This window comes from Chanodichthys erythropterus, chromosome 18, assembly GCF_024489055.1.
Source record: "Chanodichthys erythropterus isolate Z2021 chromosome 18, ASM2448905v1, whole genome shotgun sequence".
NCBI lineage: Eukaryota > Metazoa > Chordata > Actinopteri > Cypriniformes > Xenocyprididae > Chanodichthys > Chanodichthys erythropterus.
This window is the reverse complement of record NC_090238.1, coordinates 18,613,698-18,856,570: the sequence shown is the minus strand read 5'-3', so window position 1 is coordinate 18,856,570 and position 242,873 is coordinate 18,613,698. Positions and strand designations below refer to the sequence as shown.

The 242,873-nt window shown below is 37.7% G+C and overlaps 9 protein-coding genes and 1 non-coding gene across 26 annotated transcripts; 5 read left to right on the top strand and 5 right to left on the bottom strand.

The window, feature by feature from the left end:
* Positions 1-233: 233 nt before the first annotated feature.
* On the bottom strand, positions 234-36,600 carry LOC137006268 (utrophin-like). The gene is made up of 15 exons (XM_067366902.1): positions 36,469-36,600; positions 25,297-25,427; positions 25,081-25,201; positions 24,014-24,137; positions 19,429-19,676; positions 15,896-15,974; positions 15,046-15,106; positions 14,383-14,444; positions 14,109-14,183; positions 13,201-13,402; positions 11,466-11,551; positions 10,995-11,152; positions 7,913-8,079; positions 2,236-2,347; positions 234-374 (listed from the first exon to the last, which is right to left on the bottom strand). Exons 1-15 carry the CDS (start codon positions 36,598-36,600, stop codon positions 234-236), a joined length of 1,899 nt encoding a protein of 632 aa, XP_067223003.1.
* trnal-uaa (transfer RNA leucine (anticodon UAA)) lies at positions 31,302-31,384 on the top strand. Its single transcript has one exon. It is a non-coding gene; the product is annotated as a tRNA-Leu (tRNA).
* stx11a (syntaxin 11a) lies at positions 36,379-39,278 on the bottom strand. 2 transcript variants are annotated; one of them, XM_067367382.1, is made up of 2 exons: positions 39,136-39,278; positions 36,379-38,284 (listed from the first exon to the last, which is right to left on the bottom strand). In XM_067367382.1, exon 2 carries the CDS (start codon positions 38,277-38,279, stop codon positions 37,398-37,400), a length of 882 nt encoding a protein of 293 aa, XP_067223483.1. In that variant the 5' UTR covers positions 38,280-38,284; positions 39,136-39,278; the 3' UTR covers positions 36,379-37,397. The 2 variants fall into 2 exon arrangements, with proteins under 2 accessions (XP_067223483.1, XP_067223484.1); XM_067367383.1 differs by having other exon boundaries at positions 36,379-38,279; positions 39,136-39,268.
* Positions 39,279-48,029: 8,751 nt separating this feature from the next.
* On the top strand, positions 48,030-64,309 carry akap12a (A kinase (PRKA) anchor protein 12a). The gene is made up of 5 exons (XM_067366717.1): positions 48,030-48,246; positions 50,286-50,455; positions 54,385-54,484; positions 54,629-62,995; positions 63,076-64,309. Exons 2-4 carry the CDS (start codon positions 50,339-50,341, stop codon positions 62,956-62,958), a joined length of 8,547 nt encoding a protein of 2,848 aa, XP_067222818.1. The 5' UTR covers positions 48,030-48,246; positions 50,286-50,338; the 3' UTR covers positions 62,959-62,995; positions 63,076-64,309.
* An 86-nt stretch (positions 64,310-64,395) lies between these two features.
* zbtb2a (zinc finger and BTB domain containing 2a) lies at positions 64,396-68,194 on the bottom strand. The gene is made up of 4 exons (XM_067366718.1): positions 68,059-68,194; positions 67,362-67,513; positions 65,928-66,113; positions 64,396-65,818 (listed from the first exon to the last, which is right to left on the bottom strand). The coding sequence occupies exons 3-4, from the start codon at positions 66,098-66,100 to the stop codon at positions 64,657-64,659; spliced, it is 1,335 nt and encodes a 444-aa protein (XP_067222819.1). The 5' UTR covers positions 66,101-66,113; positions 67,362-67,513; positions 68,059-68,194; the 3' UTR covers positions 64,396-64,656.
* A 245-nt stretch (positions 68,195-68,439) lies between these two features.
* On the bottom strand, positions 68,440-71,818 carry rmnd1 (required for meiotic nuclear division 1 homolog). 3 transcript variants are annotated; one of them, XM_067366720.1, is made up of 12 exons: positions 71,687-71,818; positions 70,953-71,368; positions 70,690-70,798; positions 70,514-70,589; positions 70,387-70,426; positions 69,816-69,916; positions 69,559-69,665; positions 69,406-69,470; positions 69,191-69,267; positions 68,976-69,096; positions 68,776-68,892; positions 68,440-68,617 (listed from the first exon to the last, which is right to left on the bottom strand). In XM_067366720.1, exons 2-12 carry the CDS (start codon positions 71,364-71,366, stop codon positions 68,585-68,587), a joined length of 1,260 nt encoding a protein of 419 aa, XP_067222821.1. In that variant the 5' UTR covers positions 71,367-71,368; positions 71,687-71,818; the 3' UTR covers positions 68,440-68,584. The 3 variants fall into 3 exon arrangements, 2 of the variants coding, with proteins under 2 accessions (XP_067222821.1, XP_067222822.1); XM_067366721.1 differs by having other exon boundaries at positions 70,953-71,812; XR_010892490.1 differs by lacking the exon at positions 68,440-68,617 and having other exon boundaries at positions 68,867-68,892; positions 69,177-69,267.
* A 953-nt stretch (positions 71,819-72,771) lies between these two features.
* On the top strand, positions 72,772-81,360 carry ccdc170 (coiled-coil domain containing 170). Its single transcript, XM_067366901.1, has 11 exons — positions 72,772-72,840; positions 73,274-73,428; positions 73,507-73,763; positions 75,220-75,364; positions 75,445-75,630; positions 76,379-76,696; positions 76,771-76,950; positions 77,275-77,448; positions 78,428-78,670; positions 80,073-80,288; positions 81,082-81,360. Exons 2-11 carry the CDS (start codon positions 73,318-73,320, stop codon positions 81,358-81,360), a joined length of 2,109 nt encoding a protein of 702 aa, XP_067223002.1. The 5' UTR covers positions 72,772-72,840; positions 73,274-73,317.
* Positions 81,361-83,130: 1,770 nt separating this feature from the next.
* syne1b (spectrin repeat containing, nuclear envelope 1b) lies at positions 83,131-221,329 on the bottom strand. 14 transcript variants are annotated; one of them, XM_067367829.1, is made up of 146 exons: positions 221,201-221,329; positions 220,231-220,548; positions 208,248-208,309; positions 198,764-198,859; positions 198,525-198,608; positions 195,066-195,158; positions 194,796-194,974; positions 194,446-194,642; positions 191,532-191,641; positions 189,916-190,023; positions 189,596-189,733; positions 188,509-188,673; positions 188,317-188,429; positions 185,582-185,750; positions 185,390-185,486; positions 180,765-180,967; positions 180,511-180,675; positions 180,125-180,277; positions 178,550-178,693; positions 178,297-178,464; positions 177,897-178,055; positions 177,479-177,643; positions 177,200-177,334; positions 176,366-176,524; positions 176,070-176,278; positions 175,105-175,213; positions 174,856-175,020; positions 174,336-174,503; positions 174,068-174,244; positions 173,418-173,558; positions 172,941-173,101; positions 172,690-172,840; positions 172,287-172,514; positions 172,112-172,210; positions 171,308-171,495; positions 171,055-171,178; positions 170,555-170,721; positions 170,246-170,399; positions 169,360-169,985; positions 169,095-169,274; positions 168,277-168,427; positions 168,005-168,163; positions 167,720-167,906; positions 167,538-167,635; positions 166,724-166,927; positions 164,949-165,156; positions 164,750-164,862; positions 163,898-164,103; positions 163,560-163,709; positions 162,620-162,911; positions 162,168-162,340; positions 161,782-162,091; positions 160,921-161,085; positions 159,610-159,966; positions 159,389-159,525; positions 150,619-150,796; positions 150,330-150,512; positions 148,777-148,920; positions 147,048-147,203; positions 146,010-146,174; positions 145,516-145,688; positions 144,558-144,711; positions 144,328-144,471; positions 144,088-144,252; positions 142,803-143,120; positions 142,283-142,438; positions 141,590-141,763; positions 140,735-141,061; positions 140,326-140,478; positions 140,075-140,242; positions 139,617-139,793; positions 139,382-139,528; positions 139,083-139,208; positions 138,814-138,990; positions 138,128-138,393; positions 135,849-138,009; positions 135,085-135,422; positions 134,773-134,917; positions 134,448-134,666; positions 133,965-134,233; positions 133,496-133,661; positions 133,030-133,185; positions 132,749-132,901; positions 132,459-132,641; positions 132,145-132,282; positions 131,267-131,452; positions 131,032-131,154; positions 129,695-129,877; positions 128,188-128,331; positions 127,245-127,433; positions 125,519-125,659; positions 125,119-125,238; positions 123,382-123,543; positions 123,054-123,248; positions 122,768-122,929; positions 121,898-122,089; positions 120,991-121,035; positions 120,567-120,701; positions 120,309-120,409; positions 120,044-120,197; positions 119,380-119,511; positions 118,972-119,121; positions 117,404-117,613; positions 117,222-117,323; positions 116,504-116,623; positions 116,122-116,322; positions 115,862-116,035; positions 115,446-115,577; positions 115,097-115,293; positions 114,874-115,006; positions 114,054-114,236; positions 113,754-113,903; positions 113,362-113,538; positions 110,446-110,601; positions 110,175-110,330; positions 109,896-110,066; positions 109,673-109,806; positions 108,982-109,186; positions 108,331-108,513; positions 108,105-108,251; positions 107,781-107,935; positions 106,154-106,301; positions 105,938-106,032; positions 105,606-105,840; positions 104,093-104,287; positions 103,396-103,521; positions 103,163-103,318; positions 102,319-102,477; positions 101,613-101,779; positions 100,859-101,021; positions 100,582-100,769; positions 100,284-100,434; positions 100,024-100,206; positions 97,914-98,051; positions 97,650-97,841; positions 97,104-97,437; positions 96,767-96,835; positions 95,091-95,233; positions 94,871-94,997; positions 93,028-93,239; positions 90,563-90,763; positions 89,534-89,662; positions 89,234-89,446; positions 87,631-87,723; positions 86,397-86,455; positions 83,131-83,768 (listed from the first exon to the last, which is right to left on the bottom strand). In XM_067367829.1, the coding sequence occupies exons 2-146, from the start codon at positions 220,295-220,297 to the stop codon at positions 83,519-83,521; spliced, it is 26,391 nt and encodes an 8,796-aa protein (XP_067223930.1). In that variant the 5' UTR covers positions 220,298-220,548; positions 221,201-221,329; the 3' UTR covers positions 83,131-83,518. The 14 variants fall into 14 exon arrangements, with proteins under 14 accessions (XP_067223930.1, XP_067223928.1, XP_067223929.1 ...); XM_067367827.1 differs by lacking the exons at positions 220,231-220,548; positions 221,201-221,329 and adding an exon at positions 210,180-210,555; XM_067367828.1 differs by lacking the exons at positions 220,231-220,548; positions 221,201-221,329 and adding an exon at positions 210,180-210,555 and having other exon boundaries at positions 83,131-83,765.
* A 1,284-nt stretch (positions 221,330-222,613) lies between these two features.
* myct1b (myc target 1b) lies at positions 222,614-224,272 on the top strand. Its single transcript, XM_067368112.1, has 2 exons — positions 222,614-223,065; positions 223,258-224,272. The coding sequence occupies exons 1-2, from the start codon at positions 222,993-222,995 to the stop codon at positions 223,770-223,772; spliced, it is 588 nt and encodes a 195-aa protein (XP_067224213.1). The 5' UTR covers positions 222,614-222,992; the 3' UTR covers positions 223,773-224,272.
* Positions 224,273-228,765: 4,493 nt separating this feature from the next.
* Positions 228,766-240,987, top strand: tulp4b (TUB like protein 4b). The gene is made up of 17 exons (XM_067367932.1): positions 228,766-229,017; positions 230,277-230,405; positions 232,656-232,817; positions 232,949-233,129; positions 233,172-233,186; positions 233,459-233,578; positions 233,870-234,036; positions 234,629-234,853; positions 234,934-235,168; positions 235,977-236,121; positions 236,363-236,504; positions 236,744-236,837; positions 236,943-237,086; positions 237,200-237,417; positions 237,466-237,562; positions 238,286-240,690; positions 240,871-240,987. Exons 1-17 carry the CDS (start codon positions 228,766-228,768, stop codon positions 240,985-240,987), a joined length of 4,848 nt encoding a protein of 1,615 aa, XP_067224033.1.
* The last annotated feature ends 1,886 nt before the right edge of the window (positions 240,988-242,873 follow it).

Here is a 242,873-nt window from a genome sequence, read left to right as displayed (position 1 = left end):
AATGGCACATGAATAGACCTTCAGTAATTTAGGAACCCAGAAAAACAGAAGCATGTTTCCCATGAGGCTGAGTAATGACAGGAAGTCTTTACTTCAGTTGACAGAGATATGGCATCTTATGGTCAAATTATGATACTGCTTATACACTGTTCAAACAAGAATCATAGACAAATAAAAATCTCAATAAGATCTTATCCAGAAAAATGCATCTTGAATATTTCTACTAGGAAAACTCACGTCTCCAAATGGTCTTCCTCTAGGATGGTCTGCACGGGCAGGTAGCCGAGCCGAGGGTGTTTGGTGAAGTACTTCTTTGAGCGGAACTTGTTTTTCAGCACCTTGGTGAAGTCACGCACATCTTCTCCAGAGGTCGTCTGCAACAGAGAGGCTGTAGGGAAATGTTCTGTTGTGCATGAAGAATTACAGTAGCAGGTCTGGAGTGCGTTTAGGTTTGAAAAAACCATAAAGAAAATAAAAAAAGAAATATACATATGTGAGAGTCCCTGAAAGTCCCTTTCTCCTGTTTCAGACATTTGCTCGTTTTCTCCCCGTGTTTTTGTGTACTGTGTAAGGTATTTAATTAAGGTGTTAAATAATTGTATGGGATATTCTGGTCCACTGATTGTTAATGGATTTTTACACTTTTATTTGCTGAGTGCAGGGCAAGTTGTATTTTCTTGTGTTTCATTATTATTTAATGGTTTATATCTTAATTTAAGGAAGGGTGCCATTTATTTTGTATATATTTTTCTCCAGTTTATATTGAGTTAGAGAGGAAGTTAGGTTTAGTTCTGTGTCTTTTGTTTGCCTGTTTATGTTGTGCTTTAGTTATTTAGTTTACTAAAACAGATTTCTTTTGTTTGTTATGTTGGCATTGCCATCTCCTGAAGTTAATTTTTGCTTCCATTTAAAGATCTTTAGTTTCTTTGTTACTGTTTTTCTAGGTTCCCTAAGTAAATCTTTATGGTTGATTTGCAAAATTGTGTTTTGTTGAATAGTGCTAGGACATGCAGGGACTCTGAAACATTTAAATAATTTAGTTTACTTAAATTCTTTAATTTAAATTTAATTCTTTTCACTTTATTTTTACATCTGTTCCTTTAGTTGTAACATATATGCAATTCAAAAGTTTGGGATCTGTAAGATTTTTTTAATGCCTTTAAAAGAAGTCTCTTATGCTCACCAAAGCTGCATTTATTTGATTTAAAAAAACAAACAAACAAACAAAACAGTAATATTGTGAAATATTATTATAATTTAAAATAATTGTTTTCTATTTGAATATATGTTTTAAAATGTAATTTACTCCTGTGATGGCAAAGCTGAATTTTCAGCATCATTACTCCAGTCTTCAGGGTCACATGATCATTCAGAAATCATTCTAAAGGCATACATACACAGATAAAGCGGCACAGAAACCAACTCTGAAGCGGCATAAAATCACAAAAATGTGCATTTACACAGACTGTTTAATGCTCCTCTGAAGCGGCATAAATGCATTTACACAGAATTTAAAATCGCGGGAAACAATTCTTTAAACATAAGTATTTCAAAACTAACAGTTTTAACAAAATTAATTTAAAAATAATTAAATAATAAACAATGAAATATAACTCGAAATAAAAAATTAAAAAAAACGAAAATAAACTGCGTGCTATATTTCACGCTTTGATGTTTGTCATAATAAAAATTGTTACAGTTGGAACGATGCAACAAAAAATTATTCATTATTACACCGGGTAGTTCACAACGGGATAAAAAAAGGTCGAAAAATTTTTTTTTCTTTTTTTCAAAGAGACAGAAACAACAAATGATGCTAGCATTTGCGTGTATCGGGCAGCAGCAGATCACCAGACTGTCGTGTGTGGGTGAAATATCGTCTTCAAGGAGATGATTTTTGGAAGATAATATAACAGTACACAATCAAAGTGACGCCAATTGTGTTAAGCATTTACCTTATCTGAGAGAAATGTAGCAACGCGTTGATCTGACAGTCTCTTCATAGGAAGATTACAAACGGTGAAAGCCAACTGATGACTAATTTTAAATAATAATTTATAAATAATTTTAAATTGTAATAATACTAAAAAAAAAAAAAAAAACCCTTCAGAAAATTCAGGGTGGTGCAACACCCGCCCTTTTTCCGCCCCTAAATTTTGCGGCCACAGTGAACCATATGAAAACACAACCATACTTTTTTCTGAAATAAAAGCAGGAAGAGATCAAGATGCTCACAGGGGTGCAGTACTCCACCATGGGGTAGCTGAGATGATGGTCCTTGGTAATCCTTCCCGAGAAAAAACATGTCTGACACACGTTGTAGTTGAAGTGCTTTAGACTTCGATACCTAAAGGACAGACAGATGTTTCACACTGTAACAGTTATATGATCTGTTATTGCCAAGAGCAGTTATAGGATTTCATTCTCAGGGGGGTTTAGCCCTCAGTGAGAATGTGTAGCAAGAGACCATTGCCTAAGTGGTGCCTCTAGAAATGGTACCATTTATATAGATATATCAGTCTTTCTGCAGTACACTTCAAATCGATACATCTGTAGGCTATTGTTTGACTAACAGAAAATTGTCATCATATCATTATTATAAACAAGTATTACTGTTAACTAGCTAAAAAAAATATTGACTCAGGGCTCAACACTAAGGATTTTTTAGACCAGATTCAGATATTTACTTGGCCTGCCAAAACATTTACTGGCCCAGACTAAATAAATAAAGTGATTGCTTTTGTTGTTTTTGACCTATATAACCTTACAATACCAACATTTTAATACCAATACCAATTGTATTCAATTCAATACCAGTGAAATTTCCACAGCAAAAACTAATATTGCCTACCTAATATAAAGTTCAAACATTAAAGACAAGTAAACGGTCAATAATGAAATAAGAATGAATAAACCAATTACAAGCAATAGCACAAATAAATACAAGAGAACATAGAAACAAATTAAATATACAGTGCTTGTGAAAATTGTATTACTTTATGAAGTAAATATAATGAGATACCCATTAAAGCTACATAAGTTGCTTAATTAAGAGCAGTGAGTAATTCTCTTTTTCTTTTGTTTAAATAACATTAACACAGGAAACAGAAGGAATATGAGGCTGCTGTCACTTTAAGACCTAATGCATGGATACTGACACACATCTGTCATTTTCTTAACTGCTTACATTCACTTAAGACTGTGTTTACAGGGATACTCATCAAGACGGACATTTTGACATCATTTTGTGTGATTTTGCTCAAGAAGACACAAAAGTGAACTCCACTCGGCACTTTCAGAGTGTGCGCAGAAACGATCTATCACAGCGCACGAGTACTGCATTGAGTTCTCTTTCGCAGCGTCTTAAAATCACTTGAATGTTTAAACTGACAAGACTTAAACACAAGTGAAAATGATCAACTTTCTTGAGGAAGTAGCACTGGCCCAATCGTTCAGATTCATTTTAGGGAGGCTGAGACGACAGACAGCGTTACTGAAGCCCCCCTATAAAGGGTCTAAAACCACCCCTGTGCAATGTTTTGTTAAGAAGATTCAGATATGCCACCATGCCTGATGACTGACACTGTCAGATGAGAACAAAACTGAACTGGAAAAGCGAATTGGATAACGACACTATTTTTTTTCCTGTTATTCAACTAAATTGAATCAACACTGAACTGACTTGTAATAATGACAGTATTGCCTTCTGTAGAGCTGCTTTAAAGTTGAACTGAGTTTGTTTCATAACTAATTAAATTTGCTACACTGACACTGTTGCTAAATCGAATCAACACTGAACTAAAGCAGAATTGAATTGTCTACAGCTGAAAATGAATTTGTTTCATAATTTAAGAATTTTGCAACATTAATACTTTTATTCCTGTTTATTACTGTAAAACTTCTCGGATACAATCTGTATTGTATAAAGTGCTATGTAAATAAATGTGACTTGACTTATATGGCACAGCCCACACAAATAACATTTGTAATGGGTGTGTCCTCATACTGATCACGTATGTGACCTGTTATCCATAAATGGATATATGCAAAATTAAAAAAAGTTCCCAGCCCGTGATGAGAAAGATGATGAAGATGCTGCCGATAAAAACGAGGAAGCATATGCTGAGCTGATTCAGTACCTGGATGACGAAAGTTTGTCTCTTGTAATGAGAGATGCAGCGGACGACGGTAGGAAAGCTCTACAGATTTTGAGAAACTATTATGCTGGTAAAGGAAAGCCACAAATAATTAGCCTGTACACAGAGTTAACGTCACTGCAGAAAGTGGCAAATGAGAGCGTCAAGGATTATATTATCAGAGCCGAAACAGCACTGAGAAATGTCGAAGAGAGTCTCAGTGATAGATTGTTAATTGCGATGATTTTGACTCATTTAAACCGTCTGCCATCCATATCACACAAAGTGATGTAAACATAATGTTTGCAGAAAGGTTTTGAAAGTACAAAAGTTTCACACCAGCACGAGTGATGATAATGTGATGATAGTGATTGCCTCAGTCCCGGACAAAAGTTGCATAAAGCCTGTGCTTGCCTGAATGAACATTGCAAAAGACTGTGGTGTAGTTACTGCAAAAGCTCGACGCACAAAGAAGCGAAGTACAGATGCAAAAAGACAGACAACGTTAAACAAGCCACTGATAAAGAGGACAAAAACAAACACGCATTTATTTTTAAAGGTGCCATCGAACGTTTTTTTACAATATGTAATACAAGTCTAAGGTGTCCCCTGAATGTGTCTGTGAAGTTTCAGCTCAAAATACCCCATAGATTTTTTTAAATTATTTTTTTAACTGCCTATTTTGGGGCATCATTAACTATGCACCGATTCTGGGGCTGCTGGCCCTTTAAATCTCATGCTCCCTCCCCATCGAGCTCGCGACTCTATAATACAGTGCATTTACAAAGTTCACACAGCTAATATAACCCTCAAATGGATTTTTAAAATTTACGTCATGTATGCTGCATGCATGCTTCGGGTCATGTGAGTATAGTATTTATTTGGATGTTTACATTTGATTCTGAATGAGTTTGATAGTGCTCCGTGGCTAAAGCGAACATTACGCACTGTTGGAGAGATTTATAAAGAATGAAGTTGTGTTTATGAATTATATAGACTGCAAGTGTTTAAAAATGAAAATAGCGACGGCTCTTGTCTCCGTGAATACAGTAAGAAACGATGGTAACTTTAACCAACAGTAGCCTACATTAGTAAAATGCTAACGAAACATTTAGAAAGACAATTTAAGTCAAATATCACTAAAAATATCATGCTATCATGGATCATGTCAGTTATTATTGCTCCATCTGCCATTTTTCGCTGTTGTTCTTGCTTGCTTACCTAGTCTGATTCAGCTGTGCACATCCAGATGTTTTGCCCTTGTCTAATGCCTTTCATAATGTTGGGAACATGGGCTGGCATATGCAAATATTGGGGTGTACACCCCGACTGTTACGTAACAGTCGGTGTTATGTTGAGATTTGCCTGTTCTTCTGAGGTCTTTTAAACAAATGAGATTTATATAAGGAGGAGGAAACAGTGGAGTTTGAGACTCACTGTATGTTTTTTCCATGTACTGAACTCTTGTTATTCAACTATGCCGAGGTAAATTACATTTTTAATTCTAGGGCACCTTTAAAGCAAGTGACTGCCAGTTTTACAGAGTGCAACGAAAAGGACTGATGGTGGACACAGGTGAGACATCACACATTATTACGGACACTGGAAAAGGTTTGATGACAAATTCCAGCTGGAGAAACACAACATTGAGTTGGTAGGACCAGAGTGAGTGGAGCGGCTCTGAGAAGAGGTGACACAGAGGTGTGTCTGATTGACAACAAGGGACAGCAGGTGTTTGTGTACTTTCTAAAAACAAAGAGTGACACTGTGAAAGCTACTGAAAAGTTCTTTGCTGACAGCCCCTCATGGGACCATAAATTGTGTTAGATAACAGCACTGAATTCATGGCAAGAGTTTCAGTCACTGCTAAGCAAGAATTGTAGGCTATTAGACATGAGACCTCAGCACCATATATTCACCCCATTAAAATGGGACTGCTGATAGAAATTGGACAACCCTGTTTGAGATGCCAAGATGTATGCTCCTAGAGAACAAGGTACCTAAGATGTTGTGGACCTATGCTGTAATGACTGCCGCAGTAATTCACAACAGGTTCTACAAAGGCAGAATGCAGCGAACTCCATACCGAAGATATGTATGCTCCCAGTCAAAAGAGAATGTGACTGATCAAACCCCAGAAGAGACTCATGAACCTCAAAATGAGACCAAAAATCAGGCTAGTGCTCAGACAGAGTGAGTTGATCACAGTACATGTTAACCTACGAGAAATAGGAAAGCTCCCCAATATTTGAAAGATTATGTTTCTGATGTTGAGTGTGATGACCAGATTCTAATCAATGTTGACTACTGTTACTGAATGTTGTGATGTACCACAGTAATTCAGGGAAGCTATGAGTTCAAGTGAGTCACAGATGTGGGCTAAGGCCATGAAAGAGGAAATAGGTCCCTTAAGGAAAATGACACATAACTACGCTACCAGAAGGTTAATATACAGTGGGGGGTAGATGGGTCTATGCAATCAAAAATAATGAGAAGAGACTCAGACATACAAGGCCAGAGATGTCGCTAAAGTATATAGTCAAGTGATGGGTGTAGATTACAAAGAGACTTTCTTCCCAACAGCAAATATCACTAAAGTATGTGCCTTGATGCAAATGGCAGCACAAAAGCTCGCTGCCATTTGCATCTGCTCCGGGTGTGTGTTCACAGTGTGTGTGTTCACTGCTGTGTGTGTGCACTTGGATGGGTTAAATGCAGAGCACAAATTGGTCACATGTCACTTCACATGTCACTTTTTTACAATATGATCTCGAATCAGATGGATGTGGAACTGCTTATTTGCATGTTCCAACTGACTGAGAGATCTACATGGAACAGCCAGAAGGATATGAAATGAAGTTAGGCACAGGTGAAAAATTTGTTTGTAAGATGAACAAGTCACTGTATGTTTTAAAACTGGAACAAAATGTTAAATGACTACCTCAGTGAGAATGATTTCATGCAGAATTCAGCTGATCACTGTGTGTACAGCAAACAGAGAAAAGAGAAATAAAGAAAGAACCCAGTGTGTCGACAAGGAACTGAAAAGTTACAGGTTATCATTCTCGCAAATGGCTGCACCAACATTACTTATTATTTTACATTACTTTACATTTTACATTACATAAGCCTTGTTTACTTAAATCACATGACTTTAGCAGTTTGATACACGCTCCGAACCACTGATTCGAAACAAAAGATTCATTAAGCTTCAAAGCTTCATGAAGCAGTGTTTTGAAATCCCCCATCACTAGATATTGTTGAATAAAGTCATTATTTAGTTTTTTTGTTTCACAAAGTATTCTCGGCCTTTCACAACATTAAGGTTGAACCACTGTAGTGACATGAACTGTTTTAAATATGTCTTTAGTAACTTTATGGGCAACTATAATTAATTAAATTTATGTTAATTATCTTGCTGGCAATGCAGGCCTCACTGAGCCATCAAATTTTATCAAAAATATCTTAATATGTGTTCTGAAGATGAATAAAGGTCTTACAGGTGTGGAACGACATGAGGGTGAGTAATAAATGACAGAATTTTCATTTTGGGTGAACTAACCCTTTAATGTTTAATTCTAAAAATAATAAAATCCCTTTTAAACTGTATTTTTTTTGTTCAAATTCCATAAAGATGTTACAAAAATCTAAAAAAAAAAAAAAAAAAAAAATATATATATATATATATATATATATATATATATATATATATATTTCCAGCCCAATTTTGTCCACAGCAGTGATATATATTTCATCATTATTCACTTTTTTTTTACCTGAAGCCCACCATGGGACACTCTTTACAGATGTTACATCTGGCCTGGTGTTTGGCCATTTCTGCAGAGGCGACTCTATGAAGTACAGGCAACCACACCATGGACTGTGGCTCCAAATGCATCCAGTCCACAAACTGTTGCAGCTCAATGACATCATCACGGCCCACCTGAAACCCGCCAGCACAGACAAACCCCTCATTTATTAGTGCAGTGCACTGCATGACATACTATAATGGAGTCTAAAAGCACTCTGATGGTCTATTTATCATTTCAGAAGTGTATTCATCTACAACCCAAAAACTATAATATCCCATCTTATTAGCCCGAGGGCAAGGGATCCATTAGTAATTTTGAAGTGAAGCAAATGGGGCCAATTGTGGTCATTTGTGTCTCCCCCATGGCATTAAAACTGCTACTACTGTTATGAATCAATTACAGCAGGCCAGTTAAGGCAGGGCTATCAAGGCAGTCTTTCATTACATGCAACATTAAATGAAAAGAGCTCCACTGTGACCCAAGTAAAACAGTAAAGTATTGGAGGCTCTGTCCAGGGCGACTTTCAGGAGAGCTGAACGGATTTATAAATACTCCATTATACCAGCGGATGTGGTTCACATCATAAAAGCACTCCATCATGTGATATTATGGCAATGCATGCACACAAATCAAGTGGATTTCATTTAAATATCTCTTGATAGCTTGTGCATCAGCTGTCATACGAACCGCTAACCGTCGGAAAGTGGCGATGTAAATCCCCTGGCAGGTCTGCCACTCTTATAACTGAGCTCATCATTTATTTATATGTCAAAACTCACTGATGTGTAATGATGAGCCCCTATCCCCACATAAACAAGTCTGAGCATCCGTTCAGCAGCTCCCTTTAGGAATAATGTCTCACACACCTGAATTATGTATCATCTTTTGATTTGATTTACATGTCAGTTAACCTTTTTGTTAAAGACTGTCATTTATTAATGTATGTGTATGTTTTTTCACTTCCTCAGTAAATAAAGTTTTTTTTTTTAATTTTGTTATGGTTATGTAATGAGGTTCAACAGAACAAATTTGACCAAATGATGGACATCATCCAGAGGAACATCAAATTGCTCAGATGTTTCTCACATACTTGTACTGATAATATGTTTGCTTCATTAGCACTATAATTCACTGGTTACAGGCAGCCCATTTAAGTCTAAACCAAATGCGGCTGAATGTAGATCATTTGGTCTTAGAAGAATTTGATGAGAAATATTTGAGTTCATTTTGAGATCTCTGATTTTCAAGTGCAGACTTTGGTGTTTTGGCAAATCTTAGTTTGAAACATTGTTAACATGTCCTCAAAAATTCTTTTTTTATTAACTAAATATATTAAAAAAAATTTTTTTTAATTGACAAAGCTGAAATAAAATAAAAATACAAATATTAGATGAAAAACGAAATAAGAAATTAAATTATTGAAATAACTAAGTTGAAGCACTAAAAACTGGAAATAACTAAAACATATCCAAAACTAAAACTGAAATAAAAGTAAATGAATTCAAAATATTGATAATTAAATAAACTAATATATATTACAAAAGCAAAAATGTAACTAAAATGAAAATGAAAACAAAAAATAAAAGCTAATTCAAAATATTAATGTGCCCCTATTGTGTTTTTTCGGGTATTATCTTTTGTGTAGTGTAATATAACTGTAAAAGGTCTGAGAAGTTTTAAAGATTAAAGTGCATAACAGAGTGAGTTATAGTTTTCCAAAAAAAAAAAAAAAAAAAAAAAAAGGGAAACAGCCTGATTCTGAACAGCCTGAAATGAGGCGACAGTAATTCAAGTCTATACTTCCTGCACAAACCAACAAAGGTTTGAAATTGTAACACATAATTCCAGCCCATATGGTCTTTATTGCATTGATATGGTAAAACAGACACCATTGTTACTGTTTGTATTACTGTGTAATAAGTGTTTAGGAAGCATCCGGAGCTGAAGTTAACAGGCGTTTCATTTCCGACACGTGCTGTAAGCGGTCGACCAATCACAACAGACCATCTGACCAATCAGAGCAGAGCAGGCTCTCAGAAAGGAGGGGTTTAGAGTAGGGATGTGCGAGACTATTCGACTACTAGTTACGATACTCCTGCTGCTAGTCGACTTGCAAATACTAGTCGTTCACATGTTTTGCTTTATATTTTTACAGAGGCTATGTTTAAAATTACAGTCATGTTAATGTTACTTTTCAAAATTAATACATTGATTTGAAATCTGATCTGGATCAGAAAACAAAATCATTTCAGTTTACATCAGATTTTGCATGTGTTGGTTTTCTCTGTGGCACTTGTGGCAGAGAAATGTCCACTCAGAAGATGAGCAAGGTGAGGGATTTTGACAGTCTACACAAAACATTTCCATTTTCTTCTATGTCATGCCAAACTAGCATAAGCAATTAAGCTTGCTTATGGGCTTGTTATACTGAGGGACAATTCAACATTTTATATCGGATTAAAGGAGAAATATTGTGAATGAAACTTACTTTACAGTTGAACAGTTGGTATATTAACATCCTAACAAAGAGAATATGCTTAAATAATGTATAGCTGTCAGTATACGTCAAGCTTTTCTTGTGATTTTGCCGCCCATCATGTGTACAGATACTTTTCATACACGAGAATCATGGTTTGGACATCTAGTCGGTTGCAAAATTTCCATTTAAACGTTTATGAAATTAGTCGCACATCCCTAGTTTAGAGAGACTAAATCCTTTATTAAACCGTTTCAAACACAGAGAAAAGAGGTCATAAAAAATTAGAAAAAAGAAAATTAAAGTGTTTTTTTTATTATTATTTTTTTTACTTTGGATGCATGTAAACCTATCGTAAGAGACCTCCAACATTAAGGAAATTAGGAACCTTTAAAACAGCATAATAGGAACACTTTAATAAAACTATGATAGTATATGTATAACTGACTAAAGTAACATTGGTTCTCAGGAGAAAAATCTGACACACAAGTCTCCATTTCACCTTGATTTAATCTCATTGCTGTCTAAACAACTGATTTGAAGAGAGATTAACTTACAGTGTTAACTTACATATTGAAAGCAGCTACGGACACTAGGCTCCATGTTACTCCCTCCAAATGCGGCCGCCTCCCCGAACTGATGTGGGATTTGGATGCCGTTGTGTAGCAGTAAAGCCAGCTGCCTCTGGTTACAGAGCCCTGCAGCGCTGGCCACCTGAGCGAACAGATCTTTGGAGGACAGCAGGAGCAAAACTCAAAGAACATCACATTATCAGACTGGGAGAGTGAGTGGAGAAGATTTTAGACTTAAGATCCAATTTATAAATGTCTTTGTGAGGGTCACAGCAAGGACAGTGTTGCATTCCAAATCCATTATCAGATACTTTTAAAGACTCAAAGTTTGCAGTGAAATTGTGCACACATTTTAAAATGTAGGAAAGTAGCCAGAGTCTCACAAATAACTTAAATTATCTCTATAAATTGAGATTTAACAAAATATATATTTATTTATATCTATCATATTTAATATAAAAATACTTGCATTTGTACTTGTCCTTTATGGGTCCTTTTGAAAGAGAAAACAAGCCTATCTTCATGGACAATACTTGAACTTTTCCACTTCTTTCGCTATTAAAATGAAACAGAGACAGTGAGGGGTTAATGGTCGATCTCAATGGTGATTTTTTTATGTTTCTGATATTAAAATACTTATACCCCAGTTACTTTGCTATTCGTAAAAAATATTTGTAAAATAAAATTGTGGTTCTGTGGGCCAATCAAAACACTGCTCTTAGTTTTAACAGCACAATTCGGGGCTAGAGTTACATTGATGTGTCACAGATATTACGTACTTACTGGGCCCTATCATACACCCGGCGCAATGCGACGCAAATGTTTTTTTGCTAGTTTTTTAGCCTGATGCAGTAATAATTTTCACATCCAGCGCCCACGTTGTTTAAATGGCAAATGCACTCGCGCCCATCTGTTCGCCCATGGGCATGCTGGTCTGAAAACGAGGTGTGTTCAGGTGCATTGTTGTCGTGTTGCTATTTTGAGGCAATTGAAAATGACTGTGCCATTGTCCAACAAAAGCATGGTCTAAAATCAATGGCACAGGCGGGTATAAGTACACTCTGCTTGTTACACACAAAGGGATGCGCAGCAGAACAAAAACATGCCAATTATTAAAAATAAAAGGATTACAATGTAAAAGATTGTTATTGTGTACATCAAGATAAAAATGCCTCTAATGGATAGTCATTCCATGTTTTAGAATTACCTATTTGCAGTAATGACGAATGAAATTGGCTAATTATTTGACCAATCGTGGCAATACGCAGATGTATTTAAACTGACTCATCAGGTTGACGTGTCTATATTCCGCCATGTAAATAGCAATTCACCATGGTGCAAGCCCACCTGGCTTTTAAAGGGAATGGAAGATGACACCCTGATTGGTTTATTGCACGTTACACCCAAAACACACCCATGACTCATTAAGAGACTAGGTACAACCATTTTGGACTATCCGCCTGCCGCGCCGACCATTTTTTTCCATCGTTAAACTAGCAAAAGTGGATTCGGACAAACCCTAAGTACACCTGCACCATGCACTTCAGACCATGCGCTTAGATAAAAATAGGGCCCATTATCTTCTATGTCCAGTAAATATCTTAGTGAATAATAACCAATGGTTGTCTTTTTGTGTCAGCCTTTCTTCTTGACAAAAATAGAAACATTGCTGTAGGACAGCAGATGAAATTAACATAAAACATTATATCAAATATGTATGAGAGCCACCATTACGGAGGAGATTGTCTGCAATAGTTTAGAGGTCATGAGATTATTTTATTTTTATGAGAATATTTACAGTGGCACTAAAATGTATTCGGTCAATTTAGTCAGACTTAAACAAAATTATAAATATTGCATTCTTAGATAAAAATATTAAATCATAAGGAAAGCTTTTTTTCAGGACTATGGACACAACTGCAAAGTATCTATTTTTTAACCCTTATTTTAAACCGTTTATCTGTTGTTTTATCAAACCAAATAAACTTTTATGTAAAAAAAAAAGTACTTTTGCATTTTGCATTTTTGTACTAGTCATGTTTATGCATACTATTGCAGTCAATCTTTAAAATTAAACGGCACTTAATTTATTTATTTCTTTTAATAAATGCCATATATTTTGTTATTTAATGCAACATTCATACATCTTAAGTGTGACTAAATACGTTTAGGACCATTGTATTGAAGATAAGACCCATACAGACCTGTCATAGACTTTTAGAAGCCAGTTGAGACACAGATCCACACACAGAGGGATGTTAACCAGATCCGGATGCACCTGCTGAAGTTCATGGTAGATTGTGCAGAGACAGTTTATGATGCATGGTATCTCCAGTAGCTGCTCATTATGCGTGAGTTTGTGTTGATCAAAGACGCTCTGGGCTCTGCTGAGCTCCAAAAGGTCCACTGAAACAGACAGACGGTATTCATATGTACGATTTCATCTCCACTCATTTCTGGCTCCACAATGAATTCCATTCAGTGCATTTTAATGAAAGTCACCAGAGCGTAACTCATCCATTGGCGTGTAATGAAAATTCCCTAGTGAAAAGGCAGCAAAAAATTATATTTCTTATCGGCAATCATCTGATTTGCAACCAATTATACGTTTCAACAACTACCCTTTCTCAACATTACCCACATCTAAAGATATAAAGAAAAAAGCAGCTGCTGTCTGTAACCAAAAACACCATCCAACTAACCTGACTGCAGGCTATTTCCGCACAGCTTGTACTGTGCTAATGTTATCAGCAAGTTGCTTGCTGGCTCCAATGCTTTCAAAATTCCTACTGCAATTTCGAAGATCAAAGACTCATAGTTAGCGTACCATAAATGTCCCAAAAGTGCCTGACAAAATTAGCAAAAAGAGCTCAACATTTCATGTTTAAAATTGTCTTTGTTTTATGCAGTATTGTTTATTTTCTTTGTATTTCCTCTATAGTCATTTCAAGTGAGCAGTGAAGAGGGGAGTTCACACGGACAGTAATTTGCCAAGCAATGATAAATGTCCAAAAAAAATATTATATTGCAATGGTACAAAATTCCCCACAGAAGTACCATAACTTTGTTAGTCAAGTAAGAAGTATAAGACAAATGATAAGGTATCACTCACAGCAGAGGGCCTTCTGTAGCCGGCGGCTCTTCATAGCTGTGCGGTAAGCGGAGAAACGCACTTGACTCAGATCAGCTGCACACAGTGGAAAACATTAGGATGAATTAGGAATAAAGAAAGTTCTAGATACACTTTATTTTCAAACAAATACTGTGCAAAATACCATTTATGAGAAGTTGGAATACTGAACATTTTGTACTTATATAAAGTAGTGAACTACTTTATGAGAAATTGACAGAACACTTGACACTGATTGACAGGTAAAAAGACAGACCCATTGACTGAAATAGTTGTGTCATCTTTGGATGATCCCATGAGGTGGTCTGCTGCTCATGACTGAAACATAATTAATATTCATCAACATCAATTCCCTGATTTGGATTCTGTCAAATCAAAGCATGAAAATGACATTTGACTTATTTGAAGATCACACTAATTTAAACATTCATTTGTTAATGAATACTATGTGGAATTACTATCATTCAAACGTTTTGGGTCAGTAAGATTTATTTTTATACTAATGATTTCTGAAGGATCATGTGACACTGAAGACTGGAGTAATGATGCTGAAAATTCAGCTTTGCCATCACAGGAACAAATTACATTTTAAAACAAATTCAAAAAGAAAACCATTATTTTAAACTGCAAAGACATTTCACAAAATTAATATTTCTATTGTATTTTTGATTAAATAAATGTAGCCTTGGTGAGCAGAAGAGACTTTCAAAAACATCTTTAAAAAAATCTTACAAAACCCAAACCTTTGAATGGTGCAAGTATTTGGGAGACCTATGGTTAATGTAATACATTTTAGTAAGGGTGACTGTGCAATTAGATTTAAATTTGTGAAATAACTTTATTCGGATGCAATATTGAACACATGGGAAATCATATTAAGTGCCATAGTGGAAATGAGAATGTATGAAGCAAAACTCACTTGATATAATAAGGGACGCCATTATGAAAAACAGCTCTCTGCCATGGGAACTGAACGGAAACTGGTTGAAGAGACAGAAAGTCATGACACTTGAGTAACTTTCAAGCAAAGCTTGAAAAAGTTTTTATTATATAATGGGGAAAAAGAAAAAAAGTATTTGATACAAATTGTATCAATTGTTGTTTCCCCCACTTTTTGACCAATTTTATGGCTTGTTCAGGTGGTTCAAATTGACTTTATATTTTTTAAAAATATTTATAGGGATTGTGTTTCACAAGAGCAAGAGTTGAGTATAACTAAACAATTGTACACTACCATTCAAATGTTTGAGGTCAGTAAGATGTTTTTGAAAGAATTTATTTAGCATTTATTTTGACCAAACATACAGTAAAAACAGTTATATTGTGAAATTTTATTAAAATTTTTATAACTTTTCCTGTTATGCAAAGCTGAATTTTCAGCATCATTCTTCAGTGTCACATGATCCTTCAGAAATCATTCTAATATGCTGATTTGCTGCTCAAGAAACATTTCTTATTATCATCAATGTTGAAAACAGTTGTGCTGCTTAATATTGTTTTGTGGAAACTGTGATATGTTTTTTTTTTTAGGATTCTTTGATGAATAGAAAGTACAAAAGAACAGCTTTGACAATGTAAAATTCTTTACTGTAACTCAATTGAATGCATCTTTACTGAATTAAAGTCTGACTGACCCCAAACTTTTTAATTGGTAGTGTACAGTATATTCACTTTAGAAATGACTGTTTATTAATTCACACAATTTCAAACTGTTTTCCATGATTATGGGAATGCTGAAAAATGTTTAAAAAACATTCCACACAACTTACCAGACAAGAAGTCGTGGGACAAATGTCTCTTATCCGTATGAGAGCATTGCAACTGCCGGTGCAAATTACCTATAGTCCCCTGACAAGATTTTGAAAAAGAAAAATGTTCTCAAACAATCAAGATTGAAAGATTATGCCTACAACAGATGGCAAGATAAAAAATGATGCCTAACATCTAACTGTGCTACCAGACCATAATGCACTGATGGAAATAGACCTCCCCAACAGAGACACAATGGTAGCTCAGATCAGAGGGAAATTACAGGGCTTTAAAGACTTTTTCATCCAAAGAGAAGACTAAGCAGGGGGTAGGCTAGAGAAAAATAAAGACATTGTTCAGGGAATATGAGAAAGAACTCTCTGGTACTTCACTTCTGAAATGACCAGACGCTCATTATCCAACATGCCTGTCTTCAAGAGCCTGTGGAGACACATCTCTGCCAAAATATAATGAGTGCCCTTTTCATCTTGTGTGATGCCACAGTGCCACATCCCAAAAGCACAAACGGCGCAACTCTTTCAGTAACACTAATATAACTATTACATGAAATCCCAAGATACTCACTTGGGGTGACAAATATAGTTGTTTGAGCTCCAAAAATGAGTTAGCTTGCAGCTGCCTGACTGTAGTTTGATGGGGGGGCGTTGGTGAAACAAGGCCCAAGAGTGTCATTGGGCGAGTAGCAGATTAATTATCTATGTTCTCCAGCTGCCCAGGTCGATATGGAAGGTCAATATTTCTGCCCACAGGATCCTCAAAACAACATGACAGTCACACACTCGTCAAGCCGCGGGATAAAGGAGCAAAAACAAACTAGACTCCGTGTGGTCTGAGTGATCCTAATGCGAGATTAAAAATGATCGATTCTTCAAGGTCAGTGCTGGGGTTTGAATGCATCTTATGAAAAGGTCATTGAGGGATGCCAGACTGCTGGCATCTTTATAATTATTATATGGGTATTATGTCTTCTATACCTGAAGTCTAAAATAATCTATAATTTCCACCTTTAAAGATAAAACCAGACGTCTCACGTGAGTGCATTTATTTAAATTTAGCATGACAATGGATCCATACAGCTTAAAGAGACCATTTTATGCCTTTTACAAAGACTTGATTTTGTTTTTGGAGTAATATTAGAATAGGTTTTCATGCTAGAATGTTCAAAAAACACAATATTTTTCACATTTTTTTTCATTGTTGCAGCACCTCTCTTCTCAGTCTGTCAGTAACACGATGGCTGTGTCGAAAACTGAAAAATGCTGCCTCCGCAAGCAGAATAAAGGAAGTAGGAAGGTAACAAGGCATGTCCAAATCCAATGACTGTGCCACATTCTGTCTCCTGAGATGCCTTCATCTGATTGATTTTTGAAAGCAGCATAGATGTACCCTTCGCGGCCTTTGATATCCCACAATCCTGCATGTTCCATTCCTTGACTGTTGAGCTAAAAAAATAAAGATGGCATCTAAAATTTTAGGTTGGTGGTCAGTTTTTGGGGAAAAATGTACATTTTGACCAACTTTTCCTACTTTTGATGACATTTCTAGTGAGAAGTTAGTATTGTAGTAATTAAATATTCAATTTGTTGTCACAAAAAGGGCTCTCTGTTTCGTTAAGTCAGCTGCCTTGATTTCTAGTTCCTGTCTCTATGAAGCCCCTCCTTCCAGAAAGAGCATTTTGCTCTAAAGCTGGATCAGTGTATAGTGATTGAGCGTGTTTGGGAAATGAGACTCCCTTACCATAACCACGAGTTTCAACAGACATTGAAACATATGTTCGTTCCCGGAAGAAAACTCTACAATATAAATCTGCAATCTAAGTGTTTCAGGGAGATCAGAAACAGCATAGAATAACTCCCTTTGGATTGACTTTGTGCTTAGTAACTTTGCAGACCATTTACCTGCTTAAAGGGTTTGTTCACACAAAAAAGAAAATTCTGTCATTTATTACTCACGAATCAGTGGTTTGGAGCACAAAGTCACGTGAACTATTGAAATTTCGAAACACAACGTAACGATTACGTTTACTGAAATCACGTGACTTTGGCACTCTGAACCACTGATTCGAAACAAAAGATTCGTAAAGGTTCGAAGCAGTGTTTTGAAATCAGCCATCACTATATATTGTTGAAAAGTCATTGTTTTGTTTTTTTGGTGCACAAAAAGTATCCTCGTCGCTTTATAATATTAAGGTTGATCCACTGTACTCACATGAACTGTTTTAAATATGTTTTAGTACATTTCTGGGCATCTGTAGAGGCCTCACTGAGCCATCGGACTTCATCAAAAATATCATAATTTGTGTTCCGAAGACGAACCAAGGTCTTACAGGTGTAGAACGACATGAGTGTGAGTAATAAATGACATAATTTTAATTTATGGGTAAACTAACCCTTTGAACAGCAACATTACACACTAAAAAGAAAATGTAAAAAAGCATAATCTTTAAAGCATTGTATTTTAGACAGTGTTGTGCCCATTAATGCACATCTCAGCATTTTACCAATATAAGTCCATCTTGTTGTGGTCTGATGGCCTTGTGCATACCCAATACCCCTACCTAATCTTCCTTGGCAGGGTAGTTTCATCAAACAGATACATTTACTCACATCAGAGGTCTTGCTTCATTATTTATTGAAATGTCCTTGAGCAGTCAAATCTCATTCTAATTTCTGCCTTATCCCATTCAAGGCTAACCTTACAACAAATATTTCATATTTGGTCATCACATGAAATATGAGACATGAGGGATGAGCTACCTGTGACATATCTGAGTGTATAATAGAGTTCTGAAGCTATGGAGGTCAAACTGGAATAAACTGAAGACCAGAGTGTTCGCATTTGTTGTACTAGAGTAAATTTTCCCTCTTCTCTCAATAAACACTGATAATAATATCTCTAATTGACACATACCATAGACTGATTTCAATCCTAAATAAAAGACACCTTGAATATTAAATCATAAAAAAATCATAAATAATAAAAGTCATAAATTAATAACAAGAAGAGATTTTAATAGAGACTGATAAGAAAGATAATGCAAATTCTGGCTCATACCAAAATGTGACAATTTTACGTTATGGTAAATAAACCATCAAGCTGGTCAATAATATAAATCACCACTGTTTTTCATATGTTTAAAACAAATTTCATCTAGAATTTTATAGGCTGAATTTTAAATAATTTTGAGAACATTTTGAAACAATTCTGAAACCTGGAATAGAAAACATGCATGCTACTGTTTTATAACTAACTAACTAACTATATAAGTTAACATAAATAATTCTTAAGTATTTATTAATCTTAGTTAATATTGAGTTCAGCATTTACTAATACATACATTATTATAATCAAAAGTTTTATCTGTTAATGATATTAAATGGATATGATCTTTGAATAGTATTTTTTTTTGGTAACGTCAACAAAGATTAATAAATACTGTAACAAATGAATTGCTCATTGTTAGTTATTTTATTTATTGCATTTATTGGGCCTTATTGTACATTATTACTGTAATGTATCTATTTGAACTCACGTTCTCCAGCACACAGCTGACCGTGCTGCGTTCCTCAGAATGCCAGTTCTCATTCTCCATCTCAAGCAGACCGAGCTCCAGTTGGTTCATGGCATCCTGGAGGTCCTGAAGTTTCCCCAGAGCCCAGTCAACCTGGTGCTGCCAGCTGGCGGCCTGAGCACTGAACCGTTCCCAGTGCTGCTGAACCTCAAAGGCCTGATCCTGAACCGCTTGAGCCAGCTGACGGATCCTCTCTTCCTGGGCTGTCTCTGTTGGAAGTTAAAAGCAGTTTTCAGTCAAATGACTTCAAACCGTGATGTTCTATAATCGTCATTTAGAGCGATTATTTCAAAGTTATTAACAAAGTTTTGAGGTCTGTGGATAAAGAGTTTCTGCATAACATGATAGAAAATTAGGTATATGAATGTGTCGTTTTGTATTATGTGACACTCTCCAGCCTCTTAAGTTCATTCAAGTTACGCTTCAAACTGATCATTGTTTTAATGTCACATTTGTAGAGTAGGCTATGTAACTGCAATCTGGGGTAAACCAAGCGTTATTTCTTTTGGCTTCGGAAATTTCGATTCATTGCAGTGAATCGGTTCTTCCTAACCGGTTCTCTCTCTCTTATGAAGCTTTTGAAATTCCAATTCATTCTAAATGATTCTCTCTCTTTGCTTTGGAAGGTCTGATTCCGTCTAGTCGTGATACCGATTCGTCCTAACTAGTCATCTCAATATATAGCTTTCGAAAGTCTGATTCAGTCTAAAAGAATCGGTTTGTTCTAATCGCTCCTCTCTCTGCTTTGGAAAGTTTGATTCTTTTCATAAATTCGGTTCATTCAAACGGTTCTTGTAAACGAACATATACCAAAGAGATGCACCTATTCGAATCCCAATGTGGCATTTCAACTTTATTTCGACAATTTAGTATATTATGTCTTTGTTATATAAATGTTCAAGATTATACTAACTGGAATTGTTTATTGATTTATGTTAGAAAACAATAGTTCTGATTATATTATAAATTATATAATTCATAACTTAGTTAAATTATTTGGCAATACTATTGCCCCCTTAAGTAGTTACAATGTACTAATAATTTTCGTAAGAAGGAGTACCTGCTCATATTTATTTGTTAACCATGTCAGAGGCATATAGGGTTTTCCTGGACTGAACATATAGTAGTTCATAAGACACAAAGATTAGTCCTAACCATATTACTGTGGCCCTGATCATACCGTGTGTTATTACTGGAATCTAATTTTTCCTTTGTGATCAGATTTACATCCGTACCCTTCAGCACTCTCTCACTTTTCACTCTGTGTCCTATAAGGTTTATTGTCTCCACTGAGCCATTACAGAGACACATAAATCAAGCAGCAACGACGCTATAGACTAAAACTATGACCTCCAGAAATGAAAAGTGTGATAAAAGATTAGTGTTTGAATCCAGGAGACGACCATTTACATCAGAAAGACAATATACATAAAATTTGACACTTTGTGGCATCTTTAATAGAAACAGACAACTGAGGACAAGACAAGACTGCTAGGTGAAATCTATCACTGCAATAAAGTGTAGTTAACAGTTAGGGTGATACATTGATAATAATAAGACATGTTTCTTAAGCAGCAAATCAGCATATTAGAATGATTTCTGAAGGATCATGTGACACTGAAGACTGGAGTAATGGATTTGCACACAGCAATGTGAGTAAATATTTTTGTTAATGTCTCCTGTCATGTGTATGTTCAGTTTTGGTTTTGTTTCTCTGAGTTCTGTTCCTGTTTTACATGCCTAAGTTCATTTAGTTTCCTTGATTGTTAAAGGTGCAATATGTAAGATTTTTGCAGTAAAATATCCAAAAACCACTAGGCCAGTGTCATATATTTTGTTCAGTTGAGTACTTACAATATCCCAAATGTTTCCAACTATTTGTAAATCGTGAGAAAATTACAATACCAAGGCTCCGGGACGTGTGAGGAGTCGCCTGTCAATGGCGTCATACCCGCGTTACATTTTAATAGACAAGGGAACAACTATTTTGATACATTTATAGACAGAAAACTAACTGTTGTTATATAGCTCAACACGTTTAGTCTTATTGTTTAAAATAAATCACATTTTTGCTTTACCATGCCACAGAGAAAAACACTATTTTGTCAAGTAGCTAACATAGCATAATCAGATGCAGCTTTATTTTAGTAACAGTAATACAGAATTTTCTCCATCATACAATATGTTGTAAAATTAATTGCAAGCCATTTATCAACACAAGCCATCCAGCAATTAATGTGATATTCTAAAATCGATCGATCTTACTGCAGTGTGTAACAAGTGTCTCACAGCAGCCGCCGAGCGAACGCAAAGAGTAACGTTATCATTTTCAATACACTAAAATGTATCTAATATGATAAACAGAGCTGTGTTACCTCATACTCATGACCGGAAAAGCGGAAGCGGCGCCGGCAGCTGTGACATAATAAAAGTTCTGTTGCTCGTGAGGCGCATGTTGCGCAATCGCTCCAGCGGCCTCGTTCAGCTCCCACAACACTCGCTCCTGCTCTGCTTCATACTACAGTAACGTTAATAATCGCATCCATGAACATGATTTCTTCCCGTGTCCTATCCCTATTCTTTTGCACTGTCGGTTGATGTGAAGACCACATGTCCCAAGATTCGCGCTCAAACTTGGCATCATCAAGCTACGCTTTTGTTTTGAATAGGCCTCTAGCGACCTCTAGTGGACAGAATTCTTACATACTGCACCTTTAACTAGTCTCTCACACCTAGGACTGTTCCGTTTGATTACGTTCCCATTGTATTTATGCCACAACCTTCATTCTGTTACTTTGTCCGGTATCGTCTAAGCCTAAGGGCTGTTTACACGACACTGTTTTCAACTAAAAATGAAAAACTTTTTATGTGTTTTGGCCGTTCATTTACACAGTAGCGATTTGGTGGCCTGAAAACGTGAACTTTTGAAAACTGGTTTCAAAGTGCAAGTTTTTGAAAACGATACCGTTGTCATCTCCGTGTAAATTGAAAAAGCGCAAATCTGTGAAAGCGGTGACTGCATGCACATGCGTATTACGTGTCAAAGCTTAAATAAAGGAACACTCCACTTTTTTTAAAAAAATAGGCTCATTTTCCAACTCCCCTAGAGTTAAACAGTTGACTTTTACCATTTTCGAATCCATTCAGCCGATCTCCGGTTCTGGCGGTACCACTTTTAGCATAGCTTAGCATAGTTCATTGAATCTGATTAGACCGTTAGCATCTCGCTCAAAAATGACCAAAGAGTTTCAATATTTTTCCTATTTAAAACTTGACTCTTCTGTAGTTACATTGTGTACTAAGACCGACGGAAAATAAAAAGTTGTGATTTTCTAGGCTGATATGATTGAGAACTATACTCTCATTCTGGCGTAATAATCAAGGAACTTTGCTGCCGTTCCATGGGTGCAGCAGTGCAATGATATTATGCAAGCTGGGGGTCACAGGCGCTGCATAATATCATTGCACTGCTGCACCCATGGAACGGCAGCAAAGTTCCTTGATTATTACGCCTGAATGAGAGTATAGTTCCTAGCCATATCGGCCTAGAAAATCGTAACTTTTCATTTTCCGTTGGTCTTAGTAATGTAATTACAGAAGAGTCAAGTTTTAAATAAGAAAAATATTGAAACTCTTTGGTCATTTTTGAGCGAGATGCTAATGGTCTAATCAGATTCAATGAACTATGCTAAGCTATGCTAAAAGTGGTACCGCCAGACCCGGAGATCGGCTGAATGGATTCGAAAACGGTAAAACTCAACTGTTTAACTCTAGGGGAGTTGGAAAATGAGCCTATTTTCAAAAAAAGTGCGTTGTTCCTTTAAGGTATTTCTGTGAATGTGCGAGACTTCCGATTTATTAGCCGCTATAGGGAAATAATGAGAAGAACAGCCTATCAAAGTGCAGTAAACTATAAAAATAAGGTGGATAGCCTAGAATGTGTGTGTGCAGGCGTGTAATCTCTACAAAGTGACATCGCCAACCACTTGTCTGTCATGTGTTATACAGCGTTTTTAGTCATTTTCGCAGATCCGTGTGAACGGGGATAGTTTTGATAACATTGTCATCTGTACAAAAAAAAACGTGTAAACGTACCCTAAGTTGAGTTGTGTACATTTCTCCTGTGATCGCCTCAGTTTTCTTTTGTGGATTAAATGAAAGACTATTTTTCTCTCTCAATAGTCTCTTTCATTGTACGCTTCATTACAGTCACCAGTGACACTGTATTTCTGAAACTGTACACTGTATTTCACTGTTTCTGAAACCCCCATACCCCCATAAATTTCACATCTACCCCCTCCAGAGTTTCAGAGAGGATCTCAACAATGCCCTGCAATCAAAAGATTTCAATATGAACTCTTCAATATGGCATTTCTTATAACATTTCCCCAAGACCAAATGATCTTAGCTCTTCTATCCACAATAATGTGTAAGTTGATATGATACATAATTAAGAACTTCTGTGCTATAAAATAAAAATTTCTAAAAAAAAATAAATAAAGTGTTCCTCTGGGAGGATGAAAAACATTCAAAAACAGTCTCTCACCTGCAGCAGTCTCTGTACTGCTCTGGACCTCCATTGTCGCAGGTTGGACAGACAGAGATAGACACACTTGATTCAGAGTGCCGTCTACATCCTGCCTCTGTCCAATCAACTCTTTGTGCAAGGCCTGTGTTGAACAGCACATTAAAGATACAGAGGTGTGACATTTAAACTAAAGTAGACATTCATTACATCTCATTCCAGACACATTAGAGGCGGTGAAATTGGAGATATAATTACTCGAAAAGCAATCAGAAAACAATGCATAAACCCAAACATTAGCTTAGCTGAAAGTGACAAATCGAGGAACAAAATCGTTGAACCAGAGGTAAGACGTGTTGTGGTCAATATCAGAAGGAAAACGTTTGATTAATTTGGTGTGGTTTTTACTGATAAAGCAAGATAATATCACCAAATCACATGTAATAATGAGCCACCGACTATAATAATGAGATAAAAATGAGAAATGAGGTGCAGGACTGACTTTTGTTGTTGTTTTTTACAACAACTCAATCACCATTACATTTAAAAGAATACTTCTTAATGTTGTTTACAGCCAAATTTATCTGAGGTTTGTTTGTGAAGACAGTCTTATTGCAAATGATGTAAATAATGCAATGTTTTAATGCAGTAAATGCAAAAAACTGCAATAATAAAATAGTGCTGTACATCTAGGACATCAATAATTCAGCAGTGCAATAACAATCAAATCATTTCACAGCTTATGCTTGAGGGGAAAAGTAATCAAGTGGTCTAATTATTTTGTATTGTATCTTTTTGATTAAATTAGTGACATCTATAATATCTAAGGACTGCAAGACGCCTGTTTAAGAAGGCAGCGTAATCAGTGTATGTGGGTAGGAGGTGCTGGTACAAAGTGGTAAATTATAAAACATTATAAGTATAAATAAGAATACAACATCACTCATAATGGACTGTAAATATTTAATTCTCCTCCTACTGAAATTTAATGGTCCTTACAATCAGAAATGCCTTCAAGCGTCTGTTTTATTTGGTTTAACCTGTGAACATGCACACAGCGAGACTTGCTGCTGCAGTAAAGTATGTACATCCTCTCCCACCGGCCTTTGCCGTGTCAGCTCCTCATCTTTCAGCTTTACCCAGAGCCAAAGCTCTTCAAGGATGGCTATAAGTCCGGTCCATTTCTCCGCACCGGCCTCCAAACACTCTCTGTGAGCACATGACAATTTAAAAGAAAGTTCAGGACATTATGTTCTATTTTCGAGAAATCTGTTTGTTTACATTGCTGGATATATTGCACAGACCTTCTGGAGGCTATATGAATGTTCTCCACATCTCTGAACTTATCAAGCTCTTGCGCCTTGGTATTTGGGATCTGACCTCTCAAAGCCCTTTTAGAAAGATCAGTCTGGGTATCAACATCTGTTTGGATGTCCTGAGGAGACAGCATGCAGAAGCTAAAATTGCACCAATTCAAACAAACCTCAATGGACTCTGATTAAGTGATCTTCTCCTTGTTCTGTCCCCTATAAATAGAATTAAAGTGAAGCAGAAATAGCACTGCTTCAATAGCTGTTTAATGAGACTAATGCAGGAAAAATAAGCGACAAGCAATCAGTTTATCCAAAACATCTGTGGTTGACAGAACACTTGAAAAATAAAGTATTACCTCAAACAGCAGACATCTCACCTGCCTTCAGCAGTCTGCTGTAATTCCTGCCTCTAAAACTTTCATTTATGGTGGCAGTCACCTTAAAGCCTCCACAGACATATAATGACTGGTTGGTTTATATCAGAGGAAATGTAGCTCTCTAGTTTAGGGCTGCAGAGATGATGTACAACCAAAGAAAGACATCAAACAGAGACATAACAGACGATCTTAGCTTATTATGCTGGAAGCCATTAAAGTGCCAATAGCGTTATGTATTCTCCTAATAAGTAGAGCTGGAAAAGACTAAACAAAATGACATTTGCCATCATTATTACAGCCAGAGATGTTTAAAAAATGATCACAATCTTGTGTACTCATTGCATGCATTATAATGAGGTTGTAGTACAAATTTACAAAGGTGTAAAAAAATAAATTATTCAGAAGTGTGGTCTGCTGGAAAAAACAAACAAACAATGCAATTCAACAGTTTAACATAACTAAATCATCAACATTTTCACATTGGAGCATTCACCTAATTATTTATATGTAGGCCAACAATGACACAGCAAATGAAGAATGTGAAACTGTCAACAGCTTTCTCTAATCATGCTGTCTGAGCATGGAACAAAGCATAGCCTTTTACAATAAACTCAAATACCGTATGACATACTGTGGCCTACGTGGATAAAAACACTGTAAACACTAAAAATCTGCCTCAAATTTAAGTTAGTTAAGTAAGTTAATAGAACTTTAAAAAAAATGATTTTGTTCTACACAAACATGTAAATTGCAATTTAATTGAAACGTTGACTTAGCTAAGTCGTACAGTTTAATACGAATGATTCAAAAACAAAACTAATAACTAATTAATAATCCAAACACTCTATACCAGCATTAAAGGGTTAGTTCACCCAAAAATGAAAATCCTGTCACCATTTACTTACCCTCATGTCATTACAAAACCCTTAAGACTTTCGTTCATCTTTGAAACACAAATTAAGATCTTTTAATAAAATCTGAGAGATTTCTGTCGCTCCACTGACAGTCCACACAACTCCCACTTTGTCACTTGAAAAAGTTCATATAAAGACATTGTAAAACTAATCAATATGAATCGAGTGGTTTATTTCAAATGTTTGAAGAGACACGGTTGCTTTATATGATGAACAGATTTAGTTTAGGCTTTTATTCACATAAATATTCATCAACGCAATTGTGCAAAATATTCATCAAAATAAAAATTGTGATTTTTCTCCTTTGGTGATTCTGCGTGTTCGTCTATATCGGATGTCCAGAAGACGTCAAAAAAAGACATCATAAAACTTTCATTCTGGCCCCTCAGTGGACGTCTTTTCAACCTGAGACAAGACCTAAAAAAGACGTCTTCTGGACATAATTTGCTCAGTGGGTAGTATATCAAAAGAATTGTGAAACTTGCCATCTTTGATATAAGCAGTAAGTTTGCTTGATTTTAATCTGAGAATTCCCAGATTGCACACTTGTGGAGAGGAAGACATTAAGGGTGTTTTCACACTTACGGATCGCTTGTTTTGTTCCGAAACAGGGACTAAATTTGTTACAATGTTGCTTTTTTTCTTGGTTCGGTTCGCTTTCACATGGCAAAATTTCAAAGCGTACCAAAATGCTTTAAGGTAAGTCACGTGGGAGTAAAACTGTCCTCTTATTGGTCAGAATTTTCTCTGCGTCATCCATCAAAATAATGATTGACAAGTTCGCTCCATGAGTTTATTGTGGCTTTATTTGTAACTGTCCAGACACACACAAACACTTTATAAATGTAGCCGTCTCTCCCGCAGTTAATTCATATTTGCTGCGGCAAATTCAAACCCGCGCTCGTTCTCTCTCTCTCCGTCTCTGGATTTCCCAGCGCTGTCTAGTAGGCGACCTGTTGTCCGTCTGTCGAGAGAGACCATTTGAATTTTATAATGAAGCAGAGCGGGAATTGAGACTTCGTCGGGACAGCATTCTCGCACGGAGAAGTGTAATTACACACCAGAGGTGATCGTTGGCTTTCAGATATTGTAAATAATGTGCTCACTCACAGAATCAGACATTACTGATTTTTATATCATATTTTCCGTTATGAAATGATATAATTTGGTTCGTTGGTCCGTTAACTGGGTCGATTGCTTTCACATCTCAAGCGAACCGCTCCAGAGTTCGTTTGAAAGCGTACCGAGACCACCTCTTCAAGCCGGTCTCGGTACGCTTGTTTGGTCCGCTTTTGGTGCGCACCCGAGTGCGATTGCTGCTTTCACACCTGCCCAAACGAACCGCACCAAAGGGGCAAACGAACTCTGGTACGATTCAACCGAACTAAATGAGGCAGGTGTGAAAGCACCCTTAGAAGAGGTTTTTAAATGTCAATGCATTAATGTTCTTGGTGCCTGCTGCAGTTTATGATCTAGATCCAACTCCTCCCACTTTACGTATCCCTAAAACGACCCGTCTCCGCCCCCTGGATCTAAACCTACCCATCTCTACCCCCTGGATCTGGATCTAACTCCTCCCACTTACATATCCCTTAACCTACCTGTCTCCGCCCCCTGGATCTCAAGTGTTCTGCAGTGAGGGGCTACTGGATCAAAGTGCATCTGCGTAGGCAAATGTAATTGATAAGGGTCTTTGCACAAGTTTTCACATGTGTGAAATACACAAGGAAAAATGCCTAATAAAATAAAGTATGCAAAAAATATTGCATACTTTTATTACTCTTTTTATCTTTTAATATTAGTGTTTCAAGCATGTTCTTAGTTCTATGTCCCATACCAAATCACTCAAAAAAGTATCGAAACTAGGCTTAGAATATCTTTCAGAAAAGCAGTAAAACTGTGTTTGTTTTTGGAAAATCAGAGATTGGCATATTGTTTTAAGCCATCAAGAAGTTCATAAATGTCAGTGCATTAATGTTTCTGGCATCTCGTAGATACAAACCTCGTAGGTACAAAATGTACTTTAAAACCTGTTTTCGAAAGTTTGTGTTTTCAGGCCCTTATTGCAAGTTTACACAACACCATTTTCAACTAAAAATGGAAAACTTTTGATGTTTTTTGGCCATTCGTTTACACGACAATGGCGTTTTTGGGGGCCTAAAAAGCAAACTTTTGAAAATGAGTTTCAAAGTGCACGATTTTGAAAACGATACTGTTATTATCTTTGTGTAAATTTGTGAAAACAGTGATTTCACGCTCATGTGTATTACATGTTCAGTCTATAGGCGATATTTAAGTGTTTTTTTTACAAAGTGAGATCACCGACTTGGCATGCATAATACAGCGTTTTTAGTCGTTTTCAAGGATCCGTGTGAACAGGGCTTGTTTTGACAACATTGTCACCTGTACTCGAAAAATGCAAAGGAAAAACTTTTCCATTTCTAATACATCGTTGTAGTGTAAACTTACCCTTAGTTAATACATTGATAGGATTCTTAAACTGTGATTTGTGTCACTTTATACCAAAAGCACCTGCATATAACTCAAAGGTTTTAAAAGTATATGCATCATTACATTTCATTTGTAGTGTTGTTGTACTGTTTAAACTTTATGAATGTGCTTCTAAATGCATTTTTCAGAACTATCAAAAAGCTTCAGGACACAAATGTAAACAAATGTTTACCTCAAATAAACTACAATCAAAATTGAGAGTCATACAACCTAGTTTAAAGTGATGCATTTTAATTAAAAAGAAAGGTGCTCTGTGGGCAGATGTGGTCATTAGAAACAACAAAATCTATATTTCCTCAATTTGAGGTCATTTGCCACCAGGATGACCGTTAAGACATTGGACTTAGAATCCAATAGACAAATTTCCTTATGGGTTTGAACCCCACGGGTAGTGACCTGTGTTTTTAAAAAGCTTTTAAAAGACCGAACCTCCCAAAACATCACTGAAAATCTGCACCCCCAAATACACAACAAATAGATCTGAATAAAATGCAACTCAGTCTAAACAAAGTAATTTCACACAAAATGCTCTTTTACCTTGCAGAGTTTCTGATAACCTGGTGACGTGACAGCCATTCTTTGGAAGTGCTGTAGAAAAAGCATCACTTTCTGCAGTGAAGATCTCACCATAGCCATTATCTTCAGACTGCTGGGCTTGTGTAAGATTCTCATCCTAAAGGATTGCCACTCCTAATGTTTGCACAATTAGCACATCATCTAGGCTTTGAAAGTGCATCCAAATACTCCTACAGCATGTCCAGCAACTTAAAAGGTCATTTGCAAGTGTGAAGTAGAGAAATTGGCTCTCCAAACAGCAAACAAAGCCAGCACAAAGATCCGACCCAAGAGATGTCCTGTCTTCAGGCTTGTACTTTAATCTTCAAAGGGATACTGAACAATGAAGAGAGGGGTGATTCAGAACCATGAAAATTGAAAGTTGAGTTCCGGTGCAAAAGCTTGTTTCCTTGTCAGCAAAAACTCCCTCTGTGGATGAGATGATGCTGAGCGAGAGAACCAGAGTCTGAGTGAGTGGCAGAGAGAAAGAGAGAGAGAGAGATTTGGGGAGAGCACACAGTATGTACACTACAAGACTGCATGATACAGTCTTATACAATCAAAATGAAATATTTTTTCATTGTAAATTATATTAAATACATTTCAGAATGTCATATTTGATTTGTCTCCTTATACAGAATGAGAATGATTCATCTTGAGCTTCACTGGAAGCAATAACATCTGACTGTCTGAACAAAGAGTCACATGATCAAAGTCAATTTGATAAAGTGACCTAGAAAAATGTCTTGACTTCTGAAGTTATGATTATGAATTACAGGCATATTTAACTGTTGGAGAGTACACAATCAACAGTTGTATTAAATAAAACTGAACTGGACAATCTTAGAAGAAAAGGTTGTATACAGAACCATCCCCAACGTGGGATCACTTCATGGATTTAGTTTTAATACATTTGTAATGTTAATGAATTAAATAGCTCATAAATATACTTTATCACCAGAAAAAAATTGAAATAACCCATTAAACATGAAACTTTTTTTTTTTTTTTCATGTTTAATGGGTTATTTCATTTTTTTTTTTTTTTCTGGTGATAAAATTGAAATAATAATCATTTAAGACATGTCTCTTTGGCATAAGGGGTTCTTTAAAATTTATTCAAGTCTAGTGTTCTATATAGAACCACACACACAAAGAAAATTCTAAAAGATGACTGAATTGACCTTAAGATTTTTGTATGTTTGAACTCCACTCCTAATATAATCTCCAAATCGGTAAATCTAATATATTAATTGTACTTTGGGGGTAAATGTGCTATGACGAAGTAGCTCTTAAGTACCTGGTAAATCAATAACACATTTAGGTGACTAACACATTTATAGGAACGTTATCAGTTTATCCCCACACAACTGTTCTGCAAGAGAGTTGTCACTTTTGATTTTTGCTTAATGTTCCTAACTCAATATTTTTTTACCTATATATTCATTATTAGATTTAATTTGCAATATCATTGTTCTGTTAAGGCTTTATAAATGTGTAATTTTTTGTCAGAATTACCAAAAAGCCCCAAAACTGTCACCCCAGATACAGACATCACAAAATAAAGCTTACAAGAAACTCATAAAAAGAGGACAATAAGAGTAAAGCAGCTTGGGGTGGGCAGTGAACAAACTGTTCTGTGACCAGGATGGCCGAGTGGTTAAGGCGTTGGACTTAAGATCCAATGGGCAAATGCCCACGTGGGTTCAAACCCCACTCCTGGTAGAGGTGTTACAGCTTTAATTGGGCTACTTTGATGTTTATAGGTGCATGTTTCTGTCAGTATACAAGTTTCTGAGAAGTGGTCCTGAAACCAACAAGCAGACTAAGGGTATGTCTATACAACAACAATGTATAAAAAAAAAAAAATTTCCTTTGCGGTTTTCGCATATGGAGTACAAGGTTGTCAAAATGACACCCATTCACATGGATCTGCAAAAATTACTTAAAACGCTGTATTATGCATGCCAGGCCAGTAGTTGGCAAAGTCACTTTGTAAAGAAATACTACACGCCTATATACTGAACACGTAATAAAAAACCTTGCACTTTGAAACCTGTTTTCAAAAGTTTGCATTTTCAGGCCCCTAAGATATAGAGATTTTCTCTTCATTGACTTCACTTTTATTCATCATTTTAAGGCGGCATTTACACAACAACATAGTTTTTCTTTACAAAGTGACATCGCCAACTACTGGAGTGCCTGGCATGCGTAACACAAAGTTTTTAGTTGCTTTCAGGGATCATTTTTACAACTTTATTGTCTGTACACACAATAATGCAAAGAAAACGGCTCTGTTTTAGTACATCGCTGCTGTGTAAACTACAAAAAATGTGAATTTGAGAAAACGGTGACGTCATGCACATGATAGGCATCCCAATTCAGAGCCTGCATCCTTCAAAGGCCAGATTCAAAGGTCGATTGCATTACTGAGCATTTCGAAGGCAGTCCCAATTTGAAAGCTCCTTCAAATGTGGCCTCCAAATGTGTCAACAACAGATGGATCCTTTGCGGCCTTGTCTACCCCAGAAGTATTGGATTTCAACTTAAATATTACTTAAACTTACTTAAATATCAAATGATACAAAAGTAAAAAAAAAAAAAAAAAAACTTCAAATCGGTTAAAATGTTGAATTATATCTTACTAAGATGTGATTATATATAGTTTATACTCTTTGTTATGCAGAAATGGACCATGGTGAACATATCACAGTTTGTGAACCCTGCTTTGTTTTCAGACAGTTTAATATAACTTTAAAATAAAGTCCAGTACAAACGTTACTGTCACTCATCAACAGCAGCTGTCACAGTTGCTAGCCGACAAGAATAAATATCTGTAGGCTATTCGAAGGATGCATGGTCCGTGTACGTTTTGATAGTTTGTTTTCCAATTTGAAATGAAATACGCAGAAACGAGAAAACGGTCGTTTCCCGTTTTTTCGTTTGTTAAAAAAACGGAAAAACGAGATTTTGACTGGATTTTCGTTTTTTTCGGGTCATGGATAGAAAACGGAAACACGACTTCAAAACTCGTTTTCCACATGTGGGCGGTCATTACACGCCCCTTTCAGCCGATTGGTCAATCAAATCTGAGCCAGTGACGTCATCTTCAGTTCGTTCAACAAAATAATAGTCCTCTGCCGCTATATCAGTATGTCATAAATCGGCTTTCTTCTGTGCAACCTAACGCGTATTTCACAGAAATATGTTTGCACAGATAAAAAAAAGTTTTAAAAAACCTACAGTAAATTTAATTAAGTCTGTTTTTAAGCTGTTTTTAAAATGTAAATGCCTCTACATCTGTTACTAAGCGCATGACATCCTTTGGGCTACTACCACCGATCAATAGGCTATACATAATGACAGACTATTATCTATTATAGATCAGTGGCTACTGCACTCATTTTTTTTTCTTATTTTAATGTTTTGTTTACATTTTATACATTTAAATTCAATAATTTAGCAGACGCATTCCTTGCAGTAGACTATACAGTCATATTAGAAAATAGGCTATCCACTAGGTGGCAACACCTAATAACGGTATCACCATCGGGGGGCTTTTTAGTTTTCCTTAGCTTATAAATGGCCATACAGATTTTATCTCTTAAATTAAACACTTTTATTAACACAGTGAACATTACTATTATATGTCACAGTTTACTTGCTATCCTCACTTTTTCTGTCTTTCCTTCGCTTTTGAATGAATTAGCTATAAATGGCCCTGAACATTTTACTTTCAATTTCGATTTAACGGCTATTGGCGATTCTGCGTCAATTGCTTCAGTGGACAACAGCAAAACAAAAACTCTCGTATATTAAACATAGAAGTTTTATTATCTTTGTAATTATTTTATTTTGTAAATATTCGTGGCTTAAACAGCGGGAAAATTTACTGTATGCAGTTCTGGATGTTTTGAAAAACTTAAACTAAACGAAAATTATTGTTGCCTTGTCAATATAATTTCTGTTTTTTCCCCCTGACTTTCAACTGATGCGATCATCGTTTCATTAACCGATAAAATTATATTAAATTAGAATTAAACGAAATTTGATAAATGTCTGTGAATCATTAAAAAATTCCAGGGGTTTAGTTTTAGCCTACATAAACAAATAGCAGAATAAACAACAGAACATGAGGATTCATTATCATCACGCACCTGCAGCGCTTCTGTGAACGGAGAACAAAGGATTCAAAAAGGAATAGGCTAAATAGCCTATGTCTATGCGCGAAATTTATTTCACTTAAGTAATTAATATTACCAAAATGAAAGGGGAAAAAATGCGACAATATGAGTGTCGGTTTATTTTTGAGAAGTTCACAGAAAGGAAACCAATACGGCAGAAAATTTCTTTGTTTATTTTACGAGCAATGTTTTGTTTGTGAGTGTACAAAAATAATAGGCCTATTTAACCTTTCACAGATTCGAATGGTGTTACATATATTTGACCATAAATGTCTAAGTATTAAGTTGTTTCCGCTTTTATAAGAAAATTCAAGTGAACGCGCCGGCGCTTCACGCACACACAACATCAGTTTTAGGAACTTGACGCCACAGCCTGTTAACTGTCAAAATATGTACATTCAACCAAATATATAAAACGTTATAGGCCTACTGCTCATTTTAAGTAGTCTGTGTAGGCTACAATAAAAGCGTTTAAATAATAAATATAGTTTAGCCTCCAAATCGTGAATATTGAAACATTTGGATTTGTGTCAAATTAGAGAGGTAGTTATAACGCCGGTTTCTGTTTCAGTTCAGCTTTAAATTAATTCGTTTTGGCTTAACATTTATATATTATTTTTGTCATAACTAAAAAGGCTATGTAGCTGTAATTTTGATCTTTAATGTTTGATCTTTACATATTCCCTCAATCTTTTAACCAAAGGGTTATTAACATTTCAGCAGGCAATTAGGCTATATAAAATAAATAAATAGAGATGAGCGATTGTTCGTTTTTCAAAATTGCTATTTATTTATTGTGATTTATTCTATTTATTCAAAATAGAATAAAATAAAACCTGTAGGTTTTTTTTTTTTTTTTTTTAATCTCTGCTTTTCATCCGCTCCTCTGTGTGGGTAGTTTCACTATTAAACTACAAACAGCATTACAACAGTCTGTGTGCTGATTAACATTTCTGAAATAAATATTTCTGTGAAATACGCGTTAGGTTGCACAGAAGAAAGCCGATTTATGACATACTGATATAGCGGCAGAGGACTGTTATTTTGTTGAACGAACTGAAGATGGCGTCACTGGCTCAGATTTGATTGACCAATCGGCTGAAAGGGGCGTGTAATGACCGCCCACATGTGGAAAACGAGTTTTGAAGTCGTGTTACCATTTTCTATCCGTGACCCGAAAAAACGAAAATCGAGTCAAAATCTCGTTTTTCCGTTTTTTTTAACAAACGAAAAAACGGGAAACGACCATTTTCTCGTTTCTGCGTATTTCATTTCAAATTGGAAAACAAACTATCAAAACGTACACGGACCATGCAGCCTCTGAACTGGGACGCAGGTATCGTGAAAATAATCAGGGCGGTCTGAAATCTTCCCCAACAAAGGCTGCAGTTCCATTTTACACCACAGATTTAAATTGTAAAATTGTGGGGCGCTCTAGAGCTGGGAAGGACTCGGGCACCCTCTGCACCGATTAGTGCCAACACACACCTGCCATACGTTACATTTTAATAGCCTATATCCTGCTTACTTTACAACTTAAAATAGTCTAGTAACCCCGAAGAATATTTGTTGCAGAATGCTGAACACATTTACAATTTATTATTGATTCGGTTTATTTGGGTCTATGTTTTTGATTAATGTTTTGGTGGGGCTGCCCTGACAGACGAGCAGCGGCTAGTCTAAAGTGTTTTATTAGCTATAGAAAGCAACTACATAATGTTCAATTAAACACACACACATAGTTTATTACCATATCCTACACCAAATAATTTATTCAGCAGCTTATAGTTAATACACATTGTATTAATTTACTCCAGTAACTGAACCTCACGAGACTCTCAGTTGAGACCTAAAAAGTTCAATACTGACATCTAACGGTGTAAGATGGCAGCACAGTGTTTTTAAGAACACTTAAACCTGATGGGGAAAATGTGACTTCAAATATAAATAAATATTCCTTTCTATTTACTTTATTATTAGAAAACTATTTAGAGTATCAATATGTGTTGCCTGCTCTTGATTTGAAACATCTGTGCACAAAACTAAACTTTAAACTCATAACAGTCCTAAAACGCTTTGAGTATGACAGACAATTCAAGTGCGTGCTTGCTGAGAAAGACATTACAAAGGCATTCATAAATGCCAATACATTCATGCATTGCCAACTGCAGTTAAAAAGTGATATACAACATCAGATTGTCTGTAGGCCTCATTACAGCAAAATTCACAACTTGTTACCTCAAATACATAACTACAATCAAAACTGAAACACATCATACTACCTAGTTTAATGTGATGCATTTTCTTTTTAAAAAGAAAGCTGCTCTGTGGGTATGTGGTCAAAACAGAAACAACAGAATCCATTTCCTCAGTTTGAGCTCTCTTGAACTCTACAGTGAGCAGGATGGCTGAGTGGTTAAGGCCTTGTGGGTTTGAACCCCACTCCTGGTGGATTCACAAGAGTTTTAAATGGATGCACTGTGAGGCTACATTGAAAGTAAACATGGTTCTACCAGAAAGACTTGGGAGGCAAGATTACGAAACATAAAATAATTTTTATTATCAATCAGCAAGTAAAATATCACAAGATAAGGTTCTTTGGTGTAGGCCCTGTCCGTAGCTCACATCCTGAGGGTTGCGGACTTTGCGTTTCCTGCCTGAAGATGAAGGCAGGGCCGTAGCCGCCCCCCAGGAAGTATTGACAGGGACCATCCTGGTGGTGGTGGGAAGGATGGAGGTGAAGGTTGGCGTCAGCATCTGCGAACTCAGACATGTGTGAGTACCGATCTTTTAAAAGTGTTAGAAAAAGATTGGTTAGATCTGAATTAATAAGTGACGTAACATTTGAGTCTTCCCGGCAGAACTTGCGCTAGAGCTTCATTTCTCAAAACTGATTCAGATGCAAATGCAACAATCTAAAGAGAGAATATACGGATTTGATTCTTCTCAGTGCTTGTTAAAATGAATGGAATTGCCGGGCTTTATTTCCAAACCACTTAACACTTTTACACAATGCCTTTTGCAAGTCACATTGCAGAAGTGAGTTTCATACTTGGGAAACCTACACTGATGCAATATGTATTGCATAAATGTTCTAATGATAAACTCTATATGGTGATCAAACAAACATAAAGGCATTCAAAGATAAAATAATATTTATTAAATTAATACAACAAATCATACACACACACACAAATGTACCTTAAAATAAAGCAGTAGATATATCAATAAAACATGTTTCTGTGTTTGCTTGCACTGTACATGGGCGTAAAACACTTGCGGTTTCCTTTTTAATATCTTTTACACATCAAATGAATGTCCTGTGACACTCACAGAAGGTTAGCAGTGAGACTGCAGTATCACTTTAGCTCAATTGCAATGCAACTCCTGTGGTTTACAAGAAAACACAGTTTTTTGCAATGACAACCATCAAACAGGCACTGGGCATGGGTTGTTCTCTACAAAGTAAATCACATGACATGGTTAACACTAGAATGAAACACTGTTGTTCGTTTAATACGCTATGGATTATGTGAAATTGGAAGGCTTTAAGATCATTTATTGCAACATGGAAAACAGCAACAGAAGAGCTGCCGACAAGGGTTTTGCTTCTTGTATTTGACAGCCTTCTTTATCTGAGTTGTAGCTTTGGCCACAAAGTCTTGGGTGGCATATACATTTGCCTCAATGTTGTCCACCATGGGCCCTTGTTCCTCCACCAGCAAAGCCAACTGGAAAAACAGATCATGGATGTCTCGGATGCGACTTTCCAACTCCAAAAGCTCCTTGTGGCGATTCTCGATCTCAGTGAGTGCTGAGCGAGCCGTTCGCCCATCTGTGAGCAAATCATCGGAAAAAACGTTCCACTTGCCGGTCTCGATCATTTCTTCAACTTGATCTCCGCTCACTTCTTTACCCATGATCTCTGCTTGCCTTTGGATACGAGTCTTGCAGTTGTCCCTCTGTGCCATTTCGGCGTTGTTGTATTCATTCATAGCTTCATGAAAAGAACCTGTTATAGAGACGAACTGGCCGTGTATCATGCGCACCAAAGCTGAATGGGCTCCGTGTTTCTCTTCTAACTCTTTACAAAGCGCATCTAGCTTCTTTATCCGAGCATACAGGTTCTCACCTTTTGTTTTGATGCTGCGTGCAATCGTGTTCGAGTCACGTTTGATGCTGCTAATGCGTCTCACAGAGGTGAGAAAGCGTGTGTTCTGTTTACCCAGTCTCTTCACATCCATCCTGAGTAGGGCGATTTCTTTCTGGATGGATTGGGCTTCTCTGAAGGTGTCCTCCATGATGTCCTCGCCCTCGAACACCACCGCATGCTGTTCAAATTCACCACTGTCCACATCTTCTCCGCTATCCACTTGCTCTTCCTCTCTTTGGGCTTTGGTGGCAACACCTCCCAGTTCAGCCAGCCTGTCTCTCATCTTTCCTGGGAAATATACACATTAAATCAGAGGGAAATTCAGATTCTTAGACTTTATGACCCACACGACAAGCTTTGACTCTACAAACATGTATGAGTACTTCATTGCCCCGTATGAAAATCAGGCCCTGTTCACAACACAAGCGTGAAAGTGTGTTTTGGCCTCTCGTAAATGGTTTTAGTACAGAGGCAACAATTTATCATCAAGTTAAACTATTTATAAGACCAGAAGTGTCTGTCATATAGTTAGTCACCGCAGTGGCAACCATGAGGCTGCAAATTTCCCACCCCATATAGGTTAGAGAATAAAAAAGGGTGGGGACTTCCCTTAAGTCTTCTGTTGAACACTATGAGGCAATAAGAGCAAATAAGTGACTTAAGTGCTTAAATCTAAAATCCTGAAGTAAACTCGTTATTGTCTCATTATGAACTTAAACTCCAAGCAACAGATACACATGTGAACAGAACAATAGTCTTATCTAAGACCATCCAGTCTATTCCCGGATGTAAAATCAACATTGTGCACTAATGAAATATATCAATGTATATAAAACTTCATATGGAAGTGCAGCCAAAAAATAAGTATTGACTGTCCACTGTTTTATTGTTCAGTCTCCTAATTCAGTTGATAAATATCTAAGCATCTTCATTTTGAATTCCTCAAAAAAATCTAAGCAAGATCTCTTAAAAATAACCCAAAAATAGTAGTTAAAAACAATAGAAGGACAATAGACTCAAGTTAAGTTCCTTGTTTAATTCAGATTAAACGCTTGATTTGACGTTCCACTAAACAACTTTTTTTTTTAGCTTAAATCAAATTGAAATAAGTTTAAATGATATATAAACTGTCACGTTACCTTATTTCATGTCCTTTCGTTCAATTCAAACGCTATAAACACGAGCTTTTATCGTTTCCTAACGCGCATCGCCTCATGTCACATTGCTGCAGGAAATAACGTTGCAGTCGAAAGCCTGCCTGACTGACTGACTGACTGACTGGTGGGAGTTTCCGACAAGTCAAAACACGAAAGTTAACTCATGTTTACTCAAATTTAAAATAAAGAATTCCCTTTTATATATATTTACCATATCCTACTGTAGAGTTTCACTGTAGTAACGTTTGGTATTTGGTAAAAGCTCATCATAATTTATTTACAGTTCTCTTATTTCTCTCATTTCTTATATCACTTCTTTTCATTCAATTGTTAAGTTAATGTGGTGCAACATGGCAGATGTCATTTGCTTTACTGCAGTGTTTTACCCTTTCATTTGTCTTCACTGACACTTTTTAAACCCTAAAATGCCACACTTTCCTCCCATTACCACATGGATGTTTAAAATCCCTTCTCAACATTTTTTATGTTTTCAGTGTTCACTTACAAATCCAGTGACTGATTCCCTAGTGCAAAATAGATCACATCTATTTTTACCAAAGGGCTCTTGTCAAAAACTATCCATTTACAATTGTGTCAGTGCTGGAGCCTAACTTTTTTTCAATAATCTTATTATTTTAAACTGTAGCCCTACAATTCTGTCATTTAATGCTGCTTTGTTGTCTTATACCTTGACTGACAACCTACTGAATAAGACAAACTGTTTATTGAATTTCTTTATATAGTCTCATTCTTAATATTTTGACGGTTTCTCTGGAAACAAGATACCCAAACCGGTCCTCTGAGGTAGGCCTATGAGGTTAGGCAATTTATGGGTGGGTCTATAACAATTGTCCCTTTTAGAGAGAATCCATAGCCTGATTAAATCATAACTAAATCACACCTCCCATTCTGTTTGTATGAGAGGGGATTTTAGAGATATTGGTCAAAATTCAAGCCACTTCCAAAGTAAATTCTTTGTAAATTGTTAGCAATTATGAAAATCAGAAATTATATGCAATTACATCTAGCAGAATAAAAAATGTGTCCATGCTCTAAAAAGCAAGGTAAGGTGTTCTGACAATTGATTGGCTTATATTTGTTCTGAAACTACTTCTAGAACAAATAGTAAGCCAGATGAGTCAGTAATCATGTGAGTGCAAAAGCAGAAGTGAAACAAGTAAAAATATTTTCATGATACATGATAGCCCAACTAATGGCGTTTGCATATGCAGGATAAATATTTTACATAATGTGTTTTTGCAATCAGATATTTATCTCTGTAATATTAGTACATTTAAAGGGAATTGGCTCTCTTGGTCCATGCACTCACCGCACGATGGCAGCAGAGCTTGAATAATGAATGATTCTCAGAACCTTGTAACCCATTTCTTCCTGAGGTGGTCACTAAAGTTTGAAATCTTTGCTTATGTGGGTGTTGAGCTGTATGTTTTTGTGAACACTTGTTTGAACATTAGCTGTTTAAATCTAGGCAGACCAGGAGTGCGTTTCCCACAAGTATCGTTAGCCAAATATGGTCGCAAGTTCCACCCCAGATCAGTGTGGGTTTCCTCTTTGTACCATGGTTCCTTCTTTACTCTCGGGGTCTCAGGGATTTTTTGCTTCCTGCTGAAACGTTGTGCTTGCATTACGGTTGTGTAGGCCTAAAATGATTTGTCATTTACAGCAGTTATGTAGCTATGCTACCAATACCATATCAAGTATGCTGTTCTCACATTCATTAAGGCCAGTAGGCTACTTATTGCGGCATAATCAATGTGTTCATTATTTATTTGTTTTTGTGTTTATTTATGCCCTTGTATGAAAATGTAATTTAAATGTTGTCAAGTTTTATCCTGTCAAATTTAAACTTAGTCGATTTTACACTGCAACATTGTAAAAAGTGCAACAAGGTTTAATGGTAACAGACAGTAGCGATAGACGAAATCCTCTGGGTAGTGCTCGCTACCTCGTAGCTATTATGTTTACAAGAAATCTACACAGAAGAATACACCATCAATTAAAGGTGCTAAAGAGGATGTTTTGTTTTATACATTTTTGCAATATTACTTGAAACTGTCTTTACTAACTGATAAAAGACTATTTATTAGGTGCACTGAAAGTAATAATATTAATATACATCATCTGTGCACGAGGTAGGGCCTTAAAAACATCAGCGTAAACGATTGGCCCTCTGGCTTGTCAATCACTGCCGTGACGTTTTTTGTGAGAGACGAGCACGGTTGCGCGCTCCAGTAACTTTCCACACTCCACAGGCGCCGCAATGCATACAATGTTTTTGTCAGGAGACAGGAGTAACAACTGCAGATTATGAGTTACCTGCGGTGAGTCCGACATAATGAATCCACTAACACGACACAGCGAATGCCGGTGGTAAACACTCGTGTTCCAAAACTCGTGGACTAGCCTGACTTCTTCATACTCATATTCTAGGCAGAATGTGAGTCTGATACTGCTCCATTGCACTTGAATTATGGGGCGTGTCTTAACTGAACCAGTAAAAAAAAAACTGCACTCAATTGGATAGACCTACAACCAATCAGAGCAACGCAGTAAGTGACGTATGTTGAACTTGTACTTAAACTTTTGCCGAATCCCGTTGGAAGGACGGCAAACACATCTTTCCCATCGACAAATGCCTTGATTGCGGTTCTTTGTTAATGCACTGTCGATTTCTTTTATTACAGATGTGATAGCGGAATCTAAACATCTTACTTCTCCAGCTGCAGTCATCGTTGGTGAAAACCAATTCAACCCAAGCGCTCTTTGATGACGTGAGTGGTTACGTAACCGCAGATAGCCTGTCCATCAACGATTAAAGCCCGCTCTGGCAATTTGATTGGCTTGGCCTTCTGGGAGCCGAGCATAATTACTCCACAATGGATCGAGTCCAGACCGAACTTCCCGTCCAAAAGATGTTGTGGGCGGGGTTCGGGCTGGCACCCAGGCTACTGGTGCATGAGTTTTGGGAGGCATTCCTTTGAAATTAGCTGTGAAGGAGGGGGGTTGTTCTTACGCATGCGCTCATTTAAAAAACTCAGTAACAGTCTTTGGATTCTCAAGGCGCTTCTCAATGTCAAGGAAGGATCCTCGGAAGCCAGAATTTCGAGGATGCCACGTCCTCGACATCCGTCGAAGGACTGTTCCAATGTCGAGGATCCTCGGAATTTCAAACAAGGACTGAGTCCTTTGTCGAAAAATTTCCCATATACAGGAAAGGATGCATATGTGTAGCCTTCGCGCTCTAAAATCACCCACAATCCTATATGCGCAGCTTTGCGATCTTGTTCAAAAAAAAAAAAAAAAAAAGTCAGACGTTAGCGGGCAATATGCTTTCAAATGTAGGTATATTTACGTTACCAAACATTTGTTATAACTGTAGTAAATATGTCAGATAAATAAAGTTTAACTTTTAAATGACATTACAAATTACTACTGTATTGATATTATAAATTATACAAATACAAATTACGTTATTGATGGCTAACTGAAGCTTGGTTGCCGTCACTGGCATTTCTATTACCGTTTCACTGACGTAATGACACAATGACGTGCACTTGCTAGTCTGTTCCATTTACGTGTTCTCCGAATGCTAAAGAGGAGCCTCGCCTAGCCTCTGAAGGAAGTGACTTGGAAGGACCAGTCCTGCCAAGGAAGTATCCTTGACATTGAGAAACACCTCCTGTCGACGAAAAAATCCTCTCTATCTCACCTTTAACCTCAGAGCTCACTGTAGGTCTGTCTTAGGCTACAATATATATTGCTTAAATTAATTTTAAAGAAATTGAATGAGTTTTACTTCCTGAACGGTACTGTTGCATTCTATCTCGAACGGCTGTTTTGCTTCGTCAAATTTGTGTCAGGACTGTGTTAGTGTTTTATTGTTTTATTGCAGTAATTTGTATTTTTCTTTGTGGTTAATGAACATTCTTCAGAGTAATTACTTCCAAATTTACATTTAAACCTTTGTCCATCAGGGCCTGTAGGCTATCAAGCATCTATCCCTTTAGGGTGAACGTGATTTCACCAAGTACATGTAATCATGGTATTTGTACTTTCAGGAAAAATAACTTAAATCAAGAATTAAGGTAAGAAGTTTCTGTAGTAGGCAGTCCCAGGTCTTTACTTTGCGCTTGTGCTTATTGTTGAACTGCATACTTGTTATGCAATAATAGATTTGCCTGGTGATATGATAATTTTTTAGATTACAATTTTGCTGTTGATGTTTGGAATTGATAGCATGCATATCAAACTGATTATATGCAACAGTGAGACATCACATGAGGCAACTACTGACATTAATTAAAAACATGCATAGAAACGTTGTAATTCAAATATGGTTACCTCAAGTGCAGTCAGATGACCTTGTCAGAATATTTATTAAGCTTAGAGTGCAGAGATTTGTTGGTTCTCATTGAGATTCTTTTCTGATATGATAGAAGTAAACACACCCATATTAAAATTATGACTTTTTTGTCACTTTAAAGTATGCAACTCGACTCAAGCTTCAACCCTCTGTCAAGTTTGACAAATAATCACAAAAATAAGTTCCTCTCATTACTACAGCCATGATCCACAAACATCTTGGCTAACTTTTATCTTACAGCTGAAAGGTCTACTGGGCCTTAAAAACACTACAGGAATGCCAGTTTATGCTACATAATTTCAATCTCCCAAAATAAGTTAAAAAATAAAATAAGTACACTTTTTATCTATGCATTTTTATTATTTCATTATTATTTTCATTATTTCATCACACTGATAGAGAGTCTCTCGAAGCTTGATGTTGGGTGCGTTTTCAGATAGCGTCGCATTATTCAAAATGGAATTTCACCTAATATGAATCACCGGTTTTGTGCGCTATATATGACATTAAACTGCTTAGGTCACATAACTGTCATTGTACTTTCACTGTATGCTCAATTTGTTTATGCATCTAATTGAATTACACCCTTTTGCCTGAAGTTCCACCTGTCAGTGCTATAGTAAACAATGTTATGCTGTGCAAACACAGAGTGTTTCCAAAATTATTAATAAGGTCAGAATGTCATTTCCCCCCCCATTACAAGATATTAAATCACTTTAGGAAAAAAAGGACAAGAAATAAAGTTCATGACCTATCTGCAAAGGTCATGCAATGATTTTAATTTAAGAGTTATTAATAACCAGCAAACACGCTTTTTTAAAATGTGGGGATCTAGTTTTAATTACAATTGTTAGTTAATCAGATATGCAGGAAATGGCACATTATCAGTCTAAGATTTGAGCATATTAGAAAAAGTTAATTAGGCAGATCATATTTGCATGTTCCAATCCTAATCATCAATTTACACTTGCATATTAACCGATCAACTTTTGAACAAACCACAATTTTAATTTTGCTTTTACTTGCATTTCGCTTCAAATTTAAATGCCAGTTGTTACATTATGTATTTCTAACTGATCTGACCCTGAAAACCAGTTTAGATGGCACCACATAAGTGTTTATCTGACAAACATTATACACTGTGTATATAACACGCAACATGCACTCCTCTTAGGAAGCACTGTTTTTACCATTTTATTTATAGATATTAATTCATCAACTGATTTCCTGTTCATGTAGTACCTCAAACAGTCCTTTAGGTCGCAGCATCGGTCACATTAAAAAATATAAAATACATATGCATCCTTTTCTTAAAGGTCCTCTGGCTCTCAGCCCTTCTGTAAGTTTGCATTAAATGACGAGTAATTCACTTACCATTACAGAGGAAGGAACCACAACATGCAATTATGAAATCAAACATCCTGCAAGCTGGGTAATTTGAATTTGTTGTCCTCAGGTTACCTTTACTAATGCAAATATAATGTCTGGTTTTTAAATATGACATATTGTGATTGGGGACACTGAACAAACAAACTGGATGCAAAACAAGGTTGCATGAACAGACAGACAAACTCTCGTGATGAGAGAGATATGTACGCCTGTAGTGTATTCACATGCATCATTTCATCCTTTCCAGGGTCTTTTAAACTGTTATAATGCCTGAGGAAAACATCAGCTGGTTTTGGTTAACCAGACTGTGACTCAAATTAACTGATCCTGTTAACTCAGTATGAGAATCTCCACAGCAGCTCCAGTGTTTCAGGGCCTTTGATTGAATTAACGTTCATGTTTGTCATGTGTTTAGACATCTTTCTTGGCTCAATAATTGCCTGTTGCTGTTACTGTCCATTTCATTTATAAAGGAACAAAAACAAAGATAATTTGTTGTTATTTCTTAATAACAGCAATCTGATTGGTCTATTCAAATGAACAATGACACATATACACTAACTAGATTTAATTTTAATTTTTTTTTTTTAGAAAAATATCCATATTTAAAATTTTATTAACTATCCAGCAGACGAAAAAAGCTTGCAATAGCCAGGATATATTTTAATTTAACTCTGATTGTGTTCGTCTGAAAGAAGATAGTCATATATACCTAGGATGGCTTGATGGCATGAGTAAATCATGGGATAATTTTCATTTTTGGGTGAACTATCCCTTTAATAGTGTTTGCATGGCCATCACAATGCTCAGTGTTTTGAGTGATTGCCAGGGTGTTGCTGAATGGTTTCTAAGGGGTTTTTGGGTTGTTCCTATGTGTTTGTTTGCTTATTCTCCAAAGTCAGTGACTGTATGCTGTTCTGGTCTGTTTTTGGTAAGCTCTTTTTAAAAGATACTCTTCCAAGTTGCTCCCAAAATTAAAGAACATAAAGTAATCCTGTAAATAAGCAAACACCCGAATCTCACAGCGATTTGCTTGTTTATGCATTTTTGTAAGGAGTCATATTTGGTTTTGAATACATGAATTTGGAATGCGATAAAGTCAAAAGGTTATTGAACAGCTTGAGCAGGACTTTCGCTTCCTGCTCTGTAGAAAGACAAGTTTCCTGTGAGATTTGGGTTCAACAACTTTGGGTTCAGTGGGATCAGACCACTGACATGTTGTAATACTTTCTCCAAAAGATGACCAAAGGCTGATCCATAGCATTTATGCACCAGAAAATGAACATTTATTCTGCCCATGATGTGTAAGTTTCCTGATTAATGCATTGTCTTGATCTTCAGGCCCAGCAGTAATTCATGTTGATGTTCTTCATGTTTCTGTGTCTCTGTGTTTGAGTCCCACGACTCCCAACTCAAACTCACACTGTTGGTTAAAATCTTGTCATGTGCTGCTCAGTTGGGCATCTCAAATAGGTTGCGTTTTTTTTTGGGATTGATCACGATTTCTTTTTAAATAACAGTTAAAAAATAAGGTATTTGAAGACTATCACAGCAAAAATAGTTTTTTGATACAATGCAAAGCTTAATAAATAATGTAAGGCTGTTAAAGAAATTATATTTTACTCAAATATGAACAATTTGTCATAATTTACTCACTCTCATATGTTTTGAAGGAAAGCATGAACTTATAAAATGCATACCATGATATGCAATGTCTTTCTGAGTAAGTGCATAAATGTAAATATGAACCTGATGCATCATACGATGCATCTTGTGATGCTCATATGGGTTTCAAAATGAGACAAGAGTGGGCAAATATTTTATGGGATGAATTACCATGCTCATGTTAAGTTACTAAACATCTTTTTGGACTTTCCTTTTGGAAATTTAAATGATCCTACTTTTGTGAAAGGTCAAACTTTCCCTTGAAATGAATGAACATGGCTTCAGAGGGACTTGAAAATCTTTGAGAGATGTGCAACATAAGAGAACCATTGCAGGGGTTGTTTGTCACACTCGTGATGTTTGAGTTCACATGGCCTCATTTAATCTCAAATTGCATTATGATAGAGACTGTTCCTCCTCAGAATAACATTTGACCAGTCAGTTGATTTTAATTCACCTTCTTCCCATACTTTCTGCTTTACCGCTTTTGGGCATGAGCTGCCCAAAATGGCTGGATAATCTATATTTTTATCTTTACTTCCATTGCTCCCAAATTAACAGGCTTTTGTCTTACCGCTATTACATAATCCATTTACAATGACTGTTGCAATTGATTCTAACCCAGATATCAACATGGAATCTGTGTTCCTACTTATTCACATTGGCTGAGGTAATCATAATAATGATAAAAGACGCATAATGATAATAATAAGAAAATATGTATTACAGTTAAGGTTAAACTCAGTTTAGCACATAACTCTTACCCCTGGTTTCTCAGACAAGGCTTAAGCCTAGTCCCAGACTAAAATTCATGTTTGAGCTTTTTTAACTTTCATGAAAGCAACTTGCACATATCTTAAAATATGTCAATGCCATTGTTTTGTCTCAAGATGCACACCAGTAATGATTTTCTAAGGCATGTTTATAAAAGCTTAAATGCTCTAATTGAACTAAGGCCTTATCCTCGTTTAATCTAAGCCCTGTCTGTGAAACCAGGCCATAGTAACAAGAGCAGAGCTTTTTTGCTGGATTGCTGGATACTTCACTGTAAAAAGATCCACCTATTTCAATTTAAAATCTTAAGCTCAGTTGCTGCCTTAAATTTGAATCAAACTGGCTGTAAAAATCATTCCAACTTAAATTATATTAAATTGACTAACAAAATCCAGTTGAATCTCATAAAAGTTGAAATTGCTTAAATTATTTTAATGAGATAATATAAAAACATGTTACCATGAATTATTGATCATATCATTTTTTAGTGTATAAAAATTTAGTCAAATTTAAATTAAGGCAAAATACAATGGTTTGCAGATGTTTGGAGACCTTTATTTCATTTTCTCATTTCACTGAATTACATCTTACATCCGTAAATAGTGCTGCGTGGATTTACAATTGGATTATAAGAACAGGATTTTGGCTGGGCTTATGTAAGACATTCACCTTGACTGTTATTGAGCCACTGTTTATTTTACCTTGTGATTGGGATTACTGAAAGAACTTTCCCCTAAGCTTCCATTCTCAGCATAGAGAAAGTGGCTCTCTGTTGTAGATGTTCCCTATATGGTGCTCCATCAATGTAACAAGATGTCCGGACTCTGCTGATAAAAAGAAGCTCATCACCATGTTGTTTCAACCATCATAGTTCACTACTAGTAAGTCGTTCTTTAAAAGGTGAGTAGTAGGCCTATTACTGTAGGTTTGAGACACAGTATGTAGTGGAAAGTGTATGGATACCCCCTTATAATGAACAGGTTTGAGTATTCCAGTCATTTTCGTGAGTACAAACCTTTCTATAATAATGCTATACATCATATAATGGAGCAGAGGTGGGGAACATTGATCCTGGAGGGCCATTGTCCTGCAGTGTTTTGCTCCAACCCTAATTAAACACACCTGAAGCTAATCAAGGTTTTCATGATTACTAAAGTTATAGGAAGGTGAGTGTTTTTTTTCAGGGTTGGAGCTAAAGTCTGAAGGACAATGGCCCTCCAGGATCAACGTTCCCCACCCCTGTAATAGATTATGGGCTTAAAGCTGCAGTCCGTAGGTTTTGCTTCTTTGTCTCCATCTCTGTTTGAAACCTGCAATTGCAGGATTATCATCTTTATGTGGGTTGTGTATTGACACGGCTCATCAGCGCAGATGAATCTAATGTTTTCTGTCAGTCACCACATCGGTGTGGATACTGTACTGTACTGTATCACAGATTCTACATCTTGGAAGAAGAATTTTCACCGGAAAATGTCATCTGAGCAAGTAATGTCTGCCACTTTTGTTCTGACCAACTAAGAAAAAAACATTACAATAAATCGAGCCAATGATGTCATTAAAATGATAAGTTTAATTATTGCAGCTGCTGTGAGAAAAGGCTATAAAGGATCCGTCACATGCCATATAGCCTACTAGCTGGGACTTCTTTATGTAAACAGACGTGAAATAATAACACAAAGACGAATGGCTGCATGCTCAAATTTCCCACAGAAACCCACCAGTACCACCCCAATTAGAAAACATTATTACAAGCTTACCATTGTGAATCGGGCTGAAGGTAAGAAGATAGTTTTGAACACTGACTGTTTATGTACTTGCTCAAAAATTGATTTTGAATCATTTTTAACCAAAAAAGTTACAGACTGCAGCTTTAAATTATTGTTGAAGCAGGAAGGCCGTTTCTGTCCTAGCATGGCAAAACTGAAATGCTTTGTGGTTTGGAGGAACTTCCTGGCCTGCACAGCTCACACCTGAACCCTGATGAACACCTTCAGGAACAGATGAAACACTAACTGCAAGCCAGGTCCCTTAATAGATGCTTTTGAGTCTAAATGGGATCAAATTCCTTCATTTTTAACATCAAGTGGAAGGCCTTCCCAGACCAGTTTAAACTTTTACCGGTGAAGGGAGAGTTTCATGCTTCTGAAATGTTCGACAAGCAGTACATTTCTACATGGACCTAACTTTGTCCATAGAGGTGTTGTCTTCCACAACAGAAAATGACAACAAAATTGGAGAATTAGATTGCAATGTAGCATAAAACATTTGTTTCACTGGAATTACTGGAATCAACAAACCTATTAATTAGAATTACCTATTTAGGGAGTGTCCACATACTTTTGGCCATTTTTTAATGAATGTGTGGGCCATGTGAATTAGCCTATTTAATTTAATTTAATATTAATGCATTGACATTAAAATAATTTTTTGGCAGTTTAATTGTTTTAAAAACAAATATCACAAAAATACATTTAGGATTTTTATTATTATTAAAGTAAAATTAAGTGTGTTTTTTTCTCCCTCAAAGTGTCCCATGAGAACTGTAACCTGCTAATTTTTTTTCAACTTTGATATTAATGTTTGTCTTATTTTAAAATCACTTTTATAGTTATTCCACATATACGTTACGACTGAGTTGTTTTACAAGCCTTTAGTTCGCTTTAATGCAACCATTGAACTATACGTAGCCTAAAACATGCGATGAATAAAGAAGCATAATTATGAGATAAATACGTTCATTGTAGAGGTTGTCCCTCGGTCATCCCAGGACTCTCCCATTGATCCGTCGAGGCGTGCCAGTGTGTTCATGTGATGCAGTAAGGATGTGTCCTAAAAGAGTTTGCATCGAGCCAAACTGCATCACTTCTGAGTCCGACCACCGCTCGGCACTCATCTTTGGATATCCTCCCTTTCGCTTTAGTTACATTTGGGTGAAAGAGAAGAAACCGAAGAGAACGAGAGAAGGATTGTGAAATGGGAGCTACGGCATCATCCGCGAAGCGGGACAGCAGATGTGAGGAGGACGCGGCGGAGGAGGAGCTCACTGCAGCAGCGAGCGATGCTCAGGATGACGGCAGTCCGGATGACAAGGTAGAATGCATGAAATCAGCCTCCCGCTGCAGAAAAAATGCTTCACAAAGTTTCAAAGGCACGATATCTGAATCTAAGGACACGCACGGGCTGTATCTCAAAACACAGTGAGCTGCCTACCTTGATAGCATTTCTGAGGTAATGCACAACATGCTTCTGATGTTGAAAATGTTTGGTAGGTAGACAGAGGAACAGATGATTTCTTTTTTTTCCCCTCTTTTTTTTTTGCCCAGGAGAAGAGAGTTCTCAGTAATGTTTTATCTATTCGATGTTTCTTCTTGAATTATACATAAAATACACTAAAATTAGACATTTGTTGACCGTAAATGTACAGAGTTATAAAATTAATGTGGATAGCAGCTCAGTTAATTTAGGGTTCCCACGCGCCTTGAAAGTAGTTGGATTTCAGACACATGAATTCAAGGCCTGGAAAGTACTTGAAAACAAATATTGGTCCTTGAAAGTGCTTGAATTAAATTTTAAATATATTTTGTTAAAATTATAACATGCCCCTTATTCCTAGCATATTTGTTTTGGAATATTATTTTACAGTCAGATACTGTGTGTTTTCCATTTGGGTACTTCTTCTTGGTTGTTTGGACAACCAAACAAGGCAGGGTTTGGACATTTGAGCTGTGACACTTGCTGTGTCTGAAATGAACATTCTTATAGGGGTGTGCGATTTTGAAGAAATATTTTGTCTGCTTTTGAAGAAATATTGTTGTATCGTGCTTTAGTGCTTTCTGTCAGTTGCAGTCCTTTCGCCTCTGTCTCAACATACTGTGTAGTACAAAGCGACATACATTCACATCACATGTTTACACAGCAGTAGAGAACACTGCAGTTATTCACAATCACAAAAGTTTATTATTTGCATGAGTTTTAAAGCCTTGCCAGTTAAACATTTTATCTGCGTTCTGGTCTGACATGTGCTTTTCTGAGCAATACACCCGAAGAGCGCACACTCAAAAAGCCTGTCAAACGCTGCATTTGCTGGACAAAGTTATCATTCGCATTTTATTCTGCTAATACTGTCAATACACAGAAGGTTTACACCATTGGTTAAGTGTAAAGTTAAAGTAAACAACTGAGATAAAATTGAAGAGCCTTAAAGGGACAGACAACACATGCTGAGACTTGTCCTTAAAGTTATAGTTCAACCAAAAATGAAAATTGTCTTTATTTACGCACTCTAAAGTTGATCCAAATCTGTATTAATTTCTGTCTTGTGCTGAACACAAAAGAACATTTTCTGAAGAACGTGGGTAACCAAATATTTGTTGGTACCCATTGACATCCATAGTATTTTCTTTCCTACTATGGAACTCACTGGGGATCAGCAACTGTTTGGTTACCCACATTCTTCTTCTTCTTCTTCTTCAAAAAAAAAAAGTTTCCCCCAAGGGGGCGTTTTCCCGCATTCTACCCTAAATTCACAACTGCATAATTATAAAGCCACAATTTTGTCTTAAAAAGTTTTTTTTGACTTAGAATTGCAAGCTTATATCTGTATTATATTGTATTCTGACTTCATAAGCCACTATTATGATCAATATAATCCCTATAACCCATAAAATTTATTTTTACAATATTCTCTATATATACTATAATGTTTTTACTCAAGTAATGATTCCTAAAATATGAAAACCAAAACTAGTGTGGAAAGATTGTTAACATTAGAGATAAGGAAGCTTCAAAAGGTTTTAATATATTTCCAAAATTAATACAAATGATTCTGTACCTCTTCTGGGTTAAAATGGATACAAATGCAATAGGAGGGTTAAAATGCTAAGTACTGTAGAGGTCTTTCATGACGCTTCATATGCTGGGATGTGAATTTGAGGTGCTTGATATAAAATAAATGGTGCTTTAAAAAGTCCTTGAATCTGGTGTTCATAAAAGAGTGGGAACCCTGTTTGACAATTCAGAAGTGTGAGACTTCATTTTGAGTTCTTTGAGTTTTTATTGCAGACTTTGGTGTTTTGGCAAATCTGAGCACAGTTTGAGACATTGTTGACATCTATTCTGAAAGTGTAGAGGGACATGTGAGATTACTTTTCTCAGAAGAAAATTTTGAGACTGAAGCAATAATTTCCAATTGATGTCAATCTTATTACTGTTTAGGAGAAAGTAACATCTGATATATATATATATATATATATATATATATATATATATATATATATATATATATATATATATATATATATATATATATCAGATGAATATATATATATATATATATATATATATTTTTTTTTTTTTTTTTCCAGATGTAGCCATAAGATGAAAGGTCACATTGTCAAGCTCTCTGAAATAAGTTATAAGTTATAATGATAGTGTTTTTTTTTTTGCTATTGGTGTAGGAAATCATGAAAAAAAATTATGAAAATTAGTTTTCTAGACAAAATTAATCTCCAAAATTTGCAGCTATTTAACTGCAGTAATAGTCAAAAGATTAGGTGACTTAGGTGTCCTATTTATAGGTGTTTGGCCTAAATTCACTTTAGTGAACAAAATATGCATTAGGTTCTGGTAGTTCAGATTAGATAGTTTAGCTATTTTTTAAGAGAGCAAGTTATTGAGATTTTAATTAATTTTTATATTTGTTTTAATATCTCTGTGAAGAATTCAGATTCAGGAAAATTCTATGGAACATAGGAGCAAGAATAATATAGTAAAACTAATAACTGATGCATCCTCAGTGGCTAGAAAAGTATATGGTATCTTTTTTACACCTGGACTCTAAACTTCAAATTAAATTTAAAATTGTTTCATCACTACTACACTGCTTCTTATTATGTTGATTGAATTTCTGGTTTAGCCTTTGATGTTTGCCAGCTTGTTCATCTGCATAATTTTATTGTATTAAATGTGTAGGTTAAGAATTTAAAATTCAATTTCCTTTTGTTCTTTGAAAGATGGTTCATTTCAACATATCACAACTCTATTTGGCTTTGTCAGTGGTTTTGTACTAATGTATGCACATTAATGGAGAAGGATATTTGTAGTGCTCTTATTCCCAAAGGATTGATGGAATTTTTCCTTACTGTACTGGGTGCATTGATTTTCCATGTAAAACATGATGAGGTCAGCCATGGTTTAACAGGAAGTCTGTGAGATGGCTTTTACTCAAAGGAGAGCTATCTGATTGTCGGATTCCATGAATGTGTTAATTTATTTTGTTTTGTAAGTTATCCTAAAGGCCATCTCCTTCAAACTACATTGCGGTCAGGCAGTTAACATTCATAAAATGTAGTCAAATGATATTGTGATAACTGTAAAATGTTTTGGAAATTTCTTAACTTGAATCAGTCTCCATATACCTTTTTTAGTTTTTTGGCCTGACTGAGCAGTGCTGTATACAAAAGCCAAACTAATACTACAAACTCATTGAGATTGTTACTTGAAATAGCATATAGATAAATATGTATAGATAAAGATATAAATAGATTAAATGGCAAATCATTTATTATCATGATTTATATCTGCCTAAATATGCATTTTAACCATAACCCTTTGAGTATGTTGAATGTTTATTTTATTGTCTTAATATATATACTTAGACAAAGGACATTAATGCTTTCTTTATCAATTTTTTATTGATGTTTTGTCATCTTTAAACAATCAGCCATACAAGTAAAAATCAAAACAACAGCAAAAAATAAATAAATAATAATAATAAAATGAAAATTAGGCTGTTACTCAGAATTCACAGAAATACACAAAACAAATAAGACAGTTGAGTCTTAAATACATTAATATATTTTTATAGCATAATTTATTATACCAATTTAGTTTTTGTAATGTTTGTACAATGTAAATTATCATTATTTCTAATTCTATAAGTCATAAGTTAGATAGTTAGATAGATAAATCCATTGTTTACCTTGTTGGTCACTCTTTAATTTGTGCTGTATTTTGCTTAGTTGTTACAGAAAAATGGACAGATCTCCAGATTGAATGTAAAGACAAGCAACCATGCAGATGAATTAAATGGGCAATTTGAAGAGAGAGTACTTGCAGATGGTAAGTGATGCTATGTTACTGCTATTCATTTAATTGTAAAAGTATTTAACTGTAAAGTATTAATACTTATAAACTATTACAATTACAAGCATACATACTTAACTTTCTTCTTATTTATTTATTTATTTATTTATTTTTTGTCAGTTGGCTCAGGGTTTGTGACTCTGAAAGAAGATGGCACAGAAACAACTGAAGGCCTTCAGGATATGGATGCTCTTCAACCAAACATTAAGAATGAGAGCACAGAGATAGTCAATGCAGATGGTGTAGAACCTGAGGAGGACAACCAAGTGAATGATATCAATGAAGTTGGCTTTAAAAAAATCTTCAAATTTGTTGGATTTAAGTTCACCCTAAAAAAAGACACATGTGAAAAGACTGAAGCAAATGAGCAAGAAGAAAGAGTTGCAAGTCCCTCAGAGGACTCCAGTGACACTCAAGAGAACAGTGCAGTGGCAACAAATGAAAACATAACTGATGAGACTCAAAAAAGTGAGGTGACTTCACAGGCTGATGCAGCTGAAACTTCTCAACAAACAGACAATGAAACAGAGCTTGATCAGGACATAAAGTTAGAAGAACATCATGTGGAGGACACACCTGAAAAAGAAATGGAAAAAAAAAGTCCTGAGCCAGAAGAACAAATGTCACCATTCAAGCAATTCTTTACACAGGGTATCTTTGCCAGTTTAAGAAAGAAAAGGAAAGAAGAGGAAATAGAAAAAGAGAATAAGGAAGAGGAACTCAAAAGAATCGAGAAAACTGGTGCAGAGGAGGCTGAACATGAGGACAGTAAATGCATGTGTCTTGATATACCTTATATTTTATCAGAGGAAGAAAAAGATTCACCGGAGAAAGCCGATGACAAGTTGTTACCTGAAAGAGAGCTTCAGAACATTCAAGAGAAAGATAAGGTACAAGGAAGTCCACTTAAAAGACTTTTTAGGAAATTTTCCACAAGAAGGCAGAGAGAAAGTAATGCTGCAGAAAAGGTTGTCGAGGCAGAGGAACAAGTCTCTGAACAGCCAAAGCCAACTTTGGAATTGACAGAGCAAGGGAAACTGGAGGAACCAGTGATTGAGGAATTAAAACCTGCTGAAGAGGAGCTGGTGGCTAATGAAAGCCCTCAAGAGTCCAAAAAGAAATCTGACACCACTGTTTCCTGGGAGGCACTGATTTGTGGTGGCTCCTCTAAAAAAAGGGCTAGAAAAACAAATGAGGATGAAACAGCAGAGAAAGGACGGGAATATGAGAAAACAACTGACTCTCCACTTGGAAGTTCCTTTGAGGGTGATTATGAACATCTTACATCATCAGGAAGTCCTGCAGAGGGAGAGATGGGATCCACATGGAAAACGTTTAAAAAAATGGTCACCCCAAAGAGAAAGGTAAGAACTGGAGAAAGTAGTACCCCTGAGCAGATACCTTCAGACAGTGAGATGAACAAAGATGATTCATTTTCTATGAAGAAACTTATTCCAGGGCATAAAAAAAGAAAATCAGAAGGAAGGCAAGAACAAACATCCTCTGATGAGGCTGCTAAGGATCATGAAACAGGTGATGAAGATGATGAAACCCCAGCTATTATTCCCCTGTCTGAGTATGAAATAATTGAGCCTGAGAGTCTGAAAGAGGTGAATGAACAACGAGTTGAAATCACAATAGAACATGAGATCCCAGAGATGACATCACAAGTGTTAGAACAGGACACATCCGATGACTTGGTGCCTGAAATTGCAGCTAAAGTTTCAAGTAACACTGGACCAACAGTCATACATGGTCTATCAGAGGACTTTGAAGAACTCACAGACTTTGTGAGCAAACATCAACAACTGAGTGATATACCAGAGGAAGGCATCATTGAGGAAAGCATTGAAACACCAGTTTCATCTGCTGAGTGGACAACACAGGATGACACCTTAGCTGAAGACATTGTGGAGTTGACAGCTGATGCGGTCACTGCCCCAGAACCAGCAAGTGAGCAATTTGGGGATGACACTACTGAAATGGTCTCTGCAGTCTCGCAACTAACTGAATCACCCAGAACATCTGGACGTGTTACACCAGTGCCAGCTGAATATAGTGTACAAACATCAGAAGTGATTCTACAGGAAGCTATTCAGTCTATTTGCATGACTCCAAGTGTTCAGTCAGTAACTACAAAAGATGAAATCCAAGAATCTCTGGCCGTGTCATTTTCACCTTACATTTTACAGTCTTCCACACCAGAGGAAACAAAGGTTTTGGTTGCACATAAGAAAACTGAGGCAACAGCAATGTGTACAGGCCTAGTATCTCAAGAAATAGAGTCTGTTGAAGAGCATCTCCCTGCACACATAGTGGAGGCAATACCTGAAGTGAGTGATGCTGTACCAACTGAATTAGTCTCTGATAACTTTACAGATGAACCTGAAGCTGCAGGACTTGGGACAGATGAGGTCTATGAAGCTGAAATCAAGGATGTGAAGACTGAGTACAAGGAAATAATTGTAAATGAAGAAGAATCTGCCACTGAAACTCAGCTAGAGGTAGAGCAAGTCATTCAATTAGTGTCAGAGCCTCTTGTAGAAGAATCAGAGGAGACTCATATGGAGGACGAAACAGAAGAATGTACAACTGCTATTGAACTCAGACAAGTTATTGATACAATGCATAGTGAAGCCTACACCCATGGTCCTGAAACAGAGTGTCGATTGTATTCAGAGTTAGAGGAACCTGTGTATGAACAACCATTAGCTGCTGAACCGGAAAAAGAGCTGAAGCTACCAGATGCGGAGTTTGAGCAAGCCGCACTCAATGAAGGAGTTGAAACTTTGACACATGGTGTTGTTGACAACATCCCTGACACTACCACAAGTAAAGCCTCAGATGTCCCTGAGGAAGAAATTGAAATGACTGCATCAGCGGTGGAGTGTCTAGAAAGCAAAGACACTGTTAGTATTATACATCCAAGTTTAGATCACATGGTGGCAGAGGAATTGAAGTTAGAAGACAATTTAGAAGTAGAAGTTGAATCAATACATGCTGATGTCTGTGAAATACAAGTTGATGTAAAAGATGCAGTCTTATTAGCAGGTGATTCAGCAGTGACTGTAGAGGACATCAGTGAGAAAATGAATGAAAATAATGATGGAAAAATAACACAGCAGGAGATTAAGGAAATACACGTAGAGGAAGAGACTGGGGATGTTGTTGCTTCAGACACTGTTCAAAATATTGAGGCTGAAAACATTTCAGAAACTGTAGATGAATCATTAGCCAGAGAACAGTTTTTGGCCAAGGAAGTGTCACTTCCAGAATCCATATTAGTTGAGGAGGCTGAAGAGATCCATAAAGAAGACATTGATACAAATGTGGATAATAACAAAGTTGAAGACAGTGCAAGTGACAGAATGGACAGGATTTTTGTGAAAGAGGAAGATGACCTTGCAGTAAAAGAAGGGCAACCTTCAGCAAACACTGCAAGCATTCAAACAGACAATCAAGATGTTTCTGCTCATACAAATATTACTGATGAATCTCCTGAAATAACTATTACTGCAGGAACTGAAAATGGAGACATGGTTCATAGAAGAGAACCCACAGTTGTTCCTGAGTTTTCAAAAGATGTGTTTGATCACGCAGAAACACCAGCAGAGCTCAAAACTAAATGTGAAGTCATACAGGCACCACTGGAGACAGCGTTGTCAAAAGCTGAAGCAAGACCTCTTCCAACTGAAATTGTGGCTTCTCAAACAGAGGAGTGGGGTGAAGACACCAAACATATTCCAGAACCACACAAAGAGAACGAACAACCAGTGACAACAGAGAATATTAAGACTGGTAAAGTTTTAGAGATGGTTGCCATTATCGAGAACACAACAAAACAGTCAGGGAAAGAGAAACTTATAATGGTTGAACCAGTAGCACAGGCACTCAAAATATCTGAGCTACCAAAGGCAACAGAACAAGAGGGTGATGCATCTGAAATGACTGTAGTTCATGCTAAAGCAACAGATGATGACCAGGCCCCAGAAATGACATCAACATTAATGAAAGAAACAACAGTTTCAGAAGAAAAAGATACAATGGCTGTTGCAGAACCAGAACCAACTGTGATTGAAGTGGCTGCAACCACAGTGCTGGCACAAAATGATACTGCTTCACAAATGGAAGTTAGTAATGTGAGTGAATGCAAGAATGAAGCAGAGGAAGATGTTAGGCTAAAATGTGAACCTCTTGAACAGTTAATAGAAACGACACTGCCAAATAAGTTACAGGTAGACAAGGCAGAAATTAAAGATGAAATACCAGCAGTAATGGAAGTAAAGCCTATAACACAGGTACCACCATTGAGCTCTGAAGTTACAGCAGAAATGGCAGACGTTTCTGTTTCTGAGATACAAACACAAGTTGTGAGTGAACTCAGGGCGGCGACACTTGAAGTGACTGAACCGAAGGTTGAAATGCCAGTGGTAACAGAAGTTGAAGTAGAGACAGCTGTAGTAACTGAGCTGGAAGTGGAGACACCTATTGTCACATCAGTGGTTACAGAACTTGAAGTAGAAATGCCAGTGGTTACATTTATGGCAAAGACGATTGATACTAACAATTCCGTATCTCCACAGAATCAAAACATATACACTGACACATCAATGTTGACAACAGTGATCAAAGAACAAGTGGGGGAGATGTCCACTGTGGTAGTGACACCAGCTACACCTCTAGGTGAAGTAACATCAGCTGTAACTCTAGGCAAAGAGTCAGTAGAGATACAGAATGTGATTCCAGTTGTAGCAGCACCAGATCTTGGTTCAGTGTTAGTAACAGAGGCTGCATCTTCAGTATTACGTTCAGCAACTGTGACTACAGTAGCAGAAACAGCAGTTGTAAGCACAGCTGAAGAAACACTAGTTGTTTCTTTCACAGCAGTAAAACCAACTCCAGCTGTCGTGGCAGAGATGCCAGCTGCAATAGAGAAAACAAATATGTCCCCTGTTGTAGAGATCCCAGCAATACAGACACCAACTGTAGGCCCAGTGATAATGTCATCAGCTGTAACATCTGTGGTAGAGACACCAAGCCAAGTAATTGAAACTCCTCTGGTTTCCATCACATCAGTAAAACCAACTGTAGCTACATTGACACAGACACCAGTCGTTGAGATACCAGCTATAATTCCAGTGACAGTAACAGATGCTGTATCTTCTGTAGTAGCTACATCGGCGGTAACTTCAGTAGAATCAGAAAAAAATGTGACCCTTGTAGTAGAAACTCCAACAGTATCTTCAATTGCAGTGGCAGAGACATCGCCTGTGACAACAGTGGAAGAAACACCAGCTCAGATTTCAGTAATTGTAACAGAAGCAGAACCTCCAGTTCCACCAGCAGCAACTTCAGCAGCAGAAACATTAGCTATGATCCCAGTAGTAGAAGTTGTAAAGTCAACTCCAGTTGTAGTGGTTCAGACACCAGTTGTGTCCCCAGTGGTAGAGACACCAGGTCCTGGTTCAGTGATAGTAAAAGAGACTGCATCTACTGTTTGTTCAGCAGTGACTGCAGCAGTAGAAACACCTATTGTGATCCCAGTAGTAGAAACTCCAGTGTTAAAGTCAGCTCCGCTTGCAGTGGTTGAGACACCAGTTTTGACTCCAGTGGTACAGACACCACATCAGGTTTTAGTGACAGCAACAGAGGCTGCACCTCCAGTAGTTGTTTCATCAGTGGCTTCAGCAGCAAAAACACCTGTAGTGATCCCAGTAGTAGAAACTTCAGCTGTAAAGCCTGCTCCACTTGCAATGGTTGAGACACCAGTTTTGCCTCCATTGGAACAGACACCACATCAGGTTTTAGTGACAGCAACAGAGGCTGCAACTCCAGTAGTTGTTTCAGCAATGGCTTTAGCAGCAGAAGCACCTATTGTGATCCCAGTAGTAGAAACTCCAGCTGTAAAGCCTGCTCCACTTGCAGTGGTTGAGACACCAGTTGTGACTCCAGTGATACAGACACCACATCAGGTTTTAGTGACAGCAACAGAGTCTGCACCTCCAGTAGTTGTTTCAGCAATGGCTTCAGCAGCAGAAGCACCTATTGTGATCCCAGTAGTAGAAACTCCAGCTGCAAAGCCTGCTCCACTTGCAGTGGTTGAGACACCAGTTGTGACTCCAGTGGTACAGACACCACACCAGGTTTTAGTGACAGCAACAGAGGCTGCAACTCCAGTAGTTGTTTCAGCAGTGGCTTCAGCAGCAGAAACACCTGTTGTGATCCCAGCAGTAGAAACTCCAGCTGTAAAGCCAGCTCCAATTGCAGTGGTTGAGACACCAGTTTTGACTCCAGTGGTACAAACACCACATCAGGTTTTAGTGACAGTAACAGAGGCTGCACCTCCAGTAGTTGTTTCAGCAGTGGCTTCAGCAGCAGAAACACCTGTTGTGATCCCAGCAGTAGAAACTCCAGCTGTAAAGCCAGCTCCAATTGCAGTGGTTGAGACACCAGTTTTGACTCCAGTGGTACAAACACCACATCAGGTTTTAGTGACAGCAACAGAGGCTGCACCTCCAGTAGTTGTTTCATCAGTGGCTTCAGCAGCAAAAACACCTGTAGTGATCCCAGTAGTAGAAACTTCAGCTGTAAAGCCTGCTCCACTTGCGATGGTTGAGACACCAGTTTTGCCTCCAGTGGTACAGACACCACATCAGGTTTTAGTGACAGCAACAGAGGCTGCACCTCCAGTAGTTGTTTCAGCAATGGCTTCAGCAGCAGAAGGACCTATTGTGATCCCAATAGTAGAAACTACAGCTGTAAAGCCTGCTCCACTTGCAATGGTTGAGGCACCAGTTGTGACTCCAGTGGTACAGACACCACATCAGGTTTTAGTGACAGCAACAGAGGCTGCACCTCAAATAGTTGTTTCAGCAATGGCTTCAACAGCAGAAGCACCTATTGTGATCCCAGTAGTAGAAACCCCAGCTGTAAAGCCTGCTCCACTTGCAATGGTTGAGACACCAGTTGTGACTCCAGTGGTACAGACACCACATCAGGTTTTAGTGACAGTAACAGAGGCTGCACCTCAAGTAGTTGTTTCAGCAGTGGCTTCAGCAGCAGAAACACCTGTTGTGATCCCAGTAGTAGAAACTCCAGCTGTAAAGCCAGCTCCAATTGCAGTGGTTGAGACACCAGTTTTGCCTCCAGTGGTACAAACACCACATCAGGTTTTAGTGACAGCAACAGAGGCTGCACCTCCAGTAGTTGTTTCAGCAGTGGCTTCAGCAGCAGAAAAACCTGTAGTGATCCCAGTAGTAGAAACTTCAGCTGTAAAGCCAGCTTCACTTGCAGTGGTTGAGACACCAGTTGTGACTTCAGTGGTACAAACACCACATCAGGTTTTAGTGACAGCAACAGAGGCTGCACCTCCAGTAGTTGTTTCAGCAATGGCTTCAGCAGCAGAAAAACCTGTAGTGATCCCAGTAGTAGAAACTTCAGCTGTAAAGCCAGCTTCACTTGCAGTGGTTGAGACACCAGTTGTGACTCAGGTGGTACAGACACCACATCAGGTTCTAGTGACAATAGCCGAGGCTGCACCTCAAGTAGTTGTTTCATCGGTGATTTCAGCAGCAGAAACACCTGTTGTAGTTGAAACTCCTGTAGTAAAGCCAACTCCAATTGCAGTGGCAGAGACACCAGTTTTGACTTCAGTGATGATGACACCAACTGTGACTTCAATAGCAGAAAGCTCAGTTGTGACTCTAGTACAAGAAACTACAGTAGGAGCAGTAATTGCAGTAGCAGATAGACCTGTCAGGATCCCAGTGGTACAGACACCAGGTCTGGTTTCAGTGATTGTAAAAGAGGCTGCACCTCCAGTAGTTCTACCAGCTGTGAGCCCAATAGTAGAAACTCAAGGAGTAAAGCCAACAGTGGCCATGGCAGAGACACCCGTGCCTGGAATTCCAGTAGCAGAAGCATCTGCTGTGACTCCAGCAGTACAGACACTGGTTGTAGAGCAGATAGTACAGACACCAACAACACCAGCCGTGCCTTTGGTAAAAGCGACACCAGTTGTGACTGTGATAGAGACACCTCCTGTGACTACTGTTGAAGACACGCCACAGGAAACACTAGCAGCACAGACACCTGCTTTAGCCCCTTTGAAGGTGACACCAGCTATTAGCCCAGTTGTAGGGACAGCAGCTGAAGCGCCATTTGTTGTGACACCAGAGGTAAAGGAAGCAATGTTGCTGGTGGTTGAACAGGGAAAAACAGAAGCAAAGGCAACTCCTTCAGTTGTGTCTGATAATGCTGAACCACCACTTGTGACAGCAAAAGAGGTAAAGACATCAATTTCACCTGAAGAAAATACCAAGAGTTCCTTGCAGCATGACCCTCAATCAGAATCTCAATCAGAAGTGGAGGATGATGTGTGGGAGGATGCTGTAGATATTATTGGAGATTCCCAGGGTCTAGTGAAACAAGCATCTGATGCTGCAATTTAAGAGTGGCATGCTAAACCAAATGAAAGCTATTGAGCAAGTAAGTAATTTTATTATATTGCATTTAGTTACCAGTCTTATTTTCCTTTTAAATCAATAACACTGATTTTATAATTTCAGGTGCAAGTTTAACAAGGAAAGATGAGAACTTTTTACACTTGGAAGAGATTGTGTGCACAGTACAAAGTCAGCTGGGACTCAAATTTCTAACAACAAAGAAATGACCAAACCACTGAGAAGTAAAATTGCATCATTAAAGTTCCATTTAAGTTTATCTGTTCAGTAGATAAGCTGTTTTTTGAAATATGAAACCCTTGAAAAGCAGCTATTTTGTCATATTCATACTAAGGATATTTGTCAAAGTATATGTACTATTTTTATGCTAAGCTTATCTCAAATGATATCAGGTTGTATTACATATCTAAAACATAAAGTTTTAGGCTTAATACAAAATATAAAACATTTGTACACATGCATTATATGCTATAGATTTGAAAGTTTGTCATGCTTAAATTAGGAAACGGATTCTCATTGTTGAAGGCTCATGCAATTGCCTGGTGTTTTAAGATATGTACTAATTAGATTTATTTTGAACCATTATATTCCTCTTGATGTACCTCTAGGAGGAATTTATATTATACTCTAAATATGATGTACACTTTACCAAAGCTATAATACGGATTAAAAGTTTAAACTCATGTTCCATAGAGACGTTTAGACAGTATTCAGTCAGATTCAGTCAATTTCTAACTGAAAATGACAGATTGATTAATTTGTTTTACAATATTTTACAAAGTCAAAATCTGATTTTTTGTTTGTCCACACTGCCATTTGCCATTGTTATAAAATTATGTTTAATTTACAGAAATGCCCAAATTCAAGAAAATATTTATGTGATTATTGTTAGCATAAAAATTAAAGCATGCAAACTAATGTTGCAATTACTGGCTTGTCCCCATGTGGGGGTTTTTCTCTCTCTCTGTCCAGAGAAGCACTTAACATATAAATGTTCCATATAATGAAGATCAATACACTTTGTAATGCATATGATCATTAAAAATGTTTGCATTTTTGTTATTATACAAGTCTGCTGTAGTAAGGGGATTTGAAAGCATCTGGCCTGACAAAATAAGCCACTGCAGTATTGATATCATTTTAAGTTATTCTAAATATTCCTAAGAGTTTGAAACCATCTGTACAGACTGACTATAGAGGCTATGCATCTTTGAAGAAGTTGTAATATTAACAATCGAAATACAGGAGTATAGTATTGTTCCTGTATTTTGAGATATTTCAAAATGTATGGTTTAATACAAATTATATTTCAAGTTTTATTTAAATAAAAAAAACGTAATCAGTGTTTGGCTTATGATTTATGAGATGTGGATGTACAGCACACCAAAACAATTTTCAATTTATTTGGGTAATGGATGAAAAGACAATTTGATAAAATGCTGGTTTATTTTTCAACTTTGTGCAATATAGGATGCTTTAAAAAGGCAACTAAGACGTTTTTGATAGGAAACAGTAAATATAGTTGGCATTTTATTAGTTTCAAACAAATTCACAAATGACCTTTTAGTAACACATACATAGAAAAAAGAAATGCAGAAGAAATGCAGTTCTCTCAGTTTATAACACAAACACATAGAAGTTAAATATTGGCACTGAAACAGACAAATACTGCTTTAGCATGACATTTTAAGAAGGACTGGTAACATCAGGAGTAGTTGTTGCCAAGTCCTTATTTTGATTTTCCCCCAGTGCATTTTCTGCCAATGGTACAGCTTCACTGTCAGTCAAACACTGATGTTTGGGAACCTCTGAAGGACTTGCAAAAGGAGCTGCACACATGCTACATTTATAGGGTCTTTCCGAAGACTGGAAGAGAGCTTCCACCTGACTGTTGTCTTCTCCACCACACAGAACCAAACTCTGTTTGTTGACCATAATGTATGAGTCTGCGTCCTGACTTACACAAACATGTCGAGCAGCTTGGTTTGCTCTGCAGAAGTTCTTTCCACAAGCACTGCACTTATACGGTTTTCCTGTGTGAATGTACATGTGCTCACGCCAGTGGCTCTTCTGAATAAACTTGCGAGCACAGGTGGGACACTCAAATTTTCGGCGTTTCATCTCACGACCCATCTCGGTGCCCTCCAGGTTGTCTAAATCCGCAATTTCAGAGGGAGGTGGGGTGTCTTCCATCCACACCTGTTGATCGGTATCACTAATAACATCACTGTCAGCATGCAAAAGGTCCTCCTCTGTTTCCTGAGCTTCAAGCTCAATAGTGTGACCATTTTGCATAGAAGACACCTGCGGCTCAGTTGCTTGGTTGGTGTGGACAAGTAGATGCTCCTTCAACTTGCACCTCTGATTAAAACGGATTCCGCAATAATTGCAGCCGTAATGCTTTCTGGAGGAAGCACTTCTACTCATTATGCCATATGTGAGGTGTTGGACAACCGTGGCTGCAGGGTTCTGGGTGGGTGACTCTATGCCGACAGGTTGGGGAGATCTATAATCCATATCAGAAATTTCTGAAAATTCTTGGCCAACTATTTCATACTTTTTAGCATAAACATCACCCTTGCACATTGAATTAATTTTGGGCCGGCTGCATGTCTGATCAGGTATCTGTATACCATAAAGTGAGTTTGTCAAAGGTACATACTGGGACTCTGGGTTCATAAGAAGACTTGCCTCCTGTAATAAGGGGTAAGCATGCAGGAATTTTACACCCTGCTCAAGGCGAAGAGGGTCAATAGGCTGTGTGGTGAATTTTCCAGTGTACATTAAGTTAAGCAGGTAGCTAAATATATCTGCTTGTATGTCTGAAGGCTTCAGTCGAACACAATCACTACAAAAGAGAATCAGAAAGAATCATTTAAATCCATAACTCTTCTGAAATAATATAATTAAAGTACTCCAAATGTGAATGAAAAACTTTAGAATCAAGTTCATGTTACCTGTCTTGATGGATAAACAGCATACGGAAGTAGTTTGAGAAAGCAGCAAGAACGGCTTTATGAGCTTTGAAAAGAACATCCCCAATGGCCACAGTACAGTCACAGAGGAAACCAAACTCTCTCTGAGCATTGAGACGCTTCAGAAGCACAAGACCATGATGTGCTAAGTCCATTTTTCCCCCCCACCTAAACACAACACAAACAAAAAGAAAATATTTTTTAGGATTTCAGTAGATTTGTCCTGATCAATCAATTTATCTTACTCTATTTTAGTAATCAAAACTATGTAATGCCTGTTTAATGCCTTTTTTATTCATAATGGAAAAATCAGAAGTCAAAACTTATAAGTATTTAGGTGTGATGATTGATGATAGGTTATCATGGAAAGATCACATTGATGCTCTCTGTAAAAGAACAAAGCAGAGAATCTATTTTCTTCGTCGTCTTAGGTCTTTCGGCGTAAGCAAACAGGTTCTTATGTTATTAATTATGTCTGTGATAATGAGTGTACTGCAATATTGCTGCTTGTTTAATCAATTAAAAATCTGCTTAAGGATTGTTGGCCAGCCTCTAGAGAAACTATATGACTCAACTTATAGTAATTTGTTAAGACTGGCTAATGATATAATCTCTGATCCTAATCATGTCCTGCATAATGAGTTTGAATAACATCATATCGGAGGTACAGAATTTCAAGATTCAAAAAACTGAGACTGAAACACTCATTTGTGCATCAGGCAATCCTTGAGCTGAATAATAAGACACTTAATCGTAAATCAAGAGTATTGTGAATGTGCTGTGTTGTATAAGTGCATTGGGATGTAGTACGGGTAGGGTTCTTTTGTGTGTGTTTGTGTGGATTAAGTGATGTTGTGTAAGATATGTTGATTGTTGCAAACATAGACTTGTTCTGACAATAAAGTATCATATCAACATGTATATTTCTATGTATAAGGGTAAAAATTCTAGTAACAATATCCTCAAAAACATTTTAAATATAAAAACTTCCTAAGGGGACTACATGTCCTATTTCACATGTAAAATTGCAGAAGTGTGGTTTAAGTGTCTAAATAGGTTCTGAGGCAACAAGTACGTGTGTTTGTGTGTCGAGGCCCCGCCCATGTTAGTGAATTCCGAGTACAAAAGTTTCCGCGGACAAAATAGGAAACACGCGCTCACGCAATGAACCCAGTAAAACAACGTAACGTTACACGCTTTTAATGAGCGAAATAAATCACACAAATGAACAGAGCCATTAAAAATGTTAATCTTCCAATAACGAAAGCCATGTCAATAAGAAAAGGGTCAAATCATTAATCATTCACATACAAGATCCGTGAGTAATCAATAGTGCTCATCGTTACAAGGGTAAAAACGCCGACAACCGGTTTATTAAACACTTGTTTCAAATAAGACCCTTAAGGTGTCACTTACCGTTCTTTCCCGACACAATTCTAATGCCTTATTCAGGTTTGTTTGTTGGCTGAAAACGGAGGAAACTTCTTCACCGAAGCAGTTCGAGTCTAGCAGTGATCCGCTGCCGTTTTCCGGAGAATCACATGACATGCGCGCGCCGGATCGAACGGCTGTCAATCACAAGAGGCTGATCAGTAAATCAGCTGCATTAGAGCATCATCGTGACGTCATGATGTGTTGTAAGCAGCATTAACTAGTGAAATGGTGAATAAATGCTGGAAAATACAGTTTAAGATGGTGTCTGTGTTGCCATGATCCAAAAACCAGGTTCAACACATTATAGAGTTTGTCGCAGCTTTTTGTGAAGTGGAGAAAATTTAGTAGTATGATATTATGACGGAGCTGTTTAAATATTACTCAAACTCATATATACATTTCCTGGCAATGTCAGTTGTAAACTGAGGAGGGCTATCAGTGTCACTTTCCTGATGATTTTCCATCTAAATATGGCCAAAAACGAATAAAACCTTGATCGAACATTTTCCTCTGGTTTCACAGTCAAGGCTTAAGACTAGTCCCAGACTAAAATGCATGTTTGATCAATTTTAACTGAAAGCAACTTGCACTTACATATATTAAAATATGTCAGCGCCACTGTTTTGCCTCAAGATGCAGTAATGTTTTTTTCTAAGGCACGTTTATAAAAGATACTTACATGTCCTAGTTGAACGAAGGCCTAATCCTTGTTTAATCTAAACCCTGTGTGTGTGAAACCAGGGCTTAATGAACTGTGACTTTCAGTCACAGCTTTTTCTTGGTTGCAGCTGTTCCAAGATGGTCGACTAGCTAATGACCAGCTCGAACCACCTAAAAACCAGCATGTTATAAAACATAGCGATCAGCTAAATCTGGATTATCCAACAGAGGTCATTTCAGGACATAGATTCAACAGTCAATTAAATCCAATAACTCTCTGAACATCAGATATTGTAGCATTTGAATAAATCGATCTGAGTATATTTGTCCACAGAGATTATAAAAAACAGAACAGAAACTAAATGAGACACTATTTATCCACTATACGTGGATCCTTCAAAAAAAACTTTATTTCAGCTCTCAAAGTCAAAATAACAACAGATTAGATGACTAATCAATGAGTACTTCCGCTTAATTTACAGAAAAACAAAATGATTTGTTGGTTTACAAAAAAAGTCCTTTTGTAAGACTATATCTGTGGGTCCTCAGAAGATTACACGAGCAAGTTCAAACATCACCTTCAGAGAGAAGAAAATAAATAAGTATTATATTGCATTTCCATGACATATGTACAGCTGAATACACTGTCTATTATTTAAACTGTTATTAAAAATGAAAGTGAGCTGGCTGGATGATATTAAATATATGTACATAAGAGCATTCAGTGTTTTCTAACCTCAATGGTGATGAGCACGACGATCATCCACTCCAGTCTGAGACTGTGTTTCTCACTGAGGTGATTCCTCATCAGGTCTGTCAGTTCAGTGCAGTGCTGTAACTTCTCATTCACAACCTAGAAAAACAGTGCATATTAGGATCAATGCTGCATTATTCCATCATTTGGTCAGGATAATTATGTCAAGTACTTTCACTAACCTTGACTCTCCTGTTAATATTGAGGAACTGACAGGTCTTGTCATAGAGCTGCTCGAGATCTTCTCTGTCCCAGTAGAAATCAGGTGTGATCAGTAAGTCAGAGCTGAGGTTTATGCAGTGCCTGTAAAAGTGTAAAGATATTGTGAGAATTAAACAGAGCAGTAGATTATCTCATACAATATAAACCAGATAAAGTCTTACATATGGATCCTGACCTCAGGGAAAAGAGCTCCCCTATCTTCTGCATAACTTCAGCCCTGGACAGTTTCACTCTTTGTCCAGACTTCAGCATCTGGTTAAAAAAGTTTATGGATAACTGACTCATTTCAAGCAGTTCTCATCTGTGCCATTCAATATACAGAACTATTTCAACTTTCAAAAAGCAGCAAATGCTGGTATTACCTATGAAAGAGTACATAAGTGGATCTACCTCAGGAATTGACTGGATGGACTCAACAAAGTTGTCAAGAGAAACCTCCCATATTGCCAGTTTTACTGAAGTTAAAAGCACAAATGCAAGCATCAATATATAATTAGTCTCACAAAGATTGATAAAAATGTCTAAAAATGCAAACAATCCCACCTGACAGAGATAAAGCATTGGAAAATGCAAACTTCTCCAGAACAACCTGCTCATAATCCAGCTCTCCGTTAAACAAGAAGATTCCATGATGGAGCTTTGAATTACCCCTGATCCAACAAAAACAAAAAAACAAACAAACAAAAATAAAAGCATGGCTACAACTTAAAGCAATACTATTATCAACTTTCAAGGAGTATTACATGACTTCAGCCATTTTGGTATATGTTGCATTAAGAAATGACAGATTTGTGACTGACTCTCCTACTGTATAATTGATTTCTTCATTTTCCCAGTGGATCAGAGCAATTTCATAGGGTTGAATTTCATGTTGCTCCAGTATCCTCATCGCTGTCTTTACCTGAGTATAAAATATCAGCAGGGCATGATTTGTAGCATGATTTTTAATTATGTGAAAGAACCTTTCAATAATTGCCAAACACCTGATTCAGATTCGCCTGGCATATATAGATTAAAGGGTTAGTTCACCCAAAAATAAAAATTCTGTCATTTATTACTCACGCTCATGCTGTTCCAGACCCTTAAGACCTTCGTTAATCTTCGGAACGCAAATCGAGATATTTTTGTTGACATCCGATGGCTCCGTGATGGCTCACTGAGCCATCGGATTTCAACTAAAATATCGTAATTTGTGTTCCAAAGATCAACGAAGGTCTTAAGGGTCTGGAACAGCATGAGCGTGAGTAATAAATGACAGAATTTTTATTTTTGGGTGAACTAACCCTTTAATACAACTTTTGAAGAGTTTCCAGTTGATATTTGTAGAACATCTGCCAGTTGCTTCAGTGCGTGTGTTATAATAATACTTACAGTTTTCTCATCAACATTCCAGAACACCACTGAGCCTTCTCTAAAATGGTAAATAAAACAAAAAATAATTACCAATCAGAAATCAAAACCCAGAAATTCAAGTGATAAAAAAAATCATTCAGCATACCTGAAGAAGAATATTGTGCCACTGTCATTAGGTTTTGCAGCATTCTCTGTTCCCATCACCAAAACATTGGAAGCGTCTGAAAACCACATTTATTTAAAACAAATAAGAGACAGCATTCAAACAAGCATGCAATGCATTCTTTTTTTTTTTTTTTAAAGTGATGCAGATGAACTGACCTCTGGGAAATTCTTTGATTTCACTAAAACCATGAGCTATGAGATCGTGACAGAGTGTGGGTAGATGGTACTGATCTGCAGTTGCGTATGCAATGCACTGCATCATGTCCTGAAAAAATAGAGCATTAAATACAAAATGAAATGTCATCTTATATAATATATATATATATATATATATATATATATATATATATATATATATATATATATATATATATATATATATCCCATAAATTATTTTATCATAACACACAGTCACGCACCTCCTCCAGACTGGGCTGAGTGGTTCGCGATGGCTGTTTGGTTCTTGGTCCCTTAAAGGTCCTTTTTCCGGGCATACCTCCTTGTTTCAGTACTGATTTTGTGGTGGTTGTTGTGGACTGCAATCTCATTTGTATACTCCATGTTTTAGATATTAAATTTGAGAGAGTCAGCACTTCAAAATGTGGTCTTTGAAACATTCCTCTTTGCAAAAAGTATCTATGGTGATGTAAACTGATGTGACAGCTGCTCTGGTCTTTAAGAAGGTTTGGTGAAGGTGCAATGGATGCCAGTGTTGAGCAGTTTAACCTCATGGTGCGGACACCGTTTAATCCATTTACTGTTCTGACAGCAAATCCACAGGCTTGTGTCCATTTCAAGGGTTGACGCAACCTCCATAAAATCTTGAGAGACATGCCTATAAGAATCAAACCGTGTTAAATTAGGTCTATATCAGACCAGAAAGCACCACTAGAGGCCTTTATTTCAGCTGACCTTGAATGACAAGCATGTCTGCACTGGTCATTTCTAACCCTCTCGATGGTTCATTATACAAAGATAAATACAAGCAAAAGCAAACAAGACAGAACACGCGCCTGCTTCTTTCTGACCAACTGACATAAAGCAGATCCGCTGTGAATTACTTTCTGACACTACTGTCAACATAAGCTGCACAGTAACTTACAATTAATTCTGAATATTCAAGGTAATTTATTCGTCTTAACCCTCAGCGTACCTGACGCGTACCGTCCCGCCAAATATTAGAACGTTCGATGACAGAAACTGTTATATTGTAGACACATATACTGCAACATTCTCACAGATTCACGTAACGTTCGAACAGCACGACTGATCCGGCCACTTCCTGTATTTTGGTGACGTCAAAATGAGCTCGCCCCTGCAGAGACATACGACTTTATTTGAACCTCATTATTAATATTTGGTAATTTTCTCGTAGATATAAGCAAATCTAAAGTATGTTGCAATAAATAACCAAGTTTGTTTGGGTTGTTATCTTAAATATTTAAAAAATAATAAATCGACATAAATTATTTCACACCATATATCAAAGATTATCATTTGAAAGTGCGGACATTTAATTATTTGTTTGTTAATTTCTTTGTTTGTCCTTTAGCTTTTTTTGTTAATTACTATATATCGAACTGTAAACATATGTTTTAATTGTCTAGTCAAAGTTATAAACGCTTTTAGTGAGGAGAATCGTAATGCCTCTTTAAATTTAAATACTATAGTAAATACTATAGTGTTTTTGAACCATACTATAGTAAATTGTAGTATACTGTATATATTATATTATTTACAACACTTTGTTAATGAACGCTACAGCATACTGCAGTATTAACTACAGTGAACTGATAAACTGTAATAAATACTGTAGTATACTTTAGTTTTTACTACGGTAAACTGTAGTGTATATAGTATAATATACCCTAGTTGTAAAAAACGTAGTACAGTATTGGGTAAAGTAATTTGTTTATATCACTATAGGTGTTATATTACCACAACAAATTCATTCAAGTACTTTACTATAGTATGGTTCAAAAACACTAAATTACTATAGTATTTTTTTCACCTGGGATTATTCAAATCCATAATGCCAGCAGATAAAAAAGAAAAAAGAAAAAAAGAATTACAGATAAAATTAAAATATCTATCAAATGCATACATGTATGACCCATATAGACTGTATAAAACAAGGTATGAACGTAAAATACACTTGAACTAACATTGGATATTGCGCCCCCTAATGGTTAGAAAGTTAAATGTTGTTGTGTTGCTTGGATACCTGATAAACTACATAATCTACAGAGCTCCGTGCATTAGTATGAGATGGTTTGATATATCGACGTGGAGCAGCAACATAGACAAGTGAGTTTTAATACATGGTGCCAGTTTATACAGTGATACATTCTCATAATTCCTTTCTTCATAAAATGAATCGTTGACTTGATTACTGCCTACTGCTATAACCATATATCATTTGATTTGTGTCATGATCAATAAAATGGTGTAACATCTTGTAACATTTGTAATAAAGCACATGCAAAGAAGGAATAATTTAGTCTTTCACAACTGATTAAAATGTAATATGTTTTGTACCACTAATGTATCTTTTATAATAATCTAGTAATAGAGGTGCTTTTGTTGTTAATTCATAATCAGATTGCTCCTTGGGGATTAATAAAGCAGCACTGCATTGTTTTTAATTCAAAGTTAAATAATATACCCACCTTGATTTATTACTATGATAAAAAGTTATGAATATTAATTGTGAATGCTCCTGTTGCTATGGTTACATCAGGTTCTGTCTGTCAGCATTCAGGTTTGATTGACAGCGTTTTCGCAATGGAGGAGTCTGTAATCCAGCAGCACCTCACACACTATAAACAGGCCACTGAGACGGCCCGTGAGGAGCTGGCCGCCCTGCAGGCCAAATACAACAACCTCCAATCACAGGTTCATACATTTGCTGGCAATTCAGGGTATTTTTGGATGCACATTCTTTTCGTGAAATAACATATTTATTTTTAACAGTTCTTGGAAAGCCAATCCAAAAGTGCATCTCAGGAAGAGACTTTGAAGAGCTTAAAGGATGCCATAAATCGACATAAAGAGAAAGAGGCGAGACAGGAGTCTCTCATCAGCTCGCTCAGAGAACGCAACTACAACACAGAGCAAGAGATGATCTCCATCACCTCCTCCAAAAGCATCATGGACATGAGAATACAGACTCTTACAAAGGAGAACGAGGAGATCAAGGAGAAAATAATGGAACTTGATATCAAGTCGAAGTGAGCATTTAGGCTATGGTACACTACACACACCTAAACTTTTTTTTTTGTATTTCTATTTTCTACATTTTAGAATAATAGTAAAGTAGTTTGCATCTTCTCAAAGTCATAAGGTGCATTCTGGGATGCTTTTTCAAACAGATGGACACATATTTCAGCTATGAAACTTGATTCACGTTCTGATTGGTTCGCTCAGTGTAACAATTTCACAAATCCATTACCGTTTCCCTTTTATAACCACGACGCATCCAAACGAATGCACTATCTCTGCACGCTATGGAAATTCTTATTCTATCCCTCGGCCTCCCCAGCACCACCTGCCTAGATCTGCTATGGGAGTCTGCCTCTCTCTAGCAGCAGCAGTAGTGTACACAACACTAAAGCTTATAATAAATGAGTCAATTAAAGGTGCCCTAGAACCCTTTTTCACAAGATGTAATATAAGTCTAAGGTGTCCCCTGAATGTGTCTGTGAAGTTTCAGCTCAAAATACCCCATAGATTTTTTATTATTCAATTTTTTAACTGCCTTTTTGAGGCATCATTAAAAATGCACCGATTCTGTGCACGTCCCCTTTAAATGCTCGCGCTTCCCGCCCCCAAGTTCGCAACTCTATAATACATTGCATAAAGTTCGCACAGCTAATATAACCCTCACAATGGATCGTTACAAAGTGTTCGTCATGCAGCATATCAGATCATGCAAGTATAGTATTTATTTGGATGTTTACATTTGATTCTGAATGAGTTTCATAGTGCTCCATGGCTAACGGGGCTAAAGCTAACATTAAACACTGTTGGAGAGATTTATAAAGAATGAAGTTGTGTTTATGAATTATACAGACTGCAAGTGTTTAATAATGAAAATAGCGACGGCTCTTGTCTCCGTGTATACAGTAAGAAACTATGGTAACTTTAACCACATTTAACAGTACATTAGCAACATGCTAACGAAACATTTAGAAAGACAATTTACAAATATCACTAAAAATATAATGTTATCATGGATCATGTCAGTTATTATTGCTCCATCTGCCATTTTTTGCTATTGTTCTTGCTTGCTTACCTGCATAAAGTCTATTGATTCGGCTGTGCACAGATCCAGACGTTAATACTGGCTTGTCTACTGGCTTGTCTAATGCCTTGAACATGGGCTGGCATATGCAAATATTGGGGGCGTACATATTAATGAGCCCGACTGTTACGTAACAGTCGGTGTTATGTTGAGATTCGCCTGTTCTTCAGAGGTCTTTTGCACAAATCAAATTTACATAAGGAGGAGGAAACAATGGAGTTTGAGACTCACTGTATGTCATTTCCATGTACTGAACTCTTGTTATTCAACTATGCCAAGATAAATTCAATTTTCAATTCTAGGGCACCTTTAAAGCATCAACTATATTTGATTTTTATTCCATGGATCCTTTTCTTTTAATAAACACTGTTACATATTTGCAGACAATATTTTGCAGAATGCAGCAGGGCAAAACAGGAAGCCACTGAGACCCAGAGAAGATGTGATGAGTTTATATCAACATTAGCAAACAAAGCCTCTGTAAATGTGGCAGGGAAGGTGGATCCTATGGATTATATTGTATCTGTGGTGAGTGTTTTGGTATATGCTTTCTTCCAACACTTTAATATTATCCTGATCTCTAACATACTGTATCTCTCTATGATAAGGTGGATGCATGCTTCAAGGACAGAGACCGGCTGAAGAACTGTATTTGTGCTTTAGAGGAGAGTGTGAAGTTGTATGAGGTGGAGTGTAAAGCCAGCAGAGAAACAGTAAAGAGACTGGCGACTGATGTAGACCGTGAACAGACGCTCTCAGCCTCTAGAGCAAATGAACTGAACTCTAACAGACAGGTATATTGAAAAAAATAAAAAAATGAAAAAAATATGTCTGGGTTATACACTACTGGTTAAAAGTTTGGAATCATTAAGATTTTTCCAAGAATGCTTTTATTTGATCAATAATATTGGGAACGTTATTACAGTTTAAAATAATAATTATTATTCCTGTGATGGCAAAGCTGAATTTTCAGCACCTATTACTCCAGTCTTCAGTGTCACATGATCCCAGCTAACAAAAATATGTTCTAAGAATGTTTTGCTAACGTTTCCGTTATGTTCTCTGAACGTTCAAAATTTCCAGTTGTTTTAAATGTCTTTAAAAATGTTTTTTTTTTTTTATCATTTTGCAAATGAATGTTACTTTTGAAATATATTATGAAACAAGTAGTAACATTTAAAAAAAAAGTTTCAGAAAAAATACTCAATGAACGTTGTATAAACAATTTGTGCTAACATTTTGAGAACATTATTAAAGACCAGATAACTCTGAATGTTACTGGAAGAATGTTTTTTTCATAACTTGTTTTTGTTCTTGGGATCCTTCAGAATTCATATTGGAGACACAAGAGACTTTTTTCAAAAACATTCAAAATTATATTTATTCCAAACTTTTGACCAGTAACTTATTTCACTTCATCAGAAGAAGTAAATATTATGCATAAAATATTTATTTTTTTAACATTGTGACATTATTTTTAAGTATATTTCCTGTAAAGCAAAATCAGTAAGAATAAATCAGAAACATACTGTATTTTTTCAGGAATTGGATCTAATCTCCCTGAAGAAACTAAGTTTAGAAAGAGAGAACCAGACCCTTAAAAACTCCCTGCAGGAGACTGAACTGGCGCTGGCGTCTGCACAGCAGCGCTGCTGCCACTATGAGAATCTGTCTCAAGATCTGGAAAATAAACTCCACAGCTGCCAGAATGAAGCTCAGGCATCTCACAGTCACCACGAGGCCTTCATGAGGAATGTGGAAGCCCTGCTGGATGATCAGTCTCTTCCTGTTCCACAAACAGAGAATGACATATTGAAGGCACTTACAGCCCTTATTACCAGGGAGAAAAGTGCACGAAAGGTCATTTGCATTTCAGACTATTATAAAACAGATTGCATTCTTATTTCTCAACCAATGCTTTCTGCGTTTTCTAGTCTCAGATGGAGATGGAAAGCAGGCTGGCAGAGGTGACAGAGCAGTTGTCCAGCCACAAGGAGCATCAGAGCGGCTCAGAACGGCAAAAACAGGAGCTAGTGGACAGAATACAGAGGCTGGAGGATGAGCTGCTGACTGCTGGAGTCTGCAAAGATGGAATGAATCAGGACAAACAGCATGTGAGGAAGTAGATTTATACAGCCAAAGCCTCAATTCACATTGTAAAACTTTTCTGGCCACTCTATCTATCTTATTTTGCAATGCAGATGCTATTTTCTGTGAATGTGCGAGACTTCCAGTTCATTAGGCACTATAGGTACATAACTAGAAGAATAGTGCAGTAAACGGTAAAACTATTTGCACTACAGACCAGTGTGTTTATAATTACAACAATACTTTAAAATAACAGGTTACACTTTATTTTGATTAGGGTTAGTAGAATAAGTTGACATGAATTAGAATGTATCATAAATATCCTAAAATGACCTCTTCTTCCTCTGTAGTACCTGCGGTTTGTGGAGCAGCTCTCTGAGACGCTAAAGGTGGATCATGTTGCTGCAGATCTGGGATTTGATATGAGACTTGAGGCCATTCTTACACGAGCACAACAGCTGACCAGGCAGGAAGGGACGACATTACTGGATACCAAGACACAAATCTACAGCCTTCAGAGAAAGGTGCAGACATGTCAAAGTGGGCAGAATGAACCTAAAAAAAGTACTTAAATATTTTGGTGCATACATTTTTGGGTATCTGAATGTAAAATAAAACACGTTACAAATTTCTGTCAGTTGTGTCAGATTTGACAAAATGTATCAAAGCAAACATTTAAAAAGTAAAATAAAAATAATAATAAAAATAAAAAATAGTGCAGTTTTGTAATATTTATAGTTTAATAAAAAACAAAAACTAACAACTGAAAAAAACATACAAAATTATTAAAATTTAATTTTAAATTTAATTAAACATTCAATGAAATTGAAAATTCTTCAAAATTTATAGTATAATAAATTTGTCAGATTTATATTTTTTATTTTCTTTTATATATATATATATATATATATATATATATATAAAATAAAATAAAAAATATAAATATATATAAATATGAAACTCTAGATGGCGCAGGCTGATAGGTTCTTAACTCAATCTGCTTGCAATCGCATCATTCTCTATAGGGCACAGCTGATTGGTTCCTGCTGTATCAGTAGCCAATGAGTTCGCTGCTCAACCTTCAAATACTTGGTCAGCATTTGCTGCAGCAGTTGTAGCGCGCTTTCAGAAACCCTCCCCCTTCCCCAGCTCCACCTGTATAGATATGCTTCAGGTACTTCATGTATGGTATATTGTGCAGCAGCAGCATGTCTTACTTGCTCACAGCAGCATGTCGTGTATGTATTGGCAGTAGCAAGTCTCATACTTGCTCTGCAGCAGCAGCAATAATCAACAGCAGCAGCAATAACAGCGTAGCAAATCTATTCTACCAGGACCAAACATATCAACATTGTCACATCCATTTCAAACACTCAGAGTTGTCATGACAGAAGTGCAAATCTTAAATATAATTCTTTATCTAATTTTTAAATAATAACCATACAGCATTCCTAATATTATTTGATTATTATAATCGGTTATCATTTCCATCCATGGCCACAGCTTAAAGAACATAAGGAGCGTTCAGGAAGTAAAGACCTTCACCTGGAGCTGCTGAGGAGGAAGGTGGTGCAGCTGGAGGAGGAGAAGAGGAGCCGCTCAGCTCTGGCAGTGGAGAAGGATGATGCTGCTCTGGCCTGTAAGAAGCTCCAGAAGCGGGTGGATCGACTACAGGCGGAGCTGAGCACCTTACGCTTCTCCAACACGGAGCTGAAAGCCCAGCTGTCCCACACCAATGAGCTCAAGGTACAGGGAAGAGCCCTGGCCCACAGAGTCAGACCCTCCCCAAACAGAGCCATTTCAGCATAAAATACAAAAACAAAGATCATTTTTAATAAAAAAAAAAATGAAACTAAATAAAAAGTGAATCTGTGATACAAAAATGTTTATCTTAAGAATGCTTTGAGGGTATGTGAAATTGCATGAATATACAGTAAAAATGACTTCTTTCTCTGTATAGGGTTCTTGATTTGACATTAAAGGGATAGTTCACCCAAAAATGAAAATTTGATGTTTATCTGCTTACCCCCAGGGCATCCAAGATGTAGAGGACTTTTTTTCTTCAGTCGAACGCAAATTATGATTTTTAACTGCAACCGCTGCCGTCTGTCAGTCAAATAATAGCAGTGATTGGGAACTTGAACAATAAGAGTCGAAAAAACTTCCATAGACAAATCCAAATTAAACCCTGCGGCTCGTGACGACACATTGATGTCCTAAGACACGAAACGATCGGTTTGTGCGAGAAACCAAACAGTATTTATATAATTTTTTACCTCTAATACACCACTATGTCCAACTTTGTTCAGCTTCCGGTTAGTGAGGTCGGATCGTGCTCTGACAACGGAAGTGATGTCTCGTGCTCATTGAAGTATATGCGCGAGACATCACTTCCGTCATCACAACGCGTTTTTTGACCTCACTAACAGGAAGCTGAACGAAGTTGGACATAGTGGTGTATTAGAGGTAAAAATTATATAAATAATGTTCGGTTTCTCTCACAAACCGATCGTTTTGTGTATTAGGACATTAATGTGTCGTCACGAGCCGCAGGTTTTAATATTGATTTGTCTAAGCAAGTTTTATTTACTGTTATAGTTGAAGTTCCCATCTACTGCTATTATTTGACTGACAGACGGCAGCGGTTGCAGTTAAAAATCATCATTTGCGTTCGACTGAAGAAACAAAGTCACCTACATCTTGGATGCACTGGGGGTAAGCAGATAAACATCAAATTTTCATTTTTGAGTGAACTATCTTCAGATCAGTGTTTTAGTTTCTGAATTTAGCCTACGTACTAATAAGATATACTTTGATTACAATTCAAGTTGCTTTGTATTAAAGCATCTGCCAAATGCATAAATGTAAATGTTTTAAATCAACCCTTTATGTTTAAACTAAGTTGCAAAAAAACAAAAGTAGTGAGAGATCTTTTCTTCCATATTGTGACGTACAACTGAGTGAATTGAATTATTGAAAATGAAATGGATTATCACCTGAAGACTGAGTTATTGCATTTTGATTAAGATTTATCAGATCAAAACAATCGTTAAAAGATGAAACATGCATCACAAAAAGATCCATAACATTAAAATAGATTGGGTGAATTGCATAAATGCTCAGTTTCTGCTGTCTTTGGTGCAACAAGATCAAAGTGATGGAACAAACCCAAACCATAGAGGAGCAGAGTAAGAATCTGGGAAAGCTTGAGAAGAACAAGGTAAAGACTGAGAAGAAGCTGACCACCGTCAAGTCAGAGCTGCAAAACCAGGAACTCAGATCCAGAGATGAGATCCAACAAGCCCAAAGACTCCTGGATACACAGTCTAGTGCCATTGCAGATCTTACTCACAGTGAGAAACAGGTACAGAGCGTGACTTAAGACCACATATCTGCATGTTAAAAAATCCTAATGCAAAGTTTTGAATGGTAATATAACTCAGCAAAAAAGAAACATCCTCTCACTTTCAACTGCTTATGTAAATATTTGTTTGAACATAGAAAGATTGTGCAACTGAGACATAAACTGAACAAATTTTGACGAAGACATTTGACGAACGAGGAGGTCAATATCAAAAGTAACAGTATGTGGTGTGGCACCAGCTACTTTAAGTTCTACAGAACATCTCATCCTCATGGACTGCAGCAGATCTGCCAGTTCTTGCTGTGAGAAGTTACTCCACTCTTCCACCAAAAAGTTGCAAGTTCTCAAACACATCTCTGTGGACACATGGTTACGCGTGGTTTGGCACTGCAAGGACAATCAGCTGTCCTTCCTGTTTGCCTGTAGCACTGTCTTAGAAGTCTTACATTACAGACATTGCAGTTTATTGCTCTGTCCATCTGCAGTCCTCATGCCTCATGCAGCATCTCCTGGTGTTGTGCAGAATCATTAGAAAGGTCTCTTTAGTGACTTAAGTTATTGTAACTGTGACTTTTAATTGTCTACCGCCTGTAAACTGTTGTCTCAAGGACTGGTCCACAGGTGCATGTGCTATAATTGTTAATAGTTTACTGAACAAGCATGAAAAGCATTGTTCAAATTATCTTTAAAATATAGTATCCGTAAAAAAAGGGGGTGTTTCTTTTTTGCTGAGTTATGAACATGGAAATGCATTGACATTGTTAAAAGTAACTAGTATGCTTGTACATTGCAGTTGCTGGACTTCTACACTGTGGTTTCTCAGATGTTGGGTGTCGACTGCACAGGCTGTGTGCCAAACTATGAAGTTCTCAGAAGGCTGGAGGTTCTGCTCCAATCACGTCACTGTCACTGTACTGCTCATCTACACCAGCATCATACGCCTCGCATCTGGGAAACTCCAGTTTCCTCTGTAAATGTTGCTCATTCACACGAGTCCAAACCCCAGGCTCTGCCAGCTCCCCCTAGTACAACATCTGAGACACCAGCGGCCCACGGTGATAATAACCTATAGTTTAACGCTCATCCTACTGTAGCTGCACAGCCTGAATATCTTATGGATTAGATTCTGATGTTCTGGTATCATCAACAGGCTTCTTAACTAGCATAATTTCATGGTTAAACAGTTATGATGAACAGCATGGCTACACTAGTCCATCAGATAGACCAGCACCAAACCAGCTGGTCTAAGATGGCTGTTTCTGAAGGTTAAGAAATATTTCCAGTTTTAGCTGGTAAGCATGTGCCAGTTAACCCCTGCTGGTAGATTCTTTAAAGGATTAGTTCACTTTAAAATGAAAATTCCCTCAAGATTTACTCACCCTCAAGCCATCCTAGGTTTATATGACTTTGTTCTTTCTGATTAACACAGTCGGAGTTATATTAATAAACATCCTGATGCGTCCAAGCTTTATAATGGTGGTGAATGTGGCCAATGAGTTTGAAGCTCAACGAAGTGCATCCATCCATCATAAACGTACTCCACACAGCTCCAGCAGGTTAATAAAGGCCTTCTGAAGTGAAACGTTTGTGTAAGAAAAATATCCACATTTAACAAGTTATAAAGTAAAATATCTAGCTTCCAGACCGCCTTCCATATTCAACTTCCGAAGAAAGTGTAAAACTCTCACAGTTCAAACAGCTTATGGTACAACCTATGCCTTCAGTTACACTGTTTTCTGAAGTTGGAAGGCGGCCTGGCGGAAGCTAGATACTGTACTTTATAACTTGTTAAATATGGATATATATTATAACAAGTACATGGAAATGACATACAGTGAGTCTCAAACACCATTGTTTCCTCCTTCTTATGTAAATCTCATTTGTTTAAAATACCTCAGAAGAACAGGCGAATCTCAACATAACACCGACTGTTACGTAACAGTGTGTAATGTTAGCTTTAGCCATGGAGCACTATCAAACTCATTCAGAATCAAATGTAAACATCCAAATAAATTCTATACTTACACGATTAGACATGCTGCATGATGAACACTTTGTAAAGATCCATTTTGAGGGTTATATTAGCTGTGTGAACTTTGTTTATGCTGTTTAAGGCAAGCGCAAGCTCCGTGGGCGGGGAGCGCTAGAATTTAAAGGGGCCGAGGCATGAATCGGTGCATAGTTAATGATGCCCCAAAATGATGCAGTTAAAAAAATTAATTAAAAAAATCTATGGGGTATTTTGAGCTGAAACTTCACAGACACATTCAGGGGACACCTTAGAATTATATTACATCTTTTAAAAAAAACGTTCTACGGCACCTTTAATATTTCTCATTAATAAAATATTATTTCAAACTACTCCAAGAGTTGTCATGACTGAAATGGAAATATGTTGACAATGAATTGACGGCAGTGTTTAATACAACCCTGTGAATATTATGTGCAAATCAGAATTAATGTTTAAGCAGAGATTGCTTCTGGCAAGAAAATAATGATTCACAATTAAATTACATTAATCTTTTATTTTAATGAAAAATACTAATCCGCAGGTTATGTGTATATCATATGTGTATTTTCATTGCGAAGGTTTCTTAGGCCTTAGCAAACTGTACATACATAAATATCCTTTTCTTTGATATCAGTGGTTTACATACAGTAAAGTATTATATTCATGACAGTTAACTTTAATATTACAGCAGGTAAGTTAAGATCAAAAATTAAAAATCAACAACAAATTCAATGAAATCAATTGTCGTTTTAAAACCAAAGGATGACCACATGCCAAAAATACATATAAAAAATATTTGCAATATAGAGTTCATAAATTTTTCATCTTCTCTCTCTCTCTTTTTTTTTTTTTTTTTTTTACAAGTTATTAATTTGATAAAAGCAATTCCACACCTTTCAGTTTTTTTCCAATAAATTCATCTTCCCATACTTAAAAAGGCCTTTAGACCTGATTAACTCTTTCGACAGTACCAGTGTTGAGTTAATATCCTATGCTCTATTTTCCTCCCTCGTGTCAAATATGGAAGAACATCAGTAGAACTAACAACACCTGACAGCAGTTTTCAGTGCAATAGGCTTTGTTCTAACATCTACACGAGACTCAGTGACATACTGTAAAATTAGCAGCTGTACAAGGACACGATAATAATTCACTTTGGCTGCCAAACTCTTTAATTATGTCAGTTGCCAATTTAGGGGGAAACCCATTGCTGAGCTGCTCATATGGGCGGAGGCCCGTTGGTGTAGCTGAGCATGGGGTGGAAGGAGCGGGCAAAGTTGTTAAGTTGGGCACAGCTGTAGTCTTCCTCAGACGTAGGCACAAGACAGGCCACTACCACCACCAGCAGCAGGATGATCTGCAGGGGCAGAGCGGCCCAGAGGACACGCTTTATGAAGCTTTTGCACCAGGACGGTGGGTCTTCCTCTTCAGAATGGGAGGAACCGGATCCAGCGGCGTTGCGAGACCTGCTAAACATTAGACGGCACAAAGAGATGGAAATGCTCAGATGCAAAACTAGGTAAATAAGAGAAATTACATTTGTTGTGTAGCTATTTCTAAAACTGTAGCTAAGGAAACGGATTAGAAGATGTAGGCTTTCATATTTACTGGATAGAATCATTTTTATATTTATCTCTTGTCTGTTATATGATATTTGGAAACGCATTAGCGGCCCAAGCTTGACACAGATAGAGAGTTTGAAATCTTCAGTAGCATTTAAAAGCAAAAGGGCCAGTTTATTCTTTATAGATATGCCTTTTTGTTAGAGCGCTGTTAAACAGAGTGAAAGATAACAGGAAAAAGCACAGCTCAACAAGTATCAGATTAAGGCAAAGAGTTCTCCTTAATATCTGTGTGCGGGTGCTGTGGCCTAATGGTTAAAGAAATACGCTGGAAGAAACTAAATGTTTTATGTTCGAAACAAACAAGGCGCAAACCGAGAACGATCACCATTGTGCCCTCTGAGCAAGATAATTACATCTCGGTTACAGCAGACAAACTGACTAATACTATGATACAAATGACTGTAATAATAATTTAATCGGACTTTCTTGAAACACAAATCACTAGAAAGTGACTGGAAATGCTAATACAGTCATTAATTATTTTGACTGCAGATGAATGATTTATGATTTTGAATATTGTACTGAGTTTGATATTTTTCCATTTTATTCATTTTTCCTGCAATGATCTTAAAAGAAGAATTATCTTATAATCGAAAATCTTAAAAGTATAGTTCACCCCAAAAAAATGAAAATTCTGTCATCATTTGATCACCCTCATGTCATTCCAAAATTGTATGACTTTCTTTTCTCTGTTTAACAATGATCTTGTACTAAAATATAAAAATAGTAACAAAATGTGGTAATTCCATTGTGAATATGCATCTTTAAAGGTGACATTATGGGATTACGTTTCATATTAATGGGACAATGATCTTATGATATATTTTTTAAACATCCTATAATATTTTTATTATAACATAACGGGCCCTATTTTTTTTAACAATCTAAGCACATGGTCTAAAGCGTGCGGCGCAGGTGCACTTAGGGTGTGTCCGAATCCACTTTTGCTAGTTTAAGGATGGGAAAAATGGTTGGCACGCCCGGTGCATGGTCTAAAAGGGTTGTCCCTATTCTCTTAATGAGACACGGGTGTGTTTTGGGTGTAACATGCAATAAACCAATCAGAGTCTCATCTCCCATTTCCTTTAAAAGCCAGCTGCGCTTGTGCCATGGCAGATTAGCTATTTACAAGGCGGATTTTGCAAGCGGAAAAACTTAATGCTTCTCTACTGAGGAAACGGATCTGCTGGTGCGCGAGGTTAAAGTGCGCAAGCAGATCATCTACAGGAAAAGCCGGCTTCCACCAAAGCATTTTTATCTTTATGCACACAATAATAATCTTTTACATTGTAATCCTTTTATTTTTAATATTTGCCATGTTTGTGTGCTGCTGCACGTCCCTGTGTGTAATAAGCAGAGTGTAAACACATATAGGCGCATGTTACTAACAAGCTCTTTAAATAGTCAAAACAAATATTGTGCCATTGACTTTACACCAGGTTTCAGTTGGTCAATGGTGCAGTCTATTTCAGTTGCCTCAAAATAGTAACGCGCCAACATTGCACCTGAACACACCTCGTTTTCAGACCAGCACGCCCATGGGTGCACAAATGCATTTTAAATAGCAAATCGGGCTGAAACTAGCAAAAAACACTTGTGTTGCGCCTGGTGCCGCATTGCGCTGGGTGTATGATAGAGCCTATAGTGGTAATTTCATTTTGAATATGCATCTTTAAAGGGGACCTAATGGGATTATGTCTTTTACATATTAATGGGAAATGGTATTATTACAAACAATTATTTTATAATTAAAAAAAATCTTTCACCATGACCCAATACAACTATTTGTAACCAAATTTTTAATGCTGGCATATCATGGGAAACCAGACATTGTCACTCCTTTCAGAACTGTCCCAGCAGCTTAGAACCACTGGAATATGTTATCGTGTGTTCTGACATTGAGTCTATTGAGGCACAGTGATGTTTCTCTAGTATGTCATCAAACTGCACGGATGGCAGATTGGAGGAGGGAGAAGATGATTGATTAGTCGGTGAAAGAGCAGATGTAACACACCAGAGAGAGAAAAAGAGAGAAACTGTTGCCAAGATTGTTCATTGCAGACGCTTGCTGAATAGACAAGAAAATGAACGGCTCAGCAGCAAGCAGCCTAGCTTATCCATATTTACAGCCAAGTATCAGAAAAATACATAAAACAAGCATGATTTTAAAAAAGTGTTGTGATGCTTGTGCATGGTGCATGAGTTCCCTTCGTAGTGTCTATCTCAGCTCCCTAACCTGAGCAGTGTCTAGAATCACAGAAGATGATGGAAGTCATCAGCATGAGCCTTTAGGTTGCTAATATTTCTGCATGCATATCATGCTGAATCTCTGCAAGGGTGGTCTGTCAGGTTTGTAGGACAATGTCCACTTAGGGGGGTCAACCCAGACCCATTAGCGCTAGGGGCCTACGGTCAGTTCATGGGTTGAGTTCCATTATCTTCCGAGTGTTCTAGAAACCAGGAGAAAGGTACCTGTGAAGTGGACTGCTCACACAGGCTCCGGGCTGTGACAGACTACTTTTGCCCCGTGGCTGTTTGCAATGAACAGGGGGGTAAAAGAAAGAAAGAATGTTTCAGTCCAGGCAAATAAAGACAAAGCTACTGATGAAAGAACCCAAAAAAGAAGAGCACCAACAAAATCAAATGAGGGGGTGACAGCACCTCTATGGAGACAAAGAAACTGGTTCTTCGTGACACCATTCTCAGAAAAATGGCCTTGCCAACAAGGGATTCTTTAATATTTAAAAAGCCTTGAAGACATTTTAAGCTCATTTCATACATTCACTGGACAAATGGCCCGTTTTCTGAGAGTGACTCTCACAAAATCTGCAGAGAACATGTCAAAGGTCATATTTCACCAAAGTTATGTATTACATAAAGATCATAATGAATCCACCATTAAGATTTTTTTTGCATTCCGATATTATTTTAATAAGCATTTTACCTCCAAATTCTCATTACTGCAATGCAGAAAAAATGTGCATTATAATACAAAAAATAATATAAAATCATTCAAATATATATATTTATGAAAATATTCTTACATTACAGTAAAACTTTGTTATTTAAAATCAATTACTGTGTATTACTGTGATGAGAATCTGATGCAAATTCTTATAAATAAAAATAAACAGAATGAAACATCTGGACACATTACAGTAATAATTTAAAGGGAACATGTGCTTAAATGTGATTAAAATAATGTTGCAATGCAAAACAAAAAGCATAATTTTCTTCATGAAAAATATAATTTCAGACTTTCTTTTGATTTTGAGGTTAAATATGACCTGGACATTTTTTTTTTTTCATAGAACCAGTATTCCTTGAAGACTATAGTGTGGGAATCTAGAATAAACATGAATGTGGGAAAATGAGTAGAGGAACCAACCAAACCAGAATTTAGGGGTGTGATACAGGTATGACTAGTTGTTTTAAGGATGTAAAACGCAATTGGAGCAATCAACGGGATGTGAAAACAAAACAGGGATAAATCACATCTCCAGTCCTGATGCGGCTCTTGCATTAGAGGAGAGCATGCTGGGATAGGTTCTGAGTTTCGGAGGAACTCTGAGCAATATGCTAATTAGGTGTCAAGTGTGTTTTGGAGGCCAAGTTTCAGGGACATTCAAGTGTCAGACTACCGCCTCAACGTGACAAGCAAACACTGATCTCTGAAGGGCCCAACAGAACATGAGCGTGATGTTACCGATCGCTGGCGACTGGGAGTGCTGCGTCCAGACACGGGGCTTAGGGAACCCGAAGTATCCAACTCATCAGCGGACGACCAAGATGACAAGTCCTACAGGGATTGTGTGTGTTGAGGAGGGTTGGAGAAAGAGAGTGTGAGGAAACTTAAACTAGACATAAAACCTGGAATAAGTTTAGTATAGCACATCAGCGTTATTATAGTTAACTGAAAACTAAAAGTATAAAAAAACATTTGTTACTTTTTTAAATAAAATAAACTACAAACAAAACTTAAACTAGTTTGTTGCCAAGGTAGCATTTCTGATATTCATTTAGTTTAACTTGATGTACTAAAATAAATAAAACTGAAATGGAAATAAAATTAATGAAAACTATATAGGCATTGAAAAACAAAACTAATAAAAATGGCAAAACACACAAAATTATTAAAACTTTAACTAAAATTAAAATAAAGAGGAAAATATAAAAAAATAAAACATTTTCATAAAACTTTCTTGGCTCCCAGAATATTTTATTGTATGAATATCTGAACATACAATATATTAAAAGAAAAAAAAAAAAAACAGCCTAGCTTCATGCAAACTTTTTTTTATCAACACTAGAATTTAGGTACGTTTCATAAAAAAGCAATATTTTAAACAAAAAGCTGAGAAAATTATGTTCTTTTTCAAAGATTACAACGTGCATAAGCAATGCTTTTATCACTTGTTTCTGCTCCTTTTTTTCCTGTGTTTTGATCCAGAAATTCTCTACTCTTTCAGAAGTTGTGTAATAGGGCCAAAGACGGAAAGCCATCAATGGAGGGAAAGTGTCGTCTCGTAAATGATGGAAAATTCTGTCAATGGCGTGGAAAGAGTTAATTCATTTCCAGGCACTAATACACTGCCCAGCTAATAATAACAATAATTTTAATAATGATAATTAATAATTTTAATAGGCAAATACTTAAGAGTCTATGGATGGATCATTATTACAGTGATTATTATTTATATGTTTGGCAACAGTTCTTTTAACCATAAAAGATGGAGTGTGTAGCTTTTCATTTTTTAAACAACCATGTAGAAAGACGCTTCATGGATACATTCCAAGATGACAATGTCAAGATTCATCAGAAATAACATTTCCATCAAGAGGTACATCAATTTTTGCTCAAGATCTTGTATTGACAATGCAAGAGGTGAGCACTCTGTAAAGTCTACACCAGCACATCCCAAAGACTTTCAATGAAATTAAGGTCAGGACTCAGATGTGCCAATTCATGTGTGAAAATGATTCTTCATGCTCTCTGAACCATTCTTTCACAATTTTAACCCTGGTGAATCTTGACATCGTCATCCTGGAATAGGCGATATCCTACATATCCTGATGCGTCTTCCTACATGGTTGTTTAAAAAATTAAAAGCTACACACTCCGTTTTTAAGGCTTAAAAGAATTGTTGCCAAACATATAACTTGCTAGAAAACATCCATAGACTCGTAATTATTTGCCTATTAAAATCCAAACATTAACTTTTATTTTTTTGGCCCGGTCAGTGTATTATTTTAGTCAAAACAGGCAAACTGTGGACATCCATGTTTTTGTGACAATGTTGTTAACTAACCTGCTGACTGCTGGTGATGTCTAGGGCCTTCTGTAGCTCTCTAATGTCTCGTGTGACCTCCTTCAGCAACAGCTTGAGACGGTTCCCGATCACATGCACCTTCTCTTTGGCTTCCAGACAGTCACTGCCTTCCGAGTGGACCAGCAGCTGAAGGGACATGTCCTGCAGGGACGCAACCTTCAGCTGCGTGTCCAGCAACTCTCGACGGATTTGCTGTGGAACAAGCGGTGTTTAATCAAAACAAGCCATGCCAACTGTGACCCAAATATGCTGTATAAACAGAACAGGGAAATCATTTACCAGAAGCGTTTTGTGATGCTCCTGTAGCGTATCGCTGTCCTGAGTGTGGTCAATCGGGACAATCTCATTCCTCCTTCGATCGATATTCTCCAGCCACAGAAGGAGACCGTGACTCATCTCGTGGAAGTCCTGAGCATGAGGAAAAACAAGAATCAGATGCTTTTACACCATCTGTGTTTTTAGCCCCTAAACAATTACACCTTCCAGCATCATATTTGCTGAATGAAATCCAACACTTGTTTCTTACTCATTTTGGGGAGCTGATTCCAAAAATAGTGCCTGTTTTGCTCTAGTATGTCACACTTTTCACAAAACAGTGAGCATTTTTGGTGTGGAAATCTTGTGTTATCCCTTAAGCAGCAAAAAAACTCCCACAAAGACTTCTGATTCCTGTCTGCCTCTGAGCCAGGTTATAAATATTTGTTTATTTGTAATTCTCAGCTGATTTTCTTGTGTATAACATTATTCATGCCTAATCCTGATTTCAAGGATAGAATTGTGGCCAGTGAGAGAACTGTGAAAATACTGTAAATGTTCAGATAATTAGGTAATTGTGGCGACCAGGGCGGGCGAGAGCCGTGAGGGAACGGCGCGAGGCCGGTGACGCAAGTGATAACAAGCATCACCTGGGAGGCGCACCGGCCTTGAATCTCTCACGGGGGAGCTCCGGGAGCATAAAAGGAGGAGCGACGACCGTGGAGGACGAGAGAGGACCAGGCCTGGACTTTATTTTATGTTTTATTAAGTTTGTGTGGCCGGCAGACGTCCGCGAGGGTCTGCCGGCATTACTTTCGTTTTGTTCTATGTTTATTTTGAATTAAAAGTTACGTTGAATGTTCGCCGGTTCCCGCCTCCTTCTTCCCACATTTACGAACTGTGTTACAGTAATATTAGACCTTTTGTTGCAAATCAGCAGCATTTTTTTCAAGATGCAGGGCTTTTAAGAAAGCAGAATTTTTGAATGTCTTCTCAAAGTGTACATCTTCTTATAAAAGCTTCAAGATCAGTTGTTGGTGAGGTATTTCTTGCCTGGCACTGCATGAGAGCGTGTTGGAGAGCATTCCTCCACTCATCCAGAGAGCTGCTCAGACGTTCCCAGCGGTTATTCATCTCCTTCAGCCGACGCTGCAGGTCTCTTGCCTCGTCGCTGTCCGACTGCACAAACTCAGCGCTGCAGAGGTTAATGGACAGCACAATGGCCTTACGCTTATCCAGAGCCTTCTGCAGCTCCTGCGTGGAGTCACAGGTCAACAGAGAAAAAAAAGTGTCAATGATGAACAAGCTGGACAACAAACAAACAAACAATTGTTCAAAGAATATGGCATTAGTGATGTGTATAGTTTGTATTACAATTTTGAATTAGCTTTTATTTTTATGTTATCATTTTAATGATCCAAATGACCAACATGATCAAAACTTTGCTGAAAAAAACATGCCTTCTTTCGTCTGATTGGTAGTTTATATTTTTTTAGCAAGTAAAAGCCATCTATAGTATAATTGTGAAAATGTCCACTTTCAGGTCATGGTTCACAGTCTTTTTGCTTTTAACCATATAAATATCAGCAACTGCACCAAACTTCATATTTTTGTCCAGTTTTGGTCCTCTGAATAAATTTAGGGTGCTTTTTCTCTGAGAGTATGAGCTCCATATTCTCAATATTTTATACTATATGAGCCATATGGGTCTATATGACCTGATGGGTCAAATTTAATACTCAACAATAAAACATATACAAACTTTTTTTAAAGATTTTATTTTCATTTTGTTATGTCACTGTAACTGTTCTGTCATTTTGTTATGTGCTTTTGTCATGTCTATATTTCTACATAGCATTATTTTTGTCAGTTTTAGTAATTTTAGTACTTAAACCTATTGGTAACACTTTAAAATTAGATCTTATTTGTTAACAGTTTTTAATTGTTAACATTTTTACAGCATTTATTAACTTTGCTTAGTTCTGTCATGACAACTCTCAAAATGTTTGGCATGGAAATGGATATGACAATGTTGAATGTTTATAGATCTGCTACGCTCCTGCTGTTGGTTATTCCTGCTACTGCTATAGAGCAAGTACGGGACTTGCTACTGCCAATACATACACGACACGCTGCTGTGAGCAAGCAAGACATGCTGCTGCTGTACAATATTGCATACATGAATTACCCATTGCAGATCTATACAGGTGGAGCTGGGGAAGGGGGAGGGTTTCTGAAAGAGTGCTGCAACTGCTGCAGCAAATGCTGACCAAGTATTTGAAGTAGGGATGCACTGATACCAATATTAGTATCGGGACTGATACCAAGCTTGTGTACTTGTTATCGTTAAAAATACCCCCAATACCAGCAGCAGAAACAATGTCAGCCTCAGGGGTGTGGAAATACTTCAAAATTAATGATGACAACACACACATTGCGAACTGCATGCTTTCAATCACAATTCTTTATCGATTAGTGAAAGAAGGATAGGCTGAATCGTGCTGAATGAAACAGACCAGAAGTGCTCTCTCTCTCTCACACGTGCTCTCTCTCTTTTTTTGCACGCAATCCCAGTTCTCTCAGACAGCGCGCGATCAGTTCTCTATGCGCCTGAATGGTCAAATACACACATGGTTGTCAAAATGTCCATCGTGTGGAGTATCTCAAGTAAATACAGTCGGTTATGGCTTAAGTGGATGTAAATTTGGGTTAAAACTGGGTGTCAGTATCCATGGATTCAGTCTTAAAGGGACCGTAACCTATATTTGTCATTAATGTTAATAAAACAACAAAAGATGTTAAATGAATGTATACATGGTAAATAAACCTACTGCATCTGAAAAATATTTAATTTGTATAGTAGGATATTTGTTGTATTGTTTGTAAATTTCTTTTTATATATATCAACAATTATATATATTGGTAATTATGCCCTTTGAAGGTTATTGGACACTGTGAAATTTTTGTTCTTTAAGTTTGTGACTTTTTTTCACTAGAGTAATAATAAAGAAGCTGTCCTACATTCATTAGTCTCACTGTGTTGTGCTTGGAAAACGGCAATATCACAAAAAAAAAAAAAAAAAAAAAAAAAGACAAGAGAGAGAAATTAATAAATGTATCGGTATTGGCCAATACCAGAAAAAAAGTATTGGTACTTGTACTCAGTCCTTAAAAAATGGTATCGGTGCATCCCTAATTTGAAAAGCTTTGCAAGCTCATTGGCTACTGATACAGCAGGAACCAATCCGCTGTGCTGATTGATGTGATTGCAAGCAGATTGAATTAAGGACCTTTTAGCCTGTGCTTTATTTAATAAAAATGTCTATGTTCTTTTTAGTTAACAGCACATTAACTAGGGTTAACAGACACATGTCAACAAATGAAACCTTATTGTAAAGTTGTTACCATTGTGTTTCAGTTAGTTTTTTCATCTAATATTTATATATTATTTCGGTTTTATTTCAATTACTGTTCACTGTAAAATAAGATAGTTAACAATAATAACCGAAGTGTCTGACCTTGAGTTTCTTGATGCGTAGTTCGATGGTCTGTATGTCTGTGCTGAGGTCCTGTCCCCGCTGCTGCTCCAGCTCTTCTTCTGCCTGGTCCAGCCAGCTGCAGATGTTCTTCAGGTCTGAGTTGAACTGCTGCCACTGCTGCATGTTCTGCTTCATGCGCATCTCTTTACTGAGAGCTTGAGCCTGCAGCAGCTCCCAGCGCTCGATCACACCTGCACAATACAAATGACAAAATCTGTTCAGAGCTCTGCACAATTGCTTTGTGTTCAGCAGAACATTGAAATTCAAACAGGTTTGGAACAACTTGAGGGGGAATAAATGATGACAGAATTTTCATTTTTGGTTGAACTATAACTTTAAGGACAAGTTGCAGCATGTGTTGTCTGTACCTTTAAGGCTCTTGTGCGCATCTAATTTATTGACATGCATTCGATTTTTCTCTCAACTGTTTACTTTAACTTTACACTTAACCAATGGTGTAAACCTTGTGTGTATTGACAGTATTAGCAGAATAAAATGCGAATGATAACTTTGTCCAGCAAATGCAGCGTTTGACAGGCTTTTTGAGTGTGCGCTCTTCGGGTGTATTGCTCAGAAAAGCACATGTCAGACCATCACGCAGATAAAATGTTTAACTGGCAAGGCTTTAAAACTCATGCAAATAATAAACTTTTGTGATTGTGAATAACTGCAGTGTTCCGTGAGTATAACTCTACCACTGTGTAAACATGTGATGTGAATGTATGTCACTTTGTACTACACAGTATGTTGAGACAGAGGCGAAAGGACTGCAACTGACAGAAAGCACTATAGCACGATACAACAATATTTCTTCAAAAGCAGATCGTGGAGACCTAATCGTCCACGATCAAAATCGCACACATCTATAAGAATGTTCATTTCAGACACAGCAAGTGTCACAGCTCAAATGTCCAAACCCCGCCTAATAACAAGCGAGGGGAAATACCGCAATGGAAAAAACTCAGAAACTGATTGTAAAATAATATTCCAAAACAAATATACTAGGACTAAGAGGGGCATGTTATAATTTTCACAAAATTTTTATTAAATTTAATTCATTGGTCCTCACTTTCAAGGACCAATATTTGTTTTCAAGTACTTTCCAGGCCTTCATGTGTTTGAAATCCAAGTACTTTCAAGGCACGTGGGAACACTGTTTATAGTAACAATAATATTTAATAAAATTAACAATCCTTATTACATTGTTTGGTGCATCAGACACAAGGAAATCAAAATCCACCATTCATTATTTTCTTAATAATTGATTCTGATATTATTCAGTGCATGCTATTCTAATAAATAAATGTTATTTAATCCAAAATATATGCATTTAGCTGCATTTTTGCAATCTTTAATACCACGTCTCACCCACTAATAATCAATTTTTTTGAAACATTAAATTTAAAACATTCAAAATAGTTTGAAATGTTATGAAACTTTCATATAGATATTAGTCACGTTAGATGCCATATTGAATTTAACATGGATGAAAATGAGGCTGTGAGGAATAGACATATAGACAAATTTATTTTTGAAAAACATGGCTGAGCAATCGGTATGTTGTTAAACAACAGTACAAATCATTGAACGCACTGCACTCACAGCCTTGTTTTCATTCCTGTCAAAACATTTAATTTGGCACTATCCTAAGGTCCACACATTTAGTGTCTTATGCAACATATATAATGTTTATAATGACATATTCTGCTTTTTTCCTCAGCTCTATTGCCTATATAAGCTACTAACAGCATTAGTTTTAATGAGAAGTTTGAAGAATGCATGTGTTTATGTGCATGGCACAGTGTATGATATGGTTTTGTACCTGAGGTTTGGGACTCTGAGCTGTTGGGGTTGACGAAGCCTGATGTCTTGTCTTCCTCGTCTTTCAGTTCAAATCCCACTCGCTTTACTGCATCTATACTGCCACGGCATTCTTCAAGAAGTCGCATCTGAGAGAATAAAAAATAACAAACAAGTCATTTTATTAATTTAGCAAATGCTAGCACATTTTTACTACAGTGACAGTTCCTATTTTCACTCACATAACCCATGTAGGTGGCATCCAGCTCAGGGCCAGTGGGAGTTCGGCTGCGTATGATGTTCTCTGTCTGCTGCAGATGGAAGCAGCTGGTGTTAAGAGCTTTATCCAGTTGTCTGATGTGAGTCTCCAGTGATCCAGTGTCACCTGTGGAGGAACACCAAACACTTATCAGTGCTGGAACAACAGGAAGTTGCTCTGAGCTGCATCTGTGCTGTAGTTTGCAGGCCTGATGCAGTGCATGATCAGGAGATGGACATCACAACATTGCTTTCTCATTAGTCAAACATACTAGGTGCTTCTAATCAAATGTACCATTAGTCAAAGCAGTTTACAATCAGAGTGAATTTATGCACTCCTCCAGAATGGCATTAATATAATATTGCATGTTTGTACATTTGTTCACCATTATTTGTCTGGGGAGGGCAATTAAGAAATATTTTCTTATTTACAATGATGGCCTGGATAATGGAGATTTGATAGTTATGCACTGACTAATTGGATGATATTTGGCATTTTGAGATGACCTCTTGTGTTAGTTCTGAAATCTGCCGACATCAAGCTTTTTTTTCTTTTTTTTTTGGATTATGATCAAATTTTCAAGACAATTAAACACATTTTCCCACAGAAAACAACAACAGCAACAACATTATTTATTTATTTTTTATTTATATTTATAAGGTATTTATAAATCTCATATTTAAACTAGTGTTGTTATTGTTAAGTAAAACTATTAAGAATATTTTTAATTGAAATAAAGCTGAAATTAAATAAAGTATAAATATTAGATGGAAAAACTTAAAAAAAAAAAACTTGATGTCTTGGCAACTAACTGAAATAAAAGTTTAAAGTAATAAAATTACTAAGCTAAAAAAATAAAAATAAATGAAAATAAATGAATTAAAGTTGAATAGAAATATTAAAAATGCTAATGCAAATGATAAAAACAACAAAATGACTACAAAATGGAAGAATAAAAATAAAAGCCAATTCAAAATATTAATAAATAATATAAAAAGTGTATACATAATATTAAAATAACACTAACTGAAATAAAAATCCTTGTATTACTGCATTTACTGTAATGCAGTGGAAAAATAATGTACAACAGCAATGTAAATCTAATTTTAAAAAATATGCACAAATATGTTTAACAGTAATGAGATGAGTTTTATTGTCATGAAAATAATGTAGAAAATAAATAAATAAATAAATAAATAAATAAATAAAAATAAAAACAAAACTAAAATTCTCTCCCATTTTGACCCTTGTGAACCTCTAGATATCGGCACCGGCCATTAAAAACCCATATCAGTTGAACACTAATATTTAAAGAGTAAACACTCAATTTAAATGGATTCGATTTTTTGTAATTCACAGTCTGCTCTGATTGTAAAATACTGTGAGTAATGCTGTCGATTTGAAAATCCAAAAGCATTAGAAACCAAGGACGAACACCATAGTGAACTTAGTGGGCATCAACCTGTGACACTACATGCAAACACTGAAAAACTGATTATACTGTGTGAAACAACACAAATCAAAAGAGAAGGGTTAGAAAATACAGCCGATGGTCGCAGCACGCGTCTCTGTGCTTTGATTAGGTTTGTGAGTAGAAACTAAAGATCAGGCAACAGACTAGTAAGCGAGTCCCAGATTTCTGTGACTGCTGTTGCCTACCAGCGCTGGACCTCAGAGTTTGCTCAGTAAGTTTTAGAAATGCCTCAGGACTCTCTGGAATCACTACATCTGAAAGAAACATATACATGCACACAGTACAAACATGATTGAATGCTGAACCACACTAAAAACTTTTTAGGCCAATCTCACAGGTTTCATTTATATTCTCTTATTACACGACTCTCTGAAATGCTTGATTCTGATTGGTCGGTCGCGACATTCCGAGGTCAGTTATTCCCCAATTCACTCTGTCAGTGTTTATTTTGCAATAACAACTGTCTGGATCTCTTACTTATTCTCTCTTATGTGTTTATTGGACTAAAGAGCCTACACTGACCTGAGAGGGCAGATGCTGAGCCCTGCAGGTATCCATCCTCTCCTTGATCTCCTGGTTCAGAGGACAAGGCTCTGCTGGCGCTCTCCAAACCCCGGCTCAGGTCGTAATCGTGGTCCCACTCTAGAGGGATAGAGTCCACACTGGCCGGAGTGTCTCGACCCGAGCGCTCAGCCCGCAGAGGAGCAGCCAACGACGCAGACCGACTGGAGGAGGGCAGAGGGGACAGAAAACCATCACCCAGACGCTCGCTCCACGGAAAGCTGGACACGTCAGCAGGCTCGTCCAGATCAAACTCCCGGTCCGAGTATGAAACGTCATGTTCTTCGTCTGTGAGCTGGATAAAGAAGTTATTTTTTTGTGGTTTTGGTGACTGAAACATGTATTATTTCATCCTTTTTAATAATTTTAATCAATCGAATAAATAAATGACTTAAACATAAATAAAAATCTAAATATAAAATAAAAAGGTAACTATAAATAAATATCAAAATAAAATGAATGTATGAGTATATTAGTCAGAAAAAGCATCTGATGTATTCAATGTACCGGTAATCGGATAAGTTTCTTGTAATATCGTTCCACACGTCCAAACACTTCCTGGCAGTAACGCTGCAGTTCTTCAAGCTCTTCCTCGATCACAGCAGCATCTATCGGTTCACTCTTTTCTAGAAGAGCTTCACCCTGCTGGAATATGTGGTCAATCTTGGCGGTGTTCAGAGTGATCTCTTGCTGGAACGCCTGAACGGAGCAGAAAACCTCCATAAGAGAATGACAGGAGAATATATGCAGTTCTAAGGAACAGATACATACCCTCAGCTGTTTGATTTTGGCCTGGACGTCACATTCTGAGAAATGCTCAATGTTGGTTAACTGCAGGTCCATCTCAGTCAGCCAGACCAGGATACAGTCTCGTGCCGTCTCAAACTCCTCCCTCTGACATATAAAGTGCTGTGGTGGGCATAAAAAAAAAGTTTTGTGATCAAAAACAGATTCAGAGTAAAAGATCACTTGTATTTACCCAAATGGACTGTAAGGTTCATTTAAAAAATAATACTAATAATAAATCATTTACATATGCTTTAAATAATATTTTAATAATAATTATATAAATCAAACATTAACATAATTATATAATTATAATATAAATGTTTTATATTATATATTTTATTAATAATTTTATGAATAATTATATTATGTATATAATATTAATAATAATAATTTTATTACTACTACAATATTTAAAAGTTTTATAATACTATTTATTTAAAATTACATTTTAAATAATAATCCACCTTATATCAACTAAAAATAAAATGATAGGAAAGAGCTCATGTATTATCATGATATTTTTTTTTCTCTTTAGTTGTTCTATATTTCAATACATATTTAACTTTTAATGCTGACTGCATAGACATGAATACTTTGTTCATGTCTATAGTTTAAGTTTAAGTAAACATTTGTTACAATTATTGCTGGATACTATAATGCATTTGATAAATTAACTATAATTTAACTTTAAAGGGGTGGTTCAGAGGTTTTTTCTAGGCTTGATTGTGTTTTGGGGGCACAGTTTAACATGTCTTAATGCTTCGTTTTTTGAAAACGCTGTATTTTTCATATATTTTACGTTTATTCTACACCTCTGTTTCCACTCTCATATGAACGGCTCGTTTGACTTCCTGCTATTAAGCCACTCCATCCGAAATACGCAGTGTGCTCAGATTGGTTGGCAAGTTGGTAGCTGGCCCAGTGTATCATGATTCGCTGAAGCGTCCGGAAACGCCACGCCCCTTACCATTCGTAGTTAAGCGCTAACCTGGAAATGTAAATAATGGCGTCTGTACTGCTGTATCAAATGGAGCCGAATCAGACCCAGATGAAGAGGGTAAAGCAGAACCTCTCCAATCGCAGCTTTTAAAGGACGTTTATGAATGGTATTTCATTTATTATTTGTGTCAAAGTGTTTCGATATGCTGTCACTGCTGTTTGTTAGCTTTCAATATACAGTTTTATCCTTTACTGTAGTAAATACATGCCTGAGTAGTCGCATTTTTGTAAAGGTATCGTTTAATTTATAGCATGAACAACTGAACAGAGACGTTTGTTGGTGTTTGTTGCACTAGAACTTAGCTAACTGGCTAGCAAAAATGAATTGCTCTTTGTATATGTCCTTGATGCATCAAAAATAGCAACAGAACTATAACATTACGTTTAAAAGACATGTACAAACAATAAAACATACTTACAGTTTGAAGCCAATAAACAGCAGCTTCTGCTTTTAAAGTGGGAACTGCTTCATCTTACAGTAATAGCTTTTGTGCAAATCCAGCATTGAACTCGTGTAGGTTATGGAAGCTGTCTTCAGCGGCGCATCCAGTGTAGAAAATATCACAGATTATAATGGGTTCTATTATCTTTTGACGCGCCGTGTCGTGCCGCGCCGCTCCCGCCTGGTGTAAACAACTCTTCCGCTTCCATTATGCCGCGCCACATGACCTCGCCCACTTTGTTGCGTGTTCCCGGGGGCGTGTTTATGTTAATAGCAAGGGTTTATGATGTCACCAACCCGTGAAGAAGCTCGGTATAGTCTAAACCACCTGTTTTTGTAGGCAATAAACTGCCATAACTTTAAAAGACAATATCTCCGTTTGCATTGAATGTTCAGCGCTGTAACTTTGCAGATACTGTTTATGCTCAAGCAGCAACATTACACACTAACTAAAGTTAAAAAAGTGAAATCGCATTGAAACACCCCTTTAACTAATCTTATTTTGAGCAGTTATTAGACAGAGATGGAATGTTTTATTAGTATGAATATAAGATAAGTTCTTTTCGCAGATTTGTGTTAGTATAATATACATTGATGAATGTCTAATTTTAGTTTAAATGTTGGTGGGAATCTAATCAAATGGCTCTGTACCTTTAACCTGCGTAGGACCGAGGACACTCTTCTCTGTAGGTTATCCCAGCGCTGGTTGGCATTGTGGGCCATTTCTCGCAGACTACAGGCCACATCAGTGCGATTCTCACGTGCCAGTCGCTGATACTGTTTATTGATCAGCTCCAGCTGCGTCAAACTTTCATGCACCTGCCGCTGGAATGTCTGTAAAAGCACAGAAATGAGTGTTAATATAAATCTGTTCACTAATAATACATTCATTTAGTTTGGATGAATCTCACCTCAAATTTCTTGAGCTCCTCTTTGGCAACAGTGTAAAGGACACCTGAAGAGTTTGGCAGTGCGGCCGTCTTCTCAGACATCGTGAGCCACTCCTCAAAATGCGAGAAGTCATCAAGAAACTTCTGCCAGAGGCGCCACGTCTCCTCAATCCTTTCAAATGAGCACAATTTAGGTTTAGGTTCATTGTTATTTAGCAGATAAATAACACATATTCAGTGGTGCTATTGTTTTTTTTTGTTTTGTATTTTGCTAGTTTACAAACAAACTATGTGTATGAGCTTCATCATCTGGTCATACTTGAGTCTCCTCTCCATGGACATGGCACAGATGCTCCTCCAGCGGCGGTCCAGGCTGCGTGTGGCCTGCTGGATGGAGTCACACTCAGCATCCGTGGCACAGGCATCACAGTCGTGCAGTAAAACCTCACACAGGTTCAGCACAGATGCCACACCTGTGCTGTGCTTCTCGATGTCTCTCTGCAGCTCCTGGACAAAGAACAAAAAGAATGTTTTATCCAGAGTAAACGCATAAACTTAAAAGTTTTTTTTTTTTAATGCATCATGTGTTTCTATACCTGCTGCAGATCCAGTTTCCTCTGGATCTCCTGGTAGTCGCATGTGTCGTAGACGATGGGACGGGACAGTTCGGTCTCAATGTGGGCGAGCCAAGTGCGTAGACTATTCATGTTCTTATCCAACTGCTGAATGGCCACTAAAGTCTCCCGTAGCTTCTTCATCCTGTATAAACAAAGAAATGTTCAATTCCTATATACAGCATACTATTTTATACTAAAATCTTTTAATATTGAAATTGATATTACATATCATTTAAAAAACAGGAGGCTTATGAGGTAGGGAGAGGAAATGTACAGTAATCGCAGCACAATGCGGATTCAAACCTGCACCTCCCTCATGATCACCATGGCTGCAGCATGTGCGCTCCAGCATTTTAAAGTAATTCTGACTAAATATTGTGTAGATCAGAGGAAACTGTTGCGCTCTAAACTGACAAAAAGTTCCTTTTCCTTAGAAGTTCCGTAGAACCAAGAAAATACTTGAGCAAAACAGAAAAAAAATAGCTGACCGCACACTGAATCCAAAAAAAGACTGAAGATGTCTAGAAAGTGCAAAAATTATTTTATAAATTGCATGGTGCAATAAAGTGCAGGTGAATTAAAAACAAAAGATTCACCTGCACTTTATTGCACCATGCCATTTATAAAATAAATGTTGTCTGTTTTGCTCAAGTATTTTCTTTTTTCTATTTTGACTAAATATTGTGTAAAATAGTGAGGATAATGCCAACCGATCCACAATGCGGTGTGTTACCTGGCCCCCACGAGGTCGAGCAGGTGCTGCCAGCGTTCGCTGACTTTACTGAGTTTGTTTTCTATGTCAGAGGCTTTGCTCTCATGACTGGCTCGAGCCAAACGTTCACCCAGCTGCGTGAGCTCATGTTTATTCTCCTGAGCCACCGCCACCTCCTCCTGATAGTCCTGAGAGACAGAGAGACAGTGCTTTGGTTAGACAGAGACATGGATAAGCATTCACAAAGTTCCTCATTGCAGTTTAGAAGTTTATAGTTATAGTTTATACAATTAAGTTAAATTCTAGTTGCTTTTGTTACAATGGAGTTTTCTCAAAAAAATGAGCTACAGTTGTTGTAAATGCTATATTAAGGTAATGGGCAAACCTAACTTTAACTTTCGTAAAACAATAAAGTAAGATGAAATAAAATAAAACTATACAATTAATTATGAATATTATGATTAAAAATTATATTATATAATTTATTATACATTATTTATTATATATAATTTAAAATACTATACATATAATACTGTATGAAATAAAATAATATACAATATATACTAAATAATAAAATTGTACAATATAATTATACATAATATAATTAATTAATAATTTATTATTAAATATATAATAATATAAAAATAAAATAAATATTTTAGTGATGAGCATAACAAGAAAAGAAATGTATTCAGTGGCTAAGGCAAAGATTTGATTAGATTGTTACCTTTCGTAGTTTCTCAATCATCTCTTCGATGCTGATGTCTCCATTCTGGGATACTTTGCTTTCCATATGCGTCAGCCATTCACACAACTCCTTGTATTTATCATTAAAGATGGCCCATTCATTCAGCTTCTCACTCATCTGCTGTCTGCGCAGACACAACTGCACAGACAAATGCACAAAACCATAGTCCTTCAGTAATTACAAACATGTCTGGGCATTTAAGCTCAATTATAAATAAAATATTTAGCCACAGTGTATTTCTGTAGCCTCATAATGTGCAAAACTAAAGTATAAGCAAAACGCAGTTACGCGTGTCCAAAACTACTTTAAAGAAAAAGAGAAATGTCAGACCAGAGCATGATTAAAAGTTTCAGCCTGAGAGAAGAGTTTCTGACAGTCTGTATGTATGTACCTACAGTTAAATCTGTCCTGACATATCAAACGTTCACATCCTGTGGTGTCTCAGCTCACGCACCGGATGCCACAAAGAGTGAGCAAGAAAAAATCACACTTGCTTTGCATTCAAGTTTCACTTTCAGCTAAATGCTGGTGCTTTGCATTCCTCTCTACTAGCAAAAAAACATATGGTAGTATATTCTGCAAAACATACTGTGATGCAGTAATGTTTGAAATTTAGCTAAAGTTGCACAGCAAATATCTACTCTACTTTCTCTGTATTTAATTATAAGAATATATTTTAGAAGACTATCTGTGGATGTGTTTTAAAACCCTATGGAGCACAGATAGCATCCATATGAATGTGCCCATGATGATTTGAAAATGTTACTTGCACAACAATAATGGGCATATGTAGTAAAACAGCACCACCTAAAGGCCACTGTACCTGGTGACAGATCTCCTCCCACTGACGGTGCAGGAGTTCAATGCGTTCCTGCAGCACACGCAGATCCTCTGGACTAATGTAACTGCACAGAGACTCCCTCAACACCGTCAGATGAGTCAAATCCTCCTTCCAGCCGTCAAACGTGCTCTCCAGATCCTGAAAGGAATATAAAGTTTATTTACCCTCAATTCATTGTTATTCATTTTGCCATACTGATTCTGAACTTTGCATACCTTGCAGCGCATTTGTTCAGACTGCAGCTCCTCATGGCGATCTGGGAGTGGCTGGGAAAGCTGTCGTTTAAAAGCTCTCAGTTTTTCCAGAGATCCACCGATACCTTTTTCACATTTCTCCCAATCCTACAGAGTTTGAATCAAGTAAAATGTTTTCTGGGAACATATATTATAGTATCATGCAGTGCTAAACTAATTTAATGATGTCTGAATTACAAACAAATCAGTCTTGTGAGACAATTCTATGTAATGATTGGTTGAACTGAAGTCTTTGGTACAACACTGAACAATAAATGTGTTATCTGAGAGAAAAATTAAAAAGGAATGATATGGAAGTATAAGAAAGCAATATTTGACAATATTCCACAATTATCTTATAATTTAACCTTTTTTATTTTAAATTTTTTCGTCTTATTATTATTATTATTTAATATTTTTATTTTTATTTATAATATCATTTATTTATATTAGTTATATTTATATAATACCTTTAACAATTTTATATTTAGTAACTATACTTATTTAAACACAAGCAATAACAGAAAAAATTAAATGCAAGAACTTCTAGTAAGACTTAAATGAATCCATTTTTGGAAAAAAAATTTTGAAAGAAAAAAAATCATTAAAATGATACAGACATAGCAATAAAGACTGCAAATAAAGTCAACAGGTGGCGCTGTGACATAAAGAACTCTACCCTGAGCAGGACGGCCAGCTCTTTCTTTTGCTCCTCCAGGCGAACGTTGGCTTGTTTCCAACGCTCCTGTATGTTGAGCAGCTCCTCTTGTAGAGCCGCCTCGGCCCGTGTGTCAGCAGACAGAAGCAGCTGTCGCCCTGCCTCCACCGTCAGGATGTAACTGCCCTGCTGCCTCAGCAGAACCTTCTCCCTCAGCTGCAGAAACAACAAAGCATCAGCAGAGGTTGCTAACAGCCATCACAAAATCTGAAATCTGAAGTGCTGTGTGTGGTGGTGTTTTAAAATGAGGAGGCAAAGTCCTCACATTTTTTTATTTGCTGTATATCAAATGTAAATGTATTCTTAATTTTCCAGGTTAAATAAACATTACATAAAAAGGAGAGACCAAATACAATTCTATTTTATGATATTTTTGCAGTATAAAAGATCAAATTAGTGTTTTTATGCATTTTTACATCCCACTAAACCCACCCACTAAACCCACCGCTGACATTAGGGTGTCTGGTTTAAGTCAATGGGGACAGAGGAGGCAAGCCATAACTTCACCTGTGGGTGTCACTGTTGGACGCTAGATTATGATCATTTCCTGTCTAGCGATGTATGTTCATGCTAAAATATAATAAAATAATGGTTTGTATTTTTTAAAAACATCTGTCGCGTGTCGTTATGTGTACTGAGTTGGCTCATGTGATTTAAATTTCATGCTTCTGAACAGGCAGCATAGCGAGTATCAATGCTCCCTGGTTTTCATTGTGCATTGTGGGACTTTTTAGGGAGCAAACATTTCAGTGCCCTGAAGGGATAGCCATAAAAATGGCTCACTTCTCCCTGACAAGTGCCCTGACTACTGAACTAGGGAACTGATTGAGATGCACCCACTGTTACTTCATAAAAACAAGTGACTTTTACACTTTTTAATGTCAAACTTTGTAATATTTGCTTTGTTTTATTTTTTGTAATATAGATTATTTTCTCATTCAGTTTTTGAGAAGACACTGCCTCACTTGCCTCCTCAGAAGAAACGCCCCTGATCTGAACCTGGGGCCTAGTTTAGAAAGGTATAATGATCCTAAATGTAAATTTACATCCAATATGTTTCTATGAAGGATTTATAAAAAGACTGTATGCACAGAAATGTTTCTAAATGCATCTCTCTATATAAATTGCAGTTTATTTTTAATTAAAGCGCGATGTGAACAAGCCATTCAATTTCGCCTACAGAATGGCCACAAATATCTCTTTATGGTTTAGAAGAAATACGGCACTTATCAACGATGAGCAAGGAAATCCAAGCTCACTCTCTGCAAATGTATGTGTGGTAGGCATGGCCTGTTTGCACATATAATTATATTAATCCATACTGTGATTGCCTGTCAGTGTTATTTTAGCATAATTAAGATACTATAATAGTTTATATATACTATAATAGTTTTGCTACATCAAGTTAAACTCAATGATAGTAAAATAACACTAATGTGTTATTTTCAGTACCAAGAGGTCAAAGGATATTTACCTGAACTGCGTCCAGCATGGCTCGTGCCTGCTGTAGTGGGACAGGTGCGCCTGCCTGCAGGGTCTCGGCCTGATGAGACACTTCCATCAACCATTTCCGAAGTTTCTCCCCCATCTCCCTGTAGCGCTGCCACTGACGCAGGAGGCTGTCTATGATGCCCCGCCGCTGCTGTGCGCGTCTCACCACCCCCTGCCACTGGTTACTGAGCAAAGCCAGCTTCAGCTTGAACTCATCTCTGGAAATACGGTCACCATGAGTTTCAAATATAAGCACGTATTATGAAGTATGGTGATATCTTATATAAGCACATATTGGATGATGATGTCCCTCACCTGTCGTCCACCTGTCCCTGCTCCAGCATTCGTTGTCCATCACTGATGATGGAGTGAAGAATCTGCTGTCTGCTGAACATCTCTGCCTGAAACAGCTGTAACAGATAAATACAGCTTTGTTTATCCACATTGGTCATTTATTAGTATCTAGACAAGATTTAAAATGTGTGATGGACACCTAAACTGCTTTTGTATGTCACAAGTCACACAGCTCACCTCATGAGCTCTCTGCTGCTCCATCAGGCTCTGGAAGTTTCCAGAAATCTCCACAGCAAGTTTCTCCTCCGTTTGCACCAGGAACTCCATCCACGTCTCACACTTCTCCAGAAATGTCTGCTGCTGTAGTATGAGGGCCTGAAGTTTACTGAGAAGAGAATTCACATACTTTAGAAGGTAAACAGACACTTGACAATATCTGATTCTTGGTGATTACATGGGCCATCTCATACACAAGAGACTGTCTACGAATTTTCCTAGGAATTATTTTTTTCCGGGGTAGATTGCCAGGTCTTTCCCTAATATCTACTACAGTATATTGTATTTCCCATGAAGGTCTTTACATAACGATGGGAATTTAACTCAAAAGAAAGTCTAAAAGGTTAGTTCATCCAAAAATGACATTTATGTCAGTCATTTCTCATCCTCATGTCGTTCCAAACTCATAAGACCTTCGTTCATTATCTGAACACAAATTAAGATATTTTTGATGAAATTCAAGTTTTTTTTTTTTTTATCCCTCATTGAAAGCAACGTAATTACCATCCTTTAAGATCCAGAGAAGTAGTAAATACATTATTAAATTAGTCTATGTGACTACAGTGGTTCAACCTTAATGTTATGAAGTGACGAGATTACTTTTTGTGCACAAAAACAAAACAAAAATAATGCAGTTCAGCGTTTCCGTGTTTACGTCCGCACGCCGGCTCAGTATTGGCGAGGCTGTTTACATGAGCACCACGTTGCATGCGTGTGATGCTGATTTAGGAGCAGGCCATCATGGAAGCGCTGAACTACGTTCACTGCATACGAGACTGACAGGGTAGAGAGGAAATTGTTGAATAAAGTTTTTTTTTTTTTTCCACAAAAAGTATTCTCATCGCTTCATAACATTAAGGATGAACCACTGTAGTCACGTTGACTACTTTAACGATGTCTTTAATACCTTTCTGGAACTTGAATGACGGAAATTACGTTGCTTTCTATGGGGGATAAAAAAACCTCTCAGATTTCATAAAAAATATCTTAATTTGTGTTCTGAAGATGAACGAAGGTCTTACGGGTGTGGTACGACACAAGGGTGAGTACTTAATTACATAAATTTAATTTTTGGGTGAACTAACCCTTTAATACACACATTTCTAAGGCCACTAAATGATAAACAATGATCACAACATGATTGATAGTTTATACTTTTTTAGAAAGAAAAACACCCACTTTCAGGTGAAATATTTACTGATTTTTATAAAGTAAATGTAAGAATAACTTTTATATTGTTGGCAGCATTTCAAGAAAATTTACTGGACTTAATCAACTTTATCAACAACAACAACAACAAAAAACAATCATTAAATAATCATCATCAGGCCTTTGATGAATATTTATTTGCTCATCTCTCAATCATCATTGTATTGCATTGCATTATATGTTTTGCCCCCACAATAAAAACTACAGAGCTTCAGAATTTCATATTACTTTTTGGTCAGATTTTTTTTAGAGCTCATCTAAAGGTTCAATAAATAGTTTCATTTAAAAAATATATTTTTCTGACTATTATTTAATTTGTCAGGATTTTTAAGAAAGGGTTAAGAGAATGAAGTATTTTTCATAATTAGCTGGAGCTAACCTGAATCTTTCAGTGGTCTGAGCTGAGGTGGTGGACCAGCTCCTGTTGAGGTTCTGCATGCGTTTGATCTCAGAGTCATTGAGAGGGAGTCTGTAACCCAGTTCATTCATCCTCTCCAGGTCAGGAGACATACTGCTGAACTTCAGCATTTGTTTCTGCACAAAGCCACCCCCCCAAAAAAAACCCAAACATTTTATTCCAGGTTTATTTCAATTAACAAAAACAGTTTTAATAGTTTTAATTAACAATAACAACACTACCCTGATTTCAACATATTATCAAAATTCCTATCTCAGCATAATTTGTCCATTCAGGCTTGCATACCTTGAGTTCCTCCATGCGGTTCCAGATCAGTGACTGGTCAGAGGATCCATTGGGATCCTGGCCTTTCAGAACCTCCTCAGCTTCCACAATCCAGCGGGACAAAGAGTCCAACTGTTCGTTAAACTTTTCATAGTCCCGAACTCCAGCCTGGGAAGAAAATAAAAAACCCTCAGTACCAGACACTAAAACACTCTCATACAGCACTGAACCACTTATCTCCACTCACCTGCAGCGCAACCTGCTGTCTGCTCAAGCTCTGCTCCATGGCACTGAGGCGTTGGGTGAGAGTCAGGTGGTCAGACTGGATGGAGGCCACAGCCGATGTGTCAACCTGCTGTTTGAGCTGCTCTCCCAGCTCCAATAAAACCTGCAGAGATGCCTGGACAGGAGCCTGAGAGCGCAGCAACTCCTGAGGGAACACGGGATGAGAGAAAATTCAACTTGAAATGGATTCTACATTCTTAATGAGGGTGAATATAAAACATAATACTTAACAGAAGTAGTTGCTGTTCAGAATTTATGATTAGTGCACTAGTGCACACTCTAAAGACCATTCTACAGAGGTAGATTTAGAGATATAAATCATAAATAAAATCTAGATATTCATAATGCTTTATAATGGTATTTATAAAACATTATTCTACACATTATAATTAATTACACTGTTTCATACACAACTATAACCACAGCTGTAATACATTATACTTAACTAACTCATGGTTACCCCTCTAAAACGTATAATGCAATGCTGTAGAATAATAATGTAAATCTTTGTATAAGTCTTAGTTCATGTTAACAAATGAAACCTTATTGTGAAGTGCAACCACACAATAATATTCACATGCACACACAGACAGACAATCTGACTTTCACTCACAGAACAGTCTTGAATCCAGGTGGACACTTCCTCTTCAGTGATGTCTTTGTGGCTGGCCATCTTGAGCATCTGGTTTGCTCTCTCCTCGAGTGTCTGGACGCTGGAGTAGCTCTGTCCATAAAGGTCCTTATAGCTCTGCCACAGCTGCAGGAGACCCTTACTGCTCTTCAGACGCTCCACAATCTCCTCCTGTAGACTGTTCCATCTGAATACCACAAGACACAAAAGACATTGACATTACAAGTTCAACTTCACTTAAAGATTACCATATTATTTTACCATGCTATTTACATGTTTTTCCAAGATACTTCCAAAAATATCATAGTACTCCCATGATTAATGTCAAAGAAACACACTGAATTGTCATTGTACCTTTTGGTACTTGTTTGTTATTTTGTCAAAATTCAGTAATAATTAGTAATTTTTTTAAAGAATGAATAGGTTCATTCAGCAACAATGCATTAAATTGATCAAAAGTGACAGAAAATAGTAATAATACAGTTTTTACTGTATTTTAGATCAAATAAATGCAGCCTTAGTGAAACTTCTTTCAAAAACAATAAAAAATATTAATAATTTAAAACTTTTGAGCAGCACTCTATGTATATAGATAAGCAAATGGGTTGTTATTGTACTGATAGAAAGAATAAAAAGGACACTGAAGAGGAATCACATTTAGCACCATATGCACCTGGCGTTGATGTCTTTTAGTGTGTTATTGAGAGTGTCAGACACAGACGGGTGACATTCCTCCAGAAGCTGATGTGTAATTGATCCAAACTTTCTCAGGCTGCTCTCTTGTTTCTCAAGCTCCTCCTGCAGGTTCTAACGATATCAGAAGAAAGAATAGGAGTCATTTTTCCACTTCAGATTGATAATTTGCAGAGTAATAGATAAACAGGAACTTGATTTACCTGTAAACTTTCCACCTGCAATCGTGAAGCCTCCAGAGATCCCGTTAGCAGACGGTAGCGGGACACAGAGTAGCGTCCCTCAGTCAGGTAGCCATTGATCTCTTCAGACGCTTGTTTGTACTGACTCCACTTGTCCTGGACAGACTTCAGGCTGATCTTGAGCTGCCCGATCTGAGACAAACAAAAACATAAATACATCAATACATTTTTGTTCAAAACCTTTTACTATTAAATTATGGTCTAATTAAAATGAAATACAACTGAAATAAATAGTTATACCAGGTGGTCCAGATTGGCCCATGTGTTATTCAGGGCTTGTAGAGACTCCATGACAACAGCACAAGCCTCGTCTGTCTTGTTTTGGACAAGAGCACAGGCTTGTTCCTCCACTCTCTCCAGCTCTCTCTCCTTCTCCTTCACCATCTCCTCCATTTCCTGTTACATGTTAGATAAAATAACAAAAAAAATTGTATTCTGGTGGTGGGAAAAGTGACCTCACAGAGGTCATGTTGAATAAAATAAGACTATGTGTCTGGTCAAATAGACGAACCTGACAGTCTTTGAGTGCGTTCTGTACGGAGGATAAATTCTCAATCCTGTGTTTTCTCTTGAGTCTGTCCTCCTGAGCGCTCAGCCATGCCTGAAGACCCTGAACTTTACCCTCATATTCAACCCAGTGTGCCAACAAGCCTTCCAGATATTGCACCTAAAGCAACAAAAATTAAATGTAACAAATGACACATACATTCTATTTTATAGTACAATCATTATATACCAAACAGTAACAAAAACAGTAAATTATAATTCAGTATATATATATATATATATATATATATATATATATATATATATATATATATATATATATATATATATATATATATATATATATATATATATATATATATATGTAGTACTGTGCAAAAGTCTTAGGCACATCAGTATTTTCACCCCCCAAAAAAGGTTTTAAGCCAGTTATTTATATCTTTTGCTGTAGTGTGTCAATAGGAAATATCCGTTCACATTTCCAAACATTCATTTTGCCATCAATTGTAATAATCCAGTGAGATTTTTGAATACACAAGGAGTCTGACAACGGCCGGTGCTCCACACTGAGATCTGATCTCACCATCATCGAATCCGTCTGTGATTACATGAAGAAACAGATGTAACTGAGACAAACCAAATCCAGAAGAGCTATGGCCGTGTCTCCAAGAGATTTTAAGAAACCTACCTGCAAAGCAACCTGGAAAATTATGCCCAAGTGTACCTGAACAAGAACTGTTTTAAATGCAAAGGGTGGTCACACAAAATATTGTTTCAATTTAGTTAATATAAGTTAATTGATAAATAAAATATATTTATTTATCTAACAGTATTTTTTAAAAATATCCTCACTTTACAGCATTTTTACACAAGTGCCTAAAACTCTTCACAGTACTGTATCTTTGCAGGCAGGAACTTCTTCAAGCATCTTAGAGACACGGCCACAGTTCTCCTGGATTCAGTTTGTCTCAGTTACATCTGTTTCTTCATGTAATCACAGACGGATTCGATGATGGTGAGATCAGATCTCAGTGTGGAGCACCGGCTGTTGTCAGACTCCTTGTGCATACAAAAATCTCACTGGATTATTACAATTAATGGCAAAATGAATGTTTGGAAATGTGAACGGATATTTCTTATTGACCCACTACAGCAAAAGATAAAAATAACTGGCTTAAAACCTTTTTTGGGGGGTGAAAATACTGACGTGCCTAAGACTTTTGTACAGTACTGTATATACAGTGGTTACAGAAAGTTTTCAGACCCCCTTAAATTTTTCACTCTTTGTTATATTGCAGCCATTTGCTAAAATAATTTAAGTTCATTTTTTTCCCTCATTAATGTACACACAGCACCCCATATTGACAGAAAAACACAGAATTGTTGACATTTTTGCAGATTTATTAAAAAAGAAAAACTGAAATATCACATGGTCCTAAGTATTCAGACCCTTTGCTGTGACACTCATATATTTAACTCAGGTGCTGTCCATTTCTTCTGATCATCCTTGAGATGGTTCTACACCTTCATTTGAGTCCAGCTGTGTTTGATTATACTGATTGGACTTGATTAGGAAAGCCACACACCTGTCTATATAAGACCTTACAGCTCACAGTGCATGTCAGAGCAAATGAGAATCATGAGGTCAAATGAACTGCTTGAAGAGCTCAGAGACAGAATTGTGGCAAGGCACAGATCTGGCCAAGGTTACAAAAACATTTCTGCTGCACTTAAGGTTCCTAAGAGCACAGTGGCCTCCATAATCCTTAAATGGAAGACGTTTGGAATGACCAGAACCCTTCCTAGAGCTGGCCGTCCGGCCAAACTGAGCTATCGGGGGAGAAGAGCCTTGGTGAGAGAGGTAAAGAAGAACCCAAAGATCACTGTGGCTGAACTCCAGAGATGCAGTCAGGAGATGGGAGAAAGTTGTAGAAAGTCAACCATCACTGCAGCCCTCCATCAGTCGGGGCTTTATGGCAGAGTGGCCCGACGGAAGTCTCTCCTCAGTGCAAGACACACGAAAGCCCGCATGGAGTTTGCTAAAAAAAAAACCTGAAGGACTCCAAGATGGTGAGAAATAAGATTCTCTGGTCTGATGAGACCAAGATAGAACTTTTTGGCCTTAATTCTAAGCGGTATGTGTGGAGAAAACCAGGCACTGCTCATCACCTGTCCAATACAGTCCTAACAGTGAAGTATAGTGGTGGCAGCATCATGCTGTGGGGGTGTTTTTCAGCTGCAGGGACAGGATGACTGGTTGCAATCGAGGGAAAGTGATAATCAATAAATTATAACTTAATTAAAATGCAAAAAAAAACTAAATCAAGATGTAAACTAAAATCCTATATTTTCACCCCTCAATAACTACTGTTCTTGAAACTTATAGAATCACAATAGACAACTGTATTAACCTGACAATAAATTATTTACCTATCCTATCAACTAACCTATTTATGTATTACCTATTAATTTACCTACCTACCTATTATTAAATCTGTTAACAACATTATATAGAGGGCCTTCAGATATTGTGTTGGTGAGGGCCTTCAAGTCAAAAAGGTTGAGAACCACTGCTCTATTAATATTGTTTGAATATGTTATATGGATGTGTACCATCATATATTAATATTTTTGTTAATATTCTTCTAAGTACCTTGGAGTAACATGTCATATAAATACCATGGCACATTAAAATGGTAATGCCATTTCTAATCATTCCTGTGTCGTCATACTGCTACAAAATCTTTTTTTAACGGCGATTCTGAATTACTAACCTTTAGCATTTAATCAGTGCAATGAGAGATTTTAAAATTGTAATCTTAAATCTCTTAAAAGTATACAAACTGTAAATATTTCAGAATAAAATGATCTACAAAAAGTCTTTTTGAGAAGTGTGCAGAAGTATAATCTGAAGTCTTACTCTCTCTGTGATGTGTGTCTGCAGTATCTGCCAGCGGCAGTTCATGGCACCCAGTTTCTCAGCGAAATCAGTCTTATCACTGCGTTTGCTCTCCACATCCGCACCGCTGATCTGGAGCACTGACTGATTCACAAAGTCCACAGTGAGCTGTTTGCAGTTGACGTCCACTCTGAAACCCTACAGGAAGTAGAGTAAAACAACACTGAGCAAATAGTCAGCACATAAAAACATGCACTTCACACAAACATATATTCATAGTAAATAGACTTATGTAGACATACTTCTGACTATCGGCATAAAATCCGGTCCAAATAGTAGTAATTTGGAAAATAATCACCCACTTATACATGAAGGGCCATTTGTTGACTCTAACGGGGGTAAAATTATGTCACCTTGTATCGCTGCAGGTACTCCTGGATGACCTTTGACCCAACAGCCCCTTTGAGATTTTCCTCATCCTCTCCTATCACTCTCTCCATCAATGAAATCCAGTTCTCAAGCTCAGCGATAGCATGACGGGATGCCAGCTTATCCATCTGAGACTAAAACAATTGAACAATATATCTTTTAAAAGACAATAAAATAAGAAAGATCAGACAGGAACTAGAAACCTCAAAAATGAAACTAATCCTATTTGTTGAAGCAGATTAGCCTGTTTAGAGAGCGGCATACACAGAAGTGCTGGTCTGTACCTGGTGGAGTTTCTCTTGAACTATGGGAATGCGGGCGAGTAGTTCGGACCACTGAGAGTCCAGACGGGTGAGTTCAGACCGCAGAGTCGTGGTGTCCATCTTCTTCAGTCTGAGCAGCTGGTTTCCCTCATTCAGCACTGAGGCCTTTAGACTAGAGCGAGTCTCCACCTCCTTACTGAACTCCTGAACAAAAGAAAAGGCCACACATGGAACTGCCTGTATTTTATAGCTTTTAGAATTACTTCCTTATGGACATGCAAGGATATAAATAATTACACAAAAAAATTATAAAACAAAGTAAATAAAATAAAAAAATAAAATAAACAAAACAAAATCATCAGCATTCTGTGAGCCACAGTATGGTTCTTGTGGTGAAAAAGTAGACCAAATGCATCAACATCCCAAACACATCCCATGTATGTGATTTCTTAACATTACAGGTGCGTTTTTAGGCCAAAACATTTTTGTCACATACAGCAAACATCTCCTCACTATCCGCTAGCTGCCTGTCCCCTGAACACACTGTAAAAAAACGCGGTCTCTGTAGTCGCCACAAGCTCCAAAAACGTAAATTTAAAAAAACTAGTGCAGCCTGGACCACAAAACAATAAACAGTGCTCCAGCCAATAACCGACAATAATGATTTTAAATGCACGTTCATGACTGTTTCAGGAAGCACGGAGGGGAGGGGGAGGAGGAGGAGGAGGAGGAGGAGGGAGGGTCTAGCTAGCCTCTGTTTTGTTTGACAACACTTCGAATGTCAACAGGAAGTTACTCCACCCAGGATCGCTTAGAGCACCTTTAAGACAGCCTGACTAACCAGAAAAGCAGACAGCTGGTCTTTAACAGTCTCCAGTTCCTGAGGACCAGCAACAGTCTGTGTGTTCCAGAACTCCAAGCGTTCCAGAGCTTCCTGTAGCCAGCGACTCAGTTCAACAGACTCATGCTTATACCTGTGACAAACAAGAAGCACTTATCACCATGAAGATTATGGAATAAAATCAATAAAACAATGAATTTCTATCTAAAACTTAGCTCCTGACCTGGTTGAGTGCTTCAGGATGGAGTCCATGTTCTGTAGCTCTTTGTTGATTTTGGTGGTGTTCTTGAGCCAGTGCTCACCCAAAAGAGTGAGCTGGTTCTCCAGGCTGGAGCAGCTCACATATGACAGAAGATGCTTCCCGTCCTCCAGCACCTGATGCAGCTTGTGTTGGTGCTCCATCAGACTTGCCTTCAGAGCCTTAGATGAAGATAATGGAAGATCAGTTTGGAAAATTGATCATATACAGTTAGTCTGGTATTATTAGATTATCTGTCCTAATATATCAGTTGGCAAGTTACTCCAGGCATCTCATTTTAACATGCCTGAAGATTCTTTACTTTATTATGTACCTGATAGAGCTCTATTCTTTCATTCAGTCTCTCCTCCGTCTCCTCCACCAGGCCGACGCTCGGCAGACTGCCCTCCACAGCCTCAAGCAAACGGTACAGGGTCTTATAGTCCAAAACTAGACGACTCCATGTCTGATAAAGTCACAAACATACAGATAAGTATGTCATATGTTGATTTTTCTGCTCAAGAAACATTTCCTATTATTATCAGAGTTGAAAACAATTATGCTGCTTAAAATTTTGATGGGAATTCTATTAATTCTTTGATGAAGAGAAAGTAAAAAAACAGCATTTATTTGAAATAGAAGTCTTTTGTAACACTGAAAATGTCTTTATTGTCACTTTTGTCTTATTTGAGAAATGTTACTGTCTCCAAACTTTTGAACAATAGTGTGTATAAATTAAAATCATCTTACCTCTGAGATGCACTCAAGCTCAACTCCTTTTTTGTGCGCTTGCTTAAGCACATCCTGAGCGCGAGCTAGCGTCTCCTCCAGAGTCTGACGTTCACGTGGCAAAACAAAGGCACTAATTTTCTTGTAGAATGTCTCGGTGAGGACCATGTGCCACTCTAAGCCTTGGAAAAATTCCTGGAAATGAAAAATTTGGGCACATGTGATGAAGTAATGTTGCATACATTTTTTACACACACAAGACATAGTTAGGTTTGGTGTACCTTGTGTTTGTCTAGAAGGTTGTGCACATCCTCTACTGAGCTGGCAATCATCTTCTGGTCAGCGGTCATCTTGTCCTGGGCTGTGTCAACCAGATCAATTAGATCTTGCAGAACTCGTTCATACTGATTCTTTAGTGCCATATTCTGGTTTAGCCCGCTTCGTCGAGACCCCACCGTCATCACCAGCTCCTCATAAGCATCCTGTCCAGCACAAACATGGATAACTTTGAGAAGACCCAGGTATTTCAGGTCTTAACCATTATATTTTAGAGCTATATTGTCTGATTCTCTTTTTTTTTATAATAAAATAGTGCACAAAAGTGCATGTAATAGTACAAGTTTGTTTCACCCATGTTGATGATGCTAATGAATGGTCGTGTACCTGTAGCTTTAGCAACTCATTGGTGGAGAACTGGTCTGGGTGTAACTCCGCCCCTCTGGCTTTCAGCTCTGTTATTCTGTGCTCAAAGTCTTTCAGTGTCTCTTCTACCTCTGCAATAGTCTGTCAGAACAAAAGTGACACAGCGATAACTGTACTATTGTGTTGTTATTGTTAACTAAAACAAACTATTTAAATCATTTTTGTTAATTAAAATAAAAATTAGATGAAAAACTTAAAGTTTAAACATCGTTCAAATAGTCCATGTGGTTCATGCAACGAGAATACTTTTTGTGCGCAAAAACAAAACAAAAATAACGACTTTATTCAAAAATTTGTCCTCTTCCCTGTCAGTCTCCTACGCAGTTGATGCAGTGAATGCAGTGCAGAATTTCCTTGTTTACATTCGAATGTCGTCGTTTCATAACATTAAAGCTGAACCACTGTAGTCACATTGACTATTTTAACGATGTTTTTACTACTTCTCTGGACCTTGAATGTGGTAATTTCGTTGCTTTCAAGAATCAAAATCAAAAATATCTTAATTTGTGTTCTGAAGATGAACGAAGGTCTTAAAGGTTTGGAACGACATGAGGGTGAGTACTTAAGGACAGAAATTTCCTTTTTGGGTGAACTAAACCCATTAATGAAAGTTATTATAAAGTGTTAACGACTTGCCTTAAAGGAACTTTGTTAATAATCAAATATGAACATTTCTTACTTCAAGCTGTTTAGTTGTTGTGTGGTCAAGAACTCCTGCCATTTTCTGGATAACCTGGAACTTGCTTTCACTAATTGCTGTAAAGAGTTGCTGCAACTCCGTCTGAAAAGAAACAGGAACTAAGATGATGTTGCAGTGCTGAATTAAAATACCGGATGGCTCCCATCAAGCCTGATTCCCACCTGGAAAGCCGTGAGCTCCCGCATTCTGCTCCGCATGGTGTCACAGCGGTGGTCCAGAGCTGAGTCCAGGGCTCCCAGGCGTCGGGACAGACAGTCGAGAGTGTCCTTCATCAGGGTCTGCTCTTCTTCAGATAGACCCACAGAGCCGCCGATCAGGCCCTGGCTATGACTGACCTCCCTGGTCACCTCTGTCACTTCTTTTCCCAATGTCTGCAAGGCCAGCAAAAAATATAGATATTTATAAATGTGTTTAATTTAATTCTACAGCTCTGTCGATAGTATTACTTCTCACTATTGGCAGTATTACGCACTGTTGATGCTTACGCATTAGTGACCCCTGAAGAGGTACAGGATTGTTCAAGCTTTGGGGGTGTTGATAGATGTGACCTACTCGATCTACTTTACTCTACTCTACTTTGATCATCATTCTGAATTTGATCCACATAAAATCTTTGACAAAAATGGTGTTTTTCTCAGCTTTTTTGATCAAAATGTTGCTTTTTTTAAAATGAAACTTACATTCAAGTGTTGATAAAAGAATGCATGTAGCTAGTAGTGTTGTCAAATGTACCAACTTCGATATCAAGTCGGTACTGAAATTTAAAAAATGTGATGCTTTGAGCACTATTGAGCGGATTCATAAACACCTCTGGTGGGCCACTGTTTTTATGCTCTCATCAGATATGTCTGTGATTGGCTACAATGATCAATGCTTCAAAGCATCACATTTTTAAAATTTCAGTACCGACTTGGTATGGACTTGGACCGGTCCGCTGATAGACGTCTTCTTTCAAAAGCTCCCGCTTTAAAAACGCTTTTAAACACTTTGGTGTGCTTTCAAACGCTCACAGACATATATGTTGAGTGTGTGAACACAATGGCCAATCAGAAGTATTTACAAATCCACTCAATAACACTCAAAGCTTCACATTTTTAAAATTTCAGTATCGACTTGGTATCGAAGTCGGTACTTTTGACAACACTAGAAGCTAGAATAATTTTTTTAAGCAGAGGCTCTGTTCTTTCTTTTGATATATATTATATGTTCAGATATTTATACAAGAAAATATTCTGATGGCCATGACATTTTGTGACATTCTGGCAACTTTAAATATTAATAATACTAATAAAAAAACGCTGGCGGGGAAAGAGTTTATAACCACCATAAAAGATTATAAATAATACTAAAATAATACTCCCATCGGAGTGGAATTGCGCTGTCATGCTAATTTGCCCCGTTTAGTAAATCTGGCCCATAGGGTACAATAACCTGGATTTTGTCTCTAATTAAAATGTTTTGTTTTTTATTAAAATAATAGAAAACATAAACATTCTTTAGTAATATAAATAATAGTTTTAATAAAGTAAAATGTATTTTTAAAAGTAATTTAAGTTTCTTAGGTTTACATTATTGTCCAGAATTCATATATGTGAGGCTATATAATATTATATTGTTTAGTGTAAAATGTCTTTAATAAGAAACAAGCATCTGGAGAACTGAATGTGGGTGAATATGATGACTCATAGGAATTAGATATTAGTTAGCAAAATTTGCCACCAGTTCAGACCTCATATGTGGACAGTTGTGTCTCAGCGTTCTCCGTCAGCAGTGCAGGGCCAGAAAACAGTGTGTTCTCCACATCATCCACCCAGGAGGAAGTGGCTGTGACTGCTGAATAAAGCTGCTGCTCCATCAGAATGACCTCCTGCTCTGTGGCCTGTAGAAACAATCACACATTATACACTGTTTACCAGGACACCAACAATGCACATGTTAATATGATAAGCTGTTAAGTTAAGCAATAGGTTGTCCATTTTAGTGATTTTACCATGATTACGGGGTGTAAATGTTTATAATAGCAAGTAATAGAGTTCTTTAGCCTAAGTGTAGGCTATTAAGTAACTTACTGTGTTGTTACAACTGTCACAACTGTATGCATTAAAGAGCCAGAACTGTTTTATAATAATGATGCTACCTGAGGGGTCATTTCCTTTATTGTCTGAATGAATCCATTGTGCAGGGACATCAGGCTGGACTTGTCCTGGACGCGAGTCTCTCTCTTATAAACCGGGGCGGCAGTCTTCACACAAGCAGTTCTGGAGTAAAACTGTTAGAAAATATAAAACTTTCACAAAACACTCCACCAAGAGAGAGAGTTTCCGAGTATTACAACTGTGCTCCAGTTATGCAAGAATTTTAGTATTCCCTGAAGGCAGCCAGGCTGCAAAAAGAATAGTGTTAAAGTTTAAATATCATGATAGTTGAGAACCCAAATACAGAAAGAATGAAAGAGAGACTGATAATAGTATGCAACATAGATTGATAAATAGATTTATGAGAGGAATGCCAAGGTCATAGGTTTGATTTCCAGGGAATGCATGAATTAATCAAATTTATACCTTAAATGCAATGTAAGTTGCTTTGGATAAAAGCGTCTGCCAATTGCATTAATGTAAATGTAATTTGCATTAATTGAATGTAAGCACTTTTAGTATTTCATGTCACATTTTATAACTAATTAAGCAAACTGCAAAAAAGTTAAAAGGTGATTAAAAATTGCTGACCTAAAATATGCATTTTAATCTAAAATCCTGATGAACTACTCTGGCTATGTGGAGACTTTAAAGTAATCAATGTACCGGTTGTTTGCTGTCTTGCTCCAGGGTGTTCATGAGGAGCTGTAGTTTAGTGGCCATGTCTTTTTTCAGACTTTCCCATCTCTTTCTCCTGTGCTTTTTCACCGCCTGACTGTCTCCATCCAGCTCTATATTGGGGGACAGGATCTCCGTAGCACTGCAGAAGATTTGACAGACAGAAATGTAAAGCGAGATTCAGTAAAAGTTTGAGGTAAAAGTTATAGGAAACAGTGAGCAGCAGTGAGAGAGAAATGCAGGTTTGTGATACCTGGCTCTGACGGGTGATGCTTGTTGGGTGAGTATTTCCTCTCCACGACTTGCTACAGATTTCAACAGCTTCTTTTGCTCTTCAAGTTGCTCTTCAAGCTCCTAAATTAACATAATATATTATAATTCTTCATTTAGTAAATGCTTTCTTATTTAAAACAACTTACTACAAGTTCAGTCCCACTGGAGGACACAATGTTGATAGTTCTAGATCTATTGTTTCGTCATTTAAAACAGTCTACTTCTTGTTAAATGTTACCTTCTGTTTCTGGAGGGTGTCCTGGTGCTGTAGGCTGCGTGTGGAGCGGGCCTGGGCCAGCCAGTCCTGCATGTTTGGACTCTGGGAGAGACTGGAGTCTGATTCACTGGAGTCTGACTGTTCCTGAAGGGATTCCTACAGGAGAAGGAAAATGCAAAAATGAGTTCTTAAAGTGACTTAATAGACTTTAATACCAAAATTACCTTGTTGGAAATTAATCAATAATAATAAAAAAAAATCAAAATCAAAAGATCATCCAATCATGAATCAAATCATTAGTCATCATTCTCATATTGCATAATATTCTTGTAAATAACAGCAGGAAAAGAGGAAGCCATGCATGAAATTGTGGTATTCAGACCCAGTGCTGCTGAATTATTCTGCATGTGACAAGCAAAACACCTATGATGTGATATATTATTACACATGTTCTTTCAGGGCCTCTCAATTCCTCCCAAATTAAAGTCGCCTGCAGGACATAAAAGACAACACTTTAAGAGACAGAGAATCTCACAAAAACCATGTCTGGGTCAATTTTGACTCCAAAATATAAAAAAAAAATTATATATTATATACAATGTATGTAAAATTATATTTTATTTTATTGTAAAATACCTATTTTATTTGAATAAAACCAGTTATTTTATATTATGTTTATTTTATTTTAATATGTTATAATAAAGCATATTATATTATATTTTATTTTATTAAAATCTATTTTTGTAATATTGAGATTGCTTGCATTGAGACATTATTTTCAATTACATTTCAAAATCCTGTACTGTACCTACTTACCTTGTTTACTTTAACATATACCATTCTTTTTAGAAAAAATACAGTTAGAGTTTTTAGTCTTTAAAAACTTTAAAAATAGGATGAAAAACATACACATACAACAAAAAATATTTTTTTTGCTTTTATGCTTTATTTTTTTAATTTTTTTTTTCTTTAATATTTTAATTCTCACTTTTGAACAATTTTAAGATGCATTTAATAATAAAATAATAAAAAAAATGCATTTAATAATAAAATAATATAAAAGATGCTATACAAATAAAATGTATTACTATTATTATTATTATTATGTACCATTATAATGTTTTTGGGCATGAAACTTGAAGAATCTTGGAGTACCATATAATACAATTATATGTGATACATGCATAAATGTCATAATTCATTATCATCTTGACATATATCAAAGTACTATAGTACTAAACATCTAGCCTGGATACTTTTAATGGGTAATTTTTAATTTCTAATGTTCCCAAATGAACCTCTAGAACAAACATGTCTAAGTTTCCAGCCTTGATTCAGAGGTCAAGTCCCACCTGAATGTTGATCTGCTTGTCTTGCAGCATCCTCTGCAGCTCTAGCAGGCTGCCTTTCAGCGTACGCAATTTCCTGGTGAGCTGCTCTGCGTCATCCCTGTTCTCCGGTCGGCCCTCCAGCAGAAGATTCTCACTGTCTCTGGAGAGCTCGGAGAGAGCCAGCACTTTCTCCTCGATTTCCAGCAGCATGTTCTGCAGGAGCAACAGAAGTGAGGCCAGCTCAAACATGGTTCTGCAGCTCTGCACAGCCCCGTTGTCATTCCAGGACCTTATCAACACCTACAGCGCTGTGCATTATCCATAATCCCTCATGTGCCATGCTCCCAGTAAACATGCACTTTTTAGGATAACAACAGGAATGTATAAAAGTACTTAAAATTTTAACCAAAATTCACTTGTCAAAGTGTCAAGACACTGCATATGCTTCTAAAAAAAACTCGAGGTGTTTCGCAGTGGGACATCTGCCAGTTTGTAACCACCAATGCTGCAGCTACCCTCATGAATATGCAATAAGAGGCGGAACAGAATTCCAGTGAGCACCAATCCTCTCACAGGAATCCTCTAATATCCTCAAGAGCCATTATAACTGTGAACGGTGCTGAGGCATTTACATAATCTGATTACGGCTCGTGCCACAGACGCTTAAGAATCAATCCATCTGAATGCTCAGAAGCCTTCTAATACTGCTGTTTACAGATAACAAAACTTCCTGTTCTCTGAGGGGTTAACAAAAACACATTCATTTAAAAACACAAAGCAGGCCTTAATGTCATGAGGTAACACAAAATAATGCATTTTATTTTTTAGAGTAAAAAGTAAATTATAAATAATTTATATATTTTAGTACTCGGCAGTAGGGGGCACTCTAACCTGACAGTCTCTGAGTTGCTCTTCCATGTCTGAGTCCTGAGAGCAGGAAGTGATGTTACGACGAGTGCTCTGCAGCCATTGGTCCAGCTGGTCTGCCTGGTTCAGGTAGCTCTGTAAAGCCTGCGCCTGCTGCTGCTTTTCCACACGTTCACTCAGTCGCTCCTATGCACATCACCATAAACATCTATAAATATCTACTGGGCATCTTTAAAGAGTTAAAATGTAATACAATTAATTTATAAATGTAATACAATAAATAATAATTAAATTATTATTCAAGGCATACCTCAAGAAGTTGCCTTTTTCCTGAAGCCTTCATGTGGATGGTGGCCATCCTGTCTGCCAGCACAGTAAGAGTTGACTGCATGGCCAACTGATCCGCTGAGTCCGAATCCACGGCATCAGACATCAGTTCTTCTGTGAAGCTGGACTGAAGTCCATCTATATCATCCTGCAGTCTGATAATTTCCTCCATCTGATTCTGGAGGAACATGGCAGTATGATGGTTTTGGTTTTGTTTTGCAGCTATATTCTTATACAGCTCCTATAATCTACAGCTGGAGCAAAAGCAACAGAGCAAATCCTTCAGAACTTCAAATCCAGAATCCACTGACCTGATGTAGGACCATTTGTCTGTCTGGACTGAGATCATGCATAGGGGGCTCATTTAATCTGGTCTCGATGGACTCCATCTTAGAAGAAATGGACTGTAGAGATCCCTGATAGCGCTGTTGCTTCTCCAAAGCCTCGTAGAGCGTCTTCTGCTTTTCACTTATCTGCAAACATGAAGATAATCAAAAGTTAAAGACCAGATTTTAAAGGTGCCCTAGAATCAAAAATTGAAATTATATTGGCATAGTTGAATAACAAGAGTTCAGTACATGGAGAAGACATACATTGGGTTTCAAACCCCATTGCTTCCCCCTTCTTATGTAAATCTCATTTGTTTAAAAGACTTCCGGAAAACACGCAGATCTCAACATAACACCGACTGTTATGTAACAGTCGGGATCATTAATATGTATGACCCCAATATTTACATATATGCCAGCCCATGTTCAAGGCAAGGAAAGGCAGTATTAACGTCTGGATCTGTGCACAGACAAGGTAAGCCAGCAAGAACAATAGCAAAAAATGGCAGATGGAGCAATAATAACTGACATGATCCATGATAACATGATATTTTTAGTGATATTTGTAAATTGTCTTTCTAAATGTTTCGTTAGCATGTTGCTTATGTACTGTTAAATGTGGTTAAAGTTACCATTGTTTCTTACTGTATTCACGGAGACAAGAGCCGTCGCTATTTTCATTTTTAAACGTGCAGTCTGTATAATTCATAAACACAACTTCATTCTTTATAAATGTCTCTAACAGTGTAGTATTAGCCGTTAGCCACAGAGCATAGCCTCAAACTCATACAGAATCAAACGTAAACATCAAAATAAATACTTTACTCACATAATTCGAAGCATGCATACAGCATGCATGACGAACATCTTGTAAAGATCCATTTGAGGGTTATATTAGCTGTGTGAACTTTGTAAATGCACTGTAATATAGTCGAGAGCTCGTGTGGCAGGGAGCAGGCGAATTAAAGGGGCGGCGCGCTGCCGAAATCAGTGTATAGTTAATGATGCCCCAAAATAGGCAGTTTCAAAAATGAATTAAAAAAAATCTATGGAGTATTTTGAGCTGAAACTTCACAGACACATTCAGGAGACACCTTAGGCCATGTCCACACTAATACGTTTTCATTTGAAAACGTATATTTTTCTGTCTGTTTTGGCCTTCCGCACACAATGAGACAGCGTTTTAAGTCAACGATAACATAGCTTTTGGAAAATACTCTCCAAAGCGGATACATTTGAAAACGCCGTCTTCGCATCGTAGTGTGGACTGTGAAAACAGAGGCTTTTGAATACGATGACGCATTTTTAGTCATGTGATGCAGTCATGACCAATTCAGCCAAGACACGTCTCCCAGTGTACATTCTTGCAGGCTTTGGCCACTTTATACTCCTGTGTTACTCGCAGCAACAACTCCACCACACTGTCGGTCCATTTAAAAAACTCAGTGCCTTTCCTCGACATTGCCTCAAAGTTTCAAAGAGCCGGAAAGTAAATAGACGCCTAGCGGGAATGACGCAGGTCGAAGATTTACTCATGCGCAGTAGGGGGATGTAAGCGTTTTCATACGTTTCAGTGTGGATGAGCATCTTTTGGAAAACATTTGAAAATGATAGTGTGGACGCGGAGCCTTAGACTTATATTACATCTTGTGAAAAAGCATTCTTGGGCACCTTTAAATACTGCTACATCTGACTGTTGAACATAAAAGACCAACGTACCACATTTTTCAGGGTCTCCCAAGAGCGCTGAAGATCATCTAAACTGGCTACAGACTCCAGCGTGGGATTGTACAGCTCCTGGATGGGAGCTCTGGTGAGAGTGGCCCTTCCCATGGACATCTACATAAAGGACAGTTCAAGAGAAAACAATGGAAAATAAAATACATCACGTTAATGTGCTACAAAACTCACTGCACTGCTATTTCATAAGTAGTATGCAGTATACAGCATACACTATGCAGTAGACAGTATTTTAGGTTTCCGTTCCAAACCTAATTTTCTTTAAAAATGTGTTGAGTAAAATTAAGGTGAAACTGATCATTGTAAAAAGGCAGTAGGGTAAAAGTCTGCTAAAAATAACCATATCCAGCACCATATGATTTGACATTACTGCTAATACCTTGCTAATGATTGCATCAGTGTTAGTGACAGGAGAGGGAGATCGACAGAAAGCAGGAGAGCAGATCCCACTGCTGGTGCCCTCCTCCCCAGACTCCTCTGTCACAGGAGACAGGAGAGACTGACAGCGACCAGCTGACATCTGACAGCATCACAAGCAGGGACAGTCAAGAAGCAGAAGATATTAGTCAATCAGTTCAGAGCTGTACAGTTAATTGATTATGACATGCAAAGATCGCTGAGAGATGAGTACATAAAAAACGTTCAGGTAAGAGGGACAGTTTTTAAAATTGGTTGCAAATTGATCTCTTATTTTGCAAGCAAAAATCTGACACAAGTTGTATTTACCAGAGAAGCAAAGCTGTGTAAGATAATGCAAGATTTGTTTTCAAGGAATGCATTCAGAGAATTTATTTTTCTTTTTTAGACCTAAATTTGGTTTAGGCTTAAAACAAGAAATGCCAATAAGGTAAGAATTTTTTTTTAAATAGGCAAGTTTTTTTTAAAGGTGCCATAGAGTTTAAAATTGAATTTACCTTGGCACAGTTAAATAATAAGAGTTCAGTACATGGAAATGACATACAGTGAGTCTCAAACACCATTGTTTCCTCCTTCTTATGTAAATCTCCAAAGAACATGCGAATCTCAACATAACACCGACTGTTACGTAACAGTCGTGATCATTAATATGTACGCCCCCAATCTTTGCATATGCCAGCTCATGCTCAAGGCATTACACAAGCCAGTATTAACGTCTGGATCTGTGCACAGCTGAATCATAAGCATATGGAGCGATAATAACTGACATGATCCATGATATCATGATATTTTTAGTGATATTTGTAAATTGTCTTTCTAAATGTTTCGTTAGCATGTTGCTAATGTACTGTTAAATGTGGTTAAAGTTACCATTGTTTCTTACTGTATTCATGGAGACAAGAGCCGTCGCTATTTTCATTTTAAACACTTGCAGTCTGTATAATTCATAAACACAACTTCATTCTTTATGAATCTCTCCAACAGTGTGTAATGTTAGCTTTAGCCACGGAGCACTATCAAACTCATTCAGAATCAAATGTAAACATCCAAATAAATAAAGATCCATTTTGAGGGTTATATTAGCTGTGTGAACTTTGTTTATGCACTGTTTTATAGTCGAGAGCTTGGGGACAGGGAGCGCGAGGATTTAAAGGGGCCGCAGCCTGAATTGGTGCATATTTAATGATGCTCCAAAATAGGCAGTTAAAAAAATTAATTAAAAACAATCTATGGGGTATTTTGAGCTGAAACTTCACAGACACATTCAGGGGACACCTTAGACTTATATTACATCTTGTGAAAAAACTAGGGCACCTTTAAAGCCATGCCAGCTTCTTTGGCTATTTTCATGGTGGAAGCTACATATACCTATTATAGTCATTCAAATTTCAAATAGAAACTAAAGATATTTAAGATCCATTTCTCCTAAATTTGGATTAAAAACCTTTTCAAGGATAACAAGTCTTAATATCTTATGTCATTTGCTTCTCAAGTAAATTTACGTTGTTTTAAGGATGATTGTATATTTTTAATACAAGAAAAATATTCTGATTAAACGATGATTAAAAATGATTAAAAATGATTTTTGTAGTGCACACAATTATTTAGAATACAAGAACAAACAGCAATCACTTTCTGAGACATTTAACACTCCAGTTTGTTTCCTTATCCCATGATTACGTACGTACCATGACTTGTGACTGGGACTTTCTTTTAATAGCATCACCGTCCAGTTCCTCAAGACTCTCGGTTAAACCCTCTGCATCACTCACTGTCAGGAGTGTGGTGGCGTGTTTAGCTTTCACCGTTAGCATCTTACATTTGGAGTTCAGAGATGCAATCTGCTCCTGGTAGCCCTTGATTTTCTGGGCCAGTTCCTGTTTAGATAATGACAGTAGATGTTATTTAGCTGCCTTTTAGGTTAATGCAAGAAACAGGAAAGATCAGTCTGGCTGACCACAAACAGTAGACATTAAAAATTAATTTAACAAAGATTTGAGGACAGTAGCTATGTTTTCATCCAAAGTTGTGAATTTAACTTAAGTGCAAACTTGTAATATTGCATAAAATATTTACGGATTGTTTCCATCCCATGTGTTCAAGAGAACTATATCATCATTTCCTGGGAAATTGGTGCAAACTATCTTTAATAAAAATTAAAGATGCAACAAATTGGAAAGCCACTCTGGCTCTTTTTCATACATCATAATCGCAATGTGTCAGTTCTGGGTGTAAATTATACCCAACCATTTTGATGACAGACTTTGGCTCAGACATTTTAGACCAACATTTGAGATGCTGTGCAATGAAACTGTCCACTGGTAACAATCAATCAAATTAAATCCTCCGTTGAGGAAAAGTCATGTGAGTTTTTTGTTGCACATCAAGGGATTTATTCGGTAAATGTGTTTCCATCCTAGTTTATGCGCATCTTTTTGGATTAAAAAATTATTCGCCTCAATTGAGCGCATACATTTTTTATTTGCTTTTTTTAGAATTTATGTACATCTTGGCATTTCCATCCATAAAAATAGGTGGATGGAAACGTAGCTAGTGTGATAAAAAGAATACTATGATATTAATATGAGTAAATATTATAGTAGTACAAATAATACTAAAATAACACTGCACCTCATGATGATTAATTTGTGCCTGCAGCTCTTGGATGTTGCTGGTGTTCACAGGTTGGTCCTGAATAACCCGGTGAGCATCTTCAATCATGCTCTGCAGGTTTCTGACTTCCTGTTCATACTGTTCATACTGCACCACTGCCTCCTAAAACAGATATCACACACATTTATTTTTATATCATAATGGGGATGTCCTACCAGTCTTCTATTGTTCTTAAAGGAATAGTTCACCCAAAAATGAAAATTTGATGTTTATCTGCTTCCCCTTAGGGCATCAAAGATGTAGGTGATTTTGTTTCTTCAGTAGAACACAAATTATTATTTTTAACTCCAACCGTTGCGGTCTGTCAGTCGTATGCATATCAGTGGGAACTTTGTCTATAAGAGTCAAAAAAACATGCACAGACAAATCCAAATTAAACCCTGCGGCTCATGACGACACATTGATGTCCTAAGACACAAAACGATCGGTTTGTGCGAGAAACAAAACAGTATTTATATCATTTTTTACCTCTAAAACACCATGTCCAACTGCCCTCCACATCCGGTTGGTGAGGTCTGAACACGCTCTGACAATGGAAGTGATGTCTCGCACTCATTCAAGCAAAGCGCACAAGATCACTTCCGCGTTTTTTGACCTCACTAACCGGATGTGGAGAGCAGTTGGACATAGTAGTGTTTTAGAGGTAAAAAATGATATAAAATACTGTTCCGTTTCTCGCACAAACCGATCGTTTCGTGTCTTAGGACATCAATGTGTCGTCAGGAGCCGCAGGGTTTGATTTGGATTTGTCTGTGTCTGTTTTTTTTTACTCTTATAGATGGAATTGGCATGCATTATACGACTGACAGACGGCAACGGTTGGAGTTAAAAATCATCATTTGTGTTCTACTGAAGAAACAAAATCACCTACATCTTGGATGCCCTGGGGGTAAGCAGATAAACATCAAATTTTTATTCTTGGGTGAACTATCCCTTTAATCAAGGTTAGTTATAATTAATACACCCTAACCCTACCCCTTAACCCTGCCTTTGAAATGTTTAAATGCAAAATTAATACACTAATTAGTTCCTTTATGGAGCTATTACATCATGTACACTTAATGATGTTAGCCTAGTTTTTGGGGGGACATTTAAGACTCACTCTAAAACTAACCATCCGAATACATTAATTTATAATCCCTTCTGATAGATCATAAAACAAACACAGCAATTGTGCCTAATATGCTATAAGCAATCAACTCCTGATTCAGGACAACATTATGGTGTGTTCCATATGTACTCAGAAGTCGTAAATTCTGAGTTCCCAGTGGGAACTTTTAACTGGAATGCCCCCTCATGTCAGAGTGCTGACTTGGAAACTCAGAGGAACAGCAACAACCCTGACTTCAGAATCCAGAATCCCAACTTCCGAGGTAAATCAAATACAGCCTTTAACATGTATTTGGTGCTAATATCAAGACCAGCAGCTGAGCAGGTGTCTTTAATCCCTTCTGGTTCCACCTACCTGCAGGATGTTGCATTGCTGGATGGCAGTGTGCTGTAGTTGACTGGCCTCTTGTTGCAGATTCAGAGCAGTGCGGCAAATGAACAAACTGGTCACCACTTCCTCGGGTACTCTTAGAGCGCTCTGACACTCCTGCACAGCCTCTACCTGCTGCTTGAAGCTTTCCATGTCTGCCAGCAAACGCTGAAAAAACGAACAAAATCCATTCTACAAAAAGGGCTTCCCTTCTTTATACACTAAACTATCTAATCCAGGTTTACAGAAAGCACTCAATAATTCATCAAACTTTTCTGTTACCAGATCTTTAACCACTTACACTACAGCCAGACACATTTTTACAGCTTGTTTATTTAGAAGAGAGCAGAGAGGGTGGGAAAAGAGGAAGGAGGACAGGATCAAGCTGGATTGAACTAACTACTAAGCCGCTGCTCCATGACTAAATTTATACTTAAAGGGTTAGTTCACCCAAAAATGAAAATTCTGTCATTTATTACTTACCCTCATGCCGTTTCACAACCTTAAGACCTTCGTTCATCTTCGGAACACAAATTAAGATATTTTAGTTGAAATCAGATGGCTCCGTGAGGCCTCCATAGGAAGCAATGACACTTCCTCTCTCAAGATCCATAAAGGTACTAAATACATATTTAAATCGGTTCATGTGAGTACAGTGGTTCAATATTAATATTATAAAGCGACGAGAATATTTTTGGAGCGCCAAAAATAACAAAATAACGACTTATTTAGTGATGACCGATTTCAAAACACTGCTTCAGGAAGCATCAGAGCACAATGAATCAATGTGTCGAATCTGCTGTTCGGAGCGCCAAAGTCACGTGATTTCAGCCGTTGGCAGTTTGAAACGTGATCCGAATCATGATTCAACACACAGATTCACAATGCTCCGATGCTTCAAGAAGCAGTATTTTTAAATCGTCCATCACTAAATAAGTCGTTATTTTGTTATTTATAGCGCTCCAAAAATATTCTCATCACTTTATAATATTAATATTGAACCACTGTGCTCACATGAACCGATTTAAATATGTTTTTAGTACCTTTATGGATCTTGAGAGAGAAAATGACATTGCTTCCTATGGAGGCCTCACAGAGCCATCGGATTTTAACTAAAATATCTTAATTTGTGTTCTGAAGATGAACAAAGGTCTTATGGGTGTGGAACGGCATGAGGGTAAGTAATAAATGACAGAATTTTAATTTTTGGGTGAACTAACCCTTTAAAATCAATTTTATCACCCATGTAGTCAAGTAGGCTGTGCATGGAACTATACGGCTCAAATAACCTGTATGTTCAGGATCAAAGCATATAAAAGTACCTGTCTTTGAGTCAGTTGCTCTTTTAGACTCAGTCGGGCCAGTTCAGGAGACGTGAGAGTGGCTTGAACCTGCTCCAGAGTCACATGCAGGGCCTTCACTTCACTCTCAAACCTCTCCATATCCTAAAAGAAAATACAAAGTCAGTCATGCTGAGCTTTTGTAGTTAACAGAATATATAATATATTCAAATCTGAGGAAAGAGGAAATAGTTTTAGGGGCATGAAATGCTCAAACCTTTGCTGCGTCCTGTAGACTTTGCAGTCTTAATCTGATGTTCTGCTCTAGCTCCTCAGTGTGACGGCTCAGTTCTGACACCTGCTGTCCCATGGCCTCCACCTGCAGCGTCTCAGACAGTATCTCCACCTTCTCCTGCATAGCCTCAAGATCACCATGAAGCTCACGCGACTCACGCAGAACAGACTGCAAAAGCACAGATTATTAATTGTCACTGTAGACAACAGATATTTGCACCAAAAGAGACTAATAGGATTAGTTCACTTCTGAATGTAAATTTCCTGATAATTTACTCACCCCCATGTCATCCAAGATGTTCATGTGTACTTTCTTCAGTTGAAAAGAAATTAAGGCTTTTGAGGAAAACATTCCAGGATTCTTCTCCATATAGTGGACTTCAGTGGGGTTCACCGGCTTCAAGGTTCAAATTGCAGTTTAAATGCAGCTTCAAAAGGGATATACACGATCCCAGGCGAGGAAAATCTTGCACTAGCTCTGCGATCTGCATGCATGATGTAATTATGTTACAAAAGTCATGCGTGACGTAGGCGGAAGTACCGATCCAGTGTCTATGAAGCAAATTTACAGATTAAGATTAAAGATTAAGTTAAATGCCCTTTACAAAAAAAGGTAAAACAACGATATCAGACGATTTTGAAGTAGGAGTAGGAGTGGGATCGCATAAAGCCCTTTGAAACTGCAATGAAACTGCAATTTGGACCTTCAACCTGGTGAACCTCACTGAAGTCCACTATATGGAGAAGAATTCTGGAATGTTTTTTTTCCTCAAAAACCTTAATTTCTTTTCAAATTTCATTTAGAAGTGAACTAATCCTTTAAATGTTTTACACACATTAGATTTGTGTATTGTGGTTCACCTGATACATCCTGATCTGTTCTTGCAGGTGCGAGGAGGAGTTCCAGATGATGTTGGCCTTCACCAGGCTCCTTGCTCTGTCTGTCCACTTCACTATGAACTCAAACATCTCGTTATACTCATCTAGATGTGCATCAGCCTTATCAGAAAAAAAAAAATGCATCACAATACATATAGAGTTAGAATGACTCTATCACAAAGGTCATAAACAATTGAATAGACTGTAGGAAATAGGTTAATTCTTAGTGAGATTCTGTCTTTTTTCTATTAGCTGAATGTTCATTTTGTCTATTAGTAAAACATAATGTATCTTACCTTCTTCAGCCATATAGTCTTATATTCAGCCAGTCGAAGAGTGTGATGATGGATCTCTCGTAATTTGGCAATTGCATCAGCCAGCTGTCTGGCTATCAGAGGGTTACGGCGACCAAAGTCCTGCACTGCGACTTCTAGCTCAGAGAGATTTCTTCCACAGCCATCAAGTTCATCACAGAGACGCTGGAAATACAGAAAGGAGTTCAAGTACTTTAAGACAGTGAACATTTGTTTATAGAAAACACACTGAAATATTATCAATATAAAGATTATTAGGATGCAACACTTACTCTCGCCTCATCTTTGGCCTGGTCAATATCAGTGGCCTTTTCCTTCAGAGTGGTAGAAACAGCCTTCAATTTTTCAGACACGTCATGAATTCTGGAGTTGAACTCTTCTTTGATAACTCTGGTCTTTTGGATGTCTCTCTCTTTGGCTTGAATCTAAAGGTATGGATTAATTCATTAATATCTTATAATATGAAGTATTAAAGTTAAATTGTTCAAAACATTGATCTCCTATGGTTTAGTAAAGAAACTAAATCAATAAAAAAATATGGGTAATTATGTACCTGGTCCTCAATGGATCCCAGTGCCAGGGACACTTCAGCCAGCTGCATTGAGATCTCTGATGGTAAAATAGTATACAGGTCCAAGTATTTACTTTGCTGCTGCTCTGCAAGCTTGTCCACATTCTGACGATGAGTGATCAGCTCTCCATGCATTACCTGCATAAATTTAAAATACAATTAAGACAGGGAAATTCATTCTACTATTCTGTTTACATACTACTACTATACTATGTATACTGTGCACAATATGTAAATCTTCTATATGCATGCAAAGCCAGGATGACACACTGCATTTGCTAAAATTTGTAGTATACAAGAAATACTTAATTGGATACTGCATCCCACATTGCAAAATGCTCAACTTCACCTAATTAAACATGCAAAATAGTGTTAACAGGATAGCATACTAAAGTTTGACACATATATTGTTGGATACTGAATACTGTTTCACATTTTTTTTTTTCACCTCCAATTCTTGTGTCAGAATATCCAGATCAGATGTTGGGTTCAGCAGGAGCTCCCTGGAGTCCTGGATCCAGCTTTTGACCAGACTCAGTCCTCTCTCCACACCTTCCCTGTCTAATAGTTCCTGCTGGACCCGAGTCTTTCCTATCCTGGCCTTCTGCAGGAGACTACAAGAGACACAAATTGCACAGATTAGCATTCAGTCAATAATGCTGGTACAGGCCAATTATCAGCATTGATCTGTTTAAGCCAATATTAGAAGCAAAACTACATTAACATCAAACTGGTTAGCAATCAGTTTTTACTATTTGCACAAGCTACAAATACATTGGTTACTATAGACTAGGTTACTTAAAATAGTATGCTCTTTTCTTTGACCGGTTTTAAAAATATTAGCATATTTTGTACTGTACATTATAATATTTTGCTGCCAGATTTCATAATTATTGTTTTGGAGAAATATTACACACCTCTCCAGCTGATCTTGCATGGCTTTGATCTCCTTCAGACTTGGTAATTGCTCATGATCAGCTGTTGGCACAGACACCTCCACATCATGTAGCAGGCTGAGAGCATACTGTCGTAGGAGAGTTAGAGAAGACAGCTCCCTCTCTAAGTCCTGACCAACCAGTTCGTATTGGTCCAGATGTGACTGCAGTGTGGCTTTGGAGGCTTTTTCAGCGGTGCAATCAGGAACACGGCCCTTCAGCTCTTCTGTTACAGCTCTAACCTTCATCATCTAAAAAACATAGTTATCTTGTTTGAAAAACTATATATGTGTATGCTTTGTGACATTAACCTGATATAAATATTCAATATACCATTTCAAACCATTTGATTTACTATTTAAAATGTTACAGCATTATAACATTTCCATAATTTGTGTAGGGACAGAGCATCATAACATCAAATGGGGAGTCCACCAATATTTGTTACCAAAAGTAAAACTGTACCTTTTCCCTGAAAGATCTCCATTCGTGGGCCGTATCCTCCAGTACCCTCTCTTGGCCTCTTGCTACACTGCGTAACCTGGTCCAGCGCTGCCACACTGTGGTCATGGATCGACTTATGGTGGCTTTACTGGCATCACTTCCAATCAGCTCTAGCTGGGACGCTTGCTCTTCTAGACCAGTCAACTTTTCTTGAAAACTGTTCACCATGGATACTAACGACTGCAGGACAAAGATGAAGCCATTTTGAATTGGTTTATCATCATGTAGACAGTTGAACAAGTTTGTGTTCTAAAGAAAGAGAGTCAATATGGCATACTTAGCTCACCTTATGACTCCTGAGTTTCTCTTCAGCTTCCTGGCCCGTTGCAGCCTTGGCTGTGGAAAACTCTGTTAGCTTCTTCTCTGCCTCATTCATCAGCTCAATGACTGTCTGTCTGGCCTCCTGATATGAATTCCACTGGGTAACACAGCTAAAAAGGTCACATTATAACTTTGATTATTATTCAGGCCAACAACAAACTACAATAGTAGTCTTTATCAGCATAAATCCTGAGCCAATTTACAACAAAAAAAACCCTTAATATATATAAAAGCTCAAGTGTTTTGGACTTCAACTGTGCTCTGTACCAAACTGTACCTGTTTAGGATGTCTTGGTGGCACTGCAGCTGGTCTCTGACCTCCACACCTCTCTGCTGTGCAGACTCCACACTAAGTCGAAGCTGCTCTTTGGCTGTAGGGTTGACCAGGTTTTCAAGTTGAGGTGGCAATGATTCCAGCTCCTCAAGAACACCCAGGAACTCCTGTTCAGTGGCCATGATATCCTCTTGTTGCCTCAAACATTCCTCATAGTTCTCCACATCCACTCCGAGACTAGCCTGCTGCAAGAAGCCTACAGCGTCCTCTAGCCACTCACATGCTGCTTGCATTCTGGAGTGATACTTCTGGCACAAGGCAAGAGCTTGCTCTAATGTAATCTATAAGAGAAACATTTTGATTTATTTTCTAATAGTAAGCTTACAAGTAAGATTACAAAGTATTTTTTTGGAAGGATAATTTTTTTGGGTTCCCCCAAGAACTGTTCACACTTCCTAAAAAAAATGTTTTTTTTCTTAGTGTGAAGAACTTTTTGCAATATTAAGAACCTTTTGAGCAATGGAAAGGTTCTATGGACACTTACATTTCTTCATGGAACCATATATGCCAATAAAGAACATCTATTTTTAAGAGTTTTTTTAAGGAACTCTTGCTGGCTTAACTTATTAAGAGGCCTGGTAGGCACACCAGAATCCCATGTTGGGGCACAGTATCTTAAACACAACATATTATGGTAAACATATATGCAAGGTTTTTGTGCTTTAGCTAATAGTCTTGGTTAAATTGATGGTTTCAATAAGACTTGCCTGTTTGGAGCTGAGGGCACGTTGAACATCAGCCTCCAGCTTGGCCATCTCTTGTAGACTTGAATCCACGTGAGCAGGAACAAGCTCATTGGCACTGGTGTACTTCTGCTTCTCTCTGGTGCTAAGTGCTGCCACTATCCTCAACCTCGACTGCACTTCTTCTTGCATTATCTGTTGCTTCCGGATCTCCTCCTGGACCTTCTCAACCTTGACGTCTACCACCACCTCAGAGCCAAGCTCATCTTTGATTTGCTGTAGCCAAGTTAAGGTCCGATTGACTTCGGTCTCAAAGTCTTTACTCTGCACAAACCTGTTTTCACACTCCATAATTAGTTCTCCAACAGATGACTGTAAGGACTGAAGCTCTTCCTGCCAAGAGGTCACCCGCTGCTTTGAAGCCTCGTGTGCAGCGGTATCCATGTGGGATACCAGGTTATCCATCTGCTCCATGAGTCGAGTGAGGTGAGAGCTGGCACCTTGAAGACTGGCGGCCAGGGCATGATAGTTTTTCAATCTCTCCTCAGCTGACTGCGTCTCCGCATTGACTTTCACAAGTTGCTCTTTGGTGGCCTTCAGCTCAGAATCAACCTGCATAGCCATTGCTTGATGGTCCTCGAAAGATTCCAGAGTGTCGTCGAGATGTTCTACCCTCTGCTCAATCAATCTTTTGAGTCCGTTGTAAAGGCTAACCAGTTGGGTCATTTCTTCAGGTCTCCAAGGTTGACCAGTGCTCCGAAATCCCTCTTTCTTCTGGTTAAGCTCACTGACGGCTTGTCCAAGATTGGTCAACTCCTCTAGGAGGGCTTTATAATCTGCCTGAAGACTGACAACTTCCTCAGTCTTAATGCTGACAGACTGCGTCCCCAAGTTGTAGAACTGTTCCTCAAGTTCTTTAAGTGCTTTGTGGGTGACATCAATAAAGGAGGCATATTCCTGTCGTGCAAGAATGGCTTGCTGAATCTTCTCCTGTTTCTCTTTGGCTAGTCCTAAAATATTATTGTACTGTTGAGGAAGAGCTATTAATTTCTCATCTAAGTAGCAATGGTCAACTTCATTCAGAGTGGGAAGTATTTCTTGACCCGTTCTTTGCACAGTTAGCAGAAGGTTCTCATATTCCATGGCTTGGTCCAATATTTGTTGGTATTTTGTAAGTTGCGAACTTAATTCTGCATCTCCATTCATGAGGTTGATCTCTGGGAAGGTCACAATATCAGCTTGCTTCAACCACTGGCATATCTTCTCAAGATCTGCCTTGAAGTATTTCCTAGTCACCAACACTTTTTCCAGCTCCTGAAGCCTCTGGCTGCACTTCTGTAGGGCAACCTCGAAGGTATTCTGCAGCTCTTGGAGCTTGTTTAGCATCTCTGATTTCTCTTCTTCAGAGGCATCTTTCATCAAATCCCTACCTTGGGACCACAGGGAGGTCAGCTCACTCTGGTAGGCCCTCAAGCTACTCTGGATGTTCCTGCATGTCCTCACCTGTTTAGATAGGTCATCGGGAAGAAGAGCTATGTACTCCTCTGCTTGTGCTTTCTTTTCATTCTGTTGGACCCAGGTGATAGCTTGATTCACAGCCAGCAGGAACTGGGTTCTCTCAGTGAAGGCTTTGCTTAGGTGTTTCCTACGTTGAGCCACTTTCACACTCAAGGACTCCACTTCTGCTTGAGTTTCTGAGATGAGCTGCTGCAGTCTTTGCCTTTCGTTTAGCCCAAGATGTGCTAAAACTCTATCTGCATCACTCATAGCCTGGGCCAGCAGAAGCTGCTTGACTTCCAGTTCACTGCATATGGTGAGATGGTCAAAGAGGAAACTCTGCGCCAGTTCAGGTGGAGGACTCATCTTCATGGCTTCAGACAGGGCAGGCCGCTGCTCTTCGGCCCATTCGCGAGCTTCCCTCAAACGGGCCTCAACTTGGCCCATGTCTTCAAGGGTCACAATGGAGTCTTGGATCTTCCTCTCAATGAGGCTCTCTAAATGAGCCCATCGCTGCTCAAAGTGGCTGATCTGCTCCTTCACCAGCTCTTTGTCATCCAGGTTTAAGTGGTACATAACTTTTTGCTTCTGCTCTTTGAGGTCCTCAAGTGTGTTTTTCTTTTCTTTAAGAACAACTGAGAGTTTCCGAAGAGCCTCCAAGTGATTAGATGAACTCTCAGCATCAGTTCTACAAAATCATGAAAGAATAATGTAAGTCCCAAAGTCTCAAATTAAACTTTCAGTGTACCACTAATTAAAAGTGTCATACAAATACATTTACACTAAATCCTGAGTAATAGGTCTACCTGGCCAAGTTATCCCACTCCTTGGACACTTGTTCAAAGAGGGCTTCCATGGCACTGATACAGTCATGATACTCTTTAGTCCTCTGCAGATCTTCCTCTCTCTGAGCCTGCAATTTATTAGCCTGATGGCACAGATCTAGCCATGCATGACTCAGTCGACCAATCTCTGTATGCTCAGGAGACTCCTTCCCTTCTGTCAGCTTACTCACAAGTTCTGTCATTTTAGTCAGAGTGCTTTGCCTGCTTTGAAGCTGCTGGCCAAATTCCTACATGCAACATGAGCACAGAGGATAAGACAAGCATTAAAAGAGAGACAAGATGAAGAATGAAAACTCTTTTATGTTATAAATAAATCTCCCTGTGTCTGTGCACATTATTCTAAAAATAAAAATGTCCGTTGTCATAATCTGTCATCAAAATGTAATAACTTTCTCCACATTTGAAACATTTAGCTTTTGTCCCTTTTCTGCTGATGTAGTGAAGGCCAGGGCAGATAAAAAATAATAAAAAATAATATTAACCAATAAAATCATAGCCAACTTTTCCCCACCCTAAATTACATTTACCAATATATACAGTATATATATATATAATTTTTTTTTATTAAATACATAACATTTTAAAAAATCTAAAAATACATTTAAAAAGTTTTATTACATGCATCAAGATCAGACACATATATTTACTTTGGCTTGATCAAGCATGTTTTGAGCAATCTTGGGCTCTAGCTCCGCAGGTCTCCTGGAGAGACTTTGCAATTGCTGTTCCATGTCCTGGAAAAGTGTTGAGAGTTCCTGTTTTTGCTCTTTAATCTCCCTCCAGCTATCTGACAGCTCTTGAGAAATGGTCATCCTGTCCTCAATCTGTAGAATTAAAAATATCAATCATTATTATTAACTAGATTATTTTTACATCCCAAAGCAGTATTTAGTTAAGTCTGCATGATCAAACTCACCATTGTTTTGGTTTGCTGTATTTTGGCAGCTGTAGCCCTTACAGACTCATCAGATAAATCGCACACTGAACAAACCAGGTCAAGATATGTACTGGCCTGCTCCTGTAGGGCCCTGAAGTGCTTCACCTGTGAAGTAGTCATTAAAAAAACTAAATATCATAAAAACACTGAAGTATTGCTTATTTAAATAGTAATAGGCCTATATTAAATGTATATACACATTTAAATCTGTTCAGACACCTTCTAAGCTGGTTTGTTACAGTTAGTACAGAATCACTCTCTTGCTCTGTGGCATCTACCTGTTTCAGAGCCTCCTGAAGGCCATAGGGAGTCTGCGCCTGCAGCTCGATTTCCTCTTTAACGGTAGACAGCCACGTCTGACACTGCTGCAGGGTGTCCTGATGGCTGACGTACTTTTGGAGTTCACGGTCAAGACTCTGATACACCTGATGAGCCAAACGTTAAACATTAGACTATGAAATAAATAAGACAACATTTCTGATAATGAGATACTTTATTAGCAGGAGTGCTCACACGCTGAGCCGTGCTGCAGATAGCCGAATAACTGTCTCGGGTTCCCTGCTGGTGTGCCTGGATCTGCTGACTGATCTTGGCCTGGACTTGCTCTGTGCAGCTACTAGTGAGACGATCGCCTTTGTCCTTCAGGCTGGTCAAACGCTCCTCAAAACCAGCTATCTCCTCCATTATTGCCTGAGAAGAAACAGATCAAATCAGAAATAGAATTGACAAAAATCAAGCTAAGAAAAGTCAGTAGTTACAAACAAAATATATTTATGCATATGTATTAAAAATATAAACATGCCAGGTGATACAAAAGGAAGCAGACTATGAAATTGTTTATGTGACTTCTGGATGGATTATTTATTATATGGATTTTTATGGTAATTTTATTGCTTGCAAGTTGCTGCAAAGCTATTGTTCATGGAATATCTGGAAGGTATAATTAATAGCTATAATAACAGTGTACATACCTTATGTCTGGCTAGCTGTTGTGTGGCTGTCTCTAAATTGCCACTTTGCATGGAATCAGAGGTGACCAGCCTGCTAGACATCTGTAACAGCCATTTCTCTACTTCTTGAAGTTCACAGTTATAGCCCTCATGCTCTCTCACGCTCTCCGTCAAACTCTGAACATGGACCTACAACAGACCAGCAAAATGCATGGAACACAGGTAGTAGAGGCACACATTTTCAAAGGGTCTTGTATTATGCATGAGAGTACCTTGGCATCACTACATAAGTCTTGATACTCGGCTTTCAGCTTGCCAATGTTCTCACTGACAGACGGGTCCCGGATCGTTTCAAGAAGTGCATCTCCCTTCTCTATAACTGATTTGACAGCTGACTCATGGGACTGGATGGTCTGCTGGATTGTCTAGAGGAGGACAAAGGAAGCATGTGACATAGTGAAGGGTTTACATGACTCTCTAAAGATGGTTGTATTAGAAGCTATGCATAATTGTTCATGCTCACACAAATGGAGATGTGATTTATCATATCGTGTCTATATATTCCTCACTCTCTGAATGTTGCCATTAATGGCCACTTGATAAAATAAAACTCCTTATAAAACATTATAACTAATTCACTACAATTATCTGAATTTCTCACAAAAATAATTTTTTTCTCACCTTATATTTGGCTAGCTGAGCCTTTTTTTGATAAAGTTCAGCCTTTGGTTCCACAGGGGACGCCAGCAGTGATTTTGTCTCTGTGAGCCATTGAGATTGAGTTTTGTATTTGTCCAGGAAGTCTTTGGAGAGCTGTATAGATTTCTCTGTGGCACTAAGCTCTGACCGCAGAGCTCTGATCAATGCCTCCAGCTGGGAGAGTCTGGTGTCGACTTCCTCCTTGAGTTTCTCTGCCTCGGGTTCCTCCAGGAACGTCATGGCTCGATCAGTCTTTTCACGCATCATCTTCAGGAAGGTGTGACCCAGCTCCATATCACCCTGCAGAGCCTAAGACATAATATGAAGAACTTCATATGTGGATATGGGCTACCGTTTGGGGTCTGTGAGATTTTTTCATGTTTTTGAAAGAAGTCTCATATGCTTAGGATGCATTTATTTGATCAAAAATACAGTAGGGACAGTAATATTTAAAAGAACTGTTTTAATGTATTTAAAAATGTAGTTTATTCCTGTGTTGCAAAGCTGAATCTGTCTTCAGTGTCACATGATCCTTCAAAAATCATTATAATATACTGATTTGCTGCTCAAGAAACATTTCTTATTATTATCATCATCAATATTGAAAACAGTTCTGCTGCTTGATATTTTGTGGAAACCATGATACATTTTTTTCAGGATTTTTTGATGAATGGAAAATAGCAGCATTTATTTTAAAATAGAAATCTTTTGTAACATTATAAATGTCTTTTATTGACTCCAAACTTTTGAACAAAAGTGTAAACTTGCACAAGTTAAAATATAAAGCTGCTTTATTATTTTTTTAATCAAAAGTCATCATTATTATATTTGTCATACCTCTAATTTTTTCATCTTCTTCTCCATGGCAACACGATCGACCACATCAATGGTAGTGGTGCTCACACTACTGAAGTTCTTTTGAGCTGTGCTCAACCAATCAGAGAAGGTGCTAAAGACACTCTGGGATTCTTCAATACTGGACACTTCCTCCTTCAGCTGCTTGATAGTGTCCTGTAAATGCATATAAAATTAATATAAAATTTCAAATCATTACTTTAAGGGCAAAATATCCTCAAAAATAATCTAAATCTGACTTTATTATGATAAAAATCAAGATATCTTTGAAGGAAAGAGTGTCTTATAAGTAAATAATTAATTCTAAAAATGCCTTAGGTTGTCTTTAAGGGGTAAGGTTTGAGTTATAGTTAGTCTTTCACAAATATAAATAGGTTTATTTAAAAACAAAATAATTATATGTTATGTCCCCATTTAGATAGCCTTCTTCATGTTTTTTGTGGGTTTACTTATCTGTTCTTTAGGTACAAAACTGCCTCAAGAAGTTACACATAGCTAAATCTCACACAACTACTCTTGGAAAGACTATTCATAAATAAAGTAAATACTGCTTTTTCTTTTTATTCTAAAAATTGTGAAAATGTAAAATGTAAAATGAGATTTATAAACACTTTATAGAAGGTTTATGGTATGTCTTAATTTAGATAGCTAGGTAAATATGTTTTTAAAGTGTACCAGCAGGTGCAGCAGCAGGGCATGATAGCGTGACGTCAGTTGTGTGGCTCTAGTGCTGACTCTGCTGCTTATGGGCGTCTCTTCTAAAACCTGTTGGGCCAGGACACTGAGACCCTCGATCTCCTCCTGGTAGGCCAGCACCTCTTCATGCCAACCCTGAACAATCAATCACAACAACATATTACTGATTCCATCCATACATATATTCTACTGGAACACTTCTTTTGGAGCAACTGTATGTTCATGCATAACCTCAACTTGGGTTTGAACCTATAACTTTTGGCGTACCAATCCAGATTTATGGTAAATACGCTGTAAAAAGATATTTTTCAAAGTTGTAAATAAACCTAAAGATTACTGTACATTTACACATTTGAAATATGTCTTCAAGTCTAATTTCACATTTAATTCAATGCGTTAATTGTCGTTTCTTTGTGACTATTTGTGAAATTTAATAGCAAGTTCACAAATAGTAAATCCTACATAATTTTTTTTTTCAGTGAATGTTTCCTGTTCCAACCTTGAGGAGCTGTAGCTGTGCCTCTTTTGTTGCTCTGTCCGAGCGACGGCCAGAGCGTAACTGGCCTTTAGTTTCCATCCCTTTGAGCCAGTTATCCAGCCGCTGGAACTTCTGCTCAATCTGCCGGAGTTTGGCCAGAGCGCTGTTGAGCTGAGATCTGGTCTCACCCAGCCGGGCCTGATACGAGCCCCACTCCTGCTGGACTGTCTCCAGGCATCGGTCCTCTAACTGCGGGTCGCCCCAGGGAATCACCTGCTCTCGGGTTACCAGAAGTGTGTTGAGCAGAGCGTGACCTTCTGTACAGTGCACCTGCAGCTCCTGGAGACAGATATTAGTTATTTCTCCTCTTACAAAAAAAATGTAAATATGAATATGGATGCATAAAATATTGTAGATCACAACTGTATTGGTCAAAAATGGCATTACTTTTAAGTCATTTTAAACCAGTGGGCTGGGTCTGCTAGGGGGGCTTCCAAGGGGGCTGAAGAATGGCTTAAAATTACTTAAATATAATTAAAATTATATATATATATATATATATATATATATATATATATATATATATATATATATATATATATATATATATATATATATATATATATATATATAAGAAAATATGTATAAGTAATAAATAATTAATTATGAATATGAATACATTAAAAACAACCTAACTTAAGTTATATTTTAATTTTTATATAATAAAAAATAAATATATAATTTAAATTATTTAAATATAAACTATTATATTATAATTATATATATATATATATATATATATATATATATATATATATATATATATATATATATATATATATATAATTAAATATATTTTTAATATATATTATTAGATTATAAACTAGTAACAATATTAATATATTAAAACAATCTAACTTAATTAAAAAGCTAAAAAACTAAAATGCTAAAAATATAACCAAGATGTAAACTGAAATTGTACTTCTCTTTTTTAGTTAATGTAATTTCAAAGTTAGACAGTCTAAAAGTCTAAAATTTGATTCATATATTGTCATAAATCATTATATTTGAATATACATGTACTACTTATCTTAAGCATTATAATATTTGTTAATGACATATTCAATTATTTGGCTTTTTTTGTCTAAATATAAAAACTAAATATAAAAAGCATTAGTCATTAAAAAAGAAAAAAATATTAACTCCTGCAAGATGTTTTGAAGTTAAGAAAGATAAAATGAACAAATAAGTTGTCAAATTTGCTCAGCATATAACGACCCTTACAATAGCAATTTCGTCTTCTGACCTGTAGTTTGCGTAGGGTGTCCTCTAGAGTCTCGACGTCTCCCTCCAGCTGTGTGTAGCAGCTCAGTCTCTCCTGCTGTTGCTCCAGCCAGTCTTTAAACTCATGCAGACAGCGCTGATACTCCTGATGGGCCGACACCAGCTCCTCCGCTTTGGCAACTGCACCCTGCGGCAGAAAAATGTGAGTGCATTAACGCATGCTAAATATTCTATATGGTGACCAATGAGGGATGAATTTTACCTGGGCTTTATTTTTGACTATGTTATAGCGCTCTTGCAAGTCTTGAATCTCTAGCTGGGTGACATAGTGCTCAGCCATGTTGGATCCCTTCATAGATATGACGTCCAGAACACTTCTGTGACTTAAAACGTCCTCTAAGAGCAACTGAAATTAGGAGAATGTTTGTGACATTTATTAGAATACAATTATAAATTATTCAGAGACTAAACGCGTTGACAATATCACCGTACTTTGGCTTTGCCCAAGTTGGTGGTTTTGTCTCTCATCTCAGAACACTGTTTGTCTGCAGAGTTTAAAGTCTCTTCCACAGTCTCCATCCAGCTCACAAACTGACGCACGTCCTCTTGGTAACTGGTCCACTGTGACAGAGCACCCTCCAGTTGACTGTTCGAACCCAAACATGACATACTTTAATATGGTAGCTCTTTTTATTAACAACCATTTTTGCCTGTATAGGGTTCTAGAGTTTAAAACATTTTGCTAATGTTCCCTTTAAATTATGAAAACGTTATTTCTGAATGTTCTCTGAACCTTTAAAATCGCCTGTTTTTAAAATGTTCTAAAAATATTTTTCTTGGTTATACGAATGTTCTCTGAACCTTTAAAATCGCCTGTTTTTAAAATGTTCTAAAAATATTTTTCTTGGTTATACGAATGTTAAGGGAACATTACGTAATAAACATAATTTTGCAAACATTATGGGAACGTTACTTCAGAATGTTTTCTACACATTCTGAAAGAAGTAGTAACATTAAAAAAAAAATGAGCTGAAAATCCAACTTATTCGTTTCAGAAAAAACCTTCATTAACAATGTATAAATAATGTTTTTGTGCTAATGTTATTAAAAATCGAAGAGCTTTGAACAAATACTCTATTAACTTTTTCTGGAATAATGTGAAAGAACCTTGTTAGAATGTTAATCAAAGTTATGAGAAAGTTCCCTGTTAGCTGGGTGGTTTGCATGCGCTAGGTTCCAAATAAAAAGAGAAAATGATTATGAGTTTGTTTAATTTGTAAAATGAAAAATATTCATATATATATGAAACATGCACTCTCTACTACCAACACATAATATTTCTTTACCATGACATATTAGTGTAAATATACTTTTTATGACTTCGATTGAATACAAGTGTATTTTTTGCACTGCAGTGTTTTTGCACTGATTTTAATACAACCATATTGACCTTTTGCATTGAATAGATGCAGACAGCAGTCCATCCCAGGAGTCCTTGAGGTCCTCGATTTGTTGGCGGACCAAAGGTACACCCTCAGCGGAGGTGTTCCTCTGAACAGACTCTCCTCTTGTTAGCAGCATTTTCAGCTGTATTTCCTTCTCTTGACGTGCCGTCAGTAAAGCCTGTGTAACATGTATGCATTTATGTCAGACCTCTCATTACATGTAAACTACATGATAAGGGCCATGAAATGTCAAGTACTTTAGAATAAATGTTCAGAATGTGGCCCTGTGCTTAATGAAAACTGCACAGTATATATCGTCCACACAAAAGTACTAGCATATATATATAATATAAATATAAAATATAGCATATATTCAACAATAAACATTTCAGTAGTGTAGTTTCTATTTTATCTTTGATTTATGTGGCATCCAATTATCATTTTGGAAGTAAATATGGTTATTTAACGAGAAATATATATTCTCTGCTGTGTTCTTCACCTCGACTTTGATCATCCTGCTGTCCAGAACGTTTTTGTCTGCGGTGGGAGTGCAGTAGGTTTGCAGCATGTGACTGGTATCAGCCACCCAGTTCTGCAGCTCTTTCAGGCCCTGCGAGAACAGCTGGTGCTCGGACACAATGCGGTCGATTCTAGATGCTTTTTCCTATCGGACAAGCACAACATAATTGGATAAATAATCAGTTCTAGAGATAAAGTGAATCAGTTGCTTAGTATAATATGTGCATGATCCACACATGATCATAACATACAGTTAATAATTAATCATTTGGTAGGGGTAGCATCTTATTAGAAATAGTCAATGTGTTAAAAGGAAAGGAACAGCACCTTTTTAGTCATGTTGTATACTTATCAGGTCTGGATGATTATTCCATATGATTTGTTTTCATTAGTATTTAGGCCATAAAAAAATACTTACACTGCCCTAAATACATAATTTTTGAGTACTTAACTGAGCCCTTAATACAATGTGAATATGACATCAAAAACAATACTTTCTGAAATTGAATAACTATTCATGAGCTTAATTATTCCATACAATGTTTCCACTATGTGTCCTCCACCCTAAATTGAAACACTTGGGCTGTGTCCAAAACTGAAGGTCACTGACTGTATGCCACTGACTAGCGTTTAATTGAAAGTACATATCAAGAAAAATTGTTTCAAATATCATCAATATCATGTTTTAATATAATTCAATATCATTTAGATATCCAAGCAAACATTTCATGACCACATTGCTTATTTCTTGGTTGAAATAAACAAATAATTTTTTTTTTTTTTTTTTTTTTTTTTACATAGATTTTACATAGATTAATTTTCTGCTCCATCAGACAGCATTTTTATGGTGACAAGACATTACATAAACATTGGATTTAGATGCGTCTTGATGTCCTCCAATCTTCATTTGACACCCGATTTTTTAAGGTTTCGGACACAGCCCTATGTGCACACACAGTCTGTCGACCCCTGCAGCACCGGGGACGGGTAGCCATCGGGCAGACAGATGGGACGTTACCTTGGTCAGGTTGCTTAAAGCTAGGTACTGAGCTGAGAGCTGCGAGACACGGTGCACAAAGCCCTTTCCGGCCGTGTGTCCGTCCCACAGCTGCTGGGCCTTCTCCCTCAACCTGTGCAGCTGAGACTCCTTAGAGGCTAATTCCTCTAGCAGAGACTGTGAAAGCACAGGCACGTTAGCACAGAGCAGCATCACACACAGTCCTTTGTTAGTCAGATGATTAATAAAGCAACATGGCAGCACATGAAAAGGACAAACGTTAAGACTGGGGATGAGCAATGTTAAAATGTGCATGACAGAGAAGCAGATTAAAGCATGACATGAAAGCAGCTGTTTTCTACACTCAATCACATGCACTGATTGTTTTCTATACATACATTCTGACATTAAAGTCAAAATAAAACAAACTGACTCTGCTTACTTTGTTAGTACACTTCCCTGGTCTTATTGTGCATACATCAGTGTTGTTACTTAAAACAGAAACTAAAAGTTTTTGTTAACTGAAATAACCTGAAATAAAATATATATAAAATATAAATATTAAATGGAAAACTTAAACTTAAAAAAACTACGGAAGAGGATTAGGGCCAAGCAATAATAAAAAAAATAAAATCATCTTGAGATTAAAGTTGTTAAATTTTGAGAAAAAACTCTAAATAAAATGTTTAGAATAAAGTCATTAAATTACGAGAAAAAAAATCGTTAAATTTTGAGAAAAAAGTCAAGATAAAATGTTGAGAATAAAGTCATTAAATTACGAGAAAAAAGTCTAAATAAAATGTTGAGAATAAACTCGTTATATTATGAGAAAAAAACTCGTTAAATTTCGAGAAAAAAGTCGAGATAAAATGTTGAGAATAAAGTCATTAAATTATGAGAAAAAAGTCGTTAAATTACAACACAAATTCGTTAAATTATGACAAAAATGGAGTTAAATTTTGAGAAAAGTCGAGATAAAATGTTGAGATAAACTCGTTAAATTATGAGAAAAAAACTCATTAATATTCGAGAAAAAAGTCAAGATAAAATGTTGAGAATAAACTCATTAAATTATGACTTTATTCTCAACATTTTACCTCAACTTTTTTCTCAAAATGTAACCATTTTTTTTCTCGTAATTTAACGAGTTTATTCTCAACATTTTATCTCAACTTTTTTCTCAAAATTTAACAACTTTAATCTCGAGATGGTTTTAATTTTTTATTATTGCTTGGCCCTAATCCTCTTCCGTAAAAAACAAACAAAAATTAAATAAAAAAACTGAAACTAAATAGAAATATATTTTAAAAACTACATAAAATTACAAAAACTAAAAAATATATAAAATAATAATAAATAAATAATACTAGAATAACACTGGCACAAATCTTCATAACTGTCTTTATAATATTTCATCAAAATAAAATAACTTTGCTTTTCGAATGATGTCACCAAGGCCACGCAGGCCATTTCATAACATTAACCAACAGCCAAACAGCTATTTAACTTAGCCTTCTTTTTATAAGCCAAATAAATCCTGATGCAATAATAAATCCCTACCCTACATATTTTTACAAATATAATAAAGTATACGTTACACTATGGAATTTAAATGAGCTGTGAATGATATTTCATGTTCAGCAGCAATGCCATGAAGCGTAGCTACTCCGATCAGCTAGAATGATGCTTGTGAATGGCTCTTCTGCTAATGGCTGTGAATAGAGATGGTTTTGATTACGCTGTACTACACCTGTAACCTGTGCAGTTCCTGTTTCTTGGCTGTGAGGTCATGTAGACGACTGCTGCTCTCCCGTACGGCTTCTTCGGTTTCATTCAGCCAGTCCTGGAGTGGTTCCACACTCGTTTCAAAGTCTCGCATTTGAGACTGAAGATTCTGGAAAAAATAGTCAATGATGCTTAATTTAAAGAGAGAATGATTGATTGGCTAGATCAGGAATTTACAATGTTTTTTGTCTGCTGAGGTCCTATGATCTAAATTATTTACTTAAGTATGCCTTGAGATTGCAAGTAATGTTGTAACCTTTCAAGAAATATCAAATAGCATGAATAATAAATGTAACTAGATTTTTAGATGTTGCAGGTAACTGCTATTGTGTTATGCAAAGGCTGTTTTGTATGGAAAACAAGTCAGAATTGCAGCAGTGCTCCCCACAGGTTTGAAATATACTCCTATTACCCACGGCACAAAAATGGTCTACTACATGTGACAAACAAATAAGGTGTGAATTTTAACAGTATTTTTATTTATTGAAATTAAGTTTAATTACATAGCATACTATTACATTTAATTGCATACTAATATTATGCATTGTAAATTATGCAAAATTGCAGCATTTAAATGGTTCTCATTTTCCTATGTTCTCCTTGCTGTCATATAGTGTCTCTCTCAGTGAATGGGACATAGATTTTACTAGTAAAATTTATGAAATGAATATTATATGTGTCAAATAATGTTCTTAGTCTTTTCTTCCTGTGGGGGAGACTACAATAATTTACTATGAATTAAATGGAAATCAAATTAAATAGAATTTATTGTGTAACCAAAATACCAATAATGCCCAAAAGAAAAAGAAAAAACTTTTAATTACTTTGACTTTTGACTACTTGACTTTTAATTATAAACAACCCCGAAATACACCGGGACTTTTATTTTGAAATGCCTGTACTATTGCAGGCTGATCCTTCAGATTAGACATTGTAATAATTCATCAACTTCAGTTCATTAGCAATCGCTTGGCATAATTCTGCGCTTTTCACTGATTGAGAATCACTTTGAAGCAGTCCGAACATAGAGTCTGAAGCGCTGTTGCGCGAGCTTGTAGAACGCGCAACAGCGCCCCCTTGTGACTTTGCAAAATGCAGCGCCCGTGGGAATGTAAGCGGGAGTAAACAGTTCTGACGCACACATAACGAGCAGGTACGAGTAAAAGTATAAGAAGTAAAAATAATAAAAGCAAAAATGTGTCTCCAAATATACTTGGGCGGTCGTTAATATACGTGGGCGGCCCACCCAAGTAAAGTCTATGTGTGGGAAGCACTGTGCAGGGATATAAACTTGTAATTCTGAGAAAAGGTCAGAATTGCGAGATACAGTATGAACTAGGAATTGTGAGGAAAAAGTCCAATAATCAATTTTTATTCCCTGGTGGAAACAAGTTTACATAGTTTTGAGTTGTAGATTACTGGCCCCAATCAAGAGTCTCGGACTCAACAGATGTCAACAGATTTACAAATGTGTGTGAATTTTTTTATGATTAAATGATCTCTCATAAGATCAGACACCTGTAAGGCGGTCTCTCTCTGGTGCAGGTTTGTCATAAGTGTTTTCCAGTCTTCTCTGGTTGTGTTTATTTTGGCTCTAACCGACTCCACTCTGTCACTGGCAGCGATACTCATCAGCAGCTCTCCGCTGGCTGCCACTGTGTTCAGTTTGCCGTGGCCTTGCTCACGGTCACTTAGAAACTCCTGAAATAAGAAACACTTACTCTCATAAATGGAATTAACTATATTTTGTGTTTCAAACTGGAATGGAATCTATTGGAAAACTCATAATAAATCAATAAAATGTTACCTGGATCTTCTGCAGGCTGGATGATGCTTCAGCCAAATTCTGAGGCACATCAAAACATTTGGCTGTATTGATTTTCGCATTGACCAGCCACTGCTGAAAGTCTCGAAAAGCAGCACGGAACCGTTGTTCCAGGAGCTTCTCCTTTCCCTGACACTCGCGAGATGCCTGGAGACTGAGGCTACAGTGAAGAAGAAAGATGAGAGTGAGAGTGCTGAAGAAAAAGATTTCACTGCAGGGATTTGAACAAAAATGATTACATGCAAAGTCAGTCTTAGACGGCAAATCTACCATTTGCAGACTCTCTGATGCTGTCAGGGTTCTGTCACTTTGGTCTGGTTTATTCTTGATTTGGTGACAGAGCTCTAATACTTCTGTGCGAGTGTGGGTTTTGAGTGTGTGTGGAGCGTGGTGTTCAGATCCTGGCAATTCAGTCTAGCTCAGTGTCTGTGTTCAGACATTCATGCTCCATGATTGTTCTCTTGTTGTGAGCGCACGGGTTGAGTGTTCGTTCTCTCACCGAGCACTGTTGTCTCATGTGTGCTTTTGTCGAGCACCCGGTTTGCATTTTCATTGGCCAGGCAGTCTTGTGGTTTTGTGGTTTGTGTAGCACATGGTTCATGTTTATCAACGACCATGTGCTTTTGTGTTGTCTTGTTCTGTCATGTTTTGTGTGAGCACATGGCTTTGTTTTGTTTGTTTCTATGTGCTATTGGCTCAACCTTGCCCATCGTTACCTGATTAAACAAGAAGGATAACGAGGGGCGAGGTAATAAACCAATTATTACCTCGCCCCTCGTTATCCTTCTTGTTTTTTCTCCTATTTATTCTCCCCGTTACCCCTGTTCTGTGCAAGTTTGTTGTCATACATTCCATGTGTGCTGCTCTCCCTAGCTTTACTGTATCCAGCTCCCAGCCTTGTCTGCTCAAGCCCTGCTCTGCCGAAGAACTTCATTTTTTTCCCAACAGGGTAGTATTAGTTTGTCTTTTGCTTTATGTTTCTATCTAAATAAAACACTGAAGTGCATCTCTGCATTTGGGTCCTCACTTCCCAGCACCGCACATGACAGATGCATATTGCACACAAAAATGGCAAGAGTTTTTGTCAAAACGGCAAACTTAAATCTGAATTGCCAGCTTCTACACAATATCTGTGAATCAGGGTTGCAAAAAGTAGCATTTCTGAATAAGAATGAGTAACGTCTCGGTTACATAGGTAACCCTCGTTCCCTGAAGGAGGGAACGGAGACGTACGTCGGACAGACCGACGAATAGGAATCTCGCTAGAGAGGCCAATCTACTTCGAGTGTAACTAAACGAGCCAATGCACATTGGCATGCAATCATATGCATCAGCTGCTCGCCTCGCAGCGCGGGTATATAATGAGCAGCAGGTGCGTTGCATCTTCAGGTTTTCGCTGAGGAGCCGAACCCAGCAGGCGGCAGCATCAGCAGGACAACGCCTGTGGCGACGGGACGTACGTCTCCGTTCCCTCCTTCAGGGAACGAGGGTTACCTATGTAACCGAGACGTTCCCATTCAGTCGGTCACGTTCGACGTACGTCGGACAGACCGACGAATAGGAATCCCTACCAAAGCGCCACAGGGGCTGCCCTCTTCCAGCGCTCTGTCGTGAGCCACCTGAACCCCCTTGCCTAAGGACGGTGGGACCAGGCTCACGCAGAGAGGGTCGATCACTGTTGTTCCCAAAACCCACTCAGTGCGACAATTGGATAACGCTGGGAAAGCGTAGCCTTACATGCGATAAGGAACGCTGCGGAAGCCATATCCTTCCCCGAAGGAGTTATATGGATAAGTACATATGGACTAACCTTGTAGGTTGTACAACATATGGAAGAACTGGGGTGACTCCACTCGGTGAGAGATGGGTTCTCCCAGAGGGAAAGACACGGGCTTCGTTTAGGAGCAGCCGTGGAAAAAGCCATATGGGATCCCCGTAGGGTCACACATATGGAACCCAGCCTAAATCCGGTTCTCAAGGATACAACGGAGTATAGGCCTGGCGCCAGACGCTCCGCCACGTCGGCTGCCGAAGGGTAACCGGAGGACTCAACAGGGTCTGCCCGTAGGGACTCTCTGGAGAATAGAATGCGCATGTAGCGCAGCAAGCCGACACTAAGCCGGGGCCTCTCCGTGCCTCTGACCTGAGGCGAGAACCGAAGGCTATAGTATCTAGCGAACGTGTTAGGTGTCGCCCAGCCCGCAGCTCTACAAATGTCTGTTAGCGAGGCGCCACGAGCCAGCGCCCAGGAGGATGCCACACCTCTCGTGGAGTGGGCATGCAACCTGAGCGGGCAGGGCACGCCCTGAGCTTGGTAAGCCAGGGCGATGGCATCCACTATCCAGTGGGCCATCCTCTGCTTGGAGACAGCCTTTCCCTTCTGCTGGCCTCCGTAACAGACGAAGAGCTGGTCTGAGGTCCTAAAGCTTCGAGTTCTGTCTATGTACAGTCGCAAGGCGCGAACTGGACAGAGCAAAGCCAGGGCTGGGTCTGCCTCCTCCGAGGGCAGCGCTTGCAGGCTCACCACCTGATCCCTGAAGGGAGTGGTAGGAACCTTGGGCACATAGCCAGGCCGGGGTCTCAGTACCACGTGGCTGTCACCCGGCCCGAACTCTAGGCACGATTCGTCGACCGAAAATGACTGCAGGTCCCCTACCCTCTTGATGGAGGCCAATGCCACCAGCAGCAAAGTTTTCATAGAGAGAATCTTTAAGTCTGCTGACAGCAAAGGCTCAAAGGGAGCAATCTGGAGTGCTCTGAGCACCAGAGTAAGGTCCCAAGAGGGTATGGAGGGGGACGAGGAGGATTTAACCGTCTCGCCCCCTAAGGAACCTGACGACCAGGTCGTGCTGACCAACAGATTTGCCATCTATGTGGTCGTGGTAAGCGGAGATAGCAGCAGAATGGACTTTGAGGGTGGAGGGGGACAGCCTACGCTCCAACCCTTGCTGCAAGAAGGAAAGCACGACACCGATCGAGCATCTTCGGGGGTCTTCTCGGCGAGAAGAGCACCACTCGACGAACAGGTTCCACTTCGAGGCGTAAGCACGTCTCGTAGACAGTGCACGTGCCGAAGTGATGGTGTTAAGTACCTCGGGGGGTAAGTCACCTAGAACCTCCGCGTCCCGTCCAGGGACCAGACATGGAGTTTCCAGAGGTCTGGACGCGGGTGCCAAAGAGTGCCCCGTCTCTGAGAGAGGAGGTCCTTCCTCAGAGGGATGGGCCAGGGAGGGGCTGTCGCGAGGAGTGAGAGTTCTGGGAACCAGGTCCGGTTGGGCCAGTAAGGCGCAACTAACAAGACCTGCTCCTCGTCCTCCCTGACTTTGCACAGGGTCTGTGCAAGTAGGCTCACTGGGGGAAACGCATATTTGCGCAGGCCCCGGGGCCAGCTGTGAGCCAGTGCGTCTGTCCCGAGTGTTCCCTCGGTCAGAGAGTAAAACAACTGGCAGTGGGAGGTTTCTGGTGAGGCAAACAGGTCTACCTGAGCCTCTCCGAACTCTCTCCAGATCAGCTGAACCACCTGGGGGTGGAGTCGCCACTCTCCGGGCAGCGCAGCTCGTGATAGCTCGTCGGCCACACGGTTGAGCACACCGGGGACATGAATGGCGCGAAGCGACCTCAGATGCTTCCGACTCCACAGGAGGAGATGGCGGGCGAGTTGCGACATGCGACGGGAGCGTAGACCACCTTGGCGGTTGATGTACGCAACGGTCGCAGTGTTGTCCGTACGGACCAGTACATGCTTGTCGCGAAGCAGGCCTTTGAGGCGGCTCAGCGCAAGGCGTACTGCCAGCAACTCGAGGCAATTGATGTGCCAATGCAGATGGGGTCCCGTCCAAACCCCTGAGACTGCATGCCCGTTGTACGTGGCACCCCAGCCGGTGGCAGAAGCATCTGTGAAAACCACAGCATGCCGGGACACCTGTTCTAGGGGCACTCCTGCCCGGAGAAACAAAGGGTCCGACCACGGACTGAAGGTTCGGCGGCACTCCTGAGTGATTGGCACCCGGAACGTGCCGCGTTGCCACGCCCATCTCGGGACTCGGCCGTGAAGCCAGTGCTGAAGCGGTCTCATATGAAGCAGCCCGAGCGGTGTTACAGCCGCTGCAGCCGCCATATGCCCCAGGAGCCTCTGAAAAAACTTCAGTGGGACCGCTGTCCTGCCATTGAACGTATTCAGGCAGTTCAACACCGACCGAGCACGTTCCTCTGTGAGGCGTGCTACCCGTTCGACCGAATCCAACTCCATACCGAGAAAAGAGATCCTCTGCACTGGGGCGAGTTTGCTCTTCTCCCAGTTGACCTGAAGCCCCAACTGGCTGAGGTGCCTGAGCACTAAGTCCCTGTGTTCGCACAACTGATCCCGAGACTGTGCTAGAATGAGCCAGTCGTCCAGGTAGTTGAGAATGCGAACACCCTGTTCTCTCATGGGAACAAGGGCTCCCTCCACGACTTTCGTGAAGACGCGGGGAGACAGGGCCAGCCCGAAGGGTAAGACTCTGTACTGATATGCTCGACCTTCGAACGCGAATCTCAGGAATGGCCTGTGTCGAGGAAGAATCGAAACATGAAAGTACGCGTCCTTCAGGTCGATCGCTGCAAACCAATCTCGGGGACGGATGCACTCGAAAATGCGTTTCTGCGTAAGCATTTTGAACGGTAGCTTGTGAAGGCTCCGATTCAAAACTCGCAGGTCCAAGATCGGTCGTAACCCGCCGCTTTTCTTGGGTACAATGAAGTAGGGGCTGTAGAACCCTGACCTCAAATCGGCTGGAGGGACCGGCTCTATCGCGTCCTTCGCCAGTAGGACTGCAATCTCCGCACGCAGAACAGGGGCATCGACATCTTTCACTGAAGTGAAGAGGACGCCCCTGAACTTGGGGGGACGCCGGGCGAACTGAATCGCATAGCCGAGCCTGATGGTCCGGAGGAGCCAGCGAGACGGACTGGGGAGCGCTAGCCAGGCTCCCAGAGACCGCACCAGCGGCACCAAGGGGACCACCGGCGTACCCGCCGCGGGGCAGCGAGGTGGAACGCAGGGACGCGGCCCGGGAGGCTCTCTGTGTGAGGCGGCCCGAAGCGGGGTCACAGTGTGCTGTGCAACACTTACCTGCCTCCACGGGTGGACAGAGGGAGCAGTCGAGGATTTGCTTACCTGCTGCTCGCTGCTGTCCGCTGGCGACAGAAGAGGTGGATGAGAGTGGTGAGGTTCTAGCCCTCCCACTGCTCTCCGAGCCCTCTTCGGACCCGGAGATAAAGGAAACTGCTCTTTTCTTGAAAATTTGGGGGCGGAACAAAAGGAAACAACAAAAGATTCTCCACCCGGCCCTCCTCCGGGGGAAGGAGTGGTGCATTCACCACCTCCTGAAGAGCAGTCCCCTCCATCTCCGGGTCGCCCGTCCTAGGGCCGCTTGGACTTGGCCTTGCCACCCTTCTTCTTGGGGGGTGGCTGGACGGGCTGGGCGCCCCGCCCGCGACCGGCTCCACGGCGCCGCTTGGATGGAGGCTGCTGCTGCTGGGGCGCGGGAGCGGGGGCGGCTGCAGGGGGGCGCCCTCGGCGACGGGTAGTCTGAGGTGCCGCCGGCGGTGGAGGTGCAGCAGCTGACCGCCTCGGCAGGATGTGACTGATGGCCTCAGACTGCCTTTGTACAGCCGAGAACTGTTGGGCAAAGTTCTCGACCGCGTCGCCGAAAAGGCCGGTCTGGGACACGGGGGAATTAAGAAACCTGACCTTGTCGGTATCCCTCATGTCCGCAAGACACAGCCAGAGATGGCGTTCCTGGACCACCATAGTGGACATCGCACGACCCACTGACCGCGCCGTAACCTTCGTCGCTCGAAGCGCGAGGTCCGTCGCGGCACGAAGTTCCTGGAGAACTTGTGGATCATGACCACCCTCGTGCAGGTCCCTCAGTGCCTTGGCCTGATGGACCTGCAACAACGCCATAGCGTGTAAGGCAGAGGCAGCTTCCCCACAGGCCTGATAAGCCTTGCCGGTAAGATCCGACGAGTACTTACAGGCCCGGGAAGGGAGAGACGGCTCCCCCCGCCAGGTGGAGTTAGGGCACAGTTGCATAGCAACGGCCCGTTCCACAGGGGGTATGCGCGTGTAACCCTTCGCTGCCCCGCCATCAAGGGTGGTGAGGGAGGAGGACCCACCGACACGGTTTCGGGCAGTAAAAGGTGCCGTCCACGTGCCCGTGAGCTCTTCATGCACCTCCGGGAAGAAGGGCACTGGGGTGGGGGGCTGAGAACCAGCCCTGGCCACCCCGAGATACCAGTCATCCAACCTCGAGGGTTCGGGACACGGTGGAGGATTCCACACGAGCCCGACCCTGTTGGCGGCCCGGGAAAGCATAGCCATCATTTCCGGGTCCGTGTCGGGCACAGTTGTCACCCCCGAAGGAGGCAACTGCGCCGACTCATCCTCCCCAGAAGTATCAGGCTCACCCTCCGATGCAGCGATCGACATCCGGTCGTCTGGGGGAGCTCCGAAGGAAACGGATGGTACACACCTCTGGGGTGGTCCACCACGTTCCGAGGGCAGCTCTACTGGCTGCGGAGCGCACGAGGGGGGAGGGTTCCTAAGGGGTTGGTTCCCCGAAGGAAGCGCACTCACCGTTATCCTCAAGTCACCAGCCCCGCCGCTCGCAGCAACCCTCTGAGGAGGATTGGAGCGAGGCGTCGGGACCGGGACTCCACCCCTTTGCAGAAAGTGGAGTCTCGACCGCAACTCCGCGATGGTCATCTTCCCACAATGGGTACATGACTCATCCACAAACGCTGCCTCAGCGTGCCTTAAGCCCAAGCACGCGATACAGCGCTGGTGACCATCCCGAGGCGCCAGGTAACGACCGTATCCAGAAACACACAAGTAGAACGACATCTTTAAAAAGACGCGAACTACTCGTGTTAGCTCTTTCAAGGACTGACTCTTTTAGGTGCTGAAGCACGCAGGGGAATAGCCGCTGCAGCACAGACAGGGAATGTGCAGCCTGTCGTGTGCACTCTCCTTGAAGGCGCTCCTCTTACCAGCTGTAACAACAGCTTTTTAGCGCTCTAGGCGCACCGTTTCACCAGCCGTGAGAACGGCCTTCACGCTGATTACAGCTTTGCTCAATCAAATTAAAGGCAAAAACAAAAACAAAAGGAGAATCGGCCCCGCTGCTGCGCTGTCCGCCTGCACCTCGCAACAAAGAGACGTCTTGAAGAGAGACTCGTTCACCACACTCGCTTTCAGTAGCTGTCTTCATAGAAGGTTTGGCTCCGAAGCGAAAAGCTGAAGATGCAACGCACCTGCTGCTCATTATATACCCGCGCTGCGAGGCGAGCAGCTGATGCATATGATTGCATGCCAATGTGCATTGGCTCGTTTAGTTACACTCGAAGTAGATTGGCCTCTCTAGCGAGATTCCTATTCGTCGGTCTGTCCGACGTACGTCGAACGTGACCGACTGAATGGGAACTGGTTGTGCTACTAATTTGTATGGATCACCACACATGAAACATGGGAATATATGTATATCGTGGCCACAAATTATCAATTCCCACGACTTATATGTCAGCACATTTTACTAATTTGTTCCCTTGTTTGACTAAATTGTGTGCGCAATATAATAATTTGTTCATCACATCAACATTGTTAAATCAAAAGGAGGGAATTAATTAGTCCAACGTGGCCAAGTTTTACTAACTCAAAGAAACACATTTTTATATCGTGTGCACAATTCACTTAAAACGAGGGAACAAATCAGTAAATCGTCACCATGATTTACTAAACCGTGAGAACAAATTCTTAATCCATGGCCATGATATATATATATATATATATATATATATATATATATATATATATATATATATATATATAGATATATATATATATATGTATTTGTCCACATGTCATGTGCAGGGCTCCGTACATTTGCAAAGTTCAAGCCATTGAATATTTAAACAATATTCAAATTTTTTGAGGCAAGTAAATGGGTAACACTTTACAATAAAGTTTCATTTGTTAACATTAGTTAACTACATTAGTTAAAATGAACTAAGAATGAACAATACATCTATGGGATTTATTGATCTTAGTTAATGTTAAATGTCAGCATTTACTAGTAAATTTTTCAGATCAACTGTTGTATCTGTTAACAATAGCTAATGCACTCTTAACTAACATGAACATTTTTATTAACTAACATTATCAAAGGTTAAAAACATATTGCTCATTAATAGTCTAATTAATGAGATCTTATTGTGAATCGTTACCAGTAAATGGGATTTAACAAGTTAAGCTCTTAATTGTCAATATGCAGGTATGAGATTAGTTTTTGTCAATTTTAGATTTGCCCACCCCTGAAATGTTATGTGGAAAAAACAAGACTGTTATTAGTGGTTTTAAGTGTCAGAGTCTCTCCTTCCATCTAATTGGGTAATTCCCAGCCAGTCTGTCTCAGTGTTATTTTTTTATGTATTATTATTGTTTATACATTTTGAATATATTTTTGCTTGTTTGCCATTTTTATTAGACTTCTTTTATTTCAGTTTTAGTTCAGTAATTTTAGTACTTCAGCTATAAAATTTTTATCTGAAGTTTTTATTTTATTGTACTTCAGCTTTATTGTAGTTAACAAAAGTGAATGTTAATAGTTTTAGTTAACAATAATAAAAATGGTCTGTCTCTGTGTATTCAAATGTTTTTCTAAAATTAAAACTTAAAGTAAGACCTAGAATTGTTGGTCATGAGTTCTCCTACCTGTTGTATTCTTTAATGAGGCCAGACACTCTTTCAGACTGAGCGCCCAGATCTCTGGAGAACCGGCACAAGTCATTCAGCTGACACTTCAAATTTTCAGACATGGGCTCTACATTTAGCAGTGCTTCCAGGGTGTCCTGAGTCATAAAAAAAGTACAGTAGTGTTAAAAGGACAGAAAGAATTTATTTTTGGATTTATTTATTTGCTCTGTAGGCTTTACCTTTGCTATCTGCCAGCCTTGCACAGCCTCTTCCCCAGAGGTCATTTCCTCCACCTGCTGCAGTCTGATGCGCCACTCCTGCAGCTTGCTGCTGAACTCCTGCAGGTCCTGCTCCAGCTGTGCAGCTGAGCTGTTGAACTCCTGCTCTGAGTTGGCCATCTGAGCCAGAACGCCCTCCAGACCGGAGCACACATGTTTAGCTCCACGCTCCCACTGTTCCCAGGCCGAGAGCAGCCCGGACTCCTCTCTCTCCAGAACTTCACAGCCCACTGTGGACGTGTGGTCCCGTGTGGCGGCACCACAGCTCTGCACACGGGTCAGACGCTCATGTCCTTGCTTCTTGGAGTCTAATAGCCCCTAAAATGGAATTACAATGCTTTGAAGTTAACATAAAATCAAAATTACAACTCTTTAAAGTCAACATAAAAATCAAAATTGACACAGTTTACTTATTTAATAAAGGTTTCCGGTTGTTGTTGTGCATGATAAGATATCAGAGCACATGCCAAAAAACAAACAAACAAACAAAGATTATTTGAGTACATTTTATACAATACTATTTCAGTCTTTCTACTTAAAATGTTCATGTTTAATTCACTGTGTTACTTGCTTTCTTTGTAATTATATATGAAATTTACTAGCAGTATCTGGAGTTAAAACTGTTTCAAATTGTTTTCAGTGTGGTGTGAAACACCCACTTTTAAAGGGTCAAATTAATTTATAATGAACAAGAATAATAAAAAGTATCATTGTATTACCATGTTTTTTCTGGACATGGTAACATGGGTACAGTATGGTATTCTATAATCTCAAGATTTTTTATAGGAAAATTCAACTGATCTCTTGTTTTTAATCATATTTTCTGCCCAACAAGGCTCCATTTATTACATCAAAAATATAGTAAAAACAGTAATATTGTGAAATATAATTACAATTTAAAATAACTGTTAAAAATTTAGATATATTCTAAAATGTAATTTATTCCTGTGATGGCAAAGCTGACTTTTCAACGTCACATGATCCTTCAGAAATCATTTTAACATGCTGATTTGGTGGTTAAGAAACATTTCTTCTTAATATCAATGTTTAAAACAATTGTACTGTTTATATATATTTTTTATATTCAGGATTCTGTGATGAATAAGCATAACAAATCTTAAACAGCATAAAAATCTTTTGTAAAATCTTTACTGTCACGTTTGATCAATTTAATGCATTTTTGCTAAATAAAAATCTTAAAAAATAAATCGTACTGATCCCAAACTTTTGAACGGTAGTGTATTCCAGTATAGTAAACACAGATAAACGTACCCTGACTTTGGAGAGTTTCCTCTGAATAGAAGCTGCGTCTCCAGACATATCTGACCAGCGCTGAAGCTCTTCTTTAGCCGAGGTGAGCCAGTCGTTCAGGTCACGTACCGATTCCACATACTGCTCATGCTCTTTGACAATCTCATCTATCTGTTGGACCTTACTCTATAGCACAAGACAGTATACAACATATCAGAAGAAAGAAAACTGACACTATTTCACTTTTTAATAAATGTTTCTGGTCTTTTTATAATAATTCATCACTGCATATTATCATTATTATTATTGTATCATAGTTTTTCATCATAATCATAATAAAAATATTGCTTACATTTTATGAGCCAATAAAAACCCTGTGGATGAAATTAAGTCTCATCCTATATTTTTCCCACTAAATATTTTGTTTTTCATGTTCTTTTTAAGGCATTTAGCAGACATTATGCCTGCGTCCGAAATCGAATGCTTCCAAAAAACAGTACGTCAAAAGTAGTATGTCCAAATACAAAGTATGCAAAAAAACAGTAGACCTAGATGACCTACTACTTCTCCCGAGATTATGAAGTGCACATTCAATGGACACTTTACTATCCCATGACACAATGGCAGAGGATTTATGAATGGCAGTGAAGCGACACAACTGATGCTGGTAGGTCATGTGACAGTAACAACATGGCAGATGTAGTACGGCCGAATTTCATTCATACAACCCATATACATACTATATAGAACATGCTTTTTTAAGTGGTCGCAAAGTAAATTTGAATTCAAATGTAGTATGTACTTGGACGCACCATATTATTTTGAGTAACTTACAGGCAGTGGTTTGAATTGTATGTTAATATTTAGGTTACATATTTTTACCTTAATGACTGCTGTGATGTTGGTAAACTGGTTGTTAAACTCAGATTTTGGTCCTTCTGCAAATGCCTGGTCTCCTGTTTTCTCATACAGCTCTGTGGCTTTCTCATTCAGACGGGTTAGTGCTGACGAATGGACTTCCACATCAGCCTGAATGGCCCGTAGGCGTTCCAACAGAGAGGCCTTCTCTTTCAGCCCTGGCTGCTGTGGCAGAGCCACTCCGGCCTCCTGCTCCACCATCTCCATCCACTGCTGCAGCTGAGCTTTACTCTCCAGGAAACTGCCCCACTGAGCTACGGTCCACTCCAGACGACTGCATCACACACAAAAATGATTATCATTCTTCAAAGTAACCTCAAGGTTTCATGAGAGGAGACAGTAACTCTCACCTGTGACAGCTCATGGCGGTCATGAGGATATTGGCCCAGGAATCCTTTAGACTCTTGAGCTGAGAGCGGATAACTTCCTGTTTATCCCTACTGCAATTCTTCAGCACCTGTTCTCCCTTCCCTACAGTCATGTTAAGCTTCACTTCCCCTTCACCCTTCATCAGCAAGATGTCCTGAAACAATATCATCAAAATATTTTTTTTTTAAATGTGTACATTAATAACTAACAAGACTAGTTAATAAAACAAAATAAAATAAATGCTTGGATGTTATATTTTTATATCAATAGTATAATAATATATTTTATATAATATCATAAAATAATAATGAAAGAGTTTGAGTTTAATTGAAACATGTAAAAAGAAATTAAAAAAAAAAAAACGTTTAAAAAAAGTGCTATATAGAAATAATCTGGGAATCCTCATATGGGTCGCCTGACTCTGTTTTCTGACCTGAACCAGGGCCAGTCTCTTCTCCAGGGTCTCTTTATTCCCGGCGGTGCTGTTGAGTGAAGTGAGGCGCTCCTGTACACCACTGAGCCATCCCCAGGTGCTCTGCAGCATCTCCTCAAAGTTCTGCTGCTCCTGCAGGCTGAGCTGACATACACGCAGTCTCTCCCTCGCTGCCTTGAGAAGCGCCTGATGCTGCAGCTGCAGCTGCGCAGACGCCCGCAGCTCCGCCCCACTGCCGTGACCCCCCTCACTCAGAGATTGAGCCTCCTGGCACAGATTCTCAAACGAGTCACTGCAGGATAAGAGATTGGAAAATAATTTGCATTTTACTAAAGAATCAGTTCATTATAATTAATTTAATATAATTACTGTTACATATTATAAAATGTCAATATTAGATCAGCAAATCTCATGAAAAACACGTCCAGGTCACATTTCCCACAAATAAGAAATATGTTTAGTTGTCATGAAAATAATTTCACATTGCAAGAACCTGCTAAAAACATGCCAGTTTATGTCATATTTCCCTGCAAAATAAAATAGAATACACATATTTTGCATATAGATATTTCTATTTATTAAAAAATATGATATTTGCAAAATACACATTTAAATAAATAAATAAAGGAAATCATATTTATTAAAAAGATTATAAATAATTTGTTGTTATTAATATTTGATTGATTGATTGATTGATTGATTCATTGATTGATTGATTCATTCATTCATTCATTGATTGAATGATTCATTAATTCATTCAATTATGTGTATTTTTGCATAAATTAATTTATTCATTTAGGAAAAATTTAGGATCGGATATCTTTTTCAAATGGGTATACATGGTAAATATTTTGCTGGTGCAAAAACTGGGCTGTTTATTTACCCATTTGGGGGTCATAGAGAGGACAGATTGATATTTGTCAGTTTAACTTGTTCTAACCTCTCTTTAAGCACTTCATGTTGAAATTCTTCCACGCGCTCCAGCGTCACTTTCTCCTGATCGCTGTGTCTCCCCTCAGGCAGCTCTGTGCTCATCCTCACATCCATGCGCTCCAGCCAGCGTGTCAACCTCTGCAGACAGCTCTCAAAGCTAGAAAAACAAAGCACAGATTTCAATTCATTCATCTGGGCCAAATAATCCCCTGCCAACATGAGAACCGAGAGTACGTCCTTGCTTCCACAACAAAGCCGTTTATACACAGGAATTATTTCAAACAATCTGCTGCTCTAATATTTAACCCAGCAAGCAGCAGTGTAAAGCCGCTGTTAAGTTCTCACCCGCTGAGCAGACTGGAGCTGTTTTCCAGGTTCTGCTGGTTCTGTTTACACTGCTCCACATAGCTGTCCCAGTCCTGCTGGATCGAGGAAAGGTTCTGCTGGACCTGGCCAGCGCTGGCTTTGGGGAGATGTAGAAGAAGTTTCTCGCCCTCTGTACACACCAGTGTTAGACGACTGTCTCCATCATCCACCCGCTCCAGAGCTCCCTGTAAGACAGAAAAGCGACTCCGCAATGAGTGTTAAGTGTTAAACATACACAAGCCATCCTACTTCGTTTGTACCATGGATTAGACATGCAAAAACAAAAATCACACAGAATTACACTGTATTTTTGACTGTATTCTAACCATTCAGAACACTGTTTAGCAATGCCTGACAACCACCAACAACACTGTACAGAATCATGATTCATGATGATTCAAGTTTTGCACAGAGAAAGCACAACTATTCATAAAAATTCTCAGAAAACTGTAAAAAAAATCTAGCTATTATGCAATAAAAATCACTATAAAGACAATTTAAAAATGTAATAGTACACTGCAGCTCACGTAACAGATGACATCTTTTCCAGTTAACTCTTCCATGTTTTTTATCTAACCAGTCACAGTAATCAATAGTGTTGTTTTATGACCAGATGCTTGATATCTATTTTGAAGGACGCCCACACTGTTCCAAAATCCCACTCAAAATAGCTCTATTTTTATCACTAAATATAGCTATTTTATTAGCTGCAATTTTGCCATTTTACATAGCATTTTGCTTTTCAGTGAGATCAGAAAGATTACTTGACACTCTAAATCAATGTTTTACAAATTGCTCGGTTAGGATGAGGTTTTACGAAAGATGACGTACCTTCAATTTCTGCAATTTTCGTTCCACCACGCTCATGTCACCAGAATGGTCGGCACATTCTCTCACAATTTCTTTCTGTCCAGAGAGCCATGTATGAAACTCCTTCACAAGATCTGAGAAGAGAAGAAGGAGTTACAGCAATGTCTGTCCTTGATTCAAAGGAAAGATCATTTTTAATCAGGAACACAGTGATTCTCACCATTGAAGTGCTGCTGGAGACCATGCTGCATGGACCCAAGCTTCTTAACACAGAGTTGATTGACTGTTTCATATTTCTTGATGAGGTCAGTCAGAGAGGAACCTAGACCAGCTAGTTCCTCTGAGGGGTATTTTCTGCAAAGCGTATTCAAGCTTTCCCGGGCTGAGTCAATGCTAGTTTGCTGGTTTTGAAGCTCCTTTTGGATCTCCTACAAATTCGATGCATAAAAAAACTTTTATTTCCGTTGTTTTTGACCTATGTAACCTTGCATTTCAATAATTAAGGTTGTCATGACACCAACATTTTAGATAACAGTGATATATTACAATTCTCGATTCCATTTTTTATACCATAACAAAATCTAGCCTAACTCATATAAAGATCAAACATTTTTAAAAACAATCAGTAAGAAAACAAGTAATAGGTTGTTTGCAATCACGTGGTTCTGGTGACGCGCGAAATACCGGTGGAGGGCAAGCAGTGAAAATTAGAATGGAAGAGATGGAGAAAAGTCCTTTCTGTGCTGATTTAGAAAGGTATAAACAGAAAATCACAACATATGTTGGACGTGATCTTTATGTTATGAAGATGAGCGACTTTTCCACTGAATTGAAAGACTTTCCTGCCATCGAGGAGGTAGATATAGAGAATGTAAGGCTGCCGTCACGCTGCGTTCAGGTCTAGTCTGGGTCTGTTAATATCGCGCTGCATTTCCACTAGTGAAGTTAGGGCAGTATTTTTGATTTTCTGTCGCGATTGTGAAAAATGTTGCCATTGTAGGTCATTTATGCTGAATCGAGAATCACAACAGGAGCTCACATCATCGTTCAAAGAAAAAAACTGGATGGTGTAATACAATTGTTGCCTTTTATACGTGTAAAAACACACTAAGGGAAGCAGGTTGAGGAGGTGACGGTGAGACGCCGTATATGAAACCTAATAATGTCACTGATACTCCTTATCACTCAATAAAATAATCACATAGCTGAGTATTTTTGAAAGTTTTGTCTTTGTTGTTGAACTGACGTCTGTCAGCTTTTTAAACATTTATTTATTTGGACATTTTCTACCATATGATGGCTGAAGCAGCAGCGCATGACACTGTTCTCATGGTAACCAGATCAACATTGTGAACGGAATACTACAAAACTGAAAGTGAAAACACCAAATTATCATTCATTGGGATAAAATATAGCATCACTTCCCTGCAAACGATACCATAAAAAATGTGGATATTTAACCAAGTCAAAAACAAATAAGGTAAGCAGGTATCCATATTCATTTCAGCATCAGCAGACGCAAAACGCTATTAAAAGGCGACAACTTTTAAAGTTAAAAAACGATATAAGTTATAAAAAAAAAACGGTATAAGTTATGTAAACGATATAAACACCTTCTGGGTTCTCGATTTTATCGATTTGAACAACCATAAATGACACAAAACATACAAATTTTGAGTTTTTGATAGGATTCCTATATAGAAAAATCATTCCCTGCCCTCCAGACTCATTCATGCTGCTGCTGTGACATCATGTGCAAACAACCGCACAAATAAATACAATCAAACAAAGTTACAAATGAAATAAAGTGCTTTAAGATTAACAGTAGTATTCAGGTAAGAACTGCTACAGAACCTGAATAAATTGTGTGTGTGTATGTGTTTTTGCCACCAATTCCAGTCCTTATTTTTGAGCCCTGCCTAGAGCATCTATATAAAATGAATGGCTAATCGTGATATGTTTCCTTCAAAATAGAAGAAATCACACTTTTTGTACCTTTACTCTGCAGATCTCTTCAGGAGCTGTTCCACAGGGTGAATCCACCAAAGATCTCTCAACGTTCATCAACCACTCAGACATCTGGGTTAGAAAATCTTCCAGTTGCTTCTTCTGAGAGCAGAAATCTTGGAGGTTGCTCTTGGCTTGATCACATAACTCTTCGATGTTACTAATTTTCCTTCTGAGGTCTGTCTCCATGACCTGGAAGGAATCAAAGATTTGAAGATGGAGTACAGGTAATGTAACTAATGGAGAACTAAGAGATCAAATGGATATCAGATTTAAGGCAATCTCAAAATACACAAATTTTTGCTGAATTTTGCTGTCACAGACAGATTTCCAAGGTCTGTAACAAAACCCCTGGATCGCGGGCAAATTGGAGGTCGTTACGGTCGCCGATGCTATGAGCAGGTCAGCGACATGATCTAAGCAGTCACAAGCAGTCCCAGAAGCTGGAATATTTTCAAAATGTTTGATATTATCGCCATGTGATCTTGTAGTTTATAGTGTGTACAATGCAACTACAAGGTGGAATTAATCCAGCCAAACACAGTGCAGATAATATAAACGAAAAAATGTATGTGAATTTCTCACATGAATTTATGTGAGAATTTTTATTCCCACTGTTGGTCAGGACTACTTCTTGACCAAATGTCTTGTAGTTTGTGCACCTCGTCAGCATTGTGTTGTGAAGTATGCACGCTGCTTTGTCAAGACGATGACATATTATGACAAGGAAACTAGTTATGTAGTGTGAGCACCACAGCAATTCAGCTAGTCTTACAGTCATGTAGTGTGAGCTTGCCCTCACCTGCAGTTTAGCAGGAACGTCGTGGCCACCACCAAGTTGTTTCAGCTCTGAAACTTTCTCTTGTAAAGCATCAATCTTCTTTTCTTTTAGGCCAACATCTACCTACGCAGAAAAATGAATAAAATATATTACACAATGGGTGCTCTGGTTTTATAACTGTGTTTAATAACACTGTTTAGGACGTGCCTTGACTTCAGAGAGTTTGTTTGCGGTTTTCTGGCTATCATTGAAGTTATTGAGTCCATCTGTAAGATCCATAACCGAGCTGTTGGACCAGCTTTCAATTTCTCCACTGATATCGTAGATTTCCACCCACAAAGCAGAGCTCCTCTTGAGACTTTCGAGATTATCCTCGAGTTTCTCTGACACCTGTGTGTTGATATGAAGAATAATGGCTCTTAGATTCCGTTATATGAGATATATGTTTTTTAATCAAGATTTAATAATTGGCCATTGGACAAACCCACATCTAGCCACTGGTCCACTGTGGCATCAATTTCTGTCTTCACAATCTGAGTGTCGCAATCTGGGATCTTGTTTAATTCACTTAAAAGCTTCTTTCCTTTGCTGGAGAATCGCTCTAGCACATCCTGGTTACTGGCCATCTCAGCTTTTACAGCTTCATGCTGCAGAAAGGAAGATAATTAAAGCCTAACATTAAAGTCTTGAATAGTAAAAGATAGTAACTCCTTTTTTTAGCTGGCATTTTGCATTCTGCCTGCAGACTGGCAGGTTTTACCTTTAACAAGGATCTCCGTGTGTCCTCCTGGTCTTTCAGGACAGCTTTAATGTCGGATATAGCATCAGCGCTCTCCAATATCGTGTTTATTGAAGACTTCAGACTCTGGTAGTCTTTCATGAGGTCTACCAAAGAGCTGCTCTGCTCTTGCCTGGAAGAAAATCATGCAGTAACGTCAGCTAGATACTGAAAATTTGCACCTTTGCATAACTAAGATAGCAGTCACCATGTGGCCATTAAAGACTTATTTTTTTAATTCTTTAAACATTAAAAGCAATTGTTTGTTTTCTGTCCAGGTCTATGATATTTTTACGACATGACTGAATGAGTGAATGAATGAATGAATGAATGAATGAATGAATGAATGAATGAATGAATGAATGAATGAATGAATGAATGAATGAATGAATGAAAAAAGGTTACATTTATTTTAATATGGCAAAAAAGGACCATTCACGTCAACATATAGCCAGTGAAGACTTTAAGAGATTAAATATAAAAATAAAATATGGCTAAAAGGGCAATTTGAACATTTTATTTATTAGTTTGTTTTTTATAAAATAAAATAAATTAAATTAAATATACTGTAAAAACTAAAATATGGCTACCACCATGGAATCTAATGTCTGGGAGTACCAAATATAAGAGTTTAAGAATTTGCCATTGACAAATCCCCATATTGACCAACAACTAATAAATGCAAGAATACTTTCTTATACTAAAACACTACACATTTTTTCATAATCTCTTTACAAAGTGGCAAAAATACCAATAAAATATAACAAAAACAGTACAATAGCCCATTCCTGACCGCTCACCTTTCAGTGATGAGTTTCTTGGTGTCTTCCCAGGTGGTCTGAAGCAGGCTGATCTCCCTCAGTACTTCACCACCCAATTCAGCATCTCTCTGAGCCAGCTGTTGACCTTTATCCCTGAGCCACTGCTCCTCGTGCTGGTGGGACTGGAGCTCATCTTCCAGCTGATTGAAGAACCGAAGCCTACACACATCACAAAGAAGATGCATTTCAATAAACACATCCACAGACATGTACAAAGAACCCTTCTGAAAAGGGCAGTCCATACCTCTGCTGTAGAGTATGTACATTGAGCTCTTTCAGGCCCTGTTGATCTGCCTTCTCTTCGATATCCTCCACCGTTTTGAGCAGTTGCTCTTTACGCTGTCTGAACGAGCTCCAAAGAGCACCGAGAGCCTCAGCTTCGCTTTGCTTCGAGCCCAGTAGGTTCCTCACGGCATCAAGCTCAACACTCAAGGAATCGGCCAATGAGCGGCATGATGAGCGCGTCTCCTTTCCATGGATCAAGTGGAGATGAGCCTTACAGAGGCTGCCGTCCAGATTAACGGCAAGTGTTTCAAGGCGGCCGATATCAGGAACGATGGCTTCCAGGTCTCTCTGCAGCTCATCCACCTGACTTTTATCCCAACTCCCAGCGCTCTCCACAGTCTGTCTGAGGCCCTGAAGAACACCGGCCGCCACACTGTGGGTGTGTAGGAAGGCCTCTAGCTTTTCCAGACTCTCACCTCGTAGATCAACCAACTGATGGGCCTCCAGGTATGGCTGCAAAGAGCTTTCCCACCTTCCCTGAAGCTGCTGAACCTCAGCAGGCTCACAAACGTCACACAAGACCTTTGTTTGCTGTTGAAGACTCTGTCTTACAATGCTTTGCTTCTGCAGGTCATCTCTTCTCTCCTGGTGGGGAAAAAGTATAAAACATTACAACGTTTTAAAATCTACAATCTCTCTGTATATAACATATTGTGTTTAAAATAAATTAAAAGAAATCCTTTCTAACAATTTAAAAGTCTTTACCCTAAACTTTTGAAAAGTAGTGTACACTGATCATAAAACAATTTTCAATAAATCATTTGAGTTTGAGAATGTCCATAAATAGGATAAATGATTTCTGGTATTGTTCATCATTGAATGGAAGCTCTCATAATGGAACGTACCTTGATATCACTGGCGAAAGGTTGAAGATCAGTGATATCAACGTGAGAGAACGAATGTAAAGATGAGAGGAAAGACTCTCCCCATTTGAAGAACTTCTGTAGGGCCTGATCAAACTCTTCCACCTGAGAACGGTGCTCCTGAAGAACTTGGATTCTGTAATAAACCGTTTGATGTACTATGTTAGACATGCTCTATAACCTAACATTCATAATGCAAGAAACCATTATAAATGAACATAGGGAAAATATAAAATACAATCCAAGTGTAGAATTCAGCCTGCAAATACGTATACAGTCCTTATGACTGACCTGTTAGGTATAGCTGTGGTCTGACACTTCCATCTTTTCTCAAGATTTTCATGGTCTTCTTTGAGTGTTTTTACGCGTTCATCTGATGCAGTGGTGTAAAGAGTTGGTGTTTGGGCAATCAGCCTGTTGTAAACTGACTCCAGAGACTGAAGCTCACTCTGTAGATGCTTTAAAAGAACAATATTTAAGAAACTTGAGAAATTGACCTTATTTAATCTCTTAACAAATGTCCCTGGTCTTTATCAACTTACAGACTATATGCTCTAAAGAAAATAAAAGCATGTTTTCATTAACTTTTATCAAAATGCAATAATTGTTCTGCCTAAAAAACAAAAAACAAAAAATAGCATTAACCATTAATAAGCCTGCTTTTTACAATTCAATGAAATACCACCATTCATTATTTCCTATTAAATATTCTGTTGCATATAGAAATATGTCACACTAAAGAAGTAAAATGCATTGTGAATGCTGTTTCATGTTGTATTTAAGTTTATTACTTTCAATTCCAGCAGTTCTCCATCCAGTTTTAGTTTGTCAACCGGGAGGAACTGAGTGTCAGAGCTGGATACAGATTCACATCTCTCCAGGCACGACTGTAGGGCAGACCAATCCTTTTCATACCTGAAATATTCAAAATGAGCGAAAGATTTAAATAAATAACTCTTATAAAAAAATATCTTCTGATGCAAAGGGATTTTTTAGGATTCAATATGTAAATACATTAGATACCAACAGTGAAAATAACCATACTTTTGCCAATGTGACAGAAGGCTCTCCATTTGGTTCTGTCTCTCCTTGGCCTGTTTTAAACACTGCTCATAAGTTTGCTGAAGGGCTGCCACAGCTTTCTCGGCCTTCTCCCTCTCACTGAGCCTGCGGGCGCCAGCACACAGAGACTGCAGGGTGGCTCTCAGCTTTTCCAGGGACTGGAACATATCCTGAAAATCAAACGAATCACTTATTCAGACTGAATTAGTGCAGATAGCGGTGCGTTCACACTTGGCAGGTTCGGTTTGAGTGAAACGACCTTTTTCTCTGTTACTGCGGTTTATTTGAAAAAGTATGAATGCTGCCAAACGAACATTGGTGCACACCAAACAAGCAGACCGAGACTGAAATATGAACGCAACACTGACCAAAGACAACTAAATGAACCAAAATCAGGACATGATATCACAAAATAAGCCCCTTTTTCTCATCATAGGAGCTACATTGCCCATCACAGCTCTGTACAGGGGTCAAAACAGCTGTATTCTTGCAACAGGTCTTTGTTTGTGTGCAACGGAAGAATTCTTTGTGCTTTTTTTTTTTTGTAAACTCCATATGTATGCATATACAACGAGCGCATTTAGCCCAGCACACAGTTTTGGATGTTCAGCCAGTTCTGTCACAAAACTTACTGTTTTGCATGTTTACGTTCAGTGTTAAAAGTAACAGCGTGAACCGAAATAAAGGAACTAATTTTCTTTTTTTGGTCCGGACCAAAAGAACCAAACTACAAGTGTGAATAGACCCTTAATCAGAATTGTTTACAATTACATGCAGGTATCATACCATGTGACTCTGTAGAGTTTTGTAGGTCTCAGATGAAGACACACAGGAGGTGACAGGGCTGTCAAGTTTCTTCTGGATATCTTCAACCTCTGTTTGTACCTTTTAAAAGGATGCAATGTCATTAGGCAACATAAGACTTTACTAAGCCTGCAGTAAACAGCATGTTCAAACATACCTGTTGAAGATTGGCATTAAACTTCGTCTGGTGGGAGGAGCTCTCTTCCAACTGTCCATTCTGGTGTTCCACACTCTCTTTAAGCTCCTCCCAATATCTGCCAATCTGTGTCAGACGGGCTTTGATTCGTGCAGACTCGCCAGAGGACACAAACTGGACCAGCGCTTGAGACTTCTCCTCCAGATTAGACAGGATCTCTGACCTCTCCTGCAGACCTTCTCTGATTGACTGTCCACCATAAATATGTAATAAAATATATAGAAAATGTATATAGAATTTAATTCATTCAAATAAGTTATTTTTTCTAAAGAAGTATAAAAGTTTTTAAATAAATATAGAAGCCATGCAGTCATTTCAAGCAGATGCTTTATTCATTTATATAATGATATATTTATTGTTGCACCTTTACAGTACAGATCTGCTGGTCCAAAGGTGTGCTGGAGCTTTTCAAGGCATCCATTTCTCTTTCTCTCTCTGTTATCCATGTGGAAAATGCTTCAAATTCAGTCCCGAAAGAATCCCACTGATCTTTCATTCCCTCCAAAGTCTTCACACTGAAAAATTAGACAGTAATCATGATATTATAATTTCATAATACATCGATAGACAACTCTTAATGTATCTGTCTAGATATAAAATAAAGTAGGGTATTACTCTCGCTTGAGTCCAGTCTCAACTTTGTCCACTTGTTCACTCAGAGCACGTGCTTGATCCTGGAGGAGAGACTGATTTTTGGGGCCCAGTTGGATCTCTGTGGCCCTCTTGAGTAGAGTGTTCACCTGTCTGGCCTCCATTTCACACTGTTTCAAGAGATCCTACAGGAATAACAGCAACAGATAAAGTGAACATTTCTGTGACACTGTGTTTTGTTTTTGTGAGGCAGAATACACCAAATAATCAATTTCGAAATTAAAGACTTAAGTTTATTGGGTTACAGTTGAGTGCATACTGGCTCTGTTACAATGTCTTGTTGTGAGGCTTATTCCACAAGGTTTTATTGCCAGAGCATTTTCTAATGAGGATTTGGGTTGTAAAAGCTCTAGCAGCTCTTCTGTTCACAATAAAGACGCTCATGTTTAATTAAAGGTGATTCATTACACTGAGCCCATGGAGATCAGGTGTTGTTCTCACCTTAGTCTGCTCCAGCTCTGTGCTGAGACTGTCTGGACTGCTGAAGTTCATCTCTCTCTCCGTGACTGATCGCACCTTACCCACAAACTCCCTCACTGCTGCCTGCTGACTGTCAAACTCCTGCCAAGCAGCTAAAGTCACCTGATAACATAGAGCGACATTCACCATCATTATTTCAAAGTCAGAAAATATTTGATCTGCTCAATCAACATGCAACTGCATTCACAACACATTTAACTTTGAATGTAATATGATTTCCAAATGAAAATAAAATGAATGGATTTTATTGAATTAACATCCTCATTCAACATTCTATAGAATATACAGAACATAAAAAAGTAACTTGCATTACTTATTTAAAAAAGTAACTCAGATACTGTATTTTGTTGTAAATTCAAAAGTAATGCATTACTTTACTTGTTACTTGAAATGTGTTACCCCTATATTATATTATAAATAATATTATCATATAAAAAAAAATATTTAATTTGACTTGAATATCTACCTCAGTTTATTATGTTATCCATCTCAGTTTATCTGTATTGTTTCTTTGTCTGCTGCTATGTTTATTTGTAATAATACTGTAAAGTGACCTTGAGTTTGCAGAACGGCACTAAATAACATAAACTTATTATTATTATTATCCTCACCTCCAGGTTCTTTTCCTGTGACTCTGTGCTTTGATCCATTTTGCTCAAGGTGGTCTCTAGTTTCTGCAGATCTTCCTGTAAGCTCTCCTCCAGGGTCTCCTCTATCTGGAGCTGCTTTCCACGATTTATCTGCTCTTGCATTTCCTTCCTCTTCAGCCGGAGACGCTTCAGTTGTTGCTGTACGTTTGGAAAGCACATGAATGTTAGATATAAATATGATTTTCAGCTTCATATCTCAGGGTTGTGATTCATTCAGTGAAAATGTTACCTGATAAAGCATCAGCATTTGTTGGGCTTCTCTGACAGACTCAGAGTCCAAAATCTTGCCGATCTCTGACTGCAGCTCCTGCTGACCCTGCGTCAACTCCTCCAGTGTAGTTTTCACCTCCTCTCTGAACTGCACACAGTCGCTCACCGCCAGCACGACCTTCTCTGACTATTACAGCACACACATACAATCATCTATTCTTATTTTTATATATTTAAATATCATAAAATGGAACAAGGAAAACAGGACTTCTTCTTCTTCTTTCTTTTTTAAACAGACATCTTAAAAGGTACAGTAGCACAAAATCCTGTTTGATTCTAAGAGGGCAAAATTTTTATTTATTTTATTTTATTTCTCTTTTATTAGGTTTTTGATAAAAGCTTAACCACTGTTTAAACACTGAATTTAGTGACTGACTAAATCTGACTGATTTCCTTCATCCAAAGCAGCTAACAGTGACCATATTTGCTTATATGACAGATGATTTTGATCTATGGTTCTTAAAATGAGTGCATATTACCTCAGAAAGGGAGGTGAGGAAACCCTTAAAGTCATTGGAGAGTTTGCTGAGGGCGGCTCCCTGCCTCTGGGCGTCACTCTCGGTGCAAACCTCTATCAGAGCAGCCAATCGCGTCTTCAACCAGCTCACATTCCCCTCCTGTAGTTCAGCATCGTTTCTCAGACTCTGCAATTCATGAAGGGACAACATTTCACACACCTTTCACACTTTTCTTTCCACTTCCATTTCTTTTCCATCTTTATTTCTCACCTCAATTGTGGATTTGACCTGTCCGAACTTGCTGGGGTCTCCAGCTCTGTTTCGCAGAAGTCTGAGTTGACTTTCCTTCGACGTAACCCAAGCAGAGAGTTCAGAGAACCTGCAAACACACAAATAAGTCATTATTAATGATTAATGATTACCGATATTTAAATTAATAAAATTAATTTAAATCATTCAGCAGTGACTTTACATAACAATAGTACATTAGTCATGTCACACTTATTTATACACTTATATTACATTTATTGCATTATAATAGTGCTTTATACAATACAACACAAATAATTGCAAAAATTAAATCAAACATGAAAATGTAAAACAGCTCTACAGAAGGTAATATTGTCATTATTCAGTTCAATTTAGTTCAAAGTTTTTTTCAATTCAGTTCAATAACTGTATCAATGTTGCAAAGTTCATTATAACAAATAACAGAAAATCTCATGATTTTAGTACTGATTTTCTATTTTATTCTTTTATTTTTTTAATGTTATTGTTATAATCTATTTGTGGTTCTATTTTCATTTGTTATTTTCAATTCTGGTGCCAATTGCTTGTTCTTGCATGTAAAGCACTTTGAACTGCATTTATTTATTTGGAAAAGAGCTATATAAATAAACTTTGATTGACTGATTGATTGATTGATTGATTGATTGATTGATTGATTGGTTGATTAAGCAATTATGAAATATGTTCAATTCAGCTATAAGCAGCTCATTTCAGCTATAAACAGCAATAGTATCATTATTCAGCTCATATCATTTACTTATTGTTCATTCAATTCAGTTCAATAACAGCAAGAAAATAGTGTTTTTATCCAGCTTAATTCAGTTCAAATTTTGTTCTCACCCGATAGTGTCAATGCCGTTAAATTTATAATATTACTGAATATCTATATACTGAATATGTCTTTTAAACTAATTAATAGTATTCAATAGAGAAGACCAAAGGTTCACCTGGTATTAAACTCCTTCCACTTATCAGGGTGCTGCATTAGTTTCAGATGCGTGCCATCAATTTCCTCTTTGACCTCCACAAACGCTGTCCTAGTGTTCTCCAAAGTTTGATGGGCTTGTTCGCTCTCTGGAAGCTTCAAGCAAAGTTCCTCCATATGCTGTAACCGCTTCTCACAAAGAGCCTGAGGACCCTTTTCCTTAAAAAACATCTACATAAAAATATCAAACGTAAGTGTTCCCTATTTCAAAGGACAAAACCAGTACAGTATAGAGGATTTAATGCAGGTCACCCTCACCCTGTGCTCTTTGATTAACCTCTCACTGCCCATGCTGGGCAGACTGCGGTTCTCACGGGCCAGTTCAGCCTGACACTCCTGCAGTGATGTCATCAGGCGACTCTTCTCCAGTTCCACCTTCAGGTGCAGCAAGTGATAGGGAATCTCTGTTTGGACATCCTGCAGAAAACATGCATTTTCATATTGTTGGTACAATTCAATAAAACTTGTTTTTCCTTATACTTTTAAGCTATAGTTTATAGCCACATCAAACCACTTAAAAACCCTGTATTGAACCAAATTAAAGCTATTTTGAATGTTTGACCATTTGAAAGAGGGTTAGCATAACTTCTAACATAATTTTACAATAATTTGGATGGCTGGATGGATGGATAGATAGATAAATATTAAAAGCGGTCCTACTTTATATTAAGTGGCCTTAACTACTATGTACTTACATTTAAATTAATAATTTGATACAATGCACTTATTGTGTACATACATGTTTTTACATTGTACTTATATTTTAAAAACACCTGCATGTAATTACATCTGTAATTAATTTCTGTAATTACATTTATAATTAGACTTTCCACCCCTTCCACCTTACCCCTATCCTTAAACCTACCCATACCACCAAAACTGTCCCTAACCTTACCCGTATCCCACCTCAATAGCAGCAAAAGTGTTTTGCAATTCAATATGAACCCAATAAGTACATTGTACTTATTTTTTGATGTAAGTACATAGTAGTTAAGGCCACTAAATATAAAGTGGGACCTTAAAACCTTTTGAAACGCTACAGAGATGGATGATATTGTGAGGTGAGACAAGAAGATGCAAGTGTTCTCTGACCTTCCACTGTTTGTGCAGTTTCCTGACTGTTTCCTGTAGATTCTGCTGTTCTTGCTCAGGTAGAATATCTGTGAGTTCATCACAGGCTTTAAGAAAAGCATTGAGAACTCTCTGATCCAGCTGCCCAAAGAACTCCTGCAGGACATTCAAAAGAAATATGAAATCATGTCATCTTTGAAATTTCTCTGCTCATTTCCTCCTAGAGAGCAAATAAATTCAAACTCTGCTTTCAGCCTATTTGCCAAGCACTAGAATAGACTGTTGGGTTTCATTTCTCACAGTGTGCTTTTTCAGAAGGTCCTCTGGGTTTCCTCTCTCAGTCATGGAGCTGCGAGCTATTTTCAGAACCTTCTCCAGCTCTACACGAGACTCCTCAAATCTCTTCATCAGGCTGCTGTTCGCCTCCACGTGTCTCTTCCATTCTGTGGTTTCTTTTACCATACCCTTTTTGAGATAAAGCATACAAAAACACAAATAGACACAATTGAAACATCAACTGTTTCTCCAATACTGCAAAGAGACCAAATGGATGACTTCTGCCTAATTCACCTGATTCTCAGATTTTTGTTCAGAGTAAAAGGCTGCGATAAAAGCGATCTCAAACTATGCTCAGATTTACCAAGCTACCAAAGTTTGCAATAAAAGTCATTCTTTTGAATAAGACAGGATGTTCTTCTTCCACGGATGCAGTTCCCACCTGTGAAGAGGCCTGAAGCTCAGTGATTCTCCTCTCTAGCAGTGACGTGTCCAGGTGTTTTAGGTTCTTACTGGTGTCCAATGATTTCAGAATGACCTGATGGTTTTTATCAATCACTGACAGACACTTTTTACAGCTCTGCTGATAGGTCACAAGCTCCTGTTAATTGTATATACAGAGAAAATACAAAGAGAGAGAATTAATGGCAAATACATTTTATTCTATTAAGTGCTCTCAAAATCTTAAAGCCTATCCACACCAAATTGTATATTGTATAATTGTATAATATATTACTTATACTCATGTTTAAAATCTTATAATTAATTTCTTTAAACATGAACAGGCCTTTAAAGTGGTGAAAACAGTATCATGACCCTAAAAGCTTGGGGCGTTTAATCACCTGACACTTCTGTTTGAAGTCTCCTGGAGCCTCAGAGTCCCGGGAGGAAGTGATGCGGCTCGCCTTCTCCAGCGATTGGTAGAACCCAGTGATATGTTTCTCCATTTCCTCTAATGGAGGCAGCATGGCCTGAGAGTCCCTCAGCAGGGGCAGAATTCTCTCTCTTATCTGAACCAGACATTGAGGTATAATGTGAGATGATGTGATTATGGTCTAATGTGGCAATTCATGGGGGAAAACACAGGGCAGGCACCTTGCTGATTTCATCCTTGATGGTTGCCATGGTACTCAGCATCTGTGCGATCTCCTCCTCTGTGATGTCTTTGGTCAGCTGCTGCGCGTTACGTGTGGCCGTCTTGTACGCCGCCTCCATGGACGGCACTTTGTGCTTGATGTCCTACGAGAAATTAGTTGATATTTATATAATCTTTAGCTCCAATGATACTGCAGTAAACATTACATGCACTACCATTCAAAAGTTTGGGCCGGTAAGATTTATAAAAATAAAAAAAATTCAGCAAGGGTGCATTAAGTGACATTTTTTATTTTCAAATACATGCTGTTCTTTTTAACTTACTATTTATCACAGTTTCCATATATTAAAGGGTTTGTTCACCCAAAAATTAAAATAATGTAATTTATTACTCACCCTCATGTTGTTCCACACCCATAAGACCTTTGTTAATCTTCGGAATGTAAATTAAGATATTTTTGTTGAAATCCGATAGCTCCGTGAGGCCTGCATAGGGAGCAATGACATTTCCTCTCTCAAGATCCATTAAGGTACTAAAAACATATTTAAATCAGTTCATGTGAGTACAGTGGTTCAATATTAATATTATAAAGTGACGAGGATATTTTTGGTGCAAAATAACAAAATAACAACTTATTTAGTGATGGCCGATTTCAAAACACTGCTTCAGGAAGCATCGGAGCATAAATGAATCAGTGTATTGAATCATGATTCGGATCGCGTGTCAAACCGCCAACGGCTGAAATCACGTGACTTTGGCACTCCAAACTGCTGATTCGAAACAAAAGATTCATAACGCTCCGAAGCTTCCTGAAACAGTGTTTTAAAATTGGCCTTCACTATATAAGTCATTATTTTGTTTTTCTGGCGCACCGAAAATATTCTCGTCACTTTATAATATTAAGCTTGAACCACTGTACTCACATGAACTGATTTAAATGTGTTTTTAGTATATTAATGGATCTTGAGAGAGGAAATGTCATTGCTGGCTATGCAGGGCTCACTGAGCCATCGGATTTCATCAAAAATATCTTAATTTGTGTTCAGAAGATCTGATTCAGAAGGTCTTACGGGTGTGGAACGACATGAGGGTGAGTAATAAATGACATTATTTTCATTTTTGGGTGAACTAACCCTTTAAGCAGCACAATTGTTTTCACCATTGATAATAGGAAATGTTTCTTTAGCAGCAAATCAGTATATTAGAGTGAAGGATTGTGTGGCACTGAAGAGTAATGATGATGAAAATTCAGCTTTGCCATCACAGATTTCATTTTAAAATATATTAAACTAGAAAACATTTATTTTAAACTGTAATCGTATTTCACAATATTACTGTTTTACTGTATTACTGATTAAATAAATGCAGCCTTGGTGAGCATAAGAGATTTATATGAAAAATGCTGAAAAATCTTTCCAACTCCAAACTTTTGAACAGTAGTGTACATAAGCCAGCTGATAAATGTCGCAAATTTGAGGGATTTTTTTTACTCTAAAGGGGTTTATGCTGTAATTGACCAATCAGAATCAAGTACTTCAGAGAGCCAGGTAGTAGGCAATGTGAACTCTGATTACCTCAACGTCTTGTAGATATGTCCGTATGTTCAGAAACGAAACTTGAACTGGAGTGTTCATCCTTTCATTGGCCGTGTCAATAAATGCTTTTAAAGCTTCAATCCCATCGTCATAATCCTTCCTCAGTTTGTCCACTTCATCTGCTCTTGCATACTATGAAAAATATATATATCATCAGAATTATGTTTACACCAGCATGAACATCTACATTATTTCTTAAAAGGTGCAAAAGCAACAGACAATCAGTGATGGCTCAGGAAAACTGTCATGAAAAAATTACATTTTTTTTTTGGTGAAGGAAACCATGACTCAAAGCATATGTGCAGTATAGAACATGAGCCCTTTATGATAAAAAAAAACCTTAAACGTGACGCCACTTTTCTTACATGTTTGACTTTGACAAACAACTCTCTCCATCTGCCGTTGAGAAGGAGCAACTGCTGTTTGAGTTCTCGTGACACAGTCTCGTCGCATGTCTCAATGAGGAAGTTTCCAGCATCGTTCATGTCCATGTGTTGCTGAATCCAGTGTGGAAGATTACGGAAAAACTCCTACAAAAGAATTCACACTGTTTGAATAAGCAATAGCTGTTTGGCGTTAATCCCATTTCAACTGAAAGTCACAGACTTTGTCAACACACCCGTTTGTCGCTCTCTGACTGGTTGAGCATCTTCTCAGCGTCCTCCAGCCAGGCCTGCAGGCTGGCCACTGTGCTGCTGTATTTCTCCCAGTTGCAGATCACTTCCTCCAGCATGCTGCGGACGCTGCGTACCTCCACTGACAGGTTCTTCCATTGCGCTGTTGCTTCGCTCAGAAATTTATTCACCCCTTCTACATCTTCAGCTGAATGAAAATCACATTATGAATAAAACTTGATTAATAATAAAGTCTTGCATACTTAAAGATATTTAGAAGAATGTCAGTAACCAAACAGATCTCAGCCCCCATTGACTACCATATTATTTATTTTTCCTACTATGATAGTAAATGGGGGGGCGAGATCTGTTTGGTTACTGACATTCTTCCAAATATCTTCCTTTGTGTTTAGAAGAACAAAGAAATTCATACAGGTTTGGAACTACTTGAGGGTGAGTAAATGATGACATAATTTTCATTTTTTGGGTTAACTATTCCTTTTAAACAAATGCATGATTTTTGAGGTACACAAGAAATACAAATCAATCCCTACAGTCAAGAAGGTGTGCACTGTAGTGGAGCATCAGCTACTGTAGATAAACTGACAGCTAGTGTTAGTAGAAGTGAAAACACTATAATCTGATGTTAAACACTTGTGCACAGTCAATCTAGATCAAGCACATTATCTACACAGTCAGTTGTTACAGAGTAATCTGGTTCCTCTAAACTCACCTCTCTTGATGATTTTACACCCTGGAATATGAAATAGTTAAACCACATTACTACACCTTACATGGTCCCTTCGTATTCGAGTGAATCTGTTTTTGAAACTGTCAAAAACATATCCAGGTCAAGTTTTTTGCCATTTTCAAAAGAACAAAAATAAGAAATTATATTTTGCATAAATTAATACTATATTTGAATTGTTAATTTATGTAGCATTATCAGAGATGGGCATTAATAAAATGCGGCATTACTATAATTGAGCTCACTGAAGCGGTTTTCATCCAAGTAGCCATAGGACCTGCAAAGTTTTTTCTCTAGTGTGTGTGTGTGTGTGTGTGTTGTGGTGGGACACATAGGTTAAAATAGTACAGGTTAGTCATACAGAAATATAATTTTAAATGGATAATAATGTACGATGCTCTGTGTCAGAGTATGCGAACAGAGCGCAAGCTCAAACCGGAAAGCCCTTTGTGACATGCTGGATCGAAAATATGTGAAATAAGTTTTTTCTAGACAACTAGTAGTTGTTCATTTAAGCAATTAGTTGACTAATCAAATTTATATTAATTTAATTTCTTAAATACTGGAGAGAATAAACCTTAATATTTAGCATTTACATACAGTAATATAGCACTCAAGCACACATATAAAGCTTGCCATAAAGAACTGACAAAAGTAATGATTATGAATGTGATAAAAACAGCAAGGAGACATTTGAATTGTTTATTAATAAACTAATGTTTTCTGAATCAGTGTCGGCTGCAAAGATGAAGTTGACATTGCTGACTCTCATCATCTCTGCATAGTGAAAGAGAATGCACATTTAATTCGGATTACATAATCAGAGAGTAGACATTTCAAGCTTTCTATAGATATATTTCTCATGTCTGTGAGGCAAGTAGCCTATACACTGAGTTTCGGTTCATTTAGCCTATAAGACGCATTCCAATTCACGTGCAAGTGATCGCGCCTGCGCCTCCATGCTATGATTATATTGTCTGCTATATTTGGTTCTTATTTATTAAATCCAGGCAATTGGTTGATTAAACATTGATTAAAATTAAGTTAGGCTTACACTTTTTACAAAACAAAATTTACTTCAAAGAAAGGCTTTCAAAGGCGATCAAAATCATGTCTGACCCACTCCATGTCTCCCGATATATTGCAATTCTTATGATATTTTCTCTTACTCATGCTGTTCACTTTTCACAATCAAATAGATTAAATTAAAAAATAACATTATAATAGGCCTATTTAAACATAAATATGAAACTAAATATGTTTTCTTTAATGGCTAACAGCACATAGTAAAATACAGAGAAAATTCATGCGAGCAAGGATCAAGCATAATTTATTTTTTAGACTTATTTGTTGGCCAGTTGTGGTCTGTGCAATAAATATTGAAAGTTCTAAACCATCTATTTTGTTTTATTGTTCCACTATAGTAATGATATATTTACAATAATATATTGAATTGGATAGGTGTCTCTCACATTGTCCCACAGCAACATTAAAATAGTGTAGATTAGTGTAGAATGTTTTATAATAATATTTTTTTCTATTTAGTGTCCATTTCATTCATTTAACATATTTAATATTGGGGGCATCCAGGTTATTTGACATATTTGATTTTTTTTTTTTTTTTTTTTAAAGTAACACAATAGTTACTTTCCCTGGAAATTAGTTACTTAATTTAGTTAAATTAGTTACTCAATTACTATTTGTGAGAACTAATTACTTTTTAAAGTAACGTGCCTAACACTGAACATTATAATGCAAAATTAATCAAATTTATCAATAATATTAATAATATTATCATTACTGTAATGCTATATATATATATATATATATATATATATATATATATATATATATATATATATATATATATATATATATATATATATATACACACACACACACACACACACACACACAGTAGTGGCCAAAAGTGATCTCCAGCCAATGAGAATTGACATCTTCTCCCTTTATTCAAGTATTATTAAAATTTTGCAATTGCTGCAATTGTGTTTGGAGACAATTGTTTTATTTGTGATATGCAATAACACATGCCAAATTGTGCGGACAATTTTTGGCCAGGCTTCCATACAAAGAATTTATTAACATGAAAAAATAAGAGAACCAATAAAATATTAATAACTGGTTCTTTTTCCTGTGAGCTTTTTGATTTTCTATGCCTTTTTTTGTATAATAAAATAAAACTTGTAGCTGTAGCTTGCCTTTTTTTTGCTAAATAATGTTGTCAGATACCTTAAAGGGGCTCACACACCGGACGTGAAGCTCAGCACCGCGCAGCGCCGCGACATGTCTTAAAATTCGAATGCATTGTTTTCTATTGTTTTCTGGGCGAATGTCGCCGCCGGTGTGCGTACACTCATAGAAAACAATGCGTTCAAATTTTAAGGATGTGTCATGGCCCTGCGCGGCGCTGAGCTTCGCGTCCGGTGTGCGAGCCCCTTAAAGGTGCAGTATGTAAATGTTCAAAATGGCGACTTAACATGGAAGGGGACCCGCGGTAGATAGAAATGGCTCATCCTAAGGTAATAAAAACATAACGGTTCATTATGTAAGGTCTTTATACACCACTGAAAACATAGTTATGTATATTATATTGCATTTCAGTCAATAGACCCTTTTAAAATTTACACATTGCACCTTTAAAATTCTGTTTACCGTTGTAAAATTCCCGAAAACATAGAGTTGACCTCATTACCTAAGTATCGCTGCGCCACTGAATGTGTATGTTGCTGCATCAGTCTTAGCAAACACTCTTAGCAAAGTAAACATATGTTTGTTCTGTATTGATTTTGTTTATTTAAGCTGTATTATGTAGAAAAGTATCATGAGAGAGATGTTGTGTATTACCTGCATTCAAATTTAGCATTTTCCTTCAGGTCAGTCCTATGTTCATATTAAAAATCCGTTTGAATGTCTGCTGCGATCTTTTCCTTTTAACAGTTAATAGGTTTCCCCGTGCCCTGCTGACACTGACAGCACTAGTCAAAGCATTTGTCATTTGCGTCTTGGTCCGTGTTCACAAATTTCAATATAAAAGTCTTTGCTACTGAGTGACTCACTCATAAAGACAATCTTTGCCGCCATCTAATGGCGTAATAATAAAACTTCTGTTGCTGTTCACAGTCAGGGACTATTTTTTTCCAGCGGAAGGAAGCCTTTTAATGATTTTACTTCATGAAAGTTGCATTGATGCATATTTTTTGCTGTTAATATTTGTATTGTGTGGTAACTATTTTATAAAAGCAATAAGCCCCGTGAAGCTGTGGTTTACAGTGAATTTATAAGGGGGTTTTCCGCTCCACGTTGTGCCTAACAACTCCCCTTAGCTGTTATAAATTCACTGTAAACCAAGGCTTCTTGGGGCTTATCGCTTTATTGTAGGATCATTAAAAACAATCCCATCTGGACATTCCTTTTGGAATACACAGACACTACAGAAAGTTCAAAAGTTTGGGATCAGTAAGACTTTTTAAAAATGTTTTTGAAAGAAGTCTCTTATGCTTATGCTGAAAATAATGTGTCAATGCAAGAAAACTGTAACGGGTCTAAAAATAGGTTCAGTTTTCATTATGCAAAATATAATTGTTACTTTTTTCCCCTTGATTTTGGGGTGAAATATGACCTGAACATTCATTTGTGACAAATGAATGTCATTTTCAGTGAGAAATAATTATTAGTCCAGAGCAATTGTTTCGCCACTGTAATGATGTTTCAAGGACGTTTGACAGAATGAGGCTGCCTGATCACAAAGCAATCGGTTCATTTTGTCTGCTAGTTCAGCATTGCTGCCAGAGAATGATTATAAAAAGCTGCATGAATCTCCAGCCTCAGGGGAAAAATGGATGAAAGTGAGATGTGTCTTACCTGAAGCCCCAGATTTCAAATAGGTGTCTGCAGCTTGTTTCAGAGTCCGAAATATGGTTTCATATTGCTCAAAGAACTTATGGCCTTCAATGAACACCTGTGTGTAAATGAGGACATGTGATTTGTTAGATGGCTCTTTTTATAGGGCAGATTTAAAAGAGTTAAGCATATTAACTACGCTGGAGGACGTACAATATAATTTTGCAGAAGAAGCTCCACTGAGTCCCGTCGGCCATATTTAATGATCCAAGATTTGAGCTTTGACTCCGCCAGCATAAGAAAAGCCATGAGACGATACTTCATCTCCCAGAATTCAAATTTAATCAGATGGACATGAGATGATGTGGACACAAAATTAAATCTGTGAAAACAAGAAATAGTAGTAAATATAGCAGCAATTGATGAGATTTTAAGACTGATGAGATTTTAATAATTTATTAATAAATGTTGCTGCTCTTATTGTGCATCATTCATTATTAGTTTGTTGTCCTCTCTGAAAAGTCTTTATTTTATTTTTTATGTGAATGTAACCAAGGTTAAATATGTTAGAAAAATAATATTAAAATAATATTGCTGGTATGCTGCTAGAGTGTTCTGGGTGGTTGCTAGGGAGTTGCTATGTAGTTACTAGAGGGACTCTGGGTGGTTGCTAGGGATGCTCTGGGTGATGTTCTGAATGGTGTTCTAAGTGGCTGTTTACACATTGCTATGTTGTTGCTAGAGGTGCTCTGGGTGGTTGCCAGGGTGTTGCTATGTGGCTGCTGAGTTGTTCCACATGTTCTGAGTGGTTGTGAGCACATTGCTGTGTGGTTACTGGGGGTACTATGTTGTTGCTAGGGTGTTGCTATGTGGTTGCATAGTTGTTCCACATGTTCTGAGTGGTCGTGAGCACATTGCTATGTGGTTACTACGAGTACTATGTGGTTGTTAGGGTGTTGCTATGTGGCTGCAGAGTTGTTCCACATGTTCTGAGTGATCGTGAGCACATTGCTATGTGGTTATTAGGAGTACTATGTGGTTGTTAGGGTGTTGCTATGTGGCTGCAGAGTTGTTCCACATGTTCTGAGTGGTCGTGAGCACATTGCTATGTGGTTATTAGGAGTACTATGTGGTTGTTAGGGTGTTGCTATGTGGCTGCAGAGTTGTTCCACATGTTCTGAGTGGTCGTGAGCACATTGCTATGTGGTTGCTAGGGGTTCTCTAGGTAGTTGCTAGGTTGTTCTGGGCAGTGTTAATTTCGTTGACGAATAATTTTCGTCATAATTTTCGTCAACGACATTTTTTCACGGACGAAAACGAGACGATGACTAAATAAAAATGCGTTTTGAATGACTAAAACTATGACTAAAATCTACTCTAATTTTCGTCAACGAATAAAAACGAGACGAAAATGAAAGAGAGGGACGATTTGGGAAGATATCCAGTCAGGACTGCTGTCCTGTGTGGAAGATGCGCACATTTGAATTGTAATGTGCTGTTCTAACCGCGGGAAACGCGGCGCTGTTGCGCGCTCTACAGGCTCGTGCAGCAGCACATCTGACTGCTGCGCAATTAATGAATAGCGCACATTTATGCCATCCGATTGCTTATAAGCTAATGTTGATGAATTATGACAATGTTTACTACACGATGTTTATATGGTAGCATGTTTTAGACGGTTGTAAGAATGCATATTTATCTCCCTCATGAGCAGCCTGCTACAGTGCAGACTGCAGACATTTCAGAATAAGAGTCACGGTGTATTTCGGGATGGTTTATAATTATTATTTTTTTCCTGGTCATTATTGTTATTTTGTTTAAACAATAAACTGTATTTAATTTATTTTCTGTTTAATTCATAGTAAACTACTGTATCTTCTGTCACAGGAAGGAAAGACTAAGAACATTATTTGACACATTATTCAATATATTTTACAAGTATTATAGTTATTAAAGTAGTTATTATAGTTAACTAAACCTAAAACCAAAGAAATCTTCATTACTTTAAATAAACATTAACTGAAATAATATATAAAAATGTAAACTTATAAAAATGTAAACTTAATAGTTTCTAAGCTTTAGCTTAACCTGAGGTATTAAAATAAACAAAAAATAAAAAGTTATAGACATTTAAAAGCAAAAACTAAAAGACATAAACAAAAAATTACTAAAACTTTTAACTAAAATTACAATGAAAGCAGGAAAAACTAAAAATCAAATCTAATAATTTTTTTAAAATGAAATCTATAATAGTAGCCTACCTCAATGATAAGTGTGTCAATCCCTGAAAAGTACTGAATTTTGCTCTTTCACGTGTTTTTGCACTTGAACGGTCAAAAACCGTCCTCTTTGGTGAGCAAAGTACAGTTGGGTGAACATAAACAGTTTGGGGAATATCAGATGTGCCTATATCAATTTGGATCTGTGGAAGCATTTTTATTGGAAATGCTTAATGCTTACAATTTAACTAAATTAGATTTTAGTCGACTAATTCTACTGTAGATTTAGTCGACTAAAATCTTATGATATTTAGTCGACTAAAACTAGACTAAAACTAAAACAATTTCCAATGACTAAAATATGACTAAAACTAAATGGCATTTTAGTCAAAAGACTATGACTAAAACTAAATCAAAATTTGCTGTCAAAATTAACACTGGTTCTGGGTGGTTCAAGTCAAAGTCTATTTTATGTTCTGGGCTCTAAATATGGCTAAGTTTCCTCTTTCATTATAAGTTTATGAGATTTTTTTGTCTGTTTGTCATCCATTCATGTCTATAGCACAAACCACGTGGGACGAGTTTCTCGCCAAAGTTGAATACTTCAAATCCCAACTAAAGTCTCACACTTTCACTCAAAAAATACATCACATAATGGACATTAAATGCACTGCAAATGCTGTTTCATGTTGCCTATAAACAGTGAAACCTAAGGTCATCAGAGTTGACCTTTCTGCCATGTCCTGAAGCTGCTCTGGTGGAACCGGGACTCCGTTAACTGATCGGTCTCTGTGAATCTGTTGAAATGTCTGTCTGTGTCCCTCCAAATTCTTCAACACCTCCTGTACAGAAAGCACATCATTTCTAATTTTAGGAGCACAGTGATCGGAGCAAGAAAGAAAAATAAGTTCTTCCACCTACCTTGTGCTGTTCCAGTTTTCTGTGGATGATGTTGGCCGTCTCTTCATGGGCCTGTTGAATCGGTATGTCCTCTCTCAGGGAAAGTTCTGCCCGATGCAGCCAGGCTCCGATCACTCCCAGAGGGCCCGGCAAAGACTTGTCCAGATGGATGTGCCAGTCTAAGAGCTACACAAGCCACACAAACGCATCGAAAATATCAAAAGGAGAGATCTGTTTTTAATGCCGCTCAATCTTTGTGAGGACCCTTCAAGCTGTTAAGAGTCTGGCCAGATTGCTGTTTCCAGTCTATGGACTTCTCTGTTCCTTTAAACAAAACAGTCTCTGTGTGTCTGTCCTCTTTTCTCAGTAATGAACCCAGTATCCATGCTCTACGCTCCAGTTCACACTTCATTACTGCTAATGACAACTAGACAAGTGCACTCATTTATTCTCACAGCAGCAACAATTTAGAATTTAAGTAAAACTATTTTCAGACAAAATCAACATAATAGTGATTTTACGTACAAAAAATATAGAGCTAATATTTACACTTTAAAAATTAACCATGAGTTCTATGGAAATATTAAACACTTTTTCCCTAATGCTAAAAAATATATAATATAAATAAAATATAATAAAAATATATAAATATATTCACTTTTAAATCTTTATTTTAAAAAAGGTTGTGATTTTATATGATTATTAGTGTTTTATCTTGATTATTAGTTTTATCTTGAGGTGATGAGATGTGTGTTCTCTTCATCATAGCCATCAAAAATCACATTTGTGTATCCACAAATTCAAACTTGGAATAATGAAACTAATTATACGGCACATGCAACAACCAAAGCCATTCAGTATCAAAGACCTGCAGTGGTGGGGAAATTTTAAGAGAATCAGTCTGTTCCTCACACAAAGCTATTGTACAACTTCAGACTACTTTAATTGGGCTTTTTCTGTCATTTTTGGTGCACAACAGTATCTGTACCGATTCATTTCCATTGTATAAAAAGCAGTCCAAACATAATGCTAAACATCGAATAAATGATGACAGAATTTTAATTTTTGGGTGAACAAACTCTTTAATTACATTTGATGAAGCACATACCCTGACAGACACATGATCCCAGGACTGTTTGACCACGGCCTGATCCACTGACAGTTTGCCGTCCCTGTGTACCGGCTGCAGTAGAGACTCGATCTGTTTCTTTCTCATCTCATACTGCACACGAAGGCTCTTAAAGGCCTGAAAAAAGAAGGATGGAGCAGCACTAAATACACCTGAACTGACAGCCGACTCACAACTCATTTCAAATACAAAGAGTTTAGCCAATCATTATAGAGCTCATTTATATATAGAGGTTCCAATAGCATCAAAAACAGCCTGTTTAATTCTAAAGATCATAGATGGAAAATTGTCAGCTTTACCTGGTATTTGTCAGTGAGACTCTCTTCAGATCCCTGTGCACGCAGAATATCTCTTTCTAGCTGATCCAGCCAGATCTTCACCTCCCTCAGCACCTTGCGTTCCTCTCTCTGTGCACATCAGACAGAAAGAGACAACAATTTATCACTCGTTTAGCAGGTATTCAGCAAGAAACCTTATAAAAATGACCCACAGCAAGTAACACAGCAGTGTGAAACAGTGAAAAACAAGAGAGAGTCCAATCCTAAAGAAGAGTGAAGATTTACAACTATTTTGTATTTTGTTACACACAATAGAGCACTATTATGACCCTTTACATTAATAACCACATACCTCAAGCATAAGCTCAATATCTTGTGGATCATACTGTCCAGGAGAGCAAAGGCACATCAAGAGATGCAAACACAACACAGTCAAGGCGTTAGCAAGATAAAAGCCAGAGATAGAGAGGAAACAAGCAGAGAGCATCCACCGCAGAAAGGCCATTCTCAGGAAACAGTGACATTAGTGTGTTATATGTATCTCTAATATTTACTTCTCATATAATTAACAGGATACTGAACTTATTTGGTAATTTAATTCTGTTTAGTGTGTAATGTATTATATTCTTTATATAAAGCATTATATAAAGCATTTTCAAATGTTCCCATTCACCATCTCTCTCTCTCTCTATATATATATATATATATATATATAGATAGATAGATAGATAGATAGATAGATAGATAGATAGATAGATAGATAGATAGATAGATAGATAGATAGATAGATAAGAGTTATATTATACTAGTTCATGTAAGATTATATAGAAACTCTTTTCATAAAAAAATAATAATTTGTTTTAAATTTGATTCAAATGAAAATACACTTTTGTAATTGTTTTACTGAGAATGTGCAGAATATGTCAATGTTCAAGCAATTTCTATCATGAGTTATTCATTGTATTCCTAGTTATAATGTGTAATTAATAACGCTTACAGAAAAAAACACAAATTTCCCATGCTTTCCACATGTGATCACATGGATTTCACACAGGAACTAATCCAAAACCACATTTCCCATGTTTAATGTATGTATTTCACATGTGACCACATGTGTGAAATTCTTGTGGTTGTAGGGGAAGTCACACCGTAATGTGATTTTTTTTCACATGCAAAGTTATACTACAGGAATTTTTTCAATTATCTATTTATTAAACTCTTGCAATTTAATAACTTTGTGGTAAGGTTGTAATTATATTTCCTGAAATTGTAAAGCACATATGGCATCATTTCTTGAGAATGCCCCATACACTAAGTGAACCTCATGCAGGTGAGACCAAATCAGCTCTTACCTGTAGAGCTGGGATAGAGAGAGCGAATGTAGGAATGGAACGAACCAGCTACAAATGTGCACGGTGAATGACACAGACAGAGAGACAGAGTGAGCACATAGAGCAATGCATTATGGGTGTGATTCTAGAGTAAAATGCTCCTTGAATGGATTCCACATTGTGATGCACTATAGTAAATGGTTAATGACTAATGAGCAAGCACTACAGCATTGACTGCATTAAATAACAACAGCAAGCGGCTAGTGTATTTTTAGCTCGTACATGAGCATAAGCACTAAATCGTACCTCCTCTTGCTGTCCATCTGTCTCAGACTGGTGGGGATCTGGGTAGTGCTTCAGGAACTGAGCTACATATGTCATTATGGATTTCTCATCAGGCTTGTCCACATCCACATCTGCAAGAAAAACAAATGCAAAGTTGGAGGTTTGAACCCCTCAAGGGGAAATGTTTTAGGTATTACCATTGTGGTAATTATCCATCCATGCATGCATGCACCTAGTTTTAGTTTCAGTTTTACTGTGCTTTACAGGCACTTCAAATGTAAATTTGCAGGATTTGCAGCTTACCAAATCCAAAAATAGTGCAAAGCAATGTACATAAGTTGATGAAAATAACAAAAGACAAAATATATACATTATCGTTCAAAAGATTGGGGTCAGTAAGACCCCATTTGGATAATCTTTTATTCATCAAGGATGTATTAAATTGACCAAAAGTGACAGTAAAGACATTTATAATGTTGCAAAGGATTTCTATTTCAAATAAGTGCTGTTCTTTTGAACTTTCTACAGAATTCATCAAAGAATCCTGAAAAAAATACATGACAGTTTCTGAAGGATCATTTGGAGTAATGGCTGGTAAAAATTCAGCTTTGTATTCACAGGGGAAAATTACATTTTAAAATATATTACAATATAAAACAGTTATCTTAAATTGTAATAATATTTCACAATATTACTATTTTTACTGTATTTTGAATCAAATAGCCTCAGCCTTGGTGAGCAGAAGATACTTTTTTTTTTATCTTACTGACCCCAAACGTTTGCTAAGTGAATGAAAAAAGAAAAATCACAGTAAACAATAATCATAGAAAATAATAAGGAAGCAACTGGAAATAAGGAAAATAAATACTAACAATTCTCAAAATTCACCCAGAATGGGGGTTACTAGAGCATTGTAAGAATCATAAAAACATAGCAATGGCTGAGTAATGGAAGTACTCAATGCATATAGAACTTCCAAACATCAAATCTGCTAAGTATTCAAACTACAAACTATAAGACATTTTAAACTGTTTTAATTTTTCAGAAAAGGCTTCTCTCAAGCTAACATTCAACAAAACTGACAAAAACATTGTTTTGAAAAAAAAATCCAGTTATAAATGACAATGTTCTATTGTGACTGTAGTGTCTGGACCAATCAGACACACAATTATTCATTATATTTAATGAATTATCCAGAAACTCACTCTCTCAAAGTATTGTGAACCCATCCCCCTAAAACTGCAACTAGCATCCCAAATCTAGCTAACACACACGCAGAACTAGGTGTCCTGTTACAGGACACAGGAAAACTGATAAGAACTTTTATGATCAGAAAGAATTTTGCAGAGACTAATGACTCTGACTTCATTCTTTCTGAGAAGGTCTAATAAACCCTCTTAATCCTATATATTTTATGTATAACCACTTGAGAAATGTATAAACATGTTTCCAGTTTTCCCATCTCATGACTTTCCTTTTATAGGCTTTATTCTATGTATTAATTCTCTCTTTTGAACTATTTGGTATTAATGTTCCAGAGTTGCAAATTTATAGTTAACTAAAATCACATGGGTAGCATGTTTGGTATATAAGGACATGTTACATGTTACTAACTCTGTGACACATTAGTATTATAAGAATCTAGAAGGTTCTTCTCTCAAACATCCAATCAAATGTCTTATGCTAATATCTTTCTACAGAACAAAGACTCGTAAAAGTTTCCCTCTGAAGGGAAAACTACTTATTGGCTCAGTCACCTTAAGAGGGTGTGGCATCTTCAGGCTTTAAAATCACTGATCACAAAATCACAGCCTATCTTTTCCTTTACTGAAAAAGGCTGATGTGAAGGTGATGCTGTACTAGGAATTTCTAAGGAACCCCAAGCTAAAACTAAACTGATGGTTTGCTCAAGGCTATTGATCTGCTGAATTCCAAACAATGCTGTAACTTCTTGCTTTCCTGTATTCTGCTTCAGCTCTCCCTTTCCCTTGGTAAAACTGTATGCATGCATGAAAAAAAAAAAAGCACCATTAATTAGAAAAGTAACTTGTTGGTTCAACACACAAAGTGAATCATCGGGTGTTCCAAAGACTTCATGTCATTTTATATGACCTGAAGAGCCAAATGAGGCTTTTTATAGCCTCTTCAAAGGGATTCTGCAAGATCACATCATGACGTCATGCTATTCTGTATCTGTTCAGGCCTGATGTCATGCTTGAATAGCAGCATGACCTATATAAGAAACTATAACAGCGTCTGTCTGTAATGAGGCCTGATGATGGAGGATCCCCAGTATAATTACACAGTGTCTATTCACATCAAACTCAAAACAAATGAGTGGCTCTTCAACAGCACAACAGATCATTGACTGAATCTACATTATTAGCCACACAATACTAGTATTGGCGGTACATTCGTGGTATCAGATTGTTATACCATGATATTTTGATATATATCCAGTGTTTTATATATACTGTATTTTGAATTAGTTTTTATTTTTATATTTTCCGTTTTCATTTAATTTTTTTTTTTTTGGTCCTTTTTATTATTAATATATTTTAAATATGTCAACATTCTTTAATAAATTTTTATTTCCTTATAAAGATAAAATTTGCTAAAATAAAAAAATTGTTATACTTTATTTCAGTTAATGTATTATTTCAAGTAACAAAAATGTTTTTTTATGGTTTAAGTTTTAGTTAACTATAATATAACATAGTAATGAATAATTCCCATATTAATATACCATGGTATTGGAATGGTAGTTCAAGGTAATTTAAAGAATAGTATTATATTACTATTGCAAATGAGTATAAAAAAACAAGGTATTTCCATAGAACCATGTCCAAATACCATGATAAGATTTTGTATGAAGACACTGTCTATCTCAAGGGAAATTGGAGAGATTTTGGAGAAAAATAAGTTGTACTAGTACCTTCAGGATCTAGTAAACGTGGTATTCCCAGCTCGTTCTCTGCAACACTGAAAGCCTCTTCCAGGTTCTCACGATTACTTCTTTTTCTCACGACATCCATGTCCACGAGCTCTGGTCGAATGGCATAAATAACAGAATGGAAGGCCACACCGCTGCGCCAACTAGAACCGAAGTCTTTAACTTCAATCCCAAGACGCCTTGCAAGAAGAAATAATGACTTATTAGGGTCCTTATTTACAATAAAGCCTATTTTATACACAGTCATCACTGGTTGACATATCCATTACAATTGGTCAACAGAGCTTGTATTTATTCCGAAATGTTCCTTTAGCTGACAAAAAATGACATACTTGGTTGCTGTGCTTTGGACCCATCTGAGCAGTGCTCTTTTGGCATTGCCCTGAAACTTGGTGACCACCTTGCGTTTCATGGGCGGGCTGCCTGTCTCTGAGCTGGCCATGCTGTCCACCGAAGACGCACTGCTGGATAAAGCCTGAAGGGCTGGAAGATTACTGGTCAACTCCTCAATCTGCAAAAGATTGTGAAGACAGACCCTTAAAATACAGAGATAGACATATGACAATTTTACAGATCCTACAATCATAATTGTCAAACATTACCTGGAAATAGAGGATAATGGTCCATATCAGCCCCAAAACAATGGATGGGCGTCCATCGGCGATGTCAGTGGCATTTATATTGACTAGTTTAATCTGTAACATAATTATTTATCAGGTTAGAAACATTGACTAAATCATTAAAATATCAATGCAACATATTATACATATATTCCACAGATCTGAGGTCAGGCAAACAAGCCAGTCTAAACCAGTACTACCTGCTGATGAATCGTGCAGAATAAAACCAGGAACGTGCATTACGAAAGTAAATAGAGTCCATTTTGATATCATGTTGACTTTAATAATGTCAAGTAGCTAGACTTATTCACTTCTTTAGGAATAAGCCAATATGAATAAAATGTGAGTGAATAGAGAAAACTGCAATTTGCTCATATTTGCTCAGCCAGTCATGTACACTCAAAGTGATGCAGTAGAAAAAAACAAGCTTTCTAAAAATAATTGCAGCTCTTTCAGCCAGTAGCACCTACAGCAGAGATTGGTAAATAATAAAGCTGTTCTCTGCATACGGTACGCATCATCAAATGCAGATATGCGTAACAAGAGCAAGTGTTTTGTGAGAACTGTGACTAGGAGAAGTACTGACCGGAGACCCTCGGTACACAGACTGAGACGAAACATGGTAAGAGAGAGGACACAGTTAGGAAAACAGTATGATGACAAACACTAGACTGGGACATATGGACGTATTTAATGATCAGATATGACTGATAATTAGGCACTACTATTCAAAGGTTTTTATTGATACTATAGCAAAGACGCGTTCATTGATCAAAATTAACAGTAAGGTCATTTAAAATTCTATTTTAAATAAACGTTTTATTTTTATTCATCAAAAAATAATAGAAAAAAATAATTTACACAAAAATATTAAAAAGCACAACTGTTTTGAACATTGATAATAATAATAAATGTTTCTTGAGCATCAAATAAGCATATTAAAATGATTTCTGAAGGATTATGTGACACTGAAGACTGGAGCCATGATGATGAATTGAACTCTGCCATCACAAAAATAAATAACATTTCAAAATATATTCAAATAAAAAAAACAGTTATTTCAAATTCTAATAATATATTCCACAATTTTTACTGTATAAACCCAATTCCAAAAAAGTTGGGACACTTTACAAATTGTGAATTAAAACAGAATGCAATGATGTGGAAGTTTCAAATTTTAATATTTTATTCAGAATACAACATAGATGACATATCAAACGTTTAAAATGAGAAAGTGTTTCATTTTAAGGGAAAAATAAGTTGATTTTAAATTTCATGGCATCAACACATCTCAAAAAAGTAGGGACAAGGCCATGTTTACCACTGTGTGGCATCCCCTCTTCTTTTTATAACAGTCTGCAAACGTCTGGGGACTGAGGAGACAAGTTGCTCAAGTTTAGGAATAGGAATGTTGTCCCATTCTTGTCTAATACAGGCTTCTAGTTGCTCAACTGTCTTAGGTCTTCTTTGTCGCATCTTCCTCTTTATGATGCACCAAATGTTTTCTATGGGTGAAAGATCTGGACTGCAGGCTGGCCATTTCAGTACCCGGATCCTTCTTCTACGCAGCCATGATGTTGTAATTGATGCAGTATGTGGTCTGGCATTGTCATGTTGGAAAATGCAAGGTCTTCCCTGAAAGAGACGACGTCTGGATGGGAGCATATGTTGTTCTAGAACTTGGATATACCTTTCAGCATTGATGGTGCCTTTCCAGATGTGTAAGCGGCCCATGCCACACGCAATCATGCAACCCCATACCATCAGAGATGCAGGCTTCTGAACTGAGCGCTGATAACAACTTGGGTTGTTCTTGTCCTCTTTAGTCCGGATGACATGGCGTCCCAGTTTTCCAAAAAGAACTTCAAATTTTGCTTCGTCTGACCACAGAACAGTTTTCCACTTTGCCACAGTCCATTTTAAATGAGCCTTGGCCCAGAGAAAAAGCCTGTGCTTCTGGATCATGTTTAGATATGGCTTCTTTTTTGACCTATAGAGTTTTAGCCGGCAACGGCATGGTGGATTGTGTTCACCGACAATGATTTCTGGTAGTATTCCTGAGCCCATGTTGTGATTTCCATTACAGTAGCATTCCTGTATGTGATGCAGTGCCGTCTAAAGGCCCGAAGATCACAGTATGGTTTTCCAGCCTTGACCCTTACGCACAGAGATTGTTCCAGATTCTCTGAATCTTTGGATGATATTACGCACTGTAGATGATGATAACTTCAAACTCTTTGCAATTTTGAGAAATTACTTTCTGATATTGCTCCACTATTTTTCGCCGCAGCATTGGGGGAATTGGTGATCTTCTGCCCATCTTGACTTCTGAGAGACACTGCCACTCTGAGAGGCTCTTTTTATACTCAGTCATGTTGCCAATTGCCCTAATAAGTTGCAAATTGGTCCTCCAGCTGTTCCTTATATGTACATTTAACTTTATTGCTACCTGTCCCAACCTTTTATGAATGAGTAGCTCTCATGAAATCCAAAATGAGCCAATATTTGGCATGACATTTCAAAATGTCTCACTTTCAACATTTGTTATCTATATTCTAATGTGAATAAAATATAAGTTTATGTGATTTGTAAATTATTGCATTCCTTTTTTATTCACAATTTGTACAGTGTCCCAACTTTTTTGGAATCGGGTTTGTATTTTTAATCAAATAAATGCAGCCTTGGTGAGTAAAAGAGACTTCTTTCAAAAACATTTGAACAAAAATATCTGTAATATATCAAACTTTTGAAAGGTAGTGTTTGTCTTAATATATTAGAAATTATGAAACAAAATCAGGATTGAAGTAATATTAGTTTTTTTTTTTTTAATCACAATGAAAGGAAAATATTTCATGTAAATATTTTTATTAAATATAAAAATATTATAAAATAATATTCTAGTCAGTAATCAATTAATACATTTTTCTTCTATTCCATAACTTTTATAAAAAACCCTTTATCAAAAAGAAACCTTAATCACATGGAAGTAACAAACAAAAATACAAAAATGCAGTACTGTCAATGAATTTGATGGATTCTGTGATGTTTTGTGTTAATGTTTTGTAGTTGGATTGTGTCACTTTTAAAACATTTATCGTGATTGATAAAATTACATCAATTAGTTTTAACATTTCAAAAGATGAAAAATCCTGTCAATTCCACAATGAGCGATGACTAACTTTAGTTATTCCTGTTCAGTTCTTGTCCTTGCCTGATCTTGACCAGAGCATATTTCTGACAGACTGGTATATCCTTTTATAGAAATACCTCCTTTAATTAACGTGCAAGCAAATTCAATTTAAAAAGACAGAGTTTGAAAGGTGCTGCAGAAAAGGAATGACCCGGTTGGGAGTGTTATACAGAATATCACCATTTAATTAAGACAGATAAGCAGTTAAATGAGACAGATGAGATAACCCGAGTGTTAATAGGGTCACCTACCTTTCTTCCCTCCAGGAACTTAAGAGCTGTGCCGATGTTGGACACCCAGTGGATCCTTTTGAGTTGGCGGCCCTGTTCGCATGGCTGCAGGGAAATAAGAGAAGTTTATCAGGAGCAGAAATGAGCCCATCATCTTGGCAACAGACATTGAAGGCGGACACTCGCCAGCTGCTCCTGTGCTCAATGCAGCGGTTTCACAAAGGGATAATCTGCAGATATTGCATCACAGCAACACTTACTAATCTCTGTCCAGACAGCACCTCTAACAGAGCCAGCAGTTTCACCCCATCCTTGATGTCCTCAAAGAGGTCACTGACTTCAAAAGGAGGTTTGTGCTGGAAAAGGACAAAAAAAAGAGGAATAAATAAACAATAAACTTAAAATGCCCCTATTATGCTATTTTAAAGGTTCTTAATTTTGTTTTGGATGTCTCCTACAATAGGTTTACATGCATTCAAGGTCAAAAAACACTTTCATTTTCTCATAATATGCACTGCACATCAGTCTGAAAACAGTCTTTCTGAACCCTTCTTTTCGCGAGCCTACTCTGCACTGATTGGTCAGACAGCTCAGTCTGTCTGATTGGTCGACCGCTTACAGCACGTGTCTGAAACGAAATGGCCATTACCATATCTGAATTTCATCTCTGGAGGCTTCCTTGGTGCTTGATACACAGTGATACAAACAATGGGGTTAGTTTATCCATAACAATGAAAACAAATTCTTCTCGACATGTTGACAACATGAACTAAACTCTTCCAGACCTCAGCTACAAATAGAGAGTTTGAGGGTTAAAGTAGACAAGACCATAGGCTGGCATTATGCAAATTTGTTACATTGTAACATAGGTAAAGTGAATGGAAGTGAGACTGGAATTGCTGACGAGTGACGACTCGTTTCAGCAGTTCAGAATCAATTCTTTCTTTGAGGAGACAATAAATTTATTTGTCATGCACTTTGATCTTTAAAGGTGCCGTAGATTCAAAAATTGAATTTACCTCGACATAGTTGAATAACAAGAGTTCAGTACATGGAAATGACATACAGTGAGTCTCAAACTCCATTGTTTCCTCCTTCTTATATAAATCTCATTTGTTTAAAAGACCTCCGAAGAACAGGCGAATCTCAACATAACACCGACCAGCCCATGATTCGAGGCATTACACAAGGGCAGCCAGTATTAACGTCTGGAGCAGCACAGCTGAATCAACAGACTAGGTAAGCAAGCAAGGACAAAATAGCGAAAAATGGAGCAATAATAACTGACATGATCCATGATATCATGATATTTTTAGTGATGTTTGTAAATTGTCTTTCTAAATGTTTCGTTAGCATGTTGCTAATGTACTGTTAAATGTGGTTAAAGTTACCATCGTTTCTTACTGTATTCACTGTAAACACTTGCAGTCTGTATAATTCATAAACACAACTTCATTCTTTATAAATCTCTCCAACAGTGTGTAATGTTAGCTTTAGCCACGGATCAAACTCATTCAGAATCAAATGTAAACATCCAAATAAATACCATACTTATGCGATTAGACATGTTGCATGACGAACACTTTGTAAAGATCAATTTTGAGGGTTATATTGGCTGTGTGAACTTTGTTTATGGTGTTTAAGGCAAGCTCAAGCTCTTGGGGCGTGGAGCACGAGATTTAAAGGGGCCGCACACCCTGAATCAGCGCATTTATAATGATAGGCAGTTAAAAAAGTTAATTAAAAAAAAAAACTATGGTGTATTTTGAGCTGAAACTTCACAGACACATTCAGGGGACACTTAAGGCTTATATTACATCTTTTGAAAACATGTTTTTCAGCACCTTTAAAACTTTGCAGAACTTTCACATTCACACACTGCATGAAAGGTAATATTCAAAAAAGCAAAATGGGGCACTTAAATGAACCCTTATAGTGCTTTCAATAAAAATGTTTTGGACGTTTTTTTATGCTGTTGTGCTATACCGTGTCCTATCTCTACTTCTAATTTCTACTTTATCCTTATTCTACTTTATAAGACGATTTATATAATCTGCAGAATAAATAATTTTAGGTCACCAGAACATCTTCTCTTCATTCCCAGAGAAATTAAAGTTTATTGCTCAGAAGGTTCATAGAGTAGATCAGAATATGCAAAGTATAACCAGTTCTGAATTGTCGCAGATGTTTCTCTTAAAAGCAGCGATACAAAATGAACCAGAACAAGACGGGCAAAAAAGGGAGATTAAATAGGGAAGGAATGCTCACAAATCGTTATTTTTATGACAGTTAAAGCTATTTTCATGTAGTCGCGATGTTATATTGTGTCGTTTTTCAAAATAAAACTGATAAAAAACGTAAACCCCACTACATTGGTATTTAAAAAATATATGCTTATGTTGAACTTTATTCTTGTAAAAACAGAAGCTGTTAGGAGTACATAAAGTATTGAATGAAAATGTCTCTGAAACATCAGTGTATTAGTCAAATATTGCATTTATTTCACTTCAGCTTTGATAAAGCATGCAAACGCAGCGTGAGTGTTACTACGAGAAGTGTCTCCTCCCCGCCTGCACACGGCTACTCTCGCCGATCGGTTGCATCCAGCTGCAGCTGATGTCGAACACACCTAATAAAAAGCCATGTGTAAAAGGCACATGGCAAACAAACATGACAGAAGCCATGTGTTTACACAAACACTCAAGACAAGACAGAAGAGCAAGGCCCAGGAACAACCCTAAAGCCGCATTCTTGCACAAGGATGAGACAAACAACATGAGTTTCAGGGTCCACCTGGTAACAAAGCCGTTGTGACAGCAAACCCCCTAATGGAAGAAGAAAGCCATAGTTTTTACAACTGTGACAATAAACGCTTATCGGGATCAAGTAAATGCTGTTTTTTTTAAAGTATGTGAAGTTCACAGCACCATTGTTGCAGTAAACTTGCACAACAAGGAATGAATTGCACGCCTGATATTGTGGGGAAACCGATTATACAATTTGACGCCTTTAAACAGTTCAAACTGAAATTGGTTGCTTTACATGTCGGTCATACATCCTCTTGGGCGGTCCTTGGCCAATGAAAGCTGCCATGGAGTCTGAAGGTCTGGCTACGCAAGACTAGGTTCATATGTTGTTTGAGATGTTCAAACAAGATTTGGTAAAGTGTCTGTTTACACAGAATTTTTATTTCTTCATGATTACTGATACAAATCATGTCTTGCTCAATTTCTCCCTCTCACATCATGCTTTAACCAGAATTGTCATGCAGCTATAGACATGACTGCCTAACTTGTGATCACACACAAAGACTGAAACTACAATCTGTGCAGACAGATGAAACCCTGATGAAAAAAGAACACGAAAAATTAACTTTTTTAAAAGCACTTGCAAAATTAGCATATTACAATGATTTCTGAAGGATCATGTGACACTGAAGACTGGAGTAATGATGCTGAAAATTCACAGGAATTAAATTTACGTTTTAAAATATATATTTAATTAGGGGGAAAAAATCATAATATTAATATTACTTTTAATTACTATTAATACTATTTTAACATTTCACAATATCACTGTTTTTACTGTATTTTTAGTCAAATAAATTCAGCCTTGGTGAGCAGAAGATACTTATTTCAACATTTAAAAATCTTACAGACTCCAAACTTTTAAATGGTAGTGTATTATTACAATGTACTATAGTATTACCATCTACCTGCATCACTGTACCATATTTGTAAGCACTAGCACTATACTGAAGTATATAGAAATGATTCAGACAGGTTTAGTTTGAAAGTTTGAAAATCTCAGATCCACTGCTCCTGTACAAACAATCATAAAAAGTGCAAATCTGCTTTAAAATGTTAAAGGAAATGGACACAATAGGAAAAAATAACAAATGTGCCAGAGGTCAAACAAAAATAGGTAAAACTTTCCATCATGAAAAACAGCCTGATAAGTGATGTGCAAACACATTTGCTTTGGTCATGCTGAATACTGAGAAAATAATAAAATAAAGAAAGCAAGAAATGTAAATTTAGATTTATTATAATATTCAATATAATATTTTAACAACAAAGAAATAGCTGGAAAGATAGACCAACAAGCAGACGGACACACAGACACAGACAGCGATATGAATCTGTAAGTATTGCAGACATAAGGCATTACATAGCATATTCTGCAGCTCAGTTAGTATGCAGTGAGTGTGTGCTTTCTGTACAGCGTGGACGCTGCCTCACTGCAGTGGACCCACTGGCTGCACACATTACTAGGATTCTTCAAACTTTTCGTAGCCGTGCTTTGAACTGTGGTGCAGCAGATTGTGTGGAACAAAAGGCCCCTCAGTGCAATCTGCACTGACTGGAATACTTAAACCCACCATTTGTGTCAGATTATCCTCTCTTTGTGTGCTGCAAAGTGCCCCGTCACCCAAGCAACTAATCACGCATAATGAGGCAAGAGGGAGGGGCAACAACACTCACAACAGCTCCACTTTGGTTTCTATGATCTGCATGAGGGTCATCAAACAAAACCATGTGACTTTAACAATGGATAGCTGATGTCACCATTTACTATATGCCATTAAAGCCATTTCTGTTACCACATCAATAAAAATATAGTAACTTCCTTTTAATTTTAAATGCTTTTTCTTTCTATCTCTTCATAAGGATGTCCTTTTTGGCCTGTCCAAACCCTGTTTTTCCAGCTTCTCTTCGCTGTATAAACAAATGCACACGTTCTGGTTTAAAAAAAATATCAAATTAAACCATAAAATGGTCATCCTTAACAATCCTAAAGGCATAATTATAACCCAATTTATATTAAAATATATTAATTTATTATGACATATCACAATTTAATTTAAAGATGCAGTCCGCAATGTTTTTTGGTTAAAAATTATCCAAAATCAACTTTTGAACAAGTACATAACCAACCAGTGTTGAAAACTATCTAATTATCTTGTCTCGATTCACAACAGTATGCTTTTAATAATGTTTTATAATAAGAGCGACATGGCGAATTTCTGCGGGAAATTTGAGCATGCAGCAGTTCCTCTGTGCGTCATTACATCACGTCCATAAACAGAAAGGAAGGAGTCCAGGCTGATCGGTTTTATCACGTGAGGACGCTGCCGGTAGCGGCACAATTATGTTCTCACAGCAGCTGAAATAATTAAACGTATCATTTTGATGGCGGATTGTAATCCAGAAAGATCCAAATGACAATCATCAGTGACAACTGGAGATTCACCCGTAGACAAAAAGCAAAAGACATCGGACTGTGGAGTGGCTACAGAAATTGAAATCTACAGGTAACGCTAATACCCACTAAATACACAGTCACGCAGTGCGATGTTGTTAACATTAACAATTTGAGAACAATATAACAGTAATAATAATTTGCACGGTTTGGTATGATTCAAGCTAAGCGATCGTTAGATTTAATCATCATTGGCAGCGTGATTTATTGTAGGCCTAATGCTTTTTTCCTCAGTTGGTCAAAACAAAAGTGGCAAACATGTTACTTACTTGTTCAGATGATATTTTCCAGTGAAAAATCTTATATTGGTTCAGTATCCACACTGGTGCGGTGACTGACAGCAAGCATTAGATTCATCCGCGCTGACGAGCTGTGCCGAAGCACAACGCACATACAGATAACTGTTCCGCATATGACTGCAATCGCATGTTTCAAACAGAGATGCGACAAAGAGGAAAAATTGCGGACAGCAGCTTTAATATTAAAAGTCAACATGAAATCATAATTGACCCAATTTATTTATTTCAAATAGAGAACCATTTGTCTTTCAATTTCATCAAAATACAACAACTTCTAAATGACTTGTCTTTCCGACATAAATTCCTCTTATTTTTCTACATTTTAAAAGCCAATCAGGTTTTAAAAGGTTTTCCTTTGCGATTTGAAAAGTTTTGCGTACAGATGACAATGTTTTCAAAAAATCCCTGTCCACATGGATCCACAAAAACAACAAAAATGCTGTATTATTCATGCTAGACCAGTAGTTGGCAATGTCACTTTGTAAAGGAACACTACACACACCATAGACTGAACACATGACATAATACAAATGTGCATGGCGCCACAGTTTCGCATTTTTCACATTTTTGTAGTTTAAACGGAGACGATAATGACGATGCTATTATCATGTAAACGGCCCCTAAGCAAATAAGGTAGCAAATGCATTTTATGCTGACTTTAAATAAATTAGTTATCGGACAGAGTCGAATCTTCTAAAAATCAGAAATTAACAAACTTTTTCAAATGAATCACTTTCTGCACCCATTTAATGCTGACCAAAGCCTGACTGATTGTTTGATTGTTTCTAAAACGATCTTGCTAATGCTCTGTTGTTGATTCTTAATCACACCATCTGAAATCATTGGGCACACACGTCAAAGACCTCAGGAGCGAAGCATACTTCTTCCCACTGAGAATTGTTCCAGCCCCTCTCGGCAACCATCTGCACATACCTACAGCGTCCAAGACTTCCCAGAAATACACTTGTCTCCATGAACATAGATTCAATCCACATTTCCACATAATGTAAGTTGCGTTTTATAAGTAAGTAAAATATCTCAACAATGCTGAATGTAAAACACTTGTCAGACAAGTGTCTGCCCCATGCCGCTACCTTAGCAAGAGACAACAACATGTCAACACAGAGTATCGGAAAAAAACAGAGGAAGTTCTGGTGTCACAGAGGATTCTGAAGACGCTCCATTAAACAGAACAGTGAAAGTGACAGGTCTTACAAGAATACCTGCATCCTTCCAAAAAGTGGTCATATCACATATCATTTATTTTTGTCCCTGAGATCAAAATAAATGTAATTTTTCATGATGTGACCATCATATATACTGTATATGGTAAATCAGAATTAAATTTAAATAATTTAAATAAATAATTATGACACAAACCAACATTATGAGATAAAAGGTATAATAATGAGATAAAAAGTCAATCTTTTATGTCATAAAATTATTATACATAATTATACATAAAATTACGGCTTATAATTCTGACTTTTTCTGCGAATTCCAAACGCTGTTTCTGCACCCTTGAAGGGCACTTTGGGAAGGGGATGCCATTTGTAGGGGCATTCCAAACAAAAGTGAACATTTGAATCCCTTCACAAAGGGCCCTTCCACAATTTCATCAGCAAAGGGAACATGCAATGGTCTCTTCAAGGAAGTAATTTTATCGTTTATTGTCAGGTGACGAATCCTGATGATTAATTTAAAAGCTAGATTTGGCAAGAGACTTTGAGTTAACATATACAGAATAATTCAAGTCAAAGGTTACACTTCCGCCGTAAGTTGATTTGCTTACGGATGTTTGCCAAAAGTTGCTTATTATAGTTTATAAAGTTGTAAATATGGATATTTTTCTTACAAAAACCCATTGCTTCACTTCAGAAGGCCTTTATTAACCCCCTGGAGTCGTATGGATTACTTTTATGATGGATTGATGCACTTTTTTGGGCTTCAAAATCATGCGCTCCATACTATTATAAAGCTTGGAAGAGCCAGGATATTTTTTTAATATTACTCCAATTGTGTTCATCTCAGAGAAGATAGTCATCCACACCTAGGATGTAATCCAGTGCGAATAGTACTACAAGCAAATCATGGGATAATTTTCATTTTTGGGTAAACTATCCCTTTAAGTTTAAAAAAATGTTTCATGGGTAATATGTTTAATGCTTAACTTATAATGCATTTTTTAAAAACTTTTATTTACATTTATTTGTATCATATTAACCCCAATAATAAGATATTCCTGTTTTAGTTACCTAGCGTTGTCGTGGTAACATTCCATGTGAAGCTAATGAGGAAATTACATGGTCTTTCATTGCTTTCTTCACCAAGTGCATTCCAAATGGCTTCATTATGACACACAAGTGCCCTGTTCCCTCCAATGTTCCCACTTCAATGGCTCTGCCCTTCGGAGAGAGTAGGGCATGCTCACTTTTGATTAGAATTGACTTTTATGTTTTAGGTTTTGATGTAAATTATGACATAAAAAGTTGAAATTGACATTAAAATGAGCTTTAAGTCAATATCATCTTTTTATGTCATAATTATGTCATTACTTTTTTGCCATAATTATGATTTAAAGGTGCCCTAGAATGTTTTTTCACAAGATGTAATATAAGTCTAAGGTGTCCCCTGAATGTGTCTGTGAAGTTTCAACTCAAAATACCCCATAGATTTTTTAAATAAATTTTTTCAACTGCTTATTTTGGGGCATCATTAACTATGCGCTGATTCAGGCTGCGGCCCCTTTAAATCCTCATGCTCCCTGCCCCCGAGCTCTCGACTATAAGACTATAAAGTGCATAAACAAAGTTTACACAGCTAATATAACCCTCAAATGGATCTTTACGAAATGTTCATCATGCATGCTGCATGCATGCATTGGATCATGTGAGTATTGTATTCATATGGATGTTTACATTTGATTCTGAATGAGTTTGATAGTGCTCCGTGGCTAAAGCTAACATTACACACTGTTGGAGAGATTTATAAAGAATGAAGTTGTGTTTATGAATTATACAGACTGCAAGTGTTTAAAAATGAAAATAGCGACAGCTCTTGTTTCCGTGAATACAGTAAGAAACGATGGTAACTTTAACCACATTTAACAGTACATTAGCAGCATGCTAACGAAACATTTAGAAAGACAGTTTACAAATATTACAGTCAGTTATTATTGCTCCATCTGCCATTTTTCACTATTGTCCTTGCTTGCTTACCTAGTCTGATTATTCAGCTGTGCACATCCAGACATCCTGCCCTTGTCTAATGCTTTGAACATGAGCTGGCATATGCAAATATTGAGGGCGTACATATTAATGATCCCGACTGTTACGTAACAGTCGGTGTTATGTTGAGATTCGCCTGTTCTTAGAAGATTGACATAAGAAGGAGGAAACAATGGTGTTCATATGTGCCAAAGTAAATTCAATTTTAAATTCTAGGGCTCCTTTAACAAAGCATGTTTTTTATGTGTTGGAAATGGGCTTCCATATCTATATATCTCACATATATGTCACCATTTCATGAATTCAGAGCAGGTTTTCAGTCTTTAATGCTCAGCGTACTAACACAAGATCACCCACTCATCTTGGCCATAGCAGTGGGACGCCATCACAACACAGCATTCATTCTCAAAGCACACAGCACAAACAGCGCCCTTCATGCTTTTTTATTAGAGTATTACAGCATTACGCCCCCTCACTCACTGTTTACTGTCCGGACAGCGATCAGCCTTTAATCATCTGAGCTTTACTCAGTTACACAGACATTTGCCCTTTAGAGTCATAATATCATTGGGCTACAAAACTAATCACATGGACAATTCACTGTTCATGGATGATGGGTCAGGAAGACAGGAGGAAGGTAACACAGCCATCACTGCTTAAGATGATGGTGTGTTCCCTCAGAGTAAAATCAACATCAACTGTCTAGCATTACATGCTCAGTTAGTGACTGTCTATCATGATATATAGTGGCATCAAAAAACTTAAATCAAAAGTTTGTGCAGCAGTTCAGCACAAAAGATATTTTGTTATCTAATGCAATAAAATACAAGCATTTCTAAAAGTACTAAAATGCCCCATTGCTGTTTGGAGTCACTGTTGTATTGTAATCCAGTGCGAATAGTACTACGAGCAAAACGTTGTGGCATTCAGATGAAAAATATTATAAAATATCCTACCTTGGCCAAGTGCGAATTAATCCACTTTGTAAAAGTTCTTTTCTGCACCGACTCCTGTTCATCTGCAGAAGAGAGAAACACAAAAACCACGTAAGTGATCAGATATGTTTTGTTTTTTTTTAACCAGTGAGATATTACAGTTCCCTGTCTTCATTCTGCTCACAACCATCATGACTCACCTGGTTATTCTGTTATATTTGTAAGAAATATATGGATTTAATATTGAATATTGTACAGTTCCATTACTGTAAGCCTGCATTCAAAGCGAGAGAGGAGATATTCACCAGCACAGGAGAGCTGAGAGTCCACATGTGGCATGGACAAAAACATTGACATGATATCAGAAACGTGGGTCAATATTCCCATTATTAGATATAGTATATAGTATATACTCAACATTAACAACATAAATGCATATTTTAATAAGACAACATTGCTCATAGTTTCCGTTAACATGCCAGTCACAAGCTTTCAAGGAGACCTCATTTAACTAGATTTTTACATTTTATGAAGAAAATGTGAGTAGCGCTTGCCTGTGCAAAAGTCATCACCACAATGCTATGGAGTTATGGGATGGTTGCTAGGGCATTGCTATGTAGTTGCTAGGATGTTCTGGGTGGTTGCCAGGCTGTTGATATGCAGCCATAAAGATGTTCTGAGTGGATGTCAGGGACAGGCACTGCTATGAAGTTGTTCTGGCTGGTTCCTGGGGTGTTGCTATGTGGTTATTAGTGTGTTCTGGGTGGTTTCCAGGGTGTTGCTATGTGGCTGCTGCCTGCTGGGAAGTTTCTATGAAATGTTCTGAATTGCTATGCAGTTGCTAAGATGTCTAGGTGGTTGCCAAGGAATTGAAAAGTGGCTGTTCTGAATGATAGCAAGGGTGTTACTACGTTGTTGCTATGCAGCCATAAAGATGTTTTGAGTGGTTGCTAGGATGTTCTGGGTGGTTGCCAGGATGTTGCTATACGGTTGCTAGAATGCTCTGTGTAGTTGTCAGGGCATTGCTATGAAGTTGCTACAGTAGAATTATATGAGCACTTGCCAGGGTGTTGCCATGCGGTCACAAAGGAGTTCTGAGTGGCTGCCAGGCTATTGCTATGCAGCCATAAAGATGTTCTGAGTTGTTGTCAGGGCATTGCTATGTGGTGTCTAGGTGGTTGCCAAGGCATTGAAAAGTGGCTGTTCTGAATGGTTGCAAGGGTGTTGCTATGTGGTTGCTATGCAGCCATAAAGATGTTCTGGGTGGTACCTAAAGTGTTCTGGGTGTTGCTGTTACTGCCAGGTGGAAAAGGTTTAATACTGTAACTATTTAATTCTGCTCAGATCATTAACCATAAGTATGAGGAATAGCACTGTTTGACTTCACAAACAGCAGTAATGTAAGTTTGTGACATCTGTTAACACAATATACGCATCTTGCAGAGCATTTCAAGATACAGATAAGGTCATTCAGGTCATCAACAAACACCCACCAGACATATTTATGCAAGATCGGCTCAGACAGACCACCGATATACACAAGAGACAACATCCTATGTTTACATGCATGTTCTAATGCAATGCACAGGGCATGTTTAAGAAGCATCCATATACTGTAGCGCACATGGCATGCTGGTGCAGCCTTAAGCACACCACAGCCATTATAATCCAACATGCGCAGCTGTAAAGAGGTTAACATCAGCACTCGTGTGCAGCCGTGACCCGTGCCAGCACGGTGATTACCTCTCCTGAGGAGGAAGACGAGGAAGACCTCAGCTGGCCATTAATGTCTAGTGAGCCATATGACCCAGAGACGTGTCACTGCATATCTGGATCATGCATCTGTTTCACCTACATTCAGTGAAGCACAGACTACATGTAAATCTGAGCTATTGGCTCCCACACTCCTGAAATATCCAGTCAGATGAGAAGAGACACCGATGTCCCACTTACCGCGGAGATACTGAAAGAATCCCGTCACCAGATTCAGAGACGTGGTCTTTTTCACAGCTATGTCCTTAAAGTGAGCCATTGTGCACCCTGCATTCCCTCTGTCTGTTTGTGTCCTTCATGAGTGATATTGCGCGCATGTCATTCAGGGTGGAAAACCAGATCAGCTATCCTTTATTTCCTCCGGGAAGCAGGAGCTTTCCGTGTGAAAACACAGCGCGACTGAGTGCTGGAAGATGGAACCTCCCCCTCCTCCTGTTGTCTCCCTCTCCCTCTCTCTCCTCCGCTGTGGATAGGCTGCTAATCGAGGGCAGTTTTTATGAGCCAGGCGACTTCCTGTTGTTAGCGGAGCTGGGGAGTCGTGCTGGTGTGGATGCTCCGTTCAGGTCTGTTCTAGTTCTAGCAGCATCCCACAGCTGCAGCCATACTAACCGGCTATGGCACTGATCCTCCAATCAGCACGCGGGGGGCTGTGATGTCACCAGGCAGCTGGTGTTATCCTGATTTATATGGGTGGGTGGGGGTCAGTACTCATGCTACACAGGGGCCTCCACCACTACAATCACTGCAGACACCCTAATGCAAGAATGGCTTAACAAATAATCAGATTCACTGCAGTTCAGAATGCTGTACAACAAGGGACTTACAGGCACATAACATAATTACTGTGGGTGTGTAAGACTTTGCATGTGTAAGATGCAAATCACACAGAAAGTGACATTTGTTTGTCTTTACAATGAGATATCAAAATTTATTTGAATAATTTTTAAATATATTTTAATAATAATGTCTTATTGTGCACAATTTCTTAATTAAACATTATTGGGTGTTTGAGGCACCTGTTTCTAAACTGATGGCTGATTCTAAACTACTGAACTAAACTACTGGGCTGCTGAATGCTCAAATCTGATTGGTTTACCAACGTTCTAAGGTGTGCAATTATTTTCAGTGAAACGCACGGCTAAAGTAGTTCTAGCAGGTCTTGACTGCATTGCAGTTCCATATCACTTCGCCAAATGATTTATCTCAATAGGTCCTACAGCCTACAATCGCAAAAGAAACAAAACCCACAACGACACCGACCGAGCAAATAAATATAGTACACAATAGGATGAAAACGCCAAATTATTGTCATGGCTTTTGCACACAAAATATGTTTTATTGTGTCCTGAAAGCTCTCGCACACTCTCTGTCTTTCAAACGTACACACGTACTGTATCGTACAGACACACACTCGCACAGAAACATTTGGTCAGTGCTGCTCTGACTAATTTATCAGAGTAAAATAGTTTAGCAACTTAAGATACATTTCTCACCAGCAAGGTAATAACTGTGTGGTTCTTGAGTTCATCAGTAGAGACACTGCTGCTGTTAGAGACACACAGATCAGGTAGGCTAATTCACATATACTGCTTATTCTCTCTCTTTCTAACTGCGTTAATAACTGTATCAACGGTATTATTCTGCTGTCAAGGCTCAAGCCTTCGTTACTAGTTCTGAAATTATGTTTTTGAATTAGCAATGGAGGCTTGGGATGAGATGTGTAAGAAATTAGTCCCACACACAAGAGTGTTTTAAGGACAAAAAGCTGACAAATGTCTTGAAATACAACGGAAAAGTGTATTGAGGTGTGGTAACTGTAGTATAAGGAATAATTGACTCCAGTATGTGGTGTTATGGCCACTCCGCGAACCTCAGGTGTGCATTATTTTCTAAGAATTCAACGGTCCGTCGTCGATTATTCCTTAGTATTACATTTTGGCAAGTAATTTATCCTACATGATTTACTCTACAGACATAAATGATACTTCAAAATCACGAGTTATGTGTCCATAGATTTAGACTGAAGGAGGAATAAAGAGACATCAAAGTGGACTCTTTTGACTTGGACAATCACAAGTTACCATCGTTTCTTACTGTATTCATGGAGACAAGAGCCGTCGTTATTTTGACTATTAAACACTTGCAGTCTGTATAATTCATAAACACAACTTCATTCTTTATAAATCTCTCCAACAGTGTAGCATTAGCCGTTAACCACGGATCACAGCCTCAAATTCATTCAGAATCAAATGTAAACATCCAAATAAATACTATACTCACATAATCCTACGCATTCATGCAGTATGCATGACAAACACTTTGTAAAGATCCATTTTGAGGGTTATATTAGCTGTGTAAACTTTGTTTATGCACTGTGTAAGGCAAGCGCGAGCTCCGGGGGTGGAGAGTGTGCGATTTAAAGGGGCCGCAACCTGAATCGGCGCATTTCTAATTATGCCTGTGAAGCTGAAACTTCACAGACACATTCAGGGGACACCTTAGACTTATATTACATCTTGTAAAAAACATTCAATGGCACCTTTAAATTCTTACTGACCCCAAACTTTTGCACAGTACTGTATAATGTTACAAAAGATTCTATTCCAGATAAATGCTGTTCCTTTGAATTTTCTATTAATCAAAGAATTCTGAAAAACAAAATGTACACAACTGTTTTCAACACTGATAATAATCAATGTTTCTTGAGCAGCAAATCAGCATGATAGAATGATTTCTGAAGGATCATGTGACACTGAAGACTGGAGTAATGATGCTGACAATTCAGCTTTGCATCACAGAAATAAATAACATTGTAAAATACATTAAAATATAGAACAGTTATTTTAAATTGTTATAAATAGTCATTATTTCACCATATTTACTGTATTTTTTGATGCAGCTTTGAGACTTCTAAAAAACTTTTGTAGTAAAATCAAGTCACATTGGATAACTGTTTCTCATTTAATATTCTATTTCACTCACGTTGAATTTAAATCTTTGAAGTCTTTTTGATTCTATGGCAAAAATCATTCATGGCATGAATTTAATCATACTAAATAATACATGCATTATTCGCAAATGGCTATAAGGCAACTGGGAACCAACTGCACTCAAAGTATTGAATCATTTATGTCACAGCTAGAGCAAAAGCATCTGCCACCTGCTACAGTGCAGTCAGTGACATCACTCTATTATTCCTGATCATCAGCCACAGCATGAGGTCCACACAAACCCAATCCACCTGACAACATATTTATTTGTGTCCTGATATATATTTAATTGTGCAATTAAAAGACCATCCTATGACTAGAAATGGACATGCCCTATGTCTTGTTCTTCCAGGCATGCATTGTTATGTGTTGTGTCTTTAATAAAACACCCTTTATTAAATTACTTAATTCAATCTCATGTCTTGGCGCTTTGAAATGTAAGTGCATTTACAAAATATAATTGTTCCTTCGCAAATCCACTTAGAGGAAAAATCCATTCTCCTCTCACTCACAGTGGCATTGCTCAGGTATTTATATCTCAAAAAGCCTTTTGTGTTAAAGATCGAGGAATGTATCTCAAACTGTTTCAGTCACAGAAGATAATGAAATTTGTGGAAAAAGCGCTATTCTCATCACATGCTCATCTAATGAGTCACAATTTGTTTCTATCAGTTCATAGGTTTAAAGCTCAGTGTTCTTTAAAAAGGATTTAAAAAAACATTGTTGGGATTAGAATAATATATATATATATATATATATATATATATATATATATATATATATATATATATATATATATATATATATATATATATATATATATATATATATATATATGAGAGTGTGTGTGTGTGTGTGTGTTTGTGTGTGTGTGCGTGTGTTCCGTGCTCCTCCGTGCTCTCCCCCATATATGGATAAAGTATTTTATGGAGCTGTCCAGTACTGAAATGTTTTTGCAGGATAATGTAAAGCTTTTCAGGATACAATATTGAGTTTAAATAGGGCTAAAACAAATTTATTACTAGTGCAGAACACAAATGCAAATTTGCAAAAGCCAAACAGTTCCTCATCAGCAATCAATAGATGATCATTAGTGTTTAACATCTACAGTCAATGCTAGTGCTGCAACACGATAAACTGGATCGTTCCAACTATAATAAAAAAGTGTGCAATGTGCACATATATCAATGTAAACAGCTTTATTTTTGATAATGGTCTTCTAGTTTGTAGAGTCATCCACTTGCACTCAGTGTTAAGAATTACAGTTAATTAAAGTATTAATGAATGTACAGTCGCTTTCACTGTAGACACATAGAAATAAGAGAAACAAGTGTGTGGAGCTTCTGAAATTTAAATGAGAGTATTCAACACAAACTCGGGACAGATGATATCTTGGGCAACAGGTCAGATGTTGCTGTCATCTGCTGAATGGAGCAATGATACTCTTCACATCACTGCTGCAGTTTCAACTGACCACTAGGAAGAAATGCGTTGATTTCATGCATTAGGCCAAAAAAATAACAAGGATAAATACATAATAATTAAAATATTTAGAAAAAATATTGAACACCAAAATACTGCCATCTAGTGTCCTTTTAAAACATTCTGTGAGAGCATTAAAGGATTAGTTCACTTCAGAATTAAAATGTCCTGATAATTTACTCACCCCCATGTCATCCAAGATGATTGGCTTTCTTTATTCAGTCGAAAAGAAATCAATGTTTTTGAGGAAAACATTCTAGGATTTTTCTTCATATAGTGGACTTCACTGGGGTACTATGGGTTCAAGGTCCAAAATGCAGTTTCAACGTAGCTTCAAATGGATCTACACGTCCCAGATGAGAAATAAGAGTCTAGCAAAACGATCAGTCATTTTCTAAAAAAAAATAAAAACTTTTTAACCACAAATGCTCCTCTTGCACTAGCTCTGCGATGTGCCTCGCATAATCACATTGGAAAGGTCATGCGTGACATAGGTGGAAGTACCATGGTGAAAGGGCGAAAAACTCCATCATTGTTTTACCTTTTTTTGTAAAGGCCATCTGACTTAGTCTTTGCACTTTCGCTTTGTAGACACTGGATTGGTACTTCTGCCTACATCACACGTGACCTCCAACGTAATGCGAGGCACATCGGAGAGCTAGTGCAAGACGAGCATTTGTGGTTAAAAAGTATATTATAAAGCAATTATAAAGTTCTTGTGTTTTTCAGAAAATGACCAATCGCGTCGCTAGATAAGACCATTATACCTTGTCTGCGATTGTGTAGAGCCCTTTGAAAAAACTGCAATTGGGACCTTCAACCCATTGGTAGCCGTTGAAGTCCACTATATGGTGAAAAATCCTGGAATGTTTTCCTCAAAAACCTTAATTTCTTTTTGACTGAAGAAAGAAATACATAAAAATCTTGGATGACATGGAGGTTAGTAAATTATCAGGAAATTTTAATTCTAAAGTGAACTAATCCTTTAAATGGCCTACAACTATATTGCAATATATAACAATATATTTTGTTCAATGTGATAATGGCAATGTCTTTAATCAGAACATCAGATAAGAGTCAAATCTGAGCGTTGCTGACCAAACATGATCACTTTTATCATTGTTTTAACAATATATTTAAACCGTTGCTGATATAACACCAACAGATTTACAATTAAATCAAGACAACAACCTTCTTATACAAACTTCCTCAATAAAACAACAAGATCCTTCTTCGTTGAAGTGTTTTCATCTGACGTGTCTAAAGGAAATGGCTGCTGTGTTCAATCATTCGTGCCAATGAAGGGAAGATAGTACATGTTTTTCTACCACAAACTCTAAACAGGCATGCACCAGTCACCATTGAGGGGGAAACCAAAAGGAGTTACTTTCAAAACAGTAACCACAGACCTTCAGTCACATAAACCACACATCGCCTTATTTGCTGTTTATGTGCCATGGTAACGAGCACACACCTCTTCTGTTGTGACTTCAATGCAAAAATACATTTGACCACACGCATAAACATAATTCAACTGAATTTGGCAATGCAACTGCTGTGCCAATATCAAATGCCAAATCTTCTGTGCATAAGAAAATGTACAGGCTACATTAAATCAAACTTAACAGGCACTATAAATCATGTTCTAAATGTATGTAAATAATGCTTGTCAGTGCAAAATTTACTGTAATGTTGCTACAGTATTTTGGATGGTTGCTAGGGCGTTGCTATGCAGTTGCTAAAGTGGGTTTTATATGTGGGTGGGTTGAGTAGGTACATTTTCTATCTAAAAAAAGACATCCTGTATTATTAACTCAGACTTCCTACAATAAAGCTGCAAATACATGTGTCACTCTTGAAATTTTGGCGGTAAAAACAGAAGTGCTAGTTTTCAAGCATATGCAACTTCCTTCCTGGAGTGTTTGAATAATCTAAGTTCCTCTGCAGCTTTATTCACGCTTCTTGTTTCATCCTGAAGACTATGAGTACTGTATGTGGCATTGCCATGGTGATCAGAAATAACATAGGCTAAAATCTCGACAAGGAAGTAGCACAATATTCTCTTTAGGTTACATAGGAAACGCATTAGAGGCTTTGAATTGGTGCATCCGCCACACTCTTTCATCCCTGAGCATCTTTAACTATTCATGAAGAGTTTTTCATGAACTTTAAGAGATTTTCAGAACAGGATTGTGAGTTTTAGTATAGGCTAATGTGAAAATAAAACCTCAAATAAACCTCATAAAACCGTAACGTCAACCTGACATTAAAGTTGACACTATTTACTTTCTTTAATCACCTTCCTGGTCTTATTATGTATTATTTATCAGATTACTATTATACAGGCTTTTTACCATCAAATCCAAATGATTGGATTAATAAAATCAAATCCCATCTGACATTCTTTCTCAAAATATATTATGAAAGTAAAATTAGTTTGTTTCATGTTTATTTATCGAACGTTTTTTTTACAAGGTAATATAAGTCTAAGGTGTCCCCTGAATGTGTCTGTGAAGTTTCAGCTCAAAATACCCCATAGATTTTTTTAAATTATTTTTTTTAACTGCCTATTTTGGGGCATCATTAAATATGTGCCGATTCATGCTGCGGCCCCTTTAAATCTGGCACTCCCCCACCCACAGAGCTCGCACTTGCCTTAAACAGTGCCTAAACAAAGTTTACACAGCTAATATAACCCTCAAATGGATCTTTACAAAGTGTTCGTCATGCACGCTGCATGCATACATCGGATTATGTGAGTATTGTATTTATTTGGATGTTTACATTTGATTCTGAGTGAGTTTGAGGCTATGCTCTGTGGCTAACAGCTAATGCTACACTGTTGGAGAGATTTATAAAGAATGAAGTTGTGTTTATGAATTATACAGACTGCAAGTGTTTAAAAATGAAAATAACGACGGCTCTTGTCTCCGTAAATACAGTAAGAAACGATGGTAACTTTAACCACATTTAACAGTACATTAGCAACATGCTAACGAAACATTTAGAAAGACAATTTACAAATATCACTAAAAATATCATGTAATCATGGATCATGTCAGTTATTATTGCTCCATCTGCCATTTTTCGCTGTTGTTCTTGCTGACTTACCTAGTCTGATGATTCAGTTGTGCACAGATCCAGACATTAATACTGGCTGCCCTTGTGTAATGCCTCGATCATGGGCTGGCATAATATTGGGGGCGTACATATTAATGACCCGACTGTTACGTAACAGTCAGTGTTATGTTGAGATTCGCCTGTTCCTCTGAGGTCTTTTAAAGAAATAAGATTTATATAAGAAGGAGGAAACAATGGAGTTTGAGACTCACTGTATTTTCATGTATTGAACTATTGTTATTCAACTATGCCGAGGTAAATTCAATTTTTAATTCTAGGGCACCTTTAATTTAGATAATCAATTGTACCTGAACTAAATTACATTTGTAAATTCGAATAGGTCCATAAATCACATGTCACAGTCAGTCACCGGCTAGTAGATTATTATTGAGTTACCCAGCATGCCTGGTTACTAAGTTTAGACCTGGTTATTAAGTTTAAAAGGAGTTAGAACTTAACAACAATTATGCTTGTATTATCACTCTTTCCATATACTCCTGATCTGTTTATTGTCATAAGAGCTGTGGAAATCATTCTTAAATCAATTATTGAGCAGAAAATATTACCAGCCTGTTCCTGTTATTACTCTTCCATGTGCAGCGAAACATCTGCTTTCACTTAGTCACGGGATTAACGCTCTCAAAGGTCTCGCTGTACTCGACCAGCGGGTTGCCATCAAACCATGTAGAGGGGCACAAGAATGAGATGACACAACTAAATACAGCTAATTTGTAATTTTATAGACTTGCCCCTGTCCACTGCCAACACTTGAGTAACAGCCATCAGTCAATAAGAAGGGGCACACAATGCCAAAGAGTCCAAATATTGATCTGTTCCATCTTCCAAGGACAGGACATCTTCCAAAGAGGTGTCAGGTTCTACCTGTTCCCACACACACCAGCTCTTAACACTGAACAATATATAAGCATCGAGCATACTGGTCAGTCTGGGTGTTTTACAATCTAGATTTTTAAACTTTCTTGGGTTTGTTCAAAGTAAAAGCAACAGCAATAGTGATGCAAGCTAAAAAGTGATTTCAGTAAAGATTTCTGAGAAACGCTGTTGAAAGTAGATCAAATATCAACAGTGTTTCTCAGCAATCATTTACTGCACCTTTAAAAGGATACTCCAGCAAAACATTTTAATTCTGTTATCATGTATGCACTTTTAAGACATTAAAAACATTCTTTCTATTGTGGGAGACAAAAAAAAAAAAAGATATTTTGAAGAATGTTGGGAACCAAACACCACAGGAGCCCTTTGACTTTCATTGTATGGAGAAAAAAACAAACAAAAAAACCCCCACAAAGACATTTTTGTGCTCCACAGAACAGTGCTCTTTTAGTATTATTTACTGTATATAGTATCATAGTATTTATTAATATTTTGAATGAGCTTTTGTGTAATATTTTTAGTTTTATATGCTTTTTTTATTTAAATAACAGAAAACATTTTTTTTAATTAGTTAACATTTACAACACTGTCAGAAGAAATAAAATCATACAGATTTGGAATCATATGAGGGAATAAATGATGGCAAATGTTTCATTTTTGGGTGAACTAACCCTTTAATGTGGATTTGATGATATTTGATCATATTGAAGCTGCCCAGCAAAAAGGAAACATTTTCCTACCAGCATGAGTCTGTGCATCACAATGTCATCACTCGCTCCCAGAACAGCAATCATCACTTACTATGTTTTACTTTTGGGTGGTTTTATATTTTGTCTTCCTCCAAAAATGACTGCAAAAACATTTAAACCTTTCCTGCCACCTAAAAAGCCATACTCATAATGTTGGCAGGCACCATATCAGAATTGTGTCTTAAATGCATTTGGTATGACATGACATTAGCACTCCAGTAAACTAAAACAACCTTATCATTAAGAATTTAAACATCATTCAAGCAAGAAAGGTCAAACAAAACTATTCACTCTGTGGCAACACAAGAAAAGGGCCTTTTGTCAAGGACAACTTCCTGTAAGAAAAAACAATGATGACCTTCATGGGCTAAACTTATTTTAAACACAAATCTAATCCCCTATGAATAACCTCAAAACAGCCATTACTAGGGCAATTTAACAATACAGCTCTTTGCAGATAAATGACATGGCTTCTATGCAATTTTAATTAAATTACCAATTTATATCAGCACCAAGCAGATACAATTATCTCTACAAATATGCAGAAAGCATCACGACACAAATATGTCCTCTGTTTCTAGTTAAAAGTTGGAAACAACCTGACCTTTCCTCAAGCACTGCAGCACAAAACCAGTCAATTCAGACCCTCAGCTGATAAAACCATGTGTCCGCAAGTCATCATAATGAAAGTGCATGATTCCCTCGGGACGGTTCAAATGCACAAACATTCTTGTTTGCAACACTGCCATAAGATGTATTTCATGTCAACGTTAGTTTAAAGATAAATGGATGGACATGCATAGCCATTATGTAAAGCATCAATATTGATTTCTCAAGTGGGTAAGTTCCTGTGCTAATAAATATGGTGCATTTGTGCAACAAGAGGGATCTGGCAAACTGTTAGTGTGAAGGCACTGAATCAGCAAAATTCCTCCTGACTCATAGAGCTAGAGGACTATTGTGGGAGGTAAAGTACAGAAATACAGCATCACCTACCTTGCAGCCTCTGCATCACATTCATAATGTCCTTGCTGGACCGTCCGAAAGGGCTTAGGGAAGCCATGGTCCCTCTCTACAGTCCTGTGCTCCTCTGACACCGGATCACTCATACAGTCGGCAGAGTACACAGCAGATACTGCACTATTTCTTAAGGGGGCATCCCCATCTGCCCCTCCTACAACTCTCTTTCTTCCTCTTGCTCTCTCTCTCTCTCTCTGATGCTGAAACTCCAGGAACTTGATATGATCCAATAGAAAAGCAGGTTTCATTTAGGTGCCCGACCGGGTAGTCGACCAATCAGAAGTCCTCTTCTATCTAGTCAGTGAACCGAGAAGAAAAAAGTAACAGCATGGGTGTCAGACAGAAAAGATAAGTAAAAAAAAACATCATTAATTATAACTAAATCAATAAGGTTACACAAACAAAATTCATTTTTAAGATCAGGAAGAAAACTGCACATTTCCACTTTTTACAGTGCAGTAAACATCATTGTGTTTCTATGTACTGTATGCACACTGCAGTCATGCTGTACATGCATGTTTGCACACAGACCAGGTCCCTTTTATCTGACATAAATTGCTGTTATTTATTTATTTAGTTTAATAATAGTAATAATAATAACAATCAATTAACTTATTGACTGATTGCTATTATATGGAAAAGAGCATTAGTTATAGGAGTTCATTCATAATTGAAACAAAGTCTTTGCCCACAAAGGATTTTCATTGTACATGAAATGCATCATGGACTTGCATGCATATTTATCAGCCAAAGTTATGCAAGTAACTAAGTAAAGAGAACAGAAACTCATCAACACTAGATACATATCCGCAGAAACAGCTTTTCTGAAGTCTCAATGCATGCTTGGTGATTAAACAGGAAATCTATTGCGCAAATCGCCATGAACACCAGTCCTAATTCAACAGAATATTTGATTCATTTGTATATTATGTAGTGCGTGTATTACCGTGAGCAGATGACGGTTTGTTTCCCCGCAGGTCTCGTGTGATGATGATGGTGAAGCTCTGTTAGAATGGTTGCTATGGAAACCTTTAAACAATGTTGTAAGGCCGAGTTACTTCATGTGACCTTTCTCGCCACCTATCGGTGTTGAAGGGAACAATAAGGGGGCGTTTACACAGGGCGCGTTCAAAACATTGACGGAGCGCAATGAGACAGACAGACAGACAGACGGATAGATGAAAAAATACTATAGTAATTTGTAGTAAATACTATAGTGTTTTTGAACCATACTATAGTAAAGTAGGCCTACCTGAATTAATTTGTTGTGGTAATTCTAGCCTATAGGTTGCTGTTAACAACTATAGTAATATAAACAAATTACTTTACCCAATACTGTACTAAGTTTTCTACAACTAGGTATATTATACTACAAATACACTACAGTTTACTGTAGTAAAAACTTAAGTAGCCTATACTACAGTATTTATCACAGTTTATCAGTTCACTATAGTTATTGCAGTATGCTGTAGCGTTCATTAACAAAGTGTTGTAAATAAATACTATAATATATGCAGTATACTACAATTTACTATAGTATGGTTCAAAAACACTATAGTATTTACTATAAATTTACTCTCTGTGATAGATAGATAGATCGATAGATAGATGGATAGATAGATAGATAGATAGATAGATAGATAGATAGATAGATAGATAGATAGATAGATAGTTATTAGTTAGATGGATAGATAGATAGATAGATAGATAGATAGATAGATAGATAGATAGATAGATAGATAGATAGATAGATAGATAGATAGATGTCAAGTTTTTGACAGCGCAATGAGACAGACAGATAGATAGATAGATAGATAGATAGATAGATAGATAGATAGATAGATAGATAGATAGATAGATAGATAGATAGATAGATAGATAGATAGATAGATAGATAGATAGATCATTAACAAGCTCATTAACAGCCAGTATGTACATCAAGGACAACATGGTTCAATAATGACATCTGCTGGCCATTCCTGTTTTTTGTAATAAACTCAGAACATGGGTGTCCTGGTTTTGTTTTAGGACAAAAATTTTCCTTCACTGCAATATTTGTAAAAGCCAGTACACCAGTTCTGTTGAATGCATGCTATTCCTGTTTCTTTTGAGAGGACATGCATTTCTTAGACAATTTAAACCAAAAATAAATAGTTATATTAAGGTGGGTATTTGTAAGAGTATTATTATTTGACTCTATGTTCATGAAACATACAGTGATATACCAAAAGGAACAGATACCAAGGCAGTAAGGAAATCGCCTCTGACAACTGTGAACTTATCACCTTCATGGGCGCTTTCATGTTCTTATGGGAACTGTGTCAAATCAAAACTAATTTGATAAATGTATTGTTCAGGGCTTTTTTACTTAAGTATTTTCCTTTTATCCTCACTCTATCTCAAAATAAATCTACTGCAAAAGAAGAAAATTTAAAGTGCTGAAAGGTCTACAAAAAAGGTGTAAGTTGGTCTATTATAATATAATGGGTTGAAGAGGCTATTGTATTGTATCCACTGAAACGAAGGAAATGATGCAAGAGGAAACAGCTCTGTTCCCCTGGATTTCTGTCCAGAACAGATAAGCCGAGCACTTGCTAATTTTACAAGTAAAAAGGCAGGAAGAATGACGACAATGTTTCCCTTTATGCAAACAAAAAAATAGAAAAGTGCCAGATTCCCTGAGAAATACAGTGAACAGTCCTTGTGGGCTTGGACTGAGAGTTTGGCTGCATGTTCGCATGCTTCTGCTAACTATTATGGCTTCAAATGAAACAAATGCGATTTGGGAAATACTTAAACCTATTGATTTTGGTAAGAATTGGTGTGCATTTGTTTTACTATCATTGTAGCCTTGCTTAAGCTGGCTCATATTTTTATATCAATGTAATCTGTGCAATTCTAAAAATATTCAATATGAAAATTAATAGTCTATTGTTAATTTCTCAACTGTTCAAAATGCTTTTTGATATTACATACTCAAAATTCAATAACCTTTCCATCCAGAGGAGCTCATCCTGGCGTTCTGCTTGTCGATTTTGATGGGTCTGCTAATCGGGATCTTGATTTTCCTCCTCCTTACATGGATGTCAAGACGGAGAGCTTCGGTCAGGATCACCAGACATCAAAACCTGTCGTCAGAATGTAAAGGCTCACGAAATCAACACTGCCACCTCAGACACTACAAGAGTCACGGTTTTGACAAGAATACTGAATTTGCAGGAAGAGCGGTTTTAAACCTCCAAAGACAGACTTCTGTAGACCCCAATGAGCTGCTGGGCAGAAGCCCCAGCTTTCAGAACTCCACTTTTCGGCCACCACCAAAAAAGGCGAACAAGACTAGTGAAACAGAGGATGATAACCAAGCAGCACTGATTCCTAACATCACAGATCCGTTTAGTACGGAACCAGCAGAGTCTTTCTGGCTGGGGAAGGGCAGTCTAAGAGGATTTCTACCCAGACAGACTCCACCACCTGCATATGACAGTGTCATTCACATCTTTCAAGAGACCTGTACTTGACTGCACTGTGACAAGAGACTTAAGGATTGTACATAAATTCAACTAAATTAAAGCCTTGCTCTGATTTGAGAAGAGATCTGATTTATCCTACTTAATTTGACTCATTATCTTCATGCAAACTGTACAAACAAGAAAAAATATAGGGCGGGACTTGATTTTGTCCATGGGTCATTGATTGGATGATTTTGGTTTGCTATTGCTGTGATCTCATGTAAGTTAACTCAAGCCAGTTAACATGCAATCAGAGAAGATATGTCGCTGTGGGAAAGTTATTTTGGTTAAAAATTATGAGGAAACATGAGTTTAAAAATAATGATGTTCCCGGGTAAATCATGTATAATAAATAATGCAATTTTTCATTAAAAAAAATCAAAAACTGTCCATTTTTTATTTCATGGTGACTTTAATGTTAGATAATGTAACTTTACTGTAAAGTGTAACTCTTGCATGCAGTGGTGTAAAATGTTGCATTGAATTATTTTTAGGTTATGGCAATTAAATATAACAGTGCTTTATAGTGTGTCTGAAGCTTTACGTTCTCTAGCCAGTGTTGGATTGGGGTGTTTGTGATCATTGTGTGTAATCAATGCATCAATAGCAGTGAGTGTCACCAAGTTTTCAACAGTCTTAGTCAATATGACACATAGCTGTCTAAAACTATGTACTTTGACATAGACCATGGTGCTGAATGATGTTCATACAATAGAATGGTACTCCAAAATACATCTACATCCAAAAGTGAAGGAATATTCTGCTTATTTTTGTCTACTAGATCATACACAAACAGCAGAGAGTACAGCAGAGTGCCTCAATTTTTACAATATGGTATTGTTCTGTTTGCTTTTTCTGAGACAAAACAAGTGAAGTATCTCTTCTGAGCCTTGTTGCAGACTGTCTGAGCAAAGTAAGTGCTAGTAAAATAGTTTTCACTAACAGAAAACCTTACACCGTTTACAACATATATAGGCTACATTCACAACAGATGGTTTTCAGAAGTTCCTTTCAATCAATTTTTGGTAATAACAAATAAACTTTCAGGTCAAACTTAGCATGAGCTCTGAGGTAAATAGTCTGTGCTACCATTTTGAGTTAACGAATCGTGCTTTTCCAAGCACCTGATACCTGTATTTCGATTACTGAAGTCGCCCTTTGAAGTACATGACTGCTTTCTTGCCTTCAATAAGGACTGTAGGCAAGCCGAGCAGTGAAGGAACATTTTGAAGTTGTGAGCCATTTCATTTGTCAACCCACTGAACATTATATAATTTAGGCTGTTGTTGTGTTTTTACACAAGGTCTTCATTAAAGTCATGTCTAGCATTTGAGAATTTGATGGAAAAAGTAGGCCTATCTTAATTTATGGGTAAATCGTGTGTTTAGGTGTTTTAATCTAAGTCCCTTTAAAGGAACAATCCACTTTTTTTTGAAAATAGGCTCATTTTCCAACTCCCCTAGAGTTAAATAGTTGAGTTTTACCTTTTCAAATCCATTCAGCCGATTTCCGGGTCTGGCAGTACCACTTAGCATAGCTTAGCATAGTTCATTGAATCTAATTAGGCCATTAGCATATCGCTCAAAAATGACCAAAGAGTTTCAATATTTTTCCTATTTAAAACTTGACTCTTCTGTAGTTACATCGTATACTAAGACCGACTGAAAATGAAAAGTTACAATTTATTTAATAGTCTTTGTTTTAATGACTCATGTGAGTGAAGGATTCAATGAGTCGTTCAACAACTGTCGACCCCTTTTGGCGTAAAACGATGCCTGACATACTGAAAGCTGAGAACTGTGGTTAACAGTACCCATAGCAACTTGCAATTAAAGATTTTGTAAATAGTTTTTTTTTTTTTTTATAGAAAATGAATGAGAAAACACCGTAAAAAGGAGTAAAAGTAAAATGACCAAAACAATTTTAAAAGAGATCGCATTATTTGGCCACTGAAATGAAAGCGTTTTTATTCTTCAAGTAGCGTGCTTTAATTGTAGCAGTCTTTGAAATTCGTGCTTTATTTTCTCCGTGAAGCTTAATATTATTCGCAAATTCCCGAATGAAGATTGGTGATTTATATCAGTATGGTTTGCTTGTGCACTGCATTTGTTGTACTATCTGGATGGGGTTGGCAGTCATGTGATCCAAAGCACCATTCCGTCAGAGCACGGGTTGCCTTCACATCCTGAAAAATCCCGCATTAAAGGGTTCTTTTGCGCCAATGGTCTGCGTCTCACTGCATGACTTTAATGTGCTTTGGGGTAAAATCCAGCTTGAGCATCTGGCAACCATTTAGACGCATTGAGAGCGAGTTGGTAGAGGTGAGTTTGCTGATAGAAATGAATGCAAATTCTTATTTTATTACTCGAATGAATTATTTTCTTTTTGGTTTACATTGTTCTCATTTGATTTCTTTGGAATGTCACAGTAACAGTCAATGTTGTATCCTTGATGGTTGTGTAATTATATCACGAGTGTAGGTGGCAACCATAGTTGATGGATTTATTCTAAACTGCATCCAGCTTAATTACCTTAAATACCTGCCACAATTCTTACATAAACAGATGTGTGAAACTGAGCCAGTTATGATCTGGAAGCCCTTTATGTTTATTTTATAATGATTCTATAGCAGTTAAACAGTGAGATTATGTTGTAAACGAAATTTCATATATATTTATAAGCCTGGGAGAAAAATTAATATTTCTATTTGAAATGAGAATAAATGCAGTTATGAAGTCTTAGGCTTGGTGTCATTAAAATTCAGCCATCATCACATCCCTGTTGCCATGACGCCTGCGAGCTGCCTCATCCTTAGTTGTGCAGATTTTCTATATATATTTTTGCGCGTTTGCACGCCTTTTTTGTACAGATGCTTCCAAGCATAATTTTTGTTGCGTTATTCTTGGTATAAAGAATGAATTGCAGAGGCTTTAAACATCCTGTGACGTAATAGGGGACCAATGTCAACTCAAGTGTGGGTGCAGACAAAGAAATGAAATGTATTTAAATGATTCTGCATGCAGCGCTTGTCTCATAGGTGGCTTGTTCTTGCTCTTCAATTTGGAAATGATATAATCTGTTTCAGTGTTATTGTGATATGCTTTAGTCTTTCTCAATACATTTGTGTGTGTGTGTGTGTGTGTGTCTTCTCTTTTCATAGAAATCCTGGAACACCGAATGCTGAAAACTGGTTTTGTATAATTAAGATAAACTGCAATAGACATTGACTTTTGATTTAGATATAATTTATATTATTGTGTTGAATAGAAATAGAATAAATTGGATTTCTCATAATGTGCATTAGTCACAGACTATAATGGCCTGATTTCAGTCACACTCTTTCTTAAGACACATCTGCGGTTAAGCATTCTCAGGTTGTACTGCATATTTTTTTGAATAAGCAAGCAAAATGGAGCACTCTTTTAAAGACGGAATTCGGTCTAATAATGTCCAGGGACTATGAAGAGGTGAGTACTTTTAGAAATTAGATTTCCATGCATTCTAAGATAATATTTTCTGCTGCATCAGAAGAGCATAAGTTCTTTATTACAGTTGTATTTTATTTTAGAGACAGATAATGTCAAATACATTAGTTGTCCAAGTGGCCAGTTGGCATGTCACATTCCACCTGAAACTATTGCAAACATTTTCTTTTATAGTTATTATGTATGTTTATGCAGTTTTTTAATGTATTAATTGAAAAAGTACATGGAATGTTTGTACCTTTAAAAATGTGTCCCACCTCAGGGTTTTTATTTAACTTTTGTTCATTTAACCTTTGTTTAACCAGGCAAGTCATTAAGAACAGGTTCTTATTTTCAATAACAGCCTGGCAGGGTTATTTAAAGGTAAAGTGTGTCATTTCTGTGCCACTATCACTACATTGAATAGCAAAAATAATTAAAATAATTTTCAAACTGGCTGGTAATTTTAAAACCTATTAATGTCTTACATTTCTCTTTGCATGTTAAAAATCATCTTCACCCAAAAATGAAATTTCTGTCATTAATTACTCACCCTCGTTTTGTTCCAAACCTATAAGACCTTCGTTCATCTTCAGAACACAAATTAAGATATTTTTGATGAATTTTTTTGATTACATTTTTTTATCCTCAATAGAAAGCAACAAAATTACCAAATTAAAGTAGCAAAAACATTGTTAAAATAGTCAACGTTACTACGGTGGTTCAACATTAATGTTATGAAGCGACGAGAATACTTTTTGTGAGCAAAAACAAAACAAAAATAATGAATTGGATTCAACAAATTCGTCTTTCCCCTGTCACTGTCCTACACAATTTTCGTATTGCGACTCAGCATTGGCCAATGCCTGTTCACGTGAGCAGTACGACGCATGCGTGTGATGTTGATGCAGGAGCCGGCCAATACTGAGCCGGCGTTTGGATGTAAACACGGAAGCGCTGAACTGCGTACAAATCTGACACGGTAGAGAAGAAATTGTTGAATAAAGTCATTATTTTTGTTTTGTTTTTGCTCACAAAAAGTATTCCTGTCACTTCATAATATTAAGGATGAACCACTGTAGTCACGTTGACTATTTTAATGATGTCTTTACTACCTTTCTGGACCTCAAAAGGTGCAATGATGTTGCTATGTGTGGTTCAGAAACCCTCGGATTTCATCCAAAATACCTTAATTTGTGTTCCAAAGATGAAAGAAGGGTTTTCTTATGGGTGTGGAATGAAATGAGGGTGATTAATTAATAACAGAAATTTTTGGGTGAAATGACCCTTTAAGTAATCTACAAAAACCTAAAGGCCTATTTTCAATGTTGACCAGGCAGTCACAGCATTTAAAATAAACACTTAATATATAATTCAATAATCTTGCCTTGCCTAACAACCCATCTACAGAATGAATATGCACATTTTGGAATGTAGTTTAGTATTAGTGACCATTAAAAATGACATCACAGTTTTATAAATAATGTAAATATTAACTCCCTCTTCCTCTACACCTGTAGCCTGGTCAGTCTGTAGGGATGTTGGCTGCGGTGGAACATGGTCCGGTCCTCTGCAGTGACTCCAACATCCTCTGCCTCTCATGGAAAGGGCGAGTTCCCAAGAGTGAGAAGGAGAAGCCGGTGTGCAGGAGGCGCTACTATGAGGAGGGCTGGCTTGCCACTGGGAATGCCAGGGGTGTTGTGGGTGTGACGTTCACGTCTAGTCACTGCAGAAGGGACAGAAATACCCCACAAAGAATCAACTTCAATTTACGGGGTCATAACAGTGAGGTGGGAGTTCGCCTCGCATTTAGATTTTTGTTTAGCCATTAACTCCTGTCTTTTAGTTGAAATATTTGCATTGCGAGCTTTAAATCTGCACTAAGTTCACTTCCTAAGAAAAGAAAGAAAAAGAAATCTGTAAAATTTATTGTTACGGTTGCCAGAACTATTTAAAAAATATGGTAGCAGCATTTTAAATTCTAAACTTTAAGTTTTAACAAACGTTTTTTTAACCATAAAAAATATATTTCATTAATCTCTATAGTATATTGACAACCACCTTAAAGGCTAAATGATGAGTCAAAGTTCATCACAAATAGCTTTTCCACAAGCTGAGGTAAATACCATGCACACATTCATAAAACACTGTCATGGTAACACTAAAATAATGCAATAAATATTAATTTAACAGCATAAGATATAGCATAAAACCCTAATAATAAGAAAAAACTAAAAAGAAAACATCTAACAAGAAAAACCATCAATGTGTGCTGTCACAAAGATAATTCTGATTTCTTTTTTACTGTATATTATATGATGACTTGTTCTTTTTCCCTTCCAAAAACTGTAAATTTTACAGTAATTCACTGAAAAAAACCCATTAGATCTATTACAGCGTTTCACTGCATAGAGTAAGGTAACCTGTTAAAGGTGCTAAAAAGGATGTTTTGTTTTATACATTTTTGCATTATTACTTGAAACTGCTATTGACAATATTACTTTACTAACTGATAAAAGACTATTTATTAGGTGCACTGAAAGGAATAATATTAATATACATCATCTGTGCACGAGGTAGGGCCTTAAAAACGTCAGCCAATCGTTTACGCGATCATGACGTAAACGATTGGCCCTCTGGCTTGTCAATCACTGCTATGACGTTCCTTGTGAGACGTGCGCGCTCCAGTAACTTTCCACACTCCACAGGCGCCGCATGCAATGTTTTTGTCAGGAGACAGGAGTAACAACTGCAGATTATGAGTTACCTGCGGTGAGTCCGACATAATGAATCCACTAACACGACACAGCGAATGCCGGTGGTAAACACTCGTGTTCCAATACTCTTGCACGAGTTTTGGGAGGCGTTCCCTCGAAATGAGCTGTGAAGGAGGGGGGTTGTTCTTACGCATGCACTCTTTAGCACCTTTAACCAATGAGTGGGTAGCATTTTTACAGTCTTTTACCTTTAAAATTACAATAATTTACAGTGTATGTTTTGATAAATCTGTTTAAAATGATGTACCCTCATAAATAAAGTTATTTTACAGGTTGTCCTTGTTAGGTGGAATGAACCGTTTCAGAAGCTTGCAACGTGTGACATGGAGGGAGGGATATTTGTGTGGATCCAGTATGAAGGAAGATGGTCTGTAGAGCTGGTGAATGACAGAGGTGCTCAGGTATGTTAATATATTTACTGCTTATTTTCATCTGTATGCAGAGTGCAATTATATTTTTTATGATATGTCAAGAGTGATGAACGTACTAATACGTTTTGATTAAAAATGCATTAAAATGCTTATACGCACACAAAAAGGCCAACTAAGTAAGACAATGTAAATAAAATATGGTATAATAATGCCATTTTTTTTCATGCCATTTTCTCATGTCATTCATCATTGGAGTACAGATGTCCATAATTACATATTGTTAGAAAAACAAAAAAAAATCTACTAGTGATGCACTGATATGAATTTTTTGGCTGATACGATAACCGATATTTCTTTACACTTTAAAGCCGATAACCGATATATTGGCTGAAAAATCTAAATCAAAATATTTATATAATTTTTTAAGAGCCTGATTACAAAAACAAAAGTCTCACCATTAAAAGTCATGTCCCAAGCACACAATTATAATGTTCTCATTATAATAATATGTAGTCTATATGACAGACTTGTCCAGTACATTACACTGTATTTTCCTTTTTGAAGTGATCTATCAGCTTTAGTATATCGGCCAAATTGTCTTATCGGACCGATAACAATAACATTAGAAATAAACATACAGTGGGTACGGAAAGTATTCAGACCCCCTTAAATTTTTCAATCTTTGTTATATTGCAGCCATTTGCTAAAATCATTTAAGTACATTTTTTTCCTCATTAATGTACACACAGCACCCCATATTGACAGAAAAACACAGAATTGTTGACATTTTTGCAGATTTATTAAAAAAGAAAAACTGAAATATCACATGGTCCTAAGTATTCAGACCCTTTGCTGTGACACTCATATATTTAACTCAGGTGCTGTCCATTTCCATTTCTTCTGATCATCCTTGAGATGGTTCTACACCTTCATTTGAGTCCAGCTGTGTTTGATTATACTGATTGGACTTGATTAGGAAAGCCACACACCTGTCTATATAAGACCTTACAGCTCACAGTGCATGTCAGAGCAAATGAGTATCATGAGGTCAAAGGAACTGCCTGAAGAGCTCAGAGACAGACTTGTGGCAAGGCACAGATCTGGCCAAGGTTACAAAAAATTTCTGCTGCACTTAAGGTTCCTAAGAGCACAGTGGCCTCCATAATCCTTATATGGAAGATATTTTGGACGACCAGAACCCTTCCTAGAGCTGGCTGTCCGGCCAAACTGAACTATCTGGGGAGAAGGGCCTTGGTGAGAGAGGTAAAGAAGAACCCAAAGATCACTGTGGCTGAGCTCCAGAGATGCAGTCAGGAGATGGGAGAAAGTTGTAGAACGTCAACCATCACTGCAGCCCTCCACCAGTCGGGGCTTTATGGCAGAGTGGCCCGACGGAAGCCTCTCCTCAGTGCAAGACACACGAAAGCCCGCATGGAGTTTGCTAAAAAACACCTGAAGGACTCCAAGATGGTGAGAAATAAGATTCTCTGGTCTGATGAGACCAAGATAGAACTTTTTGGCCTTAATTCTAAGCGGTATGTGTGGAGAAAACCAGGCACTGCTCATCACCTGTCCAATACAGTCCTAACAGTGAAGCATGGTGGTGGCAGCATCATGCTGTGGGGGTGTTTTTCAGCTGCAGGGACAGGACGACTGGTTGCAATCGAGGGAAAGATGAATGCGGCCAAGTACAGGGATATCCTAGACGAAAACCTTCTGCTCTTCTGAGTGCTCAGGACCTCAGACTGGGCCGAAGGTTTACCTTCCAACAAGACAATGACCCTAAGCACACAGCTAAAACAACGAAGGAGTGGCTTCACAACAACTCTGTGACTGTTCTTGAATGGCCCAGCCAGAGCCCTGACTTAAACCCAACTGAGCATCTCTGGAGAGACCTAAAAATGGCTGTCCACCAACGTTTACCATCCAACCTGACAGAACTGGAGAGGATCTGCAAGGAGAAATGGCAGAGGATCCCCAAATCCAGGTGTGAAAAACTTGTTGCATCTTTCCCAAAAAGACTCATGGCTGTATTAGATCAAAAGGGTGCTTCTACTAAATACAAAGGGTCTGAATACTTAGGACCATGTGATATTTCAGTTTTTCTTTTTTAATAAATCTGCAAAAATGTCAACAATTCTGTGTTTTTCTGTCAATATGCTGTGTGCACTCCTGCTAATTAAAAATGCTAATTATTTTGCAATAGAATAAAAATAAAAATAATAAAGCAGCTATTATTCAAATATGAACTGCTTAATGAACTAGTGGTTTGTTGTCTAGGTGAGTGACTTCACCTGGTCACATGATGGTACACAGGCCTTGATCGCCTACAGGGATGGTTTTGTCCTGGTGGGATCAGTCAGTGGTCAGAGACACTGGTCATCTGAGATCAATTTGGAGAGCCAGATCACCTGTGGAATCTGGACCCCTGATGACCAGCAGGTAACTCTTTAGTTTGGCATCATCAAATTGAAGGAAACGGTGTTTGTTGTCAACAAATGACTTGGACCAATTCCCTTGGACTGATGCCCGATTTCCCTAATTTGGTGTTTGCATTCATTTAATCTCCCTAGGTGCTTTTTGGAACAGCAGACGGACAAGTCATAGTTATGGACTGCCACGGTCGTATGCTTGCCCATGTTCTGCTGCATGAGTCAGATGGCATAGTCAGCATGTCCTGGAACTGCCCGAACTTCCTGGTGGAGGACAGCACTGAGAGCGATACAGACTCTGATGACTCTACTCCAGCTCAAGGTACATCATACTCTTAAATAAAGCTCCTTTCATGGTTCTAAGATGGTAAAGCTTCTTCCATGGTATTAAGAACCATTTTTCACTGAACAGGGTTCTTTGAGAATACAAACTCTTTGAGATTACATTAAAGGTTGAATACAAGTATATTGCATACGTCATCCATTAATGAAAAAAAAGTAAAGCCTTCCTGGGTTTTTCCAAACACCAATACATAGACTATTTTCTAAATGACTTTTAAAGGTATAGAAAATGTTATGCATTTTTAAGGATGATTTCAAGGCAGTGATATGTATTTGTCTTTTTAAATGTCATTAACTGTAAAAACTATGTTTCCCTTCAAGTGCAAAATCTCAAACCACTGCTAACGGTCAGCTTCATATCAGGAGACATTAGTTTGATGAACAACTATGATGACCTTTCACCTAACATTATACGCTCAGGACTGAAAGGTAAAACACTGCTGTTCTTGCAATAAATAAATGAATATTTATTTCTTTGTTCTGAATGAATATATATTTCTTTGTTCTGCTGTACACAAAGGAAGATATTTGGAAGAATTTTTGTAACCAAGCAAGTTAAAGTATTGATACTTTTCTTGGTTGAGGAACTTCTGGTTACTCCTACAGTGTAATTCAGTAAAAATAACTCCTTTCAACCATGCAATAGTGCATCATGAATGATCCCTGACAGAGCTACATAACATGCTGTATTATCTGACCGGACAGACTTTTGTCTTTCAGATGTGGAGGTACAGTGGTGCTCTCAGGGAGACCTGTTGGCAGTGGCCGGGATGGAGAGACACGGCCTACCTGCTGACTCAGCCTGTGCCTCCTTAATGAGGAACGCCCTTGTCAAGTTTTACAATGTTCAGGGGGAACATATTTACACTTTAGAAACTCCAGCCCAAGTGAGCTGTGACCAATCATCAGACCAATCATAATTTATCAATCTGAGCATATAAACACTACCGGTCAAAGTTTGGAATAATTCTTCTTTTTTTTAATGTATTTGAAAGAAGTGTCTTATGCTCATCAAGGCTTTATTTATTTAAACAAAAATACAGTAATATAGTTAAATATTTTTACAATTTTAAAGGAACTGTTTTCTATTTAAATACATTTTCAAATGTAATTTATTCCTGTGATGAAAAGCTGAATTTTCAGCATCATTCAGTGTCACATCTTTTCCTTTAGAAATCATTCTAATATGCTAATTTAGTGCTCAATTATTATTGGTGCTAAATTATTAATAGTAGTTCTTCTTATTTTTTCGGGATTTTTTGATGAACAGAAAGTTTAAAAGAACAGCATTTATTTGATGTCTTTAATGTCACTTTTGTTGGAATGTGTCCTTGCTGGATATAATTATTAATTATTTTCTAATGTGGACATATGGCCCATTTTAAGTTATGACGCACCAGATGAAAACCACTGACATAAATACATCCTACATTAAATTATAAATAAACTATATATAATCCAAATATCTTTTGTTTGTAGAGGCCCATTACCACTATTTGCTGGGGTCACAGGGACTCCCGGCTGTTTCTGGCGTGTGGACCAGCCCTGTATGTAGTGCGTGTGGAGCACCGTGTGGCCAGTCTGCAGCTTCTGTGTCAGCAGGGCATTGCCAGTGCTCTTAAAGAGGAGCGAGATGTGGGAAAACTGAACATGCCTTCACTCCTCTGTTCCTACGTTACCACTGCATTCATTCCAACTATCAAGGTACGGAAGCAGCAATTGATCATCAAAGTTTGATTTACGCTAATATATGCATTAATGCATAATCTTTTTCATCTCGCAAGCCCCCCATCCCTGATCCGAACAACATTAGAGACTTTGTGAGCTATCCCACGTCAGGGAATGAGCGGCTGCACTGCACTATGAAACGTTCAGAGGAGAACCCAGAGGCAGGAGGTCCCTGTTACACCCTCTATCTGGAACACCTGGGAGGTCTGGTGCCTATTCTAAAGGGCCGTCGCATTAGCAAACTGCGACCAGAGTTTGTCATTATGGACCCAAAAATGGATGGTAAAGCAGGTACTTCTATATGCACAATTGCTGATCATGTACACTTTAAAGTGCCCATATTATGCTTATTTATAATTTTTGGGGTCTGCTGGAATACATTTTTGTGATTTAAAGTTCAATAAATATTTTTCTCATACTGTACATTGCTGCAGCACCTCTTTTCACCCTCTGCCTGAAACTCTGTTTTCATGCCTGTCTTTTTAAAGGTCACCTTTTCAAAAAGCACAGTCTCCTTTGATTGGTCAGTTGGCCCAGTCTGTTGTGATTGGTCATCTGCTTAGAGTGTGTCAGAAATGTAACTCCCCTTACCAAAATCGTGTTTCAGCTCCTGAGGTGTCATGGTGTCATGAGCAGTTGTAAACAGTATCATATCTGTGGTAACTATGGTGTCACTATTCGAAGCCCAGACAATGGGTTTTTTTGCCCTCGTAGTGGAAAAAAAGGGGAAAAAACAGTGTCTCCTGGACATTACTTAAATGTCCATTACTTAAATTACCCTTCCAAAGCAGTCAGTAGGCGGGCATTATGCACATCTGTAACATGGTGATGTAGCTTAGTCACAAAAATAAGTCACAAAAGTCACAAAAATTTTTTGTTGTTGTTGGAGAGATTAACTCCTTTGGTGTGGACTTTATGCATTGTAACTTTTCAGACTGTTTACATGCGCAAACACATTAAAGGAAAGTAAAAAAAAAAAAAAATCAGTAGGTGACCTTTAAACCCACATCCTTGTTAAGTAAAATGCGTAAATGTTTTATTTGTTTGTTTGTTTTTTGTCTTGATAGCTGATTTCAGACATCTTTAATTTGTCTTTCAGATGAGGTCTGTGTAAATGGCATGATCTCCTATATGACTGACAGCTGTAATTGCTCAGACTCCAGCGATATTGAGTTGAGTGATGAGTGGGTTGGGCGAAAGTCGCCAAAACTTTCCAGAGGAAACAGGTCACCTAAGCTTCCTAGGTACTCTAAACATATAAGGTACTGTTGAATATGAAATTCACAAAATATTACAAGGTGCCTGAAACTTAACAGAAATGTTTGTTCCATCACAGCCTTTACAAAACACAATACAGTACATTCATAAAAATATAATTAAAATAATAAAATATTTACTAAACAAATCAACAGCTTTTGACTTGATAATAAATAAAGGATTACATTTAATTGTCTTGTGTTTGTTTGTTTTTTTATTATTGCCTAGAATTAATATGGAATCAAGAAAGTCTCCCAAACTTGCCCAAACATCTCAAGAAATGTCTAGGTCTCCTAGATTACCAAAGAAGCCTCCAGTTCGGTCTCCAAGTCTTACTCGAAGGGAATTTTCAGTTGATGGCTTTAGTGAGGTACTTAACATCTTATTTGCAAGTTAATTTTGGCAATTATTTTATATTAATCTATTTGCCTAAACTTGATAGGAAAAGTGTTTGTATTTATTGCCTGTGTCTACTAGACACTACCACACATTTGTAACATATTCTGCACCATGACCTCAGTAGACACCTCATTTTCTTTAATCTCCTGCTATGCTAAAGATAAATGACAATAAATATTTTCTATAACTATCACTCAATTTGCTTTGCAGCATAATTACTTAGCCCAGGTCACCTCTAACATCTGGGGAACAAAGTTTAAGATTGTGGGCCTAGCTTCCTTTTTGCCAGCTAACTTAGGAGCAGGTATGTCAGGTTTTGTGTGCAAATTTATGCTTTAAATAATAATTATTTTAAGGAATAATCCTAATGGTTTTTAAATGTTTTCACTAATGATGCATGATGTGACAGTTATTTATAAAACTAGTTTGCTGCACCTGCAACCTCGTCAGATGACCATCTATTTGCCTGAGGTGCGTAAAATTTCCTTGGACTTCATGAGTCTCCCAGTCTTCAATCCCAATGTGTTCAGTGAAGATGAAGACGATTTACCTGGTAAGAATCAATGGAACTGATTTTTGTACATTTTGTCTCTGTATAGCTTGACTAATAAAAGAAGTAAATAAATATTAAGAAATTAATCTCAAGATGTTCTTGCTTATTTCTAGTGATGGGACCTTCTGGAGTGTCAGCCGACAATCCTCCTTGCACAGTTAATATTCCCATTGCTCCAATTCACAGCCCTGCGCAAGCCATGTCACCTACACAGAGCATAGGCCTTGTCCAGTCTCTCCTAGCCAATCAGAATATTCAGCTTGATGTCCTCACCAATCCCACAGCTACTGCAGCAGCAGCAGCTGCAGCCGCAGCTGCAACAGCTGCAGCAGCTAATGCAACAGTGTCAGAGCATAGTCAGGACACTGTGACCGCACAGTACACTGTGCCAACCAGATACTCTAACCCTGGACAGGTGATATTCAGTGGACTGGAAATGAGTAACATCCTGAGTGGAACTCTTCCTCCTCCTCCACATCATCTGCCACAACAACCCCACCAACAACGTCAGCAACAACAGCAACAACAAGACCATCAACAATCAAAGCATCAACAGCAATTACAACCACAGCAGCATCATCTGAAATTGCAACATCAGTCACAACAACTGCATCAACAGTCGCTGCAGCAGCAGCATATCCAGCATCAGCAGCAATTGCAAACACAGCAGCAGCATCAACAACAACTTCAACAGCAGCATCAACAACAACTTCAACAGCAGCATCAACAACAACTTCAACAGCAGCATCAACAACAACTGCAACAGCAGCATCAACAACAGCTGCAGCAGCAACATCAACAACTACAACAGCAACATCAACAGCAGTTGCAACAACATCAGCAGCAACTGCATCAGCAGCAAATGCAACAACAGCAACTGCAACAGCAGCAGCAACAAATTCAGCAGCAAGTGCAGCAGCATCAACAACAAATTCATCAACAACATCAACAACAAATCCATCAACAGCATCAACAACAATTCCAACAGCAGCAGCACCAGTTGCAGCTGCAGCATGAGCAAATGCAGCAGCAGCAACAACAGATGCAACAACAGCAGCAACAAATTCGACAGCAAATTCAGGAGATGAGGCAGCAGCAGCAACAGCTTCAACAACAACATCAACAAATACAGCTGCAGCATCAACAAATGCAAAGACAGCATCAGCAAATGCAACAGCAACTCAAAATGCAAATGACACTCCAGCCTCCACCTTCAGGATATGCTACTCTGTCCATCCATCAGTTACAGCTGATGCCTCAAATCCCTCATCCAGACCAGCCACCAGACAGAGGAGAACAAGTGCTTCCTCTGAAGGTTCCCTCACGACCACAGTCATTCATTGAAACTGACACTCTTGAGATCCAGATGCGCAAGGTAAACCCTCCACCACCTTACCCAGGTACAGTGGTATCTGCTGCAGCCGCCGCACCCACTACGGCACCTCCAGGTCTTCTTGTTAGTAATGAGAATGGCACTACGCTGACAACAGATCCATGTTTAACTAAAGATGAATTCTCTCTTCATCCAATTGGGCTCCAGTATCCAACCCCATTAGGATATGAAAGAATCACCACGTTTGACAGCAGCGGAAATGTCGAAGAGGTGTGTCGCCCAAGGAGACGCCTGTTAAGGAACCAAAATGCCTATGGGATTCAAGGAATGGGCAGCTCCGCCACATTGAAAGTAACTTCATCTGAGAACAAGAAAGTCCAGCTGCCATACAGCTCAGCAACTCTGAGTCGCCTGTCAGTGCCTAGATATTCTATACCAAGCGGAGACCCACCACCATATCCAGACACATCAAACCAGATGAACACAATCAGAAATCCTACACAGAGGATTGACAGCAGTTTGATTCATGCCACTTTGCGTCGGGATCGAAGGGAACTGACCCTGAAGGTTTCTCAGATGGTAGACACAGTGAGGACTCTACCTACAAAATCCAAAATGAATGGTTCTCTTACGCTCTCCTATCAGCCAAGGATACCCACGGCTTTGTATACTTGCACTCAGTGTAGCAGTAATAGCAGCAGCACTAGTGTAAGTGTCACCGGTGGTGGCACCAACAGCAGTGGAATTGCAGGAGGAACTGTGGTGAGGCAAGACTTCCCACCTGGCAAAGGGGCCCAACACAGCACTATAATTGTGCACTCCAAAAGTGCTTCACCATTAGCTTCCCAGTCCTCCTATAACCTCCTGAGTCCCATTGACAACAGTAGAGACAGAACTGTGTATGTGAACTCTGCCTTTACGGAAGACGAGACACTTAGTCAGCAGTGCCATCTTGAAAAGTCAGTACGGCATTTAACGCTAGGGGATGTCAATTTAACAGTCAAACGACCTCCACCTTACCAATGGGACTCTCCTGCAGCAGAACAACTCTGGATACCTCAAGAGCAAAATTTGTTGCCTGGACCTCCAGGACCACCTCATAAGCCACCACCATTTATACTTGGCCAAACACAGCACTTAGATATGACCCGGCTACCTTTTGTCCTTTCAACAAAGCCTCCCCCTAGTTCCAGTTCTATGACCCTCCCTTCAGCTTATCAGTTATCCCTTTCACCTTTCCCACCAGTGGTAAGTCATGGTGGACCTCAACTACAGCCTTTGCAGAGTTCTGCACAACCATGTGGCCCCAATGACATTGTAACATCTAGCCATTTTAGCCAACCAGACCCAACGTTAGTCCTACCCCCAGGTTATCCTGCTAATTTGACCAATCTAGGTTGTTGCACTCTGCCACCTATGTACCCAGGGACAAGCTCCTGTAACAACCTTCAGCTGCATCCAATGAGCTTGCATCCTTGGAGCACATATAGCACTTGCCCTCCCATGCCAGACCATTCTGCCACACTGCCTAGTAAGACCCATCAGGCCCTAGAGAAGCCGGTTCTCTCTCCGCCTCCCCCACCTCCCCCTCCCCCACCACCTCCTCCTCCACCTCCTCTCCCTCCCCCTCCACCACCTGTTGAACACCTGAATCATCAGAGCACCTCTGAGGTGGTCGCAGAATCTGGGGATAGCTTTCAGGATCAGTCCTCTCTCAATGAGAGTCCACAAGGAGCAGAGAGGTTCAGCAAAAAGGGGCGTAAGAGGCTTGACAGTAGGGCAGAAGAGGCCAACATGTCTGGAGTCGCTGAAGGGAAATCTAAAAAAGAAAGTCGCACACTCTCTGACTTCAATTCCCTGATCTCCAGCCCGAGACTTGGCAGCAGGGAAAAGAAGAAGCCTAAAGGACAGAAAGAGCCATTGAACAAGGCCAAGAAACTGAGTAGGACCTCCAATGAGTTCCAGGACAGCTCAGAGAGTGAGCCTGAGCTCTTTATTAGTGGTGATGAGTTGATGAACCAAAGCCAGAGCAGCAAGAAAGGATGGAAGAGCAAACGCAATCTGCGTACGGCAAACGAACTTGAGGAAATCAAGTGCCGCAAAGCTAATGAGAGAGAGGATCGTAGTCTTGGCAGCCAAGGCTTTGTTTATGTCATGGCCAACAAGCAGCCACTGTGGAACGAAGCCACCCAGGTTTACCAGCTTGACTTTGGAGGACGGGTGACACAAGAGTCAGCCAAAAACTTTCAGATTGAGCTTGATGGACGCCAGGTAAAGCAATTTTATTTATTTATTTATGGAAGGGGAAACCAGTTTGATACTAGAATATTTCGTGATACTAGGGATAAAGAAATTACACAGTTCACATTTAAAAAAAAAAAAAAAGCTCCATACATAATATTTCCTTTCGAGTAACAAACATCTACCCTGCATCTAATTTATCTGTTACAGGTAATGCAGTTTGGCAGAATCGATGGCAATGCATACATCCTGGATTTTCAGTATCCATTCTCTGCGGTACAGGCATTTGCTGTGGCCTTGGCCAATGTCACTCAGAGACTTAAATAGAAAACCTCTCCAGCAATCTTGTCCATGAGAACAGATGGACTGAAAAAGAAATTATTGTTGACTGCAGATTGTGAGAAATGTAACAGTCTCTGCTGCCATGATGTCTGTGCAGTGCCGGTTAGTTGCCGAGAGATCTGGTCACTCTCAGGCAGAACGTACACGAGACGTACACAGGTGGTCTGACAGTAGATTTAGTGCTTTCAAAGTACCTTTTTGTTTACAGAGGTACAAGCTGATTTAAGGTTCCACCTTAAAGGTGGTACACATCTGAACAAAAAAAGTTGTGTTATGTATTGATGGAATATTATTTTATTCATGAATTAAATTTTATTGATTTTTTCCATGTATTTCATTAATGGTGTGATTTAAATGTAAAGGTAATTACTAAAATCTAAGATGGACGTTAGATTATGGGCTTTATTTTTTCCCTTGATATCCCCACCTCCTTTTTTGTTTATTCCTGAGATTTATATGTGCCAAATTTAGATTTCCTATGTATAATCCTTGTAAAGTGATGGATTTTTAACTATTGTTTGTGGTCAGTAATTCAATGAAATCTAGAGAGGAAAAAAAACTGTTTGAATATTCATCACATGACTCACTTCCATGAAGTGAAAACCGAGATAATATATTCCAGTTATAATCATATTTTCCAAGTTGTGCCATAATGAATGCATTTTTTATGGTTTAAAAAAATCTATTTAACTTTGTTCTTCACAAAATGTCTTAGTTATATTGCATTATTTGCACACTGTGTTTTTGCAGTAATCTCAGTAATGTCCTTTTTGAACAAATCTTTGCTTTTAAATGTTAACAGTAAGTAACAGAAATCAAAGTTTGAACATTTTTTAAAATTAGTTTCAAATATATTCTATTATATTGTCATGATCATGTAAATGACATGACAGAAGTGCTGTAGTTAGATGTACTTAAAAAAAATACTTATATTGTTCATGACACTTTAGCACGAACTATATAGTATGCATTAATTTAGCCAAAAAAATGTCATGTCAATATATAAATCAAATTTAATACACTGTATATTATGCAATGAATGGAATCTAAATGAAATTTAAAGTTGATATGTAGTTTTCGCATTTCTAAGTTAAATAGTCAACCCCATTTGCTTAGTTTGGTTTATGTGAAGGGACATCTTTTGTTGTATTTATTAATATTTAATATTCTGCATCATATTTAATATTTCTTACAGCAAATCAGCTAATTGATTTGTCTGTTGTTGCTTAGCTTCTGATGTTTTCCAGTAATTTCATCAGTTTTAATCACATTTCTGTTGTAAGCCAAACAGTGGTTCAAAGTGGGGTAGTGATGATATGGTTGACGTTTTAAGCACTTCTTATTCTAGATGTTGTATGCTTTGATGATTTGCAGTTGCAGTTATTTATAGCCACTTTGTACTGGGAGATTCAGGCCCAGTTTAAATAATGTGGAATGTGAGGCTTTAACTGTGCTTTATTGCTAAATTATTCTTATGTACATTTACAAAATGTCTTATAAGGGTGTCTTGAAAAAGCATTAGAATGTGTGTGCAGAGTAGGCTTTAAGTCACTAAATAAAATCAAACTAGTTTGATGAAAACTGTCTGGATTATTTATATTGTAAAATTATCTCACTCTAATTATGAACATTTGTATTAACACTTTCATTTAGAATTATGGTGCATGTTGCTGGACTTGAGCATATTAGTAGCCTATATAATTTACATCTGCTTCATCTTGGATTAGCTGCCGACCAAATCAAAGATTATGTGTTTTTATTTTGTTCATTGTTTAGGGAGCACTGAATTTTATATGACCTAATTTTGAAGTGATAAAATTGTGAACAACACATTCTAGATAAATCAAAAACAACCTGAAGTGAAATTAGTG

Bases quoted from the DNA above. Each gene is read 5' to 3' on its own strand.
- zbtb2a (XM_067366718.1), bottom strand. From the start codon at position 66,100: ATGGACTTAGCACATCATGGTCTTGTGCTTCTGAAGCGTCTCAATGCT. The intron at 65,819-65,927 runs GTAACATGAACT...TCTCTTTTGTAG, and splicing joins CTGTTTATCCATCAAGACAG to TGATTGTGTTCGACTGAAGC.
- myct1b (XM_067368112.1), top strand. From the start codon at position 222,993: ATGCTTCTGCTAACTATTATGGCTTCAAATGAAACAAATGCGATTTGG. The intron at 223,066-223,257 runs GTAAGAATTGGT...CTTTCCATCCAG, and splicing joins ACTTAAACCTATTGATTTTG to AGGAGCTCATCCTGGCGTTC.
- rmnd1 (XM_067366720.1), bottom strand. From the start codon at position 71,366: ATGTCTCTCAAGATTTTATGGAGGTTGCGTCAACCCTTGAAATGGACA. The intron at 69,471-69,558 runs GTGGGATTGTTT...TTTTAACTTCAG, and splicing joins CAATGCTTTATCTCTGTCAG to TAAAACTGGCAATATGGGAG. The intron at 68,893-68,975 runs GTTAGTGAAAGT...CTGTTTTTCTAG, and splicing joins ATATTAACAGGAGAGTCAAG to GTTGTGAATGAGAAGTTACA.
- ccdc170 (XM_067366901.1), top strand. From the start codon at position 73,318: ATGGAGGAGTCTGTAATCCAGCAGCACCTCACACACTATAAACAGGCC. The intron at 75,365-75,444 runs GTGAGTGTTTTG...CTCTATGATAAG, and splicing joins TGGATTATATTGTATCTGTG to GTGGATGCATGCTTCAAGGA. The intron at 76,697-76,770 runs GTCATTTGCATT...TGCGTTTTCTAG, and splicing joins GGGAGAAAAGTGCACGAAAG to TCTCAGATGGAGATGGAAAG.
- LOC137006268 (XM_067366902.1), bottom strand. From the start codon at position 36,600: ATGCTGACGCCAACCTTCACCTCCATCCTTCCCACCACCACCAGGATG. The intron at 14,445-15,045 runs GTGAGTTTTGCT...ATTATGTTTCAG, and splicing joins GGCGTCCCTTATTATATCAA to TCATGAGCAGCAGACCACCT. The intron at 11,153-11,465 runs GCAAGTATTTTT...TGTCCTCCAAAG, and splicing joins CATAAAGGACAAGTACAAAT to ATCTGTTCGCTCAGGTGGCC.
- stx11a (XM_067367382.1), bottom strand. From the start codon at position 38,279: ATGAGAGACAGGCTGGCTGAACTGGGAGGTGTTGCCACCAAAGCCCAA.
- tulp4b (XM_067367932.1), top strand. From the start codon at position 228,766: ATGTTGGCTGCGGTGGAACATGGTCCGGTCCTCTGCAGTGACTCCAAC. The intron at 230,406-232,655 runs GTATGTTAATAT...TTTGTTGTCTAG, and splicing joins TGAATGACAGAGGTGCTCAG to GTGAGTGACTTCACCTGGTC. The intron at 236,838-236,942 runs GTATGTCAGGTT...ATGATGTGACAG, and splicing joins GCCAGCTAACTTAGGAGCAG to TTATTTATAAAACTAGTTTG.
- akap12a (XM_067366717.1), top strand. From the start codon at position 50,339: ATGGGAGCTACGGCATCATCCGCGAAGCGGGACAGCAGATGTGAGGAG. The intron at 50,456-54,384 runs GTAGAATGCATG...TATTTTGCTTAG, and splicing joins ACGGCAGTCCGGATGACAAG to TTGTTACAGAAAAATGGACA. The intron at 54,485-54,628 runs GTAAGTGATGCT...ATTTTTTGTCAG, and splicing joins AGAGAGAGTACTTGCAGATG to TTGGCTCAGGGTTTGTGACT.
- syne1b (XM_067367827.1), bottom strand. From the start codon at position 210,258: ATGGCTCACTTTAAGGACATAGCTGTGAAAAAGACCACGTCTCTGAAT. The intron at 109,187-109,672 runs GTGCATATGGTG...TGTGGTATTCAG, and splicing joins CTAAAAGACATCAACGCCAG to ATGGAACAGTCTACAGGAGG. The intron at 106,033-106,153 runs GTGAGCTGTGTG...TATCTGTTACAG, and splicing joins AGCAGCAGAGAGCTCATGAG to CTGTTTCAGGCAGAGATGTT.